This window comes from Barbus barbus, assembly GCF_936440315.1.
Source record: "Barbus barbus genome assembly, chromosome: 38".
Taxonomy (NCBI): domain Eukaryota; kingdom Metazoa; phylum Chordata; class Actinopteri; order Cypriniformes; family Cyprinidae; genus Barbus; species Barbus barbus.
The window spans coordinates 25,682,670-25,926,563 of NC_136716.1; the positions used below are offsets into that span (position 1 = coordinate 25,682,670).

General features: G+C 36.2%; 10 protein-coding genes and 1 long non-coding RNA gene across 14 annotated transcripts; 4 read left to right on the forward strand and 7 right to left on the reverse strand.

The window, feature by feature from the left end:
• Positions 1-1,470: 1,470 nt before the first annotated feature.
• On the forward strand, positions 1,471-104,046 carry LOC306857485 (disintegrin and metalloproteinase domain-containing protein 12-like; the record flags this gene model as incomplete). Its single annotated transcript, XM_079397463.1, has 23 exons — positions 1,471-1,748; positions 26,199-26,302; positions 31,344-31,417; positions 50,531-50,609; positions 59,039-59,115; positions 61,914-62,103; positions 65,385-65,450; positions 66,454-66,525; positions 67,576-67,745; positions 67,993-68,077; positions 71,545-71,693; positions 80,577-80,754; positions 81,539-81,628; positions 83,538-83,733; positions 83,840-83,948; positions 88,701-88,899; positions 90,009-90,086; positions 93,373-93,481; positions 93,567-93,702; positions 95,005-95,149; positions 99,118-99,369; positions 103,003-103,160; positions 103,977-104,046. The coding sequence occupies exons 1-23, from the start codon at positions 1,646-1,648 to the stop codon at positions 104,044-104,046; spliced, it is 2,889 nt and encodes a 962-aa protein (XP_079253589.1). The 5' UTR covers positions 1,471-1,645.
• Positions 104,047-106,927: 2,881 nt separating this feature from the next.
• On the reverse strand, positions 106,928-112,047 carry fank1 (fibronectin type III and ankyrin repeat domains 1). The gene is made up of 11 exons (XM_079398567.1): positions 111,975-112,047; positions 111,614-111,782; positions 111,154-111,278; positions 110,813-110,894; positions 109,993-110,067; positions 109,750-109,815; positions 109,302-109,467; positions 109,081-109,221; positions 108,129-108,206; positions 107,630-107,674; positions 106,928-107,539 (listed from the first exon to the last, which is right to left on the reverse strand). Exons 1-11 carry the CDS (start codon positions 111,985-111,987, stop codon positions 107,510-107,512), a joined length of 990 nt encoding a protein of 329 aa, XP_079254693.1. The 5' UTR covers positions 111,988-112,047; the 3' UTR covers positions 106,928-107,509.
• Positions 112,048-112,707: 660 nt separating this feature from the next.
• Positions 112,708-125,310, forward strand: LOC306857919 (putative pre-mRNA-splicing factor ATP-dependent RNA helicase DHX32). The gene is made up of 11 exons (XM_079398198.1): positions 112,708-113,143; positions 115,352-115,545; positions 116,709-117,081; positions 117,983-118,216; positions 118,318-118,411; positions 118,999-119,148; positions 121,553-121,744; positions 122,250-122,390; positions 122,469-122,659; positions 123,442-123,632; positions 124,985-125,310. Exons 1-11 carry the CDS (start codon positions 112,895-112,897, stop codon positions 125,169-125,171), a joined length of 2,196 nt encoding a protein of 731 aa, XP_079254324.1. The 5' UTR covers positions 112,708-112,894; the 3' UTR covers positions 125,172-125,310.
• LOC306857920 (protein BCCIP homolog) lies at positions 123,998-130,966 on the reverse strand. Its single transcript, XM_079398199.1, has 7 exons — positions 130,659-130,966; positions 130,465-130,539; positions 130,255-130,335; positions 128,439-128,528; positions 128,154-128,341; positions 126,574-126,739; positions 123,998-125,578 (listed from the first exon to the last, which is right to left on the reverse strand). Exons 1-7 carry the CDS (start codon positions 130,788-130,790, stop codon positions 125,408-125,410), a joined length of 903 nt encoding a protein of 300 aa, XP_079254325.1. The 5' UTR covers positions 130,791-130,966; the 3' UTR covers positions 123,998-125,407.
• Positions 130,967-131,295: 329 nt separating this feature from the next.
• On the forward strand, positions 131,296-137,697 carry LOC306858086 (WW domain-binding protein 2-like). Its single transcript, XM_079398481.1, has 8 exons — positions 131,296-131,448; positions 132,913-133,021; positions 133,219-133,354; positions 133,917-134,009; positions 134,099-134,212; positions 134,306-134,425; positions 134,534-134,610; positions 135,880-137,697. The coding sequence occupies exons 1-8, from the start codon at positions 131,390-131,392 to the stop codon at positions 135,925-135,927; spliced, it is 756 nt and encodes a 251-aa protein (XP_079254607.1). The 5' UTR covers positions 131,296-131,389; the 3' UTR covers positions 135,928-137,697.
• LOC306858084 (E3 ubiquitin-protein ligase TRIM65-like) lies at positions 134,947-146,364 on the reverse strand. 3 transcript variants are annotated; one of them, XR_013783193.1, is made up of 9 exons: positions 146,265-146,360; positions 145,273-145,701; positions 144,861-144,956; positions 142,851-143,081; positions 142,335-142,503; positions 141,173-141,262; positions 140,447-141,093; positions 135,905-136,096; positions 134,947-135,819 (listed from the first exon to the last, which is right to left on the reverse strand). XR_013783193.1 is itself a non-coding variant. In XM_079398479.1 (8 exons), the coding sequence occupies exons 2-8, from the start codon at positions 145,687-145,689 to the stop codon at positions 136,082-136,084; spliced, it is 1,461 nt and encodes a 486-aa protein (XP_079254605.1). In that variant the 5' UTR covers positions 145,690-145,701; positions 146,265-146,360; the 3' UTR covers positions 136,034-136,081. The 3 variants fall into 3 exon arrangements, 2 of the variants coding, with proteins under 2 accessions (XP_079254605.1, XP_079254604.1); XM_079398479.1 differs by lacking the exon at positions 134,947-135,819 and having other exon boundaries at positions 136,034-136,096; positions 140,651-141,093; XM_079398478.1 differs by lacking the exons at positions 134,947-135,819; positions 135,905-136,096 and having other exon boundaries at positions 137,648-141,093; positions 146,265-146,364.
• Positions 146,365-146,413: 49 nt separating this feature from the next.
• LOC306857486 (large ribosomal subunit protein mL38-like) lies at positions 146,414-153,010 on the forward strand (the record flags this gene model as incomplete). The annotated part of the gene is made up of 7 exons (XM_079397464.1): positions 146,414-146,487; positions 148,881-148,884; positions 149,077-149,280; positions 149,700-149,743; positions 150,020-150,169; positions 151,285-151,421; positions 152,802-153,010. The coding sequence occupies 7 exons, from the start codon at positions 146,414-146,416 to the stop codon at positions 152,936-152,938; spliced, it is 750 nt and encodes a 249-aa protein (XP_079253590.1). The 3' UTR covers positions 152,939-153,010.
• A 62,584-nt stretch (positions 153,011-215,594) lies between these two features.
• LOC306858170 (uncharacterized protein) lies at positions 215,595-218,339 on the reverse strand. Of its 2 annotated transcripts, none has more exons than XM_079398569.1 (4): positions 218,150-218,339; positions 217,809-217,891; positions 216,483-216,773; positions 215,595-216,117 (listed from the first exon to the last, which is right to left on the reverse strand). In XM_079398569.1, the coding sequence occupies exons 2-4, from the start codon at positions 217,879-217,881 to the stop codon at positions 215,870-215,872; spliced, it is 612 nt and encodes a 203-aa protein (XP_079254695.1). In that variant the 5' UTR covers positions 217,882-217,891; positions 218,150-218,339; the 3' UTR covers positions 215,595-215,869. The 2 variants fall into 2 exon arrangements, with proteins under 2 accessions (XP_079254695.1, XP_079254694.1); XM_079398568.1 differs by having other exon boundaries at positions 217,985-218,191.
• A 1,332-nt stretch (positions 218,340-219,671) lies between these two features.
• Positions 219,672-222,510, reverse strand: LOC306857341. The gene is made up of 4 exons (XR_013783100.1): positions 222,415-222,510; positions 221,894-221,976; positions 221,269-221,562; positions 219,672-220,964 (listed from the first exon to the last, which is right to left on the reverse strand). It is a non-coding gene; the product is annotated as an uncharacterized lncRNA (long non-coding RNA).
• A 7,939-nt stretch (positions 222,511-230,449) lies between these two features.
• Positions 230,450-233,712, reverse strand: LOC306857382 (uncharacterized protein). The gene is made up of 5 exons (XM_079397305.1): positions 233,564-233,712; positions 232,606-232,688; positions 232,088-232,384; positions 231,941-231,991; positions 230,450-231,695 (listed from the first exon to the last, which is right to left on the reverse strand). Exons 2-5 carry the CDS (start codon positions 232,676-232,678, stop codon positions 231,478-231,480), a joined length of 639 nt encoding a protein of 212 aa, XP_079253431.1. The 5' UTR covers positions 232,679-232,688; positions 233,564-233,712; the 3' UTR covers positions 230,450-231,477.
• Positions 233,713-237,657: 3,945 nt separating this feature from the next.
• LOC306857342 (uncharacterized protein) lies at positions 237,658-241,245 on the reverse strand. Its single transcript, XM_079397248.1, has 5 exons — positions 240,835-241,245; positions 239,939-240,019; positions 239,377-239,664; positions 239,239-239,283; positions 237,658-238,707 (listed from the first exon to the last, which is right to left on the reverse strand). The coding sequence occupies exons 2-5, from the start codon at positions 240,009-240,011 to the stop codon at positions 238,529-238,531; spliced, it is 585 nt and encodes a 194-aa protein (XP_079253374.1). The 5' UTR covers positions 240,012-240,019; positions 240,835-241,245; the 3' UTR covers positions 237,658-238,528.
• Between the last annotated feature and the right edge of the window lie 2,649 nt (positions 241,246-243,894).

The following is a 243,894-nucleotide window of genomic DNA, read 5'->3' on the forward strand; positions in this document are numbered from 1 at the left end:
AACAATTCATGAAAATAATCCTGTTGGACAGTGACATACATTAAGTAATATAATTTTTCTGACTTATTCTTTCACTCTGACACTCATTCATGCATAAATACTTAATCAAATCATTCTTTAAAGCCAATCGCTGTCTAAATGGAGGTTCGATGTTAAAGTCTGTTTCTTTTCTCCAGCTACGGGACAGTCTTTGAGATGAAGACGTGTTTCAAATGGATTTCTGCTGTCTCTTGAAGTTGGATCCATTCCTGTCTACTCTTTTGAAATCGGGGCAATGCAAGAACAAAATGATGAAATCACAGTATTTTGCTCTTTCGAAATGAGGTTTCACTCATGTGGCTAAGAACCAAACGCTGTTGATGCTGTTATTGTCCTCCGTTCACTCCTGCTTGTGAAGTCTGAGCTTCCTTTCGTGTTCTTTATTTGTTTCAGCTTTTAAATAATGCACAGGTTCATCATGGATGTGAGGTGATTTCACACCTGCATTATTGCTCTTGTGCTGCAGTAAATCTCAGTGCAGTAGTATTGCACCTGCATGCACTGGACATGAACGACTCAATGCTAACTGTGGTATAAACGGAGTAGGCCATTTGCATTATTGATTTACTTCTTTACCCATATCTTGAGAGGTCACGAGGTCAACCAAAAGACTTAAAACAAGTAACCACAGCTATTGGGGGAGGGGAGTTATATAAATGGACACAAGCTGATTGGTTCATGTTGCATATGCAGCCAATTGCTTTACATTTAAATGGCTGGTTAGCATTCACCTGAGTATTTTGCACGCACTCTCAGAGTTCCTCTGAAACCCTTCACCTTCCCCAGCTCCACCTGTGTAGATCTGCTACAGTTTATTTTATATGCTATTTGTTCAGAAGCAGTATGTCTTAAATACCGACATGAATGTATTGCTGTATGCATTCCAGGAACTTGCTACTGCCAATGCATACAGCGATACATTCCTGTGGGTATTTAAGACATAGGTACTGCTGCTGATCAAATAGCATATAACAAATAACAAATACTGCAATAACCAACAGCAGCAGCAATTCAGCAGCAGCAGTGTATCTATTCCGCCAAGACCAAATGCATCAACATTGTCATATCCATTACTAAAATCTTCTGAGAGTTGTTATGATAGGAAAAAAATATATATATTACTAGGATTACTAATCAAAAATTACGTTTTTATATGTTTACGGTTGGGCATTTACAAAATATCTTCATAGAAGATGGTCTTTACTTAATATCCTGATGATTTTTGGCATAAAAGAAAAATCCATAATTTTGACCTATATATGTATATTTGGCTATTGCTACAAATACGCTGCTTATGTTTTGTAGTCCAGGGTCACATACTATTTGTTAATGAAAGTTGTTGTAAACTGTTACCGCTGTGTCTGGTCTCATCCAAAATCAGAGGCGTCAATACAGCAGCGCGCTCGCGCGCACACAAACACACGCGCTCTTGAGTTCATATGGCTCGTGCGCTCATGGAAAGCTGATGTGTGGCGCGCTCTGAGAGTCTCTCACATTTCAGGAAGTGTCGGAAGTCCTCAGCTGCTGCCCTTCTGTCCTGCTCTATATTATGGTCGCGCAGCCGTGATCCGCGTGGATCGTCGGTGTGGATCTCTGGCGAGGCACCATGTCCACCCGGTACAGCCCGAGGCGTGCGCTCCTGCCCGCGGTCTGCGCGCATGTTGTGTTCGTGCTGACCGTCTGCTGCGCCGGGAGCATGTTTACAGCCGGTAAGAGCAAATTTACTACAACTGCTTTGTGCACTTACAACTTTCACATGACTGTGTGGCTGCGGCTCAAAAACTAGTATGTCAACAGCATTTTGGGGCATCACGGGCGCGCAAAAGTCAAACTGCACAGTTGTTTAGTTAAAACGGGCATTACCTAATATGACCCTTAAATTAGCCTTGAACACAAATCACAAATCTTTTGATTTTGACAGGTCATTTAGATGAAGTAGCTTGCATTTAGGTTACTTGGCATACAAAATTACAGTTTGTGTTTTAGGAACAGTTTGAGTCTCTTATTCTCAGAGCAGCACAACTAATGCATGTCGGACGGTTTGTATGAAGAACATGCTCAGAACAGCTTCTTTGGGAGATGTTTGTGCTTTATTGATAGAGGCATTAACAGAACATCTGTTGATGTGATTTGCTGGTGGTTTTTAGTGTCATAACTTGTGGTTTGTCAATACACTATTTGGTGATGAGATGATCAATGTGATTTGATTATAATGATTTCTTATTTATTTATTTGACCAATGACAATTTGATTGCTTGATTGAGTGACTGATTACTGCAGGAAAATGAAGCTGTTTTGGAAAAATATGATTTGATTGATAAATTGATTTTGAAACCCAAGAAAATTAAGGTTATTTTAGGACCAAGATTTATTTACTTTTATGTACATTTTCCTCCTACATTCTCATTACAATGATGTAATAATAGTATATGCATTTTTTTTTAATTGAAGAGAATGAAAACATTGTGTTACTATTCTATTTTTTTTACTTTTAAGATATTTGTTTTATAAAAATCATTACAGCATACTTTGTGTAATATTATATAAAATTACAGTAATGATTATCTAATGATAATAACCATGAAAATAATGCTTTTAAAAATATGCATTAAAAAATCTCAAAATGCCCAGATGCATTACAGTAATGAGAATTGTTGGGATAAATATGCTTAATTGTTATTAAACATTGATGCCATAATGCAAAATTAATTGTGCAAATATTGTTTTTTCTCAAACTTTGGGGATAAGATATGATCTGGGTTTGTTTTGTGGTATTCATCCATGTAGAGTTTGGGTTGATTAGTCTAAGGAGACTAAACCTGAACAACTGAGGCTTTACCTTTCTTTCTTTCGTTCTCTCTCTCTGAACACATCATCATTGGTGAAGTGCTCTTAATTAACAGAAAATAATCAGTCTGTCTTCGCCTCCTGATGCTAAATGTATTTGTGTGCGAGTGATGATTGTTATTGTGTGCTCTGCCGAGTTAATTGCATGTCGACGATCATTAATAGTTAAAAGCTCATTCATCATGGACCCGGTAAGTGATATGAAATGCGACTCCGTGCGGGTTTGGTGGACGCAGTCACGGTGATTATATGATGTGAGTGCTAATGAAACAAACGCGCTGCATGCAACTGTGGAAGATTTGATAAATGACACAGCATTACAGTGACATGGTGCTTGATCAGCCACAGATACTCTCATTAAATCAGAGCGCTTATACAAAACAGGTGTGCTGGAGGGAGGAGGAGATGTAGAGCTTCATATAACCATCATAGTTTACAGTATAATTTGTTAACACTGGAGAAATATAGCATTACATCACTTGCTCACCAATGGATCCTCTCCAGTGAATGGGTGCCATCAGAATGAGAGTCCAAACAGCTTATTAAGAACATCACAATAATCCACACCACTCCAGTCCTTCAGTTAACCTCTTGTGAAGTGAAAAGCTGTGTGTTTGTAAGATTCGTAACAAATCCATCAGTAAAGTGTTTTAACTTTAAAGGGTTCATCGGATGCAACATTCACTTTTCAAGTTGTTTGAACATAAATGTGTGTTGGAAGTGTGTGTACACACCCATTCTATAATGATAAATATCCACCCAGTGTTTTTTTAAAAATCCCCTTTCTCAAATCAGGCTGTTCTGAGAGCCCTGTCTGAATGACGTAGTTCTGTACAGGCCCGCTCCCATGATAGTTCATTGACAAGTCAGACTTACCTTAGACCCGCCCTGAGTGAACTGAGAGCTGTCCGCCATTGTGTCGACTCCGGTGCAGGGGAAGACAAGATGTCTCAGATTAAGCGATTGAAGTGTTTAGTTGTTGGATGTAATATATAGCAGTCTTCATTTACTCCTGACATCTGAGCCGCTGAAGAGGCAGAGGATCAACGTTACTTTCGCATTGAAGTGAATGTGCCGATCCCGATCTACATAAATGATCTATGTTTGCCCGAATCATTCGTGATCCAGCTTTATCTACAGAAGAAGTGAGTAGAAGGGTTTTTATGAATCTTTGCAAATCGCCTTTCCTAATGATGTGCTAGTTAGCCAGTTTTGCGACTGAAGTTTAGTATGCTCCATAGATATATATACCTAGATGCCTCATTATGGACTGTTTCTATGGGCCATGATACATAAGCCATCCGCCATTTTTGGAACGGTCTGTGAATCTTTGAGTGCATTGACTGTGTGCGTCTACACCAGCAAGTTATATGCTTGTATATCTTTGAATATTCATTGATTATTATGGTGAATGCGAGATGGCGTGACGCGTCAACGTATCTGGAGCGGTCGAATAGGGAATCTACACACATCTATTGTCTGCTCGTCGCTCCACGGATGAGAGGGGAGGAGTCAGCAGAGCTCACTAGGATTTAAAGAAACATGGACTAGAGTCCATGTCCATAATAACACTTCCTCCAATGAAAAAATCACCTTATCTGAATCAGGAGAGAAATATGCACAGATCAAACACCGTTCACAAGCCACAACAGCTCTAAACAAATATGTGGGTGGATTTTTACGCAAGTGGACAACAGGAGATGGACTTTTTCAGGATCGTGGACTCATATTTTAGCAAGAATCGACATCTTAAAGTTTGTAATTCTTAACGATGCATTGTTTATTACACAAACACAGCTTTTCAATTCACAAGATGTTGACTGAAAGACTGGAGTGGTGTGGATTATTAGGACATTTTTATCAGCTTTTTATCAGTTTTATCGGCACCCATTTTCTGCAGAGATGCAAATTGGTGAGCAAGAGATGGAATTCTACATTTCTCCAAATCTGATGAAGAAACCAACTCATCTGCCTTAAGGTGCATAATATTCCTTTAATGATTCTGGTTCCTCAACAGTTATTTTATATTAAACAAAACTATTATTGGTTGCTATTATTGTTTTTACACCAAATTTGATTTTAGTTTGTTTTAAAAGTAAGTTTTTGGTTCTCAAGAACCACTCCAATCGATTTAGATCTATAATTCTTGATCTCCAGAATGATTGTATTTTTGTTTGATTCATTAAACAGAACAGCCTCGTAGTCATTTGTGAGTCATTAAAGGGAGACATAGACAAGGAAGGGCAGAGGAACCCAGTAAGATGAGTCTGGAAAGATGTGAGGTGGAAGTCAAGAGAAAGAACACAGAGGAAGACACGAGGAAGAGAGATGAGCCCGTCACAGTGGGGTGTAAAACCAGAAACCGTTGATGTGACAACAAGGTTACTGAGACACGCGATCAAAGCCATGCCGATCCCCAACATGTGTTAGAGAGAGGATGTCGACTACTGTGAGTGAACACTGTCCCTGAGTCTGCTACAAACGATCCCGCTCCCTCCAGACGCAGCGTGTGGGAAAACCAGAGTTCACTGCCACTTCTGTGAATGTGTTGGCATGTTTGAAGTTAGAGTTCAGCGGAAGATGAAAACTCTCATCATTTGCTCACCCTTGTGTCATTACAAATGTGCCTGGTTTTCTTTCTTCTGTGGAACACAAAAGCAGATGTTCTGCAAAATGTACAGAGTGCTCTTTTTATTTTTTTTATAATGGGTTGTTAAGCTCAGAAATGAGGGATAGAAATATCATAGAAATAGCCCAATATTTTGTGCACTACCTTTTAAAAGTGGGGTATCAGTATGATTGTTTTTAATCAAATGAATACGTTTATTCAGCAAGGATGCATTAAATTGATCAAAAGCAACAGCAAAGACATATTACAATAGATTTCAAATAAATGCTGTTCATCAAAGAATGCTGAAAATCATGGTTTCCACAAACATATTCGACAGCGCAACTGTTTCAACAGTGATCGATAATAATAATAAATGTTTCTTCAGCAACGAATCAGCATATTCAAATGATTTCTGAAGGATCATGTGACACTGAAGACCGGAGTAATGATGCTGAAAATTCAGCTTTGATCACAGAAATAAATTGCATTTTAATATATATTCAAATAGGAAACAGTCATTTTAAGTTGTAAAAATATTTTACATTTTTGGCATTTTTACTTTATTTTTGATCAAATCAATGCAGCCTTGGTGAGCATAACTTTCAAAAACATTGAGCAATCTTTAAATTTCTTAATGAAAATATTCCAAGCACTAAGTCTTTTGAAGTGGAATGATCTAGAAGGAAAAGACCAAAATTTGAGACGTTATTCACTGGCAATCTTTCTTGTAGCTCTGAAACCACATTCTCAATCACAATTTTAAATGTGTCATGTTTTAATTGGTCACATGGCATGTAAAAACCAATAGCGCATGACTTCAAACATCTTGAAATATTGTTGTATAAACTACATCTATAGCCCAATTCGGACGGTAATTGTTTCTCATATGGACGTCTGTAAAAATTAATTTACATATCACCTCAGTGATAAAACTCATGGAGTCGGACGGCGATTTATTCACAGTAGAGGAGCCACTGCCATAATAAAGACCCATTTCTAATGTTTACGTGCTTCTCTTTCTGCTCTCACTCGCTGTGGTGGAGCAGTTATGAAGTATTGTTCTTTTAAATACTTTCCAGCATTTCAGAAATAAATATGTATGCAAATTACACGGAAGTACAACAGTTACCGTACGGTGTTCAAAAAATGTATAAATGCTGAATTTTGAATCGATTTCTTCTCGTAAACTCAGATGTGGATTCGGACGGCAATTAAATTACCACACGACCTTGGTGTTTGTCAAAAAACAGTAGGTAATTTGGCCGGGGATTTTCACGGGGGTGGTGAGAGAAAAACACAGACGTCCTGGATTCGGACGGCAATTAAATCACCAACTACCCCCTGTATATGGTGAAAATCACTTACGTCCCCCTGAGAAACAATTACCGTCTGAATCGGGCTTATGATGCTTTTTTACATACACGGAAGAAAGAAAATACTTTTTTTGCATGAACTGTACCTTTAAGATTTTCAAGCACTCGCTTCCTCTGGAAAAGAAACACAGCAACTCATCTTCCCACAATTCCCCCCTGCTGTGAAACACGCCTCGTCGTTTACAGGAAGTGGTTACCTGGCTGCCATCGTTAAAGGCTAATGAGTGAGTTTATCAGAACAGGTGCCTCCCCGCGGTCTCATGAGGGCCGAATGCATCCGCGCGCCTGTTTTCAGAGTCCAGCATGTGGTCCTGCATAAAGGCCGCTGGAGGCGGAAAATGACTGGAAATCTTTAATGGCATGGTTTTATGAGCAGGCGTCTGCAGAGATTGTTGGGTTTATGGGTACGATCAGTTGTTAAATGCGTGAAGGTCGCAGAGATGGCGTTCAGAAGCATCTGTTATTTTGCATTATTAAAGTTAACAGGAAATCTAAATTGACTCTATTTGCTTCCTTTATGCACATTGTTGTATATGATTCATCAGTGCATATTATTCATCGCAGAGAGCATAGAGGCTAGTGGCTACATATCAGTTATATATCAGTCATATTATGTTTGCCAATTTTCAGTTTGTCTGCATTCACTGATAGTTATGGCCACTTGGGTGATAAATAACTGTTTAGACAATATTTTAACAAACTTTGGTTCCATTCTGATGTGAAACATTCTCTCTTTATGAAATAAATCCCTTATTTCTCATTGAATATCAATTAATTCATCAAAGAATCCTGAAAATCACTGTTTCCACAAACATATGAAGCAGCACAACTGTTTTCAACATTGACAATCAGAAATGCATCTTGAGCAGCAAATCAGCATGATTTCTGAAGGATCATGTGACACTAAAGATAATGATGCTGAAAATTCAGCTTTGCATCACAGGACTAAATTACATTTGAACAAATATTCAAATGGAAAACAGATATTTTACGTTGTAATACAATTTCAGAATATTATTGATTTTATTGTATTTTTCATCAAATGCATGCCTTGGAGAGCATAAGCAACTTTTTCCAACCAAAATATTAAATGGTACATGTCCCATTATGGAGGTAAAATGGGTAAAACTGCTATTTTATGTTGATTTTAAAAGTTTTTTGATGTGTTATAGGTACTTCAGATCTCTAATTATCATCTAGATCTTTAGTTTTTGGGTGAACTGTTCCTTTAAGAGTGTATGGCATGTCAAACCTTTAGAACAGATGTTTTTGTGCATCTAAGCTTAGACTTTACATTCACTTTCCATTCCATCCACTTTCTCGTGCATTGCTTTCTGAATCATTTGATGTAGAGTTTAGCATTCGTTCTGTCCCCTCATGTTCTATTATGAAAGGACAGTTGCAGGCGTACAGTACATTAACGGTCCGAGAGAGCAAGCACTCATCCGCTCTACCAGAAATGGATCATGCAGACCTGGAAACAGCTGAATGGGATTGAGTATCTGCTGGTGAACGCATGACGGCCAGAGAGAGTTTCAGGCGAACCGGCAGCTGTTCATACGCCACTGGTCCGTTGAGAGAGAGAAAGCAAGAGACACCCTGGAAAAAACAGAGCGTTGAGGGCGTGGGGGGTTAATGAAAGAAAAACGGAGAGGAGAAGAGAGAGACCGATTCTGCGCAGTGACAGACAGTTGCACACATGTCGGTTAAACACTGCAGAGACAACTGCACACATGAGAGAGAGAGAGAGCGGTCAAACGTTTAAATCAACTGACCCCATCCAGAACCTTTCACCCTCTCAATATGAAGGGCAGATGAGATTATGTTCTCAATAAAGCTCAACAGCGGCCGCCCACTGCTTCAACAGCCCTGCTTTTCTCATTCATTTTCTCCACAGGGAATTCAAAGACTTAAAGCAAGCCAGCTCTGAGATGGATCACCATATTTCAGCTGCTAAATGAATAAGTGTAAATGCTCATACTTTAATTTGAAATGAAAAGTATTTGGAATTTGAAAAAAATGGGAAACAAGACACAGACAAAATGGGGAAAAAGACCAAGCTGTTTGCATATTGGTGGATTGTACTATTTGCTTTTATACTATTTGTTTTTTATCCAAACTTAATTTTCTTGCACTCAAGGTTTATATTTAATTCATGCCCTGATGGTGACCCTGATTCTTTTGCATCGTTTCTGTCCAACCTTGATCTACCTAGGCTGTCAGATTCAGATTCGCAGTACCTGGCTGAACCGATCACTCTTCAGGAGCTGGACTCAGCAACTCGATCTATGAACAAGGGGAAATCCCCAGGCATAGATGACATTCCAATCGAATTGTATACTACTTTTTGGTTAGATTTAGGCCCCCTTATGTTAGATATGATACATTTTTCAGTTACTCAAGGCTAATTTCACCCATCTATTAATATAGCTGTTATTTCTCTCATGTTAAAAAAACAAAGATCCGACTTCCTGTTCTAGTTACCGGCCACTTTCTTTGATAGGGACTGATGTTAAATTATATGCTAAAGTACTATCTCGTCACCTAGAGAAATTTATGAATAGGCTAGTTCATCATGACCAAACAGGATTCATTAAATCTCGCTCAGCTTCGGATAACTTGCACAGGTTATATCATATTATTAATTCAAAGAATAGTTTGTCCTCTCCTTGCGCAGTATTATCTCTAGATGTGATGAAAGCTTTCGATCAGCTAGAATGGAACTATTTATGGGCGGTTCTACAGCATCTGGGTCTGGGATCGAGTTTCACGGTGGGATGGGTTGGGGTTGGTTTTAAATTTGTACAGCTGATTTTTGTTTTGTACTACTGTTCCACAAAATAAAACTCAATAAACAGTTGTTAACAATAATATTTTCTATATTTGATACAATCACACCGGCGTGATTAGCATCATATCATCAGCTGCTAAATTCTGTCTGGCGCTGAGCCAGATAGACGCGTTTGTACAGCGCTGCATTATAACCAATCACACACGATGCTGTTGAGCTTATGAATGCAACGACCAATGAGGCGTTCAGATGAGTCATCGCTGAAATCCCGGTGTTTTCTTCACTCGCTTGCTGACTGAATACCTTTCTGGCGAATTCTCTTGTCAGAAACAACAAAGTGCAGATGTGTGTATGACTATGTAAGTAAGATATTGATTTCACAGTGTAACAGCTTCAGTGATTTTAATGGGAATTTTTGAGAGTGCTTGAACTCTAGACTGTCAGTGAAAATATTCTTTGATAATGTATGTTCTTTGCTCTCTTTCTGTATAATGAAAGTGTTATAAGTAGCCTAACTTACAATGTTTTTAATATTCAAATTAAATATAAAGTCAGTCATATTAAAAATGTTATGGCATGACACCCATATCTGTTAATAAACACACAAGTTTTATGCATAGTTAGACTACATGTCTCTTAACTATGGATAAATAGCATCATAATCTAGGTGATAATCGAGATATTTCATGATATAGTTCCTGCGTTTGGGAATGTTTTGAATAAAAAGGGGAAAATAAATAAAACATAAGCTATTGTGGCTGCTGTGTGTCATATGACAACTCCCCAACGCAACCCCCCCCCACCTCTCATGCCCCTTCAAAAATAATGAGTGCATGACGCCCCTGTATATAAGTAACTTGAGATTGTGGCTCATAGGATTATAGGACTTAGTTTCTGCTGAGGAATTTGGCATGTTTTTGTAGAAATTAAGATGAAATCACATTGATTTGTAGCTTCTACACAAGCATATCATCAACAAGCAATGATGTCATGGTAGGTTTATACATTACTGATAAAAAAAAAAACACTTTAATTGTGGAGAAAATGGATGAGAATTTGACTTCTTGCTTTTGTTTTTTCTGCCTCTGTCCTAAAAGTCTGTTTGAGCCTCAGTGACGCTTCTGTGGGATCTTTCATGAAATAATTATGCATATTTTTGAACTGGCTCTTGGTTTTAATTATAAATGTTCAAGGTGGTGTGTTTCAAAGAAGCATTATAAATTCACATTTATGAGAAGTAAAAGTCTTTTTTTTTTCACTTGTAAGTGGAGAAATTCACTTGTAAATTCACTTGTAACATGAAATCATAACAGATCTTATTGCATTCTTAATGCATTTTTTTTTATTCCATGAATCATCAAAGCAAATTATTTTAAATATAAAAACAGGGTTTGACCTTTGATTTGATCTCACTAGAATGGAATACACGGTGTCAAATTCGGTTTTACTTTTTTCACTGAAATTTTTCACGAGTCTCTGAACCCTACTTTGAACCCCCTGTTTTACAGCACCATTAACACACCATTAAAAGATTTCCTTAAAGGTGTGAAGACTCTTCAGATCACACTGACCTTTAGTAGCCAAAAAGTGTCCAATTGGCTCCATTATATGCTCCCCAGCGATTTAAACTCAACAACTGTCAGTGGTGAAATAAACATTTAGTTAAACATTTAGCATCTAACTCAGTCAAACTGGATGGAAATAATTGCATTTCATTCCAGATTTTTCTGGTTTGAGTTTCAAGATGTAGCTGTGGTGTCCTTGATGTGGGGAGTGGAGGCCTGTGATGTGATGAATCATGTAGTTTGTGCGTGTTCACCCTATATTCGAGACCCTCTGTGGGATTAAACACCCTCATACGACGTCTGCCGAATTTAGGAGGATTGGTATCATCTGCCACATCACATACCTGAGCTGAGCCTTCGGCCTTCGGCATGGCTCATTTCCCCTGGCTTCCTCGAGCCGTCCGTGAGGATGTGTCTGGAATCACGGATCATTGGGTCCTGTGATGCCGAGGTTTAGGTGGTCTCAGGGGGTCTTCATGCACGAGTGTAGCTTATGGCGTACATAGGTGTGACCGTGGAGCATGTGATCCACCACGGACTGTGAGAGTGAGCTTTATCCAGTGCGTAACCAATCCTTCATGTGTGGCCTTCAACATCTTTAATAGAGCAGTTGCACAGCCGGACAAAGTAATGTACTATAGACCCCCTGAAATCACATTTTCTGGCTTTTATTCCAAGTGTTTTAGGCTAATATGCTAGTGCACTCCTAAAAGCAGCAGATATTCAATGCATGTAAAATCTACAGTCTTTTCAGAGCCTCACGATATTTGGGGGAAAAACATAGCTGTACTTTGGTTTTCTATGATATGAAAAAAATACAGGAATTTTCATAACTTAGATTACTTAAATTTAAAAAGTATTAGTCCCTCTAGAATGATTAGGGTGATTTTGTGAATGTGCATAGAACATAAAAAACCTTTTTTTGTGTGAATCATCCTTTTAGGGCTGAACAATTTGGGACATTTTTTTATTATTAAGTAAAAAGTAAAAAATATGACTAGAAAATATTAACTTTTTTTATTGTGATTTTATTGTTAAATCAAAATGTTAAACTAAATAAGAAATATACTGCTGTAGTATAAAATATAAAAATCAAGTATTTAATAACAATAATTTTATAGCACAACTATAAAATTACAATATGTCTCAATTTCTTATGATTATATAATTATTGTTTGTGAATATATATTTATATATACTTAGCTTGTTTTAAAGGGCATCTCCACTTTCTGGCCAGTAAAATGCCATACTACTATATTTGGAAATAATTACTCATTCTAGAATGATTTTTTAGAATATAATCTGTTTTAAAAAATGAATCTGATATGTACCACCTCAGCCTCCTTTCAAAGGAAACACAGGAACACAAACGGTGATGGCTTTTCTATGGAGTGATGCAAGTAAACATCCCTTGTGAAAAAATGAATAGATTTTTCTCAGTTTTACGATTGAAAAGCAGACAACAGCAACAGCATCAGTGCCTGGCATATGGGTTCTGTATGCATTTTAAAAAAACAAATGGATGGTGCTGATTCTGTAGAGATGATGTCATGATGTGTTTGAGCAGCAGAGCTGACCATGTGACCTGGCCTGGTCTAAAGGTCACGTGAGGTTCTCTGCGTGGTTCTGGCTCCTCTCAATGGGCATATGCTGCTGGATTCGTGTGCCAAGTGCAGGTGGCTCTGGCTCTCACAGATGTCCAGCAAGCCCACCGGACCTCCTGCCAAAACCCCTGATAAATTCTTCTGCATGTAGATAGTCAGCAGTCAATAGATTTCTGAAGGTATTAAGTTTAGTGATCGACCGATATTATGAATTCCCAAGGCCGATATATCGGCTAACATTTTATATTATCTGCATGAGCCAATAAGTGTTTTGTTTGTTTTTTGGCAGAAGCGGGACTTGTATTTTGACAGCACAGAGAACACCAATCTCCATTAACTTACTGTCTCCGTTTAACTAGTAAATAATTAGTCAGGACTGTCAAACAAGTAGAGTAAAAGTTATACAAAAAAAGCATTACAGCATTTGATTCTCTATTGTTACTAAAGGCAAATGCACAATTGACAAATTTCCTTGATCTTTAAACTGTGCTACTCTAAATTCAGTTGGCCACTATGTCATAATCATGTCATAATCACTCTGTGCTGTGTAAAAATTCTTATTTTTTATTTGGTCAAATATGATTCAGATTGCACAAGACTTACCAGTTTGTTTAATTTTTATTCCTTTATTTATTTTAACAATTTCAGTTAATGCCATTTTAGTAAATATTATGTCAAATAAAAATACATTTAATTTGAGCATTTCTTGTACATGTGTTTTTACTTTCTTTAACTAGTGTGATATTATTGGCTTTATATCGGCCATTGGCCAGTCATCTCTAAGATATCATCAAAAAAATCAGTATCAGTCAACCTCTAATGTAGTTCAGTAAGTGTGCTGCTTTCAGATTTTGTGCTTAATTTTCATATTAACATATTAAATTTGCTTGTTAAATATCCTATTTCCCACCATATTTTAGAAATAAATGCTGTTGCATGTTGCCTTTAAAGGCACTGTTGACCTAAAAATGATAATTCTGTCATTATTATATCATTATTTATATGAAAAAGATATTTTATACTCGGAAGTCAATGGCTACCATCAACTGTTTGGTTACCAACATTCTTCAAAATATTTTATTTTGTGTTAAGCCGAAAAAAATAAACTTCCAAGGTTTGGAACCACATGGCAGTGAGTAATGAAGACAGATCATTTTTGGGTGAACTGTCTCTTTAAGTGCCCAGGAAGACCATTTAGGATCTTATTATGGAAACTCTCAGCTGTGCATCCGTCATGGTGACATGGACGCACAGCTGTGAAATTTAAATGGGGCTGCGGAGGCCTACTCTTCCTCTGCCTCTTGTCTGAGCATGTGGCACACATGTGAAACAGCTGGCATATGCTAAAATTACATGCATATGCACTGTATAACATGAATGACTAGTACAAGTCACTCTCTCTCACACACACAAAACAGGTTCTTGATAAGAAATGCTCAGAATCAGCGGGCACAGAGGTCACACTGACTGGCCAGCAGGGGGCGTCTCATTCACTACATCCCACCCTGGGATGTCCTGCTCAAAGCGAATGTGTATGAAGGACATCAGCTCTCTCTGATCTGTTCTGTGCTGTTCTTTCTGATTGACTGGCACTTTGTAATTTGCATGGTGTAGCACTTTTATAGAAGCTCTGAAGAACACGCATGAGTTTTAAAGTTTTGACACGATAAAGGCTTCAGTTGGAACAGAAAAAGTATTTTTTTTCTATCTTGATGCCATATGACACACTTATACTTTATAAAACATCCATATTCTGGTTCTTCAAAGATCTTATAGCTTTTTTTTTTTTTTTTTTGCATTAACAGACGATGCCAGAAGCAAATGCGCTGATCTGAAGAACCTCTAATGTTACATCAAGAGCATTTTAAGATGAGCATGAAACATTTTCAAGCCTTTTTACTTCTGCAATCTGATGCTTTTCTGAGCAAAACAAGATATTCAATAAGAAAAAATAGGACAGAGCTTGATTTGGTTCATCAGGATTGCTGGGACTGTGAAAAGTGGATGTTACGTACTAGAATTGAGCCTTGAGGGAACTTGAAAGTTATGTTGATGAACGATTTTGAAGGCGAACATTTTTCATTTTTAAATGATGTGCACTAGTTGTGAACAATAAGACCAATAGTATATATGTAGCCTTAAAAGTCCTAAAATCCATCTAATTTGGTGTTCCTGGTCAAAAACAACCAACTTTTTAAAAATTGCTTGTAAATATCTCATTATGCTATATTATCATAAGATCTTGGATTCGATCTTTTTGTTTTCTTTCAGTTTGGACAGGTTTCATATTCATTGATCTTAGCTTATGCACCTCAGTTTTTGAGTGAAAAAGGCATTAATTGTGGATAATTTTGGCATTGTTCTCTCTCAAAATGAATTGCATAACACAAGTGAGGCCTACAATCAACTCTTGTGCTTCTGATTCTCTCTCAGTTGAAGTAAGCTGTTGTAAGAGTAACCTGTAAGTGTTTCTGTACAGGACCCTGATGTCACCAGCGGGACCTTTGTGTGTTTGTTTATGCCGTCTTGCTTGCTGAGCTGTTTGAACTGGAGTTTGGCCAAAATAAACACTCCCACCACAATCCCAATGAGGAGTGGAACGTTAAAGAGATAAGAACGATGTTCAGAGATGATGTTTAAAGCTCTGCTGCAAAGTCAGCATCACTCTTACTCTCTCTCATACTGAAGACTGTGGTTTGAAACTCCAGCTCAGTTTCTGAATTTGAAAAGAGCTGGCAAACAGGATGCAGAATTGCATTTTAAAGTAGAAATGCAAGCAAAGCTTATTAAGACAAACGATGAATGATGAACCATTGGCTTCACAAAGCATTTGGCAGTTTGGAGCAAAGTGTAAAAGTTTTCAAGTTTGAGCGTTTCTAAGCCTGATGGATGGATGGAGGTGATGAAGTGATTCATTAGATTGATTCTGTCTGGTTTCTGAAGTCATTTGTTTTTGATTCAGACTATATATGTTTATTTAACCCATCCAAGTGTACACACAGTAGCGAACATACACCCGGAGCAGTGGGCAGCCAATGTTGCGGCGCCCGGGGAATTGGCTCATAATAGATAGACAGACAGATTCAATAATGTATTTGCTTCATGCTATTAAGATTTCAGTAGACATCTGGTACCAGTGTTTATTAATATTTTTGAAATAGTCCTTTAAAGAATCAGTTCATAAGAGTCATTTGTTTTTGAATCAGACTGTGCTGATTGCTCTGTATTTTTTAATTCAGTATAAAGAATCGGCTCATAAGAGTCTTTTGTTGGTGAATCAGACATTGTTGATTGTGCCGTATGGTTTTGTTTCACTGCAAAGAATTGACTCATAGTAGATCGATAGGGAGACATTTGAAATGTCACCTTTGTAAATATTAGTGCTGTCAAACGATCAATCGCTATTAATCACATCCAAGATAAAAAAAAATTGTTTACATAATATATGTGTGTGTGCTGTATATATTTATGTACACATGCATGTATATATTTAAGAAAAATATGTTATGTTTATATATTAAATAGATTTATATATAATATAAACTATATTAATATAAATATATACATGTAAATAATTTCAAAATGTGTGTGTATATATACATTCAAAGTGTTCAAAGGAACACGAGGCTCTTGGGGGTATTTCAGTAAATCCCAGTGTGTTTTCACTGCAGATTTCCCTCCTTTATCCCAACATGATGAGAGCAGCAGCACTGATTACATTCATCTGTATCAGTGGATTATTTCATTATTCAGCATAAACCGGACGTCAGCCTGCACTCACAGACCCGAATTTCCTGTTTTCTCCCGGTAAAGATGAGACGGGCCTGTCACTGGGTATTCCTCATCATCTGTTTCAGTTGATGAACTTGAATTCTGATTAAACTCCTGCTTTTTGCATTTTCCTCAAAACCTGTGTTTTCTTCTGCCGCACATTTGTTTCAATGTAAGTTTGTCGTGTAGCGCTGGGATCTTCATGCTCTCATTGAGCGCGCTCTCCAAAACCACTGGAGGCACAAACTGTGTTTTTCTCTCCTGCATCTTTGTCTTGTTCTCTATCTGGAACTCGGCCCATGTTTTCTTCTGCACAGCGCCTGTTTGAGCTTTCTTCTATTTTTCTCTTTGTTCATGTGGAGAGTCATCTGCGTGTCGCCCGCGGCCGTGTTTTTCATTTTTAATCAAATGCAGTACAGCAGCGGGATGTGAACACGCTGAGTGGCTTTCTCACAGAGAGATGCTGTCACTGAGCTGCAGGTGTTTTCAAAGACAACCATTAGTGCTTACCTGGGTAGTTAGGCTTCATGCTGCAAAATAACTTACTGTAGGAGAGGACAGTGCATTGAGCCTTCCTGGAAAGACCAGCTAAAGCCATCATGTACTGGCTAGTTTGCATTTGTAATATCTTAAATGCTCATTTATGAGTGGGACCGCTTCCAGCTTCGGGCCTGAGACTGAGATATCTCTGCTGGTCAGTGTCAGTTTAGTGCTCACCGCTGGGCCAGTTTATGCATGCTGCTACAGTAACAAGCAAAACACAGCTTCTCAAATTGGTCGATCACTAAGCGTGGACAGTATAATCAAAATGTTTTCACTCGGTATGAGTAATTCTAAGCAACAGTGTATATCATGTATATAGTTATATTTGATGGACGTTTTATGAAAATAATAATTTTGATATCTAAAAAGCCCATACATATTTTTGGATAATTCAGTGAATAAAATGCTTCACAAATGATAAGGACATTTATTTATTTATTTGTTTGTTTTTTGTTTAATATCTCGTTTATATTGTAAAATATTTTATAATATTATATAGCAATCTGATAATGCCATTTTTGGATAATACTGTTTGATTAATAAAACCTCAAATGAAAGGTACGTTATTTGTTTGTTTGGGAATTATTATTTATTTATATTAAAAATTATTTCTATATTAAAAAGCAATGCAGTAATGCCAGGTTTTGAATAATTATTTTAAAATGGATAAAACTTCATGAAAGATACTTCACCTCCATTTGTTTGTTTACTTAAATTATTAAAGAAAAAATTGTATAATATTATATTTTTATAATATTATCTCTTATTTTATTATTATTAATAAGATTATTGTTATTTAAATAACGATAATGTCTGTTTTGTATAATTCTTATAATCGCATACAAAATAAAAGCTTTTGTTTACATTATATATGTATGTGTACTGTGTATATTTATGATGCGGTATATATAAATACACACACACACACACACACACACACACACAGTATATATTTTGAAAATATTTACATGTTTATACATTTATATATTCATATTCTTATATTTGATATTATATATTTAATATATAAACATAACATTTTTCTAAAATGTATACATGCATGTGTTTTTATTTATAAATACATAATAAATATACACGGCACACACATATTATGTAAACAAAAACTTTTATTTTGGATGCGATTAATCGTTTGACAGCACTAGTTTATTTATATAATTATTATAGGAATATTTTTTTCTATTATTATTATTTATGTAATAGTATCTCTCTTATATTCATGTTAAGTATTTTCTCTTCTTTATTTGAAGCATGATGGTCTCAGAATCATTAAAGTCATGCTCTTACAGATGGTTAAGCTGGTCAAGTAAGGTAGTCTGGTTGGTTTAGTTAGGTCAAACTAGCACACTAGCATCCAAATCACAACATATGCCTATTTTTTTCAGCAGGATGCGAGACAAAAGAGACGAATCCATCTACTTTAGTTGAGAGAGAGGCTCAGCTCTGAGTGAAATGAGACTTTTATCAGCGGTGGATGAAAGATTTGGTGCTCCATTTGCAAAGAAAGAAAAAAGCCTGTGAGGAAATGGTTCTTATTGCACAGGCTGTCATATCGAGGGCTTGTGTAAGACAGAAAACAGCCCGCTGGGTGTTCAGGAGGAGTGTAGGGGGCGTTTGCTCGCGCTGTACTGCCGAGGCTTTAGAAGGGGTTTGTGGTTGTTATATTGAAGTGGTTGTGGGCCAAAAATGCATGATTAATTTTTGGAGATGTTTTCCCTCACATCCCCTCAGGTCCAGATGTCAGACAAAGATGCCGCATGTGAACTTTACTTCAGACTCCCACTGGAGATTCGAAGCTGTTTGTTGCATCTTGGCGTCGTGAAGTTCTCAGACCTAGAATTCTCAAAAAACCCCAGATCTGATGGATGCTGACTAATGCAACTAATGCATTCTGGGAAATCTTCTTTAAGATGGTCTTAGCAAGTTTAAACTGGTCTCCTAGCATGGCTAGGCTGGCCTTTAAATGTGTTATGATCAATTTAATCTGTTCTTGCTAAATAAGTATTAATTTCCTAAAAAAAAAAAAAAAAAAAAAAAAAAAAAATATATATATATATATATATATATATATATAATAACCATACAATTACAATTTAAACATTATTTTATAATAAAAGCTTTTTTTAATATAAAACAAATTAAGCTTTATATATTTCCTTTATAACATAAACATTATACCAAAATGTAGCATACAAAATCCAGTATTTTTCATCATAAAAACTGTTTTTTATATATATATATATATATATATATATATATATATATATATATATATATATATATATATATATATGGGCCTAAAACAAACTTTTTGCCACACCTGCCAATGGCCGATGACCTGATAAAATTTACCGTCCATATTTTCTTTTTTTTACCGGCCATGAAACTCTTTTTGCAAAAACAGACAGTTATTACTGCTACAATGACTAAACATATTTACAATGTTTTTAATTATTTTCCTTTACTTACAACAAAAAAAACAACAAACAGATTTATTGATTTATCTTTTTTTGTCCTTTGCATGTTTTCTGCAAACAGAGCAGTCCATCGTGTTACTCCTGTTTTACACAAAATCAGTTTGCAGTGCAAATGTGGTGCGTATTTTTTTCCCGCACCCATGTTAACGGAGTACAGCAGGGCTATTCGATTAGCTTCATTTGAGGGCCGCATTATCGAACAGAAAATTTGAAGGGGGCCAAGGGGGTGTGGCTGTCCGATCTCTTTCTGGGGGAAATTTCTCTCTAATTAATCATGATTAATCGCATATTTATATTGCCCTAATTTCACATTGAACCTCCAAATTAATGTAGAAATAACATATAGTATATTTTAAATACGTTTTTAATGGCATCTTTTTACTATTATTAATGAAGCATTAATGCTCTCTATTAAATGCATTTTCCCTCAATTTGACCTATTAATTATAGCCATTCAACATTACAGTATAATTGAAAGCCATTATTTTTTAACATTTAATAGGCTCTGAAATATTAAGTGATTCATATAAAGTGAAATATAAAGTGATTTAGTTTGTGAATATTCACATAAAGTAAGTTGTATATGCATAAACTATGCAGATTAATCTTTATTCAGCTACAAAAGTTAATCAGGGACCAGAGCAGTCCAGTGATTTCTCTTTTTCTTTTGTTCTTTGATTTACATCAATGACAGACTTCAGCAGGTTTAACTCTAAAATCAGCGCTGTCTCTTTAAAACCTGATGCACATCATGCGGATCTGACACATATCCTATTTTCTCCACAATCTTTATGGTTATTTAAGACTTTATAACTCAGAACAGCTAATCATGATGATTTCGTCTTCGGAAAGAATATTTTATTTGCTTATGTCAGAAACAGCGAATCTCTTTAAAAACTGGCTGTTGTTTTTCACTACATTTACTAGCCCAAATAAAATAAAGACCATAAATATCAATCAAAAACATTTTCAATACACGAATATCAAGGAAAGAGTTTTATTTGACTATTTACAAGGTATCTGCAAAATTCTTAAAAATCTATTTAAGGCAATTTGAAAAATTATTTCTTAGACAGTAAATACGTTAAATGGTATAAGGCCTTAAAGACTCTTCAGTTTAGTTGCATCAAATTTAAGGACCCGTGGGAGCAATGTTCCCTCTAATTTTTTTTCTTGTTGAGCAAAACTTTTCTCTATTGGACGGACATTTCTGGCACCTGAGCAAAAGCATTCTTTGCACCAGACCTGTACAGCATGCACACAAAAGTGTGTAACTTTTAACTTTAATGTGCTATTTATATTTGATTTGACCCTTGATGTCACTAAATGATGTACGTTTTAGGTTTCCTGAAAAAACATTTTTACTGTACAATACACTGCAGTTCAACAGTTTGGATCAATTTCGAAGTTTCTTATGCTCATCAAGGCTGTATCTATTTGATAAAAAATACTGAATATTATTTCACAAAATAATATTGTGAAATATTATTGCAATTTAAAATAAATGTTTTCTATTTTAATATACTTTAAAATGTAATTAATTCCTGTGAAGCAAAGCAGTATTTTCAGAGTCACATGATCCTTTAGAAATCATTCTAATATGCTGATTTTTAATCAATGTTGGAAACAGTTGTACTGCTTTTTTATTTTTTTTATTTTTTTTATACTGTATTTTTTGGGACCTGTGATATTTAAAAAAAAATAACAAGTTAAAAAGAACAGTGTTTAGTCAAAATAGAGATTTTGTTACAGTATAAACTATTCAAAAGTTTGGGGTCAGCAATTTTTTTTCTTTCTTTTTTAAAGATACTTCAAAAAAGTTGAAATAGATAAAATTGATAGTAAAGACTTCTATTGTTAGAAAATATTTCTATTTTGAATAAATGCTGTTCTTTTAAACTTTTGATTAATCAAAGAATCAAAGAAAAAAGTAACAGGTTCCAAAAAAATATGAAGCAGCACAACAGTTTCAACACGGATAATAAATCAGCATATTATTATGATTTCTGAAGGATCATGGGACACTGAAGACTGGAGGAATGATGCTGAAAATACAGCTTTGATCACAGGAATAAATGCTATTTGATAGTATAGGTATTAAAATAGGAAACCAGTATTAGAAATTGCAATAATATTTCACTATATCACTGTTTTTTTCTGTATTTTTTAAATGAATACAGCCTTGATGAGCAAGAGACTCAAAAACAAGGTCAATTATTTATCAGGTTTATAATATAGCCCTAACATAATATATTATCAAAACAAACTATTTAAACTGATAGAATAGAATAGAATAGAATAGAATAGAATACAAACTTAAGCTGAGATCTGTTTGTTAAATATAAAACAAATGTGAACATATGAATTCTTCTATAGCGGTCTAAACATTATTATGAAGTACAGTTTGTACAATACTCTTGTGTGTGTCTGTACATGTTTCAGAGTTTTGTTACCGTTATTTCCAGCACTTAATCAAGCCACTCTTCTTTAATACATGAGGACGTTTTATTACTCTGTCGTGACATCAGCTCTAGAGCGGTTTGCCCGAGCATTGCTATTCTTTCCTTTTACTGCGGCATTCAATCAAATGGCTTCCCAACTCATTTTTGTGTGCGCGAGGCACATTATTTCTTCTGCGCAGCCGCATATAACATTTATAATAAAGTAAATTTATAATAAAAAATATAATATTTATAAATATAATTATAGAAATTATTTATTTTATTTTATGAATAGCTGATCTTCCAGCCTGAAAATGGTTGAAAATCTCTTGAAAACCACCAATATTTCAGCCTGACCAGATTGGAAGACCAGCTTAGACTGTTTTTTTGTTTTCAGCCAAGGTTATGGAGATCAGCATATTATGGTACTACTCAAAGATCGCTTTGAAGTCAGAAGTTTCCTGAGAAATGATGTCAGTTTCAAGTTACTGTGGACTTCAAGAGCATCTATTTAGAGATATTTTACAGTTTTTGATGGTGTTTCCCAGATCGAACCAGAAAACTGTCACTTATTCACACAAACCCAGTGTGTACGTTTACTGCAGCACTTCACATATTGAAAAAATGGATTGATTCAATTTGCATCTGGCAATGACACACAATTTCTAAGCCACTGCTTCAAAATTTTATACCTTTATTATTCAGTCATTTGCTCTCATAAATCCAGTACAAAAGATCAGCCAATGAAGAACAAACACATATAACATCGACGCTCCCAACCGCACACTCGCTTTATTGACTCGACTGCAGATGTATAAATAACAGTGTAATAGCTGAAGTTTCTCGCTCTGCTTTATTGAGAATGTAAATAAGCTCCGGAGCCGTGCTCCCTCACCGCATCTCCTATAACTTTATAATTTACTGACTCACTTTAACAGCTCCACCACACAAGCAGGAGTTTCTGAAATGAACAAATGTCGCTTGTTTTTCTCCAGTTCTCCCTCCGTTTACAAGTGAACACTAAAAGCCCTGCTAGCAATATCGTCTGTTCACCCTCAACTGTCGTTCGTCGAGGCCCACCGAAGTGAAACGGCCTCAAACGTGATGGCGATTCCATGTGTGCGTCGGCCACGCTTGTTAAACGGTGATGTCAGCGCAGACCGGGCCGCTCCGTCACCCAAACTAACCTCAAAACCTCGCTCTGCCGGCATCAGGCCTCTTCAGGAGCCGTTGGTGTTGGATTCAGATCTATCAGGCTCTGGGCTTGATTATTTAGGATCACTTTTACTGCCATGGAAATTATGGCTAATTCTACATCAGCCGTTAGATATACAGCCTAAGCCATGGATTTTGACTTACCGCATGATGTGCATTTCTTTGACTTAAATTCATATGTGAATACAAACGGAAAGTGACTGCCAGGGGAAGTCATGGCCTAATGGTTAGAGAGTCGGACTCGTAATCCAAAGGTTGCGGGTTCGAGTCCCCGGCCGGCAGGGATTGTAGGTGGGGGGAGTGAATGTCCAGCGCTCTCTCCACCCTCAATACCACGACTGAGGTGCCCTTGAGCAAGGCACCGAACCCCCAACTGCTCCCCGGGCGCCGCAGCATAAATGGCTGCCCACTGCTCCGGGTGTGTGTTCACGGTGTGTGTGTGTTCACTGCTGTGTGTGTGCACGTTGGATGGGTTAAATGCAGAGCACGAATTCCGAGTATGGGTCACCATGCTTGGCAGTATGTCACTTCACTTACTCACTCCTAATTGTACATATAGGCTACAAACATACATTTATAGCCTACCTAAACTGTAATTTGTTTAATTTTATAAATTAATAAAAATATGCATTTTTTGTATATATGCATGAATGTTTTTATTTAAATATTAGATATGCATTTAAAAATATCTTGTATTTATAAAGTATTTTTATAAATAATTTAACAAAATAATAATGCAAATGTTATAGAATGTGGTTTTATCTATATGATGGGTAATTTTATTTTATATATATTTTCTTAATTTATTTTATATTTATAAAAATAACCATGAAAATTATGTATATCATAGAAATATTTTTTTATAAGTAATATAAAAAATAATCATGTAAATAATATTGAATAATATCAGATAATATCAAAAATTTTAATTTTTAGTAACTTTTTTGTAATAGTTAAATTTTTTTGTTTTTTTTTATAAAATACAATTATTATTTAATTGAATAAATTCAGGCTTGGTGAGCAGAAGAGACTATCTTTTTTTAATCATTATCAAAAATCTTTCTAAAATTTTAGAGCGAAATTGAAGCAAAATTAGAGCGAAAATGAAGGATGCCAGTCGGCTGTGTTTGTTTGAGTGTTTCAGAGAGTCTGTAAATGTGCTGACCAAGAGATTTCACAATGTTATCTGTCCACAGTCTGTTTCTTTTCACAGTGTGTTCAGTGAGAGGGAAACCCTAGTATCAGACATAAAGCAGACATAAAGTTGAGCTGACTAATCTACAGCCTCAGTCTGAGAGGAAGACCTGTGAAGGGAGACATGAGGACAGAACAGAGGGAGTTTGATGTCTATGAGACGAGACTGTGGGTCAGAGAGGTTAAAAATGTGAAAAGCATCCAAAACCTAGTGAACTACCCACATGAGCATTAAAATCTGCCTTCAGATCTGGCCAATCTGGTGCATATGATTGGTGGTTACCTTTGGAAATAGTTGTCATGTTGGATGTGTGCCTTAAAATGTTTATTTAAAATGCAAATTAACAAAGTTCCTCAGTTGCAATAGTTGATTGCTAGTGTAATCGCTTAATTTCACACTTGCATGCATTATGAACCAAACAGGAAGGCGTGTATGTATTGCAAAGAGGATGTTTCAGTTGTTTATGAAGCTTTAATGAAGATGAATCATGCCAGGCGGTAGCATGGAGATGCGAGTGAACTCTTTTGTTTGGACTAGCGTGGTTTGCTGAACGTTAAGAGAGTTTATATTGTAAACTGCACTCTTAACATCTCGCTGTCACTGCATAATGATGTGTTTTTATGCATGATTAATGAAATGCGCTGCTGGTGTCATTCTTGATAAATGCTTGATGTGTGTGTCTGTGTTGTTTTCATCAGTGAGTTCAGCGAGTGTAAATGTGTTTATATTGATGATGTCTCTGTGGTGAACTGTATTGTCTGGGAGGAAACCATTTGCTTATGCTTGTACAAAAACCCACAGGCTCTGGTCCAAAATACTGTAGTGAACTGCTGTGCTGGCATGGCAAAATAACCATGGCAATTATAAATACATAATAAAATAAATAATAAATAAGTGATTTATTTTGGAAATTATACAATTGTTTTATTTATTTATTTATTTATTTATTTTTTAGCATTTCCAAGGAGCTATTTTTAGTGAAATAAAATGAAAATTAAATCAAATTAAATGTTTTTCTAAATAAGTTATGCATGTATATTTTATTTAATAAGTAAACGTTTTATTTAATTAATATTTTTAATTTCCATTAAAAAAGAAAGAAATTGTAAATATATGCTGAATGAAAAAAAAATTATAGTTCATAATGCAGTTTTGCAGTAACAAAACCTATTAAAAAAGACCTATTGTGTGATGCATTGATGCATTTTCAAGCGAGTGAGAAATATGATGTCAGTTTACATGCAGGTATTTAATTTTGCAATTTTATTTTGATATAACATTTTCAACTATTTTTATTTAAAGTCATCTTGTGGTTTCTCAGAATTTCCCTGAATTTTACATATAATATTACTTCTATAGCATATAGAGACAGATGAGGCCACAGGAACGAGCTTCATTAGGTCATCTAAATCGAATCAGGCCTGAAATAGATGTAGTTTCCAGGGAGATTGTTGTTAGGGCAAACCTGATGTTTGAAAGCATTGATTAGCGATGTTGTGTTCATGGCATCACCGCAGCAGGTTGCAAATGCCAAAGAGATTTATAAATAGCATGGATTGGACAGACTATCTGCGAGTGATTTTAAATAAGTAATGCTCAGCAGAGTTAGTCAGTGATTAGGCGATGTCGTCAGTCAATGAAATGTCTAGACCAAAGTTTGGTGGTTTGCTTTATTGTGGAGATCTCCCATACTTGTTTTCTCTTTTTTCAGCTTCCTATCCGAATCAACACGACACGCTGGAGCGTTATGACGTAATCGAACCACACCTGTTCATTGGAGGACAGCAGAGGCCGGTTAGTCTCATAAAGTCAATGGTAAGCCACTTCTAAATTCAAGTTCCCAGTTTTTTCACTCAGGAACACATTATAGCCATGTACACATTGCAGCTAAATTCGGTTGTCAATTCACCTCTTAGTGCTTAATCCTGTTCTGATCCCACAAAGTTCAGTCATTTAAAACTGCATTCTACGGCCGAATTCACTCCTGAAAAATGCAGGTAGTGACAACCACATTTAGAGAGATTTTATGCAGTGTGTACGTTTGGAACCGAACTGAACAATTTAAACATGTATCAGAGTTGTGTCTTTTCAGTAAGTGATGTGAAAGAAATCACAGGGGTATGTTTTGACTCATTAGTGTTGCCAGATCTTGCCAGGAAAAACAACAACAAAACAAATAAGAACAAGCCATTAATAAACTCAAATCCAAAAGACACATAACAAAATATGGCAACCTGCAAACTTTATTAACCCCTAATATATATGTTTCTTGAGCCGAAACATCAAACCCAAAGACTATAATAAGCCTCGCTTATTAGAAGTGGACATGGCAACTTTTCAAGAGTGCACTCTGCAAAAGGGTTGCCAAATCTGCGTTTTTTACAAGAAATTGTGACCCTGGACCACAAAACCAGTCAGAAGTAGTACGGGTATATTTGTAGCAAAAGCCAACAATACATTGCATGGGTCAAATTTATCGATTTTTCTTTTATGCTGAAAAACATTTGGATATTGACATATCCATAAATTGTATTGCTGAAATGCTTGTATTGAAATATTTTATATTCTACCAATGATAAATCTGCACTAGATGTTCAGTTTCTTGAAGGCGAGCCACTGGTAAGGAACATTCAGCTTTGAGCTGTGTTTATGATCACTACAATATTGTGGTTTTAAGTTTGCATAAAGGTGACTGTAATATGTACTTTAGGTAAGGGAACTGCATATTTTGAGTTTTGATATTTGGGATATGTCATTGGGCTACTTTTGTATGCAGACCTGGCAACCCGTGGCTCTGCGAAGCTGACTTCCAAACAAACAAAACTGTAATTCACTCCCATACAGTTGTCAATCCTGAAACTTTACAGTGTGTACATGGCCTATGAAAGTAAAAGAGTTGCATACGCTATTCCTAGTTGACTTTAAAGTTAAAAGTTAAAAATCACCGATTCTGATTACATGCTGGTTGAACAAGGAGTGAGTTTGAACTGATATGTTTTGGGAAGCGGTGAACAGACCTGCCTGTGAGGGAATATTGTTCCTGGAGGGGATGTGTTGCTTTTGTCCTTAATGAAAAACATTTCTCAACCAATTAATGGAATGAAGACGTGCAGGGCTGTTTTGAAGCCTATTTGTTTAATTTATTTACTCAGAGTCTGTTGTTTTCTTACTGGAGTTTGTAAAAAGGTTTTACAGAGAGATTTTACATGTGTACCGCCGTGAGCAAAAATCTTAAGGAGTAAATCGGACCACCCAGGGATCTGTGTGGAGATTCAGCATTAAAAATGTAGGGGAAAAGGCCATTGAACTAGTGAGAGTTTGTTAAATTGTGGATTGTGACAAGTTTCTGTGAGATGTAGCTTGTCTAAAATGATGCCTGTGAAATATCACTACTTGGAAAATAATATTTGAACCTTTACTTTAACCAAACCTGCATGTTGATAAAATCATGCACATCAGCTTCCAGCTTTTCCTCTGATTCATGATTTTTTTCAGACCATGTTACATTTCAAGTGAGTACAATTCATTTTTTCTTTAAAGGAGTTCGTGACCTATAAATATAAATTATCATTATGTCAGCTATGAATTTATATGTCTGCCTCATACGACTTTATTTCTCTTGTGGAACCCAGAAGTAAAAATCTTTACACATTTTTTTTTCCATAGAACAACAGTCTATAGTGAACACTTCTGTCAAGGTCCAAAAAGGACAAAAACACATCAGAAATGTCACAAATAGCCATCAAAGTATTTTATGTGCTTTAACAGACAGGTTATGTGATTTAACAGCATTTTATTTGTTGCTGTTTTTTTATTTTGTGGACAAAACATTTAATGCAATACAATGACTATTGAGAGATGAACAAAAAACGTCCCTCAAAAGCCTGATCATCATATTTGAGACTCACATTTCAACATGATTTTTCTAAAAAAAAAAAAAAAAAGTCTTCATTGGTCTCAAACTCAATTCCTGGAGGGCCACAGCTCTGCAGAGTTTAGCTCCAACCAGCCCCAAATCACACCTGCTTGGAAGTTTCTAGTGATCCTGAAGACCTTGATTAGCTGGATCAGGTGTTTTTTATTAGGGTTGGAGCTAAACTGTGCAGAGCTCTCCAGGAATTGAGTTTGAGACCAATGAAGTAATGGCATGTAGTAGATTTTGTACAACAGCATTTTAGCAAAGTTTTGATTTTGTTAATTTAGAGGCTGATTTGCGTATCAACTATGAGACATAGGCTTTAGGGTTAAAATTACAAGCAAAAGTATCAGCATAGGGTTTTAAAAACCAACAGGCTGAGTAATGATGACAGAACTGTCATTATTAGGTGAATTATTCCATTTAACTTGGTCATTCCAGTTTGAATAAGTTCTTACTTTACAACCCTTGTAGATTTGCGTTCATTTTATTTATGGTCTTTAGCTTTTAGGACAGTCAAGGGAGGGAGTAACTCTGGGAATATAGTGGGGGAAATGTATTGGCACATAATGCAGTCTGGACTCACATCATCAAAAACCGAGCACATGCTTTACCTGCCATGCCACGGCTCCTTACATGTGTTTTTCAGATCATTGTTGTTCTTTATGACCCAGTTGGCACAGGCATGCTGCCTGACACAATGACATTCTCCTGTAAAGTTTCCTGGAGCAGTGCAAGAACATCACTGAATACTCTCAACACCACACTTCAAGCCCGGGATGAGGCTCCTCAGCTGGAATGCTGTGTTTTGTTTTTGTGGGACAATTATTATTGATACTGACACTTTAAACTTTTGTTTCGGCTCTTTTTGCTCCAGTGCACAAATGGCTGTTTGGGTCCTCCAGGTGGTCTTTGATAAAATTGAGATGGGAGGTAATGTAATTGTTGGAGACCAGTGATTATTCAGCAATGCAAGTCTATCATGTTCCCTTTCAGTAAATATATGAATTAGTGATGGAGACTGACCAAAAAGATTTGGTTTCTCTTTGGACTCTTTCACCAGTAGGGGGCGAATGAATACCTGAACGCCAATGAAAGTCAATGCCAGTCACATTTGAAGACCCTTCACCAAATCCTTTCGTACTTTTTGCTTTGAGGTTTTGCAGTGATTTAACTTTGAAAGGTCTCTGAGGAACCCTAACAGGGGTGTTAAATTTGCTCCATTTGTTTGCTTTACTATGGATTTATGGAGGTCAAAGTTGTTAGTGGCGGTTTTGTAACCAAGTTACATCCACAAGAACGTCAACCCCCAAATATCTTTTCATCAGAGATGTATAAATGCACTCCTACAAACCTACAAACTCTCAACATATCCCATGCAGTTTAGTAGTTTTTCCAACAAATACAGTGTATGCTATATCCATGCATTCAAAGTTGATGTACATTAGAGATTTTACCATTGGAGACCATGCATTTTCCTTTGGCTTTAGTTTAATTGGCTTTTCTTTGTTTTCTATCACTAGGATGAAGGTCAGCCCATATTCTAGGTCAAATTTGTGCTATACACTTAGCAGACTTTCTCTCACGATCCATGTCAATGTATGTGTCACGGTCTTAGCCGTGCATTAGCATGCATATGCAATGACGCATGGTCCTCTTCATGTTAGACAGATGATTCATGTTTATTTCTGCTGTATTTTGTCAACGCCTGGCTGGTTTAAATCCATTTCCCTCAGAGGCTCGGAGTAAATCTGCTGAACTTTCAGACTTCCAGAGCGTGAAGAGAATTAATGTCAGAGAGAATTGAAACATAAAACTAATCCTGACAGCTACAGACTTATGACACAATGGCAGATTCATTTGATCCCATACAAAAGCCCACTCAAAACTGGAAATATGCTTTCTCTCACTGTGTATTGGTCTCAGGACTTGCATTGTCTTTAATGCAGCGGTTAGAACTTCATCTTCCATGAATATAACCGCTAACAGAAGTTAAGCCAACACGAAACGGCTATTGCAACCCGTTTTACTTTCATAATGTGATGCATTCTGAATGAACCACAATATTTAGTGGAAATAAAGATGCATAACCACATTTTATTTTTCAGTCCATTTGGGAATGTGTTTTTGTACTAACCACTATTCATATGGACACACAAATGGTCATTGATTTAATTGTTGACTTGTGTGAATAAACTAGCACTTTATTTAGTTACTCTGTCATGCAACCATAAAATGTAACATTTCATATAACATAACGTTTCAAATGTCAACATGTCTAACCCTAACATAACATTTTAAATTATTGTCAGGAAATCATAATCAAGTAAATGCCATCAGACAGATTGAAGTGTGTTGAGATAAGTTCGACATTATAACATGGTATTTATAGAGCATCCAGAAGTGGAACAGGTGTGTGTAATTATGAATTCAACCAATCAGCTGCCATCTCTTAAAGTGGCAATCAACCAATTATATCCACTAGAGTATATGGGTGGATGCAGATGAAATGCTAATGCAGCAACAGGTGTCTAATATGATGATAATTGTTTCTTATTTTTCATTTTTTTTTTTAATGTTCACAGCTTGCCCATTTATCTTGTTTCTGTATTGGAATGACCCATAAAAAGTATCTTGCTCTGTGCATTTTGGTGCATGATCAATATCTGCTATGATTCTGAACATCTTTACTAGTTTACACAAAATTTTTGGATTTAGATACAGATTTTAAAGTAATTTTAAACCCACTTACTTTATTATTATTATTATTTTAGTTACATTTTTCACCATCCATTAATGTGGAGGAAGTGACTTAAGAAATTGTGACTTTATTATTTTGGATGTTTTGATATATTATACAAATCCAAAACAAGAAAGTCACAATTTTCTGATTTGTCGCTGATTTGTCAGAAAATGCATTTCTTCTTTGTCTGGTTTTAGGGTCATCCTGGATCACTGAAGGTGCTGATTGAAGTGGATGGAGAGCAACTGCTACTTGCTTTGCAGAAAAATGAGTAAGTCCTTCATTAATCTGTCACTTTACCAAATGTGTACCATAGTACAATGATGGTAACTGAAGGTAATACCATGGTACTTTGATATATACTATGGCAGGGGTTTTCAATATTTTAAATGCCACAGACCCCCAAATATGATTATGCTCTTGTGAAGGACCCATCACAAAATTTCCTTTTTTTTTTTTGTATAAATGTGGAAAAAAAAAAAGTATGTATGTATGTATGTATGTATGTATGTATGTATGTATGTATGTATGTATGTATGTATGTATGTATGTATGTATGTATGTATGTATGTATGTATGTATGTATGTATGTATGTATGTATGTATGTATGTATGTATGTATGTATGTATGTATGTATGTATGTATGTATGTATGTATGTATGTATGTATGTATGTAGTACTGTTAGAATTAACTAATGCATTTTAGACATTTATTCATTAAATTTATTTTAACCATTTTTTTTACTGTTTTCTTTTTAATTAGTAGTTATTCATTTTTACAGACGACTTAGCAATCCTGTGCAGATACATGGTCGCTTACAGAATATCATAGTATTTATTTTGTACACATACTTTCTTTCATCATATCTGAATCCATTTATAGATATAAATGCATGACATCTGTGTTGGCTGTTCTTTTTGTATGATAGAAAATGCCCTTCACAATTTTATCAAAGTTTCATCATACAGTTCATATGGGATCACTTTAAAACCCATATGCCATTTTATTTATTTATTTTTAATTACAGTTCTGGCTAACACTAAATTGCAGGTTTATTGTACTTTTTTTGTGGTAGTTTTGGGGTTTTATCAAAGTTTTGACCATTTGACCTAGAACATGCATGAATGTTGCAGTAATATATAAATAAATGTTTGCCATTTAAATATGACATACTATGGGGCCACAGTTTGTTGACACACTTATCTAGTGTATATTCAACAGGCTTGTCAGTTCTTGCATCATTGTGTTGCTCAGAATAAAATCTCGGAGAAGCTTTTAGTTCAGTCCGTATTTTAGTTTGGTGTTTGATTCCTACATAAGGCACTGTAGTATATCTCCGTCTGCCTTGTAAGAATCCATGTATTTTTGCTTTTGAAGGCTGAGCTGATGCTCTAATTCTGTGTTTCAGAAGTGTTAGACCAGTGTGGAGCGGTCAATCAGGTCTGTGTAATGAAGCTCGTGTCAGACGAACCCTTGCCGGCTCTGTTGTTGAATGCAAATGAACATTCGCTTGACCGCTTCATGCCGGAGGCGACAAAACACCACAAGAGTCTAATTTCTGAATCTACCGATTCCCATGCTCTTCATTTGGCGTGCAGTATATCATCCAGAGAGTGAGACGGTGGGTTTGAAGGGTAGGTGAGCGGTAGTGACGTAACTGAGATCTGAGAACTCACCTCTGAATTTATTCAGGCTAACACTGATCTTCATGGTAAGAGTGATTGAAAACCCTTCTCTGGTATAACATGGAGCATGTGTGAATGTGAACCAGAGTGTGAAGAGGAAAACGAAACATTCAGAGACTGCGGCATATTTAAAGTTGCAGTGGGTGAAATTATACGTGTAAGTGACCTTGAAGTTATAGAATTATAGACTAACTAGAAGTTATAAGCTGCATGCACAGTGCTGTTAAATGCGGTCCAGATCTTGTTTTCTTATGAGACAGGACACTAAATTGTGTTTTCAGTTCTGATCTTGGCCACAGTGACTTCAAAGTGTACATTGTGAGTCCAATTTTTAGTCATTTGATGTAATCAGATCTACTTGTTCAGACATTGTATCGATATGTCATGTTAATGATGATTTCATTATTTATTGGATCAGAAATACAAGAAAAAAGAGTAATATTGTGAAATATTATTACAATTTAAAACTGTCACCGTCCCGTATACGGGACACCTAACTTTACTTCAATATATTACCATTAAATCCTAATCTAATCATGACAAACTATATATCATTGGAAAGGTCCAAGACTCCTAAATAGATATTTCACCACTGTTTGTTATAAAAAATTATGCAGGAGCAGTAATAGATTAATTTATGACAAGAGCGCACCTCAAACCATATACACCATAATAGGAGCGCTGACCTTTGACACAAAAATTCTATTCGTTTCCTTTTTTCCTATCACATGTTTTAGTAATCATTATATATAATTTGAAAGCTTAAAATCTCACAATTCATCCTGTGAAAACCGTTTTGAAATCGGATATTGTGTCACCATAGAAATGGTACTTTAAAATCTTTTAGCGGGCCCCTCCCCCTTAGTGGTGACTAAATGTATTACGGTCTTATAGAATCAAAACTTTTTATAATCTTGACAAAATGCATATCATCGGAAAGGTCTGAGTCTCAAGATTCCATATTTGGTGGTTATTTTGTGATCGGAGTAAGAGTGAGAGAGAAATTGATCCATTTGTTACAGAAAAGTGCATAAAAACTTCAATGTGGTTTGAATGGCACCCGGTGGCTGTTTGTGGTATAACGCCTAAACAAAATTGCATAGTAACCTCAATTTTTTTTTTATATCAACTTCAAATTTGGAACACAACATATTTAGTCATGGCTTTAATTTTATGCCAAATTTGGATTAAAATATATTTTGTAAAATATTTATTTTATATAATATAATAATAATAGTATCGTAAATGTTATTTACAGTAAATTTAAACTTTTATAACTTTTTTTTACTTTCGTTTTTTGAAATTATTTCACTTCTGCAATAATCTGCTGATTGTCTTCTTTAAAAGGAAGAATTCAAAAGCATTCATGAATTATTACAATTTAAATACTTTAAATAGTGCACTTTCAAAAAGGGGGGGGGTGACAGTTAAGGGGTTAAAATAACTGTTTTCTATGTGAATATGTAAAATGTCATTTGTTCTTGTGATCAAAGCTGAATTTTCAGCATCATTACTCCAGGCTTCAGTGTCACATGATCCTTCAGAAATCATTCTAATATGCTGATATGCTGCTCAAGAATAATTTTATTATTATTATCAATGTTGAAACAGTTGTGCTGCTTCATATTTTTGTGGAAACCGTGAAATATTTTATTTTTCAGTTTTATTTGATGAATTGAAAGTTCAAAAGAACATTTATTTGAAATAGAAGTATTTTGTAACATAAGTGTCTTTATTAATTTCTTTAAAAACGTTTTGAACAGTATTATATACAAATATGTTTTATAGACAGAAAACCAGTATTGCCATACAGCCTGTTTTCCTCAACTTCAGTTTTATTGTGATTTTGGTTGAGGTTGCAGTGGTCAGACAGTGTTGTGTGGAAATGAAATCCAGCATTTGGTATACTGTATAAGGAAGCGAGTGAGTGAGAGCGATCTCGTGTGAGTCTCCTGCTCCAGTGAAGCTGATGAATTCGAGTCGTTGAATCTGGATGAAGCAAAGCGGAGCAGAAAAAAAAAACATTCGTCAAATGAAATGATCAAAATTGAAAGCTCAGATTTGTTTTTAAAACTCTCTGATTTCAGCACAAGAAGTTCACAACGTTGTGGGAGGTGCTCAGCATGCTGATTTACTGGGTCAAAAGACTTCAGTTCTTTCTAAAGCAGCAATGAAGCACATATGATGTCCGCTGGTTTACGTTTCGTATTTTCCAATAGAATGCTTGATCGCAGTTTAGTCACTGTAAGACTATGTCCGAGACAAAGCAGCAGACTTTAAATGAAATGGGTCATGCATGTTTTCTGTAGGAAACACGAGTACAGCATGAGTCCTGGACTGAGTTAGAAACAGTCTTAATAGAACATGATATTCTAAGGGTCAAGACTCATGCGCATGTTTATTATAGGCGTAGGTCACCAAAAAATCTATATTCTGTTATTTAGTCACCCTCAAGTTGTGTATGAGCTTTGTTCTGCTGAACACAGAAGATATTTTAAAGAGTTGCTGGTAACCACTGACTTCCATAGAAGGGGAAAAAATACTATGGAAGACTATAGCACAACTGTTTGCTTACCAACATTCTTTCATTTAATTTCATAGAATTTTTCCCTATGAAAGTGAATGGCTGCTGCAACTTTGTTTACCAACATTCTTCCATTGACTTCCATAGTATTATTTTTTTTTTTCCTCCTACTATGGAAGTCAATGGCTACCGCAACTGTTTGCTTGCCAACGTTCTTCCACTCACTTCCGTAGTACCCACTATGGAAGTCAATGGCTACGGTATCTGTTTTCTTACCAACATTGTTTCATTGATTTCCATAGTATTTTTCCCCCTTTTTTCCCCGAAGTCAGTTGCTAGCAACTCTTCAAAATATCTTATTTTGTGTTCAACAGAAGAAAGAAACTCATACAGGTTTGGAACAACTCAAAGATGAGTAAATTATAGAATTTTAATTTTTGGTTGAACTATGCCTTTTTAATGGAAGACAGTAATAAGACATTTAAAGCTGAATTAAACTGTCAAAAATCTCTGTACGGGTTCCTCAAACTCCGTTAATCTAGATAAGAACATGAATTGAATTTAATCTTCTTGATTTTATTCAAAGCCCCTAATTAAGTTGTATAAGTAAATTTTCTGTGAATGACCTGGAAATTGACTTAAAATTTGATCTTTTCATCTTCAAAGAACAGAACAAAGTACATTATTCATCTGCCTAGTCAAATACTAAAGTATAATTTTGTGAACAGTGGGGTGGCATCACTCCTGTAGTTTCTGAGATTGTAGGGAGAATTGAATTGTAGGGTGTGTTTATGGTGTTGCACTGACTAGGGCGCATCGGTGCATTCAGTATGTTAGTGTACAGGTTATTTAGTGCCTTATTTTTCTGCATACTCAAGTTGCAATCTTAATTGGACCTGTAATATTTAATTGAAGTGAAAGAAGCATGCGGAAGTGATTTTTGGACTATTCCCATGGTAACGCGAGGGGTGTAAAAGGAGACAACCTCAGTGGAAAGCCTCTCATGAGCGCTGGAGATGTGTTATTATCAAAGACATGACCTTTCCATGTGTCAGACAGCAGAACAAGAGCTCCACAACACCTTCTCACATTATCATGAAGCGATAAACCCGAGCAGATGATGAATACGGACTCCTGCAAAGTGTTTCAGATGGAACACAGTGGCTGATTCAGAGGAACATTAGAAGGGAAGATAAGATTCACTAGATACTTAATCCAAACCACTTCTCAAACTTGTGTGAAAGCTCTGTAAAAATAAAAAAAATGTGTTTACTTAGGCTCTGAGTAAATACTGACTGTTACTTTAATCCACCAATGGCATTTCTATTATAATCTCACAAACGCGTTCTGCTGCACAGACTGAAAGATGCTTATAGCAGCGCATCCACAGAGGCACACAGACTCATCTGGAAAAGAGTTTCAGCATAACTGGAGCTGTAATGTGATGAACAGAGAGGAGAAGAGGCCCTGAGTCGTGTTGACTTGGATCCAAAAAATATCTGTGTCAAATAACATTCAACAGAGAGCGTATAACAAAAGATACCGAGTCAATTTTTAAATTAATGCAATATGAATGTAAGGAGAACTGATTTATTTTGCACTAAATTCAGTTCCGAGTCAACTAAAAAAAGTGTGAATGCGCAGTTTTTGCTCATTGTTTTGATGTTTCGATGGGACTTCAGCCTTGATATTTGAGCAGCAGCTTCATGCAATGCTGAAGGTTGATCATGCCACAATTGAAACGGCAATCTGATTTTCTGACCAAATCATGCACAGATGAAAGCATTAGGCACTCGAAGAATAAGGGTGAGGAATCTCTGAAGAAACGAGCGCAGAGCTGGAAAGACGAGAGCACAATGAGGCTCGAGTCATGAAAGAGAATGAGAGATGAGTGAGAGAGTGTGTTTGTAAGACATCCATACAAAAGACAAGAAAATGATGCTTAAAGAGCGAAGACTGCGACAAAAACACCTCCTGCTTCTCAATCTGCATCTCGAGGGTTTATGTGATGTTTTCTGGGTTTCCCTTCTAATTAATTTGTAATGTCAAGGAGCCGGTTCCCTGCGTTAATGACCGCTGTAAGCCGGCAGATAACTGGAGCTCTTGATAAGGCCGTCTGAAATGCTGTTATGAGTCTCTTTTGTTTTGTCTAAAGTTTTGCTTTTCCAGGCTTATGTGCTCTAATGGACAGCTCGGCAAAGGAGAAGTGCTCACTAACACAGATTTAGACAGATTTGTGAACATTATTTGAGAAATAGGCCATTTGTGTACATAGAAAAAGTCTTAGATCTTTGAGTTCAACTCATGAAAAATGGGGGCAAAAACAGTGTTGCGTTTTATAATTTTGTTCAGTGTATATATTGGAATTATTATATGCAATACTATAATTATTGGAGCAATTATATGCAAAACAATATTATTATTATTATATAAAATGAGTTTTCAATATTGATTTTTTTTTTTTATAGGTGTTTAACCTGTATTACACTGCATTGCATTGTGCAATATTTTATTCTAAGCCTAGACTTGATGTTGTGCGTTATACTTTCATATTTGATTTAAAAGCAACAGCTGTAGTTGTTCAAAACTGGGTTAATTGATGTGGTGTGTGTGTTTTTAGTTGCATTTTCTTCTTTTATTTAGTACTAAATGTGCTGCCAGAATTACAGATGTGCAGAATTGTTCTTTTGATAATAGATTTCATTTTAAAAGCATTAAATTACTTGCACAGAAAAGCATTCAGGCATTACTCATGTCAGCTGGCCGTTATACAGTTTTCATTAACATTTCTCCATATTTTATGTTCTGTACAGTGACTTCATGCTTTTACTGACCAGCTCAAGTTCTTTGTCCTTATAAGGTGGACGTATGAACCAGACAAATCAAAAGATGGATTTTGGGAGTTGAAATGGAGCCATTTGCATTGTTCTGTATATTGAGTCGTCAGTGTACTAGAGAGAAATATTAGCTCTGTTCAAAGCCTGGTGATCTGTTCATGTTTGGTGGGAGTGAGGGGATTCAGAAAAACCAATGGCCATAAATGGCTCTTACCACACATGAAATTGGATTTTGCATTATTTTTAATAAAGTATCTTCATGACTTATGTTGAGCAGTGCTTGATCTTCTACATGACCGAAGTATACTGACGTTCCTCATCTAATGACGAAAAGGGAGTTACAGCAAAAGGCAAGACTTTCAGTGAACAGTGACTTAAATCTCTTCCTCACACTAATTTATCAGGTGTTGTATTAATATCTTTGATATACTTTCATAGGTTTTGTTAATATTTTGAATTAATATAATTGAATTTTTATGTGTGTGTAATGTAATATAATTATGTAATATAATTTCATATAATTATTTATGTATAATTAATATTGTTTGAATGTATAATTATATGATTTAAAATTGAATAATAAAATATAAGAATAGTTTACTAAACAGAAATATTTTTGCATGCTGAGAAATGAACATCCTGCAAAGTTTTAAATCTGAAAGTGCACCGTGTATAAAGTTATTGTCTCTCAAAAGAAAGAGTCGACTCTCGTTTTTAAAACGAATCCCAAGCCGTTTCAAGTTGATGTCAACATGAAACATTAGCATATTGCCCGCCCACTTGTTGGTATTTTCGCGTTGATCTGAATGAAAATGCAAATTAATTCTTTGCCACTAGGTGCCGCTTTTAGAGCAGCAAAAATTGTGGTTTCCCTGGTAACGCTGTACACCAAGCAGCACTCACAAACTCTGCTTTATCAGGCATTACAGGCATGATGAAATTAAAATGAGACCAATCGACCAATCACCGCAGATTAGCGTCATGCAAAGGAGGGGTTTGGAAAAATGAATCGTTGAGTGAATCGTTTGGGAGTCGTTGAGCAAGTAAGGTAAAAATAAATGCATATTATGAAAGTGTTTTTTGACCTTGCATGCATGTCAACCTGTTGTTGGGGACTCCCAACATAAAAATATGAAAATGTAATTACCCATAATAGGGGCACTTTAAATTTTTAGCAAAGACTTGTATGTTTTTAATCTTGTTGTCTAATATACCTGGCATTGTACATAAAGAATATTGTCGGCACTTTGACGAATTGCTTTTGTTTCTCTTTTTAAGTTGCTTTGGCTAAATGTATTTGCTAAATACATGAATATAAATGTCTGCATAAATGTTTCATGTTCCGTCTAGCACAATAAACACATTTTCATATAAATCTGTCTGCTTTCATTTGCTTGTGTCTTTATATGGATTTGTGGAGATGTTTGAGCGTGAGCGTGTGTGTTTTTTTCCTCACTCGCTCGTCTCACATCCTGTCTTCTCTCTGACACGCAGCCTGACCTCAGACAGAGTCTCTTGACCTTTGACCTCGGCGCAGTGCCCCCTCAGCCTGACAGCTTGTGCTGAATAAGCGTTTGAAAGAGACTGTCTGTTTTGGCCGGTCTGGAGGGGTTACAGATTGCGAAAAACACCAAGCAAACAAAACGTCTTGCTTCCGCTCCATTTGACCGGCGTTCACCCCTGAGTCCTAAAGCTCTGCTGAGGAAACCGAACCCGGCTTTAGTGCTTTTCCTTTTGTTCGCTGATTTCAGGGGGTTTGGTTTGAGGCGACGGGTTCTCGAGCAGCGTTTCCTCCACTCGTGCTCTTTAAAGCACAATAAAAGAGGAGCAGGGGCTTGAGGGAGTCTTTCCCTAGCGTTCATGCAGAAAGCAGATGTTGAGTCGTGCGGTGCTGAGCACGAGTCTGGGATTTGGCTTCAGATGGACGGGTGTGAGAGCTCCCTACAGGGACGCCGATGAAAGCTGAACGTACTGACACTCGAGCTGCAGGAAGTGCTGCGTGTGTGTAGCTGGGAAAGACAGCCAAGAGTGTTTGTGAGGAATCTCTGAGACCGGAGGAAGTTAAATAGATCTGAGAACACATGTAGAGCGGGAGAGATGATGCACTGTTGGTATTTAAGGATGTGTGTGTGTATATTTTTAATTGAAGCGCTGAGAGGTATTATTATTAATATTATTATTTTATACAAATAATTATATATTTATTTAGCAATATATAATATTATAATAAAATAATAATTTAATCTTAATAAGATGAATTTAATGTAATTTATTTTGATTAATTAATTTAATTTATTAATTAAGATTAAATAAAGATTAATTATATATACAGTATATTGTATATTAAATATAATAATTTTAATATTGAATTATTTAATTCTAGCTAAATTATAGAAAAAGATATATGCATGCACACGTGTGTGTGTGTGTGTTTATTTTTTTATTTTACAATTATTCAGTTTCTAGTATTGATGTATTTGTATATCATAATGATATATAATACAATAATATAATTATTAGTCATGGCCAAAAATGTCGCCACCCTTGGTAAATATGATCAAAGAAGGCTGTGAAAATTAATCAGAATTGTTAATCCTTTTGATCTTTTATTTTAAAAATTCACAAAAATCTAACCTTTCATTGGGTAATAAGAATTTGAAATGGGGGGAAATATCATTATGAAATAAATGTTTTTCTCAAAAACACATTGGACACAATTATTGGCACCCCTAGAAATTCTTATGAGTAAAATATCTCTGAAGTATATTTCTTTAGCACTTAGGGTGATTATGAACATGAAATTATCCAGCCATGGCTTCCTGTTTCACAGAAATATAAATAAGAGGGAAAACAAAGCCCAAATTCCCTTAATCATCCATAACAATGAGAAAAACCAAAGAATATATTTCTGATGTGCAGGAAAAAGATAATTGAGCTTCACAAATTAGTGAAATGGCTTTAAGAAAAGCGCTAGAGCAGTGAAAATTCCCATTTCCACCATCAGGGCAATAATTAAGAATTTCCAATCAACATAAAATGTAATGAAACTGCCTGGAAGAGGACATGTGTCTATATCGTCCTAATGCACGCTGAGGAGGAGAGTTTGAGTGGCTAAAGACTCTCCAAGGATCACAGCTGGAGAATTGCAGAAAATAGTTGAGTCTCGGGGTCAGAAAACCTTAAAAAAAAAAAAAAAGCACCTACATCACCACGTTGTTCGGGAGGGTTTCAAGAAATTCTCCTAGCTCATCCAAAAACAAACTCCAGCATATTCAGTTATCAGACACAACTGGAACTTCAAATGGGACTGGCTTCTATGGTCAGATAAAACTAAAAAACGAGCTTTTTAGCAGCAAACACTCAAGATTTTTTTATTATCTGTGTTCTGTCCTGTCGCTGTCATTGTCGCACTGTGGAGCTACTGTCACCAAAACAAATTCCTCATATGTGCAAACATACCTGGAAATAAGCTAATTTTGATTCTGATTGTATTATTTATATATATAATAAAACATAATAATTAGATTAATACATGGAAACACTTTTGCATACTGAGAAATGAAGCCCCTTTGGCCCAGGCTATAGAAAATAAATAATAAAAATCAAATCTATGAAATGATTTTGATAAATGAAGAAGCAAAAGGTCACCTGTTTGTTTTATTAATTTATTTAGAAACTTATTTTATGCATGCATTTGCTGCATCAGAAGAATAATGAGGCTGAAGGTTTGAAGTCATTAGTTCCAGTGCAGAGTTTTCATGAATATAGATGCTGTGGTTCATACACGTTTGCATTTGTAGAAAGACTGGTAATTTAGACACAACCACAGACTCCTTGAATGAAAATGAAATGTTTTTTTGTGGTCTAGAGCGAAGGACACGCGAGTGCTTCCGGACACGATGCAAAACACAATTTTTCCAGCCGAAGCGAAGGACTCGTCTAGACAGAGCTCTATAGGGGTTTCCAGGAATCAAGGTTCAGCATGACACACAACCAAATGGACGGCTTATGATTCAGCACATGGAGTAAAACCATTCCAGATTTGACTAACATGCTGAGAGAATGGCAGATCATTTCTGCATCAGCAGAACACAGTGTCATTAAAATAATGTTGTCAAATAAGTACTAATGCATCCAAAAAGTGAATATTCTGCCATCATTTACTCACCCTCATGTCTTTCTTTCTTTACTTCTTTTGTGAAAAATCCATTACATTTTTCTATTTACTAGCCTGTGTCTTTTAGTATAATTGAAGAAGGAAAGTCTGAACGACATGAGAGTGAATAGTTGATGACAGAATCATTGCTTTTTGCAGAATTTTTCTTTCTACCCTGAAAAAAAGAAATTATTTTTTTTCTCAGAAATTGCTAGAAAATTTCACAAATAATTAGAGAATTATCAAGTGTCACATTGAATTAAACATGGCATTTTGATAGAGCAATACATCATCTGTCCATAATATAATATAAAATGAGTTGTATTTTATTTATAGTTTTATCATTATTAGTATTATTATAGTAGTATATAATATTTATTATATTAAAATTATATATTTTTTATTTATTTTGATATATGAATCTGAATGAATTATTTTTTCTACGCTGAAAAAAATGGTTAAAATAATTTTTACTCAGAAATTGCTAGTATATTTTACAGAAGAATCTGCAAATGGCACATTGAATTAAATCAAATTTTTAGCTAGAAAGACTGAAATATTTTCTTGTCAAACTTACTCCAATAATCATTATTTACAACTTCAAAAAAGTAATTTTTACAGTGTATACAGGTGTTATGCTCTGAAACATCTCTGTTCTTAGGTTTCTCATGTTGTTTGGGGGGATTTTCGTTTAATTAGGGATTTATTAGACATCAGATGAGCAGTTGAGACAGAGCTGGTGTGTTTTATATGCTGTTCAAATGAATCAGTAAATAAAGTATTCCCAGATGCTTGTGACTGGCTCACTGAGCAGGATTGTTTTCATATATCATATTCTTACTACTTTTAGCAGATGCGAGGCCGTTTGGGTAGGCCATCCGAATGCTTTGTCAAACAGATGTAATGAACACACCGAGGCCTGAAGGGAGAACAACAGTGGGTCCAAAATACGAGGAGGAGATGAAAGATCTTCCAGGATCTGGTGTGATGGATTGGGACTGAGGTGCATCACAGGGGTTTAGGTCTTGGCTTGACTTTCAGACTAATTCGGGACCTTTGGCTGTGACTTCATAATCTCTCGCACTACCAAAAATGAAAGTTGGACTCATAAGAAAATTTCTGTTTTATGTGATGCTTATTGCGCAAGCGTGAGAGAAGCAAATCCACTGCTGAAGTGTTAGCATCTGTGGGATGCCATCCAGGAGCTGTTGATCAGGCGAATTTAGGCGATACATTTGCATCTGCTTACGAAAAACCTTTGATTTGTTATTTTTGATTATTAACACGTTACTCTGAGATCATTTACCAGAGACATTCGTCATGAATGACACACGCTATCGCAATAACCTCTCGGTTTATATATATTTTTTTTATTAATTTTTTTTCCCTGACTTCTCTAAGAGCGTGTGGCAAAAATGCCGATGCTATCACAGATGAAAAGAACTGTGATTTAAGGAAACGTGCACGCCCAGACTCGTAATGTTTGCGTGTGCGATGACAGATGTGTTAATGCAGCCAGATGTGCCCGAAGATCCCGCACTTCAGAGGAGAGTTTGCATTTTGTATGTTTTTATTGTTGTGGGTTTTGGGTTTCATGAAGAGATGTTTTCATGCTGAAGTTTTTGTTCTGTTTGGCAGTACATCGACTGCAAATGGAGAAATACATCATTAATAAATATTGAAAACACATCATACGCATAAGAACAAAAAACCACAAATGATGTCTTAATTGTTTCTGCTAGACAGCAATGAGATTAAATGGACAACAAATAAAGACCTCTCGGAACGTTCTGGCAAGGTTTCTAAAAGAGCAAATGTTTTTTCAAAGTTATCTGGTCTTTAAAAATGTTTTCAAATGTTAGCACAAAATGTTATTTATACATTGTTTATGGAAGCTTTTTTCAGAATTGTTTTAGTTGGACATTCGTGTAACTATTAAATGTAACTGCTTTTTTTTTTAGAATGTTGAAAGAAAATTCAAAAGTAGCATTCCTATAATGTTTGCAAAATCAATGGAATGTTTCTTTAACGTTACCACGTAAACGGATTTAAAACATTAAAAAAACGTGACATTTAGAAACTGAACATTCAAGAATAACGTTTTCATACCTTACCATATTTTGGTTAGCGGAGTTGCTTCTCAGCTCTGTACTGTTACTGTATATCAATAATTTAGCCGTTTGTGTCTATTTTTGTTTTGCTTAAGTAACTGAAAAAATCTGAGAAAAATTCAAGGAGATAAATCTACTTTATCTGACCCTTTAAATGACTTGTGGGTGTTAAGTCAAATTAAACTACAATAAAAAATGTAATTACGTAAAGCCATTTAATTAGAACATGAGTGCATTTTTAGGTTTTCTGACTATTTTTTTTTTCTACAATGTTGAGACTTTTTTTAAATGAGATCTCTAATTAGTCTTAAACTGGGAAAGCAATGCATTTCCTATGGGTGTATTTCAAGTATGTTATCGAGGATACATTCATAAATCACCGAAATTATTAAATGAATATGAAGAAATTCATTTTAAAATTATGTCTGAAATGCAACCCACAAATTCCCACAACAACAAGACAATATAGAGATAGGAAAATATACAGATTTTTAGAGCTGTAATATTTTCTACCTTGTGCTTGTTTTAATTAAAGCCAGAAAAACCATTGACCAGTTCTTTTACTTCTGGTTGATCAGTTGTTGCTTTGAGTCTTTATTGTCTTTAATTTTTCATTCATTCTCAGAGACCTTTGCTGCTCATTTTCTAGCACTTTCATATAGCAAGAATGTTTTGCTCTTTTGAGTGTTTTGTTGTGACCTTTTGCCCTTGTGTGTTGAAATAACTCATGTGACATCTTGACCCCTGACCTCTTGACTCCCTCAGGTGAGTTTCCTCACTGTTCAGTCACAGCTGAGCAGTTTTCTGGTCCTCGGGTGTTTTCTGTGACCCAGTCTCCCGCGCCTGCCCTTGTTCCAGCTCGTGTTGGAATAGTTCATCCCTGCGATGAGGCAAGCGGCCTTCGTCCGGTCCAAGGGTGTAACGCTCCTCGTTAGTTAAAGCTTAAGAGCTGGCTGCAGTCTCTGTCCTGCCATGGGATGTCATTACATCAGCCTCTGAATATTTCCATGGATTATTGCATTCCTAGTCAACAGTCCTCCCATCACACCAGCTCTATTTGGTTTATTCTTTGGAGTCATTTAGAAATAAGATACTAGGTTCTGATCTTATGCTTGTTATGCTCACCCTGTTGATGACAAAATTAACTTGAACTCTTTCCCCTTAATTAAAAAAAAATAAAAATTGTAAAGTTGCCAGCCACTGCCAGAATTTATAAACATTTCCACTAAGTTTTCATGGCCGAGATTATTTTGTTGTATGAATATACCTGAACATGCAATATCAAAAGAAAGAACAGAGCCTCTTTTTTCTAGCTTTTATTCTAGCGGCATGCATTCTTGTTTTATCAACACTTAAATGTGCGCAAGTTTCATAAAAACCGACGTTTTAAACAAAAAGCTGAGATGGAGTAGATCGCTTCCATCAACACCACCAAAGTTTCCTAGATCAACATTTAATTTGTTAACGTTAGGCAGTTTTGATTTATATGCTGTTTATTGTTTGATGATCGCGTTATTTTACATATGATCTGCTTACTTTCGTGATCGCTTGTCTCTGCTTCTTCTTCACAGTGTTTTGATACAGAGATTCAGTACTCTTTCAGAAGATGTGTAATAGTGTCTCCTACCGTATAACAGTGCAAACACAGAAAGCCAGAAAATGCAAGGAAGTGTTGTTACATATATGAGGGAAATTCAGTCAATGGCGGGGAAAGAGTTAAAATTATTTAAAAAATAACTAAAATGGGTTACATTATCACACTTAAAGGCATAGTTCATCCAAAAATTGAACATCTGTCATCATTTACACAAAGGAACACAGAGGATATTTTGAAGAATGTTGGTAATCGAACAGTTGACGGTAGCCATTGACTTCCATATTTTTTTTTCCATACTTTGGAAGTCAATGGCGACCATCAAGTCTTCAAAATATTTTCTTTTGTGTTCAACAGAAGGTAGACATTGATACAGGTTTGGGACATGAGGAAGGAAATGTTGGCAGAAGTTTACATTTTGGCTGAACTATCCCTTTAAAGCCAAAAGTTTGCTCTGGTTTCCGAACCTTTGACATCAGTTTTATATTTTCTGAATTGTTGTATGTGGTTTTTGACATGTACTGAACCCAGAGCATTCTTTTAAAGCTTTATAAGTTCTTAAAATAGATTTTCTATAATTTAATATAGTTTGGCAATGTAATGTCTGTCGTGTCCAGAGAGAAGAATATTTTACCGTATATAATCGATTTTCCATGAAATTTTTGGGTTTGGTATGAGTGCTGAATTCTCTTTTATGGTCCATTGGCTGATGATTTTCCATTAGTTTCAGAGCAGATGTTTGATACAGGAGGCGAAATGACCTCAGTGGACTTTACACTGTGCAAGTCGAGGTATTTGATTCGCATCACTTTTATATTTGCTGAGGAAAATGTATGTGCTTCTCACCTGAGCAAATGCACCTGCTCACTACTGTTTTGAGTGGTTGCCAGGTCGTTGCTATGTGGTTGCTAAAGTGTTCTGAATAGTTGTAGTGCGTTGCTATGCAGTTGCTATGGTACTCTGAGTGGTTGCCAGGGTGTTGCTTTGTGGTTGCTAAAGTGTTTTGGGTAGTTTTGTTGCTAGGGTGATCTGGGTGTCACCATGCGGTTGCTGAAGTGTTATGAGTAGTTTTGTTGCAGTGGTACTCTGAGTGTTTGCCAGGGTGTTGCTATGTGGTTGCTAAAGTGTTTTGAGTAGTTTTGTTGCTAGGGTGATCTGGGTGTCACTATGCGGTTGCTAAATTGTTTTGAGTAGTTTTGTTGCTAGAGTGATCTGGGTGTTTCTATGCATTTGCTAAAGTGTTCTGAGTAGTTTTGTTGCTAGGGTGATCTGGTTGGTTGCCAGGGTGTTGCTATGCAGTTTCTAAAGCATTCTGAGTAGTTTTGTTGCTATGGTGTACTGAGTGGTTGCCAGGGTGTTGCTATAGTGCTCTGAACAGTTGTGGTGTGTTGCTATGTTACTCTGAGTGGTTGCCAGGGTGTTGCTATGCAGTTTCTAAAGTGTTTTGAGTAGTTTTGTTGCTAGGGTGTTTTGGGTGGTTGCAAGGGTGTTGCTGTAAAGTTGTTTTGATGTTCTGGGTGGATCCCAGGATATTGCTGGCTGGTTGCTGAAGTGTTTTAAACCATTTTAGTGTGTTGCTATGCTGTTGCTAGAGTGTTGTGAGTGGTTGCTAGGCTGTTGTGTGGTTTCTAAAGTGTTCTGAATAGTTGTAGTGCATTGCTATGTAGTTACTAAGGTGTCATGGGTGGTTGCCAGGGTGTTGCTATGCAGTTAAGTCGTTGCAGAGGAGCTTTTACATCATTGCTATGTGGTGTGTTTGCGTTTTTTTATTGGCTCAAGTCAAAAAGTCTTTTGGCTTTAGGATATTCTGATCTCTAGATGTAAATCTGTGGGATTTTTATCATCTCTTTTATCTTTCACCTGGCACAATCGTACCTCTAATTGCTTATTAAAGTAGCAGCACACCTCTACTCAATGAGGTGCATGATTTGAGGTATTATCCATGGAGAATGCTAAACGGAGGTCTTTAATACAGACTCTGCATTACTAATCCATCTTCCAATTATCAGATAAGAGGACAAGCAGATGTGCAGGATGATAAAGAGGAACTAATTTCTGTGTGAGAGGAGATGCTCTGGAACGAGCCGTGACCTGATTTCTCCCAAGGAAGCATGAGAAAACTGCGCTTTGTCCTTGACAAGATGGGCACGAGTTCACTGCAGCTGAATTCACGGTTAGTCAGCCAAGGCCTGGAAAATAATTTGGGCTGTTACTTTGTAGCCCCCCTCATCGTTCGTTCCTCTCTTTTGTCTATATTTCTCTCTCTAGCGAAGGGCTGGACTGCAGTCTGGATGGATCTTACCTCAGCATGTAAATAAAATCAGGCTCATGTGCTCTTCATTTAAAGCTGGCAGAGCTGCAGTGTTAAAGAAATCATTGATTCTGTGATGACTCACCCCCAAGTTGTTCCAAACTGGCATTCATGCTGTTTTCTTTTTGGTGCAGAACATAAAAGGAGTGTATACTTTCTTTAAGCATCTTTACACAGCTCTTTTCTTCCAATGACATCTTTAGTTCAAAAACAAACAAACTAACACCAAAAAGTAGTCCAAGTGACTTATCTGCTATATTGCTAGTCTTCTGAAGTAACTTAGGTGCGTTAGTGACTGATTTATGTTGTTGTTTACTGATAATGAAATAAAATAAAATAAATATAAATTAAATAAAAAAACACGTTTAAATCATTATATATTTGTAATAATTAAAATAAAATATTTTTTGAATTACTCATGAAATTATAAAAAAAAAAAAAAAAAAATATATATATATATATATATATATATATATATATATAAGTTGTTTATTAAACATTAAATAGAATAATATAAAATAATACACATAATGATTGTATTATAATAATCATAATCAAATTGTGTTTTTATTAATTAAATATTTTATAAAATTACCACTTATTATTCAAATAGTATTTAATAATTATTACAATTATTTAATAAATACTGCACAAAAAAATTATGCACTTATTTTTTGAGTTTGGATGGGAATTCAGGCAAAACTTTCCAAGCTTCAAGATAATCAGTGAATGAAGATTTAAATTCCAGTCTGCTCATCAAACAATGTTGTCGTCTGACTTAAGACCGCTTTTGTAATGCTTTCATGGTGGTTTTTTTTTTTTTTTTTTTTGGTCCTCTTTGGAGTTTAACAGATGATTATGAAGTGTTGCTATATGAAAAAGAGAAAAAAATTCAGGTTTAAAATGATTTGAGAGTGAATAAATAATGACAGGGTTTTCATATTATGCTGGACAATTCCTTTAAGTTTTATGGTTGAAAGAGAAACCTGTGCTGTTGTTTTATTCTGTCCACCCCTGCCGTGTCCCTTTCTAGTTTTCTATCTTGCGAGAACACAAAGCATTAAGTGACCAGGGGAAACAACGCCGCCCTGCTGTGTCTTTTCCTCCTAGTGACAGATGATTTGATTAGTTTTTTTTTTTTCTGCTTGTGGTTTTGCTGCAGTCGTCTTTCCACAGCATGAAAGGTAGAATTATTTCTCTTTTTTTCTCCTCCATACAAAGAATCGCTAATCTTTCGCTCTGTTTGGTCTCTGCTCTTGTGAATAATTGAAAAATAAATGAGAAAATGGTCACAGAAACATTGTAACACTGTCAATGAGGAAATATTTATAGTTGTTTGTAATTTTAACCTCTATTTTAGCCAGCTTCTTGACTGAATGTGTGTTGTGTTGGAACAAGATCTTCTCATACTTGGCAGTATGTCACAAAAAAATAATAAAAAATCAATTCATTAACTGTCATTTTGTAGTTCTTTAAAGGTGCGTTACAGATCAGATGGTCTCCATGCACCGCTATGGGCTTTTCTTTAGATCCGAAAAGCTATTTTTAATGAAAGCGTTTGTTCCTAGTTTCTTGGAAACCTTCAGATTCTGTTGTAAATTCACTGCAGGGTTTTCATTGATTTTTCCACACGAAGCCCCACTGTGGGCTCCAGGATCACCTAATTCGATTTAAGAGCGTAGACGAACAGTTGAAAAAGAGTTAAGTTTGTCGAGAAGAGATGGCCAAGTTTCTCCTGGAAGTTGGAAGTATGTAATGTGCAGTATATATGCAGGAGGAAGAATGACTTTCACACTTTCTTCTGCAACATAAATTACATGCAGACCACAAACTGAACAGATTTTTAGCATAATGTCAATGATTTCAGATTGTTGCTAGGGTGCTCTGAGTATTTTTAGAATGATGCTGTCATTGTTGGAGTGCTAAGCAAAAATCTTAAGTGTGATAACTTTTTGTGAAGCAACGCCACATCTTTTCTTTTACAAGGCACATGATTTGATGAATCATTCAGGTTTAGTTACAAGCTAAAACAAAGGGTTAAAGATTTGTTCAAATCACTAACACTTACTAAAATTTTTATTAATGTTGACTGGTAAAATGACTGGAGTAGGAAATTAAAGAAATGAGTGAAAGTAACTCAGTTTTTTGTGTGTTTGTGTTGCAGAGGGCTGTTTGCTAGTCACTACACAGAAACACACTACCTGGAGGATGGAAGTGTTGTCACCACCTCACCGAATGTCACAGTAAGATCACAACCACTGCTTCCATCCAGATTTAACCCTACACCTACAGAACACATGGCAATGTGCACCTCCTGTAACAAACCCCTGCTATTCTGCAGAAAACTAATTGATTCATATTTTCTGAGGACCCGAAACAGGTGGATTTGATACAAAATATAGGATTTGTTACAAAACCTAACAAGCTACCTACGTAGGCAGTGTGTGTGTGTGTGTGTGTGTGTGTATATATATATTAATATATTAGGGATGTGCAACTCATGACTCAGGCCGATATGATACGCATCTCAATGCATATAGCCAACAATACATTAAATATACATATGAAGCAGGTTGCGATGCGATTCACCCCTTTTTACGATGCAGTGCGATCCAATTTTGATTCGATTCAACACAATGCGATTCGATGCAATACGATACAATGGAGAAAATATGATCACTTTTAATGCCTCGAGGCCTGTTTCATAAAACAAGTTAACCAAAATAAGCCAGGCTTATTTCAGTTAGTCTGACTCATTGTCAAATGATTTGGTTCCATAAAGCAAATTTAACATAGGCCTAGATCAAGCTTAGTCACTGTGGCAACTTATGCTGGGAAACTAACCTGGTCTAAAGCAGGTTAACTGTCAGGCTAAGCTGAGCTCCTCTAACACTGACCAATAGGAGCACAATGATATTACCACTGTCTCACATACTATTATTTGACTTTTATTTTTATTTTTTTTACAGTATCTTGCATGCAGCCTTTCTCTCTGGTTTTATGACAGCTGTACCTTTTATAGTTTGCTCTTTAAAGCATTAAAATAACTAAATTAAAAGTTAAAATCACTGAATTAAAAATTTTAATAAATAAAAAAATAACTATTTTAACTGCTATAAGAAACACACATAAACTCATAAGTGGCCTTTTATTGTGGCCAGCCTAAGACACACCTGTGCAATAATCATGCTGTCTAATCAGCATCTTGATATGCCACACCTGTGAGGTGGATGGATTATGTCGGCAAAGGAGAAGTGCTCACTAACACAGATTTAGACAGATTTGTGAACAATATTTGAGAGAAATAGGCCTGTTGTGTACAAGGAAAAAGTCTTAGATCTTTGAGTTCAGCTCATGAAAAATGGGAGCAAAAACAAAAGTGTTGCATTTATAATTTTGTTCAGTGTGTGTGTGTGTGTGTGTGTGTGTATGTGTGTATATATATATATATATATATATATATATATATATATATATATATATATATATAGTGCCTTGCGAAAGTATTCACATCCCTTTTCACGTTTTATGTTGCTGCCTTATGTTAAACTGCTTTAAATTTCTTTTTTCCACATCAATCTACACTATAATGGTAAAGCAAAAAAAAAAAGAAAAGTTTTTTAACATCTTTGCAAATTTATTAAAAATAAAAAACTTAAATTATCCCATTGCATAAGTTCTCATACCCTTATCTGGGACAGTTGGCATTTAGCTCAGGAGCATTCATATTGCTTGTAGGTGTTACTAGACTTTTAGTGAATGTAACCTGTGGCAAATTCAATTGAATGGATATGATTTGGAAAGGCACACACGTCTTAATAAAAGGTCTAACGGCTGATAAGGCATTTCAGAGCAAAAGCCAAGCCCTGGGATCAAAAGAACAGTCTGTAGAGCTCAGAATCAGGTTTGCGTTAAGCCACACATCTGGGGAAGAGTTCAGAAAAAAAAATTCTGCTTCGTTGAAGGGTCACAGAAGCATGTAGTCTGTTTGAAACAAGTTTGAAACAACCAGGATTCTTCTTAGAGCTGGCCTCCTGGGCAAACTGAGCAACTGATGGAGAAGGGCTTTGGTTAGAGTGGTGACGAAGAACCTGATGGTCACTCTAGTTGAGCTCCATGATCGTATATGCAGATACGAGAAATCTACAGAAGGACAAACACCACTGCAACACTCCATCGATCTGGGCTTTATGGCAGTGTGGCAAGACTTAATCCTCTCTTCAGTGCAGACACATGAAAACACACTTAGAATTTGCAAAAAAGCACCTAAAGGACCCTCAGACTGTGAGAAATAATATTATTTGGTCTGATGAACCTCAATTCCAAGCGTCATGTTTGAAGGAAAGCAGGCACTGCTCATCACCTTCAGAGTACCATCCCAGAAGTAAAGTGTGCTGGTAGCAGCCTCGTGCTATGGGGCTATTTTTCAGCGGCAGAGACTGAGGGACTCGTCAGAGTAGAAGAAAAGCTCAATGCACCAAAATATAGAGAGAGCCTTAATGAAAACCCAGTCCAAAGCATTAACCTCAGACTGAGCAGAAAGTTTACTTTCCAACAGGATAATGGACCTAAAGACACAGCAAGAGTGGCTTATAGACAACTCTGGGAATGTCCGTGGCCCAGCCAGAGCCTGAGCTTGAACCCAATCAAATATTTCTGGAGAAACCTGAAAATGTGCATCTGCCCCCATCCAACCTGACAGAGCTTGAGAGGTGAAGAGATGAGGAGAAGAATTGCAGATAATTGCCAAATGCTGATGAGCAAAGCTTGTCGCATCAAACAAAAAAGACTTGAGGCTGTAAAGGTGCTTCAGCTAAATATTTAGTTAAGGGTATGAATACTTATGCAATGAACTTATGTCAGTTTTTATATTTGTAGTTAATTTACAAAGTTGTGACGATTCTGTTTTTGCTTTGTCAATATGGTGTATGGTTTTTTATTCTACTCTGTACAGCACTTTGGTCAACCTTGGTTGTTTTTACATGTGCTTTACAAATAAATATTGTATTGTATGGAGTGTAGATTGATGTCGAAAAAAAATAAATAATTTAAAGCAGTTAACATAAGGCAATAACAACAAAACGTGAAAAAAGTGAAGGGGTGTGAATACTTTCGCAAGGCACTGTATATATATATATATATATATATATATATATATATATATATATATATATATATATATATATATATATATATATATATATATATATATATATATATATATATATATATATATATATAGCGTGTGTGTGTTTGAGACACATCACCTTCAGTGATTTAAAGCATATATTTTAAACTCATGATGGACGCAAAGCCTACATTTCTGTCCTGCATCAGCTCAGTAGAGACCTTCTATTTTACCTAAACCAAACCTGCAGTTACGATCTGGATGACTGCTGTTAAAAGCTTTAGAGAAGAGGTGGTCAAGCGAGGGCCACCAAGAGAGCAAAAAGCCACCCATGGCGCAACTTTTCAAGTTTTAAGTGTTTAGATTGCAGCTCAGATTACTGGTCAGTGTAACAGACACATTGAGGCCTGAAGGCTCTTCTGAGGAGCACCTCTGGTTCACTGACCCCGTCTTCCTCAATCTGCTCTCCAGCAGACCGCCAGTTTCCCTCGCCAAACAATTTGAGTCGAACACTTTATGAAAAGAAAACACATGCTATCAGAAATCCAGCAAAAGAAAATAGGCAAGGCAATTATATCAATAATGTTGCTCAGGGTTAGGGTTCGTAATTTAAACAAACATTGAAACTTTTGCTGGTAACTTTTCCTGAATCATGTGTTTCACATTAGTTATCAAACTTTATCTTTTATTTTTATTTTTTGCTCAGAGCCAGCAACAGCTTAGCAATAGTCTAAAGCCACTCAAAACACTTTAAGAAATGTGGTTTGAAACAAATAAAGAATATTCCCATCATGCTCCAGTAAGGGTCAGATAAGCAATAGATGTTTCACAACACCGGAGGGTGAGATTTCATAAAGCATTGTGACTTTTTCAGCTCATTCAGCAGTTTTTCTCAGCAGTGTGAGGCAATATATCCCTGCTGTGTTTGGATGGGAAACGAGTTCAGGTCATCCAGAAACAGCAGCAGTCCTCGACCTGGATGTCATCAGAGGGAGCAGTGCTGAGTTTGGGCTTCAGAAACTGATTTGGGATATTGGAACAAGACGGATGCTCAGTCAACCTGAGTGCAGACATTTATGTTTCTCACACACAGACAAATTCCATTATTGTGCAGGTTTAAGGAGATTGTTCAGTAGAGTTACATTACTACTTTTGATTATCTGATTTTCATTATTTCAATTATTTTCACATTATTGTCACATTATTGAAGTCACATTATTCTGAGCTGTAATGCAATATTTATTTATTTATTTTCAATTGGCAGATGCTTTTATCCTGACATATATAGCATTGAAGTTTCATGCATGACCTGGGAATCAACCCCATGACCTAGAATAGATCATCATCAACAACTAAACTTCATCTTGTACTTATCAAACTCCTCTTAATAACAATTGCATCCACATTGTGACTGGGATGCATCCAGCTCTGTATTTTTATATTGTTTCGTAATTTTTATATGTAAATAACGTAAAGCAGTCACTAGCATATATCAGCTGTATACTGTGCTTGACTCATTCTTACCATCGTGTGATCTATCATGCACATTCGGCCCTAAAGCAACATTGCACAGCGCTGATCGAATTCTACAGTAATTGATGTATTTGCTGCCTCCAAACATTTGTGCACCAGGCAACAGAACGGCATGTTTAGTGCTGTAAACGGGATGAATTATGCCGATCTGATGAGATCCAGGGCCCAGATGTAGTGTACTCACTCAGTTGTGTTCCAGAAAGTCTTGAGGAGTGTGTCAGTGTGTTTCTGTTCTCCCAGACCTCCTCCGCCTTTGATTAAGTCTGTTTTATGGTTGTGTGTGCGCTGCCGTTATCCTGAAGCAGAACTCCACTGAGGCACTTTTGGACTCGCTCATGGACTCCTGTAGCTCCAGTCGGACGCTGCCCAACAACCGAGAAGGGCTTAAATAGTCGGTATATTATGGCGATTAGAACAGGAGTGCCAAACTCATTTTAGATCGTGAGATGAGTTTTTATTTGTTAAACTTCATGGACTCACTGAAAGTGCATGTGCTCTGCTGGAGTTTGTAAAGTCCAAATTCAGCTTTATTTCGTAAATAGCTCACATTAAGATAGCCTTAATGAAAACCCAGTCCAGAGCATTCAGAATCTCAGACTGGGCAGAAGGTTCTACTTCCAACAGGACAATGACCCTAAGCACACAGCAAGAGTGGCTTATAGACAACTCTGTGAATGTCCGTGGCCCAGCCACAGCCTGGACTTGAATGCAATCAAATATTTCTGGAGAAACCTGAAAATGTGCATCTGCCCCCATCCAACCTGACAGAGCTTGAGATGTGAAGAGATGAGGTGAAGAATTGCAGATAATTGCCAAATTCTGATATGCAAAGCTTGTATCATATCCAAAAAGACTTGAGGCTGTAAAGGTGCTTCAGCTAAGTACTGAGTTAAGGGTATGAAGACTTATGCAATGTACTTATTTCAGTTTTTTTATTTGTAATTAATTTACGAAGTTGTGACAATTCTGTTATGAAGTGTAGATTAATGTGGAATATAGGCTATATATATATATATATATATATATATATATATATATATATATATATATATATATATATATATATAATAAAATGTATTTATTTATTTACTTATTAATTAATTATATTGATTAACATAGGTGGTGGACAAAAAATTATTTTGAAATAATTAAAATAAATTTTAGAAACAGGTGGAGTTGAATGAATATTTGTTTTATTATTATTATTATTAATTTATACTTAATTTATATATCTTAAATTATACTGAATAACATATAGGTGGTGGACAAAAATTAATTAAAAATGGTGTAAATGAACACTTTTAGAAACAGGCGAATGAAGCTTTGATTGTTTGTTTAGAATCATATTCAAAACATTTAGATGATGATAAAAATTTATAAAATAAAATTGGTATGAATGAACACTTTTGGAAACAGGTGAATGAAGCTTTGATTGTTTGTTTTCTGGTTTAAAAACATACAGGCATTGGATGAAAATTTATAAATTAAAAATGGCATAAATTGCACAAACGTGTGGAGTTGAATGGAGGTTTTGTATGATCTCACTCATCACGTCTCCGCTGTGGCCCACAGTATGAAGCGACCAAGTGATTTAACACTGGACCTGAGGCTGACCGCACACCATCTGTTAGCCTTTACATCACTGATAAGCTGCATGTATTCAGAACATGCATTTTATCACATTTCTCCTTAATCATTATTATGAGCAAAATCTTTACAATACCTTTGTTAAAGTTGCTGATTGTTTGAAGTACATCATTGTTGCTCAATGTTTTATTTAATGTTGTGCCATGTAATATCGCATTTCACAGAATTATGCATGTTTTCACCAAATAGCAGTTCAGAGCATACTCAAAGATCTTAATAATAATGCTGCATATTCCCAGTCTGATTGTAGGGTAAGGCATTTGCACTGAGAATAACTATTATTTACATGTATTAATTTATGTACTCATTTGCTGGATGCTTATTTGTTTTGTCTGTTCAAATCCACACGCTGTATACACACTGGTGGGTCTGTGGCTTTGTGTGTTTCATTGTTAATGGAAGTGGAATGTCTTTTTTGTCCGACAGCTGGCAGGACACAATGCTGTGATGGACACCATAGCTCAGGGCACTGTGTGTTATGATGGATATCCTCATGTTCCTTTGACTGAGACTCAGATATATATGGAGGACTGTAGTTTACAGCAGGACATGCTCTTTAAATAACCCCAATGTCACTGGCATGCTGGGATGAATATGACATAAAATGAGCTTTATAAAGCAGACAGTTCTTGCTGTAAAATCTGAGTGGATGAGCCACATTTGAAAGCATGATACAGTGCAGATGCTATATTAAAACCATCAAAACAGCCCACAGCTTTCCTAATGAGCTCTTTATTGGAAATATTAATCAAAACAATATTGACAAGAAACAATGGAAATGTCTTTCTTTCTCTGACTGGACTTGAATTTAATAAGCCTTTCATAAACATTAAGAAAGTAAAAAATTTAGTATGTAAAACGAGTATCGCTTTTTATTTCTCTTCTTTTCTACTACTTGTTTCACTTCTGTTTCAGTTTTTATAATCATTTCTTACTACGTGTAAGTTGTTGTTTTTAGCATTTGTGTTTAGTAGTGTTATATAGGATTACTGATAAACTATACTGTCGGGATTTGTATTATCTATTTTAATTTTAGTTAAATAATGAACCCTTTAATAAACATCCCAACATTTCCGGAATTCGGGTTGTGATTTAAAAAAAAAATGGATAAGTATAAAATGTTTTTTTCTTCTTTTTTTTGCCCAATTTACCATGGTGTAATAGCTGTATCATTGCTTTATTTGTTGTTTGTGTGATATTTTTACACAGTTGTTACAGGATAAAGTCTGAAAACACTCAACAGGAAAAGGCTAAAAATGGAAATGTCTTGAAATAAAGAAAGAAAGAGTAAAATCTCTGGGCCAGCTCTGAAAACAGGACATTATTTCTTTCTGTAATTTGTGTGGACAGAGCGAGTCTTGGACAGGATTGTTGGGAAACTCTAGAGAATCTCTGCCAGTGCCGTTCCAGTCCAAACCAGACAAGTGCTGCTCACTTCCTCAGACAAACTACTCTGTCCTGAAGAGCCTCTCGCTGCATGCAAACACACAGAAAAACTTCAGGAGCGATATTGCATTTACATGATGGAGTGAAACTCTGAAATCATGCACTGTGAGCAGAATACAGAAGCAGATCCGTACAGACAAGAGCTAAATGTCAATAGATTTACCATGCTTTCTGATTTGATTGTCATTCGCAGTGCCTCATTTGATTGCAGTTTATTCCATTATCATAAAAGAATGAAAGTAATCAGACTTTTTTGTCAGATTTTCTACATCTTTTGACTAAAATCAAATCAAGTCTGTAATGTTGTAATTAATTCGTTCACAAATGCTTTTCTTTTGAGAAAATGAGTGAGAAAAGCACCTCCTGAAGCATGGGTCTTTGACCCCTATAGTGGGGTATGTTGTCACAACAGTTATACCTTTAAACCCCATAAAGCCTGCTGTATCATATTTGATACATTTGTAAGGCCTCGAAATGATCAATATGATCTTAAACCTGCTAAACCTGTTGCACACAATCTACTTCATGCCTTCTGTCGTCTGCTTGATCGTTTATAATATTTTTAAAAGTAGAAGATCTTTTAGTGTAATTGTACAAACATCTACCTTCAGCTCGTGGTTAACAACTTAACAAAATCACATTAAACTTAATCATATTATGTAAGGTTTCACAGGTTTAATAGGCTATTTAACGGCAAAATGTGAACAATAAAACCATTCTTAAACAATGTAAATAGAGAAACTGTTTTTTATTTTATTTTATTGTGTTATCCAGTTTTATTCAAGTACATGTAAATCAGCAGAAAATGCAAGTGTTTTTGTGCACATGATAAGTCTATTTGATCATTTACTGACTTTACTTTGAAATACATTATTGTACTGATGTAAACATCTGAACCTCCTGTCTTTTGTGTCCCAGATTCACTGCTACTATCATGGCGAGGTGGAGGGTCACCCGGGGTCAGAGGTCAGCCTCAGCACCTGCACAGGACTCAGGTGAGTTAGCGGTCACACATCTGTACGTTACCCTCACCTCACCACCTTCCTATGATGCACTGAGCTCGGGGTTCGAAGTTACATCAGGAAACGCCTGAGGAAAGGGCATTTTAATTACGGCGTGTGAATTTCGGCATCCTCCAGAGACAAGATATGCTTCATGTTTTAATTATGAAAAAGCACACTCAGGTTTGATTCATTATCCTAGAAGGGACATTCAGATAGCTTCAAAAGTGCGATGTCGCATGAGGATGCTAGTCAAGTCACACTGATTTATGTAGCGCTTTATACAATGCAAATTGCTTCAAAGCAGCTTCACAGTAATAAACAAGAAAAATACAATATTAATGTAGCGATGTTCTTCAATTATTAAACAAATACAGTGTCAGTGGTAAAGCAGCTCTAAAATGTCAATAGTGTCATCATTACAACAAAAAAATATATTTTAAATATATGTTGCAAACTGTGAAGCTCAATGAAATATATTTTTGAAATTGAAAATATATTTGGTTTTAAACTTTCATCTGTAAAAATATATTTCAAAATGTATTCCAGGGTTTCACATGTAGACTATATAAATATTATTAACTCATAAACATTATTAATCCAGTTTTGATTTATTTTGGTGAATTTATTTGTCAATATATTTAGAAATAAAAAAAAATTTACTGTATGGGTCAACTCAGTTGAGTTGATTCAGTGTAGTTCAATAACAGTGTGAAGTGATTGCAAAGCAAGCTCAATTCAGCTATAAAGCAATAGAAGATAATAATGATATAATTCTGTGCAGTTGAATAATGCAGTGCAGTTCAGAGTTGATTGTTTAGTTCAGTAATGGTGCAAAGTTCATCTAATTAAGAAACAAGCTTAATTCAGCTGAAAACCAGCTCGACAGAAAACAATAGTGCTGTTTTTCAGCTCAAGTCAGTTCGCTGTTGATTCAGTTGCATTCAGTTCAATAACAGCGTCGATGTTGCAAAGCTCTTCAATTATGAATCGAATGCGATTCAGCTATAATAGAGGAAAGCAATTGTCCCATAACAGCTTCTGTAAGAGTGTCACCATAATAACTTTATATTAACTGATCATGCGCCACAAGAGATGCATAAAGTTGATTTTCACACCTGGACCTGCGAGAACGAGCGCGTCCTGGACACGCTGGATTTATGACAGCGATAAAGCGTGATATGCGTCTCCGTCCCCAGAGTCACGCCGCTTATTGTTCAGCTCTTTATTTCACCTCGACTCAGTTTTTGTGCCGCAGTAACCTATCTCTCTCCGCCAGGCAGACAGACACGAGCAGATCTCCTCCGACAGAAACGGCCAAAACAAATTGCTGCTGCTTTAGTTTGGCAGCGTCCAGGGTTTCCACGAGGATCTCATGCGGTGGAGAATGTAGTTTTTGAAACTTCTGGAAAAGCCCAAAGCTCTGGCTGTGTCCCAGCTGAGGAGAATGTCGCTTAAATTCAGCGTACGACTCAAAAGTGTGAGAAAGGTTTGTGGACGCCAGCCCAAAAACCACAGAGCGGTAATATTAGAGCTCGAGGGAAGATTTATTTAGCCAAATATCCTACAAAATGGATCGTCTGCTGACCAACAGTGGCTTGGATGTTGAACTAAGCCGCCCAAAACGTCACGCTGTCTTATTTTGTGGGAAAGCGAGAAACCACTTCCTCTCATAGAAGAGTTTCTCTCTCCGTTTTGTGCTAATGTTGTAAAAGCTTCTTCTGTCTCGATCCTATTCTGTGTCTGCAGTTCCCTATCATAAATTATCAGTGCATCTCAGCATTTGAGAGCACATTTTGGGAAAAGTGCTGTTCAAATAAGTGCAAATATTTCACACGGTCTCTAAATTAATATGAGGTCATGAAAACTGCAAGCACAATAATTATAATAGAGTACAGATGCGGTTCCACATGAATGCTACAAATTTAATTCATAGCAGGAGGTATTATTGTTCTGCTTTTTACCGTAAAAGCTTGGAAATATTGTATTTACTTCCTGATTAGCAACATTTCCAAGAGATGCTCATTTAAAAATTAATTGTGTGAGACTTTTTGACCAAATATTTTAGACTGTTTTTTTTATTTTTAGTACAATATGTGCATAGTCCAGACAATAGATCACTGTTCATAAGACAGAATGCAAAAAAAATGTAAAAATATACTGTGTGTATTATTTTTATTGACAATATTTTGAAAATATAAGACAAAACTTTTGAAAAACTGACAGTAAAGTTATGTTATAGTCAAATTTGACTAAAGTAGTTCATAAATGTTACAAATTTAATTAATAAAATATTGTATTTGATTTCTAATAAGCAACTAGAAATAGATTGTGAGACTATAATTTTTTACAAAATATTATAGACTATTTATATTTTTAGTGCAATATGTACATAGTTCAAGAAAATAGAATAAGCAATATATTTGATAAATATTGTTTTTCTCCACATTTCTATATTTCAGTGTTCATGATAGCACAGGACGATTTACACATTTTACTTGAAATTTACTTGGGAACAAAATTGAATATTATTTTGTTTATTGATAAAATTTGTGTTTTTCACTGTCCAGCAAAATTATGAAAACATGAGAGAGAGAAAAAAATGTCAGTAAAGTTACATGTCGAGTGAACGGCTCATATTCCCAGTAAACTAATACATAAATGTTCTGTTTCATTGTTAGTTCTTGTTATGCTTACATGGTGCATGCATAGTTATAATACGAACAGATATTAATTGTAACATGAACATATTCGGATGCTAACTGAATGCTGTTCATTGTTTCGTTCTGCAGGGGACTGATTTCACTTGAACATGAAGTGTATGTACTGGAGCCGATGGAAGACGGAAACACACACCGTCTTTACAGAGGAGAACATCTTAAAGTGACCCAGGGAACCTGCGGACACGGTCACAACATTTCATACCCTACAGAGATGATGAACACTACAGGAGCCGTCTTCAGCTCTCACAGCAGTCAGAGGGTGAGTCCAACAACAACACAAACCTACAAAGATTACAAATTATAATAATAATTGCATATCAAATCAAAACACTTTAATAGCTGCATGTTAATTTACATCACCTTTGGGACAAAGCAAATACTTATTTTCTCAACATTACTGATGTCTTTAAAGTCATGAAATAAACATTAAACAACAGTTAAGGGATTGTAGCAAACTAACATTCAGGATAAAACCAAGTCCTTCATTTCTGCTTATTAAATGTCCTGTTTGACCTTGAAATCCGTCATTACAGATATAAATGTAAAGTTTAATGCACACTTAATACCTTCTTATCTAGCACTGTTTTATTTTATTTTACATGTATTCTTTTATTTAAACATTTTATTTGATTTTATTTGATTTATTTAATATAAAATGTCACAGAAATTAAATGGTTTGCTTTTTAGTTTCTCAAACAGCCGACACAGTAACACGGATTCTGGGTTTGTGGTGGGAACAAACATTTTTATTTTTATATTTTATTTTATTTATAAAACATTTTATTGCATTTTTATTGTTATAAAATGAGTTGACCAATTAAGCCAATATATGGCATTAAAAAAAGCTGAGAATACTTGAAAGACATTCTCTCAGCTTTAGCTCTTTATTATTTTACTGCACATTCAGTGGATTCTGATCTTGCACTATACAATGCATACTTTATTAAATTTTTTAAATATATATATATATTTATTTATTTATTTTTTTACATTTTTATTTATTTAAATTTTTATTTAATTGTATTGTTATATTTGTTGTATATATTTTATTTGAAATACATCACATTACAGAAATAAAAGTTAGAAGTTAACCACCCCAACATAAAAACATTGACGCAGCCAATAGCGTGAGTTTGGGGGCGGGACTATCTGTCTGCCTGACCAATGACAGACAGGTGGGTTATTCAGGAAACCTGTTCTGTTTAAGCTACTGATGCACGAGGCGACAGATCTCTCTTTGTTTGATTATTTTAAGGACACCCGAGGATACGTTCAGTCTCTCGCCGTGCGCACTGAAGTCTTTAATAAGACAGAAATGATCGCTGTGTCTGAATGTTGACACTGAATTCAGCCTCTTTCAGAATCTCAATACAAACTAATTGTTTACACACAAGAAAGTAATTTTTGAGATTCAGAAACCGGTTTTATTCTCACCTGAAAAGCATTTATCCACTATTTGCTACACATACAGCCGTTTCTGGTGTTGTTGCTGACTGAATTAAGCTCCTATGTTTCATCAGTTAAGCAAATATCGGTCTCGCTGTGGAAGTCAAGTGTTTTTTATTCAATTAGACGCTTATCAGCTTCTCTCTTCAAAGTGAAACAGGTGAAACAGTCTGTTAGGCGGTACGACCCTAATTCTACTCAACATGAAGCCTGACACAGATGAGTCTGGCCTTTTATTTCCATTAATGGAAGACCAGTCACTGGAAACAATGAGATCTAGCTTCTATTGAGAGTGAGAGGACTGGTGCTGAATGCTTGAAGACAAGGGTCACCTTCATCAGAGTCTGTCCTGGCTGGACTCGTATTTATACTATCAAACAGCTTTGAGTTTTATTTTCACAGGCGTCTGGCACTAATTGGACACTGTTGCATGTATTTAAACAGCCTGTACACATACGAGATCTGATTTGTCATGTGGTTATATCTGATATTTGCATGACCAATTTGTCTGAACTCATACTAGAGAGCCATTAGAGCAGATGTTAACTTCACAGTTTGAGGATTTACTAGTTTTCATGTATCATAAAGCCCTTCTTTTCACACTCCAGCTGTGAACTGAAAATTAGCGGTTATATCTGAGCTATGAAGACTTTACTAGATGAAAATTGTATAACCACTTCTAAATATGATTTATATGCAAAATTAACGGGGGCTTGTAATACTTCATAAGACTTTATAAAGCGAGCAGTTGTCGCATAAATGTATAATGAGAAAGCCATTGTTGAAAACCAAAGAATGATCAATTAAAGAGTTATATGTAGATAAAAAAGCTGAGAATTACTTGGAAAAAAAATTCCCCTTAGCTGTAGGTCTCAAATATTGTTAAAGTTTACTAGACATTTGACTTATCTTGCACTATCCATATTTTATTTTATTTTGTCATTGTATTTACGAAAAAACAAAACAAATTTTTTTTTTATTATTATTTTTAAACATTTGTTTTATTATTTTTATTTTATTTTTATTGTGTATATATATATATATATATATATATATATATATATATATGTATGTATGTATATATATATATATATATATATATATATATATATGTATGTATATGTGTGTGTGTGTGTGTGTGTATACACAATAAAAATAATAAATTATATGAAAGAATTATCAAAAACATATATATAAATATTTTATTGTTTTTAAATATTTGTTTTATTATTTTCCTTTTATTTATCTTATATATATATATATATATTATTTTTGATAATTTTAATATTGTATTTATAAAAAACATTAATAAATTAAATGCTTACAAACTATTTTGTTTTAGTTTATTCTTCCTGTTTTAGTTTACTTACTATATAGTTTTGTTTGTTTGTTTTGTTTTCTTTATCAATTTTGTCTAGATTTTCTTTAGTTTTTTTTGATGAGTCAGATTGGATCAGAAAATCAGTCCGCAAGTCTCTACATAAAACATTAGCTCAACTAGAAAATACTTTTCTTTTATATAACATTTGTTTTCTAATCCCCATACATCCATGTGTGTCATTTTAGTCATTGATGACTTCAATATTATCCTAAAATGTGGAAAATAGTACAAATTAAGAATAAGTAGGTAGGTGAGAATTACTTGAAAGACTCTGCATTTGAAAAGAGACATTTATAATATCTATAAATTATTTTATCTATAAATCATACATTTATAATATCATTTATAATATCTCATTTATTCAAGTGGGTCTTTCACATGAGTAAATGAGATTGCCAGGCAATCCGAAGGCTGTTAAAGGGAACGGTCTCCTGGAAAGCACATGGCGGTGGATCAGATGTAGTTTGAGGGCATTGCTGAACCCAGTAGAGGATGTTCAATCACACACTGCTCTGTTAATAGAGGGCACATTTGGAAGAGAGCTGAAGACGTCACCTCTGTTCCTTAAAGGCCATATAGACTCATAGCAAACTGTGCCTTGGGAGATTTTATAAAAGCTTCTTGAGTGCAGGCTCTATTAACTGTGTCCTTCAGAAGAAGAGGGTGAAGTTCTCTCTTAATCATGTTCTTTCTGTCATTCTTTCTCCCTGCAGCATAAAAGAGACGCTCAGAGCAGCACCAAGCATGTGGAGTTGATAATCGTCGCAGACAACCGTGAGGTAATGAAGAGACCTTGACCTCACACACATCTCCAACCTTCAGTCATCTAAATCAGCGGCTCTGAACTAGTGGGTCGTGACCCAAAAATGAAACACAGATCTGCTTTACTTCAGTCAAAGACATCAGTGATGCTCAGAGCAAATGATAGCCAACCATATAATGGTGCTTATCCTCAAAAACCAGAACAAAACTACAAAAAGTAAAAGAAAACTAGATCCAGACTATATGAAATATTGATTCACATGCAACAAAAATCAACGTGGTGTTTCAGAAGCTGATTTATTAGCTGCCAAGAGCATGAAACCATCAATACGTCTATATCCATCCATCCATCGGTTTTTTTTTCAATTATTTATTTATTAATTATTTTAATAGTGTTTAAATAACTGTATGGCCCTGGACCAGCTGAGTTTCACCAAATTAAATCATTGTAACTCCATTCATTGGCGTGAGACTTCCATAGCTCTGTCAGTGCATGGTCATGACCTCTTGACCCTGAGTTTAGGAAAGTCAAGAGGTCAAAGCAGATTAGAGGGTCATTGTTTGTTTGGACAGGAAATGAAGACGCCCAGCTGTGATCACTTGACCTATTTACTGACTGTTTGTAATGTGCATTAAGAAACACTTTGTTTACAATATAATTCTTTCTACATTTCAAATATCCTGTCTTGTGGTGTTTTATGGACAAGAACAAAACCTGTTAAAGAAAGAGTTAGAAATAGTGCATTTCTTCTTGTCTTGCAAATCAAGCTTCCATCCCGATTTTTGTCACTCCTGCAATAATCACAGAAATCATGGTTGACACATTTCCAGTCTGTGCTTTTATTTGGTAAAACTGACAGTCTGGACTTCAAACACTGCTGGTTGTGTTTGGCTCAACATCTGTGTGCCGCTGCCCATGGAAAATGAATTACCTCATGTGACATTTACCACAGCCCGCCAATGAATGGCACATTTGGCTGCAGTTTAAAGACTTTTTTTTTGTCCTCCTTTGCATTTCAGTATCAGAAACAGGGGAAAGACGTGGAGAAAGTGAAACAGAGGCTTGCTGAAATAGCAAACTATGTGGACAAGGTAAACTCGGAAAGCATGTCAACATGCTTAATGAATGAATGAATAAACATAAAAAAATGAATGAAAAAACATAATCTGGGAGGAAAATTCTTATGTTAGCTTGAAACGTTCTTATTTAGTCATTCTTATCTGCATTTAGCATTCAAAAAACAAGCAAGAAAATTATACGTAGGTACATATTTGTGCAACAACATTAATGTATGTTTTCAGTCAAAAACTAAATATATGCATATATTTCTATATATGTGTGTTATATGTAATAATTACATAAAATCTGAATATATAAATGAAAATCAGATTACATAGTTGTAAGTCTGAATATACGTATAGATACAAATCTAAATATACAAGTGTAAATTGTGAATCTAAATATGTAGTTGTAAGTCTGAAAATATAGAAGTAAATCAGAATATACAGTTATTCATCTGAATGTATACGTGTAAATTGTATGTAGTTATAATTCTGAATATATAAATGTAAATTGCAATATATAGATACAAGTCTGAATATAAAGATTCAAAATTGAATATATAAATGTAAATCATGAATATATGTATAGAAGTGAGTCTGAATATATAGAAATAAATATGAATATATATATATATATATATATATATATATATATATATATATATATATATGTGTGTGTATGTAAATTGTGAATATATAGTTATAACTCTGACTATATAATTGTAAATCGGAATGTATTTATAACTATTTAGTATATCGAGTTATAATTCTAAAAAATATAAGTGTAAATTTGAATATTATAAATAGAATATTTATAAATCCTGAATATATATATATTGCAAATCTGATTATATATATTATCTTCATCTTAATATAATGTATGTTATTTAGTCAATTTCTATGTTTTTTGATGATTTCTAGCACGTCTTAACTGGATGTGACGCAATAATTTGGCAAAAATAATTACACATACACACATTTGTGCAACTTGAGTATCTAAAGTGAGTTTTTGTCAGGTTTTACCCCTAGAAACATCTGCTTAAAGCTGCTTTGCTGATGGCAAGCGCTGCCGTGTTTCAGTTTTACAGATCGCTGAATATCCGTGTGGCTCTGGTGGGGCTGGAGGTGTGGAGTGACGGAGACAAATGCTCCATCACACAGGATCCGTTCACATCGCTCCACGAGTTCCTGGACTGGAGAAAAGTCAAGCTGCTCCCGCAGAGACCCCACGATAACGCTCAGCTCATCAGGTTTGACTGCTAAACGCGTTTACTGCTCAGGGCCGGCAGGTGGAAAACACAGCGTGCGGTTTACCGCCAGAATCAATGCACTTTCTTCCAGGAAGAATTACTTTACTATTTATTGTTTTGAAATGTTGAAAAACGCATGAGGTTTTATTCACATTTTTATTTAAAACACTTTGTTTCTATTGAACCTTTACACAGCCTGCTGTAGATGAACATGTGTGTCACATGACTTCCTGTTTCCTCTCTTCAGTGGCGTTTACTTCCAGGGCACCACCATCGGCATGGCTCCCATTATGAGCATGTGCACTGCGGAACAGTCAGGGGGCATCGTCATGGTGAGTGACATCTGTCAATCATTCCTGATGACAAGGAAGTATATTGATATTTTAGAGCATTTCAAATTTATATTTATACTCATTTAATTTTTGGTCTTTTTTAACAGTATGTCTGCTGTTATATTTGAACAGAGTTGATTCATTTGAAACCAAATAATCTTTTTTTGTGCAATGATTTGCTTTAAATGTGCATATATATATAATATACATACTATACACATACATTCATTTATATATACTTATATATTTAATATAAATAAATGTTATATAAAAACAAATATATTATTATATATTAGTGCTGTCAAACGATTAATCGCAACCAAAATAAAAATATTTGTTTTCATAATATATTAGTGTGTACTGTGTATATTTATATATAAATACAAACAAATGTATATATTTAAGAAAAATATGTTATGTTTATATATTAAATATATTTATATATATTATAAAATATAATTATATAAATATATATACATGTAAATATTTTCAAAATATATACTGTATGTGTGTGTATTTATGTACACATAATAAATGAACACAATACACATACATATATTATGTAAACAAAAACTTTTATTTTGGATGTGATTAATTGCGATTAACGCGTCTTTTATCTGTGTGTGTGTGTGTTAGTGTCAAACGATTAAAAAAATAACTAATCACATTTTTCTGTAATTAATCACATTTTAAAATAGTATATCTTTTGTCATAATATATTATTTTGTCACATTGAATCTCTAAATTAATATAGAAACAACATAACATAAATTACATTTTCCCCTCAATTTTACACATTTATTAAAGCCATTGAACATTACAGTATAATTTAAAGCCATTATTTTTAACATTTAATAGGCTTTGAAATATATATTGCAAATGTAATATATATGTGTTATGTATTTCACATCGTATCTCTATTATATGTATTTTTTTGTCCCATTGCAAGCATGATTTAGTTCTTGAATCCAGAGGTCACCTGAGGTTGCTGTGGTTTCTAACTTTTAGATGATCATCTCCTTTTTTACTGTCAAATGAGGACAGTAACTCGTCTAGAGACGCTTCCCTTAAATCAACCCAACACACTGATCACACAGCAGCACTCCACGATAACATCCTGCTGAGACACAAAATCAGAGCAGAGCGTCTGTGGTCGAGGGAAAGCGCTGTATGTTCCTGCTCAGCAAATACTTTGAAGTTAGTTAAACTCTTGTCGTATTTATAGCCAGCTACCTGACTAATAACACCGGTTTAATAGCACAGACAAGTTCATCCTGCTTGCATGTGTTTCATGTGTAAAATTGACCATCTCAGTATTTGTGCTTTGATTGAGGGTCCCATTATATGAAGCTTCTCCATTATAGATCATTATGATCATATGCGGTTTTTACCAAAACATTTAGTCTTTGTCAGTCAAAGCAGCAGACACGCATGTTTTCTTCATTGACTCATTCATCGGATGTGTTTTATTTCCTTTAGCCGCATCTTGAATGTCAGACTTTTGTTTTTGCTGTTGTGATTGAGTGGAGTTGCCACCATAAAAGCCACAGTATTTCACCGAATCATGGCAAAATCTCATGACATCTTGTGTTCGGAAGAGGTTTTGTCCTCATTTGACCAGTTCCCACTAAACCAAACTAAAGCTTCCTGAAAATGCAGTGAGATACACAGACATCAGCAGATTATATGATTGTGTTCAGCTCCCCGGACCGTCAGATTTCTTCAATCTCACATCCACTGGAAATAAAACTCACAAAATGACATCAAATTAGTTTGAGATTAAATGGAGCGCAAATGGAGACTATTGCTCAAGTCTCCTGCTTCTCTGATTTTTATGCTCCAAAAAATTGTGTCATTAAAAATTTGTGTCCTCTAGAGTGAGAAAATTGCAACTTTTGCCACATTGCATTCGGACATAAGCATCTTTTAGCTGTTTTCCTGCTTGATTTCAAACTGATCTGGTTCTTTTAACACTCTCTAAATGGACTTTACACACTCCTGTCCGTCAAACGCTCCTCTAGTGTGGAAGCAAATTGCATCATGCATTTTTAAATTGAGTCATTCTTTACCTGACAAACGTGCATCCTTTTTATGCAAATGAGGCTCATTATAGAGTGTGCTGGATTCATAAGCATCAGCATTTTTGCCTGACACAGTTTTAAATGCCTAAAGCTGGCAGGAGAGTTGTGTATAGTTGTATATGTGAGCATGCCAGCAATTATTTTAAAGATTTTTTTGATTAAATGTGTACCTTATAGGCAAAATAATCTACGGTTCAAAAGTTTGAGGTTGGTAAAATGTAAAAATATTTTTTAAAGAAGACACTTTTGCTCCCTGAGGCTGCATTTATTTGATAAAAAAACTGTAAAACCAGTCTTTTTTTTTTACAATTCTGTTTTCTGTTTTAATATATTTTAAAATGCAATTTATTCCTGTGATCAAAGCTGAATTTTCAGCATCATTACTGCAGTTTTCAGTGTCACATGATTTTTCAGATATCACTCTAATATGCTGATTTGCTGCTCAGGAAACATTTATTATTATTGTCAATGTTGAAAACATTTGTGCTGCTTCATACACTGAAAAAACTAATTGTGTAGAAACAATTTTCACTCAGAAATAGCTTGTAAATTTCACCCCCAAAAAATAAAAGAATTTGAAAGTGTAACAAAATGAAATTTTGAAGACTGAAATCTGTTCTATTATACGTTTTTTTTTAAAGAGTATTTTTGTAGAAACCATGATTTTATTGAGGATTTTTGATGAATAGAAAGTTCAAAAGTGTAGCATTTATTTGAAATAGAAGTCTTTTGAAACATTAGGAAAGTCTTTACAGTCACTTTTGATCATTTTAATCCACCCTTGATGAATAAAACATAAATTTTTCAACTGACCTCAAACTTTTTAAATCATTTTGTTCCGGTGTTTGGTTTCTGAGTCTCTTTAGCTCTGAAAGAGCACCTTCTGAGTAATAAAACTTTCCTCTGCACATTCACGCTCAAAATCACTCAGAACTGAACTGGATCTGGCGGCTTTCCCTCCTTTTAATTTGGTTTTCACGTGTTTGGCAGACACGTCCTCACCAAAGCGACTGTAATTGTGTCTGTCCTGCCTCATCAGCACACACCCTTCCTCAAACAAAGCCTGCAGAACGGTCTGCAATTACAGCAGCGGATCTCCAGTTATGCTGCTCTGACAGATTTGTGGAGAAGTAATTATAAAGGCTGTTAGCGTCTGCTCATTACGGATCTCATGTGAAACCGTTTTCTGAGAGAAAAACAAGCGCACAGGAGGAGAGATGTGGGGATAAATGTAATCTGGGGAGGGAAGGTGGAACAGGACGGATAACACCTCTCGGGTCTCTGGGGTCGCGGAGGAAGAAATTGCTCTTGTTTGTTTTAAATTGAAATTGATTGCTTATTTGAATTCACCAAGCATTTATTTTATTGTGTTTCTCGGCCCTCTAGGATCACTCCGATAACCCTCTGGGTGCTGCGGTTACTTTGGCCCATGAGCTCGGACACAACTTCGGCATGAACCACGACACGCCGGAGCGCGGCTGCGGCTGCAGAGCCACCGTGGACCGCGGCGGGTGTATCATGACCCCCTCCACCGGGTGAGAAAACCGCATCGGTTCTGCAAATGGGATATTTAAAGCTGATGTGTGTAATTGGTTTTATGTTCCAATATTCCTTTATCAGTTTAATGTGCTATAATAAGGACATTCGCAATTTCGCACCGAGGCTCTGTGATGAGAGTTAGCCGCAACGTGTCGGGGCACAAATGTGTTGTTTTTCATTTCTAAAGCCATGTGAATAAAGGCTTTTAAATTTTTTCACACTACTCGAGTGCCTTGGATTTATGAGGTTTTTGATGATACGAAATAATCCCGCATCCAAAGAGCACCGATTTATGGACTTTTTACACCCCAGCAGCACTTTTTTGAATATATGTTTGGAAAACATTATTTTTGCGGTGGTGTGGTGATAAAAAAAAGAGATAATTGTCCGCAAATTCATTTTCCAAAACAATTAATCTCTGTATGGTCGCTGGTGTCCCAGTATCATCTGGTGTTCATTAAAAAAATATATATTAATATATTTTAAACATTTAAAAATGTTGGTGTGATATTGGTGTAATATTTAATTATTTTAATTATCTTTATTTTTAAATTAATATTGCTTACAAATATTAATATATTTTAGTGCTATTAATTCTTTACAAATCATTTAAATTTGTAAAAAATATTTAAATATTTAAAAAATATTAATATAGTTTAAAAATGAATACATTTTGGTGTTATATAGTGTTGACAATTGTTTTAGATATTTAAAAAAATTAAAATATTCCATATAACTATGACAAATATTTTTGTATTTTTTAAATATTAATATTTTTATTAAAAAATAATAATATATATTTAAAATGTTATATATTTTAAAGTTTTTTTTAAACAAATCTAAAAGTGTGAAGTTTCATAAGAAGCCAATTATGAAATATATAATTAATATATAATAGTTGTCACGTTACTCAGGAGCACGGAACGAGGAGACGCAGAGATCAGCTTCAAATATAACAGTCTTTAATGACTCAAAAGGCAAGGAGCATATGTAGACACACAAGGATGATATTCAAGTACCGACAAGGAAACATAGGCTGTGTCCAAATTCAGGGTCTGCATCCTCCTTAGGATCCTTCCTACCCGGTTGAAGGAGGAGGGATCCTCCGACGTCCGCAAAACCCGGAAGTCGGTGTTTGTGAATTTGGACAGCCTACCCTTCTTTCAGTTCCCTCCCTTACCCGTTGCTCATATCCTGTCGCCTAGCAACCGTGACAGCGCCAAGCAAGAAGCGGGAAAATGGACAAACAAAGAGTTATTCTCCTCATTTTAATTCTTTTGGAAGAAATAAAGCAATTAAATAAATTAAATACTTTCTTTGCTCGTTGTCGGAGAGTTTTTTATATCAGACTACAAGACAGTCACATCCAGGTAAGCCATTATAGCCTATTTTTATTTGTTTTTAAGTATTCTACTAATTTCTCCTACAAATTCATTGAGCCGAAGCATAAACTTTAGCTTGTTTTGTCAGAGAAACTCCTCTCTCACTCCGCTACCGCTCGCTTCGTCCGCCATTATGCTCTGCCGAAAAGAATTATGGGATAGGTAGGACGGGAAAGGATCCACCACACCCATCCTTCCAATTCGGGGAAAAGGAGGACGTATTTGTGGGCCGCATTTGAAGGATCCTACGAATTTGGACAGCCTTCGTCGCGGCGCTGTGACGTAACATCCTTCAAATGAGTACTCCGAAGGATGCAGACCCTGAATTTGGACACAGCCATAGAAAGGACTATACATTATATACTAATCTAAACGAGGGACAGACAGGTGCGACGAATCAACTAATCAAACTAAACAATGGACAGGAACAAGACCAAATAAGGCAAAACAGGAACTGAAACGTATGACAAAACAGGTCCAATCCTGACAACAGTAAAAAAAAAAAAATTCTTAAAGGAACAGTTTACCTAATTTTATTTCTGTCATTTTCTCACCCTAATTTTGTTCCAAATCTGTATGACTGTTTTTCCTCAGCTCAACTCAAAAATTGTGAAAAAAAATTGTTTTTATTAAAGTAATTGACCATTTTTTTATTCATTTTATTTTTGTGAAAGTCAACAGAGTTTGTTGTTATTTGGATGGTGTTTTTTTGCTTTCAACAGAAGAACAAACGACCCTCAGTAAAAGTTCTGTGTAAATCTTATTCTATTTTACCCAGAATTTCCGGCCTGCTCGGCACATGTCTGTTTGTTAGCGGTTTGCTCTGTTTCTGCCTCATTACTCCATAATGAGCTCCATTTGGTCATCTGCACAACAGCACACTTTAACACCCCACCCAGCGGGACAGCATTAGCCTTTAGCCACACGCTCATTAGCATGCTTCCAAATATTACCTGTCTGCGTCATGCAAACCAGCTGAGAGTCGTTTCATAATCACATCAGAGCGTGCACAACTTGTTGCTTATTTATTCTATCACCTGTTAGACGGGACGACCGGTTTTATGGTCAGATGTTCTGAGAGCTGTGATGAAGAAACACCTCTAAACACATGAATTAAACACATCCATACTAAACATGGGGACAATTTTAGCATACACACTGATTAAATGTGTTAAATAAGGGTTTGATTAAACTCTTTTCATGAATAAACTGTGTCACACTTGTTTAGCAGCACATCAGAAAGTGATTGTGAATTTCTGGGAATGTTATTGTTGCATGTATCAGGGATATTAAAGTTAATTGAAACTAAAACTAAAAACATATGATATAGTGCTGTAACAGACGTGATTTCTCCCAACACCTATTTCAGATAAAGACATCTAAAGTGTGGCGTTCCCAAAAAACAGCTGCTGTTTTGAGTCTGTAATAGTAGTCGTCTTGTGTGATTCCAGGCAAGTAAATCACACATTTGCAGGCCATGTTCGATTTTCTCATGAGACAGATGGTTGCGCACCGACCAACTCAATCCCAGCATCCTCTAGTGTGTATCAGTTCATCCACACCAGTGTTTTAGCTGGACGACACCCATGAAAAACCCGCAACGCGACGCTCCATGATGTGCTCATAAAGAGCTGTCATGAAGGACCGGACGAGAAAAAACAGATCTGATCCAGAGGGACAGAATATGAGAAACATGTTTGTCACATATTTGTACAAATTAGAATCTGGAATCAGACAATTAAGACGGATATTTCTTCCATTACAGCGCATTAGTCTGCATCTCCTCTCAAAGAGCTTTCATAGATCAAAGCGTCAATGAATTTAACATCACAGCAGGTGCTCGTTTATGAGCTTCACATCTATGTAATTGCATTAATTAAGACGTGAGTGGTTAAAATCCCTCTGAGGTTTGAAGCAGCTCCGTCAGTCCTGCAGGTTTGATGAATCTAATCTCAATAGTTGGACTTTATCTGCATACAGCGCATGATCAGCAGCTTATTCTGAACAAGCACCACCCTCCAAGAGAGGAAGAGACCGGTTGATTGACAGCTCAAGCCACCAATATGAAGTTTTTAATGTGATGTTTTGGAGCTGGTAGATCTGAATTGACTCTGTGATTTTGAGTTGAATAGGCCAAGCTGAATTGGAATGACAAGAACAGAAATTTCCTGAATTATACTTTAAAGCCATTTAACTTTAAGGTCATGCATTCTGTGAAGCCTTCTTCCACCCTGGTTCACAAAAGTTTGAATTTATTAAAAGTAATTGTGTTTAGTAAAATATTTAATATACATTTAAATAAATTGACCTTTGTCAATTAAAATAAATAATTACATTTTATCAAAATGTTTATGCAAATACTTTATAATTAGTAGATCACATAGGTCATAAATGCATAAGAAAACTGTAGTTGAGTATTCCAGGGATCAAAATTAAGGGGGCAAAAATACTCATCAGAGCTTCATTTTTTAAATGTATTTAGTTGAATATTTAAATTTAAATTTAAAAATGTAATTTCTTAAAAGACAGTAAAGTACAGATGGTTTTTAAAAAGTATTTTAATAAATATAATTAATTATTTTATAAATAAACTTTTGTGTTTCAGATTGGAAAACAACATTTCCCATGATGCATTAGGTGTTTGTTTTTCTTTTTTTTATTATGAATTCTGATTAATACACGATACACATATATAAACTTATTTATTTAAATTATACTTTCACTCAATTCTGCTTGCGGTTTGCTACCTCAATTCAAATTCATTTAGCATTTTAGAACTGAATTCTAATTTAATTATCTCGTTTCAGTTCCGTTTCAGTTAAATTAATTAATTTGTTCATTTAAAAAAAAAAAAAAAACATTAAATTAATTATTATTAATTTTAAAAAGTGCATTTAAGTTTGTGGTTAGAAACAACAACAACAACAAATAAAATCAGAAGGCCAGGGACCAAAGACAACTATCAAAACTTACAAAATACAATGAAAGTCAATGGGGTCCAATGTTATTTGCACCCAAATGTTCTTGAAAATATCATCTTTAACGTTCATGCATGTTCAGAACAACATGAGGACGAGTAAATTAACAGAACTCAACATTTTTAAATAAACTATCCATTTAAATATTACAGAAATACTGATGAAGTATTACAGCAGGACTCTGTTGGCGACTCTCTCTATTGAGCACACAGCTGCTGCGGATCCTAACGCTGCTATATTTGTTCCTGTGCTTCTATAGAGTGTTTGGAAGCTCCTCATTCCCTCGTAGAGAACAAACCGCACTCACAGCGAGATCTCTGAGCCTGTGGCAGCGTCTCCATTATGTGGGCCTCCTGTTGAGCCCAGTCCAGAGGAGGTGTTTGAGAGCTTAGACACACTCGAGTCGCTGTGGCTTATCGCTAAGCGCTGATCTCTGGGTTGGCATCAGGAGGCAGGAGGAAGCATCTGCTTATCTCTCACCCTCCCGCAGGCTCATGCCACCCTGGCGCTGGCCATCGTGGGTACAATCGGCCCAGCGAGCGTGAGGGCCGACGCGAGCCAGATTTCCGTGCTCACGTTTGCCCCGTGGACTCAGTTCGCTTGCCAGGAATGAAGAGAACATCACAGTATTCGGTGGCTCTGATGCATATTAATGGCCACAGCAAAGCCAGCTGGATTCTGAAGCAAACACTGGTCCACGCTGAAAAGATAAGCTGTAGATCTGAGGATGTAGGAGGTAAACGCTGCCCAGCTCTTTGCTTGATGGTTGGCAGAGTTTAAGTTTCAAAACTGAATTTATTGAACACTCAGTTTAAAGAGAGAGTTCACCCAAAAATGACAGTGCTGCTATTGTTTTGTCATTGCAAACTTTATGAATGCCATACAGGTTGAAGAAGGAAAGAAAGCAGTGAGCTTTACATACTTTTATCTCCAGAAATGAAACAATCTACTGATATTTTGCTGGTTTTACAACCCAGTTTGAATTGCCATGCTGATCTGCACTGGTTTGGCGCTGGTTTTCTGCTGGGGCCTGTACCATGATGGTGGCTAAACAAACTCAGGGTTACAGGATTAGTTTTGAGTTGACAAAACCAAACCAGTCCAATCCGGCTTTGTTGGTACCATAAAGCTGATCATCAACTTTCTGTGTCAACTCAGGCTTGATCCTGACTTAATGGAGCACGTGCACATGAAAGTGTGACATCATTAATGAGCAGCCAATCACATGCCTTGAAACTGTGATTCACTTCTCATGAGAGTGCAGTGCGATTCACTACCAAAGATTAAAAGATTGAACAATATGATGAATTTAAACACATTTACACAGCAAGATGAAACGATCGATCCATGAAAGCATTTTACTATGTAAGTGCAAGTAAAAGTTGTAAAGTTAGTTTATAGAGTTGATAATATGTACAGGTATAAAAACACTTAAAAATCCAAGCTTATAAAGCTATTGATTCTAAAACTTATTTATATTGCATATTATATGTTTATATTAATTTAAAATAAAATCTTAATAATTACAATAAATCTAAGCTGGCTTGTGTAATGGATTAAGGGTATAAAAATTGTATAAATAATATAAAATAATTATAAAACTGCGTGAATTTTCAGGTTATATGTACAGGCGCACACACACATAAGTAATAATTAGCAAAAAAAAAAATATGTCATAAACTTTGAAAAGAAAAATGTTTATGAAGAACTATTTATCTTAAGTTACAAGATTCTTATTAATTTTCTGACATTGTTATTGAATGTAAAACAGAAGTGTAAAAATTAGCATTTTTGGTGTTTTAAATGTTAAAAACTTCATAACATTATTGGTGTATCAGTGATGTTGACCTTCTTAGTAATTGGTACAATAAGTTTAATCATCATTTATAAAATGTAGCTAGTATATGACTGTTACACCTTTTAAGGTTATAAATCAAGGAACCCGTATTGAGTAGCCTGTATCCAAAACATGTTGGAAAATGTACACAGAGGGGATCTATATAATGTTAACATGCACAAACAAACGCAACAACCAAATATGAAGCATTTCATATAGTCATATCCCATCATATGCTCTGTGAGAGATCTTTGATGGCTGATGTTGGAAATCCAGACCAGAACCAGACAACCTGGATTGATTACCGCGGTTCCTATCGTCGCGCGATGTGTTTTACAGCACTGACAGATGCTTCTAACTGCATGAGATCTCACAGCAGAGACACGCCACACAGTTCACAATCACATCAGAGCCAATCAAAGCCGTCTGTGTCAAATCATTTCAATAATTCAAGAGCTATTACCGAATACAAACTCATCGCCATCACACAGGACCCAAGTAATCTTCAACCTCGAGAAGAAAATCAAGCTACAACAGGCATGTTATGAGTTTCAATCTGAAGAACACGCATTAAAGTTTCCAGTCTGTGTTGCATCTTTAGCCAGTTAAGCATGCTGTATGCATTTAAAGAAGTAATATTCAACAGCGGTGCAGTCTGAAGATGAGCTCTGGCTCTGTTTCTGTTCATGCAGAAGCACTCAGGCATGCTGCGACTGCAGTCAATCTTTTTTTATTTAAGGAAGTCTCTTGTGCTCCAAAGGATGCATTTATTTGATCAAAATACAGGAAAAAAGGTAATGTTGCAAGATATTAGTACGATTCAAAATAACTGTCTTCTAGTGTAATATATTTAAAAAAATAATAATTTATTCATGTGATCAAAGCTGAACTTTCACTATCATTACTCCAGTCTTCAGTGTCACATGATCCTTCGGAAATTTAATATGCTGATGTGCTGCTCATCAAGCATTTATTGTTATTATCAAAGTTGTGCTGCTTAATTTTTTTGTGGAAACTGTGACACATTTTCCACAAGTTTTTTGATGAATAAAAAAAACAGCATTTGCTTGAATAATAAACTATGTAAAATACATTTTCTGTGTCCTTTAAACAATTTAATGCACCAAGTATTTTTACAAGTATTACTTTTTGTTAAAAAAAAAGGCCTTATTGGCCCAAAACTTGGCAATAAATAAATGGTATTTATTTGTTTGTTTGTTTGTTTGTATACATATCTAGGGTCTGATTATTTTGCAATAATGCCCATATAGTCTGTGTAAATATATTGTGTATATATACAGTCATTTCTATTAATTTGCATCACTTGCAGTACTTCATTGTAATTTATTTCCATTTTTCATGAGTTTGAACTTTATTTAAATTTAAAAGAAAATTAATCTTTATAGTGATATTTGTCATAGCATGCAGTACAAATAGTTAAATATTCTTAGATTAAGCAATTTTTTTATAGTAAAGGGGCTGTAAGAACTTCTTTGATCATCTGTGTGTTTAAAAAGTAAAAAAAAGTAAAGTTGTGACGTATTGTCAAGTATGGTGACCCATACTCGAAATTGGTGCTCTGCGTTTAACCCATCCAAGTGCACACACACAGCAGTGAGTAGTGAACAAATGCACACACACACACACACACACACACACACACACACACACACACACACACACACACACACGTACATTCACTCCCCCCACCTACAATCCCTGCCGGCTGGGGACTCGAACCCGCAACCTTTCGATTACGAGTCCGACTCTCTAACCATTAGGCCACGACTTCCCCAGTTTAATACTCATCCTCCAGATCTACAGCATGTGTTGTAACTTGTTGTAACCAATCATACTGACTTAATTCATCAGGATGTTTAGTGGCGTTCAGTGTGTTAATGAACCCGTCCGACTGCAATGATTCACACCTGCATCGAGTCCTGCAATCACCATCCCTAAATCCTCCTAAAATCCCTCCCTGATCACAGATGGTCTTCACCATCATGAGCTCATCAGCCAGTCTCATAATATGCACCATATGCTTCTCTCTGGGTGCTCGATCACGTCGCTGTCAGTCACAAACGAGGGCTGTAATTTCTCTGGCTGTTGGGTTGTTTGTAAACTTGGGATTTTGTCATGTAGACGCTGCGGCAAAACATTTTGTTACGCTCCACAGGGGAGCAGCGATATTCAGAGTGGATTTGTGGGCCCCTTTTACTGTGTGTGAGTGAGTGAGTGTGTGTGTGTGTGTGTGTGTGTGTGTGTAATTGCAGTGAAATCATCTCCACCATGCGTGGAAGTGTTTCTGTGTCTTGTGGGAAACAGAATACTAAAGTACTTAAGAGCTAGAGTTTTACAATTTCCGAAGAAAACAAATGTCTGTGCGTTCAGAACTCACCTCCACAATGCTAGGGTGTTGTGGGCCGTTGCCAAGGTCTTGGTTGGTGGTTGCTATGTGATTTTTAGAATGTTTGTGAGTGGGTTCGGGTTGCTATGTTGTGAGTTTTTACTAGTTTTATTTTAAGTGTTTTAGAACGTTTGTCGGATATACCACCTGGCTACTGTTGTAAAATGTTGAGCGATTCAAACTAAAAATAATCAATAAATAGAACAAAATGAAATGTCACTCGCGGAAGCGCAAGTGTCTGAGATCACTGAGGTAATATCTCTGCTTTCTTTCAGGTATCCTTTCCCTACAGTCTTTAGTATGTGCAGTAAGAAGGATCTTGCGGCGAGTTTGGAGAAAGGTGTGGGCATGTGTTTGTTCAACATGCCGGAGGTGAAGGTGCTCTACGGAGGCCAGAAATGTGGAAATGGATACGTCGAGGAGGGAGAGCAGTGCGATTGCGGAGATCTGGAGGTACATCGGAGCTCTTGTATGTTTTGTTTTACATGTTTCCCTTAAGCGCCGCATATGTGCCACAATTTTCACACTCTCCAGTGAGTCACGCATCATTAGCAGTCGCTCCTCCAAATCTGAAATAAACAGAGTGTTTTCTGTGACCACGCTGTGAGAAGAAGCATGAGAATGAGATGCATCTGTCACGCTGGACCAGGAGATTCTGCGAGCGCCGCAGAGAAAAGCTTTTGTTTGTGTCTGAGCACTTCAGGTGTTTCCTGAGGGTTTAAATCTGTTCATTGATGTCTTTGCTGATATGTTGCTGGCAGTGCAGAATGCATAGCAAAAATATACAATGTTTGTGTCTATGCATCCGTCAACAATGCTCATGCTCAATTTATGAATTTCCACAGAGCCAGCAGTCAGAGAAAAACATCTGGGAAATTATTTAGACATGATTCTTACACATATGCAAATGTACTTGAGTCACATCTAAATTAGAAAAAAAAAAATACTTTAGGAAGTCTCTTCTGCTCACCAAGGCTGCATTTATTGGATCAGGAATACAGTAAAAATAGTAAAAATGTGAAATATTATTGCAATTTAAAATGAATGTTTTCCATTTGAATAAATCCTAAAATATCACTTATTTCTGTGATCAAAGCTGAATTTTCAGCATCATTACTCCAGTCTTCAGTGTCACATGATCCTTCAGAAATCGGTCTTATATGCCGATTTGCTGCTCAAGAAACATTTCTGCTGTTATCAATGTTAAAAACAGTTGCATGAATCTGTGTCTCTGTAGGAGTGTCTGAATCCCTGCTGTAATGCCAGTACATGCACACTGAAGGAGGAAGCTGTGTGTGCACATGGACAGTGTTGTGAAGACTGTCAGGTAACTTTCATTTTTCATCATAATTCACTTTGTTGCTGGCTTTTATATCTTGTTAATTTTATGTACTTAAAAGAAAATTGTGCGGCAAAATGTATTTTATACATTTAATTATGCACTTTATTTATGCATTTATTTATCCACTTTATACATGTATTTAGCGTAAAACTGCAGTCTGTGAGTTTTGCCTATGTCGCCATCTCTGTTTGAAACCTGCAATTGCAGTTACTTGCGGAATTATTGTCATTGCGTGGGTTGTTCCAGCATGGATGAATCTAATGTTTTGAGGCTGTCAGTCACCACACCTGTGTGGAGACTGTACTTAGGAATCACAAATTCTCACCTACGTCTTGGAATATATGACCCAAATAAGAATTTTCTCCAGATATTGTCATCTGAATAAGTAAGTAACAAGTCTGCAACGTTTGTTCTGACCAACGGAGGAAAAAAAGCATTACAATAAATTGCGCTACCAATGGTGATTTAAAACTAACGATCAATTAGCTCATATCACATCAAACTGTGCAAATTATTATTTTTGTTATACTTTGTTCTCAAATTGATAATGTTAACAACATCAGCATTGCGTGACTGTGTATGTAGTGTGTATTAACGTGTAGATTTAAATTTCTGTACAGTCTAATCTAATTGTCATGCCATTCAAATTTCATTTTAAGAAATTATTTTGACCCAAAAAGCAAATTATTCTTCCTTCGAACTGGTTGTCTTTTAAAATACAAATCCTGTGTAATCCAGGCTATCTGTAATCAGATGCACATTTAAAACTGGAATATAATTTAATTTCAGTCACATGAGGCCAAGTAAGGTGACTCGGAATTTGTGATCTGCATTTATCCCATCCAAAGTGCACACACACAGCAGTGAACACACACCTGGAGCAGTGGGCAGCCATTTATGCTGCGGCACCCGGGGAACAGTTGGGGATTTGCTGCCTTGCTCAAGGGCACCTCAGTCGAGGTATTGAGGGTGGAGAGAGCGCTGGTTATTCACTACCCCCACCTACAATCCCTGCCAGACCTGAGACTCGAACCCGCAACCTTTGGGTTACGAGGCCGACTCTCTAACCATTAGGCCACGACTTTCATAAACGCATAATCCTTTCTGGTTTACAATCCACCATCAAAATGATACATTTTAATTATTCTAGCTGCTGTGAGAAAAGGCTAAACGATCCACCACCTGCAGCATCCGCACCTGCGATAGCCTACTAGCTGGGACTGAATATTTATGTTTACAGACGTGACATAATGACGCAGTGCCATGCTTGAATTTCCCGCGGAAACCTACCCGTACCACTACCCGTTAGAAAACATTACTATAAGCTTACTGTTGTGAATCGGGGCTAATGCAAGGCGATAGTTTTGAACACTGGCTTGGTTATGTACTTGCTCAAATATTGATTTCGGATAATTTTTAACCAAAAAAAGTTACGGACTGCAGCTTTAAGGATGACATTTATTTCGAAATATTAAATGTTAAATTATTTTACAATAATATGTTACTTAATATAATGTCAAATATTATAAAATATTAAAATATTACCACATTATATTCATATGAAATATTTACTTAAGTTAATATTTTCTTCAATTAAGTCACTGTTTTCATTGTGCTTTATTTGTCAATGCATCTTTTTCACATTTGTATGTTTTTGTTATAATAATAATGTCAACAAAAGTAGCCTATTAAACCACCTAAATAACCAAATAAAATAAGTCAAAGTGCATATTATTCTAATGACAATCAAATTTTGTATTCTTTAGAATAACATGCACTGATGAATCAATTCCAATAAAAGCAGGAACACTAATAAATTAAGATAACAGTAAACTGTTATTTTGTATTGTCTTAAAGGACTTCATGAAGTAATTGTCATGTGTTTGTTGTGTAGTTGAAGCCTGCAGGGACTCTGTGCCGTGAGTCCAGTAACTCCTGTGATCTGCCGGAGTTTTGCACTGGCACCGATCCTCACTGTCCCGCTAATGTCTACCTGCACGACGGACACACCTGTCAGGGTGTGGATGGACACTGTTACAACGGCATCTGCCAGACACACGAGCAGCAGTGCATCACACTGTGGGGACAGGGTGAGTACAGCGCCACCCGCAGGCCTGGAGGAACCGCTACTGCAGCCATCTATACTTCATCTGCGTGTTCAGTATATGTGAAGAACATTCTGTGTGTGCTTAACAGGTGCAAAACCAGCTCCAGGAATCTGTTTCGAAAGAGTCAACTCGGCGGGAGATCCATATGGAAACTGTGGAAAAGATGCAAAGGGATCATTTGCCAAATGTGAAGCACGGTAAGATCATTTTTTGATGCAGCATTGCATCAGTGGCAAACACAATTATGTAGAAATAAATGTTTTTTTGTTGTTTTATAGGCCAGCTTTTCAAATTTGTATTGGGCCAATATAAATTCAAACAATTTATTCACAATAATTATTTTTGTTGGGCAAACCAATGGTTTCATATTTTTGTATGGTACGTTTTATAGTTTTTTTTTATTATTGTTTTATAATTCTTTGAATTAAGCTAAATAGGTAGTTTCCATTGTGACAACTTACCCCACACAAACAAATGATGTGATGATGAAATGTTCTGTAGATTTGTTGAGTCTTTAAGGTGTGTGTAACAACGTAACTTTCAAAAATAAACGGGTTCATTTTTATAAAATAAATTCTCTGAAATATTCACTGGCATGAAAAGTGTGACAACTAGCCCCGGCCTTTCATATAATGGAGTGTGGAGGTGGTATCAGGTGCATAAGGGAGTGTTTTTATATTCCAGCAGATGATTGTTGATTTGCTGCAAAATAAATAGTTCATTATTGATATTTTGAAGAATGTTGCTTTTAGCGAGGGCACTTCAGGACGACAGAAAATCAAAAGTGCCTTCAAAACTTCTGAGGTCTATTTAGGTCTTTGAGTGTTTTTCTTTTAAAATTACATTTTATATTTACATTAAATTTGAAATGAATTTCTCTCAACAGTTTCTTCTCATCCTGTTCTTTATTGACTGACTGTTAGACACACACACACACAGAGAGAGAGAGAGATGAATCCATTGGGAAATCAAACAGGCAGACAAATAACAACACGAGTCTTTAAAAGAAAGAGAACAGAAGCCTATTGAAAATGTCAGAGTAATTTGCATATGCAGGTAACACCTGTCATATATTTAGTTTTAATTGAGCTCAGATTGGCTGCTTTATTAAGTGCTTCACGGATCATATCCTCGATGTAGTAATTACTGAAGTGGACCGACTGAGAGAGAAACGGTTTCGGCCGCTTATGACTCTTTATTTTGGCCAAAGGGACTCGAGCCATGTTCTGTCTCTCTGTCTGTCTCTTTCTTTTTTGGACGCGACTGCGTGAGAAACTGCCCCGTGAATGCAGTAATTGGTCTTTGGAGAGGATGCCTCATTATTTCTCTGTGTTTTGGCTGTATTGGAATCAAAGATGTATGTCCCATTACCACGATCCTCAGCAGAGGAAACACACTTCAGCGCTGTGAAAACACTGTCTGGGAAACTCTCTGATTCATAACATGGGATCTGTTAGCGCCTGGAAACATTGAGCTAAATTTGAGATAAGTTCACAACCCCAAAATAGGTTACAGGTCTGTTTGGACAGCAGGGAAAAAAACAGGCTAAATGTAAAAAATTTTTTATATATATATATATATATATATATATATATATATACAGTCTCTCACAAAAGTGAGTAAACCCCTCACATTTCGGCGACCATTTTAGTATATCTTCTCAAGGGACAATACTATAGAGATGAAACTTATATATTTTAGATTAGTCAATGTACAACTTGTATAGCAGTAAAGATTTACTGTTCTCTGAAAATAACTCAACATACAGCCATTATTGTCAAAAAAGCTGGCAACAAAAGTGAGTACACCCTAAGTGATAACAGCTATACGTCGTTTAACCATGCAAAGCCACATGTCCTATTCATCATGTTCATGGGTTTGTCTGCTTGACCGGACTATATAAAAATTTGTGTATCTTATGTTAGACCAGTTAAAATTTGCTTGGAGTACAATTCTCTCATACTGACCACTAGATGTTCAACATAGCACCTCATGGCACAGAACTCTCTGAGGATTTGAGAATTAGAATTGTTGCTCTCCACAAAGATGTCTGAGGCTATAAGAAGATCAGTAACAACCTGAAACTGAGTTACAGTACAGTGGCCACTGTCCTACAGAGATTTTCAAAAAACAGATGTATGAGTGCTGCCAGCATTGCTTTAGAGGTTACAGAAGTGGTCAGCTTGTCAGTGCTCAGACCATACGCCGCACACTGCAACAGGTCTGTTTGCATGGCCGTCGTCCCAGAAGGAAGCCTCTTCTGAAGCTGGCTTACAAGAAAGCCCGCAAACAGTTAGCTGAAGGCAACCTGTCCAAGAACATGACTTACTGGAACAATGTCCTGTGGTCTGATGAGACTCAGATAAACTTGTTTGGCTCAGATGGTGTCCAGCATGTGTGGCGACACCCTGGTGAGGAGTACCAATTAAACTGTGTCTTGCCTACAGTCAAGCATGGTGGTGGTAGCAACATGGTCTGGGGCTGAATGAGTGCTGCTGGTACTGGCAAGCTGCGGTTCATTGAGGGAAACATGGATTCCAACATGCACTGTGACATTCTGAAGCAGAACATGATGCCCTCCCATCAGAAACTGGGCCGAATGGCAGTTTTCCAACATAATAACGACCCCAAACACTCTGCCTTGCTGATGAAGGTGAAGGTGATGGAGTGGCTAAGTATGTCTCCAGACCTGAACCCTACTGAGCACATGTGGGGCATCCTCAAGCGGAAGGTGGAGAAGCACCATGTGTCTAACATCCAACAGCTCCATGATGTCATTGTGGAGGAGTGGAAGAGGATCCCAACAACAACCTGTGCAGCTCTGGTGAACTCCATGCCCAGGAGGATTAAGGCAGTGCTAGATAACAGTGGTGCCCCTACAAAATCTTCACACTTTGATAAATTATACCATTTTAAGTTGAGTGATATTTGTATCTCCCCTATTGCAATATTACATTTTTTTAAATGTTTTGCGATGAAAACAAATCTGTGGTTCTTTTAAGTGTGTCACACCTTAGGAAATCAAGTCACACTAAAGGACAGAAATGGTAGTTATTAAATTATTTCTATTTAAGTTTGAACATGTCAAAGGAGAAAGGAAGTTTAACTTTGATTAAACTTTTAATCAAACTCAGTTTAACTCAGTATGTTACTGAAACTCTTCTAGCCCCTGCTGTATGTTTTATCTGTGCTGTATGTGCAGCACAGATAAAAATTCTTTTTAAGGCATCATTTTTATTGTATTTACTTTCTGTATTGCTCTCTTAGGATCTCCTCCTTTCTGCGTGGATCCCTGTTAATTTTCTCAATATATTTCTCTGTCCTCTCTCTTCCACTAATTTCTCTCCCTCAATTATTTCTGTTTCAAAAACAAAGTATCACATTTTATACTTATTTTCATGACACTATAACAGTACAAGTTTTCAGTAAAAGCATCAGAAAATAATTTAATGTAATTATTGCATTTAAGAACACTGAAAATGATCAAAAAAGACTAAAAAGCAGTTGAATAAATCTTATTTAAAATGCTTTTTAAAGAGACCTTGTCCTCTGGTGTGACATCTTTATCCTGTGGTGTGATCGTACAGGCGTCACACCGGAGGACATTTTCTGTCACACCAAAGGACGTTTCAGCCTTTTTCTGTCAATTATTGACCTTGCTATTCAAAGCACATGTTGTTCGGGAGGGTTTCAAGAAAAATTCTCCTTCCATCCAAAAATGATCTCCAACATATTCAGTTATCAGACACGACTGGAACTTCAAATGGGACTGGCTTCTATGGTCAAATTAAACTAAATAATGAGCTTTTTAGCAGCAAACACTCAAGATGGGTTTGGTGAACACAAGTACCCCATGTGTACAATGAAATCTACTGCTGTATTTTTGATGTTGTGGGCCTATATTTCTGCTGGAGGTCCTGGACATCTTGTTTAGACACATGGCATCATGGATTCTATCAAATACCAACAGATACAAAATCAACCAGTGACTGACTCTGTTAGAAGTCTTATAATGGGCCATGTTTGGATCTTCCATCTGGACAATAATCCATACACAAACCTCAAAAACAACACAAATGGGTCTCTGGGCACAGAACCAAGCTTCTGCTGGCCATTCCAGTCCTCTGACCTGAACCCTGTAGAAAATGAGTGAGGTGAACTGAAGAGAAGAAGCACCAACATGGAGCTGTGAATCTAAAGGATCTGGAGTGATTCTGGATGAAGGAATGGTCTCTGATCTCTTGTCAGGTGTTCTCTAACCTCATCAGGCATTATAGGAGAACATTTAGAGCTAAACTGGCAAATGGAGGTTTCAAAATGTCTTGAATAAAAGGGTGCCATTAATTGTGGCCAATGTGTATTAGAGAAAAACATTTATTTCATAATGATTTCCCCTCATTTTAAGTTCTTATTATCCAATGAAAGGTTTGATTTTTGTGATTTTATTTATTTATTTTTTAAGTCAAAGATCAAAAGGATTAACAAAGCAGGTTAGATTTCACAGCCTTCTTTGATCATATTTACCAAGGGTGCCGATATTTTTGGCCATGACTGTGTGTGTATATATATATGTGTGTGTGCGTGTGTGTAGTATAAGATACATTTATATTACAAAAAAACAAACAATATACATTTGTTTATCTGTAAAATACATTTATTATTTGTATATTATTATCTCAAATCAATTAAAATAAAAGCAAGGCTAAATATAAAAAATAAATACAATACAATTTAAATACAAAAATGTAAAACACATTAACAAATATATTAGTTTATCTGTAACATATATATTTAAATAATTTTTATTATATAATTATTATTTTGATCTTAAGTTAACCTAAAAATAAAAATATATTTTATAATAAATGCTTATTATCTTTTAATATATTTAATATTTTTTTAATAAATCAAAAATGCCTTTTAAATAGTTTTCTCCTGTTGTTTTCCAGAGATGCTAAATGTGGGAAGATCCAGTGTCAGGGTGGAGCCAATCGGCCGGTGATTGGCACCAATGCCGTCTCCATTGAAACCAACATCCCGCTCCAAGAAGGAGGACGTATCCTCTGTCGCGGGACTCATGTGTACCTGGGAGACGACATGCCGGATCCGGGCCTCGTGCTCACCGGCACCAAGTGTGGAGAAAACATGGTAAAGAGAGTAAATAATCAGAAGATTACCACCACTTATTTAATGAAACTCGCACTTGTTCAGATTACGTTCATGTGGATCCACAACATCAGGGCTGCAGAATGGGTTAAATTGTGTTGCTATGTGGTTTCTAGGGTATTCTGAATGAAACTAAAGCTTATGTGTGGATTATATTTAACTGATGTTTTTTTGTTATCTATATAGTCACTTAAATCTTCCTTTGGGATGTTCTCAAAGGTAAAAATTATTCATAAATCAAGTAAATTATTATTAGTAGTAGTATTATTATTTTAATGGATAGCTTTAGGTTTGTCTGTCTTTTCAAATGATTATTATGAATATTTATTTGAATGTTACATATTTGCTCCCTAGAATTGATTTTTAGTTTTTTCATACATTTTAGATAAATAACATTTACTCTATATATACACTTATAGGCAATTTTTTTTTTTAGCTCAAAGACTGGCATATTATTTACTAACTACATAGTTAAATGTGCTGAAATTGTGCCAAACATCGCATTTCTATGTAAATTAGGCTCATTATAGGTGTACTAAACTCATATTTAAATGTAAATCTCAGCATTATTTTCATGGTATGCCTAGAATAGTGTATTATGAAACGTCAAACGTCACAAATGTCATGGAGTTTACACTGTTGGCATTTTTCCTCAATCCATAGTTTATGTCTGACCCTGATCTGATATCATTATAATTCATTTATATATGAAAATCAATAGAAGTCGTTGGTGCCATGCAAAAGCAAAATGCAATTACTGTACGTTTAGTCAAAATTGAGTCGTGAATGGAGTCAGGCTTGTTAACTAAGGAAAAAATGGCTTCATTGGTCACATCCTGACATAAATGGAAATAACCCTGACATCATGGTATTAATAAAATGAAGTTATAAAGCAATAAATGTGTGTGAAACTGAATTGCGTGAGACACATGCACACACAGTATGAGGCCCTTTTCCACCCTGTTTGGATGGATCATGTCAGTATGTTTGGGTGGAGTTGAGCTGTCAATCATCACTGACTGACAGAACTAAATAAACTCTCTCTGTGTGTGTGTGTGTGTGTGTGTGGGTGTGTGTGTGGGTGTGTGTAGATGTGTATAAACAGACAGTGTCAGAACATCAGTGTGCTCGGGGTTCACGACTGTTCGGCCAAGTGCAGCAGACACGGGGTAAGTATATATCTGACTATCTTTACCCTTTCACTCAAAAATATATCTGAATGGTTGTTGGGCAGGATTTCACATTGGCTTAACAGCCCAGGAATCCATCTGATCATGTAATGCCATCCGTCTGCCAAATGACTAAATGTAAATGTAATGGGACAGTTTCATCTCCATAGACCTACACACAACATCAGTTCCAGAAGCCCATACAGTGTAGAAATGTTCTTGATAAGAGGAATCTGAATCTAATGTGACACTCATGTCAGGATTACCATAATTACACGATGACAGCTCATCTTCATGTCCTCAGTCTCATGAATTATTCATTTATCATTGGCTACACTCATAATGCCAAACTGGGCTTTGTGTAATTTCTTTTAATAATAATTAATTCAAGTCAAATTCTTATGTAGAGCACACATTGTTTTAAAGCAGCTGTACAGAAAATCACGGTTGATTTTACAGTATTGTAACTGCTTCGATATGTTGGATACTGAATAATTTCCTACCTATGTTTCTGTATCATGTTTTCATTTGTAAAATTAAAGTATTTCCATTTAGCAATTAAATTGAGAGTTTACTCTAGAAAACTGTTTAAGAAAACATGCCCAGGTCATAATTTATCCCAAAATATAAAGAACAATTATTTTAATTATAAAAAAAAAAGAAAAATATAAAAAAATTAATTTAATAATTCCCTTCTTTTTTTTTTCTTGAGAGATTGTGGTGAAATATGACCTGTATTTGTTTAGTTTTTTTTTTAATTCGCCTCACTATTAAATCCTCAATTTAATTGCATTTTGGCTCCCAATTCTCATTAACACTAATTAATCATGATTTTAATCAGTGTTTTGTCAAGTAAAGCACATCTAAATATCTTTAAAACAAGATTGATTTAGCAAAACTGCATAAAACGGGACTTGTTTTTAGACGTTCTGATGTTTTGGTTGTTTTCACTTGAATCAAAGTCAGAGCTTTAATGAAAATGTGAGTTTCCAGCTCATAATTATGTTTTTGACTATATGTGAATATGATTAGAAATGCCAAATTATAGTAATTCCTTGTTGTTGTTGTAAATATTGAATGAATGGAAATACTCAAACAGAAAATAGAAAATGTCTTGTTTATTCACAATATGATTTCAAGAAATGTTTTTTGTTGTGCTGAACATAATTACAGTAATTCTGCTTTGACTTGCATGCAACTAAAAGCCACTGAGGACCTTGATTTCAAGTCATTCTCTCTCATATTGTAATGTAAGACTCGCAGATGTATTTAGTGCAAATAACTCAAAATGCAATTCGGGCTGATCTGAAATATACGTTTGATTAATTGATGCCGGCAGGTGTCAAAGTTGATGGGTTGAAAAGCCATCCATGACTGGTTGGAACGCTTCTTTTCCACATGGTCTCTGCTGATAATCGTTTTACATGTTTACACTGTAACAATTCTCGCTTTTTAAAATCTTCATTTAATTAAGCAAAGCATGTATAGATTACAGTAAAAATGAGTCCAGATGAGGTCTGTGTAAATACAGAGGGGTGAAACCTGACAGAGCGAATGTGTTTTAGCTCCAGCATTATGAAGGACATCACAATGAACGCAGTCTTCCTGAAGAACAGGTGGGATTGGTTACGGGTTTGTGCAGATAGTGAGAAACAGATAGTGGAAGTCCATGAATGAGCTCATGAATCTCCAGATTAGATCAAGATGTTCCTCTGAGTCCAACATATGCGGCTCATTAGCGCCAAGAGAGAAGAACCAGAAACAAATGCTGCCAAATGAAGGAAAGCGGAAGTGTTTGAGTGTTTTGGTAGATGTTGAGGAGGTGCATTTACAGCACGCAGGACATGACGACTGCTCAACACACACACACACACACACACACACACACACACACACACAGATCATAAACGCATGATACTGGCAAAGTTGGATACTATATAATTTCCTACTTATATTTTGTGTTTTTTATTTCCATTTATTAAGTATTTTATTTCCATTTAGAAATTAAATTTGGGGTTTACTATAGGGAGGTGATTCACAAGATGATATTTCCGGTTCATATTTCATCCCAAAATCGAAAGAGAAAAAAAAAAAATATATATAAAAAAAAAAAAATATATATATATATATATATATATATATATACATATATATATTTTTTTTTTATTAAAGAAAATTAAACCTATTTTAGGGTCATATAGAAATAACATGAATTTTATGTTTGTTTATATATAATTATTATTCATTTTAATTTATATATTTTATTTAATTATTTATTTGCTCTGGCAAAGATAGTGAAGTAATGCTTGGATATTTGAATCCTACTCTTTCATACAGTTGAAGTCAAAACTTTACATACACCTTTCAGAATCTGCAAAATGTTAATTATTTTACAAAATAAGAGGGATCATACAAAATGCATGTTATTGTTTATTTAGTACTGACCTGAATAAGATATTTCACATAAAAGATGTTTGCATATAGTCCACAGGATAAAATAAGTTGAATTTATAAAAATGACCCCGTTCAAAAGTTTACACACACTTGATTCTTAATACTGTGTTGTTACCTGAACGATCCAGAGCTGTGGTTTTTTTGTTTTTGTTTAGTGATAGTTGTTCATGAGTCCCTTGTTTGTCTTGAACAGTTAAACTGTCTGCTGTTCTTCATAAAAATCCTTCAGGTCCTACAAATTCTTTGGTTTTCCAGCATTTTTGTGCATTTGAACCCTTTCCAACAATGACTATGATTTTGAGATCCATCTCTTTACACTGAGGACAACTGAGGGACTCATATGCAACTATTACAGAAGGTTCAAACACTCACTGATGCACCAGAAAGAAAAACCATACATTAAGAGCCTTTTGAACAGAATGAAGAGGAGTAAATGTTTCTTGTTTTGCCTAAATATCATGTTTTTTTCATTTAGTACTGGCCTTCAGAAGCTTATAAATTCAACTTATTTTCTCTTGTGGACTATATGTAAACATCTTTTATGTGAAATATCTTATACAGGTCAGTACTAAATAAACAATAACATGCATTTTATATGATCCCTCTTATTTTGGTAAAATAATTAACATTTTGCAGATTCTGAAAGGTGTTTGTAAAGTTTTGACTTCAACTGTATATTTACATTGGTATGAGCAGTTATTGCTTTTAAAAGTACATGTATGCTCTTACATTTTTCCGTAATTTAAATAATACAGCAATCATGTGATGGAGGCTGATATCACTGGTGTGTTTGTGTGTGTGTGTGTGTGTGTGTGTGTCGCGTCGCATACAGGTTTGTAATAATAATAAGAACTGTCACTGTGAGTCGCTCTGGGCTCCTCCGTTCTGTGATAAAGCTGGGTTTGGAGGCAGTATGGACAGCGGCCCGATGAGACCAACAGGTATTAAACATGTATCTGTGATTATTATACTGCTTGTCAACAGCATCTACTCAATTCACCAGTGTGTGTGTGTGTGTACATGCAGACAGCAGCAGTGTGACGGTGGGAATCCTGGTGGTATTTCTGTGTCTGCTGTGTGTTGGAATAATCACGTGCATTAAGAGGAAAACGCTGCTCAGTCTGTTCTTCAGCAATAAGAAGAACGCCATTGAAAAACTGAGGTACTAAACCTGCACAGCTGAAACAGACAATCAATTTGAAGGTGCATGAGGCCATGCTGTACAGTATGTACACCATACAATGTCATAATTAGTTTTTTCATGACCGTTTTGCTCCATATCTGACCCTTAGAATTAAAAAGACCGTTTTGCTACAGTATTATTGAGAATTCTATATGTAAATGAGTTGTGTTGTGATTGGCTGTGCTGCCATAGTTCATATTGTTTATCAGGGCGTGGCAAGTTCACAAATTTTGAATATGCGGTGATATGTTGATATGTGGGTTTATTTGCACACTGCGATGCCATGACCGTGAAGTCTGGGAACAGCTTAACTTTAGTAATGTTACATTGGATGTATTTTATTTCCATTTATCAATTAAATTGAGAGCTTGCTAGGGAGGTGAATCTCCAGAGAGCAAGGTATTTTTCATCCCGAATATCTAAAAGAAAAAAAAAATGAAGAAAATTAAACCTATTTTAGGACCATTCATATTTTTGCCATTGTGTCAATGATACACTTGATTATAATTATGCATATTTAACCCCCTAATTCTCATTATGCTGCAAATAAATCTGAAAATAATGTTTTTAATCAGCGTGTTTGTCTTGTTTTCCAGTAAAGAACATCTAAATGTCCTTAAAATTAGATTACTTGACAAGCAAAACTGCATAAAAGAACATTTGTTATCAGAGAATATATCTTATTTTCTTTTTTTAATATATTAATAATAACAATAATATATTTATTATAATATAAATATATATTTATACAAATATATTTTTTTTTATTAAGACTTTAAAGGTTGTGGGGAATGTTTACATAATTATTCTTTCTAAATAAGAATAAATGGTAGTTTCAAAAATGTAATTCTTACTTTATCCAGGCTAACAAAAATATGTTCTAAGAACTTTTTGCTAATATTTCCATTGTTATATAAACATTTCATGTTTTAAAATATTTTTTCTTGGTTATGTGACTGTTAAGGGAACATTCCATTTTATATTTTTGCTACAATTATGGGAATGTTACTTTTGAATATTCTTTGAACATTCTAGAACAAAAAAATGTTAGACGAATGTTCAGCTACAAGGTTTCAGAACTTTATAAAGCATTTTGAAAACATTAAAGACCAGATAAAGTTACTGGGAGATGTTATTGTTAATGTTTTGTTCATAACTTTGAGAGAACCTTGCTAGAATGTGAAGTTCTGAGGAGGTTCCTTTTTAGATGGGATGTTGGTAAAAATGCACATCATTATTGCGATATCCTACATTGTGTTCTGTATTTGTGCTTTGCTGCAGGTCTGTGGGACCCAACAGACTGACCAGTCCAGCGCACACACTCTCATCCGCTCACACACATACTGGGACTCAAACACACTCCACTTACAGAACATCTCCTCAACGTCAGACATCAGCTTTACCACAAAGTGCCAGCATATATAAGGTGTGTGAATCCCTCATTTACATACACACACACATGCATTTAGAGAGACACAAGCATATGCATATTTCATATTTGTGCATAAACCTGCATGCATATGTGTGTCACTTCACTATTTTATTTCTGTTCTAAGTGACAGTTGCTATCCATCTCTCACTCCAGAAGTTTGTTTAATAAAAAGCACAGGAAATACAAAGTGAGCGTTCCGCGTTTGAAACCTGCTCTTTAGCTGTCAGACCACACAAGCTCTCACAACTTGTTGGAGAATCAGTAGAGATGCCTGTCAGCCAGATGGATTGTGGATGCATTTGTGATCTTAGGGCTGTTGTTGAGTAAAGCAGTTCAGATCCGTGATTAGAGGATGTGCAAAGTACCATGACTGACCCCTGTGGTGCACCGGATAGCCTGCGCTGTGAGAGACTGAGAGAGACTGTTCAAAAGTTTTGGAATTTTTTAAAGTCTCTTGTGTTCACCAAGGCTGCATTTATGTGATCAAAAAAACAGGAAAAAATGTGAAATATTATTTCACTTTAAAATAGATGTTTTGTATGTTAAAATGTAATTTATTCCTGTGATACAAAGCTGAATTTTGAGCATCGTTACTCTAATAGTGAATAGTGAAGTGACATTCAGCCAAGTATGGTGACCCATACTCGGAATTCGTGCTCTGCATTTAACCCATCCAACGTGCACACACACACAGCAGTGAACACACACACACACCGTGAACACACACCCGGAGCAGTGGGCAGCCATTTATGCTGCGGCGCCCGGGGAGCAGTTGGGGGTTCGGTGCCTTGCTCAAGGGCACCTCAGTCGTGGTATTGAGGGTGGAGAGAGCGCTGGACATTCACTCCCCCCACCTACAATTCCTGCCGGCCCGAGACTCGAACCCGCAACCTTTGGATTACAAGTCCAACTCTCTAACCATTAGGCCACGACTTCCCTCTAGTCTTCAGTGTCACATGATCATTCAGAAATCATTCTAATATGCTGATTTGCTGCTCAAGAAATAGTTCAATGTTGAAAACAGTTGTGCTGCTTCAGATTTTTATCGAAACCGTGATATATTTTGTTTAAAAAAAAAAAAAAGCATTTATTTGAAATATATAAATCTTTTGTAACCTTATAAATGTCTTTAGTGTCACTTTTGATCAATTTAATGCATCCTTGCTGCATGAAAGTATAATTTAAGTCGTGGCCTAATGGTTAGAGAGTCGGTATTGTAATCCAAAGGTTGCGGGTTCGAGTCTCGGGCCGGCAGGGATTGTAGGTGGGGGGAGTGAATGTCCAGCGCTCTCTCCACCCTCAATACCACGACTGAGGTGCCCTTGAGCAAGGCACCGAACCCCCAACTGCTCCCCGGGCGCCGCAGCATGGCTGCCCACTGCTCCGGGTGTGTGTTCACGGTGTGTGTGTGTTCACTGCTGTGTGTGTGCACGTTGGATGGGTTAAATGCAGAGCACGAATTCCGAGTATGGGTCACCATACTTGGCTGAATGTCTATTCACTTATTCACTTATATATATATATATATATATTACTGACCCCAAAATTTTGAATCATTTTGTATTTATTTTCTCGTCCAAACCTGTATGGCCTTTTTGTTCTGTGGGACACAAAATAAGAAGAAATGTTCACGCTGCTCTTTAGCATATTATGAAAACAGTGACAAAAAACTACAAAAGAAACACCATAAAAATATTATCTTATAGAGTATAGTATAACAAGTGCTATATTCTGAAGCTTTTAGAAAGTGGCTGAAATTTAAGTAGTTTTTCATTGATAATCTTACATGTATTATTCAAATCTTCTTTCTACTTCATTTCATGCTTTTTTTCAAAGAAAAACAGGTTTGAAGCAACTTAAAGGGGTCATATGATGCTTTTTTAAAGATCATTATTTTGTGTATTTGGTGTAACAGAATATGTTGACATGCTTTAATGTTCAAAAAATGCATTATATTTCAAATACTGTACATTATTGTAGTTCCTCTATGCCCCGCCTCTCTCAAACGCTTAATTTTCTACAAAGTCCCTCCATCCGACAAGCGCAGTCTGATCTGATTGGCCAACTGTCACAGTGCATTGTGATTGGCCGAACACAACAAGCAATCCAATTTCCATAATCGCGAGCTTCAGCTTTCAAAATTATAGTAAAGACAGTAAATAATGTCCTTAGTTTTACCATCAGTTCAAGCCCGAGAGGGGAACAGAGTCTCGTGACAGACACAGTGATGAAGCTCGTATGTGTTTGCACACAAGCCACAATTAAGACAGCTGACTCCACTGATCTGACCTCTCTCTCTCTCACACACACACTCAATACGCAAAACTCTGCATTTGAACAGTCAATAGCAAATACGTAAAATAATAACAAAACATACTTACAGTTGCTGATTCAGAAGTGCCAGATAGTCATAGCAAAGTCAGAATTACCTCCTCTCCTAGGTTCACGAAACGGTCGTCCATAAAATGCGTTGCTGTTCTGTTGTAATTAATCTTAATGATTCCTAAATGCATCTACTTTCAGAAGCTCAAATAAAGTGCTTTTGCTTTCGCCTACAAACAGTGTCTTCCTGTCACAGCTGCATCAACACTACTGCAGTTACTGAAACCATGCCTTCTTTCTTTGCGTGAACATTTGGGCAGCATTACGCAATTATTTACACATCGTGACGTAGACATGTGGGGGCGTGTTTGAATGAGGCGTTTTAGGGGGGCGTGTCAGAGTCTTAACTTTGATAAAGAATATCTCTTTGGTTTTGAGACTTTAGTCTTTGCAACTTCAGGGATCTTATCTATGCACAATCAGCTTGTAGCACTCCAAAGAGAAAGGAAAACTTGAAATTGCATCATATGACCCCTTTGAAGGTGAGACAATGTAATTTTTTTTAGTGAACTGTTCCTTTAAGAGTGGCTGCAGTATCTGGTCCTCATAATGTGTGATGGTAACAGGATAGAGGATGTATGTCTGTTTGATGTTAGGCAAGGTGAGGCTATACAGACACACACATGCACGGTTTCTGTCTCTCGTCTCTTTTTATTCTTGTCACATCTGGCTGCGGGTCAAGAGCTTAAAACAGTGTGTGTGTTTGTGCTCATATGAGACTCATTTGTATCATTTAAAAGGATAGCTCAGCCAAAAATGAGTCATCATTTAATCAGTTGCATGTTGATCCACACCTGTATGACTTTCTCTTAAGGAAACGTTATGCAGAATGCTCAAGCTGCTCTTTTTCATACTGAATGATGCTCTCGTGCTCCAAAAATGACATTAAACTCAATAAATACACTATAAAAAATAGACCATATGACTCGTGCACTATATTCCAGATCATCTAAAGCCACTGTAGTATCTCAGTTGTATGAGTGATGTTATTGCTAAATAAATAAAAAAACTATTTAAATTAAAATAAAGCTAATAAAATAAAATACAAATGTTAGATGGAAAAACCTAATCTTAAAATCTAATTAGAAATATTGCCATAGCCAATAAGTGAAATTAAATGAATTGAAGTACTAAAATAACTAAAAATAAAATAAAAATAAATTAAAGCTATATAGAAATACTATAAAACAAACAAAAATAACAAAAGCATATAGCTAAATTACAATTTTTTTCAAAAAAAGAAAAGAAAACTGAAAATATATAAATAAAAGCTAAAACAAAATACTAAAAATGATCCAAATAAGTGTGACTATCTGATGATTTATGTATTTATTTTAAGTTTAACAGCATTGTTCACATTCATTATATGTTAAAGCAGCTTGAGCATTCTGCTTAACATCTCATTTTGTGTTTCACTAAAAGAGAGTCTAACAATTTTTAAGTGACATGAGGGTGAAAAAATTACATGATTTTTTTTGTGTGTGTGAACTCAGCTTTATTGCTTTGTGCGTCCTGCATGTTAAATGTTTATTGAAATATTCATTGTCAGTCAAACATTATCTTTATCTGTGTCTCTGTAGCCCCAGTCTCCTCTCCAGACGGTGGACTCTGTGGTCCCGTCTCATGGTCTCCGCCGGCTGCCCCCGTGCCCTCCGGTCCACCTCTCTTACCCGCTGCCGCTGGCACTCACCCTGCCGCTGATGCCACCACACACACACTCGTCTCCACCCAGAGCCCTTACACCAGCACTCACGCACACACACACATCCTCTCCAGCAGTGGGAACGGCCGGCCGCGGCCTGGCCTGTCAGAACGTCTGCAAGATCGCCATGGTGAGTGGAAATAAAAAAAAAAAAATAGGGTGTTTTTGGTGATTGTTAGGGTGCTAGGTAGTTGCAAGATTGTTATGGGTGGTTCTTGGTGATTGCTAGGTGGTTCTGGCTGGTTGCCATTCGTTGTTAGGGTGTTCCTGGTGGTTGCTAGGTGGATGGCAGGGTGTTCTGGGTGGTTGCTAAGTGAATGGTTGGGCGTTTTGGGTGGTTTCTAGGTGAATGGTTGGTTGTTTTGGGTGGTTTCTTGGTGAATGAATGGGTGTTTTGGGTGTTAGGTAGTTGCAAGTTCGTTATGGGTGGTTCTTGGTGATTTCTAAGTGGTTGTGCATGGTAGCTAGATGTTGCTTGAGTGTTCCTGGTGGTTGCTAGGTGTTGCTAGGGTGTTCTGGCTTTTTACTAGGTGTTGTTAGGGTGTTCCTGGTAGTTGCTTGGTGGATGGTAGGGTATTTTGGATTGTTGTTAGGATGCTAGGGTGTTCTGTGAGGTTGCAAGGGTATTGTAAGTTGGGTTCTAGCATGTTCTAGGTGGTACTGTGTGGTTGCTAGGGTATTGATAGGTGTTCTGGGTGGTTGCTAGGGTGTTCTGTTTGGTTTCTATGGTGTTGTTAGGTGTTGCAAGGGTGTTCTGGGTGGTACTGGGTCATTGGGGTGGTTTTTTCATTGTTAGGTGGTTAATAGGGTGTTGTGGGTGGTTGCTAGGGCATTTGTTAGATGGCTGCTAGTGTGTTCCATATGGTTGTTAGGGTGTTAGATAGTTGCTGGAGTGTTTTGGGTGGTTCTGGGTGATCGCGGGGATGTTCTAGGTGGTTCCTTGTTTGTTGGTATGTGGTTGATAAAGTGTTCTGGGAGGGTAGGGCATTCTTAGGTGTTTGCTAGGGTGTTCTGTATGTTTGTCTCTAGATTTGTCATGGCCCCTCCTTCAGTGTGTGTCTTTGAGATTTTCTGACCTGTTTTATCATTCAGCAGGTGAAAATCAGTCTGATACTGAGAAAATAACAGCACACTGATTTTGATACTTACTATTGGGGGTTTGTTCAAATCAATAACTATAATGAGCAATCATACCACTCATAATAACATTGTGTACACTTCTATACATGTCAGCAGGTACATTGTACTTTACTGATTTAATTTCTTTTTATCGCTCTCTCATTCCCCAGCAGTGTTGCAATGGCGAGATAGGGCTCATTTTTAATGCACACTGTAGTATTTTATAATAGTTTTACAGTTTAATGTTGGCGCTCCAGTGGTGTGAACAGGCCCCTTTCATTAGAGCTCTGTGTTGTAATAAATCTCAAGTGTGTTCAGAGGTTCATGCAATCCAAATAAAATGCAGAGTGAAGCCTCTGGCCAGCCAATAAAAGACTGAGCGAGTTGATCAGAACAGAATGGAAACTCATGGTTTTGACATTGCTTAAAATAGTCTGCCTCAGACAGATTGACAAACTCGATTTCAAAATGCATTGCTGTGTGCTATAGATCATTTATCGGCTTATGTTCAATGAAATATGGAAATAAATAATATTTTGACTTCTAAACCCACTTTTTACTCTTCTGACACAATATCTTGGAATTATGTTCATTTTAGGGGTTTCCTTGTTTATTGATACATGCAATTAATTTGATTAAGAAATTTACAGTCCTAATAGACCAATTTGGGGTAGAAGTCAGAAAAACACTGGTAACAATTGGAGGGAAACGGCTCAAATCTATGAAATAAGATTAAAAAAAATGTATTGTGCCTTTGGATGTCAAAATTAGAATGCAATTCATTTTAATAGAATACTGTCGTCAAAGACGCTATTTGAAGCTAAACGCAGATGTTTAAACAGACAGACTATGGCTGAAAACTGCTATGATTACCTTACTTTAAAAGCATACATTTTATTTAAGCAATAGGTCTACATAATATTCACATGTAGTTCGCAGGGGACCCTACAGTTACAGCATGAAATACTATTTAAGCCTATTACTATTCATATTTTACATAACATTTACTTATTTTATCTCACAATTCTGCCTTTTTTCTTGCAAATGCAAGTTTTATCTTCTAGTTAGGACTTTATAACTTGATTTAACTCAACAATTGCAAGTTTGTCAATTCTGAGCAAAAAAGGCCAGAAGTGTGGGATATAAACTCAGGAAAAAAGTCAGAATTTTGAAATATAACCTCAAAATGATCTTATTTTACTCTTTTATTTCATGGCTTCCCTATACTGCTACTTTAAGACTGTCCTTTTTTGCCGGATAGGCTCTGCCCACAAAAAACCTCATTGATGTTTGCAAACACCGAAATTGGTCTTGCCTGAATAAAAGTAAAATTTGTACAGACCCCAAACTTTTGAACGATAGTGTACCGTTAAACTCAAACATATGAGTTAAGTCGTTTGGTCTGAATTAATCCTTTGAATCAATGGGATGCCAGTGTGATCTCATAAGACACCAGCGGTCAGCAGTAAAATGAGACGATGAACAGAAGACCTGGAGTCTCAGACGTGTCCAGCGTGACCTCAGACTATTTCATTAGCTAGAAGTGTGTGTGTGTGTGTCTGAGATCTGGCAGGTCATTCGTCGCTGATTCAGCTCTTCAAAACTTTCCACTGGGGAAGCGTTAGCGAGGAGACACATGAGAGTCCCTCCATGCAAGCTTTCTCAAGACCTTTTTATCAGCCGCAAAAACAAAGAGCCTCTGTCATCAGCAGTCATGCAACGCTTGAGATATGAGCAGTTCAGAGCAATTCAAATAATATTAAAATGTAAAGGATAGAGGGATGCAAGCTGTGAAATCATGTTTGGATCTCTGTGGAGATGTGAGAGAATGAGGAGCAGATGGAGAGCAGGTAGCAGGTTATCATTACCTCATAGTCAGCATAGATTTGGAACATATGAAGGCGTCACATGACCCCTGGAGAGAGTCGCCATGGCAGCAGTGAAGCCTCATAAAGCACAAAACTCATGCAACAACATTAAATAAGCTTGTACTGCCCTCTGGTGGACAAAAGAAAGGAACTAGTATTCATCAAGTGCTGGTCAGTGACCCAAAAATGAAAGGTCAGTCAGTATTAACCCTTTTTGTAAAAAAAAAAAAAAAAAAAAAAAAAAAAACCCTTTTTGTTGAACCATGCATAATTTTTTATTTCCATGCAGCATAAAATTATTGAAAATTGGCTGTCAAAAGCTCTAAAGTTTTACTATAAAATACACAGAAGAATGTGCTGCTGTTGTAGGTTACTAAAATTCCTTAGGAGAAATAAAAAATAGACAATAGACAAACAGTTGATTACATACAGTAGAGTCTAGAGCTAAAAAACAGTGACTGTGAACAGCAGCTCAGACCATTTGATGAGACTCGTTTAAGTTCAAATTGACTGGATTGCAGTCGTTAGTATCTTAAGAAGTTTGAACAAAAATTTAAACCAATAATGGTACCACAAAGAACCTTTAAGTGAACAATTATTAAAATAACAATTTTTTCTTAGTGCAAAGAACATTTTCAATCATCAACGTTTTTCTACTACAAAGAACCTTTTTTGTAATGGGAAGTTTCCATAGGTTTTAAACGTTCTTAATAAAGGCAATACAAAAACTTTATTTTTGAGTGTGTAATCAGTTCAATTCATCACATTTCTACCAGGCATTCGAGAAGCCCAGTCCACCTCAGAAGCCTCTTCCCGCAGACCCACTGGGTCGAAACGTCCGGGTGATTCGGAACCCTTCGGCCGTGCGACTTCCAGCTCCCATCCCGACCCCAGCCGCCCCACGACCCGCTCCGCCTCACCCACAGCCCTGCAGGTACTAATACACCCAAGGACAACCTGTCCAAAGTGTCAAATCATTTAAAGGAGTAGTTCACCCAAACATTTAAGTTTGCTGAAAATGTAATCACCCTCAAGCCATCTAGGATGTAGATGAGTTTGTATGTGATGTGAGATTTGGAGAAATGTAGCATTGCATCACCTGCTCAGCAATGGATGCTCTGCAGTGAATGGGTGTCGTCAGAATGAGAGTCCAAACAGCTGATTAAAACATCACAAGTAATCCACACCACTCCAGTCCATCAGTTAACATCTTGAGAAGCCAACAGCTGTGTGTTTATAAGAAACACATCCATCAAGATGTTTAAACTTCAAACCAATGTTTCAATTCTTCCTCCAGTGCACAGATCAAGTACAGTTTACAAGTCAAAAGAGTCCAAAACAGATCTAAACAAATATGTGGGTGGATTTTGATATGAGAGACAACAGGAGATGGACTTTTTCACTGGAGGAAGTGTTATTATGGACTCATATTTTGGCCAGAAACTATGGTTTGAAGTTAAATTCTTAATGATGGATTTGTTTTAGCTTTTGTCTTCTCAGGATGTTAAATGATGGACTGGAGTGGTGTGGATTATTGTGATGTTTTTATCAGCTGTTTGGACTCTCATTCTGACGGCACCCATTCACTGCAGAGCATCCACTGCTGAGCAAGTGATGCAATGCTACATTTCTCCAAATCAGTTTCGATAAGGAAACAAACACATTTACATCTTGAATGGCCTGAGGATGACTAAATTTCTGTTTTAAGATAATAGATGCTTTATTGATTAACCTATTACTGGACTTGCAGGCCTCCTCCTAAACAGCCACCCACCCTGCCGAAGCCTCACTTCACAGCCAGAGTGAAGTTCAGCAGCTGAGAGCCGGACAGAAGGGATCTTGTCCCTGGAGACGCTCGCTTTTTGCACTATGAACCTCTGCAGGACACGTGGTGATGCGAGGGGTGACCTTTGACCCCCGTGGTGCTCTCCCTCTAAACGGTGCTATGAGTCCAAGCTCAGGTACATGTCACGCGTTATTTATGTCGGTTACGAGCGTATTTATTTGAGCACAGTGCACTGTGGTTGACACTTTCTCAATCGTAGCAATCGGTGGTTCGCCCACGTTTACCCGATTGTCCTTTTGTTGTTGTTTTTGACATTTTTCGACTGTGTACCAGCAGATAAAGATGAGATGTGTTATCTGTGAACATGAACCACATCATCTGGATGCTAAACTGGATTGTAAACCAGATTTAAATGAAAACGTGAATTGGGAGTTGATGGTTCTGTATCTGTGATGTCATTTGGTATATGAAAAGGGCTTTTAAACAACTTTATATGATTTAATGTCCATTTTTATTATACATTTCAGATATACATGATTAAACCTGAATTACAGTTGCAGTGATACTTAAGGGATGTTGAAGAAACCTATATAAAAATAATCTCACGATAACATGTCCGGGTCATCTCAGATTAAATGGAACAAAATAATAAGTACAATTTTCCATAAAGTAAAATAATAGGTGTTTTTTATTCTTCATTTTTTAAAGGTATTTTGTTTTTAATTCTAAGATAATTAAGCTTATTTCCCCCTAATATTTTAATTATTCAAATATATCTGAATATTTGCTTTTTTTTCTAAATAGTATATATGATAATTCTCATAACTGATATGAAGTAATTTTTAGTAACAAAATTACGTAAAATAAAAAAAGTTATGATAATCATTAATAATTAGGAATTTAAAACAAAATATTCAGGCATGTTACAGTTATTTTTTTTATGTAAAACGCAAAAAAATAAGCAGCAAAGAAAATACTATTGAAAATATTACAATATAAATTATGTAATATTTTTTATTATTATTATTTTACTTTGCATTAATGGGAATTTGAGTGGAAAATGTGCTTAATTTTTGTCTTTAATGTTTAAAATCTTAATGTTCGAACTAAGCTTCAGTTTCTTTTTCAGTCTCTGAATTTATTTTTGCAAACACACAAATTAATTCATTTAAAAATCATCCAGTCAGGATTATTTTCATTAGTGTATTGCAGTAATGAGAAATGAGAAAATGTGCTTAAAATATCACAATGCAAACAGTCTTCAAAACAGGCTTTTTTCTTTTTGATTTTGAGGTGAAATATGACCTGGACATGTATAATACTGTGCAGCTGAATAATGTTCTGAATTCACTCCATTTCACATCTAAACACGTCTCGTATCACTTCTTTTCTTTTTTTTTTGTATGAAAACATTTGCAACAAATTATATGCACCAAGTCCAGCTTTTGTTGATTTCAAAGCTCGTAAGGGCGATGGACAGGCACAGATGTTGTAATGCAGTTGTGTTCCTGTGACCTGTCAGATGTTCAGATAGACAGTTCACTCAGGAGATCCCAGCTTTGAGACGACCTTTACTGACTGGAAAGAGCCAGAAAACCAAACCAGGCCCTGATTGGTCATGCAGCCATATTCTCATAGATGTACTTTGAAATAGTTACTGTGGGGAAATGATTAAACAAATGACATGCATTTTCTTTCTTATCGACCCAAATAATGTTGCCACATGGAGCATTAAAAAGGGATTGTGCTTAATGAAAACAGACACATGAATCCTTCTCTAAATAGTCCCATAATCCCTCTGGTCTCCCTCAAACACGCTGCGGTCAGTGGTTTTGAATCACTGGCAAAGGTTCATGGGCGATTTGTCAGGGTAAATGAACACACTGCACTAAAATAATCGGATGTGCACAAAAACATTAAAAAATATTTTGTGTAGTGATTATGGTCATGGATTACTGTCAACAGGGTCAAAATGAACACAAATTGGGGTAACACTTAAAGCCTTTGTATATAATACATTATAAAATTAGTTTTAATGCATTAACTATGAACCTTATAATGATCTCATGAATAATTGCAACCACAGTTTATAATATTTATACAATTATAATGCTTATCTATTTGTTGTTACACCTTTAGAAATTATGCTTTGAGTAATTAACAAACAACAACAACAAACAAACCTTCAAATATTTGAATGCATTTAGTCTTTGGTTACAGTTTTTATGCATTACAGTGAACTTTCTGAATATTTTTATAATGCATTACACATAAAGGCTTTAAGTGTTACCCAAATTAGCTTTGGTGAGAAAATGGTTTTCTATAACTTGCTACTTTGAGGAACTACATAATATAATAACTACAGAACTTATGGATAAATTGAATTGTCTGATGACCACACAAAAGTTTGAGAGAATTTTTGTGCACCAAGGCTGCATTTATTTGATCAAAAATACAGTAAAAACAGTAATATTCTGAACTATTATTACAATTTAAAATGTGTTTTCTATTTGAATATATTTTAAAACGTAATTCATTTCTGTGATGCAGCGCTGAATTGTCAGCATCATTTCTCCAGTCTTCAGTGTCACATGATCTCCAGAAAACATTTGCTGCTCAAGAAACATTTCTGATTATTATAAATGTTGAAAACCGTTGTGCCACTTCATATTTTTGTGGAAAAACATGATTTTTTATTGATGAATAGAAAGTTCAAATGAACAACAATAATTTGAAACAGAAATCTTTTATAACTTTATAAATGTCTTTACTGTCCCTTTCAATCAATTGAATGCATCCTTGCTGAAAAAAAAGTATTAATTTCTCTCAAAAAAACAAAATCTTTGAAAGTTACCCAAAGTTTTGAATGGTAGTGTATTTTAATAAGAAAATAGAGTTTGCAAATTTGACAGATTGATGTTTGGCACTGAGCCTTGTTTTTATTCAAGACTGAGTCTTCTCACTTTATTATTTGTTGCCACTGAGCCATTTATGATCTCAAACATGGGTCTTTTAGGCCTTTATTCGGACACCTTATGAGTGCCATTATATCTCAGTGTTTACATTGTCAATTCATCTTCATTCACTGTATTAGCAAACATCGCGAGTGTCCCGTTGCCTTTTTACAGTGTTAAACCACACAGTGCATTACAGTACGCACAGAGACTGTTCAGATCTAGACGCTGACTTGATGATACGATGATCACGTGTCTCTAGGTTAACTGCCTTGCTTGTTTTAATCACAGCTATCATTTAATATTATTCACTTTGATTCACGTTGTATCCGCGCTCAGTAAATCTGCTCATGTAACGTTCTTTTCGTATTTTCTTCAGTGTCACGGGTGTACTGCTTTTTTATGATCATTCTTTGATTAATCAAGAAAATGTGAAATAAGATACTGTACATTGATGTCTGCAGCACACAAATAACAGTCGGCATAAAGGGCAGCGCTAGTAAAGTTGTTTATGAAACCGACGTGTGGTTTGTCTCATTTCTCTCACTTATCCACAAACAGACTGATGATATTCTGAAAGAAAAGATGAAGAAATATTATCAAAGAGCTAAATACACATTTTGGGATGATTCATGAGTCGTATCAAGTTGAGAGGCGTTTTACCTTCCTTTCAAATGCGCGCGCCATTTGCACAGCATTAACACCGGCCTAAAACACAGAGAAAAAGTGTGCTTTATGATTAAAGAATAAGCCAAGAGGAACATTTTATTGCTCTTTCATGACTCCGATGTCATATAAGTGTTAACTTTGTCTCATGTTTCACAGAAAATTCATTTGGAAAAATAAAACCAGACACAAATGAAATATAACATAAAGCACAGTGAATGTGTACAGCCAAGCTCACAGAGCAGATCGTTTGGTCTTCGGAAGAATTTGATGAGAAATAGTGGAAATTTCAGACTTAAGGAAAGAAAAAACCCCAAATGAGATCTTTTTCTTGTCAATTTTGTTTTGCCAGACCAAAAAACAAAACGGTAAATAATGAGAAAATGAAGATCTTTTTCAGGAGAAACATGTCGAACTGAAACATCTTAGGTAAAATCTCAGCTTGCTCTCTATTTGATCTCACTGCTATCTGGTGCTGATTATAGGAGGTTCTGACCTGGTTCTGAATGTTTGCATCGGCTCCTCTATCCAGCAGGATTTTAACTAGATGCTCATAATTATTCAGCACAGCCACCTGCAAGATAAACACCTTTACACTCATCACATCCTTCAAACGAACGGCCTTTATCATTATATACACAACACATATGAATATATGACATAACCACTCACAATAAAGCATATAACTTAAAATATAAAATTAACATTTTTATATGCTAAATAAAAAAACATTTGAAAAAATCTTGGGAAAATCTAATTTGGGAGAAACCGGGCCTAGCTGTCACATGGACTGCATTTCTACTTTCTAACTATTATTTTACTGTTACTGTTTTATTATTTGTATAGTATTCCAAATTGTATTATTATTTAGAATGAGCTTTTAGCTTAAATTTGAGTCATTTTGTCCGGTGCCTTTCTGCTTATGTGCCATTTATGTTTAGCTTTAATTAATTCTTAATTCAGTTTTGGTTTTAGTAATTTTAGTAATTCAACTTATTTCAGATATTTGCCAAGGCAACATTTGTAATTTCCTAACTGAAAAATGTAATCTAAAATCTAAAAAGTTTCAATTAAATTTTTTTTATTTTTTAAGTTTTAGTTTTAGTTAACAACACTGCGAACTACAAGTAAAAAAATACAATTATCCAAAAGATGACACTTGTTGTTTGTTTGTTTTTAGATATTATTTTAGATATTTAGATTTATACATTAAGGTTCCCATTGTGACAACATGCCTCGTTGTATGATTAACAAGAGTTCAGTAAGCTGCATCTTTTTTTTTTTTCTGGGCAATAATGGTATTTAATATAAATGTTAAGTGTGTGTGCGTGATATATAGTGACAAAAATATATATAGATTAAAAAGCTTGACAACTAGCCCCGGCCTCCCCCGCTTATTTACTGGTTTATTACATGCTGAAATGTTACAGCACAGTTTGAGTTCTGACCATCAGTGGTGTTTTCCCATCTCTGTCCTGTACATTAACATCAGCACCAGCTGTGATTAACACTGAAGCTACAGCTGTGTCTCCAGTCATAACCGATACGATCATGAGAGGTGTCCAGGAGGTGTCGTCCCGCACATCGACCTGAGACACATGAGAACATTATGAGGTGTAAATCAGGTACAACTGAAATCAAACACTGATGTTCATCATCATCCTCTCACCTCACACCCGTCCAGTATGAGGTACTGCAGGACAGGCAGGTGTCCTCCAGCAGCGGCCCAGTGCAGAGCGCAGCAGCCCGATCCGTCCCGAGAGCTCCAGGATGCCCCGCAGCTGCGCAGGAACTGCACCACATCCAAGTGCCCGTGGAAGCACGCCAGCATCAGGCTGATTCACCACACACACACACAAGACCAACACATTCACACAGTGTTAATGTAGTATCACTGATATACTATATAGTTTTATTAGTCTTTATTTATTACCCTAGTTTTTGTTCTTTTAAAATACTATATAGTTTTATTTTGTTTCAGAATTAGTTATTTTAGTACTTTAAGATAAACTAAAGTTATTACAAGTAACAATTTTTTTATGGTTTTAATATTAGTTGAGGAAAATATCCCTGGATCATACCACAAGAGAGCTGGTAGCACTGGAAGAAAAGCTCACCTGTCTTTGCCACTGTTGTTCTTTTTGGTAACATCTGCGCCATGACGGACCAAAATCTGAACTCCACTAGAACACAAAACACGATTGATTGATTGATTGATTGATAGATAGAAAGATAGATAGATAGATAGATAGATAGATAGATAGATAGATAGATAGATAGATAGATAGATAGATAGATAGATAGATAGATAGATAGATAGATATACAGAAAGATTGATTGATTGATTGATTGATTGTTACCTAGTGAAGCCCTTCATCACCGCCACCATTAAAGGAGTAAAGTCTAGCTTGTCAGGAACATCCACTGTGACTTTTCTAACAGAACACATCAAATAACATTTGAATTTATATTTGGTTAACTTAATGTCGTAAAATAGCTAAAACTGAAACTAAATACATTAATATATATATATATATATTATATATACTGTATATATAGAGAGAGAGAGAGAAAGAGAGAGATTAAAAATACTAATAATAAAAATGACTAATCAAATAATCTAAATTACTAAAACTAAAATGAAAATGAACAATATAAAAAAGAAAGTAGAAAAGTAGTATCTCATTGATATTAAAAGATATAGCACTGGTGTGAACCCAGATGATTTAATTATTTATTCACATTTATTTGTATAATTATTTCATGATATCTTTTCAAAGCAGCCCTGCAGGAGATACATGTTTCTACATTACAGTTAAGAGTAATGTGTCATAAAAGGTGTCGATATGGCAGAAATGTACAGTTATATGACAATACAAAACATGCAGTTTGTATTCAAGCAGAAACGATGAACACGATTAAGGCATGTTGTGATCATATTGATTACAATGTAAGGAAAATGTTTTAAAATATATACATTAATTTAGTAAAAAAAAAAAAACGTTTTGTCACTACAACAAAAGTACCAGAAATATCTTGAAAACCACTTCACTAGAAGTCCTTTGGGATAAAAGTGTCTGCCAAATGCATTAGGCTATGTACAGTAAATGAATGTTTTGCGAATGAAAAAAACACTAACTCATTAACTAAATGGATGTAATGAAGTTGAATGAATCTCACATGGACTGCAGCACTCGACAGAGCTCCAGCTCATCACTCCTGAGGACAGCATTGTGAAGATTCCTCCCGTTCAGAGGCTCCTCTGAGGAAAACACACACCATTGATTTACATTTCATTACTTTTATTTTCCAACTGAGGGAGTCTGCAACTGTCCCTAAAGGAGGCGTATCAGATTTAGTTCCCTTTCAGGACAATTTTGTACCTAAACTATACAAAGAGAGACTGTATGCAGAGCTGTAAACTGCATTACCTTAATATTTACTGTAAATTATGCAGCACAAATAATTTGACTCTCATAAAATCTTAAACTGAGTTTTGTCTGTTTGTGTTGTGTCCTTACTCTCAGTAGAAGCAGAGACTGATGGGTAATAGTGCTGCTGACCAGACGGCCACGTGACCTTCAGTCTGAATGTGTAGGTGGTCTTTGGTTCTAGATTCTCCACCGTGAACCGGGTGTTGTACCCCCTAAACACACCATAAACACCCAGAAAATACAGTCAGAGTTTCACAACTAACCAAGAAATGTGGCATAATCAGCTCAGCTGTTTAACATCTACATGTTATTATTTTAAGACACTTAAAAGTCCTCTATCCATCATTTTTAGCTGTACAAAAATCCTTTATTGTACTGTTTGATATTTCAAACTGTCATGTCATATTATTTTCATTATCATAATCAAAAACACACTGGTTTGTAGCTGTTTTACAGTTTCCGATTAATCGAAAGTGATTCGCAACAAAAGTTGGATATTGTTCACATCTCCTGTTAAATATTGGATATATATAGCTTGATTAATCACTTATGTATCTCTTTATATGAGTGTTTTCTGTCGTTCTTCTGCTCCAGGATGAAGCAGGTCCAGTTTTCCGGTGGGTCGGTCCAGTTTGTGCCGTTTTCTCGAGTCCAGGTGAGCTCAAGGCTGTGATGACTCACCTGTCCCACCGTCAACCCCCCGGACCCCTGCTCACCTGCTGGACAGATCAGACTGCAACACTATACCAGAATAACTAGGACAATGTAGAGTTAGACAGTCAGTCTTTAAAGCTGTTTCTGTTCTGTTTTCTGCAGATTATTCTGTTAGAAACATAGCCTATGTATATTAAACACCTATATATTATTAAACTACTAATGAATAGTAAATAGGGTTAGATTTGTATTACCTGCAGAGTCCATTGGCAATATGAATCCTAAAATCAATAAAGAAATCGATCCAACTGAATTGTAATGTTTTGATTGGATGAATCGATGTTGTTGCTATAGCAACAGCTGCAGGATACATGTGAGGTGTGATGAATGGACCACAAAACCGGTCATATTGAGATTTATACATCATCTGAAAGCTGAATAAATAATCTTTCCATTGATGTATGGTTTGTTAGGATCGGACAATATTCGGATGAGATGCAACTATTTGAAAATCTGGAATCTGAGGGAGCAAAACAATAACAAATATGGAGAAAATCTAAAGAAAATTTAAAGTTGTCCAAATTAAGTTCTTAGCAATGCATATTACTACTCAAAAATTATATTTTGGGTAGGAAATTTACCAAATATCTTCATTGAACACGATCTTCAGCCTAATAAAATAAAATAAAATAAATATTCCCATCCTTATTACCCAGATAAAATAAACAGTTAAAGATATAGACTGTATTTAATTTGCTGGGCATGTTATGACATTAAAAATTTTTACAGAAATAATTTAATTTAAAATATGATGACGTTGGATTTTTAGCTCTGTTTTGTATGGGCCTATCGTGCGCAGCCCGGTGAATTAACTGGATTAACCCATAGACATAATCATAGACATAAGAAAGTATTTATTATGTCTATGGATTAACTGGCACGTCATGCGCCCGCGTTCACGACAGCGCTCCTGTCCCGAGCGCGCACACGAGAGCGCAGTGCCAGAGCAGCTGTTCCCAGTATCGTGGGATTTCCAACACACAGTCACACACACACGTCCAACTTTACGGAGGTTTTAAGGGTGTTTTGGACACATGCACGAGCACAGAGGACTGGAGCGTTTGACAGTGAGTTTGTGAATGTATTAATAATCCCATGCGCGCAGCTGCTCATTATGGCTGCAAACAGCGAGATCTCAGAAGGAGAACTCCAGAGAGAGGAATCTGATGATCTGTTTGAGTTTGGAGATGATCTGGAGCTCAATCAGTTTGATGGACTGCCATACTCCTCCAGATACTACAGACTCCTGCAGAAGAGGAAAACTCTGCCTGTTTGGAAATACAAACATGAATTCATGACTTTGCTGGAAAATAATCAGATTCTTATAGTCTCAGGCACAACAAAGACTGGCAAGAGCACACAGGTGAGTTTTTGAGACGTATACTTGCTTGTTTATTAAGTTTCTACAACTTATTGATGTTGGTAAGATGCCAGACAGATGTCTAAAATGTTTAGTGGGTAATTTGGCAGTTCCTTCTTATCTGGAATATGCCATTGATTTGTCTGGTGTTGAAATGCAACAAGCTGAGACACCTCAGATTTTAGGAGAATCTTAAGAAAGTGTGTAAATATAGCACCAGTTTTAACTGCAGCACTCTAATAATATCGGAGAAGCACTAAAATAGCCTGAGAAACATAAAGCCTCTCTGCCATGAACATGCTTTTGATTGACAAGCACCTCATTACTATGGAAATCAATATGCTATTAAACAAAACTGAGGCCTGTCTAGTTGTATATTCTTGGTAGTTGCTGTATTGTTTTATTATTGTCGCTTTGTGGAAATTAAAGTCTCACTAATAGTGTGTTTATGTCTAATCATTTGAGAAAAAGGCCTGTTTTACATATCATGGAATAGCTAGGCATAATGAACCCAAATTAATGATGTAATAATTATTCATGTCTTGTTGCAAAGCTTACTCAGTTGTGTTTAATTTGTCAGTAAATTCCTCCATTTCAGTCCAGTTCAGCATCTAATTCAATTCAGATTCTAGAAATGTAACATAATAATAGATAAACTATAAACAGTTTTGCCAGTGCTTGAATGATGTGAATTGTAGACCTGCAGTTTTGAAGTCCTGTGGCTTGATCATGAAGTCTAAATCTGTGCAAATATACTTTACTAGTCATTTTAAATGAGGTCATCAGTTATCATGAAAGACTGTTTGCTGTGAGTCAGCTGCAACCATTGTGTTGAATCCTATGAACAAATAGTGCATTCAGCTGATGGTTTGGTCAGTCAAGGCAACCTTTTCATCTGCTTTCGTTTTTATATTATATAGTTTTTAGTTTAGCATTGTAAAAGAAAATGCTTGGAATAATTTAAATGTGGTATTTTTTTTATTTCTTTAAAAGAATCTCTTGTGCTTTGCAATATCAACCAATATTGATTAAACAAATAAGAACCATTAATATTAATTATAGACCAATAACAATTATTATTAGAGACTACCAAATCATCATATTAGAATGATTTCTAAAGAATCATTTGAAGGGTCGTGGAGTTGCATCACAGGAATAAAGGACATTGTAAAACTTCATACAATTGATATTGTATTTTTATCAAATAAATGCAGCCTTGATGAGCATGAGACTACTTTCAAAAACATTAAAAAGTCAAAATAATTGTTCTCAATTTTGACTGGTAGTGTAGGTTAAACCAGTTGGTAAAAAACTGCCAACAGAACAGTTAAAAATATTTTTATTAATATATAAATATCTTAAAATAATGTATTAATACCTTATGCAATTTTGCAATTCAAGAATGTCAGGAGACTAGAATTTTTATTTTATTTTATTCTATTTTTGTATTTCTGATTAATCTGTTTTTAAAATAATGCAAATTTGATTCGACAATTTTTTATGAAATAAAATTAAAATAAGAAATTTAATTTTAAAATAATAGTCTTTTTCTTTATGCTTTTATTACATTAGACATTTGACTAGATATTAATACAGTTAATATTTGATTAGAAACTTTTTTTTTCAATATTTTTAAATTTTTTAAAATGTTTTTAGACATATTTGACTAGACATATTTAATAATGAAATAAGCATTTCTTTATAGCATAAAACTGATTGTCTTGTTGATTATCTAATCAAATATGTCTTATTTTAAAAAACAGATCCACCAAAAAAAAAAAGAAAAATGGAGTAAAATTAGAATAAAAAAGTAATGTAATTTTTTTTCATGTTTTATCAGCTGAAAGGTTAGATCAGTAGAATCTGTGCCAATTTGGCATTAATGCATATTTTGCACATTACGGTTTGTAGTTATGTGCGGATGCGTGTGCATTGTGTGTTAAGTGTAATTAGGAAGCCTTGCATCTGTTCGGTTCACCTGACCTGCCTGTCCAACAGATGCTGTTGAGATTTTCCCAGACTGCTCAGGCTGAAGGTCTAAACCTGCAGCTGTTAAACAATCAAGGACAGGTCTCAATGTGGACCACCAGCAGAGAAAGCCATCCACAGGATACTGAAATTGTCTCATTTGATTATTATTTTTTTCTGAAGGCTACCATAATGTATAATCCAATGCATCCAGGTGCTGATAGTGTGTGTTGATGTCTTCAGATCCCTCAGTGGTGTGCAGAGTTCTGTCTGTCTGCGCAGTACCAGCATGGTGTGGTGGTGTGCAGTCAGATCCAGAGACAGCAGGCTGTCGATTTGGCCCTCCGTGTTGCAGACGAGATGGACGTAAACATCGGCCACGAGATTGGATACAGCATCCCGCTGGAGACGTGCTGCTCCAACGATACTATTCTCAGGTCTGTGTGAAACTCGCATGCATGCAGCCCTCAAAAGTGTGAAAAACTGCACTGAAATGCTCACTATCACCAAATGTTTTCAAGTTGGTGATATTTTAGTATGTATGAGTATGAGAAGAATGTGCTGTCTTCTGAAATGTTTGAAATACTTGAGGCCTTTTTGCTTTATTATAAACGGGTCAGTGGAGGTCAGGGAGGCATTTCTCTGACTCGTGCTTTGGTGTAGATTTGGTTTGGAGGATGGGGCATGTCCAGCAGTGTCAAAGCACTACTGAATGATCTCTGCCAGTATGTGTGTGGTTTTTTTTTTTTTTTTGGATTTTACCAAATAATAGTGTTTTGAATTATATTATATTTTAAAATAAAATATAATATTCATCAACATTCATTGATGCCTTAAATCATATAATTTATTGAGAAGTGTACTATTACTTTTCTAAGTGATTGTACTTGATGATTAACCTGTCAGACAAAAAAAATCATCCTAGAAATGTCTAATCAAATGGGTTATTTTATTTTATTATAGAAATATTTCTAGTCAAATATGTCTAAAACATCTTTAAAAAATAAAAGAAAAAAAAATCCATATTTTATTTTATAAGAAAGTCTAATCAAATGTCTTATTTAATTTAATTTTATTAGAGAAATATGTCTAAAACATATCAATAAGAACATGATAAAAAGAAATAAAGAAATCTTATTTTATAAAGTAATGTCTAATCAAATATGTCTTATTTTATTTTATTACAGAAATATGTCTAATCAAATGGCTAAAACATGCTGATAAAAAAAAAGAAATTATTTCATAAGGAAATGTCTAATCAAATAGATCTTATTTTATAATAGAAATATGTCTAGTCAAATGTCTAAAACGTATCAATAAAAAAAGCATAAGAAAAGGAAAAACATCCATATTTTCTTTTATAAAGAAATGCCTAATTAAATGTTTTATTTTAATATAGAAACATGTCTTGTCAAAACATATTTAAAATGATTTTAAAACAACTTTATTTTATTTTGATGCATCTGTTTTTTCATATGGTTTTGTTGAATAGGTCACCAATAATACATTGTAGAGTTAAAGTGTTTGTATGTATGTGCATCTTTCTACATCTGCATATTTATCTGTAAATGTCAAAAACAAAACGACGTTCTGGTTGCAGGTACTGCACCGATGATGTTCTGCTGCGGGAGATGATGTCAGACCCCATGCTGGAGCATTATGGGGTGGTGGTGATAGACCAGGCCCACGAGAGGACCGTGAGCACAGACGTTCTGCTGGGTCTGCTGAGAGAGGTGCTTCTCCAGCGGCCCGAGCTCAGGGTGGTGGTGCTGTCCTCCCCGCCCGCTTCAGACACGCTCCTCACGCACTACGGGAACGTCCCACACCTGCTCCTGGATGCCCCGTGCGCCGGTGAAGTGATCCACAGCAACAGCAGCAGTGCTGAAAGCTTCTATTCGGCTCTGAGACTCGCTCTGGAGGTCCACCGGTCCAGAGAGCCAGGAGATGTAGCTGTGTTTCTAGCTTCAGAGCAGGTGAGATGAAGTGTGTTAGTGGATTAGAACAGCTCGCATTACAATTTATTGTAGCAATAATGCAAGCATAAATTACCTGGACAATTAACCAGAGTTAACCTGGAATGATCCAAGAGCTGGAGAGTTGAGTATTAACACTAAAATGAATGAATGAATGTGTGAGTGAATGAAGTTAGCATCATTACTCCAGTCTTCAGTGCCACATGTTCAAAGGAACAGCATTTATTTGAAATGGCAGTCTTTTGTACATTATAAATGTCTTTACTGTCACTACTGTTCACATAGTTATTCTGTCTGTTAATATGAGTCCCATCTTCAAGTAACTTTTCGAATAGCACACCAACAAGAGAACTAGTTGCATACAGAAAAACAGGTTCTAGTTTGTGTAAATAATCGTAACTTTTAGCAATAGTGATGCTTGCTGTAGTGAACAGCACTAATGCATTGACAATGTTGTGTTCAGCAAGGTCAGCAGCATCTGAATGAATATGTCCAGTCAGCTCTTCCACTCTTACTGACACTCTGCCCTGTAAAATCATATTAATGCCAAATACTTATATTAAACGTGTTACTTTAATCAATCACAATATTACAGACTGTTACCAATCACTTTTTTCAACATCAACAAAATGTGGAACAGAAGCTGCATCTGACATGGCCTGGTTTATTTACACAGACTGTTTGATGCTGCTCATGTACATGTATTTGCACAAGAATTGCATAATGTAAATAGTCTATAAATAAAAAAACAGCAAAATGAATCTCTTGTGTCTTTTCTGCACTTTGTTGTTTATAATGATGAGCGAATTCACAAATGCAACATCAAAAGTCAGCAAGAAGTGCACTTAACAACTTTGTTCTCTGTGGTGATGAGCCAAAAGCCTGTATGTGTGTCTTTCAGGAGGTGCTCAATGCCTGTAATATTCTCACTAAAGAAGCGTCCAGGATGAGTGCATCTCTGGGGGAGCTGATAGCAGTTCCCCTGTGTCCTGGGTACTCCGGAATGTGTCCACCAATCACAGAAAGCCCACAGACGAGTAGGCGGGTCTTCGTTTCCTGCAGCCAATCAGAGGATCTGTTCTGGCCGGTGGACACTATTACTTTTGTCATCGATACTGGAGTAGAGAAGAGATTAGTGAGTGTGCGGAAAACCTGCTTTTATTTACTGCATTGTTGGTTTTGCATAATTATTTGGAAGTCTTGTGAAATTCATATTTTCTGTGGTATTGTGTGTAGGTGTATAACCCACGAGTGAGAGCCAGTTCAGAGGTCATCCGACCCATCAGTAAATGTCAAGCAGAAATCCGTAAACGACTGACTGGATCAACAGGTGTGTACAGTTTTGGCATTTATTTTAACACATATATTAACACTATGAACACCCAGTTTATTAGTGTATTTACAGTATAAAGACCGCTATATATGTGTGATTATTAAATAGAAATCACAGTTTAGTATGCAAATAAATGTGAAAAATTGCAGTTATGTAAATATTGTGATGATGTCATCACTGTTGGTTGCATTTTAAATGTGGATATACAAAATGAATTAATAAATTAAGTAATAAAATCAGTGTTTATCTTGTATGTCTTTATTCCTTCATTAATTTAATGTCCTCCTGTATATTTATTTATTATTATTTAAATATGTATGTATATTTTAAGTATTTTTAAATTAAGTATTATTATTATTATTATACATAATATTATTTTCTGATTATAATCAGATTCTAAGAAAATGAGTTTAAAAAAACCTAAGAATTGATTAAAATTAGACCTCCGCTAAGTGTTGAAAATTTTGAAGAGGAATAAAAAGCACTGCAGTGAAGCACTTGAGCTGTAAATCAGTTGCATGTCATTTCACAGAGTAGAGAGTCATTGTCAGCAGTGAATCAGTGTTGAATGTGTTTGTTTGAAGGGAAGTGCTTCTGTTTGTATCCTGAGGACGTTCAGCTGCCCGCTGAGATCCCTCCTCGCATTCTGGAGTCCAACATCACGTCCACGGCGCTCTATCTGAAGAGGATGGAGGCGGCCGGGATCAGACACTGTGACTTCATCAGCAGACCTGGTGGGTCAGATTTCATTCATGAGCATTTCACATATGAGAGCTTTAATAATAATAATTTTATTTGATATAGCGCCTTTCTCCAAACTCAAGAGAGGCTTGTCTACTTTCAGCTTTATCAATGAGTAGAATGTCAGTAAACTATGGAAGCCCAAAATTTCAAACGGAATTGTGACTCTTTATTTCACATTTCTCACTCTTTTCTCACAATTCTGAGAAAAAGTTTTCTTGCAATTCAAACACTGCTTAGAATTGCAAGAAAATGTCTGAATTCTGCGTTTATTAGACTTTTTTGTGCGTACAATAAAAGTAAAGAGATTAATTTATCATACAGATTATAAGAGGAGTTATGAGTGCTTAAACACTAACTAGACTGACTGTGTTCTTTCACTGCATTATTCAGTCTAATAAAATAAAGTAAAGAGTGTAAAGACCATCGACTCTACCGTGCGACTGCACCGGGCAGGGACACCGGCAAGGGATAGTAGTATCGCTTTTTATTTAATTTTTTCATTTATATGTTATTGAAATGTTGTTATATGCATGTGTCAATTTTATTTAATTTCTTTATTTTCTTAAATATGTTGGTATATAGTATTTATAGAGTTGTAACTTTTTAGTTTTAGTTACTTTTTCTTATTTGTAAGTCGCTTTGGACAAAAGCGTCTGCTAAATGACAAAAGTAAGTAAGTAAAGTAAAATGCATTCAGAATGCTGCCAAAATTCAAGATACGGGGGCAGAAAATGGTTATATTTATATCATTTCATATAGTTAATCAATGTGACATTTTTTCGCAAAAATCACAAATGTGATATTGATTTTAGCCAATAAAACAGTTCAATAAACAAGAAATTCATATTAATAGACTTGCATTTTAGACACCATATTGCCTATTTTTGTTTTATTTCGGCAACAAAAATGGATCCAAACACAGCCACAACACTGTTTTGCGTCTCTGAGCAGCACGATGGTGTTTTGTTCCTGAATGAATCAACCGTTTATATGATTCGGTTCAATCGGCAATGACTCACTAACAGTGACTTGCTGCCACCTACTGGCAGTTGAAGTACCTTTTCATTTTTTTAAATAATTTCAAATATCAGTATTCAATGTTTTAGGATTAAAATATCAAAACATTATTTATGCATTTGTAACTGCTAGTTAAATGCATTCATGTCCTGCATTAAACAGTGTGAAAATAAATACATTTAAATCCCTCTTCAGATGCAGCTTCTGTGTTTCCTCTGCATTGCAAAGATTAATTTTGTTGATAATGATTTTATTTGTTTGGTAACAGCCCCAAATGTCTTATTATTCTAATTGACTTTGATTAAATATAAGAATTTGACTGACCACAGAATATGAAGAATAGGCTATCAAAAGCTTTAGGAGTCAGTTGTCCACGGCAGTCCTGCAGCGCGACACAACTCAGGAAAAGATTGTCTGATTATTGTTATCGATCAAATCCAAGGAAATATCGAGATATCAAGAGGGGAAGGGGGTGTCTGGTTAGGGGGACCCCCCAAGAGCTTTGACACAATTCGAACACTGATTCTAAGTTTATATCTTGCAATTCTGTTTGTTTAATTTTCGCTACAGAATAAAAATAAAAACGTAATTGTGAATAAAAACTAAAATATTTTTTCTCTCACAATTATGCCTTTTTCTTGTAATTGTGAGTTCATCCTGAGTTTATAAACTTGGAAATCTGAATTTATATCTCGCTATTCGTTTTATAAGATTTTGTTTTTGTAAGATATAAGTTTATATCTTACAAAATCTCGCAATTTTGAGTTTGCATCTTGCAGTTCTAGTTTATATCTCACAATTATGAGCTTATATCACAGTTCTGAGTTTATATCTTCCAGTTCTGAATTGCAAAGGGACAAAGTCAGAATTATCTTTTTCAATATTTTATTCCGTTTGATTTTTTTTTATGCAAACTTCCATAATAAACACCATTGATAATCACCTAAAAGTTATAATTCTTCATGAACGTGGCAGGTTTAGTCTGTAAAGTCTCACTGTAGTCTATAATTGTTGATATTTTGAAGGTGTGTGGATGGGTTTCTGGTTTCTGACTGGCGTTCGGTCATGTGTGCGTTTGCTGAACTGACAGCTCTGCTGTCTGCTGGGTTTACACTCTTTGTTTGTGGTCACTGTTTGGACGGTGGGAAGCTCAGAGGAGAAAGACAGAAATTCATTAGTGACCAAGCAGACACAATACACAGGAAGAGAAGAGCTCAGTCAGTGTGGAAACACTACAACTGCTCTGTCTAAATCAAGTGATTTATTTTCAGAAATACCAGAGACAACTGCCCACACTTGTTTCATTAGTTAACACTTTTAATAAGTCGCAGGAGGACACATTTGCATGATGTTTTTTGCTTTGATTTCCTCTTCCAGATCCCGAGGGCCTCATGCAGGCGTTGGAGGAGCTCGATTATCTCGCTGCTTTGGACAACGATGGAAACCTGTCTGAGATGGGCATCATCATGTCAGAGCTTCCTCTGGATCCGCAGATGGCGAAGGCTCTGTTAGCGTCCTGTGAGTTTGACTGTGCTAGCGAGATGCTAACCATCGCTGCAATGCTAACAGGTAATGCTTGAACACAGATTGTAAAATGTGGCCGACTGATTTTCAATGACTAATGTGTTATATGTATTTATTATTAATTAAAGACAATAAAAAAAACTAACATTTAATTAATTTCTAATGTAATGTATGGGCTATATACAGGTACATCTAAAAAAATTTGAATATCATTAATTGGAAATTAATAAACTGAATAAAATTTTATATATATATATATATATATATATATATATATATTACATTATATAAATGTATTGTTCAGAATAAATAAATATTTCAAGTTAAAATCATTATGCTTTGTGGCATCATTTCTATGTTCTATGAGGACTCTTGATAGTAAAGTATGTAATTAATGCACAAGCGGTGGTGTACTTAAAGTTGAAAGTATTTTATCTTAAAAAAAAAAATCAGCTCTAACTATACTAGATATGGATATGTTTTAAAAACACACTCTAACTCTACTATATATTTTGAGCTCCATTTGTCTTCATGTATCTGTCTCCATCAGCACCAAGCTGCTTCATGGAGCCTCCCGTCGGCATGGTAACAGAAGTCATGCGCTGTCATATGAAGTTCCAGCATCCCGAGGGCGACCACTTCACCCTCATCAACATCTACAACACCTTCAAACGCAGCCAGAAGGAACCATGTGAGTGCCGCTCTTCCTCTCATGAATGGTCAGGTGAAGAGCGAGAGCGTGTTAAACATCTGTGTGTGTGTGTGTCAGATTTCAGTCAGGAGCAGTGGTGTGAGGAGTACTTCCTGTGCTGCGCCGCTCTGCAGACGGCAGACGCCATCAGAGCTCAACTCACAGACATCCTCAAACGCATCGAGCTTCCCATTTCAGAAGAAGCCTTCGGCACCAAAACCAACGCACTCAACATCAAGAGAGCGCTGCTCGCGGGCTACTTCATGCAGGTCTGAAAACATGTTTTTATGAACATATACATAGTTTTTTGTTTAATGTCTCTGTGTAATATATATGTATTTTAATGTATTTTTTAATTTAATGTTTTATTTACTCATTTCAATTTTTTTATATTTATTTTTTATTTGTTTTATTTAAAAATATATATATTTTATTTTATGTTTTGAGCTATATTTGTTTTATATATATATATATATATATATATATATATATAATTTTTATTTTATTTTTTTTTTCATTTTATTCACTCATTTCATTTTTTGTTTATTTCCCTGAAGTCCACTTATAATGTTTGTATAAGTTTCATAACCTTCAGAAAGTTTTTAGCTGTATTTATATTTATATATTTATTTAAGAGAGTATTTGGTCATTAATTTACTCTTTTATTGATTCATTTTTATATATTCATTCATTCATTGTCCACTGTCAGTGTCCATTTATGTTAGTAAAGTTTCATTTATTTCTATTTCTATTACTTAAAAAATATATTTTTAATTATTGTTAATGTAATTTTCATAATGTTATTTTTTTTATTTAGATTTATTTTATTAACTTTTTTTTTTAAACAATTTATTTTCTTAAAAACAAAAACAAAACAAAAAACCTTAGATGCTGTTGGTACAGTTAGTACAAAAACTTAGTGCAAACAGCTTTTTAATAAAAAAAAAAAATCTTTCCTCAGGACTCAGTTTAATCTCATTTGAATAGGTTTTGGGCTTGAATTTGAAGTGTCAGTCATGAATGTGTTTTCTGAAGCTCTCATGTGTCTCAGATCGCCAGAGATGTAGACGGTTCGGGGAATTACTTCATGCTGCTGAACAAACACGTGACTCAGGTTCACCGTCTGTCGGGTTACGGAGCAAAAGCTCATAAACTGGGTCTGCCGGAGTGGGTTCTGTTCCACGAGTACAACCTCTCCGACAACAACTGCATCCGCACCGTCACACAGATCTCACCGCAGGCGTAAGTGTGTGCTCCTGCTCCTGCTGTAGCTCTGACTATAAACATGACCATGCCACGTCATCCTGAGTTATCATGTTTTCTGATGTGTCATCAGTAGTCTGGTCTCACAATAGAGAGATTTTCAGATCCACATGAGGATTAAAGCAGATCAGCTGCTGTTCACCTTTGCTATTCTTACATTCATTTAGCAGATATTAACACCACCGTTATGAACATTATTAGAAATGTTACAATTCGGGTGTCCAGAATGGAATATGTTAGATTTTGCTGTATTTGGCTGAGGAGTAGTTTGGGTGGCTCGCCAATGTACTAGATTTCTCTAATAAGTCAAATAAATATGCTTGACCAAAGTTCTTGTGGGGAGAAGAATTTATTGAAGGTAGCAGTTCTTCAGCAGTGATGTTAGCACGTCATCCTTCAAACAATCTTACCCCAAGGTAATATCTGTGAGACCAGACCTTTATATCTGGTAACAAACGTGCTACAAACAATACAATAACACCTCATGGAGAGCCAATGATAGTGTAACCTCATGATGACCTGATAGGACCTCTCCCATGGAGAGCCCAAGATGCATTGACCTAATGCTGACCTAATTATTATGGGCCATTGGGTCACACTTTTGTAAACCGTTTCAGTTGATTGCATCTGAGGCACAGTCACAATGTAAATGCATCTGAATTGATACACATCATCTTTCAAATACAAGCTCCACAATCAGCATTGACAAATAAAACGGATATATGTGTGTGTATTTTAATCCTTTTTTTTTTATTTACTAATTTCTTTGAGGTCTTTTACGAACATTTTTCATTGTATTTTTTTTTTTCCAAAATAACTAAATTTATCTTCATTATTTTAAATTAATTTTATTAAAATTTGCTTGGTCTTGAAAACATTTATTGAAAATTTAAAAATTGCAGTAATATGCTTCCATTCAGAAGTTTTTATTTTGTAAGAATAAGTCTCTTATGCTTGTAAAGGCTGCATTTATTTGATTAAAAATAAAATGAAAACAGTAAAACTGGAATATTATTACAATATAAGTTTTCTGTCTGAATATAATGTAAAATTGCATTTATTCATGTGACGAAAAGCTGTATTTTCAACCTCGCTACGCTGGTCTTCAGTCTCACATGATCCGTCAGAATTGCCAATTTGCTCAAGAATCATTAATGCTGAAAACCATTGTGCAGCTTCATGTTTTTGTGGACAGTCGTGTTTTATTTTTCACAATGACTAGAAAGTTCAGAAGAACAACATTTATTTGAAATGGAAATGTCTTTACTGCCACTTTTGATCAATTTATTGCATCATTGCAAAATACAAGGATTTGTTTATTTCTGTTCCAGGTTTCTTCAAATGGCACCGCAGTATTTTTTCTGTAATCTGCCACCTAGTGAAAGTAAAGAGATCCTGCAGCACATTCTGGACAGCGACAGGACGGGGAACTCAAGAACAAAACCACTACCGGCCGCACCAGAAACAAAGACAGAGACGGCAGAAGCCGAATCATATGACCGATGTGTCATACAGTGACCTCATGAAGTCACGCTTGTGTAACTAGTGTTCAAATATTTTGTATTGTTACTCTTCAAAAGACACTCGTGGGTTGTTTATTTTGTGGGTAATTTCAACAGATTATGTACAGAAATAAATGATTTCACTGGTTTGGGGTGATTTGGTGTCAAACTGTTTTATGGCTGGTTTATACATTATGCCTGGGACAATAAACATCTCTTTTCTAGAACAAGAACAGTTCAGCGCTGGACGGTTCAGACGGTCAGATATTCAGTCATTTTATCTATGATGGTTCCCATCTTGTCCATCGGGATCACCATCACCGTGCGGAACGGTTTCATCGGTACGTCGTCGTAAGACCACTTTCCCGTCGCGCAGGAATCAGCCTCATCCTGAACGCAGTAGCTGAACTTCAGCGTGGCTTGCTGTCAAACAAGAAAATGGGTTTAAGGTCAAGCCAAAAAAAGTCTTTCTGCAGATTCACAGGGCTGTTATATTCAGGTTTCGTATGGTCAAAATGACAATTAATAAAATCGTGGATTTCTCTAGTTAGTAAGTATTTTTCTAGATCTGTTTAGCTCTGAAACATACATAGAAACGTTCTGATTGCAATCTCTATAAATTATCTTAAAAAAGTGAACAACTGGAAAAGTAATTGAAATTCATTAGTCAAAGCAGGGTTATTATAGTTAATTTTATAAGTTTAGTATAAATTTTATAGTTAATTATAGTGCCCCTATTATGGGTTCTGAAAGGTTCATATTTTGGTTTTGGGAGTCCCGAACAACAGGTTAACATGCATGCAAGGTAAAAAAAAAAAAAAGTTAGTTTTCTAATATGCATTTCTTTTTACCTTATTTGCTCAACGGCTCCCAAACGATTCGTTTAACCATTAATTTTTACAAACCCCTCCTTTGCGTGATGCTAATCTGCGGTGATTGGTCGATTTCATTTAAAGCAGTGTTTGTGAGCTTTTAACGCTCAAAGCGGCACCTAGTGGCAAAGAATGAATTTGCATTTTCATTCAGACCAACGAAAATGAAAATCAAGTTCTCCCAGGTCTGGCACCATTAAGTGGGCGGCCAATATGCTATTATTTCATGTTGACATCAACATGAAGCGGCTTGTGATTCGTTTTAAAAATGACTCGTTTCAATGACTCCGAGTCGACTCTTTCTTTTGAGAGATAATAACGATACGTTGCAGGATGTTTTCATTCACTTAGAGCTGTGTTACACTGCATGAAAGATCATTTTCAAAAATCCATAATAGTTGCACTTTATTTTATAGAAGAAATAAAATGCAGAATATATTTTTCTTTGGAAAAAAAAACAATTAAACTTTGCTAATCAGTAAAGTCAATTTTGAGGACATTGACTTCAGTGTAAGTCAGGATATGAGGACTGAAAGTTCAACTGACCTCATAGAAGAACTCCTCCTCGTCGTTCACAAACCGCAGCTCTTGTTTGGGTTGAGCTGGACCAGATATGCTCTTCTTGGCTGGTTTGCAGGTTTTACTGATCATCAGGTAGAACTGGCATTTACCGCTGGGTTTATTGGTCCTTTGTGCTTCGGCCATTTCCTTCCTGTGAAACCAGACAGCATGGATACCCTCAATACCAGCACTAAAGACCTGTGTTTCTCAAACTAGCTCTCTAAGTGTTTTAGAAACATGAGAAATGTTTTATTTTATTTTTTTATGGTGCAATACTTTACTCAGTGTATACAGGGATTGTGGGATGTAAAGTGGCTCGTCTACATGTTGTCTTGTGCACTGACCCACATTAGAGACACGGTTACATAAGATCCTTATAAATCCAGGTGATGGAATTAGCGCTGGTCGTCAGTAACACTATGACAGCTTCAGCCTGACACAACACGATTATCACGAGACGCTGACACTCTCCTGCATCTTCCAGCAGGAGGACAGTAATTCTCTTCAATCAGTCTCAGTGAAAAAACTGGCTGACGGTCATTTTAAGAAAGTGATACTATGTTTAATATAATTTCTTCACCTGATCATGCACACTTTATAATTTTTTTAAAACATTTATTTTTCTTTTCAATGACCCTTTTTGAAGGCAAGACACTCCAGGTGGATAGAGTAAAACAAATAACCAATATATCACCATACTTTTCCATTAGTTTGATAATCAGACTGAATAAGTTTTTTTTTTATGTTATATTTAAATTTTTTCATCAAAGATTGATGGACTAATACACACACATTTCCAGAATTAAAAAGATAATTTTGGATAAAACCAGGTTTAATTTCTGTTTATATTTTGTTGACATATTAGACAAAGTTTTTTACTTTTGGGTTTTTAGATTTTTATTTTTTTATCTCTCTCCACAAAATATCGACAGAGGATACAAACAGCAAATAAATAAACTCACCATGCTTTTAGTATTATTGAGATTTTTTAATATTAATATTTTTTTTTTTATTAATTTTTAGATTTTCTCTTTTAACTTTCAAGCTTTAATACAAATTTCTTGTTTATTTTTTAGTATTTTTTTGTTTATATACTCTTATTTCTATTTAAGTTTTAGTTGATTAGTACAAAGTAAACTAAATGAAAATGATCAATATTTCCTAGGCAACTAGCTGAAATAAAATACGTTTTTGAAATATTTGTATAAAAAAATTTTTTTTTATCTTTTATTTTATTTTTTAGTTCAACTTTAAGTAACAAATAGTTATTTTAGTTAACTGTATTCACTTATTTATACATTATGTATTTAATTATTTATATATTTAAATGATTTAATTTCGAGTAATTTGGCCCTCCATTCTGAACAACACATTATGAGAAGCCAAATAACTCAAAATCTCAAAACTGAACAGTGCACAAAAAAAAACCACAATGTTTTTGCATGTAGTGTCTTGTTTTAGGAAATTCAAACCCTATTTTGTACCATATTTGTACATGCCTACTATTATCCATCTATTATCTTCAGAAGCACACACTCTGCTGGTCAGAGCCACTGAACACTTACTGAAGTTGTTTGTGCATGGGGAGGGCGATCTGTGGCGGGACGTTGACGAATCTCTCGCTCAGCAGCAGCCCAATAGAGTGTCCGTTACCCAGCAGCAGCTTCTCGAACCGCTCCTGAACATCCAGGGAGCTGCTTTTGGCACACTGCTCTAGAAGCATGTCCTTCAGCTTCTCCAGACACTCCACACCCTGATCAACACACACGAGACAATCAGACGGGACAGAGCCGCAAACAAATGATTCGTCAGATATTCATGTTATGATTCAGAAATCTGAGTATCATCACCTGTCTCTCGGTGAGGTTCACCATGCTGATGACTCCAAACACCTCATCCGGGTCATCCTCGTCATCACTGTCCTCCGGTACCTCCGCTTGCTGGAGTAAAACACATTTAAAACATTAATTGCAATGATAATATAATAATTAAGGACATATACACTGTTCATCATATATTATTATATTATAAACATGGCGATTATCAGTATATTTTAGGGCAGGGGTTTTCTTTTCTTTTTTTAATACCATGAAACCCAATTAACTTTATGTGACAAATCCTCATGCTAAAATTTTGAAATGTATTTGTCTATTTTCATGTACAAAAAAAAACATGTTTGTACTTAATGCATATTATAAAGGTGAGAATATAGTTAGAATATTACATTTATTTTTCTTAACCATTGCTGCAATGTACTGTTTGATGTATATTTTGTTTGTTTACATTTTTTTTATTACTTCTATTAATTATATTTTATTCATTCGTTTATTTATATCTTAATTTTGTCATTTAAATATTTTTTGTTAATTTTAATCTTTCTTTTATTTTTGTCTTTACAATTCTCTTTAGCGCTTTCTTGTGACACCTGGTTTAAAAAAAATAAACTTGTTTTAAGGTTTAATTACATCTAATAATATACTGAAATAGTTAAAAAATGAAAAAATTAAGGAACAAAATTATGTAAATAAATTACACTATTTAAAGCTGCAGTCCGTAAGTTTTGGCTCTTTGTCGCCATCTCTGTTTGAAAACGTGGAATTGCAGCTGGGTACAGAATATTCTTCCTTGTGTGGGACTTCGTAATCACAGATTCTAGCCTACGTCTTGGAGGATATGACCCAAATCTGAATTTTCATCGTATAATGTCATCTGAACAAGTAACAAGTCTGCTTCATTTGTTCTGACCAACTGTTGAAAGAAGCTTAAATCACGCTACCAATAGTGATTTAATCTAAAGATCAGTTAGCTCATATCACATCAAACCGTGCAAATTATTATACTTTTTTCTCAAATTATTAATGTTAACAACATCAGCATTGCATGACTATGAGTATAGTGTGTATTAGCATGTAGATTTCAATTTATGTACAGTCTAATCTCTAATTGTCATACCATTCGGATTTAATATAAAACAATTATTTTAAACCCAACAAGCAAATTATGCTCCCTTCGAATTGGTTTTCTTTAAAATACAAATCTTGAGTAATAAGGCTATCTGTAATCAGAAGCACATTTAAAACTGGAATATAATTTAATTTCATTCACACATTTCATAAACACATAATCCTTTCTGGATTACAATCCACCATGAAAAATATAAATGTAATTATTCCAGCTGCTGTGAGAAAAGGCTAAATCGGGCTAAAGTAAGGTGATAGTTTCGAACACTGGCTGGTTATGTACTCGCTCAAATATTGATTTCGGACAATTTTTATCCAAAAAAAAAAAAAAGTTACGGACTGCAGCTTTAAACAAGTCTCTAAAAGTTTAGTGTTGATCTGCTTATAATTCACAGCATTTCTTTATTTGGTTGTGTTGTGAGCATTTGCATCACACCAAATGCATGTTGTCAAATTGACAAAGTTGTTTTCTTAATTTGCAGATAATAAGCTCTCTCAGCCACCGTATTGAAGTGTTTTTGCAACCAGGATCTGATTTTTGACCATTAGCTTAAGTATATTTCATAAAAAATAGAATCTAGCCACTGTTCATCCTTATGCCCATTCCTATTTTTATGGTGGTTATCAGTATATGTTAATGCACAAACGCAGATGAACATTAAAACAATAATTTTTGAAAGTATACTATGATCCAAATGAGTCTGACCCTGATGACGCTGCCAATGTGATTCTGCTGGATGATGACGTCAGTCAGATCAGATGTGTTCACCTGAGACTTCAGGAACAGCTTGAACAACAAACACATAGATATATGAGTGAGAATATAATGTATACATATTCTTTGCGCTTTTCAGTCTCTGTTGAAGTGCAAACTGAGCAGTGTAAGTTATATCTGTGTGTTCAGTGCAATGCAAACCTGCTGCAGAAGGGTTTTAATGCCATGAAAGTCGTTGTCAGAAATCGTGTGTGCTTCAAAGTCCACGATAACCTCCTAAACACACATCAAAACACATATACATGATAACAAAACGACGTATTTCAACACAGAGCCAGTCTGGCCTGCACATCACGACATTATTGGCTGCAATAACAGTTAAAATCGTAACTTGCCTCGTTTATTTCTTCTTCTGAATCTTCATTGTCCTCGTCGCCAGAGTCTTCCAGACCCTCGTCCGGGCTTTCATCGCTGACTTGAGGGTTTTGTCCCGTTTCAATAGCTCGTCTCTTCGCAGATGAAGCCATGCTGCTCCACTACAGCACGCAGGAAACAGACACGAGTTCACGCAGAGCGACGTTTTGTGTTATCCACATGGTAAGAAACTGAGGAGTCTTATCGGCCATGTTGGCTCACAATAGACGTAAGGTATGTACGCACAATACCTCCCGGTGCAAGATCCAAAATGGCGTCTGTTTCAGATGACGATCTTTGGGAAGCTACAGATTTCTACACAAAATAGAAATTGTTCAGAAAAAAACAAAACAGAAAAATGGCATATAAAATAGCGGTTGCAACATCAAAATTCAATGTTAAAATATTTGTTTTTAATGTAACCTTCTCCCTTTATTTGTTTATTTATTACTTTTTGGCCATTTCAAGAATTATTTATACAATTTCACATTATTTTTTAAAGACACTATCTATCTTAGAAAAATAAAATATTATGAGATTAAGATAATTCTCCTTTAATTAGATAAATATTTATTTGTTATTTGAGAAGGTTCGGGAAATATCGCAAGCCCGCTCGTTGACGTCACCGGGGGGCGTGGCCTATGGCGGAAGTGCAGGTGGCTCTGTAAAATGTCGAGCGTCAATTTAACACAATAACAGACAGAAATCAACCATGGCCCTCAACAACAATCATTCTGAATGTGGAGGTGTTATCATCAACAACAGCGAAAGGTAATGTCGCGGAATCAGACTCTTTGATTAATATCGGCGTTATTGTGTTTTATTATTATATAAAGCTGGTATACCGTCTTCACGGATTTGTCCAAAACGTCCATATTGAGTTAATTATTGTGTGTTATGTGTTTTTCTGTTCACATAATAAGAATAGTACAGTTTACAGTGTCATCGCGCGACCCGTTAGGTTAGATCACACCCATATTATTCAGACTGTCTGCCGTGTATGTGTTTATATTAAGCAGCATTATGTTTACACACACTATAAATGCAGCCCATGTTCAGTCACATAAGTTGTTATCTTATAAAAACATGGATCTTGCGCAGCTTTCAGAATGCTACTATGGCGAAGTGTGCTTTATGAATATTAATTTAGTCAAGTTGCTTGGAAACCTTCCTTGCAGCGTTCAGTCACGTGGCCTTATTAATATTCCTGACCGACGAAGCTCCAAGTTGTCTTTCAGCCAATCAGCTGGACGCATGCCACGTTGCGTCATTAATATTAATGAGCTCAGCCCTCGCCGTAGTAGGATGCTGTGAATGGCTGTAGGTCAGCAGCAATAATATTCTTGCGCTTCTGCTAAAAGAAATGACATGCTCTTAAGAAGAAGGCCCTTAAAGTTTCACAATAGCTGCAAAGACTGATGACTCCAGCAATGACATCATATCAACAAACCAAACAATCATCAATAATAAGCATATGAGTACACAAATAGATTTGATACCATCTGATACTATCTTTTTATGTAAGTTTTTTATTTACTTAACTTTTTTGCATCTATTCTACATTACATTATCTTCATTAACACTAAAATAAATCGTGTGGTACATTTACTAGGCTATATTATTCACAACAACAATACACTATATATATATATATATATATATATATATATATTAGTATTTCATATATTTTTATGCATTTTATTACTACTATTATTATTTATAGTGAATTATTACAACATTATAGACAAATGTTCTTAGTACTACATCTTATAATTACAGTTATAATTATTATTTATAGATTTTTTAATATAATATTTTTGCTTATTATTATCATTATTATGTTTAGTTTTTTAAATTCTTACATTTTTATGTTATTTATATATAATTAATTATTGTAACATTATAGACAAATAGAACTACAACGTTTAATTATAATAATAATAAATTACAGATAAATAAAAAAATATTATTTGATTTCTTACAATTTTATATTATTATAAATAATCATTAATAGTTTAATAATTAAAATATTATTAATATTTTGTTTTTGTTAGGGACAGGGTTATAATATTATATTATAATAGAAAATGCTCTGAGCACTACAGCTTTCTTTGATACTGGTATTCTTTAAAAATATAAACAAAAGTCTTGGTTCCTTATCAGGTATGGCACAGCTAGTGTTGTTCATTATGTGTTGGCACAGAACTGTAATAAAGCAAATCTGTTTTCCTACAGTCTCTTGATGTCATATGAGAATGTGGAGCTGGTGTTCAGTGACACAGAACGATTGCCAGAAGCCTTCAGAAAAAGCAAGAAGGGAAGCATCTACCTGACACCTTACAGGGTACGTAATACAAGAGAAGGAGTTAGATAATCATCTTATTTTTTAATGATGATAAGGACAGAGCAAGGAAACAGTTACATAATAAATGTAGTGCTTGATCTTTAAACACATTTTTATTACAGTCTTGGCCTTGTCTGTCTCCTGATTGGTCTTGTTCAGTGTTTTGTATATATGTTCATATGTGGTTTAATCTTTAGGTGATCTTCTTGACTAAAGGGAAGGACCCTCTGCAGTCTTTCATGATGCCGTTTTATCTTATGAAGGGCTGTGAGGTCAAACAGCCAGTACTTGGTGCCAACTACATCAAGGGCACGATCAGCGCCGAGCCTGGAGGTAAAACACCGAACCTAAATTTAACACTGCAGCTGCGAGGAGAGAGAGCAATGAGGGAATAAACCAAATCACAGGCCAAAACCACTGCCGTTGAAATCGTTATTGTGAATTAAAATATTAGAAAAAATAGATATGATTAGATATTTTTCTAAATATATTAATTAGTAGGGTATAAATAATGCTAAAATAACACTGGCCCTGAACCACATGAAACAGTCAAAATATTTAAAATTATTATTCTGTCTGCTCACTAATTCTTTAATAGATAAAAAAAAATGTATATTGAAGTATAAAGACACTTTGTAATTTCTATTATTCAATTAATTAATATAATAATACATACTATATAATAATATGCATTCATATTAAAAAAAACAATATTAATGGTGTTCGATTTTGTATTACATGCTAACATGTTAGACTTTAAATAAAAGTACTCAGATCTGAATCAGGATGTTCATTTGAATGATCTGGTCCTTGGAAGTAAGTATAGGAAAAGTCCACCTCTGTGCAATGTGAGCATAAAAGCATATACTAAAGCATGTTTCCATCACTGCTCCAGGTGGCTGGGAAGGTTCTGCAACCTTCAAGTTGATTTTTGCTGCCGGAGGAGCGATTGAGTTTGGACAGTGCATGCTACAGGTGGCGGCACAGGGTACGTTTGTGCTCAATCAGTTTTAAAAGCAATATTATTTGTTTTAAAAAGAAATGTTTTAGCATCAGATTTGATGTGGATTATTTCAGCATCCAGAGGGCAACCGGTGACTGTAAATTACGGCTGTCCTTACATGGCAAACGGTGCATTCGCTTACCCTCCTCCTCCGCCTGAATACGCCTACCCTGGACCTCCTCCTCCAGGTCAGGTTCACTGCTAAACAGTGCTGAGCAAACTAAGTACTGACACTTCAACTTGTATTCAGACACTGAACTGCTGTTAATTGTGTCCTCTAGGTGGAATTTACCCCAACCCTCCTGGCTTTGATGGACCAGCAGCCTACATGCCTCCTCCACCGTATACAGCTCCGATGAACCACGCTGCTCCGGACCCAGACCTGCCCAGAACCCCTGCAGGTATGAGAGACAACTGGACTCCTTTGAGTTTATACTTCAAGTCACGGTTTTACTGGTTAACTCTGACAGACTACTTTTTATATAAACTGACTGTATTTGTTGTCCTAGCCGAAGCAAAAGCAGCTGAAGCTGCAGCCAGTTCAAGTGCATCTACTTTTGCTCCGACACGGGTCTACCTGCCCGAGGTGAGTTAACCAACCTGATAACCACGTTCTACTTTTTAATAAAGTCCATACATAACCAGGTCCAACCTGTTAACCAAATAAATGTAGAGTCTATATATAACCACCAGGTCAAACTTGTTAACCTAGTATATCCTGCTAACAATGTCCATGTGTAACCAAGTTAAACTCCAAACTCCATATACAACAGAGGTCCAACATGTTAACCAAGTTAATTTATAACAAAGTTCTTGTGTAAGCAAGTTAAATGTTAAAGTCTATGCATAACCAGGTTCAACCTCTTTACCAAGTCAATCCCATTAACAAAATCCATATATAACCAGTTCCAACCTGTTAACAAAGTTCATATAAAACAAAGTTTATATGTAACCAAGATAAACTTGTTAAAGTCCATTATATAACAATATCCAAACTTTTAAACAAGTATATTTCTGTTTACAAAATCAATATACTGTATAACCAGGTCAACCTATTAACTAAGTTCATATATAATAAAGTTGATATGTTACCAAGTTAAACATGTTAAAGTGCATATATAACCAATATCTAACCTATTATCCCGTTAACAAAGTCTATATATAACCAGATCCGACCTTTTAACCAAGTCTTTCCTGTCCAAAGTCCATATACAACCAAGTTCAACTTGTTAACCACATCTATCCTGTTAGCCAAGTCCATATATAACAAGTTTCAACCTGTTAACCAAGTTAATAGTTCGTATGTAGTCAAATTAAATGTGTAAAAGTCCATATATTACCAGGTCTAACCTATTAAAGTATATCTTGTTAAAGTCCATATACAGTCAGGTCCAAGCTGTTTATATATAACTAAGTTCATATATAACCCAGGTAAACATGTTAAAAGTTCATATATTTCCAGGTCTAACTTGTTAACCACATTGTTTTATGTTAACAAAGTCTATATAAAACCAGGTGAAACCTGTACACAAGTTAATTTATAACAATGTAACCAGGTTAAATGTGTTAAAGTCCATATATATAACCAGGCCCACACTTTTAACCAAGTATATCCTGTTAACAACATCCATTTACAACCAAGTTCAACCTGTCAACCATGTCTATTCTGTGAACTAAATCCATATTTAACTAGGTCCAGCCTGTTAACCAAATTCATACGTAGCATAAGTTAATCATGTTAAAGTCCATATGACCTGTCCAGCCTCTTAGTCAAGTCCAGAGTCTTGAGCTGCATCTAAAACAAATAACAGTTTGGGTAATAATTTGAGAAAATTGTTTTGTTTTTATTCTGAAGGACAAGCCTCCACCCTACTCCCCACCTGAAGACAAGAAGAACCAGTAGACGTGTCTGCAGCGAGCGCACATCCTCTCCCTCCATTCCCTTCATCTCATCCTCTCTTCCCCTCACCATCTCCAGTTAAACGCCCCGCTGCACAGACTCCCGTGAGGCTGCACGCAGTGACCGGGGGCTCCACCAGGGGGCTCCGTGCTCTGCATTAACATGACCTGGCCTATATAGAGGGACAAGAGAGAGAGAGACTTTAATCACAGCTGGTCAATGAGACTGTTAGCTTTCTATCCGACAGTAAATGACTGAGCTTTTCTAAATTTGAAAATTAGCATATTTAGGAGACTTTGTATAGATCGATTGAACAAGGTTTGAAGTATTTTGCTAGTTGGACAAAAGTTAAGGCCCAAAAACACTGGGGCGTTCACATTAACAGCACTTCCGGTCATTGTTCACTCTCGACTGCTGCATCCAGCGTTATTAGATGGAAGATCGTTGGTTGTTGCCACTCGCCTGTTACTCAACACTCAAGCAGCCGCTTAAATCTGTCTTTGAAAAGAAAAGACTTCTGGATGCTTAGATGCTGCAAATCAAATGGGAACGCCCTTTACTGCACATTCCGTCAAATACACCACTTAAATAGCGGAAAATGAAAAATTGCTGAAAATGTACTAAACCTCAGGCCATCAAAGATGTAGATGAGTTTGTTTCTTCATCAGATTTGGAGAAATGTAGCATTGCCTGCTCACCAGTGGATCCTCTGCAGTGAATGGGTGCCGTCAGATTGAGAGTCCAAACAGCTGATAACAACATCTCAATAATCTACAAGTAATCCACACCACTCCAGTCCATCAGTTAACATCTTGTGAAGTGAAAAGCTGCGTGTTTGTAAGAAACAAATCTATCTGTTGCTTCTGGCCAAAAAATTATGCTTCAAATCCATAATCTATAATTAACACTTCCTCCAGTGAAAAAGTCCTTTCCCTGTTACCCCTCACATCAAAATCCATAAACATAGCTGTTTTGGCTTGTAAATGGTGCTTGATCAGTACATATTTCTCTCCTGATTCAGACTAGATGACTTTTTCACTCTAGAAAGCAATATTTTGAATAGATTTAAGGGTGAAGCAACGTTTTGAAGTTAAAAACGTCTTTAAGATGTATTTATTAAGGCGTTAACTGATGGACTGGAGTGCTGTGGATTATTGTGATGTTTTTATCAGCTGTTTGGACTCTCATTCTGACGGCACCCATTGCTGAGCAAGAGAAGTAACGCTACATTTCTCCAAATCTGTTCTGACGAAGAAACGAACACATCTACATCTTTGATGGAGTACATTTTCAGCATTTTTTCATTTCTTGGTGAACTATTCCTCTAACTAAAACCTTTACATGCTTCAAGTCTATTTTATACAACAGTTCTGATTCTGATTGGACGGGCTGTTAGTTTGCTGTTGCTCTGCAACATGTAGTGGTTGATTCCACTTTGGCTTCTTTTGCAATCATTTTCATTGCCGGAGCAAAAACCAAGTAACTGAGCATTGTCTAAAATCACCTTCACAAACACTACATGATGTTTATCTGATGAAGCTCGTTTCAGATGTGTTCTGCAGCAGTGTGTACTAGTCTTGGCATCTCTGTAGCATGCAGCAGTTAGACTAAAGATGCACTTTAACCCTACATGCACCTTCAGTCTCCTGGACAGAGTTTGTTGATTCTTTTTTCCCCTCATTTATTTAATTATACATTTAATCAGTTACGCATGGTCTTGACTGTATTGTGTTATTTAAAGTGTATTTTATTAAAGTAAACCTGTACAAGTGGAATGATGCATTTCATTTATGGACGTCTTGTGTTCATTATTCACGTACATGATGGGGTTTCAAAAAGCAGACAAATATCAAGAATTCACATTCATCGGAAAAAGTCTCTCAGGAGATTCAAAATAATGTTAATATTCCCAAAGGATGTGCTTTTCCAGGTTCCACTTTAGTCTTCCAGCCCTGATGGCTTGTGCAAATTAAATTGTTTTTCTAATGTATTCAAACAATCTCCCAATATTAAGGACAATTCTACCTTTTACTAGTTAGTGCATAAAGTCAGCTCTAATAAGCTCAGACCTCAAGTACGCTATAAAAGGAAGGATTTCATTAAATTATGATTCCATATTCAGACATAACGTACACAGTGTTCAAACTTTGAATGGCTCTTTATAGAAAGGCTATGTTCAGAATAGCATACTAATAATATATCTGCAGTATGCATCACTTATACTGTGCACAGTGTGCAAAAAAGTGCTATGAAAGCCCGTACCATGGAATAAAAAATAAAAAGGTAATTACGACTTTTTAGCTCACAATTCTGACTGTTTACTTCATTTCATACTGTTTCTCGCAATTCTGAAAAAAAATCAAGGAATAAAAAAGGTTATTGTTGCAATTTTATCTCACAATCCAGACTTTATTTAATGCAGTTGTGAGTTTTTATCTCACAATTCTGACTTTTCTTCTGAATTATGAGAAATAAACAGATTGTGAGTAAAAAAGTAAACATTCACAACTACCTTTTTTTTTTTATTATTCTGTGATGGAAACGGCTGCCATAAAGTGCACTATGCAATAGAGCACACTGAGAAGAAGAAAAAAAAACACTACATCCCACAATGCAACATGCTCAACATTACACTTAAAAAAAATGATAAATGAACTGGGAGCAATATAAGCTTTGATTGTTTTTAATATCTCCTTTTTGACTAGTCTGATTGGATTTGCAAATTTGCAGGCCTATGGTACATAACATGAAGTATGCTATTCTGAACAAAGCCAATGCCTAGATTAGAGTATTACAGTATGAAATGTAATCTCATATTCACAGATATCAATTTCTGAAGTGTTAAAAGATCAATTTGATGAACATATCGTCCGTGATTTCTGTAAAAATAATCAAAATACTACTAAAACTGATACAGTAGAAATACGTACAAATACAATTCACTGTTACGATAGTCCTACAGCACAAAAAAACAGAAGACGGAAATGAACACAAAATACATGTTTGTTCTTCGAAACCACAGGAACTGATTCTGAATATTTAAAAACTACAAATGGGAATCATATACTAGGAGTGGATACAGCAAAAATAACTTTGAACTCTCGAACACAACAAAAAAACTAAGTGCACAACTGGCCCTAGATGCAAACTCTTCAAAACATCATAAACGTTCATGTAACCTGCCATAATTTGGCCACAAGTAAGAATGGCAAAGATTTAGGGCAGAAACACACTTTAAGAAGTACACAAACACAGATGTTCTATATGTGTGTGTTTTGGAATAATTATTATTGAAGAAGTCTCTTATGCTGACCAAGGCTGCTTTTATTTGACCAAAAATGCAATAAAAACTGTAATAATATTACAATTTGAAATAACAGTTTTCTATAGGACTGTATTCAAATGTAATTTATTTCTGTGATAAAAGCTGAATTTTAAGCATCATTACTCAGAGCAGTCTTCAGTGTTACATGATCCTTGAGAAATCATTCTAATATGCAGATTTATATGAATATATTAGGGTTGGGGGTTGTCGGGTTTGAGGGGGGTTAAAGTAACCCCCAAAGTTGCGCAATGACCATATCTCAAATATCAAAACTCAAAAGTCCTTCATAAAACTTAACATCTACAGTTTTATCAAAGGTAGAATGCAAAATATTTCAATGCAAGCATTTCAGTCAAATGTAATTTATGCAATATTTCAAACCTTTAACCCACGGGAGAAAATCTATCTGCCGCAACAGTTTAAAATCAGCCCAATTCTGTGCAAAAATGTGGATTTGGCAAACCTGCATCCAACACAAGCTGTATCCAGCGTGATTTAATACTCCGCATATTGATAGCGGCTCCCTGCTGCACAAAAATTATATTCAATATTAGAATGTTTGCAGGAGGTCACCCTAGAATATATGAAATACATTTACAAATAATTTAGTTTAAATTGTCACAATATTTCATATTTTTGATCATAAGAGACTTCTTTAAAAACACTATATATATATGACCCTGAAGCACAAAATCAGTCATAAGTAGCACAGGTATATTTATAACAATAGCCAACAATACATTGTATGGGTCAAAATTATCCATTTTCATTTTATGCCAAAAATCATTAGGATATTAAGTAAAGATCATGTTCCATGAAGATATTTTGTAAAGATATTACCGTAAATATCAAAACGTTATTAATTTGATTGGTAATACGCATTGCTAAGAACTTAATTTGAACAACTTTAAAGGAGATTTTCTCAATATTTTGATTTTTTTGCACCCTCAGATTCCAGATTTTCAAATAGTTGCATCTCAGCCAAATATTGTCCGATCCTAACAAACCATACATCAATGGAAAGCTTATTTATTCAGCTTTTCAAATTGACCCTTATGACTGGTTTTGTGGTCCAGGGTCACATATATGAGCATCTGCATTCATGTACTTGCATGAAGTATATTTTGGCCCATACGCAATTCTCCACAGATCAACCCGAACCATCCCAGACTGAATTCTGAGCTCGTTGAATCTCACCATCACTCAGAAACACCAGGAGTAAATGATGGCGAAGGAAGGCCATGCATCTCAGGTTCAGCTACGGTAGGGATGCATCTATTTCCACAGGATCAAATATGCTCATGCTCGCGGTTCACAGAGAGTAATGGTGACGCCCTCCCCAATCCAGCAGGCCGGGAGCAGCGCTTGTGTAAAGGCGCAGTGGAAGGCGTGCAGCCGCACCTGTCCCTCGCCGTAGTACGTCAGTGTCCCGGCCTCGTAGTCCAGCAGCATCCCGATGCGCAGCGGCTGCGCATTCATCTGCAGCTGACCGGCGACGGACTCCTTGCAGCCGGCGTGCCATGCGCTCAGCTGCCGCTCGTCCAGCTGCAGGCTCCACGAAAGCTCGTTCATCCCCACCATGCAGCGCTTGCCCTTCTCCTTGCGCGGGATGTTTGGGTACGTCACACCCACGTAGGCCCACGGTTTGGACACCTCCAGCTCCCAGTAGTGCTGGCCGTGAGTGAAGCTCTGGAAACACAACACCTGCCAGGTGTGGTCGAAGCGGGACTCGTCGACTGGGACAGGGCAGGGCCCGGAGATCAGATGCTCCGCCCTCCTGTAGCTCTGGGAGAGCCGTAAGTGAGCGTTGGCGGTGCGAGGGTCGAAGGTCAGGTTGCAGCGGTCTGGATAAAGAGAATATTTACATGAGACTGAGAATAATAACGAACTGTGCTATCATGTGATGATATGATACGAGCGTACATGCGTTCAGTCCCTCCCTCTCGGCTGGATATGATGGTGTTGCAGGACTAGGAACAACAGCCAGAATTGGCCTCTTATCTTGAGGAGAGTCTACAAGAAAGACAGAAAAAAACAATCCTGAACAGACATAGATAAAACAGTATTTAACAAAAAAAATAAGAAATAATTATTTATTTATAAAACGGTTTCAGTGCAATGATTATGACTGGTTATTTAAAATATAAATACATTTAATACATTACATTTTAATTTATATTTAAATAAATGAAGTAAATATTGGTAAATAAATAATCTTTTATATATAAACACATCTATTAAAATTTACTTTGGAAATTGTCACAAGGACCATTATTTTTTCAGTGTTTTTCATCATAGCTTTTTCAATATATGCATATATATGCTGATATTGTTATTGACCAAAAGAAAAAAACCTGATATAATTTTTTTTTGCTTATGTCAGAAATTTCCTGAACAGATTATTTTTAGACAAAAATATATAAAATCATAAAATCTTTGTTAAAATCTTAAAACTTTGTTTTAAACTTAATAATTAAACTATTATTTATAGTTTTATTGCAACATTAATGACATAAATAAATAAATACATCTAAGTTCATCAAATCTGTGATAGGTCTACCATACTATTACTTTTGAAAATTGTCATAAGGACCACAATTTTTCATTAAACAGTGGATTTATTGTGATATATATTGTTGTCGACCAAAAGCTTATATTTTTGGCTGACATTGCCCCATCCTAGATTGGTATGGTTTTTATTATGATTTTTACAATTACAAAAATTTATAAACTGCTGTGGAATAATATTGAAATAATAGTTGTACAGAAAACAAAACAAAAAGTGTCAAATGTTAAAAAATAAGCACTCATTATCTCACCGAAAAGATTTTATACTACACATCTGACTAAATTTGGCAAAATCTAGTAATTGCTTTTACCTAAAACACTCATTTTATATCAACTCAGCACCTTGCAAACACATGATCTTTGTTTACTTGCTGAGTGATAAGATAAATGCCTGTGCCCTGACTCATGGGAATTACAAAGTAGCAGCTAATCAGACTGAAACTGGTGGTTTCAGAAAGCCATATTTGTGTGCATTTAGCATCAGACAGTCAGTGAACAGACTGTAAATGTTCCTCACCCTCTTTATCCTGTCCTGCAGACACATGTACGGCTTTCTCCAGATCCTCACACACCAGCTTAGATACACGGGACAGGACGTCTGTGATGGGCGTAAGCTTTTCCTGTACGCTCACATGCACATCCACAGGAACGTCACTGAATTGTGGGACCTCTATGAACCTGGAGTCCTGCATCAGCACACAAAGACAGACATTAGACAAACATTACACCTATTCACATCTGTGACAACATTAACAATCATATCAAAATTATTAATAAATATGTTTATTATTAATATAATTGTAACAAATATTGACAATAAATAATATTTTCCCCAACAAAACAACCTTAGTATCATCAAAAGAAAAGTTAAAAACAAGCATTTTTTTCAACATAACTTGAATTCATATTAAAATAATTTATTTTAAAAGAAAATGGGGCCATTTTTTACTTGTATTTCTTATTTTTTTAGTTTGTGATGCACAAATTAAATACAAAATAAAACAATAGCATTATAAATAAAATAAAATGAGACCTTGATGAGCTGGCAGGAAGGGAGGGCACACAGGCTGCTGATCTCCTCCTGAAGGGCTGTGAGCTGCGCTGCTCTCTCCTCCAGAACAGCCAGCCTCTCCTGAGCCTGCAACAGTGTCACTTCCTCCTGCTGCTCCAGAAAAAGCTCCGTCACTTCCTGTTTCTCTGTCAGCACCTTTATCAGCTGTGAGAACTTGGTGTTTACCCACTGAGATGTCTGCTGTAGTGATACCTGATAGAGCAGAGGGAGAACAACGCACATGCCATGAGCAGTGATACTTTTAATATGCATCCTTCAAGACCATTCCCTAATATACACTGCATGGCCAAAAACAAGTCATCATCTGGATTAAATAAGCAAATACCAGGCGGTGTATTAATGTATGATTCAGTTTGTGTAGATTGTGTAGAAAGCGGCAATACATATTGTATTATATTATACATATAATATAATATGGGGAAAAAAATATTTGATCCTCTGCTGATTTTGTATGTTTGCCCACTAACAAAGAAATAACCAGTGTATAATTTTAATGGTAGGTTTATTTGAACTGTGAGAGACAGAATAACAACAAGAAAAATCCAGAAAAACGCATTTAAAAAAAAGTTTTAATGAGTGAAATAAGTATTTGACCCCTTCTCAAAACATGACTTAGTACGTTGTGGCAAAACCCTTGTTGGCAATCACAGAGGTCAGCCGTTTCTTGTAGTTGGCCACCAGGTTTGCACACATCTCAGGAGGGATTTTGTCCCACTCCTCTTTGCAGATCCTCTCCAAGTCATTAAAGGAACAGTCCACTTTTTTGGAAATAGGGTCATTTTACAACTCCCCTAGAGTTAAACAGCTGAGTTTTACCGTTTTTGAATCCATTCAGCCGATCTCCAGGTCTGGCGGTAACACTTTTAGCTTAGCATAGATCATTGAATCGGATTAGACCATTAGCTATATCATAACTAGTTACCTAGCTGGGGACTACTTTCACTTTGTGGGCAAACGTACTGCACCCATGGTACGGCAGCAAAGATCCTTGATTATTACGCCGGAATGAGAGTCATATCGCCTAGAAAATCGCAACTTTTCATTTTCCGGCAGTCTTAGTACACGATGTAACTACAGAAGAGTCAAGCTTTAAATAGGAAAAATATCAAAACTCTTTGGTCATTTTTGATGACCAAATGCTAATGGTCTAATCCATTAATAATAACTGGAGATTGACAGTTATTTTGTGTTTCTTCCATTTGAGAATAATCGCACCAACTGTTGTCACCTTCTCACCAGCTGCTTGGCGATGGTCTTGTAGCCCATTCCAGCCTTGTGTAGGTCTACAATCTTGTCCCTGACATCCTTGGACAGCTCTTTGGTCTTGGCCATGGTGGAGAGTTTGGAATCTGATTGATTGATTGCTTCTGTGGACAGGTTGTCTTTTCTACAGGTAACAAGCTGAGACTCCCTTTAAGAGAGTGCTCCTAATCTCAGCTCCTTACCTGTATAAAACACACCTGGGAGCCAGAAATCTGCTGATTGACAGGGGATCAAATACTTATTTCAATCATTAAAATGCAAATCAATTTATAACTTTTTTGAAATGCTGATTTTTTTGTTGTTATTCTGTCTCTCACTGTTCAAATAAACCTACCATTAAAATCATAGACTGATCATTTCTTTGCGAGTGGGCAAACGTACAAAATTATTTTTTTCCCCACTGTACGTATTATTATTTTTAGTGTCATGTGTATTATATATTGTTCATGTTAGGTCCACTAAATATTATTAACAGATACAACATTTAATTTTAATAATGTATTAGCAAAAGTTAAAATGAACATCCACATTTAAATTTAATCCATCCACATTAAATTTAAATCTTAAAAAGTTTTTTTTTTTTGTTCAGTTCACATTTACTAATGTATTTTACTTATTGTAACAAATGAAACGTTATCGTAAAGAGTCACTATATTCATGTTTTGATAAAGTCCCTAATGAATAGGGTAATGATGGCAGATATCTTGCCTTTGCTTTCTCCATGTTCTCCATGAGCTCCAGGCGGTTTCTCTCTGTGGTTTCCTGGTGTTTTTTGAATTTTGCACTCTTTTTCTTCAATTCTGCCTGCACAGAAAAAATGTATAAGAAAAAAAAGAAAGAAATTCCTACAAATTCTTTAAAAAGTCAGCTAAGACATATACAGGTCTCACAAAATATCTTAATATATTTCACTCTAAAATTTAAGACAGAAAAAATAACTATAATATTTTGCATTGTGAAAATATAGCATTGTGACATTATTGCCATTACTGGAAATTACTAGTAAAAATTGAGCATTATTTTCACCTCAAATTCTCATTACTGTAATGCAAAAATGTATGATATTAATAATGATATACTATTTAAACTATACAGTATTTGTATGTCAATACGATATTACCTCTCTATTCTTCCGTTCTTCTACCACCAAAATTTTATCATGGCCCTTGCACTCGTTGACAGAGCACTCATAGCAAACACACATGCTGTCGTTCCTGCAGTAGATGACCAGAGGCTTCTGGTGCCGCTCACAGATCTGCTCTGGCTCCGGATCCGTGTGGACGGAGGCTCCTGCGCTCATATCTGTCTTAACTGGACTGTGTGTGCTGATCTCCGTTATCATCGACAGAGACACGTTGCGATTCAGCTCAGGCCTTGTGTCAAAGGCTTTATTACAAATAGGACAGTAGAAGTCGTTGTCTTTGCCATCCCAGAATTTGGAGATGCAGACCTTGCAGAAGGTGTGACCGCATGGGATTGTCACAGGCACCTGAAATAGATCCAAGCAGATCATGCACTGCACATGATCATCCATCATCAATCTGGAAACCTGAAAGTACAAAATAAATGAAGCAACAGCGTTAATGTCATTGTCAATGACAGCAGAAACCCTCTATTGGGGCATGTTGTCACGACAGACAGACAGATAGATGGACAGACACATAAACAAACAAAACAAACAAACAGACAGACAGACAGATAGATGTATAAACAGACAGACAGACGAATAGATGTATAAACAGACAGACAGACAGACAGAGAGAGATAGATAGATAGATAGATAGATAGATAGATAGATAGATAGATAGATAGATAGATAGATAGATAGATAGATAGATAGATAGATAGATAGACGTGTATCCAGATATATAGATAGACAGATAGATTTCAGCATTAAATAAGTGTTTATGTTGAAGTATAATGATATATAATCTATAAACCGAACTAAATCATTTGTCTGATGAATTATAGTAATTAGCAATTCTTCGCTGAATTCATCGAGACATAAATAAACAAACTCCACCTGACCTTACATCACCACTAAACAGCATCTAGTTTTAAAATTAAAGCAGAACATTACTAATCGACTAACTCCGTTTTTGTGAAACTCACAGTAATATTTACTCATCAGATGTGTAGAAATAATCCCGAATCCTGCGCGCTCTGAACAGGCGAATCTCGTCGCCTTCCATACGTAAGAACGCACAGACGTGATGACGTGCACGCACGTTACGTCACGCGTCTGTTCATCCGGGTTCATCATGGCGCTGCGCTGCGCGGCGTGTGTTCTGCTGCGGGCGGCGGTGGACGCGGGGCTGGGGTCTTCGGGTCACCGGTGAGCGGTGCTGGACGATATTTGAGTCAATCTGCGGATAATAAGTAGAGCCGCTGCTGTGAATGACCTTTATATATGTACTCATTTAATGCATTTATCGCTCTGCTTATTCTAGTTATTATGATCAATAAATAGATTATTAGTCTGCATTTTCATTCTGGCTTTCATCTGTTTTTCGTGTCTTTCTGAAGCACTTTTAGTAACTGCTTGTTTTAGACGTGCTTTAAACAAATTATCATTATCATTGTTTATTATTAATATTACATTTATATTAAAGCATTGCAATATTTATATTTATTATGGTACAGCATTATAAATATTTATTGTTTTATTATTATATTAACATTAAAACAATATTTATTATTATTTTTGTTTTTATTATTACATTTATTACAACAGCATACATATTACAACAGTATAATTATGTTTGTTAATTGTTATTATTTATATTAAAGCAATTATTATTATTATTGCTACATTTATACTACTACATACTTATATTGCCTTGTATTATATAGCTGTGTGAAAAATGACTACATTTTTTATTATTAAGCATCTAGTGTAATCTTGAGATAAAATCAACAACTGTTTATAATTGATGTTGAATGTCTAATAATGCAGCAAATCCAGTGACTCAAAGTTGCAGGTTTTATTGAATTAAATGAAAAATCATAAGGTTTTGCATTGTTGATATTTTAAGCACATTTTCCGACCAAATTCTCTTTGCTTTTTAAGTTAAAATCAGCGTAAATAAATAAATACTATCCTGGTGTATATTTAAATAGTACATTACCAATCAGGGCTCTACAGTGCGACCGTTTCAAAACTACTGCGTGCGACTATGAAAAAATATTTAGGATAATCAGCATATTTGTGTTTGTGCTGAAGGAGCTAATGTACTTGCGTGTTTTTGCAGCGTTGAGTAATGTATCACAGACATATTCTCTCATTATAACAAATAAGTAAATAAGAGATTCATTGAGCAGTGTGGAGCTTTGTGAGATCGCGACGAGCTAAGATGAGTGACAGCTTTTAATTTGCAAATGTGATATTGATTTAATACAACAGTTCAATAAACAAGAAGTTAATATTAAGTGACTTATATTGTCTGACTACAACACTATTGCCTTATTTTGCGAAAATAGTTTAAAAGAGTCCCAGCCAAGCCGCTGCGCATCTCCTTTCAAACACAGCGGTGTTTCGTTTATGAATGAACTGCGTTTTTAAACGAATCTAGTGAGTCAATGATTCAATTACCCATTCTTAGGCCGTTTCTCAAACGGCTTTCCTGTCGCTCTAATAGTAGAGAATGGCGCTAGCAGCGCCAAGGTCATGGGTTCGATTCCCAGGGAAAGCAAGAGCTGATAAAATGTAAAAACTGTAACTTGAATTCAATGTAAGTTGCTTTGGATAAAAGCGTCTGCTAAATGCATAAATGTAAATGTGGAAGGCTGCATCCTTCGGAGGTCGCATTTGTAGGCTGCATACGTCATAAAGAAGCTCTTATTTTAGAATATTAAAAGTTATGAATTTGACCAGTATTTTTAGTTAAGCGTAAATTGTTGTAATATGCTTATGACTCGCAAATATAATGCTCAGTTAACTGAAATAAACCAGGATTGATGATGTATGCAGCCTGCAGATGTGACCTCCGGAGGATACAGCCTTCCGTTTGAGAAACGGCCATAAAGACGTGAATGAATCAGCCGTTCGAACAAATCAATTAAATGAATGAGTCAGTGATAAAATCAGTGACTTGTCGCCACCTACTGGCAGTTTTAGTTGAATTTTTAAAGTATCTTTTCTATTATTTAAATCATTTAATATTTCTACATTCAAAATTGTATATTTAAAACATTAACCTCAACATGAATTTATGAGTTTAATTGCACTTATGCCACCTCTGAGCCTCATTAAACATCTGAAATACACCTACAATCCACTTGTATGTTCTTCTGTGCCACCCCTGTAGTACAAATGTATTTATTAAATACTGGTTTCATTTGATTGGTATCTTATTCTACTTGTTTTTATTCTGTTGCTTTAATTAGAAATGATAAAAAGCTTATAAATACAGTGGGGAAAACTGCTGATTTTTCAAGTTTTCCCACTTACAAAGAATGAAAACAAATGAAAATGACAGATCTCTCCATTCTTTGTAAGTGGAAAAACTGGAAAAATCAGCAGTGTATCAAATACTTATTTGCCCCACTGTATATTTTTTTGACATAAAAGATGACATACTTTTAATAAACTTAGAGAAATGCCAGTGCAAAGGTAAAAACTAAATTCCCTGTAAATCACTGAGTCAAATATCACCTCGTCATGGGAAGGCAAATTTTTAATTAATGATTTGAAGGTGCTCCTAAATTTTTGACTGTGCTCCTAAAAAGAAAAGTAAGCGTGGAGCCCTGATTACAAATTTAATTTTTTGCATTAATGAAAAAATGTCACAATGCAAACTGTCACTTCATGCAAAGTGTGAAATATATAAACTTGTAGGTTTAGTGGTACAGAAACATCATACTATCAATCATCAGGCATCGATAGGTAATTTAATTTAAAGTTTTTTTATTTTCTGGCTTTCAGTCGGCCATCCCCTTTGACAGAGTAAAGACACAGTGGGAGCAGACAAACGGACCGTACCACATCAAGAGGCTCGCCGAACACTACGGGATCTACAAGGACCTCTTTCCCATGGCCTATTTTGTGCCGCGGGTCATGCTGCGTGTGGCATACGGAGAGGACAGCAGCGCAGCAGTGCATTATGGGAATCACTTAACACCGAGTCAGGTGAGAACTCAAAACATGTAACGACTGTTTCTGTTAAAATCAAGAAAACAGACTTTGATTCGTGCTGTTTGTGTGAAATCCTCAGGCGGCAGAAGCACCTCAAGGGGGATGAAATGTTTTTTTTTTTTTTTAAATGGATCAAATAACTATGATCTTCATTTGGATCTTCTATTATTCAATGACTTTTCCTGTTTATGTCTATGTTTTTGTTGTAGTATCGGTTCAGTAGTAGTGTCCTGATATTTTAGTCCTGTATCGTATCGAAGTCGGTATTTTGGTATTGTGACAACACGCTTCAAATGAGAAATGCTTTTTGGTCATTTGCCTTCAGAATTGTCAAGTTAGCATCTGGTAAACTGCTGTTTGAAGTTCCTCCATGAGATGGTGATACAGTGACGTAAACGGTGTCTGTTTTACAGATGAACATCTGCTGGATGCTGAACAGGAGTATCTTCACTGGCTAGTGTGAGTCATTGTTTTTCAGCAAAGCTCACATTCCAACAAGAACAAAATCCATGAATTTGATTTAAAGGAGGAACATCTGGAGATCATAATGTCATAGAGACTCTTTTGACTTGAGGTTAGTAAACAACCACTTACAACAAAAACATGCTAAAAACCTTCACCTTAACCTCATGCACTGTCTGACCTCAACTTTGGAAAAGCCTGGCATGAAAAAAAAAGAATTGTTTGACAAAGTACATGATGATATCAGTTTCTATTCACTAATTTATTACAGTGGAAATATCCCAGGAAATTCTGGGGAGGAGCTCTGCCCTTACATCAGTCCATTTCCAGCCAGAGGAACAGGCTGTCACAGATACAGCTACATCTTGTTTATACAGGAACATCCGGTTGATTTCAGCGCAGACCTCAGTTCCTCCTCATGGTTAGTATTTTCAGCCACATCCTCGACAGTAATAGTAAGGTCATGATAATTGTAGGTGATGATGTACATCCAGCCAGTTGTTATCGCAGAATAAAGCCCGACCGACAGCCTTACACTCTTAAAAATAAAGGTGCTTCAAAAGGTTCTTCACAGTGATGTCATAGAAGAACCATTTTTGGTTCCATTCAGTCAAAGGTTCTTTAAAGAACCATCTCTTTCTTACCTTTTTATAATCTTACATTAAACTATTCTGGGTCATTTCTCACCCTATTATTATTTAAAAAATAAAAGTTATAAAGTACTTGTCAAAAGTTTGAAAAAAAAAACAAGTTTTCAGAATTATTTGAGCAGAAAGTTTAAAAGAACAGCATTCATTTCAAATAGAATCTTTTGTAACATAATAAATTATTTAACTGTCTCTTTTATCAATTTAATTAATATTTGCTGAATAAAAGCATTAATTTTCTATGAAACATACCCCCCCCCAAAAAAATTTAATGGTAGTATATTACGGTTTTTGCATGAATATTAATGTTTACAACATTGATAATCAGAAATGTTTCTTAAGCAGTAAATCAGCATATAAGACTGATTTCTGAAGGATCATGTGACACTGAAGACTGGAGTAATGATGCTGGAAATACAGCTTTGATCACAGAAATAAATTACATGTTACAATATATTCAGATGGGAAACAAGTTATTTTAATTTGCAATAAAAATTTACAATACGTATATATAACTGTTTTTACTGTTTGTTTTTGATCACAAATGCAGTCTTGATGAGTATAAGAGACTTAGTAAATGGGACTAACTGTCATTAAGATAATTTTACAATTAGATAAAGTCTAAAAATAGGCTGAATCTTTAAGTAAAAACAAATTATTTCTTGCAATTTTGGGTTGTGAAATTTGACCTGGACATGTCAAATGCAGCATAGCTTTCGAAATGACAGCTTTTCTTTGTATTTTGTGTACTACTCAGAAAACCTCACAGAAAGACCCTTCAGCTTGCATAGTACTAAAAAAATCTGTGTAAAGCAAAGCAATTGGTAAAATTCTGATGTCTCATTTTGAGCATTTGCAGAAACAAGTATTCTTTCTGTCATATTTACAGCTACTGTCTGAAGCAACGGACTTTCCGAACATTAGACTTCTACAGGAAGCACCAGGATATAATTACTCCAGCCGGTCTTGCATTTTTCCAATGCCAGTGGGATCAGTCTGTCTCTCACACCTTTCACACACTATTAGGTGAGTAACATGGTCTAAACACGCAAGAACAACTTTCCTTCTTGTAGGATGAACGAGATTTTCTCATAGATCTAGTTACTACAGTTCTATAGCCAGGTTCCGCTTCTTAAAATAGCGTTTATCACTTATGGTTTGTGACACAGTTATATAAACATCAGGTCATAAGAACTGGCTTAACAGTCAAACGCTCTGGAAAAATGCCTATGGTTGTTCACCGCTTCCTCCTTTGAGACAATCGGACCATAATCTTGTTTATATTAGATGTATTTATGTTCTGCTGTGAGGAAGCAGCCGCCAACTACTAGAACAGTGAAAGTATGGTCTGATTCGGTAGTGTATTAGAGAGTATATAAACCTTTGTGTTGATAACACAGTACCCACCAAAAAGATTAAATGTTACTCAAATAATAAGCCATGGGTTACCCCTGAGTTAAAGGCGTTACTAAAAGAAAAAACCTTCTTAGTGGGTGATGGAGAAGGAGCTGAAGCGGGTACAGAAATTATTAAAAGTTCAAATTAAGGAGGGGAAGGAGTGTTATAAATTAAAAATGGAACAAAAGTTACAAAAGAAGAATGTGAGGGAGGTATGGAGTGATTTAAACAGGATGTCTGGAGTTCAGGGATATACTGCCTTTGGTGGATGAAATTAATATATTTTTTAATAGATTTGATGGAGGATCTAGTGATTTACAATTGTCCTTTATAGATGGTATATGGCAGAGTTCCTATTTAGATCCTCCTTCAGTTTTAAAATCACCTTATTTTTCCACTTGTGAGTCTGTTCCTAAGTCTGCTGTATCAAGTAAGAAGTGGATTAAGGAGAATTAAAAAGAAGAAATCTGCAGGCCCTGACGGTATTAGTGCTGGAGTTCTTAAAGCCTGTGCTGATCAAATATGCTGGTTAATTCACTATATTTTTAATTTGAGTTTGCGCTTAGAAAGGGTACCTGTTTTATGGAAGACATCATGTGTAGCACCAGTCCCTAAGAAAACTAATCCTACCGAGTTCTCACAGTATAGACCAATAGCTTTAACGGCTCAGTTGATGAAGGTTTTTGAGAGGTTGGTTTTAAATTATATTAAGCAGTTATTGTGTGCTGCTGAGGATAAACTGCAGTTCGCTTACAAAACTGGTATTGGGGTTGATGATGCAATTATCTATCTTTTTTATAAATCTCTAAGTCATTTAGAGACTCCAGGTAACACCTGAATCACAATTTTTGACCCTTCTAGTGCATTCAACACTATCCAGCCTGCATTACTCAAAAATAAATTAGTAAATGCTGGATTACACCAGAGTATGGTCAGTTGGTTAATGGACTACCTCTCAAATAGAAACAAGGGGGGCTCATTTCTCATGTCTTTATATGTATTCCACAGATATGAGAGAGCCGGTGTTTGAGTACGACAGACCTCCAGTCTATCACCCACCGCAGAAGAAATACCCTCACGGACAGCCTCTCAGATACCTGGACCGCTACAGAGACGGAGCCAATAAAACCTATGGCATTTATTAAACATATGCGTGTATTATGTTCATTGTACAACTGAAACAGCAGGGCTTTTGTTTGTAATAAACTGATACTATCAGCTGTGTTGTGATCTGTCTTTAAAGGTGTGTTAGCAAAAATTTGAGGGCCAAAAAAAGGTCTGTTGTCAATAGTGAAGCACAATTCACAAATAAGTTAGTTAAAAAAAAAAAAAAAAGAGTAGCTTTCTGTTGGTCAACTTGGTGAATTTGAATAACTTGAACCTGTTGCAAAATCTGTGTAAGGAAATATTTCACTTTTATAAGGAAGCTTGTTTCCACCATGGGATTAAAATAATAATAATAATTCAAAGGTAATTGTGACTTATTGCAGAATTCAGACTTTTGACTCAAAACTTTTTTTTCTTGCAATTTAAAGTTCATACATGCCCGTTTCTGCCACTGAATAAAAAATAAAAAGGTTATTTCTCACAATTCTGACTTTTTTTCACAGAATTGTCAGATATAAACTCGCAGTTGCGAGTTATAAAGTCAGAATTACAAGATATAAACTCATTATACTCATTGCAAGATATAAAAATTGAGATGCTGCAAAGAAGAGAAACTAACCACATCTTATATGGGCTGGATTAACCTCATTCGGACTTTAAAAAAAGAGAGAGAGTGCAAAATATTTGTTCTACGTGTACAGGATGACTTCCAGCCATCGCACACGCATCTGGGTTCAATTCTGGCGGGCTTTAATGCCAGTATTTCCAGTTAGTGCTGAGGCATAAAAATCTGGTACAAAGGTTTCTTTCATACGTTTTCTGTACAGGACAATATTCCACCAGCAGAACACGGCTGGGATCCATCCTGGGCATTTTAAATTTAAACTCTGGGCATGTTAAGTTTGAGTTCTGCTCGTGCTCAAAGCATTAATGTTTTCAGTTCACGGAAAAATGCTTCTTGCATGTGCAAAACCTGTATATTGACCAATCAGAAGCCATGAGCCTAAAGTCCTGTTTACACAAGGATGAGTTATATAACTATAAAGCTCCAGCATGGGGCAGACGATGTAATTGCAACCTATAGTGCGTTGGTTTGGACGGGCCTTAATGCTTTTTGATAGTTTTAATAGAGAAGTCCACACCGTAACTACAGTATAAGGATAACAACACAGCTGCTGCTTTAAATGCTCCAGCTCTTAGTCAGGTGGATTCTGATTGGTTGTCAATGTTTAATTGTTCTTCAAAAAAGCATTCTAAACGTAATTCCAAAGATATATAGTGCCCGCCAAAAGTATTGGAACAGTAAAGACATTTTCACTCTCTGACAGCATTTCCAACTGGGCCATACACTTGGGCATTTCTCTGGTTGCTTTGACAGCACTATTGTGCATACATCGCATTTGCCATCCTGATCTTCCAAAGGATACTAGAACCCTAGGACTAAGACAAATTATTCTATTCTAGAAGGGGCTGGGGGACAGTACCACTGTTTTGGTATTCTGTTATCAATTGGGAATATGCTGCCTAAATACGTACACACATCTTCAGTTTGAAGCTGCAAATAAACATTGATGGACTTCCTTTGTTCAAGAGCTCTAGTCTGCAACTGTGGCCCATCCTTGGTCTGCTACTGAGTGTTCCTGTGAAATAACCAGTAGTGATGGGTTTGTTCTGTGGACCAAAGAAACTAAGCTCAGCAAAAGAGTTTCTTGGAGATTTTGTTACTGAGTTACAACAGCTTGAAAAAGGTATTGATATAGAGGGAAAGTCACTGAAGCTCCAGCTGGACACAAAGAACCACAATGGCTCCCATGGTTGTGACAAGTGTAGTCAGCCTGGAAAATACATTAACAGACGCATGACATACCCATATACAGACTATGCTCTAAGGACAGATGATTCATTTGAAAACCTGGTTGATGAGAGTCGTCATCATCATGACGGACCACATCCATTTCATGGCAGCAGTGTTGGCATGGTTTCACAATTCCCTCTAGATGATATGTATTTGGTATGTTTAGGTGTGGTTAGGCGCTTGTTGATCATTTGGCTCAGGGGTCCTCTGAATTTCAGAGTGCCTGCAAACAGAGCGGAAAGAATGTCTGCTAAACTGGTAGAAATGTGTTTCTATATTCCTGTAAAGTTTGCCTGAAAGCCCAGATTACTGAGGGAATTAGATCGCTGGAAGGCCACTGAATTGAGGCAATTTCTGCTGTACACAGGACCTGCTGGACCGAAATATGTACAGCAATGTCATGCTACTCTTCTCTGGTATTACAATTTAGTAAGTCCTAGACTATCCTGCCACACACAGTATGCTCAAACTTTGCTTAGGTTTCTCAGTTTGTTGAAATATATGGCAAACATCAACTTGTTTATAATGTACATGCTTTGGTCCATCTGGCAGATGAAGTACAACGACATGGTTGTCGTGATGCATTATTAGTTACCTTCAGAAGCTAAAAAGGCTTGACAGAAAACCAGACTTTCCCCTTGCCCAAATTATTCACCGACTGCCAGAGGTGAGAATTACTGACACTCCTTTAAATGGTGCCTCTTTTAAAAAACAGCACTTTGTTGGAACTTGGACCACTTGTAGATGGACTGTCAGTGAAAGCAGTGTATGGTGAGATGGCCTGTGATAAGTGGACTGTTAAAGTTTCAACCAGGGATAATGTGTTTGTCATTGAAAACAAGATTTGCATTATACATAACACTGTGGAATGCAGTGATGGAGTGTGTGTAGTGTACAAAGAATTTTCAGAGAAGTCTTACCCATTCAATTCTGACTATCTGAATATCCATACTATTTCACAAACATCAGATATACTCAAGTGTGTTAAAGGGGTCATATGACGCTTTATCATTATTTGGTGTAACAGAATATGTTGACATGCTTTAATGTTCAAAAACATTATTTATAATGTATAACAAACACATTATTTTTCAAATACTGTACATTATTGTAGGTCCTCTATGCCCCGTCTCTTTCAAAGTCCCTCCTTCCGACAAGCGCAGTCTGCTCTGATTGGCCAGCTGACAGAGTGCATTGTGATTGGTCGAACACCGCAAGCCATGTCGGAAATGTAACGCCCCTTTCCATAATCGCGAGCTTCAGCTTTCAAAATTACAGTAAAGACAGTAAATAATGTCCTTAGTTTTACCATCAGTTCAAGCCCGAGAGGGAACAGAGTCACGTGACAGACACAGTGATGAAGCTGGTATGTGTTTGCACACAAGCTGCAATTAAGACAGCTGACTCCACTGATATGACCTCTCTCTCTCTCACACACACACACACACACATGACGCGCAAAATCCACATTTAAATAGTCAATAGCAAATAATTAAACTGATAACAAAACATACAGTCCCTGATTCAGATTGTCATAGCAAAGTCAGAATTACCTCCTCTCCTAGGTTCACGAAACGGTCGTCCATAAAATGCGGTGCTGTTCTGTTGTAAGTAATCTTAATGATTCCTAAATGCATCTACTTTCAGAAGCTCAAATAAAGTGCTTTTGCTTTTGCCTACAAACAGTGTCTCCCTGTCACGGCTGCATCAATACTGCAGTTACTGAAACCATGCCTTCTTTCTTTTCGTGAACATTTAAGCAGCATTATGGTGACCCATACTCTGCATTTAACCCATCTAACGTGCACACACACAGCAGTGAACACACACACACCGTGAACACACACCCGGAGCAGTGGGCAGCCATTTATGCTGCGGCGCCCGGGGAGCAGTTGGGGGTTCGGTGCCTTGCTCAAGGGCACCTCAGTCGTGGTATTGAGGGTGGAGAGAGCGCTGGACATTCACTCCCCCCACCTACAATCCCTGCCGGCCCGAGACTCGAACCCGCAACCTTTGGATTACAAGTCCAACTCTCTAACCATTAGGCCACGACTAACCTAGTAATTATTTACACATCGTGACGTAGACATGTGGGGGCATGTTTGAATGAGTTGATTAAGGGGGTCGTGGCAGAGTCTTAACTTTGATAAAGAATATCTCTTTGGTTTTGAGACTTTAGTCTTTGCTACTTCAGGGATCTTTTCTATGCACAATCAGCTTGTAACACTCCAAAGAGAAAGGAAAACTTGAAATCGTATCATATGACCCCTTTGAAGTTCCTCCATGAGATGGTGATACAGTAACAAACTGTCTGTTTTACAGATGAACATCTGCTGGATGGTGAGCAGGAGTATCTTCACTGGCTAGTGTGAGTATGTTTATCCTATATCACACATAAATATTTTTTCAGCAAAGCTCACATTCCAACAAGAACAAACTCTATAAATGTGACTTAAAGGAGGAACATCTGTCATAGAAATGTCATAGAGACTCTTTTGACTTGAGGCCAGTAAACAACAGCCACTTACAGTAAAAACATGCTCCGAACCACCAAGCTCACTTTAACCTCATGCACTGTCTGACCTCAGTCTCAACTTTGGAAAAGCCTGGCCTGAAAGAAAGAATTGTTTGACAAAGTGCATGATGATATCAGTCCCTTAAAATTCTGTGTGGTCAGGGGAGGAGCTCTGCCCTTACATCAGTCCATTTCCAGCCAGAGGAACAGGCTTTCACAGATACAGCTACATCTTGTTTAAACAGGAAAGTCTGGGATACTCAAATCTGGCTCGCGAGACCCCTGCAGAGTTTAGCTCTAACCCTCATCAAACACACCTGAGCATGCTAATCAATGTCTTCAAAATCACTAGAAAATCACAGGTAGGTGAGTTTGATCAGGGTTGGAGCTAAACTCTGCAGAAAAGTGGATCTCGCAAGCCAGATTTGAGTATCACTGGTCTAGACAATAACCATTAAGGTCACGATAAATATATCTAGCCAGTTGTTACCGCAGAATAAAGCCTGACTTTTGCGATGTCCTGCTAATAATATGGCTGCTTGCCACAAAAGTAAATAATCAGACACAAAACACTGATCAGCGACAGCAGAGTGATACATTAAGCATATAATTACTAACGGTCAAGATGACTCGTAGTACCTGCATGAGCTTGTGTTATTAGTTTTATCGGGAAATAACACACCTAGGAATATTGTGATTGACCAATCAGAATCAAGTATTCCAGACAGCCGTGTAATAAATTACATTAAACTACTCTGGGTCATTTCTCACCCTATTACTAAAAAAGGTTATATACAGTACTTGTAAAAGAAAATGCTACTATTATGTGATCAAAAATACAGAAAAATCCGTAATATTGTGAAATATTATTGTAATGTAAAATAACTGGTTATGTGAATATGTTAAAATGTAAAAAAAAACAAAAAACAAAAACAAAATGTAATTGATTGCTGTGATCAAAGCTGATTTTTCTGCATCATTACTCCAGTCTTCAGTGTCACGTTATATATCTATTTTTTCTTTCATTTTCTAAAAATTCTTTGAACAAAAAGTTATTTCAAACAGAATCTTTTGTAACATTATAAATGTTCTTACTGTCACTTTTGTCCAATTTGCATATTTGCTGAATAAAAGCATCAATTTCTATGAAACGCGCACACACCCCAAACATTTGAATTTTAGCATATTACGGTTTCTGCATAAATATTAAACAGCTTAACTGTTTTCAACAGCAAATCAGTATATTAGAATGATTTCTGAAGGATCATGTGGCACTGAAGACTGGAGTAATGATGCTGGAAATACAGAATTTCATTACAGAAATAAATTACATTTTAATGCAGCTTTGATGAGCATAAGATACTTTGTTAAAAACATTTAAAATCATAGATAATTAAAACTGGAATATTTTATTAGCATTGAGAAAATGAGTAACTTTTTTATATATATATAGTAATGAGAATTGGGGGGTAAATTGTCATGAAAATATCACAATTAAATAAAAAGACTAAAAACAGGCTTTTTCTTGAAGTACAATGTCGTGTACTACTTGTGATGTTGGGGGTAGAAATTTGACCTGGACTTGTTACTGAGAGATTTTGTGAGATGATCCACCAAATACTTGGTGAATTACCTTCAGCAAGTAGTATTTACATTTGCAATCTATTCATTTGCAGCGTCTCATTTCAAAATTACTGCATTTCGGTTGCATTTGTCAGATGCAAACGTCAATGAGAACGTGTCCTTTCAGAAAATAACTATTACATTAGACATACATAATTACAGTAAGTTATGCCTCATAAAGGATAGCTTTTCAATAGAAGCTTTTCTCAGAAATGAGACATTGTGTGTGGTCGGGTGTGCAGCATAGCTTTCAAAATGAGACACAGCTTTTCTTTGTATTTTGTGTACTACTCAGAAGCCCCACAGAAAGACCCTCAGCTTGCAAAAAAAAAAAAAAGTCAGTATAAAGCAAAGCCATTGGTAAAATGCTGATGTCTCATTTTGAACATTTGCAGAAATATGTATTCTTTCTCTCATATTTACAGCTACTGTCTGAAGCAACGGACTTTCCTAACATTAGACTTCTACAGGAAGCACCAGAATATTATTATTCCAGCCGGTCTTGCATTTTTCCAATGCCAGTGGGATCAGTCTGTCTCTGGTGAAAAACATGTAGACACGCAAGAACAACTTCCCTTTTTTGGAAGATCTAGTTACTACAGTTCTAACCAGTTTCCGCTTCTTTAAATAGCATTTATCACTTGTGGTTTGTGACCCAGTTACTAGTGATGAGTGATGAGTTTTCAGTCATGAAAACTGGCTTAACACTCAAACGCTCTGGATAAAAACGATTGCACATGTGTTTATTTACATTCCACAGATATGAGAGAGCCGGTGGCATTTATTAAACGTATGTGTGTATTATGTTCACTGTACAACTGAAACAGCAGGGCTTTTGTTTGTAATAAACTGATGCTATCAGCTGTGTTGTGATCTGTCTTTAAAGGTGCGCAAGCAAAATTTTGGGGGCAAAAAATGTGTTTATAGTGAAACACAGTTCATACACATACAGTATGTCAATAATAAAAAGCAGTTTTTTATCACAATTCTGAGAAAAAAAAAATGTGTTAATTGTAAGATATAAACTCAAAGTTCTTTTTTTGTCTTGCAATGCAGATTTTTTTTTTTTCCTTGGAATTCTGACTGTTTGTTGTTGTTGTTGTTTTAATAATTGTATAATTTTCTCACAATTAGATTTTTTTTTCTTGCAATTCTGCAGAAAAACGTTGAATTTTGAGACTTTTCTCACAGTTAATATTTTGCAATTTTAGATTTTATTTTTCTTCTCAACACAGATTTTTTCAAATAAATTTGACTGTAAACTCAGACTTTTGACTTGTTTCTTGCTATTCTAAGTTGTATATCTCAGAATTCTGACTTTTCTCCTCAGAATTGCAAGAAGAAAAAAGAATTGTGAGATTGAAAAGTCTTGAAAAAGTCAATTCTGGGGGGCGGGGGAGGGAAGTGAAATGCTGCAAACAAGAGAAACTAACCACATCCCATACAGGGCTGGATTCACGAAGAGATAGAGATCAGGTGAAAATATTTGTTTTACATGACTGGTACAGGATGCCTTCCAACAACAGCACACACACAAGCTCAATTCTGGTGGTTTTAAATGCCATATAAGCAGTGGTGTAGTGGAGGGTATACGCAGGTATAAGTAACTAATCCAGTCGCATGTGAGTAAAAGCAAATATTCCCTAAAAACATCCAGTGAAGACAGCGATGCGGTCAGGAACGAGACGTAAACATGCAGTGTTTACGTCTGCAGTGTGTGTTTCATTTATATCTCATGCAGTGTGTGTTTCATTTATAGTCTACTCGAAGCCGGATGGGGCTCTCACGCAGAAGTCCAAAACAGCCTCATAGAAGTACTAACTTACTCAGGATGTGCACGAATCCAGCTATCCCTGTAGCCAAAGCTATCTCTACTGTAGCAAAGCTGAATAAAAAGGTAATAAAAAAAGCATCTGATTCTGAATAATGCAGTTCTAATTGATAGCATTTAGGCTATTACACTTGGCAATAGATACTAGGCTATAAAATATATTAGGAAAATATATATATCATTAGGAAAATACAGGAAAATGTCACGAGTCCGGGTCCTGCACTTCTCCCTGGCGCCACAGGAGGCCGCCATCTCCCGTTCTCCCGGACTCCTCTCCCATATAACACACACCTGCCGCATCATCACACTCAGTACACCCACGGCTGTTCCCCATTAGCCACTGACTATTTAGTCTCCCCTCTCCCACCACTCTGGTGTGGGTTCATTACTTGTCTTGCCATTTTGTGATCTGTCGTGCTTAAGTGTTTGTTGTGCCGTGTTGGCCTTTGTTTGTTTATATTATTAAAAGCCTTACCTGCATTTGGACCCTGACCTCGTCTTTCCACGCCATTCCTGGGGGCGTACCGTGACAGAATGAACCCACCACACATGGGTCCAGCAGGGAGGCTCCTCAACATTCGCCAGGGAGTCCGGAGCACGGAGGAGTACGCCAGGGAGTTTTTCGATTTGGCTCGGCGATCGGAGAGGGAGAAGACCTGTCTTATGGTCTTTTTCAGGGGTGGCCTAGCCGAGCCCTTCAAGTCCCTGACGCCATTCTGGGACCCTGAGGAGTCGCTGGAGGAGTACATCAACCTGGTTCTATGGATGAGCGGCTCAACCTTCAGGGTGGAGTTAGCGGCGGTGCCCGCTCACAAGGCTTCCGAGACAGCTGTGATCACTCACGTTCCTCCCGAGACAGCTGTGCTCACTCACGTTCCTCCCGAGACAGCTGTGATCACTTACGTTCCTCCTGAGAGCGCGGCGTTCGCTCACGAAGCTCCCGAGACAGCTGTGCTCACTCACGAAGCTCCCGAGACAGCTGTGATCACTCACGTTCCTCCCGAGACAGCTGTGCTCACTCACGTTCCTCCCGAGACAGCTGTGATCACTTACGTTCCTCCTGAGAGCGCGGCGTTCGCTCACGAAGCTCCCGAGACAGCTGTGCTCACTCACGAAGCTCCCGAGACAGCTGTGCTCACTCACGTTCCTCCTGAGAGCGCGGCGTTCGCTCACGAAGCTCCCGAGACAGCTGTGGTCACTCACGAAGCTCCCGAGACAGCTGTGGTCACTCACGAAGCTCCCGAGACCGCTGTGGTCACTCACGAAGCTCCCGAGACAGCTGTGATCACTCACGTTCCTCCTGAGAGCGCGGCGTTCGCTCACGAAGCTCCCGAGACAGCTGTGGTCACTCACGTTCCTCCTGAGAGCGCGGCGTTCGCTCACGAAGCTCCCGAGACAGCTGTGCTCACTCACGAAGCTCCCGAGACAGCTGTGCTCACTCACGTTCCTCCTGAGAGCGCGGCGTTCGCTCACGAAGCTCCCGAGACAGCTGTGGTCACTCACGAAGCTCCCGAGACAGCTGTGGTCACTCACAAAGCTCCCGAGACAGCTGTGGTCACTCACGAAGCTCCCGAGACAGCTGTGATCACTCACGTTCCTCCTGAGAGCGCGGCGTTCGCTCACGACGCTCCCGAGACAGCTGTGGTCACTCACGTTCCTCCTGAGAGCGCGGCGTTCGCTCACGAAGCTCCCGAGACAGCTGTGATCACTCACGTTCCTCCTGAGAGCGCGGCGTTCGCTCACGAAGCTCCCGAGGTGGCAATGCCCGCTCTCAAGGCTTCCGAAGCGGCGGTACCCGCTCACAGCACTCCCGAGGCGGCGGTGCCCGCCTGGTTTGTCCCTCCGGTCCCACCCTGGCCGTTCGCTGGGGTTCCTGTTCGGCTGGAGTCTCCCTGGTCCAACCCTCCGAATCCGCCCCGGTCTCTTGCTTGGTCTCTGTCTCCAGGCCCTCTGCCTTCACATGGACCTGGCCCGCCATCCCTCCCCCTGTTTCACCATCCCCTGGTTCCACCTCCCTCCAGACTTTTGCGCTTGGTGGAACGTCTGGAAGCCGTTCCTTTAGGGAGGGGTAGTGTCACGAGTCCGGGTCCTGCACTTCTCCCTGGCGCCACAGGAGGCCGCCATCTCCCGTTCTCCCGGACTCCTCTCCCATATAACACACACCTGCCGCATCATCACACTCAGTACACCCACGGCTGTTCCCCATTAGCCACTGACTATTTAGTCTCCCCTCTCCCACCACTCTGGTGTGGGTTCATTACTTGTCTTGCCATTTTGTGATCTGTCGTGCTTAAGTGTTTGTTGTGCCGTGTTGGCCTTTGTTTGTTTATATTATTAAAAGCCTTACCTGCATTTGGACCCTGACCTCGTCTTTCCACGCCATTCCTGGGGGCGTACCGTGACAGAAAAATACTATAAATTATTTGTTATTGTCCAGCAGTGTAGCCTATTTGAATTCTCAGCCAATTAAAAGCAAGAGGTAATAATGAATAAATAATAATAATCGTAATAAAACCTGTCAATTAGACAAAAACGTTATTATATTTGACACTTATGTCCCCCTCACTTCTGAAATGATTGAGAATCACTAATGTTTTTGTTTGTTTCAAATAGAGATCACAATTCTGAACAGACACCTAAACAAAATAGCATGTAATTTACTAGAGGTTCTGACAAAATGTCAGTTGCTGCAGTCTATATATTTATTTTAATTATTTATTGCAAAATCTGTATCTCTTCTGTGGATAATATTATTTTCATAATGATCCTTACTCAAGTAGCAGAAGTTAAGTGACAGTGTGCAAATATTATTGGCCCATTTTGGAGTGAACTAAATATGCAAGACTAGTTTTATGTCACTATTTATGACAGGTCGTTTCCACCCTCATGTCTTTCTCCCATCACTATGTGACGTAGTCTGTTGAATTTTTATTCATTGAAGGGATAGCACTATACAGTTTGCCTATAACCCCTTTAATATTTTCACTCTAATATGCCTCTATAAATGTCTGGGATCAGTTTAGAAAAATTACCCTCACTGGAGCTTCTGATCTATGTCCAGAAAAAGTGCTGCACTTGTAGGTACCGATAAAAATCCTGTCTATTGAGGTCTGTCAAGTTCGTGGTTACCATATTTGACGAAGGGTCTCTGATATATTGGCCTTTCTGCCTTCTGCCTACGTAGCCTCCAGGCCATCAATGCAGTCGCTTTTGGACCTGCTTCATAGAACCGTTGCTTCATAATCTTATTTTCTTTTCAACATACTCACTGTGTATTTGACCAATTTCCTGTTTTAGAACGCGCTGCAGTCATCAAAATAAAGAACTCTGCTGAAGATACCCATGTTACGAGACGTGCCTCCAGGAAGGCAGAACAAACACATGGGTAGACAGGAGTATCCAAAAATAGAGAGGTTTTAATGACGAGAACTTTAAACATGTAACATCAAACAATAACGGACATAGGAACCAGGGAGAACTCAGGCTTATAAAGGCAGGTCATCATTAAGGGAGAACAGAAACAGGTGAGGAGCTAATTAACTAATCGGGGAAACTGGGTCAATGGAAAACATGACAAAAACAGAACAGACTCGTGACAGTTCGCCCCCTCCCGGAACGGTGCGTCCTCGCACCGAAAAATGCAGACCAACAGAGGAGGGAGGGTGGGGGTTCAGGAGGCGGGCAAGGAGTAGGAGGGATCCGGGCAATAGGGAGCAGGAAAAAACAAAAACAGTTCAAAAAATGAGTCCAAGGGGGAGTGGAGGGTGGGAGGAGCCAAGGAGGAGCCCGGAGCAGGGGAAGCCAGATGGCAGTCCAGAGGCCAGCCAGGATGGCGGCCCACGGCGGAGTCGATGGCGGGAGGAGCCATGGTGGGGATGGGACCACCGACACCATGGGGCCGACTGCCGGAGATGACGCCGGTGGAGAAGGAGCCCAGGATGGAGCAGAGCAGCCGCAGAGCCAGGGTGACACGGATGGGCCGGAGGGCCACGGCGGAGCCGGCGGCTCAGGCGAGAGAGGCGGAGGCGGGGATCCCGAGTGACGCGGTGGAGCCAGAGTGACAGAGGACAACGGTAGAGCCGGAGGGAGGGAGGAACCCGACGGAGCCAGAGGAGTGGAGGGACGAAGCGGAACTGGAGGAGTGGAATTCCGTGGAGTAGGCAGGGGGACGACTGACCAAGGCGGAGCCGGAGGGACGAGGGAGCCCGGCGGAGCTGGTCGAGTGAGGGGCCACGGTGGAGATGAGGGAGCCACGAGCCAAGGTGGAGCCGATGGATCGGAGGGCCGAGGTGGAGTCCGGGTCTCGCAGGCTGGAGGCGAAGACTGGGGATCCTCCAACCCCGAGGTGGCAGATTGCAGGGAGACCCGAAGCTCAACCGATCCACCGGGCATGGCGTGCTGAGGGTGAGCTGAGGGGTCTTCCTGATGTGGCTGAGGAGGGACTGATGGGCTGGCTGACTGGTATCGAGGAGGCGGGAGAGGGAGGCTGGGAGGGAACACGGGAGGATTCGAGCTGGACGAAACCAGCGGAGACACAGGAGATTCCAGGCTGGACGGAACCAGCGGAGGCACAGGAGATTCAGGGCTGGACGGAACCAGCGGAGACACATGAGATACAGGGCTGGGTAATGCCTCCCCAAACCAGTCAATCAGATCTTCTTCGAATAGGCCCAACAGTTCCTCAAAATAGCTTCCAGAAGCCAACGGTTGCTCACCCTCAGTGGTGGATGTGTGGGCTGGGGATTTATCCATTCCCTCGATCTCCACTAAGACTCCCACGACGCACGATGTTGCCGGCTCACACACCTGGTCAGTCGCGTCGAGTTCGGTTTCCGGGGCGATGAGTGGCTCTGTCACTCTCCGTGGTGACGGCTCTATCCACGCGACCGGCTCAGGCTCTGCGACTGCGGTGGGCTCTGGCGAACTCTCCGTGCAGCGAGAAGGTGAGGGCTGGCTGGGCTCTGGATCGGGAGTGGGGCTGGAGCTGTCCTCAGCAGGGTCACCGAAGATAAACAGATTATTATTTTCCAGCACCCACTCCACGCAAGAGGCAAAATTCTCCTTGGGACCGTTCGCTGGCAGGCGTGCCTTACACTGCTCGCTCAGGTTGGCGATGTAGAAAACACAGAGCGAGCGGTCTTCGAAGTGTGTAAGGCACGCCAGGTTGATGAAGTCCTTGGTGTGTTCCACCAGCGAACGGTCCTTCTGCTCCAGGCACAGGAGTAGCATGGCAGGATCCATGTCAGGAGAAGGGGAAAACCAAAAAATAAACAAAAGAAAAAACGCCGCTAACTAAACTGTTGTGGTCCGTTATTCTGTTACGAGACGTGCCTCCAGGAAGGCAGAACAAACACATGGGTAGACAGGAGTATCCAAAAATAGAGAGGTTTTAATGACGAGAACTTTAAACATGTAACATCAAACAATAACGGACATAGGAACCAGGGAGAACTCAGGCTTATAAAGGCAGGTCATCATTAAGGGAGAACAGAAACAGGTGAGGAGCTAATTAACTAATCGGGGAAACTGGGTCAATGGAAAACATGACAAAAACAGAACAGACTCGTGACAACCCAAGAGTCTCCTGGTATTTGCTTCTGAGTTTCCAACACTTGTCTTAGGACAACTTTGATTACCTTTTTTGATCCACTTCAAATGTTGCCATCTACTATAGATGGCAGTCAAAACAGGAAAGGGAAAAAAAGCACTTTTCTGAATCATTACGTAAACTTAACTGATGTTATCAGCTCATGTGAAAAAGTAGTTCTCCCAATAGCGAAAACTTGCAGGAAATTGTGCTGACCCTCAGGCCATCCAAGATGTAGATGAGTTTGTTTCTTCAAGGGCACAAATTTAGAGAAATGTAGCATTCCATCAGTGCCTCACCGATGGATCCTTCCTCTGCAGTGAATGGGTGCCGTCAGAATGAGAGTCCAAACAGCTGATAAAAACATCACAATAATCCACACCACTCCAGTCCATCAATTAAAATCTTGTGAAGTGAAAAGCTGCAAATTTATCAATAAGATGTGTTGAAATTCAAACAATCGCTTCCGGCCAAAATATGACTCCTCTATCCATAATATTGCTTCCTCCAGAGTCCTCTGGATTGAATCAGGAGAGAAATCTGCACAGATCAACACCGTTTACAAGCTAAAACAGTCCAATAATATAGGAAGCATTATGGACTTATGTATTTTGGCCAGAAGCGAAGGTTTGAAGTTAAACACATCTTGGTAGATGTACATCTTTGTTTCTTACAAACATGCAGCAGAGGGTCCAATGGCAAGTGATGCAATCTGGAAAAGAAACAAATGCATCTTACATCCATCACATTTGATTCAGACTACAAACGTTTCCTTTTGCTATATAGATTCACTAGCAATGCAGAGTGTTTTAGCTAAGTGATCCATCCACATCCACTTAAGAAGAAGATATTCACGTTTCATCAATACAAGTGAAGCAAGAACTTGTGATTCACTAAGTCAATGTATTTGACTGATTCAAACCATTAACACATTGGGTTTGAGATTGATTTATTAGTGAAATCATTCCCTAAACTTCAAACCGATTACCATCCGGTACCTTTGCATATATTGTATAGTGGGCTCAGACTTCCAGCATTTCTACAGGTGCCAGAAGTATTCGGGCAACATCCAGGGCCACATTCCCTGTCCTAGAATCACAGCCGTCTCACAGCTGAGATCTGGATGCAGCTGCAGATCAAAGGAGATAAAGGGGTTTAGGGGTTATTAAACACCAAAACATCTGGTGGGATTTAAAAGAAATGGCACCTCCTTATTACTGGGCAGTCCGTTGTACCATCCGACAAAGTCTTTAGCTGAAAAAACGCCAGGTAAGTCTTCACCTGGAATTCCCATTGAGCGATTTCCTTCGGCTGCGTAACTCTGGAAACACAGATGGTGCAGAGAAAGATGATTACAGGTACAGTCATGGTCCAAGATTATATAAATATGGCATGCAATGATTTAGAGAAGACACCCACTAAAATATGGTTCAGTGTAATAATTGTTCTTATACCAAAAACTCTTGTCAGGCATGTAAAGAACCAGACTCGTTAAAAGATTTTATTGAAGGATCACAGTGCAGCCCCTAAAAAACTAATTCATTGTCATTTTAAATCCTTCAAATAACTAGGTTTTACTCATTGTTAGAAAGACATTTTAAACATTTAAAATAATAAAAATGTAGTATAATCTCTTGCTCTTTTGTATATTTTAATAAGTACAGATCAGAATAAGTATGTTGATTATTTTTTATGCTGAATGGTGACGGAACATTATTTCACCAATATTTTGACTATTTTATTTTCACAAAAGTTATTTGAAACATTAACGTACACACTTTACCTACATTTAACATGATTTCTTGCTTTCTATTTGTATAAAATAAAACATTTTGTGCAAAAGACTTCAAAGAAATAATGTAAAATACACTTTCACATCAGTTAACGTATGTCCATGGTCAGTAAACTGTAGCAACAAGATGTGCATCAAACCATGTGGTCATCATGTGAGCATCACTATCAGATCATGTTTACGTTGGGTGCATAAACTGATCAGATATAAACCTTGAATGCAACCTCAACTTTGGTTAAAGCAACTGCTATGTAGATAAAATTAAGTATTAGTATAAATGCTCTGGCTAGTATAAACACCACTGACAAAAAAACTAAAACAAAACACATATAGCCTACTCGACATTATCTTCGTCGCATTTTTATTCAGAAATATTATAAGAGTAAAAGAAATGCTTTCACTGAAGATACAAGAGATTTACGATACACTTATCTTGCTTTTAGAAGATTGTTATCTTCTGGGATTTAAAAAAATATATATTTTACTGACGTCATGCAAAAAACAACAATCAAAGCCTTACACTGAAAAAAAAGACTGACGTAAAAAAAGGAGAGTACAAAGAAGTTTTTATGTCTGTTTATATGTTTTTATTTTCACAAATGCACAAAGTTGGATATACACTACTGTTTAAAAGTTTAGGGTCTGTCTTTTATGCTCATCAAGGCTCCATTTATTACTGTAAAAACAGTAATATTAAATATTATTGCAATTTAAAATAATTGTTTTCTATTTTATTTCATTTTAAAATGACATTTATTCTTGTGATGCAAAGCTAAATTTACCTCACACGAGGCAAATTCGATTGTGGAATCAAAACAGGAAAGGCTTGCAGTATTATACCAAGTATATACCAAGCCTGCATTTATTTGATCCAAAGTACAGCAAAAACTGTACAATTTTGAAATATTTATACTATTTAAAATAACTGTCATCTATTTGAATATATTGTAAAATGTAATTTATTTCTGTGATCAAAGCTGTATTTCCAGCATCATTACTCCAGGCTTCAGTGTCACATGATCTTCAGAAATCATACTAATATGCTGATTTACTCAAGAAACATTTTTATTATGATGATACTGAAAATAGCTGAGCAATTGTTTTTCAGGTTTCTTTGATGAATTGAAAGTTCAGAAGAACAGCATTTATCTGAAATAAAAATATTTTCTAACATTATATACAGTATGTCCTTATCACTTTTTTATCATCACATATTCAAAGCATCCTTGCTAAATAAAAATATTAATTTCTATTAATCAAAGAATCCTGAAAAATGTATGCAACTATTTTAAATAATTAATAATAATAATAATGTTTGATGAACAGCAAATCAGCATCCAAAACATTTCCAAACATTCGTTTTGCCATTAATTCTAATAATCCAGTGAGATTTGACACAGAGATCTGATCTGATCACCATGACATGAAGAAACAGAACAAACTGAGACAGACTAAATCCAGAAGAACTGTGCCAACGTCTCCAAGATGCTTCAAGAGACCTACCTGCAAAGCTACAGTACTGTTAAAAGTTTAGGCACTTGTGTAAAAATTCTGTAATGTGAGGATGCTGTCAAAAATTATGTAATAAATAGATTTTCTTTATCAATTAACTTCTATTAACTAAATTAAATCAGCATTTGGTGTGACCATCATTTGTGTTTAAAGCAGTTTTGCCCTCGGAGCACTTGCGCATAGTTTCTCAGGAAGCTTTGCAGGTAGGTCTCTTGAAGCGTCTTGGAGACGTTGGCACAGTTCTTCTGGATTGAGTCTGTCTCAGTTTGTTCTGTTTCTTCATGTCATTCCAGACAGACTGGATGATGAGATCAGATCTCTGTGTAGAGCACTGGCTGTTGCACTCCCTGTGCAAACAAAATCTCACTGGATTATTACAATTAATGGCAAAATACTATAGTGTTTTATACATAATATATATATATATAAATTTTTGCCACTGTCAATTTTTACTATGCAAAACTAGCACTAGGTGAGTGATTAATCTGGATTTTGTACTGTTGTGTAGTGGTTTGTATCCTCACCAGCACTACAGCGTAGTAAGCTTGTCGTAACTCGTTAATCGTCACATCTTTACCCACATTCACATTACCATGGAAGCTGCATCGTTCATGCTGGGCCGTCTGAGTGAAAGTGTTAATGACATTCTGGAAAATTCAAATAAGGAATAAATTATTATTATTTTTATAGTATTATTTTACTAGCACATATTTACAACAGTGATTCATTTATAGGAAAAAATAAAGCTAATACAAAAACATGCTTACCTTTAAGGAAATCAAACAGTGGAATGGCTTGTTTGTTATCAAGACTGGTGTCTGTGATTTATCGTGTTCATCGCATGCATGCAGGAACATCTGAAGGATCTGTACTGATAAAGTCACAACATATTGTAAATCTGACACGAACAAACATTCATGTTGTCCTGGCAGTAATCAAGCGCTGTACATCATCCACTTCTAAGTCTCATTTTTACAGACCTTTGTTTTTCCCTGTTTCCTAAAGGAGGTGATCACTGATGAAATCACTCAAGTGCTGTTGTACTACAATTCACGAGTTCACACCTACATATATTTAGCACGAGTAACGTAAAGCGTATTTGGCGAGTATGGTAATGCGTAGTTGGCGTGCTGTCCTGGGGAAGGGCTCCGAGCTCGGGATTGGCCCGAACCCAGAGTACCCCCCATAGTGTGGTGAGAACTGATATTGGTGGAGAAGGGGTGGTGCAGGGATGCTGATTGACCGTCAAATGAGTAAAGGTATGTCAGCTGTATTTATATCCGTGTATCTGACGTGCTCCTCCCGAACTTTGTTAATAAAACATCATATAGAGGAAATGAGTGCATGCTATCATCTCCGCTAATTATATTTTTATTTTTTCAAGGCGAGGGTAAAAAAATGTAAAAATAATTAGCTGATTGATTACACTGATAATTGCAAAAAAAAATTGTATTACAAGTTTTCTAAAATGTTAGGTTTAGATATGCAAATGAGTCATTATTTAATCAAATATGCGCTAATTTGCATAAATGTCTAGAACAAAAATCTAACCACTGGATAATGTCAGTTTCAAAATTCTTGTTTAATTTTTTTGACATATTAGACTCAAAAGTTCTTACAGAGGGAATTTTGGGTATCTCATTTTTGTCACTCCATAATTCACAAAATGCTTAGAATGGACAGAAAACACTGTATTTTCACAATTTTGGGGGATTATAATGTTGTATATAATCAAGCAAATTATATATGAACCAATCCCTCTGTAAAAACATTCATGATAAAGACAGGAATAAAAAAAATGTAATGTTTGTGGCTTTATGGCTCAGTGTAGGAGAAAAAAAAAATCATTTTGAGAAAAAAGCCTTTAAAAATGTGTATTGTCATTGAAATATTTTGACACATAGATAAAGTGCTATAAAAGAAACACTTAACAGTGTCTTTTGGATGTTTTCTTTCCACTAGTCTGAAAAGACACTCAAACTTGACAGGAGCATGAAAAAACAGTGTCTCGCCTTAATGAGTGAATATACTGTATACACATGTAAGGGTGAAAAGAAGGTATTATAACATCAAATTAGCTCGAGTTATCATGAAACAGTGTTTGTAAATTACATGCAGCAAGTAACAATGTATAGTAATAAATGCAACATATTAAACCATGTGCATTTTTAGTAAAACACTATATTATAATATAAATTTAAAAACTAAAATTTCCGTTACTTATTTCCGTTCAAAAAGTGGAAATAATTCAATTTAGCAGTTCAGTTTTGGCTTTTGAAGTTTAAATCTCTCACAACCGCATAATCCCATAACGTTCTTATAAGCACAAATCACAAGAAGGATCATGAAAGAATCCACAGTCTTCGGGAAATTCAATAACCAAATAGGAAGTGCAATAAAATAACCACAATATTAGCCTACAGTTTTTGTTCCCAAATGTCCTAAAATGCATACATATTTTCCTGTAAACTGAACTTTAACTAGCTCAGTTTGGTTCATTTTTATTTATAGTTATTTTATTTATAACATAGTAACTAAATGAAGGCCTGACCTTGACCTTGACCTCAGGATGGTCAGGCGTGACCATCCAAACAGTCCAAATGGCACCAGCAGTCACTTCTAAATGTCTACGGCTGCATCCTGCCGAGCCTGAAAGTGATACATTGAAATGATTCATCTAAAACAAACAATGGGTGATTTGTGTAAAATGCTACAAAACACCAAAACACTGAAAATGATGAGTTTGTCTGTATCCCACAGACACGGGACTAAAGATCAGCATTCAAACCCTCAGACGGCCTGCTATTTCTGCAAAGCACTTGTGATTCAACCCGTTCTTCAAGTGCCAGAACATTGTGTCTATGTCAAAACCAGCAGCATTGTTAAAGACTGTACTGTGGGAATTATAGTGAATCTGTAGATGTGGGGTAAAAGGACCTCTGCCAATGATACACACTCTTGGACCGTATGAGGAGGACAACCCACGCACACCTGACAACATGATAGAAACACAACATGTTTTTATGATATGACATTATACAACAGAGACTGATTGAGCACACACAGATTTATCTATCTATTCTGACTTTTTCTCAAAATTGCAAATTTTTATCTCACAATTCTGACCTTTTCTCACAATTTGGACTTGTTTATATGTCTTGATTCTGACTTTTTTTCTAGGAATTCAGTTTTTTTTTTCTTAGAATTAAAAGAATTGTTGGTGAACTTCTTCACCTCCATGATCGAGTCCATACTCACCTCCTCCATCACCATCTGTTATGCTGCTGCCACTGTCAAGGACAAAGGCAGACTGCAACGTGCCATCTGCTCTGCTGAGAAGGTCAACCTGAGAGCTGTTTCTCTCGCCTTGGCTCTTGTTTCTGCTCATAAGCATGTTTAAGTTCTTTTCTGACCATGTAGAGCTGATCGTTGGTATCGTCTAGTTGTTGGGTCAGATTGTCTATTTCAGAACTGTACCTTTCAAGGTGGTCTTTCAAGGCACTGATTTCAGCATTCTTCTCGCTGATGTCATTCTTGGCTTTCTCTAGGAGCTGTTCAGCATACCGGAGTCTGTTTACCAGGTCTTTCTGGGCAGCCTTTGCATGTTGTTGGTCGAGCTGAGCTGCTGTCGGGGCTGCTTGGAGCTCCTTAACTTGTTCCGTTGTTTCCTGCTCCCTCTCGTTGGGTGCTTTGAGTTGATCTTGAACTTTCACTTCCAGCTTGTCTATGCGGCGTTGAACACATGTCAGCTCCTCTTGAAGGTAGATGACGTGCTTGTCGCTCAGTTTCAGCTGGGTTGTGAAGGCATAGCTTAGAGAGCTGGTGATTTTGACTAGCTCCATGTGGTTGTCGTTCTGGCTTGAATCTTGTGCCAGGAATCTTCTCAGGATTAGGATTATTATTAAAAATAATAACAGTTCAAGGTTCTTGGGGCTGAGACTGTCTGTCGTGCCTCTCACCCAAGTGTTCCCATCTTCCCCTTGTGCAAAGGGGTTTGCAGTCTGCGGCATGTTGGCACGCTAGGGAGAAGAGAGACTGACAGATCTGTGTGGAGTAAAAGCCTATGTGTGGTGAGGCCACTAAGTGTTGTGTCAGTGATTTTGAACCACTAGTGTAGTGTGGTGATGACTGTGTTGGTCTCAGGGTGTCTAGGTGGTAGACTAAAGATGTGAAGACTTGGTCACTCTAATGAGGAAGAGGGAAAAGAGAGACACAGGTGAAAAACAAATTCAATTAAAATAAACAATTCCTTTTTTTTTCAAATGAAGAAAATTATTTATTAGTTGTTGTTTTTTTCTTTTAATTAACTGTTATCAAGGAGGCAAACAATATTATTACATTTCTGTTTTAGACAAATGAATATAATAATAATTCTGAAATCTCTTTTTTAGTCTGACAGGATTGACACCGTACACCTTACAGTTGGACCGCTCACCAGGGAGGCTGCGAAGGCAACGGTTGCTCAAAACGTCTCTATTAAAATTGATCTCAGCGTTGCATGAGATATTAAAATTTTGATTGCGTTTTTAATGTAGGGAGGTTAGGAAGAACGATTACAATCAAATTTGTAAAGATGATTAGTCTTTCTTGACAAGATTGTGTATGACATTCACTTAGAATTGATTGATGGTCCTTACAGGTCCCCACAAATGTGAAAAGTGAAGAGGAAAGAAAGCAGGAGAGAACAGGAGAGAAGAGGAAAAGACAGTAAATTGAGTGGATCGGGTCCACTAACAAGCAGTTATGCCGACTACGAGTAGAGCGTTGTTTTCAGTTGCTACACAACTTAACAAAAATAAATTTTTGGTGAAAGAGATTTGTCTCTTAAATTTATTTGAACTCGTAGTGAGGGATAACACTGTCTCATATTAAGGCTCAGGTGAGACAAAATTAAAAGTAATAAAATAAGCAAAAACATGAAATTAAATAAAAGGAGGAAATCAGTAAATAAAAGTGGCTAAGTGTATAACCAGAACAGGAAGAATGAGGGAATAAAACGCAATAATGTAATGAGTGAGTATAAGTCTGAATAGAATCTATTAATATGGGTAATACATCAATTAGATAGAATAAGTTTACTTAAACTTTCAAAGTTCAAGACTTATTTGTATCTAAAATGATTAGGCCCAGAAGAGAATACTAGAAGTATTGATCATGAAATGATCGGAGGGAAATTTGAATGATTCCAAATAAATGTAATGTTTTAATTAAATTTTGAATTTGGCACAATTAATAATTGTGAACTAGTATTTCCCTTTCTAGTAAAATGCAAATAAGTGGTAAGACGTGAGAAATTAGAGAAATAAGAAAGAGAAAGACCAACAAGTCTATTAGTTGAGAGGTGTTTAAAGGGTTAAACCACTTTAGCTTTTCAAACACACACTGTATTAAACCACTGGATGTTAATGCTAACTGCTAACCTTTGAGGCTAATGGCTTTAGCGTAGACTTGTACCAGGTAAACAACCGTTTCGTTAGCTTAGCAACAGCAGCATAAGTTTGTTTACATTAGCATCGATGTGCTGCGCGTGCGCAGTTCAAAGTTGCTCCGGAAGTAGGTTAAGACTTCCGTGTCACGATCGTAACTGTGGAAACCAAAACAAACTCTAGTGGACTAGCACATGAATTGTTGCACGCCAGTACAGTTAAGCATGTTACATGAAATGTCGGCGCATTTCAACACTGTACAAATAAACAACACCGCTTTTAGTTGTTCTGCGATGTGGCGCTTAAACTCTCAGTTCGTTCAGAGTTAAACTTTATTTAATAACCGCTTGGTGCTGCAGGGAAACAGTGATGGTGTATCAGAAGCCCGTGCCAGTTTCTCTGGACACATAAACACAACAGGTTTTCTTCGCTGTTGGTTCAAAGTTAAACTTTACTTGATAAAGCTTTTAAAACTCCCATTAAAATTTCCCGGACACACGCAGTGTTGAGCGAGATTAACTTCACTCAGTGAACAGTTACACAAACAGACAAGCATTATTCTCTAATGTTTAACTGAGGGAGTCATAGAAGATTTAACAATGGAACACGCACTGCTAATCAAACTATGAATAATAATGGCTCTGATAAATAGGATTGAGGAACACGCTCAAAACTATTCTTTATCCACTGATTTATTTCCCATTTAATCACTGCAGTTTAGCTTCGTTCTGCTACAGACTGAGATTCAGGAGTATAGCTACTGACTGACCTGGAACCCGCAGGACATCACTTCAGCTATAAAACCAGGCATTACAGAAAGAGAGGAACATGCTCAATTTCGACCTTATTGTACGATCTCAGATGTTAACTTTAAGTTCACTTACTGCAGTTTGAGAAGCTCTTTTGCTCTTTTTCTCTCGTCACTCACACGCAAGCGCACACACACACTAGTCTCGTCTCTCATCCACGGCAATAGAAAAAGATTAAATAACTTGGTTTATGCTCACAATTTAGATTAATCTGCCCGCATTCTCCACCAATATATAATGTAATACCAGTAATATTAATATGTAATTTAAAGCAATAGTTTAATTTAGCTCAAAGGGAATCATTTATGATTTTATAGGGATTTGAACAGAATCAGTGTTACGGCGATTCACTGAACGAACCGTATAACAAACTATGCACTGGATATTAAAATCCAAAATATATTGAAAACACTATTAAATAGCACAGTAACTAGATCGGCAGATTAAGACATTAACTTGTGAGCAGAAAACACAAGATACTTCTCTTTTCAATATAAATAAGATTATATTTATATAAATCTAAGACATAAACTAATCTAACACATGAACACAAGCATTCACACATTCACACGTTGCAGAAAGAGAGAAAGTGAGGAAAGGATGAGTTTAAGAGAATGGAAATGTGAAATCCCAGCAGCAATATGTTCAATTGCATAGACCTGAACAACCATCAATCACTTATTTAACCCTCGTTTTGAGTTTCTCAATGAGGCTAAAATTTATATTAACTGCACCTGATTCAGTTAGAATCTGGAGGTACTTGCTTGCTTTGCCTGTGTTAAGAGGTTTCCTTTGTGTCTCGTTGCAGACAGGGGGTTCACCGAAGTGTCTGATTGGCTGGAAGTTCAATAGTCTTTGAAGTGAGGTCTTGGGCGTTGGCTGAGGATGTGGAGTTGGTCTGGTCGAAGTTTGAAGCGAGTGCAGTGGGAGCTGAACTTTGTAGCAAACTTACATTAGAACACGAAACTCCACGGAAAGAAAAGAAACTAAAGTAAAAGAATAAAAATAAAAGGATGTAATGAGACTAGGTTGGTTTTCTTTCTATCGCGGTATCAGCTGGCATGTGGGCCAGAGCACTAACTACGAGAGCATTTTTACGAAGAAGAAAGAGTGACAAGAGAGAGAGCCAAGAGAAAAAAAAATGGTGTCCTAAGCTTTTAAACTCGGCTTTCAGACCATCCCATCTGGACGTCTTGACCAATTAGATACTGTCCTTGCTTGGGGTGTTGCTCTGTACCTCCACCAGGTCAATAAATCAACGTTATCTGTTCAGTCAGAGGTCCGAACTTTACAGGCTCTTGCAAAGTATGCATTTTGAACATGATTTCTATAACAAGACTATGATACTTTCACAAAGAATTGATTGGAATAAACATTTAAAGCATGAATTTTCAAACTCATACATACTAAACATTAATATTAATCCTTCAGCTATTCAATAATGCTTAAAAAGACATACATATTATTTGATTAAAACATGATATGTGGGTTACAAACATAATATGGGGTTCTGCATAAAAATGTCCTTTTAGGTTGATTTTATGGGCATATGAAAAAGAAAGTCTTTGTGTAGTTCTAAGGAGAACGAAGACATATTCTTTAGACAAAGCAATTTTGGTTTGGTCTGTCTTCTGTGTGTGGAGACCTGCCCAAGAGAGTCTGTAGCTCGTTATTTTCTATCACAGGTTTACATGTGACCATCAGTCTTGATTACTTGCAACAAATTTGACAGTCTCCTTCCTGAATTGGAATTATTAATAAGTGTTCTTTTGTCTCAATGTTGCAAGCAATTCTGTGAAAGAGGCTTGTTGGTTATTTTGCTTCAGACTAGCTGGTGCTCGGATCTGGACAGATTTATTACATCCTGTTTCTTGGAGCCTCTCTGAATTCTAGCTCCTCAGGTTTCAATGTTCTGATCGCCTCTTCGCTTTGTCTGATTCAGTCTCTGATATCTTACAAGAGCGATAACAACAAATTTAACACACCTGGTCCCCATTCACACCTGAGACCTTGTAACACTAACGAGTCACATGACACCGGGGAGAGAAAATGGTTAATTGGGCCCAATTTGGGCATTTTCACTAAGGGGTGTACTCACTTTTGTGGCCAGCGGTTTAGACATTAATGGCTGTGTGTTGAGTTATTTTGAGGGGACAGCAAATTTACACTGTTATACAAGCTGTACACTCACTACTTTACATTATAGCAAAGTGCCATTTCTTCAGTGTTGTCACATGAAAAGATATAATAAAATAATTACAAAAATGTGAGGGGTGTACTCACTTCTGTGAGATACTGTATATATACTTATTTTATTTGAGGATATTTATATAAATATACAGAAATATTTATCTAAATTAAATAGAAATTTATTTACATGATATAATTTTTTTCCCCCTTCAAATGTTAAATGCTTTTTGGTCATTTGGCCTTCAGAATTGTCAAGTTAGCGTTTAGTAAACTGCTGCTTGAAGTTCCTCCACAAGATGGTGATACAATGGTGATATCTTCACTTGCTAGTGTGAGTATATGTTTGTTATCCTGTATCAATTACATGAATATGCATAGTATATGAATATATTTTTCCACAAAGCTCACATTCCAACAAGAACAAAATCCATAAATTTGATTTTAAAAAGTAACATCTGGAGATCATAATGTCATAGAGACTCTGAGGCCAGTAAACAACCACATACAGTAAAAACATGCTAAAAACCACCATGTTCACCTTAACCTCATGCACTGTCTGACCTCAGTCTCAATTTTGGAAAAGCCTGGCATGAAAAAAAAAAATAGCTTGACAAAATACATGATGATAAACGTTTATAATGTCTAATTCATTACAGTGGGAAAATCCCAGGAAATTCTGTGTCGTCAGGGGAAGAGCTCTGCCTTTACATCAGTCCATTTCCAGCCAGAGGAACAGGCTTTCACAGATACATCTTGTTTAAACAGGAACATCCGGTTGATTTAAAGAGAAAGGGAAGTGGTGTGTGGCCAAGTATGGTGACCCATACTCTGAATTTGTGCTCTGCATTTAACCCATCCAAGTGTACACACAGTAGTGAACACACACCCGGAGCAGTGAGCAGCCAATGCTGCAGCACCCGGGGAGCAGTTGGGGGTTCGGTGCCTTGCTCAAGGGTCTCACCTCAGTCATGTATTGAGGGTGTTGGTTATTCACTCCCCCCACCTACAATCCCTACCAGACCCGAGACTCGAACCCATGACCTTCGGGTTACAAGTCCAACTCTCTATCCATTAGGCCACGACTATCCATTTCAGCGCAGACCTCAGGTCCTCCCCATGGTGGTTCGACACTAAAAATTAAGTCATGATAATATGTAAGGAATAATGTACATCAAGCCGGTTGTTAACGCACAATCAAGCCTGACAGGCTTATCAGCAGCATGATGTGACGAGGGGGTCTGTTGTATAAGACTGAAGGCTTTATTTTTTGTGATAACAACTGCCTGGATCATGTACTTTATCCTGCTGATTACATGGCTGCTTGCCACAAAAGTGAATAATCAGACACTAACCACTGATAAGGGACAGCAGAGTGATAGATTAAGCATATAATTTCTAACCTCAAGATGATTTGCAGTAGGCTACCCGCATGAGACTGCGCTTGTCGGAAGGAGGGACTTTGAGAGAGGCAGGGCATAGAGCACCTACAATAATGTACAGTATTTGAAAAAGGACTTTTTTGAACAATAAAACGTCAACATTCTGTTACACCAAATACACAATATAATGATCTTTAAAAAAGCATCATATGACCCCTTTAAGTCTCTTTTGTTCAACAATGCTGCTATTATTTGAATAAAAAATACAGAAAAATCTGTAAAATTGTGAAATATTACAATTTAAAATAGCTGTTTTCTATGCGAATGTGTTAAAATGTATTTCATTGCTGTGATCAAAGCTGATTTTTCAACATCATTACTACAGTCTTCAGTGTCACATGATATCTCTCTCTCTCTATATATATATAGAAGATATATATACAGTAAAAAAAAAAAAAAATTCGGTAGTGTATTAGAGACTATATAAACTTTTGTGTTGATAACACAGTACCCACCAAAAAGGTTAAATGTCACTCAAATAATAAGCTTTCTGCAGCTTTCTGTTGGTCAACTTGGGGAACTGGGGCAACTGTGAGAACAACTTGACCTCATCTCAGAATTCAGACTTTTTTACTCACAGTATACAAAATTCTGTTAATTGTAAGATATAAACTCAAAAATCTTTTTTTTTCTTGCAATCAGTGGTTCAACCATAATTTTACGGGGTTTTTTTACATTTAATTTTTCTTTTGCGCACAAAAAGTATTCTCGTAGCTCCGTAAAATTACAGTTGAACCCTTGATGTCACATGGATTATTTTACTGATCTCCTTGCTACTTTCTGAGCCTTGATCATGTTAGGATAAATAATCTACTGACTATAGTTATCTTCATAATTATTCATTCTTGTTTTTGTCTGGTCTGAACTACTTGTGTTATAATCTATATAATAAAACAACATAAATTACATCCGGAGCGCAAAGATAATTCTTGTGTATTATTTATTATGTAAAAATATTTTCAGTGTGTATTCAAGCTATTTCACAAAGACAAGTGTATTCTGGCAAGAACAACAGAAAATAAAAATACGTCAACAGGTTTGGACGGAAACTATTTGGATAAGGACTGGTCCAACTTCATTTTTTCACATTACATCAGTAGCACTTAGGAGAAATGCTAGTAATTATTGAAAGTCCATGTCCTGACATAAAAGATAAACAATTCATTAACAAGATTCTTTACTGATACAATCTGTACTTGGTAAACAAATGCACAAAGCATAAAATTCAGCACAGCTTTCTTTTAAAAGAACAGTTCTCAAATGACATGAAACGTGCCTCATCCCCGTCAAATCATTCCACTTGATTTATTCTCTGGAAATGAAAAGATGATGTTTAGAAGAATCACCCAGTTGCTTTTATTATACAATGAAACCGAAGACCTACAACAATGCACAAGAAAACATCATAAATCTTATCCATATCATTTGTGCATTATTTCCAGATGTCATATGATAGTTCTGTGTGAATAACACATCCAAATTAGCAATCATTATTTGTAGTTTTTCATTGTATTAAGAAGAGCAGCAAGAACATTTTTGCCAAACGTTATCTTATGTTCCACAGAGGGGGAAAAAAAGGTGGGCGAGATCATTTTTGGTTGTTTTAAATGACAGATTTCCTGTTGTGACCGCACAAAGTTAATTTAGAAACGCTCTTGGCAACGCTTCTCAGGACCAGGCGATTTTCAGCATCTCATCCAAATCCAGAAGTTTTTCCCCTGGGTTTTCCCAGGGATTTGCCTCTTTTCTCCTCCTCTGCATTAATTTTCTCCCACTGTTTAAAAAGCCCTGTTCTCACACATGACCCAATGATAAACTTTTGTTTTCACTTCAAAAACTGATGTATTTATTTATTTTTCTTTTTAAAAATCAGCTTAGAATCTTGGAACAAAAAAACATTTTAATGACAAAACCTGGCTTTTATTAATCAGTCATCATAAATTTTATTCCAAACTTCCCCTGACTGTAGTTCAAACCCAGTAACGCAATAATCCCCCGTTTAGCCATAACAATGATGCAACAGCAGAGAAACATGCATGAATTAGCAGAATGAATGCTTTTGGCCAAACATAGTGAACATTCATCGAAGGCAGCATTATAATGAACCACAGATGCATGTCTCAACCTGAAAGTTATTCCAAGGTAGAGTAGCTAGTATAACAATGCTTCTTACTAAGAACTTCTTTGGATCAAAATACACGTATCCTTCACATAAAATACAATCCCAGAATGCATTGCAGTGAGCTCAGAGAAAAAGATGCATACAAACTGGAGGATGAGAGAAATATCAATAAATATCTGTGGGATTTCGCCTGGAGAGGAGCTTTGGTGTGTAATTATAATTTGTATAATTAAAATCTACAGCTGAATAACAGCCTTGTTAATTTTATTATAAGTTAATGTAAAAATGCCTTTATAGAGTACATTATATGCCATTCTAAAATAATAAAAACATTACGAATAAATAATGTGAAAAAAAATTACAATTTGTATTTAATTTTTATGAATTAATTTTAGTGCCATATTAAATAATATAAAAAATCTACAATTTGTGTTAATGCAATAATGTATTCAATTAATTATTATTAATAAAAAATATTCATTTATTTATTAATGTAAACATTGGCCATTTTACTGCCATGTTAAAATAATAAAAACATTAACATTTAAATATGAACTATCTACAATATGTATTAATGCATAAATGCATTCACTGTATTAATAAATACTGTATTAATCACTGTATTAATAAATATATTGCTGATATGCTCACTGGATACAAACCGAACAGACCACTCAGATCATTAGGATCGAGTCAGTTAGAAATACCAAGGGTTCACACAAAACAAGGGGAGTCTGCTTTTAGCTATTATGCGGCCCACAGTTGGAACCAGCTTCCAGAAGAGATCAGATGTGCTAAAACATTAGCCACATTTAAATCAAGACTCAAAACTCATCTGTTTAACTGTGCATTTGTTGAATGAGCACTGTGCTATATGTCCCAACTGACTGCAATGAATTTTATGTATAATCATTTTCTTAAAATTTATTTTAAATCAATCTCTATATCATTTTAAAATTCCTTGTTTTTATTATTTTTATTTCCATGTTTTTACTGATTTTTAATGTCTATTTCACTTTCTTTTATGTAAAGCACTTTGAATTACCACTGTGTATGAAATGTGCTATATAAATAAACTTGCCTTGCCTTGCCTTGCCTTGCCACTGTTTTTCGTTCAGTGCATAAATGTCTTTGCTCAGCATTTCAATGTCATGTTAAAAATAAAAATCTTGAAATTAAAATAAAAAACCTATGATATACACTCACCGGCCACTTTATTAGGTACACCGGTTCAATTGCATTTAGGCATCTAGACGTGGTGAAGACGACTTGCTGAAGTTCAAACCGAGCATCAGAATGGGGAAGAAAGGGGATTTAAGTGACTTTGAACGTGGGATGGTTGTTGGTGCCAGACGGGCTGGTCTGAGTATTTCAATAACTGCTGATCTACTGGGATTTTCACACACAACCATCTCTAGGGTTTACAGAGAATGGTCTGAAAAAGAAAAAATATCCAGTGAGCGGCAGTTGTGAGGACGAAAATACATTGTTGATGTCAGCGGTCAGAAGAGAATGGGCAGACTGGTTAGAGATGATAGAAAGGCAACAGTAACTCAAATAACCACTCGTTACAACCAAGATATGCAGAATACCATCTCTGACCACACAAAACATTGAACCCTGAAGCAGATGGGCTACAGCAGCAGAAGACCACACCGGGTGCCGCTCCTGTCAGCTAAAAACAGGAAACAGAGGCTACAATTCGCACAGGCTCACCAAAATTGGACAATAGAAGATTGGAAAAACATTGCCTGGTCTGATGTGTCTTGATTTCTGCTGCGACATTCAGATAGTAGAGTCAGAATTTGGTGTAAAGAACATGAAAGCATGGATCCATCCTGCCTTGTCTCAACGGTTCAGGCTGGTGGTGGTGGTGTAATGGTGTGGGGGATATTTTCTTGGCACACTTTGGGCCCCTTAGTACCAATTGAGCATCGTTTAAACGCCACAGCCTACCTGAGTATTGTTGGTGACCATGTCCATCCCTTTATGACTACAGTGTACACATCTTCTGATAGCTACTTCCAGCAGGATAATGCATCATGTCACAAAGCTCAAATCATCTCAGACTGGTTTCTTGAACATGACAATGAGTTCACTTTACTCAAATGGCCTCCACAGTCACCAGATCTCAATCCAATAGAGCACCTTTGGGATGTGGTAGAACGGGAGATTCTCATCATGGATGTGCAGCCGACAAATCTGCAGCAACTGCGTGATGCTATCATGTCAATATGGACCAAAATCTCTGAGGAATGTTTCCAACACCTTGTTGAATCTATGCCACGAAGAGTTAAGGCAGTTCTGAAGGCAAAAGGGGGTCCAACCCGGTACTAGCAAGGTGTACCTAATAAAGTGGCCAGTGAGTGTATATTAATGCCTTGTGATATTTTTCTTGCAATATTTCTCAGGCCTTCACACATCATAATGTCTTTAATCTCCAATGTCAAAATTTCAGACCATGTCAGAGCATTTTCCTCACAAAACATTATGCTTTTTTCTTACAATGTTAACAAACCTTCCTCAAAATCTTGTATTTTTTGGTAATTGATTATTGTAATGTGGCACTACAATGCCATCATATATATCTGATACTGATACTATTTTTTGATACCTGATACTTAGGAACTTAATCCAATTAAAATTGACTATTGTACCCTATAGACAGATAGAAAGCATTAAACATGCTTAATGCACACTCCATCAGCAGCGATGAGTCCTGTTATAAGCCTCATTTGTATGCTGACGTTGCTTTAAATCAGTCATATATTAGGTTGACTTTAGTTAGGATACTCTGGGTTTTGGTATCTAGTTTGTCTGACCTTGTGTTTGCAGAAGGGCAGTGATTGCTTGTGCGCCTGGTTTGTTGACTGCCAGATCCAGCTTTCCCACCTCCATATCCTGAATCAAAACACGTGCTTTATCGAAACTGTTGTTCATGGTGGTTGCAAATATAGGTGGGGGAGTGAATGAACGTTTTTGAAATGTAAACTCTCTCATCTTCAGTAAACAGAAAGCTATGAACACCCAATTGCTCCCCAGGCGCCGCAGCAAAATGACTCCGGCTGCTCCGGCTGTGTGTTCATGATGTGTGTGTGTGTTTGTTCACTTCAAAATGCAGAGTAAATCTCTTCAAACACACAAACACCTGATATTCATGTAAAATCATTCAAATCATTCTATTTTAAATGTAACGGGAAAAAAAAGGGCTAAATATCAGTTAGAACTAAAAGCCTCCTGTCCTTGTAAGGCAGTTAAATGAAACTCATCCATAAACATTCTTGTTTTCTTCTCCTCTGGTTTCTGGCTTTGAGCCCCGCCGGTGGATGAAAACACATTTTTCACCCCTCTGACCTGCTGTGTCCTGCACTCTTCCCATCTCATTGGGCACGATGGCTCTTTGGGGGTAAAAGGGCACAGCGGGGTCGATGGGAATGCTTTTATAGCCAATACTGCTGATGACCAGGCCACAGTCCATATCCTCCAGCTGGCCTCTGCACGTGCGCTCTCGCCTGAACCCTGATACACAACACAGAGACCACACAGACTTCACACCCGGCCCAAAACACCCTCACAAATACATCACATTACATACAGACACGACAGAGAGAGGAAATATTGCTTGATTTATAAATATCAGAGGATGAGCAAAGCAATATTACTGTGGATTGGACAATGTATTGATTATTTATAATATTTACACAAGGATACTGATGGTAATATAAAATTTAAAAACACTGTTAATATCAAAATATGATTTAAATTTATAAGTTTCTAAAGCCCATTTCAGCTTGTTTGTTCTGCTTTCGCTTCTTGGTTTGTTATGCTTAAATGATGTAAGATAACACAAATCATTGTTTTGAGTTGGTTCATGTCAAAGAATCGGTTGAACCAGTTTGCAAAATGCTCTGAAGTTGGAAAAATAAAAAAATCCTGAAAACAACTTCCATCGAGCTCTCCATTTGAATTGATTCAAAACACAGAGTATACAGTATATGGATTTAAAAAAAGATTCACAAGCTTTGTTGTAACCTCATGCTGTGCAAATTTCTTATGTTAAATAATAAAGAATAAATAAAATAATAAAAGTGTTTGTGTGTAATAAACTCTTTGTTGAATAAAATAAAATAATTCTTATTAAAGATACTTTTTGGAATGTCTATTTATATATATGTATTTATATATAGATAGATAGATAGAGAGAGAGAGAGAGAGAGAGAGAGAGGATCTGATTTGATATACCTGTATATATATATATATATACATGATCTGAAACTATGGTGCCAATGATTTCATTTATCTGGAATATTTGTATTGTGATTGATGAAAGTGAATAATGACTACAAACTTAGTTGAAATCAGGAATAAATAAAAATTGAGATTTATACATCATCTGAAAGCTGAATAAATAAGCTTTCAATGGATGTATGGTTTGTTAGGACAACTAGGACAATATTTTAAAATCTGGAATCTGAGGGTGCAAAAACAAAAATCACAATACTAAATATTCAGAAAATCACATTTAAAGTTGTCCAAATTAAGTTCTTAGCAATGCATATTTTAATAAAAAAATAAAGTTTTGATATATTTACAGTAGGAAATTTACTAAATATCTTCATGGACCATGATCTTTACTTAATGTCCTAATGATTTTTGGCATAACATAATTGTATTATTGTTACAAATATGCCCCAGCGACTTAAGACTGGTTTTGTGGGTCACAGATGAATCCAACTAACTCTGTAGTAATCATTTCCGTACAATTATCAAAACCACAAACTTTCACACAAAAGAGAAAGCTGGTTTGTTATCTTGCAAGCGTGATCATGGTTCTGGCAGACTAAACATTGATAACATCAGCATGCTTCTCTTTCAGGACTTTCCAGATTTTAAATGGAGCCAAAAATGCAGTCTTGTTGTGCAATGATCTCTCAAAACAAAGAAGTCCAAAAACATTAGGGCTCAGATTACTAAAACAACTGTGTGCGTGGCAGAGCCAGTCCTGCTGGTTCAACTCATTGTTTAATTCACATTCATTATGATCACATTTAATAATGTGTTTCAGAAATATATACATCCAAACAGACAGGGAAACAAGGTTTATTGGTTAGAGATTTTATCAGGATCTGAAAATGAACAGGTCAAATCTGTTTGGAGTAAGAGACCCAATTTGTTCCAAGTCCAAACCAGAGCATCTTGTTTACATAAAACACTTTTCACAATCCATTTATGCAAATCAGAAGCAACATATGAAACCAATGATTTTGTCCATTTGGAATATTTCTTTTGATCTCTGAATTGAAAATAAATAATGTGGACAAATTGCTCGCATTTAGCCGACAAACTTTCACGACCCTTGATCTCTTAAGGCATAATCTTAACAAACATTGACAGAGCTCCCTTATTCGTGGTCCTAATTCTGTCTTGCATGTTTACCTCTCTCTCTTACAGTAATATTATGAAATATTTCATATGTAATATAATGTTTAAGGTAACTGTTTTCAATGTGAATATATTGTAAAATGTAATTTATTCCTGTGATCAAAGCTGAATTTTTAACATCATTACTTCAGTCTTCACTATCATATGAGCCAGTGCATTTTGTAATGCATTTTTGCTGGATAAGATTAACAATTTACTGACCCCAAACTTTTGAATGGTAGTGTATACTGTGAAAATGTTAAGATATACACTCACCTAAAGGATTATTATTTTTATATTTAATGTGGTGTCATGATTTGATAAAAATAAAGGTTTATTATTGTATGTTCTTTTGGCATTTCGTACTGTATACCTTTTATATTTGCTTATTGAAAGATCAACAGCAGTATGGTGTAGCATTTATTTGAGACATGTATTTGGTACTTGCTACCTTATGTCTTTACTCTTTCGTTTCATTCTTTTCATGGCTTTGGAAAACTTACATGATGTTTCTCTACGTCGCTTTATGCATAAGGTCGTCAACACCAAGCTTCGTTGCAATTTCTTTCTAGGAATTAAATGCTTTCTCTGAATCTTTAAAGTCTCCCCATGAGTGACTGTACCTTAAGAGATCAAGGGTCATGAAAGTTTGTCGGCTTAATGCCTTTCTATCATCTCTAACCAGTCTGCCCATTCTCCTCTGACCTCTGACATCAACAAGGTATTTTCGTCCTCACAACTGCCGCTCACTGGATACTTTCTCTTTTTCGGACCATTCTCTGTTGTGTGGGAAAATCCCAGTAGATCAGCAGTTTTTGAAATACTCAGACCAGCCCGTCTGGCACCAACAACCATTCCACGTTCAAAGTCACTTAAATCCCCTTTCTTCCCCATTCTGATGCTCGGATTGAACTTCAGCAAGTCGTCTTCACCACGTCTAGATGCCTAAATGCAATTGAACAGGTGTACCTAATAAAGTGGCCGGTGAGTGTATATCATAGGTTTTTTTGTTTTAATTTCAAGATTTGTATTTTTAACATGACATTGAAATGCTGAGCAAAGACATTTATGCACTGAACGAAAAACTGTGAATGCGTTTATGCATTAATACAAATTGTAGATAGTTCATATTTAAATATGAATGTTTTTATTATTTTAACATGGCAGTAAAATGGCCAATGTTTACATTAATAAATAAATGAATATTTTTTATTAATAATAATTAATTGAATACATTATTGCATTAACACAAATTGTAGATTTTTTATATTATTTAATATGGCACTAAAATTAATTAATATAAGTTTAATTAAAATAAAATAATACATTGTGTTAATACAAATTGTAGTTTTTTTTCACATTATTTATTCGTAATGTTTTTATTATTTTAGGGATTATTGCGTTACTGGGTTTGAACCACAGTCAGAGGAAGTTTGGACTAAAATTTATGATGACTGATTAATAAAAGCCAGGTTTTGTCATTTCTTCCAAGATTCTAAGCTGATTTTTGAAAAGAAAAAGAAAAAGAAATAAATACATACGTTTTTGAAGTGAAAATAAAAGTTTATGATTGGGTCATGTGTGAGAACAGGGCTTTTTTCACAGAGGGAGAAAATTAATGCAGAGGAGGAGAAAAGAGGCAAATCCCTGGGAAAACCCAGGGAAAAACTTCTGGATTTGGATGAGATGCTGAAAACCGCCTGGTCCTGAGAAGCGTTGCCAAGAGCGTTTCTAAATTAACTTTGTGCGGTCACAACAGGAAATCTGTCATTTAAAACAACCAAAAATGATCTCGCCCACCTTTTTTCCCCCTCTGTGGAACATAAGATAACGTTTGGCAAAAATGTTCTTGCTGCTCTTCTTAATACAATGAAAAACTACAAATAATGATTGCTAATTTGGATGTGTTATTCACACAGAACTATCATATGACATCTGGAAATAATGCACAAATGATATGGATAAGATTTATGATGTTTTCTTGTGCATTGTTGTAGTTCTTCGGTTTCATTGTATAATAAAAGCAACTGGGTGATTCTTCTAAACATCATCTTTTCATTTCCAGAGAATAAATCGAGTGGAATGATTTGACGGGGATGAGGCACGTTTCATGTCATTTGAGAACTGTTCTTTTAAAAGAAAGCTGTGCTGAATTTTATGGTTTGTGCATTTGTTTACCAAGTACAGATTGTATCAGTAAAGAATCTTGTTAATGAATTGTTTATCTTTTATGTCAGGACATGGACTTTCAATAATTACTAGCATTTCTCCTAAGTGCTACTGATGTAATGTGAAACAATGAAGCTGGACCAGTCCTTATCCAAATAGTTTCCGTCCAAACCTGTTGACGTATTTTTATTTTCTGTTGTTCTTGCCAGAATACACTTGTCTTTGTGAAATAGCTTGAATTGAAGTCTCCGCACGAGCGATTGTATGCGGATATATTTGTGTAGGTTAGCTATTCGACACAGTGTAGGCTAGTTAGGTTGCTAGTGACCTCCGTTGAATGAGAAACGAACCGGGGAAAAAAATTGCCTGTCAAAGAAGGTGGAGTTCCCGAACCAGCGTAATCGCCACGGATCAATATAGCTCAAAGGTGTTTTGAAGCCAAAACAAACTCCCCAGAAAGTTTGCTTTGGTGGGCTGTATCGAACTGCCAAAACGAACTTCATTTCGGCCTGATTTTCCTCGATTTTCCATATCAGTTCGTTCTTCGATTTCGTTTGAAGTACATCGAGGCCTTAAGGGTCATTATTTTAACCCTAACCCTTTTTTTTCAGATTTAGACGTTATATGAAAGCTGAATAAATAAGCTTTCCACTGATGTTATCATGTTTGTTAGGATCGGACAATATTTGTCTGAGATACAGCTATGAAAATCTGGAATCTGAGGGTGCAACAAAATCTAAATATTGAGAAAATCACCTTTAAAGTTGTTCAAATGAAGCTCTTATGCATATTACTAATCAAAACAGTTGTTATATATTTACAGTAGGAAATTTACAAAATATCTTCATGGAGCATGATCTTTACTTAATATCCTAATGATTTTTGGCATAAAAGAAAATCGATAATTTTGACCCATACAATGTACTGTTGACTATTGCTACAAATATACCCGTGCGACTTATAACTGTTTTTGTGGTTCAGGGTCACATATAATTTTTTTATCTTTAATAAAAAGATCAATCATTTTCAATTTCAGTTTACTTTTATGAATAAATAAACTTCACATTTAAATCCAATTAACCATGTAATAATTTCCATACAGTTAACCTAGCAAACCAACAGGAAATCATGGGCTGCGTCCAAATCACATGGTCTCTTGAGTAGGTACTTTTTTAAATAAGCAATCACTTCGCGACTGCAAAAAGAGTAGATTCTATATAGTATGAATGTAATTTGGATGTACTACATTCCCTATGTTGTCATTTTCACATGAACAACCAGCATCAGTTGCATCACATCATTGGCATCCATAAATCATCTACCGTGGCCTCATGGGACAGTAAAGTGTTCATCGCATGCACACTTCAGAAACACTCCCCGAAGTATTATGTCATCCAGGTACTTTTTTCCCTACACTTTTATGAGTACTGTGAATTTTGACACACTTCTTTTGTCGCATGCTATTTTTATGCCTATAAATTAGGGAAGTATTCGATTTCAGATGTAGCCATAGTTCTTATTCTGTTTACCTCAAGCTTATTAAGAGCCAATCGGATTCCAGTTGCTCTTTTCCCATCAGCCCCGTGAGAACCTCCACAGGACTGCGAAAGAAGCGAAAGCCCCAGCATTTCTCAGCTTTATCATCTCTGCTGTCCTTTACAGCTTTAATCATTAACTCTGTCAGTCTTTTTCTTGGCCGGGGAAGGTCTAATGAAAACACACACACACACACACACACACACACACACACACACACACGTTGGTTTTTGTGGTTTATGGGGACTCTCCATAGGCGTAATGGTTTTTATACTGAACAAACTGTGTGTGCTATTGCCCTACACCAACCCTACACCTAAACTTAGCCCTCACAAGAGGCTTTGTGCATTTTTAGATTTTCAAAAAAACACCATTTAGTATGTTTATAAAGCCTTTTGAATTACGGGGACATAGGCAGTGTCCTCATAAACCACCTTCATATTGTAATACCTCTGTCATACCCATGTCATTATACAAATTTGTGTCCTCATAAACCACATAAACACACACACACACACACACATATTTTAATGCTCTGCAATTTGGAAACTTACAGAGGAATGCAATGGGAAAATGAAGTTACTCTATATACCAGAAGGAATGTTAAGACTTATTCAAAGACTTAGACTGTGAATTTACCCAGAAAATCAGGTTCATAAATACAGAAATGCCTATATAATAGTAACTCATTGTATGGAGAAAGTTGTTACAGCTGGCTGCTGTTTATTGACAATGATTTGAAAAGGAATATGTTGAAGTCAAAAGGAAGATTTATACTTTCACAAATGCACAAAGTTGGATAAAAATGTGTAAAAGTTTGTAGGATCAGTCTCTTTTGCTCACCAAGGCTGGATGTATTTGATAAAACAGTAATATTGTGAAATAATGCAATTAATTATCTATTTCAATATTTTTAAAATGTAATTTATTCCTGTGACGCAAAAACATGCTGCCAACTCTCACACCACAAGTTCATTTTCTCACGCAGAAGATAACATACAGTGAGGCATTCAGAACAATTGGGGAGAAATAAACAACTCGTAACTTATTCCCTCACAATTCAGGAGGGCAAGCGAGCTATGGTTAGGGGCACTCTGGTGGTTTGATGATGAAATCAGTGTACAAACATCTGGACGTGCTCAGTGGTTAATGTCAGTAATTGTTTTCTGAAGAAACAGACCAGAAATACTTCTTCAGAAATAGCTCAGCTAAAAAGACCTCATTTATATTAACTCTGGACATTATTTGTGAGAAAATATTTAGAATGTTTAGAATCATAAATCAGACTTTTGAGTACTGCACAGTTCCAGATCAAACAATCTAGCGAGATACAATACCATTTAAAAGTTTTACATTGATTTTTAAATGTTTTTGAAAGAAATCTGTTTTGCAGACCAAGGCTGCATTTATTTGATCATTAATACAGTAAAAACAGTAATATTCTGAAATATTATTAAAATTTAAAATATTTTCTATGTGAATATATTTTAAAATGTAATTTATTCCTGTGATCAAAGCTGAATTTTCAGCATCATTTCTCCAGTCTCCAGTGTCACATGATCCTTCAGAAAGCATTCTAATATACTGATTTCGTGGCCTAAGCGTTAGAGAGTCGGACTTGTAATCCGAAGGTTGCGGGTTCGAGTCTCGGGCCGGCAGGGATTGTAGGTGGGGGGAGTGAATGTCCAGCGCTCTCTCCACCCTCAATACCACGACTGAGGTGCCCTTGAGCAAGCCACCAAACCCCCAACTGCTCCCCGGGCGCCGCAGCATAAATGGCTGCCCACTGCTCCGGGTGTGTGTTCACGGTGTGTGTTCACTGCTGTGTGTGTGCACGTTGGATGGGTTAAATGCAGAGCACGAATTCCGAGTATGGGTCACCATACTTGGCTGAATGTCACTTCACTTCACTTTATTTCACTTTATTTGCTGCTCAGGAAACATTTAGCAATGTTGAAAACAGTAGTGTGCCATTTTTATAGGATTATTTGACAGAAAGTTCAAAAGAACAGCATTTATCTTTTGTAATGATACTGAAAATTGCCAAGACCAACACAGGAATAAACTGCATTTTAAAATATATTCAAACGGAAAACAGTTAAAGCAAAATTATTTCACAATATTTCTGCTTTTTGCTGTATTTTATAGGTTGTTTTCTAAAGTATGAGGGACAGAAAAGAAAAGGACACTTATCTCAAAACTTTCCATCTAGTAAACTTATGAAATTATGTACAGCTCCGAAATGCATGCAGTATTTTTTTTTTCTTTCAGTTTTGTATTTCTAATTAGGAACTGATCACGTGTCTCAGATTGACCATCTCTCTAATTTCCAGAAGAGATCAGCAAAACAGACCTATTCCCTGTGGCCTTAGACACTCATTTTGAAACCTTTCACTTGCAATTAAGCAATATAATTATACATCATATTTTATGAGTGTTTTCCATTATTCAACCAACAGGTTCTTTCACTTTATTTTCCAAATTCAAAGCTGTCACTCAAATGGTTTTCATTCACTTTGAGGGAGTGAAGCGAGAGAGTCATATCTTGATGGTACACGTGATTTGAAGAGGCCCTGAGTTTTTCATTGAGGTTTAGGATTTCTTAATATTCAGGAGGTGCATCAACTCAGATTAATAAGGCCTATGATCAATTAGTTACACAATCTGTACCAACTGAAACAAAACTTGGTGAAAAGACTCAATCCCATATTTGTTAACAATATTGCATAACGAGAAATTTATAAGCATTTTTTTGCAGCCGGTCATTTTTACACTTCAGGTGTAACGAGGTGGAATAGGAATCGCAAAAAAGCACAAAAAATATACAATTATTTGTGAAGTGAGCAATGACAGTAAGTTTTAGTCCAACACGATAACATTAACTAGCATTTTTAGGGAGAAAACAACAATATTTTTATGGAAACCATGATACACTGTTTGATCAGTAAAAAGTTCAAAAGATTGGCATTTATTTGCAATACAAATCTTTTGTAACACTGTCGCTTTTGATCAATTTAATGCATCCTTGTTGCATAAAAATATACATTTCTTAAAAAAACAAAAATCCAACCTTCATTATAAACTAATTTATAGTAACCATTAGAAAAAACAGCAACATCATTTCTAAATCTAGTGTAAAGGATTTGCAGGAAGTATTTTGAATTATGTTTGAAACTAACAGGAAAAACAAAACTGTTGTATAACTCTTTGAAGTTTTGAGTAATAGAGCCCAAACAGTTTTCTTTGAAATGTCACACATTCCTCTAGTCTGGATTCAGCTGATGAGCAACAGACCTACATGAGTTCTTATATAGTTTCTGAAAGGACAGAGGCCTTGAGTTGGTTTGAGTAAAGATGAAAAGAGTAGTAGAGAAGGTGAACAAACATCAGCTCAAATGAAGCACCTTTAGTTTTAAGATGTAGCATCATTCCCTATATGCATTAACTTCTTAATTTCCTCTTAGGTTTAACTGATGAAAGTCAGGGGTTTGGATTGACATGAGGGTTATTTTTATGTAAATAAACCCTTTGATTTTAATGTATTTACCTTTCAAAGCTTCTGCGATGCCCTCAAAGTCAGCGGGCAGCATGTCAGCCCTGGTGTTTGGCAGATTGACCATCTCTCTGAGTTCCTGAAGAGATAAAGAAAAATAAACACTCCTATTCCCTCACACATTCATTTCGAAACCTTTCACTTGCAAAGTAAATAAATTCCATAATTATATGTTAGCGAATGAGGGTTTTTCCATTATGCAATACACTGTTTTTTCCCATGCATTCAACCAACAGGTTCGTTCGCTTTATTTTCCAAATTCAAAGCTGTCACTCAAATGGTTTTCATTCACTTTGAGGGAGTGAAGCAAGAGAGTCATACCTTGATGGTACATGTGATTTGAAGAGGACCTCGTCGGCCTACGATCAAAACCCTTCGCACTTTACTGCCTGCCAATGATTCTAGTGCATTGTGGGTAATATAAGTTTCCTGTAAGTATGCAGTAGAGGGGGTAGTAAACTAAAATGATCAAAATCAAGACAGGAAAGGGAAGTTTTCCGAGGAAAAAGCACTTTCCTCAGAAAACTGCCCAAAACTGTGTGTTTGTAAACAAATCTATGAAGACGTTTTTAACTTCAAACGGTTGATTCTGGCCAAAATCCAAGTTCATAATAACGCTTCATATATTATCGGACTGGATGATCTGTGCAGATTTCTCTCCTGATTCAAACAAGATGACCTATTCTCTGGAGGAAGCAACATTATGGATATAAGACTCATATTATAGCCTGAAGCGATGGTTTGAAGTTCAAAACATCTCATTGTTAGATTTTCAGCTTTTCAATTCACAAGATGTTAACTGATGGACTGGAGTGGTGTGGATTATTTGTTTTTAACAGCTGTTTGGACTCTCATTCTGACGGCACCCATTCACTGCAGAGCATCCATTGGTGAGCAAGTGACGTAATGCTATATTTCTCTAAATCTGATGAAGAAACAAACTAGATGGATTCATACTTCTGGGATTTTTTTACTGACATCATGCAAAAAACAACAAAGTCTTACACTGAAAAAAAAAGCCAGACGTAAAAAAGACATAAAAAAGAGTGCATGAAGTTTTTGTCTGTTTATGTGTTTTTATTTTCACAAGGTCCATCTCTTATGCTCATCAAGGCTCTATTTATTACTGGAAAAACAGCAATATTATGGAATATTATTACAATTTAAAATAATTGTTTTCTATTTTATTTAATTTTAAAATGACATTTATTCCTGTGATGCAAAGCTAAATTTATTACACATTCATAGTTTTAGTTTACGGTCCTTTTTTGCAACGAGCAAATTTTCCGGAATTTTATTTATTGTGTGAAATAATTCTAAGAAGTAATGTAATATATGCTTTCAGAGCAGGTAACATTTAATCATGGTCAGTATAAACTTTCGATTCGCTGTTACTTTCCATTCATTCAACTATGGCTGAAACGGTTCCTCGAGTAACCCGAGTAATGTCTGTAGTATTGTTCCTGCTCGCAGTAGCACTACAGTGTTGTGGCGTGCTGTAATGTTACTGGGCAACTCTGGTTAAATCTCCTTCACTGATCTGCTTCTTCTGCTCACATGCGCTGATAATAATAGCTTTGCCAAGGTTTTTATATTTTTATACATGTTTTCTTGATATTTCTTTACACAGAATCATCATTTCTATTCATTCCCCACTGATTTACGTGATCTGATGAGCATTAACTCATATTACGTGATAATATTTCTGTATGAATGAATGGCAGAGACGCGTTTTTCCTTTACCACACACACACACACACACACATACACTGAAGTCCGGATTAATTTGAAGACATTGTAGGAGAAATATATTTGCGTTAGCTTCCTGTCTACTAATCTTTGCCTCTTACAAAAGCCACAAAGCCTTCTAAGAATACAGTAAAAGCTTATGTCGTGCCTGAGCTGTAGTTAGGCTGAGACTTGAAAATTAAGTTGCACATTGTTTAGGTTTTATTATTATTTTTTTATTACTATTATTTTGATTTATGTCGAGTTTTAGGTTGTACTATGTTTACCTTTTTTAAAGTAATTTGAAATATATTTTTATACATTTGTTTTAGCATTTTGAATGTAATATGACAATTAAATGCACTAAATGGGTTTAGTTTTCACAGTTATTAATATATTCAATTTCAGCAATAAAAATCTTAATTTAAAATTTAAAATTTAAACAGTTTTATATGTCAATTTACAACCCAAAAATTTCTCCCCAGAATGAAATGGTCTGTTATTGGCTTATTTGTAAGGGTCATGAATAATAATGTTGAGCTCTGCTCTGATTGGCTGTTTAACAGTGCTAGCTCACACAGAAGGAAGGAAACACAGAGAAAATATATATTTTAATACTTTCTCTCACAGTTATAGCGTTGGGTAATTATACTGTAAATAAAATGCGGGCATCAGGGAGCCGCTATTAATATGCTGGGCATTGAAACTGCTTTGGAACGCACAATCGCTTTTTACTTTTCATTTGCACGATCGCATGAACTCTGTTTATACTATGGAGCAGCAGTACTTACCACACATTTTACAAGATTAGATGCTTGTCAGTGGTGCTCAGGATCTGTAAATCATTCGCCATCATCCTCATCTCTACTTACTCTGTTTATGTGGTAAGTGAAATCTTATGTACTGTAATGTAACAGGCTACAGCTAGCAATGAGCTAACCATGTCCATTTAGTGGCTTGTGTTATTTTATTAGAACGCGTTATTTGCTCTCCGTGTCTTTCTGAATACAGACACCAACCCATCCCTGCACTTCACATCCCTGCACAGCCTGGAACATAACATTTATTTCCATGCTCTGCCATTTTCACTGTTGTCCTCGCTTGTATTTCTTCACAATACCTGCAGAACATCTGATGGTTTGGCTGGCAGCTGACCTATAACATGGGCGGGTATAGGCAAATGTTGGGGGTGTAACTTGTAGTGATCCCGACTGTTACGTAACAGCCGGTGTTATGTTCTGATTCACCTATTTTTCAGTGGTCTTTTTTATTCTCGAGGTTTACATAAGGAGGAGGAAACAATGGTATTTGAGGCTCACTGTATGTCAATTCCATGTACAGAACTCTTATTATTCAACTATGCCAAAGTAAAGACAGTTTTCCATTCTATGGCACCTTTAAGGAAATCAAGACCCCCCCTCCCCCCCTGTCATATTTTGCATGGCTCCCATCATCATTTACAGCATAGCATGCGAGGTAGTTAAAGTGACCACAGAAGAGACTAATGGAGCGTCTGCAGACGGAGCAACTTTCGGCTCTCTGACCACATACGACTTAGGCATGTTCACATGGCAAACTCTAGGTCTGCGTCGTCGATCAGGGGTTTTAATAACGTAATCAGTCTCACTGAGCTTTTGCTCGATGACATATGGCCCTGAAAACTTCGCTACCTCATACGCTTTATGAAGTCTCTCTCTGAAAGAACTCACATAATCCAACAGAGACACAGAGGATGGATTTTTCGTCAACAAATGTTCATACAGCAGTTTTAATGGACCCCTTACGGTGTGCCCGAATACCAATTCCGCAGGACTGAACCCCAAGGACTCCTGAAGTGCTTCTCTGGCCACAGACAATAATAAAGGCAGCCCCTCCACCCAGTCATTTCCTGTCTGTAAGCAATATGCGCAAATCATAGTTTTAAGTGTTTGATGTGATCTTTCCAAGGCTCCTTGTGATTCAGGATGATAAGGACTAGAAACTCGATGCTCAATTCCTAATTCCTTCAGAACTTGTAAAAATGTGGAGCCTTGATAGCTCCACATTACACGCGGTAGAAAAAACTTAACCAAGTCTCTCACCACCGTCTGTGCTTTCAGTGAACACAAGGGAATGTTTCTGGGAAGCTTGTGGCTTGTGGCTGCATACATAATTGTTAACCAGTACTGGTGCCCCGATTTAGACGCTCCAATAGTCTCTTCTGTGGTCACTTTAACTACCTCGCATGCTGTAAATGATGATGGCGATGTTCAAACTTCTACCCCTCATCAGAGCAATTCTAGCATTTTGAGTGATTTACGCAGTTATCTTGTGCATCTATCTGAAAAACAGTATGGGGATGTGTGTAATTTCATCCAGTCTTTTCCTTCCGTTTTTTTCTGACATGCCAAGCAGAACGTCTGTATTGTGTAATGTTGTGTAATGATGTTGAGGTGGGAAGTGCACTCTCTGTGAGACAGCATCCTTAGGATGAATCCGAAAAAGCGTGCGATTATGAAGGCTGAGGCAGAATATCTATTAAAACATGGATTAGCTGTATCAAGTCAGAGTCCATGGAGCACTCCATGTTTTCTAGTCCCCAAATCAGACTCCACATATTGTTTCTGTACGGACTATCGGAAAGTTAATGGTCTTTCCAAACCTGATTCGTTCCCTCTGCCTCGTATCGAGGACTGTATTGATCGGGTGGGTGTCTTTAACTTTGTTCAGTATACTGTACTTGCGTTCGGAATGCGAAATGCACCCGCGGTGTTTCAAAGACTTATCCAGAAGGTTTTATCTGATGTATATATATAGATGATGTGGTACTGTATTCGGTTAGTTGGACATTAGCATTTAACCAATCTTGTGTTATTGTTTACCCGATTGTCAGACGCTTCTCTCACAGCAAATCTCACAAAGTGTGAATTTGAAAAAGCAGAGGTGACATATGGGGAATATAGGAAACATTTATTGGTGGGGGGTGTTACATCTAAAGACATATTAACTTTTGTTTTTATTTTTTGTACAAGGAGTGTTATTGGCCTATGTATTGTTGCTCTCTTTCTCTTTCACTCTCTTCTAGTGTGTTTGTGCCTAATAGGTTAATGGTGATCATCTGCGCTCATCCACCTGTGTGCGCCGTCCATGCCCTGATTGGTGCGTGATCGCTGGCTTCTAGAACAAAAATGAGAGAGAGAGCGAGGAGAAGGGGAGAGACGTCGCGGCATTTGAGGTTGTTCTGCTCTCCAAGCCCATGAGCGCTTATCGCGCTTGTTGCACACTTTGTTGAGTTACCACAATGTCTCCTGAATTGATGATTTCTTTAATTATTAGTTATTTTTGGGTAATGTAGGGTGGAGGATACCCATTCGTTTTCTCCTGTTTAATGGTTAATGGGACTGAGGGAAGTTATATGCTGTTTTGTTTTTTCTTGTCTTTTCTTTTAAGTATAGGTAAGTTAATATTTATTTACCTTTTAGGTAGAGGTATTTTTGGGTTTTCTTTTGGTTCATGCCCTCCTACTGAGGTAATATTTTATTTTTTCATATTATTTATATTATTCCCTTGTGAACTCTTGATTGAGGTAAAATAAAAGTTACTTCGGCCATTTAAAAATGAAACCTGTGGTTGATTGTGATTTTCTGGGCCCGGGGAGCTGGAGATCCTCAAAGTCTCTCCACTGTTTATTGCTCGTCGTTCCCGAAAGGGGAGGACGTGACCCTAGCAAAGTCATAACAGATAATTTGTGAATAATCAATATACTGATCAGCAGTATTCTCAAATCCATTTTACATCCATAATCTGATATGTTGTTTAGTAAAACAGGATTTTCGTTTAGAAAAAATATCAGACCATGACTTGATTTATGGGGATTTGATTAATAAAATGGTCTCCGCATGACAGACATGAAATATAAGAGAGACTTGTACTGATGTAAAACTAAACAGGGTTCATTTTTAGTTCATAGTAACTAAACGAAGGCCTGGCCTTGACCTCATGATGATCAGGTGCGACTCCAAACCGCACCGGTCCAAACCGCACCGGCAGTCGCTCGTAAATGTCTACGGCTGCATCCTGCCGAGCCTGAAAGTGATACATTGAAATGATTCATCTAAAACAAACAATGGGGGATTTGTGTAAAAATGAAACAAACACTGAAACACTGAAAATGATGAGTTTGTCTGTATCCCACAGACACGCGACTAAAGATCAGCATTCAAACCCTCAGACGGCCTGCTATTTCTGCAAAGCACTTGTGATTCAACCCGTTGTTCCTCTTTCATACTTCAGTGGTTTGATTGAAAATCTTCAAGTGCCAGAACATTGTGTCTATGTCAAAACCAGCAGCATTGTTAAAGACTGTACTGTGGGAATTATAGTGAATCTGTAGATGTGGGGTAAAAGTAAACCTCAAGGACAGCTGCTGTAATTTACCTGGACGGCTTTCAAAGAAAATAACTTTCATGCTCACTGTCACGCAAAGCTAATAGGTTCATATACAATCAGCAAAGTTTGTCAACCTAAAAGAACCAAATCAGTTAAAGCTTAATTCTTTCCTGAGAATGTGTTTATGAGGACTAGCGCGCATACCTTCAGGAGCTGATGTGCTGTGTAAAAACCCGCAGGACCTCTGCCTACGATACACACTCTTGGACCGGATGAGGAGGACAACCCACGCATAAAACAACTTAAAAATAAATAAATAAAAAGTTATTTTACCACGTGCAGAAGGGGGGGGGGGGCTTTGGGGGTTCGAGCCCCTACCCTTTTTCAAAATTATTCAAAAGTACCTCTCTCAGACAAATAGCAATGATATTGTGGTCAATAAAACAAAATGCATTTGAATTCTAATTAACATGACAATTTGTACAAAACAGGAACTACTCGCTCAAAAGTCAGAAAAGTCCTGTTTATTTTTACATATCTGTCAATCTGAGGCGTTGCAATGGGTTGTGTGCGTTTTCGGAAACCATAGGCTCTCGAGCCATATCTGGTTCTTTCAGTGAGTGCATATGGGTATGGGAAGGAAAAAATAAGCCAAACAATATTTTAAACATTTTTCATCAACAATCAAAGCTAGTGTGTGGATTTAATTAAAAATCCATATTACATATTTTAGAATATTACATAATTCACCAATGTCCATTAGTCATGTAGCTACACCAACCAATCTTGATCTGGCACAAGAAGTTCAAATTTCATTGGACAATATGTGAAGTGGAGCGATTATTTTCCATTCTTATTCATAAATCGGTTGAAAATGACGAGCTTATTTGTGGAGTGATCTGGATCTGGTGGGTGATCGGGCTTTTTCTGTAGCTGGGCCCAGACTCTGGAATAAGCTTGCCCCCGATTTGCGCACCATTACTGACCTGGGTCTTTTTAAAGCTAAGCTTAAGACTCATTTATTTAGACTGGCTTTTAATATCTAGCAATGTTGTGACATTTTTGTGTATTTTTGTTGCTGGTTTTATATTTTTGTTTTATTACTCTCTTTTCATTCAGTGTTGATTGATTGATTGATTGATTGATTGATTGATCTGCGATTTGTCTAATTTTAATCAATCAAATTACATCGCTGGGAAAATGTATGCTAAAGGACTACAGAAGCACTGCACAAAACCGTGCAGCGCCAAAAGTTGCAATAATGGTAATCAGTAGGCTATTCAGTTCACTTATATGTATGTATGATATACTCTGTTTAATATTTGATGAAACTATCTTAGTTAATGAAGCCCAACAGGCCTGTTATGTGAAGTGTAGGCTGGCGAAATGGTCACGTGAAAGGACTTTATTATATTACCATTTTTGATAATTTTGCACCATTATGAAAGTGTCTTATGCTCATCTGCATTTATTTGATCAAAAATACAGAAAAAAACTGTAGCCTAATATTGTGAAATATTATTACAATTTAAAATAATGTTTTTCTATTTTAATATACATTTATATTATTTTAATCAAATATAATTTATTTCTGTAATTCAAAGCTGAATTTTCAGCATCATCACTCCATTCTTCAATGCATGGTCCTTCAGAAATCATTCTAATATACTGATTTATTATCAATGTTGGAAACAGTTGTGCTGCTTATTTTTTTTATTATTATTTATTTATTGGAACCTGTGATACACTCAGCATTTATTCAAAGTAGAGATGTTTTCTAACAATATCAATCTTTACTATCACTGTTTCGATCAATTTAACATATCCTTGCTGAATAAAAACTAATGTCTTTAAAAAAAAATTATAATAATAATGACCTTAAGCTTTTAAAGGGTAGTGTATATATACAAAAGTTATATTTTAAATAAATGCTGTTCTTATTTAACTTTATTCATCGAAGAATCCTGAAAAAAGTATCACAGGTTTTCAACATTGTTAATAATTCAACACTGCATACAATGCAAAGTAAATAAAGTAAATTAATAAAGTATATTAAAATTAGATTTGCAAAAATATAAAATAGTAATGTATCCAATCTTTTTTCCCCCCTCATCATTTTTTCCATTTGAGCCCCTGCCCCTGAGGAACTCTCTGCACGGCCCTGTTACCAAAGAGGGCTGTGTTACAGAATAATGTTATTTCATTTTAATTTATTTAGTTAATGTGAATTCATTTAGTAATTTCTTTATTCACACTTTTTCAAGCCTAAAAGCTAAAAACTTTGAAATGAGCATAAATGAAAGCACACATACACACACTCACACTCATGCAGTTATTTTATGGCTGTGCTAGACAGAGACACGATGTGAAAATCATCTTTTAAGGACTCTTGACTGTTTTACCAATGATGTAGGCAAGGTGTCTGGAGAAAACTGTGGCGCAGCATTAGACAAAGCTCACCCCAGATGAAGATATTGCAGGGCGTTTTGCAATGTAGGTCTGGCGAGAGTAAGCGGGAAATTCTGTGAACTCTCCCACAGTATCAGACGAAGTTCAGCAGATGGAAAAAAGTATGTGAAACTCATGTAGTTTTCAAACAAGCCTGAAGGACTGGATTAGTTGGATCAGGAGTGTTTAATTGGGCTGTCGCCCTCCAGTTTGACACCCCTGCTTTAGGATATTCCAGAGTCTTTTGCAATGTGTTCCAACATAGTATTTGCTGTCAACTTTATACCAATGTTCAGGACGAGAATAAAGTAAATTGTTGTCTCCCCACATAGGTTTATACTAGTGCTGTCAAACGATTAATCGCATCAAAAATAAAAGTCCTTGTTTAAATAGTGTGTATGTATTGTGTATATTTATTATGTATATATAAATACACACACATGCATGTATCCATTTATGAAAAATATGTTATGTTTATATATTAAATATATTTATATATTATAATATACATTTAATAAATATAAATACATGTAAATATTTTCAAAATATATGCTGTATGTGTGTGTATTTATATATACACAGTACATACACATATTATGTACACAAAAACTCTTATTTTGGAGTTATATATATATATATATATAGCTATATTTGGTGCATATATAGCTATATATATAGCTATATATATATAGCTATATATGCAAATATGCATCCCAAAATATGACTTTGTCAGTTGTGCATGACGCTGAGATTTTTTGGTCTCCGAGTTAGTTTTTATAAAAATGCACTTCACAAGAGCAACAGGAAGTGGTCACCAACCGGAAGGGGCGGTCCTCGGACGGAACGGCGCAAACAGACACCCAGCAACGCCATAACGCTTTTACACGCTCAGGGAGCATATCATTGGTTAACCCATACAAGTGGTGTGGTGACTAATAAATGAAATCATATCTGCTATTTGAGCCACTACACATAGAGAGTTAAAATCTACGCTACAGCCACGGACTTCATCACTTTTGTTGTACACAAGAGCAGTTTAGTCAGAACAACACGGAGCATTCCCAGACTCTTTTGTTATCATCCCTGGGGATCCCTCGAGCTTCACTGGGTCACTCGGACCATTTGATCCCTGCATGCAGCATCCTCTCCAAGGCCTATTAGGAGAACATCAAAGCAGTGGACTATCCATTCTTCAGCTGCCCTCATCAACAATTCCAGTGACCCATCACGGTTTCTCATCTACATTAATTCAACCTGTGAGCATTTGCACTGGCACGTTTTGCACATCTTGCACCGATGTACACTAATGTACAGTTAAAAGTCTTCAACGGTGAACATCTACACTGCCCCACATTTACACATCCAGCACTAATGCGCAGCTAATATATTTATTATATTTCTGCTTCTTTTATAATAATAATAATAATAATTGTATTCTTGTATTCTTATTGTCTTTGTTAGCACCAATACATCAAGACATTTCTCATATGTACACCCACACAGTACGTGCAACAAAAGATGATTTTGATTCTGCATAATAGGAGAGCCTGGTACATTTCCTGTTTTGGATTACTGTCTGGTTTATATGGAAATTGTGATCTCATTTTTTACAAAGCAGTTGTAGAACCATGTTTAAAGTCGGTTTGTATTGCAGCTTAGCGTTCAACCAGTAGAAGTCGTATTCAGGGAGCTGTGTGTGCGTCACATGCACAGAACACTATAGTAACCACATTCATGAACTGCTGCCACGTCTCAAGAACTGCATCACTGCTGAGAAAAAAAGAAGAAGAAAAAAACCACAGGAAAAAGCCAGCTGCTTTGGCCAAATCAGCCCCCAAACCAGTCACAGCCGGAGAGACTGCATTCCCTTCACTTAGAGATGTGCTAAGCAACATCCACATTCACTATATTCATGGCCTCTTGTGCCATATGGACACTTTTACCCTTGAAAAAAGACACTTAACCCTGAACCATTCAGTGAGTCACCTTGAATATGTCCACAAGTGTCCTTGTAGAGACACGTTTGATAAGAAAACAAGATTATAACAGATAGCAGCCCTGCACAGGAGGCTTTTTTATGGTTCAGCAACAAGATTTAGCAGGTAGAGTTATACAGAGTTAAATGCCACCTACCAGCCAATCAGAAATTAGGATGTTGTTGTTTCTGTTTAAATTATCGGAGTGTATATTTACACTAAGTTAGAGGGCTGCATTGGGTTTGGGCTCCCGCGGGACCCGACGCAAATCTCGCTGGAGCGGGCGGTTTGACCTTTGCTGCGGGCGGCAGTGGGCGGTCAGAACATTTTGCGGGAGACCCGCGGGAATCCGTGGGATTTGGCGTGCAATAAAAATGGAATCAACACATGAAGTTGAGAAGAAAATTAAAGTGGCTGTTTACATGACAAAAGCAAAGCAAGGCAGGGCAGACATTTGGAAACAATTTTCAATTGTCACGGAAAAAAAATGGGAAAGAATTAAACTTCGTTAGTCGCATTCAGTGTTTGTGGGCGGATCTTGGAAGAAAGACTCACAAGTCTGAGACCACAGTCAGTCAGCAATATACTTTTCCTTCACAGTAATATGGAGTGCTAAGCAATGTAAGGCCCAGTGATCACATTTGTTTAAGTAGGCTACTTTATTTTTTAAATATTTTTTTTTAGTAGGCCTATTTATTTAGGCTATTTCCTTTTTGCAATAGCCTGTTAAGCAAGCTATTTTGAATATTAATTATTTTTAAATAATAATTTTATTTATTTCGTTTTGTATTTAATTTAAATTATATCTAGCCTATTTTCTAAGTTCTGTGTGTTTATTTATTTAATAAGTTAAAGTTATTTCATATTTGGCTTATTTAGCCTACTTAACTGCCTGTTAGGAGTTAAATTGTTTGTTAATCCTTTAATTAATCGTTTGTTGCATGTGTGTATCATGCAGTAGCCTCTACGTTTTAAAACGGAGGTGACCATATTTTTGTTTTAACGGTTAATATTTTATAACGGTCATAAAAAAATACTCAATGTTTTTTGTCACGTGTGGTGCTTTGGTTTAGCATTACTTCGTCTTATTTAAACGCAATCATGTTTAAAGCCTGTTATTCTGGATGTTAACTTATTTAGTTTGAGTATTTCTGAACATTTTTCACAAGCTCTGAAAGAAAGTCCGCGGGAGCGGGCGGGAGTGGACACAAACATTGCGGGCGCGGGCGGGAGTGGAACTCGCAGGTTGCGGGAGCGGGCGGTCCTGGTCAGAAATTCAGCGGGAGCGGGCGGGTGCGGGTTTAAGAAAACAGGCCCGTGCAGGGCTCTACACTAAGTGGCTATTTACACAGTAATTTCACCCAATTTCATGATTAAGTTAGTCAACAATGAAAAAGGACACCCGCTCAACATCAGTTTCAGTGGTGTAGATGGTAAGGCAAGGCGCGTGCTTTTTGAAGCGATCGACCCGAGTTCGAGCCCGCGTTTTTGCCGAACTTTTTGCACTTAGTGCAAATAGCAGCTGCCTTAAATTACGCGATTCTGCCGCACGCGCGTTCATTATTAAGCTATGGATGAGCGCCCACATGGAGTGCGAGTTGGAAGAGAAATATCCGATGAATGCTGTAGGACAGGTAACCCTAAAACTAAATTTGTTTCGATTTTAAGATTCCTGGACGAAATCACTTGCCTGTGAAAAGATAGTGAAATAATTCCTCTTGATCCCAGGTTGTGTATATTACATATTTGTCCTCTGAACTTTAAAATGACCAAACATGAAAGATCGTTGTTAATTCTCTGTTTGCTGGAAGCTAAATGTGTTGTTGCATGTTCTTGGGGAAAAAGAAGAAAGTCCTGGCATGTCTCAATGGATAAAGGGGATGACCTCATGCCTTGCCTTAAGATGTTCTATGACTTTTTGGAGCGTCTAGATGGTGACTCTTTTGTGGAATTGATGGACATTGAAAGTATATAGGCAAGTATGTTATTGCTGGATTTTCTTTTCTTTTTTATTTATTTTATTATTATTGTTTTTTTTTTCCTTTAAGGATATTGAGTTATTGTTGAGTTCATTTATGTACTATTATTATTCATTTTTACTCAGTTATAATGACAAATTTAACTGTCTTAACCTGTATGACAGTCTTTGAAAATATAAATTGTTGTTCAAAAAAGAAAAGAAAAAGGAATTAACAGGATTTAGGATATAGCTAACATGATTTAACATGTTTTTAACGTGTTTAGAATGATTAGCATGATCAGCGTATGAACCTCAACAATGGTGACAGTCAACAAAATATTCAGATCAACTCTGACCATCTCAAAACAAGCTTTTCGTTGATTGTCACCATTGTTGAGGTTCATACGCTGAATCCTGATATCTGTGTGAGTCTACGTGATCTCGTCCAAGTAATTTCTGCATAATGACTTAAAAACATTCAAAATATTAAAACAGGACAAAACTTCATGCAGTGGTAATTTAGGGCTACTATAACATGAAATTATTAAACCTAATGTTCCTCTGGATGAGATCAGTGAATCAGGACACTACATGATCACTGAACCATTAATAAGTAACCATCGCCATCTGATCAGTTTGTCTTCTCACAAATTTTGCTATAACAAATGAGCTTCAGACACACACAGTTATACCAGCCAGAGAAACATTAAAGTTAAGAAGTCAAGAGCCCAACTAAAGCAAGCACTTACCTCCACACCGGTGACTTCAAACTTGATTATTTTAAATAAACCAGCGCTTAGGCTTCCTGGAGGCTAAGTGAGGGCTGCCCGTGCAGGGCTAAGGGGCCAACGTTTTGCTAATGAGCAAATTCTCAGGGGCCTAGCGCTGGCAGCCCTGCAGGCTTGTTTCCAGGGATGTTGCTAGCATGATTAACATGTTGCTAGCATGTTCTAGCATGATTGGCATGCTAGTGTCATGTTTCTAGCATGATTTAACACAGTTAACATGTTTTAACATGTTGCTAACATGTTTTTAGGATGATAAGCAGATTAGCATGTTGCTAGCATGCTGCTAAAGTGTTTATAGCATGATAACCATGTTTATAACATGAATCATATTTTGTTAGCATGTTTATTGCATGATTAGCATGTTGGTGACATATTGACCATAATCACCATTTTCACCATCACCACTTTATTTTTTGTTAAATGAATGATTTTCCATTCGCTGGTTATAATTTTGGGGTTTCAGAAACAAATAAAGCATCCAAACAGCTGAAAATCTGAACTAGAAATGAACTAAACATCATTATTCTTTGACTTCTGCTGGAGAGTGACACAAATTCCTGCATAATTGTTGGTTCATCTTTAAGTAGTGTATCAATTAAACAAAAGCAATTTAAACAATGCGACAGGCTGGAGTCTGTCTAATGATTTCCCACAGTTTTACAGCACAATTAACTTGTTTTATTCAAAAACTGAGACACTAAATGCCACTGTGTTTTTATGATATTTAAAAGCTATCAAATATGCTTCAGTAAACACTGACTAGTGAACTTACATAAACAGAGCAGCTCTGTGCATTATCAACGGGTTTATCTGCATCGTTTGTCTTAATTTTGTGCACTGCAAACATGCATATGCGATGTGAGAATGTGATATTTTTTTAGTTTGTACAACAGAGAAGTTGCACTAATATTTACAAATGCTTTACTTCATGAAATACTTGCAGTTTCCAAATGAGGGCATTTTCCACCCTGAACATGATTGCACCTGTTCAGATAACAGCCTGCTGCACCTTTAACCTGATCCTGGTATTTGTTCACCATTGTTATTAATCTTTTGAAGTGGACTTAACTGCTCAATTCCAGATTTTATTTTTAAACGGACAATAAATGTTTTATTTAGGGTGTCTCATTCAAATAAACCCACTCACGTGGCAGAGAAACAAAGCAGACTCATGTTGACATGGATAACGTGTCCTCAAAAGACATGAGGTTAGATATGCAAATTACCCGATTCATTCTAGGTCATGTTTTTATTTTTCTATAACGTTGAACCTATGCAGTTCGTTGTTATTTTAATGCACAGGTTGGCACTTCATTTCACTTCAATGTGAAAACTAGGTTCAGAAGCAAGATCTGCTTATATCAATACTTCAGCAAATCTTTAAGTGTTTGCATAGTCTTGTTGATATAAGTTGATGATTTACAGGCCATGAAACATGTCTACATAAAAACCGAGCATCTTTCTTGTTTATGTATATGTTGAGAAAATATTCGCACAATCATTTAATAGATATTAAATGATAGATATCTCAATATGACTCCTTTGGGGCTCTTTACATTAAAACACAGTAACAATAATTTTATTTTGAAATATGACAAAAAGGCACTATAAACTGAATTACAGTCTTTTGAAGTTTTTTTTTAAATATGATAGATTATAAAGTATATTATATTTTAAAATTAGGCTATGTTTTAAATATATTAGGCCTATATTATGCTTTGAAATGGGCGTTCGGTGTCGGAATGTCGGTTTTTGTTTCGGTCTGTGTGCCGCCACCCACTGCCAGTTTACCCAACAGTATTTCTATTTCGATACCCCAGGTTGCCAGTTGGCAGAAAACACTGCGTATTTCAGTTATGGAATACAATAAAACGAACTGGGTCAGAGATCGCAGATTCTACCCAACCTAAAAAAACCTCGGCCTCCAAAAAAAAAAAAAAATCATTATGACCAGAGGAATATTAAAACGCGATTAAATCAACTCATCAACTTAAAAGTGCAAGGCTAGTCGCGTGTCCTCAATCTGGCAACCCTGCGTGCAGCGCTGAGTTTAAGAAGGAGCTCTGTCCAGTATTTTGTATTTGGACGGCAGTAGACTAGTTCAACTGCTAGCTGTCGATATTACATAACTGCACCTTTAAATGAACTATGCTAGCATCTCACTTTAATTCAGTGTGATAATCTGGTATACAAAACAATCAAGCCAGATGATAAAAAGTTGTCAAACATTCATCTTTACAGAGTATCAAAGTCTTTCATAATTTGTATAATTTTTTTTTTTTTAACTCAGAGAAAGAGTAACATCATGTATACAAAAACAGTTTTTCTTTCACACAACAAGTCAAGAAAATTCCTGAGGTCTGTCAATATGGGAGCTTGATTATACACTCAGAAAAACGGTACAAAAGCTGTCACTGGTGCAGTACCCTTTCAAAAGGTACTAATATGTACACTTTAGGTATAAATTTGTAACTTTAAGGTACTAATATGCACCGTTTAGGGGTAAATAAGGTACAAAGGTGTACCTTTTGAAAAGTTACCGCACAGTGTTTGGGAGTAACTAGTTACATGTAACAAAATTACATTTTAATACAAAATGTACATCTCTTTACACATTATCAGCTTCATAGTGGATTCAAAAAGTCTAATTCTGGCATCAAAACCTCAAGTTGCTATGAGAGCAACAGCGGAAGCCACCACATTACTTATGAAGATGTTAACAATTACAAACGGGGTTACATCTGAATATTTTCACACACATATAGATTTGATTGATTTCTTTCCCAAGTTGCATTGACTGCTCTAAAATCTGAGACACCAATGTTTCAGGAATTTAGGACACTTGATTATTCGATAACTGTTTTATTTCCTATATTTGGGTTTATGTATATGCTTTATATTTTAAGATTAACAGATTTTTTCCAATGCATTGTTAGATGCAAGTGTTTTCCATCATAGCTATGCAAAGATTTGATTTAAAAAACAGTATCATTAAACTACATCTTGTTATGATTTTAAACCTGTATTTAACCTCAGAATGATCTCAAAGTAAAAAGCAGAGCTAAAGTCTTATTTTGTGTTGGCTGTGCTTTAATATTAAATTATTATAATCTCAATTCAAGTGATGAGGGATTTAGAAAGTCTGACAGTAATCAGTGTTGAGTACTACTGTATGGTTAACCCAGCCTACTTTACATGTTTGAAAATGATTACCGGTTGAGAAATTCATAAGAAATTTTGAAAGTTATAGCATTCTGTTGTTTCACAGAAATCAATATAAAACAGAACATACAGCTTAGGATAAGAGTACACTCAGTCGGCCCAATAGCATACCTATGATTCGTCAGTTCACTATAAACACGTTTAAAGGCTCATGACCTGCACTGAATGTGAAACACAACAGCTACACATTCCTGCTGTGTTGTTGAGATGTTCTTTCTGACTATTTACTGTTGTCATCATCTTTTGTGGCAGAATTAGCTGTTTTATAGTCTTTCTGGAGTTGACGTGGGATTGTACTTGCTTTAAATGATTAACATTATGACGATGAAGCTGATTATGGCACCAACAGTGACAGTGACCTCAGATGTAGTCAGCTTTGCTTCACCTTTGATGAGAAAATACATAAAAATGAATCTGTAATATCTATAAGTGAATTCAGACTCTGACATGGTCAAATCTATAAAAACAACATCAGACTCATATATTCATTTTATTCTGTATATCTCTGCTAGAGATTAGATAGAATATGTCTATTGATTTCATATCTATGCACTTTGACTCCTGAAATCACCATGATTCATGATGTGGTGTAACAAATGTGCTGATAAGAGGTTGAAGAGCAACTTGCATCTGTCAAATGACTAAATGTAAACTCCTTATGTTCCTATAAGTAATCTGGACAAATAAACAATAGTAAAATGATAGAATATGAATATGATAAGCAATACCTTTCTTAACAGTGTTTGGAGTGATGGATTTATCTCCAGACTCTGTAGACAGATTTTTAAAGATCATAAGGTCAACAAAACAAAACAACTTGATGCGTAATAAATCCCAGCACCACATAGCCTACCTGTTACGTTAACAATGAATTATGTTGCCTTTGTTCCACAACTTGTTTGGAAAAATAATATAAATTTTGCAGTCATATTTGCACTTGGTTTGTAATCACATGTGACGAATGTCTCTTGTTCACAGGTCTGGTTAAGAACATTTTTGTAGATTACTGTGCCATTTTCTCTGCCATCCTTAAACATGTACTCTTTAATGCAGCAATTGATTGGTTTCTTCAGTGCAGTTCAAAGAAATGTAGCAAGTGAGAGTTAATTGCTCATGCACAGTTCCAGTCACATCAGCACAGCTTGAACTAAAGGTACATGAATCTGAAAAGTAACAGTTTATCTATTTACCAGATGAGCTACAGAGCAAGTTTACTGCATCAGTACATGGTAAACGTACTTTATAAAAAAATGGACTATGGTAAATGTGTAGCATAGCATAACAACATTTTTATAATAGCTGAAAGAGATTACAGCGCATTCTCTTTTTGGATTTTTCATGTCTCAGTTGTGGGAATTTTAAGAGAAACGTATGAGACGCTGTTGATACTAAAATTTGAGATTTGTGAGAATCACTAAGTCTCCTCCTCTTAGAAGAAAAAAAACACATTTTTCCTCTGGGCACTGGGAATGTGGTCCTGCCAAAAACTACTAGCCTTGGCACCACTGTGGTCCTGCCAAAATATTTGTTCAACATGTGTGCCAGCTCTATCTGGGTGACTTTGAGAAAGTGCTGCTAATCTAAATCTTTCCGAAAACCTTTTCTTACCATCTCTGGCCTCACAGACAGATGTGAAAGTCCAAGCCAGTACGATCATTTTCACAGCATTTACAACGTCCATGGTTTTGGTTCTGCATTAAAAGAATGACATTAAATCTTAAACATCTTAATTTCATTTGAAAATGAACAGCAAGAACAGCACTGACCATGAGAACAGCACTGAACAGAACTGAACTTGTCCATTCGAATGGATAAAAAAGCATAATGAAACCTGAAAAATGGGCAAACCTGCATTAAAATAGAATTAAATATTAATTACCGAATAAAGAGATTCAAAGAGATTCAAACACCAACTAGGCCTACCATTGAATACTATATTTATTTATTTTTTAATTACTGAAAGTATATTTATGTGCTTGCTTGCTAAAATCAAATGATACGTGAAGTTTCTGCCTGTGCACAGCTTTCTAAATCAGTCACTTTCCTTTTTGGAAGCTGCTAACTGCTTTGATTTTCATTCACAGCCGACAGGAACTGATGACAAGCATGATCATAGAGGTGACCCAAAGTACTTATGCAAACAGAAAATGCAAACATTAAGTGTTTTTTTTTTTTTTTTAAGATAATAGTCATGTATTTAACTGAGCTGTCAGTGATATGCCACAAAACTCTCAAGGTTCCTGTCATATTCAGTGGTTAATGTTTAATATAAGAGTTCATGTGCACTTACAGTCTGTTTGACTTCACCTTAAGCATGTTTCACTCCACACTGATTTATTTATGCGTGACACAATGAATGACACAAGCAGGTTCTGCAGTTTGGAGCAATTATCTCTGTCATCCACCACGACAGGATTTACTGTATATAAGTTATAAACACCAAGCAGATGTGCCAGAACCAAAGTGCAAAAGTTGCACACTCTGTAACATCAAAACATATTACTCAGAAGTTAAAGTTCTGCTATTCCTTTTGTTTGAAATTAAAAAAAATCTACATGCAACAGTTGCTTAAAGAAAAATTAAATGGCATTAAATCTGTATTTCATTTAATGTCAGCTAGCACTTAAATACTGTATATTCATAAACATGATTCATTTCAGTCACATATATGATTATGGCTTCTCCAACCTACGTGCCGGCACGCACCTATCTGTCACCAGTTTTATTGTTGCTGCATGAATGGTTGATGATGAAATCACGAAACATTCCTGGAAAGAGGAAACAGAAGCTCTGTGCTTCAGAGAAATTAAAGAACTGAAGCTAGATCTGAAATGAAGCTCATTGCACAGTTACTAAATCATTAATGAACTGATTTTAACTGAATAATGACTGTTTACTGTTGTCCTCTTAGAGCTGCTTTACATCAGTTTGCATCACTGATTCATCATTTTCCTGTTGATCAAAGCTGCTTTGAAACAAATAATGTTTTATTAACAAGGTTCAGGAGGAGCATGATGAGATAATCAATCAGTCTGTCCCAGGTGGAGCTAATCACCTTTACAAGCACAATACATATATATATACATACAGTGGGTACGGAAAGTATTCAGACCCCTTTCAATTTTTCACTCTTTGTTATATTGCAGCCATTTGCTAAAATCATTTAAGTTCATTTTTTTCCTCATTGATGTACACACAGCACCCCATATTGACAGAAAAACACAGAATTGTTGACATTTTTGCAAATTTATTAAAAAAAGAAAAACTGAAATATCACATGGTCCTAAGTATTCAGACCCTTTGCTCAGTATTTAGTAGAAGCACCCTTTTGATCTAATACAGTCTTTTTGGGAAAGATGCAACAAGTTTTTTACACCTGGATTTGGGGATCCTCTGCCATTCCTCCTTGCAGATCCTCTCCAGTTCTGTCAGGTTGGATGGTAAACGTTGGTGGACAGCCATTTTTAGGTCTCTCCAGAGATGCTCAATTGGGTTTAAGTCAGGGCTCTGGCTGGGCCATTCAAGAACAGTCACGGAGTTGTTGTGAAGCCACTCCTTCGTTATTTTAGCTGTGTGCTTAGGGTCATTGTCTTGTTGGAAGGTAAACCTTCGGCCCAGTCTGAGGTCCTGAGCACTTTGGAGAAGGTTTTCGTCCAGGATATCCCTGTACTTGGCCGCATTCATCTTTCCCTCGATTGCAACCAGTCGTCCTGTCCCTGCAGCTGAAAAACACCCCCACAGCATGATGCTGCCACCACCGTGCTTCACTGTTGGGACTGTATTGGACAGGTGATGAGCAGTGCCTCGTTTTCTCCACACATACCGCTTAGAATTAAGGCCGAAAAGTTCTATCTTGGTCTCATCAGACCAGAGAATCTTTTTTCTCACCATCTTAGAGTCCTTGGTCTTGGTCTCCCCACTCTTAATCTACATTTCCTCCCATTCTTGGGATGGGGGGAGTTCTCTGGGTTCAGGCTCTATCCTGAGCTCGGAGCCCTCCCTCTGGACAGCACGCCAAATATGCTTACTAATTGCTCAATCATATTATATGTTAGTGCGAACTCATGAATCTGTAATATAGAGCGTTATAGAAATAAAAGACTTGACTTGATTCAAACAAACGTCTGACCATCATCACTTTGGCTCAAATGGCACAGCAGTGATCATATGGTGCCATGATGGCATGGCAAAACTGTGTTTATTTATTTGTTAATTTATTTATATAATTTATTTATTTGTGTTCAGTATTTTCTTTTCTTTTTTTTTTGCATGTAATATTTATGTATTGTTTTTTTGTTTGTTTTTTTCTGTATTTATATCCTATTTGTCATCATAATTTTATTATTTGCAAAATGTCAGCCACCAGCCACACTCAGGCAGTATTATTCAGCAGGTGCTACAAAACTCATATTGAAATTGAGTAAATGCACAATAAACATTTGCAATAAAGTTCAGTATGTGGTTCTTCTGCCATGTTTACACCTGTTGTCATACTGAATGCTCTTCACGTGAAAGCAGTTGCTTAGATAGGATCATGTTGTTCTCTTTCCCGGAACAGTTAGAGTTTTTCAGACAGTTACTCCTGTGTCTCAAACTCAAACAGTAGACAATGGCGTTAGCAACAGGTTATGGGTTTGATTCCCATGGAGAGCATGAACTGATCAAATATAAATCTTAAATAGATTCCCTTCAGAATAAAATTATGAAACTTGTCTTACACAAATATATAATGCATACAAGATCAGCTCTTTGTACTCTTCAACCCCTTTACTAGTTTAACTAGTATAACTTACCCATAAACAGAGGATGCAGGTATTCATCTTTAGAGAGTATCACAAGTCTTTATTCATTTCAATGTTCTTTAAAAAATAAAAAATAAGATACTGTGCAAAACCATACCATTCACATTATTATAAAAATGCATGTGCAAAATATTAAGAAATATTTTATTATATTAACATTTACAGTACCAAAAATGAGTTTTAAACCAACAACCATTATATATTCAGTAGTCTGAGATAACAGATAGTAGAGTATGTAGTTTAGTGGAGTTAAAGCTTGTGTGTTTCGTGAGAACTCGTACTGCTGAGTCAATGCTGTTATATCACATCTTCTCGATGATCACTGTTGTCCTCATCATTTTTGATGCACAGAAACATCCTCTTCTGGAATCCACATGATCTGTTCAAGTTTGGTTTCTTGTTGAGAATGACTGTCATTGTGATGATGATGATGATGATGAGGATGAAACAGCCCACAACTGCAGCGATGGCAGAAACCTTATATCCAAGACCCGCTTCTGTGTCCGGTGCAGATAATTCTGATAGGTTCTTGTTTATACCTTCATCTGTAAAAGTACATTTAAAATGTTTTATAACATTGCTTAAATCATGAACACAAATGAAGCCTCTCAGACCGCAGACAGTCAGATTCTCCACACAGACCTCACTATGTGATTTTGTTACTGAGAATCTGATTAAACTGATTTCCTGAACACAGTCCACAGACATGCTGACAAGAGACTAAGGAGAGGTTTTATGAACTCTTGCAGTCTAACTAACTTGAAACAGTAATTGACAGTTATAATAAAACTTTCTTATCAGGAGTTTTACTGCCATTTTTAAGCCCTGATAACAGATTTTAAACCACTGTAAGTAGATTATAAATGTGCACGTGCAAATACTTGCTGCACTATAAACAACAGTATGGTACCTTGTATGTTCACAGTGAATTCTGTTGTTTTCGCATCACATGTTGGTTGCAAGAAGAATTGGAATTTAGCTGTCATTGCTGTAGTTGGAGTGTAACGGCATGTGAGGCTGCTCCTCTTTTCACAGGAGCCCTCAGGAACCACTTGTTTACAAATGTTGAAGTTATTACTGATTTCAGTGTATTTAAACATTTTAATGCAGCATTCAGTGCACTGCTGAGAGACGCTGCAGGTGAGATTCACGTCTTCCCCCACAGATCCAGTCACATCATCACAGGTTACACTGCAGGTACCTAAAAAAATTACAATTTAAATCATGCAATTCAGCTATGGAAGAATACTACTAAGAAAAACAACTCTATAAAAACGTTATATTTTTGCAGCTCATAATTCTTATTCATATATATATATATACACACACACACACACACACACACATACATATATAACTGCCTTTATTAGGATCACACAGTATGTAGACAGGAAGGAGAGAGGGACAGAGAGGTCAGCGAGCCAGCGAGCAACAGCACTATATATTGGCACACTTTTGATGCCCAATGCATCGTGTCTTTTATAGATTAGATTTTCAATAGATTTAATTTCTATGGGTGAGCCACATACTTACAGTCATCATTTATTATGAATTGTAGCTTCAATATATACACTATTCATTTACTAAAAGTGGAATAATACAGCAGTCTGTGCATGCAGCCTCATCCTGACTCTTTTTTTATATCAGATATAGTAGGTGGAGAAAACACAAGATGACTGAAAATGTGATATTGTAGTCAAGTCACTATTATTTGTATAGAGCTGTTAACAATGCAAATTATGTCAAAGCAGCTTTACATCAGCTTGAAATAGAGCTGGGTGGCTTTACATCAGCTTTACAGTATTGTATATATTGTACTTAGCTGTTAGGTAAAAGAGCTTGGGTGCAGAAACATAAATTGGCAGCACAAAAACCATATAGTTTACTGACCTTAATGGATTTCCCTTCCCTCTGTGTAAACTGTTTAAACAGTAAATCTGTGTTTTGAATCAGACTAAGAGCCATTTATACTGGGGGTTTTTTAAGAGCCACATATTTTGTGTATCTATGATTTGAAACTGCTTAGACTAATCATAAAAAGTTAGCCATCTAATATGCTTTCTTCAAGACTGATCATAGCTGTTAAAACAAAAAGTCACAAGTCTGAATCAGAAAAGTAAGCTGATTATATCTTGGTTAACTGCTAGTTGGTCTGACTAGTTCTTATGTTGCTATGTTTATGCAACTGGCATTTTTATTATCTTAGATTTAGTTTCTCTTCTAAATTCTCACACACCATCATCAGCTTGACAGACAGCAGTAAAAGTCCAAACCAGAATGAACAGCTGCACAGCATTTACAGTATCCATGGCTGTGATTCTGCAATAGACAAAAATAACAGAAATGTTGCATCAGAAATAAAACTTAGGACTAATAAGGAAGTAGATAGAGACTTTAAAGAGGATGACTTACTGAAAGTGCAGCAGAAATGTCAGCATTTAAAAGCAAAGGTTTACCTCGATTAAGTCAGTTCTGAATGTCTTAAAAAAACTGCATGCATGTATTCATTGACTTTCCAGTAGCTGGTTATTGATTAGTAAAAATAATGGTAATTATTTCATGTTCAGAGAGTCTCACCTGCAGTCTGTGTGTCTTCACAGCATGAGTCCTTTCCATTCTGACTTTGCTGCTCACACGCATATAAATACTTTACTACTATAATCTTTCACTTTCAGCTATAGAGGGTACTCTACCTGGTAATTTTCCCTTCCATAACAATGCTCACAGCTATCAAACCAGCTCTGTCTACATTCTCATTTTTCCCAGGAGTCCCCTGTCTTTCCCACCCATCTCCTGCCCCCTCCCAATTTGTTATTTCTCCCAGAAAACTCCCATAATTTGTATGGTCCAAACCTCATGATATGACTAATCACATCATTATATTATTCCAAGGTTGTCCAGGCAGCATTCCAAGGTAGGAAGACATCAAGGCACGTCCGAATCCAAAGTTAGCTTCACTTCCTGTCTCATGAGATACCTTCATCTGATCGATTTTTGAAGGCAGCATAGATGTATCCTTCGCTGCCTTTGATATCCCACAATCCTCTGCGTTCCATTCCATGACGGTTGAGCTCAAAAATAAAGATGACATCTGAAAGTTGCATTTTGGTGGTTATTTTGTGTGTAAACGTATATCTCTGATTATCTTTTTTGCACTTTTGATGTTATTTCTAGCGAGAAATTAGTATTATAGTAATTAAATGTTCGTTCAGCTATCACCAAAACTCGTTCTAGTTTGTTGTAGATCATTAAACAGTTACGCTGCCTCAGAAATCAGTTTTATGAGGTGCCTTCGTGCAAAAACGCTGCCTACAAAGTCATTGCCTCATAAGGCAGTGAGGCGGCAAGTCAGCAGCCTAAGTTATCTGCGATATCTGTGCAGGTAGTAGACGCCGGAAGTTGAATCAAGCATCACTTGCAGAATTGGGAGAAGAAGCTAGCACTTTAAAACTGTGTAAATATGATTTATTTCATTCACATATATGATGGTTTCTCCAGCCCATGCACCGCACCTCTCTGTCACTAGTCTGTCATTATTGTTGTTTCATGAATGGTTGATGATGAAATTAAAAAACATACCTAGAAAGTGAAAAGAAAAGCTCTGCGGCAGTTCAGAGAAAGGAAAGAAAAGAAGTGAGATCTGAGAAATGAAGCTCGTTACAAAGTTACTGAATTAAACTGAAACGATGATCTGATTTTAACTGAATAATGACTGCTTACTGTCTTTTTAGAGCTGCTTTACAGCAGAATTGATTGATCTCTGTTTGCATAACTGAATGATTATTTTCCTGTTTATCACTAAAGCTGCTTTGAAACAATCTGCATTGTATGAAGCACTATATAAATAAAGATGACTTGACCTGATTCAAACAAACGTCTGACCATCATCACTTTGAAATGGCACAGCAGTGATGTGAATAATAATGACTTTACTGCATGGCAAGTTTATTAGTACAATTATTCAAATTTATTATCTTAGTTATTATTCATTTAAATATACTTTGTGTTCAGTGTTTTCATTTTAATATCTAATATTAATATGTATTTATATGGTAGGCCTATATTTTCAGTAAATATAGATTTTGTTTTTTTTTATTTTCATGATGAAATGTTTATTGATATTTGCATTACATCACGTGTCAGTCACCTTGCAGTACAAATATTAATCAGCATATGCTGAAAAACTGATATCAGTGAATGCATACTCGTTTAAATGATATGAAATTAAGCTGTCATTATTTCTGTTTTGAAATCAGGCAGTGGTTCATCTGCCATGTTGCCATACAACACACTCTATGGTGCTTTTTGTGATCTCAACTGACTGCTATTGACAGAATAAGTGATATTCATGTCTCTGAATGCTCATCACATGACAACCGTTTGCTTTCATCAGCTGCAGGATCATTTTGTTCCCAGAACAGTTATTATTTCTCAGTTAGTTATTCTATATCTTAAACAGTAGACAATGGCGTTAGAAACGGGTTATGCGTTTAATTCTCATGGAGTGTGTGAACTGATCAAATATAAACCTTGAATGCAAACGTAAAAACCTCAAAAACATGAAGTATCTAAAGATTTCCTTTATAATGATGCATACATGCAGATCAGCTCTTTGTACTCCTTACCCACTTAACTAGTTTAACAAGGATAATTTACCCATAAACAGAGAATCGAGATATTCATCTTTAGAGAGTATCACAAGTCTTTATTCATTTCAGTGTTCTTTAAAAATGAAAATAAAAATAAAATAAGACACTGTATTTCACACTATTAGAAAATTATTTGTGCAAAATATTAAGAAATAATTTCCAAACTTGATCTATATAAACTGACATTTATAATCTGACATTAATTCATATAAACATTCCTTGAAAGTCTGAAAAAGAGCAAAACCAAACAGTCTCACTGTGTTTCCTCTTCAACTTCACAGTCACATGTACAAATATATGCACTGATCAACCAGATCAATAATCTACTGTTATTTCATAGAAATCAATATAAAACAGAAACAGAGTTTTAAACCAACAGCCAGCGTTCTAAATTCAGTAGTTTGAGATATAAGATATGAATATATAGTTTTAGATAGTAGAGTATGTAGTTTAGTGGAGTTCAAATAAAACATGAGAACTCGTACTGCTGAGTCAATGCTGTTATATCACATCTTCTGGAGGAGTGCTGTTGTCTTCTTCATGTTTGATGCACAGAAACATCCTCTTCTGGAATCCACAAGGTCTGGTGAAGTTTGCTTTGGTTTTGCAAATGATTGTCATGATGATGATGATGAAAAGGATGCTGAAAAAGCCCACAGCTGCAGCGATCGTATCCTTGGATACAGTATCCTTGGATACAGTATCCTTGGATACAGGATTATCTGCTTTATTTAACCCTGAACCTAGAAAAAAGGACATTTACTCTGTTTTAATTATTGTTTGAATCATACATTAATTCAGCACATAAGACTGCAGGCAGTCAGATTCTTCACACAGATTTTCACAAAACACCTCTGCTGCTGAGAATCTGATCAAACTGACACACGCAGGCAAATATATACACATTTCTAAAAATCACTCTGATTGTAATATCTTGAGAGATATGGTACTTTTTGGAAACCATAATCATGCACCAGTTAGCCCTTAAACATGCCAATAAATTTCAAACATTTACTGAATTATAAAGAACAGTATTATAAACGGTACCTGTTATGTCCACAGTGAAATTAGTTTTATTCACTCCACAATTTGTTTGTATATAGAATCTGAATTGTTCTGTGATTGCTGTAGTTGGAGTGAAGCGGCATGTGAAGCTGTTTCTCTGTTCAGAGGAGTTCATAGGAAACTCTCGAGGACAGACTTCTGAGTCATTAAATCTCTCAGGGTATTGAAACTTATACATTATAATGCAGCATTCAGTGTTCTTCAGTGAGACGCTGCAGGTGAGATTTACTTCTTTCCGCACAAAACCAGTCACATTCTCACAGCTTACACTGACATCTGAAAAATAACAATGTATATCATAATACAGCAACTGAACAATAAAAAACACAACTCATGAAACTCTTGAACTTATGTGTGTAACATATTGTTTTATGTAAAAGAGCACATTAATGGGTATTAAATAATGTACTGCTCCCTGAACATAATGGATTTCCCTTCATATTGTGTAAACCGCTCAAACAGTAAATCTGTATTTTGAATCAGACTAAGAGCCCATTTTTTATGTTTTGTACATCTATGAAACAGATTTGACCATGTTTTCCCCATTATCTTAGATCTTTAGTTTCTCTTCTAAATTCTCACACAAAGTTGAAGTTTATTCTCTCACCTTTATCATCTTGACAGACAGCAGAAAAGGTCCAAACCAGAACGAGCAGTAGCACATCATTTACAGTATTCATGGTAGTGATGCTGCAAAACGGAATAAAACATTTTTGCATCAAAAATTAAACTTAACAAGAGATCAGGAAGATTTACTACAATATGTATTTATACAATGTATGCCACTTAAATATTTTGCAGTTGCATGGTTTCACACGAAAAAAAATCATACTTTAATAAGAGTAAAATACATGCAAAACCACAAGATTTATTTAGAGCACACAATAAAACACATCCGTTCATGTATCCGCGACAGCAACGGAATATCATGAAATAAAAATCTTTCTGTTCATTATGTTCACTGGATGAACGAAGGAAACACCGCAACAATGTTCAGACAAAGACATTTTAAAAAAAGTTTTCTAGTCGGCATTTTGAAAGATCTGCTAAATGTGTAATAAATGTATTTTAATATTTTCCAGTAGGTTTGGTTATGAATTAGTGAATGTTAAGGCAGTTATTGCTCACCTGGGGTCTGTATGTCCTCACGGTCTGAGTTCGTTTCACTCTGACTCTACAACTTTCAATTTGACTCACATTTATTTATGTTGTTGTAACATGTCTGACCAGTAGCTGGTGCTGTCACTAACCTGCAAATTTCCCCTGCATGCCATAATGATGATGCCGGCTGTCATCATAGGCTATATAAGGGCTGGGCATCTTCGGTCCTGGAGGACCACTGTCCTGTAGAGTTTAACTCAAAGCAAGGGTGTAGTTTTGGTTTCACATGGGAACTTGATGCACTGAGAAGAGATCCAGGCTGACAAAGTCTTTCCGTAAAAGTGTAGCTTATTAAAAATCAATTATCAAAAATATAACTGATATTGATTACAGATGATTGTGTTATGTGAAAATATGAAAATGAAAAGAAAAGATAAAAAAATGGATACAATATCCAAGCTGAACATATTCTGCTAAAACTAAGATAAAAGTCTAACAGAGTAATCTGATCGGAGTATAGTAATATTCAAGAGCCGCGAGACGAAGCTCTTCAGAGCATGCAAAGAGAAAGAAAGATTAAAGATGCCAATTGAAGGGGCATTATATAAGCTGGAGACGTACATCTCATAGGTCATGGAACATTCTCATCTGATCATCAAAATATTAAAAATATTTACCTATTATTGTCCTTCCCCTCCCCTTTATTTAGATCATGTCAGAGCAAGGTCAACTTCACTTGTCGGAGGAGGTTGTTGTGGTTTTTACACCCTTTGAGCAGAAACAGCAAGCGCTGCAAATCTTCAAATATCACTAGGCTAAATATTATATCCACTTAGAAGGGAGTGCTTCATACCAAGAAAATTAAAGACAAACCGAGCAACATCTGTGCAAAAACATCATGCATAAAGAATGAGTTTCCAACATCCTGTCCAACATGAATGGAAAATAACAGGGTTTACCTTTATATGTCAAATGATGGAAATATACTACATCAGTGGAATATGAGTATAACTGGAATTATGAATATATATGCATAATACTTGAGTAACTGAGTATGAATAACACATTAATATGAATGTAATGTAATAAAACCATAAAAGAATATGTTATAATGAATATACTGTATGAATGAATATGAAAAATAAGAAAGCATAACCACATTGTAAATGGGCCTACACCAGTTATGCTCCCTCATAAACTTTATTTATTTGCTTGGTTATATGTTTATTTTTGTAAAATGGTATTTTGTGCTATCATCCACACATGCAAAGATGGTTGATAACATAACTGCAAAAAAAGTAATAGGCTATTTATCAATAACTTGTTTACATGGGATATACAATGTATTTTATATTATTTAGGCTTGTAGGTTATAGTTTGACAGAATGCTCTAATGCAACACGTCAAGCCAATCTAACTTAACATTTTCTTATATTAATATTGTTTATTTCTTACTCCTTAACAGTTAGGCTGTTAATGATTTAATCTGTGCCATCTCTTGGAATATGTGAAGGCCAGATTTTTCCATCACTCACCATGAGAACCCATTTTACTTAGCATATGTTATAATAAGGCTAGTCTATTAATAATTACCAGGCCAATATTGACTTTTATCTTTATAGCATTTGTTATTAAAAAAAAAAAAACATCAGCCTGCACATTTGGAAACAGTAACATGCCACAGTATATAAATCTATAGGGAAAAATCTATTCCCCTAACAGATCACCTATCATAAATTTACCAAAATAAATAAATATGATAAATTCTAGTAAAGGTGGTCATGATTAGTTTCAAAAAGATTTGAATATACGTTAGAGCTGGTGCAAGATTGTTTTTTCTCCTCGTATCATCAGTCTTTTTAGTTTGTGCCTTTTTTAGATATGTTCGAATTTCTCCATTGCATTTTAAACTGGCAATTTGTCATCATTGTACAGTCAGCATACATGTCGTACCCACGTTTATTAGATCCACGTCTAATAATGATCTTATAGGATTGCTGAAACCTCCACAGACATTGAGATGGACATATTTGATATTCTTGATGCTGCTCTGTTGTTATGAACACAAAAGGTATTAAAATGGTCTAACAGTGCTCTTAAAAGCACTCGAACGACCAATCGGATCAAAGAAGACAGGGCTGTACTGTTCACAGACACCGAACATGAATTTAATTGAGTTTCAGCAGTAAAGAAGTGCGATTTTGTTGTGCAATACTTCAGCTTAATGCTTGTCACTAAAGTTAATCACATGCTCGTGTTTTTAACTCTCGCCAGTTCAAGCATTCAGGCAGAAGAAGATGACTATGGAGCACAAAACCATCCATAAGTAGCACAGGTATATTTGTAGCAATAACCAACAATACGTTTTATGGGTCAAAGTTATCGATTTTTCCTTTATGACAAAAATCATCAGGATATTAAATAACGATCATGTTCCATGGAGATATTTTGTAAATTTCTTACCATAAATGTATCAAAACTTAATTTTTGATTAGTAAAATGCATTGCTAAGAACTTTAAAGGAGATTTTCGGAATATTTTGATCCCTCAGATTCCAGATTTTCAAATAGTTGTATTTCAGCCAAATATTGTCCGATCCTAACAAACCATACGTCAATGGAACGCTTTGATGATGAAGCTTTCAGATGATGTATAATCTCAATTTTTTTTTTTAATTGCCCTTATGACTGGTTTTGTGGTCCAGGGTCACATATTTGCATAATATCAGCTATCAGCCACCTTGCACTAGGTCTATACATATTAATCAGCAGACACTGAAAAACTGATATCAGTAAATGCACAATAAATGTTTACAATACAGTGACATTAAGTTGTCATTATTTCTGTTGTGAAATCAATCAGTGGTTCATTTGCCATCTTTACACCTGTTGCCATACAACACACTCTGTGGTGCTCTTCTGTGGTCTCAACTGACTGCTATTGATGGAATGAGGGATTCTCACATGAGAGCTGTTAGCTTAGATAAGATCATTTTGTTCTCTTTCTCGGAAGGGTTATTACTTATCGGACAGTTCTGTATCTCAAACAGCAGACAATGGCGTTAGCAACAGGTTATGGGTTTGATTCCCATGGAGTGCTAGAACTGATTAAATATAAGCCTTAATGCAATGTAAGCTGCTTTGAATCAAAGCATCTGCCAAATGCATAAATAGAATTCATTCCTCAGATTTCAGAAAACTAATCTCAAAGTTGATTTGCTACCTGCAATGTCCACAGAAAATTCCGGATAGTATCTTCCACACCGTGTTTGCACAAATTATTAGATTTTTTCTTTAATTTCTGTAGTTGGAGTGAAGCGGCATGTGAAGCTGTTAGGAAGCTCTTGATTACAGGTTATTGAGTCTTTATAGCTCTCAGGATTTTGAAACTGATAGATTTTAATGGAGCATTCAGCACAATGCTGAGGGACACTGCAGGTGAAAGTTATTTATTTTGCTACAGTTCCAGTCACATCATCACAGCTGACACTGCAGCCATCTGAAGATATAATAGAATAATGCAACTGAACGATAATAAAGATCTATTTTGACATATCATGAAACTCTTCAGACTTGTTGTGTCTGTGCCCATATTGTACTAAATCTACACTGCATTATGTGTTTTGTACATTAGATTATCAGTAGGATTTGATCTCTAGCCACGAGCCACACATTGTATTACCGATTATGAATTGTCACTGTATATATACACAACATATTTTCTCAAAGCAGAATAATACAGCAGTCTCTGCATACAATCACGTCCCGACTGTTTCTTTTAATCACATTTACATTCAGTCAGATAGTCAGAGGAGAAAACACAAGATCCTGTAGGCATGATTGAAAATGTGATTTTATTCTTATCTGTATAAAAACATTGCTTTAGAATAGAGAGTGTATAAACATGACAATTAGCAGGAAAAATGTTTATTGTTCCCTGACCTTAATGGATTTCCCTTTCTATTGTGTAAACTGATCAAAGTGTACACAAAACGCTGGCCAAATCACAGAGATGCCGATTCGCGCGGGACTAATATTATCAAAGCACCTCGGTGTTGTCACGGTGCACACACGAGGGAGGAACCAGGAACACGCAGACGAGGATATAACTTCAAATAATAATCTTTACTTATAACATCAAGGCAGGGCAAGACAAGACAAGACAAGACAAGGCAGGGCAAGACACAGACAAGACAAGACAAGGCAGGGCAAGACACAGACATCCAACACCGGGGATAATGAGTAGACCAAACGAAGTTTAACTGAACAGACAGGACTAATATACACAGGTAAATCATAGATAATGAGACGAACATGGCTGGACAAGAATTAACTAATGATTACATCAGACAAGGACAGGAAACAAACCAAATATGGAAACATGAGGCGGGAACACATGACAGACACGACAGTTCCCTGACAGGTGTTCGGCGAAATATGGTAGATCATTTGTGGGGGAATTTGCAGAATCAAAGTTTCAGTTTTTGATTAAATATTACGACGGCAGACTATTTTTTTCCCGGTGTATTGACTTGCACGGTTTAATTATTCAACACAAGACTAGCCATGTGCACTAAAAAAGTAAGTAGGGTCATTTTTGATTTCATGACAACTTCATTGAATCATTTTCAATACCATTGGCAAAACTACTACAGACTGTATACTGCCATATAGATATTTTAATATTTCAAATTGTCTTGTCCATCCATTTTTTCAAGGCAAACATTATTTCAAGCTTTGAGTGGTTTAATCCAAGTCTTCTAAAAAAGACACGTTCACTTTATGATGAACAGATTTTAATATAGGCTTTTATTTACATGTAAACAGGCCTACGTATAAACATTGATTAATTACCATTACAAAAATCTCAATCTTAAACATTTGCTCATTCTGTGTATTTGTGTCTATAGGGTAACTTTGTTGCTATAGCTTACAGCAAAGAAGCTTGATTTCAAACTGAACTGAATTTACAAAAAAACTAGTACAGTCAGTAATACAATTCTAAAACAAATGACCTCAATTTAGTTGAGGTATTCGAAATATGACACTGAATTTTTATAAGCAGTGATTTAAGAGCCATATATATTATTAATTTAGATAAATGGAACATCAGATGGATTTGAGTAGTAGTGATGCAGTTAGACAGAGTAGGATATTTATATGTAGCTACAAATATAAATGTAACATTCCAAAACATTCAAACTTACATTTTAAAGAATTTAAAGTTCCATCTTTCATAATGAAAGACTTCCTGGTGCAATTTCCAGTATGATCTTCATCGGTCAGGCGTGGATCTATTCTGAATGATAACTTTTGACAAAAGATGAATAATTTCTACTATAAAAGCACGGAGAGATCGCGATTGCACACAGTCTGAGTGCGCACAAGCAATATCGGAGAGAAAGGACAGGCAGGCAGTTCATTTGTATAAAAGTTAGGCCTATTTGAGAGTGCGCTTCCAGTTTTCTGCTGATTACATGACTGTGTTCTCATGTTACAATAAAGCGCTCGCCACATTTGAGCGGGAATGATTAAAATAATGCAGAATACCTGCAATCCCGCGCAGATATTCAGACTCTGTAACTGACAGGAGGCGGACTCGTGTCAAACTCACTGTCGGAGGAGAGAGACGCAGCATGTTTCGGTGTAGGGCAGGCTATAAACGGTATATACTGCGGAAAATTAGTAATAGAACCGTGTCAGCTTTTTCAGTATCGGTATCAAAATATAGATATTTATGATAACACTACCAGTTTGTTTCTCCAAACTTGGACTCCAGTTAAGGATCAGCTCTTCAAAAGCTGCTAGCCCCTCACTGCAGAGCAAAGATCCAGGGGGCAGGGTTGGATCCACATCGGTTCAGATATCAGGGCTTTTATTGGTCCGTTTACGATCGGATATCTTTATTGGCTACTGAAATGCCGTCAAAGGTTTGAATATCAATTCAGTAGCCAATAAAGATATCCGATCGTAAACGGACCAATAAAAGCCCTGATATCTGAACCGATGTGGATTACTCCGTAACAAACTATGATTTGAATGTAATGAAGTAGATTATTTTGCTTAATTTGTACTTAAGTACAAGTAAAAGTACAGCTTTAAAAATATACTCAAAAAAAGTACCCAAAGAAGCTACTTAATTACAGTAACGTGAGTAGCTGTAATTCGTTATCTCCACCACTGCACACAACCCTCAAGGTGTTTTTGTATCTTTCGTTTACCTGAACACATTTTCTTTTTTGTATGCCACATTTTTTTAGTACAGCTGCTTTTGAACAACATGCATTGTTAAAAGTTGTATAGAAAACTGAACCATGAGACAACCTGTCATTGAAAAATCTCTCCCTCATTAAAGGTAAACAGGTTTTTAATGGATTTCATCACCTCTAAATGTAGTCGTTAATGAGTCGTTAAACCACGTGAATGCAAAATTTTCCATCATATACAAGTCTCCACCGTTGAGCCTCGAGCGAGGTGTTTCCATGTTGCTTCAGGGTGACTTTCGCTGTAACAGACATGCATTTTTAAAATAGTTTTGGAATCATTGATTTGTAATGCAGTAGCAGAAGTACCACTGTGTCTTGCCAACATGTTTGCATTCCTTCACCCCGCTGGCCTTCTACTCTCTGCGTCATGTTTCAGGGAACTAGTCCAAGTATAAAAGCTTGATTGAGCATAAAACAACCCATGTCACTGTGACTTGTTCTAGTCTTTGACTTGCTTAAACTCCCCAAAAGATCTAATCTAACAGTAGAATCAAAGTCCCAGAAATGTGTAGAAAAATCATGACCTGATCTACAGAAAGTAATACATATATTAACATTGTAGTGATTGTTCATCAGTGACCCAAGAGAACCTGCTTATCAAAGGGAAACAAGTTTTTAATGTATTGCATCACCTCTACAGGCACATGAGCCGTTAAACCATGTGTCAAAACATGAATGCAGTTTTTATAAAATTGTACGTCATGGCAAAATTACAAACAATACAAGCCTTTGACAAACCTTTGAGCCTCAAGCTGGTGTTTCCCATGTTTCCCAGAGTGCTCTCTCTGTAACAATCATGCATTTAAAATGATTTGAACTCATTGTTTTGTTATTCAGTAAACACATTAATTAACATGTCTGTCTCTTGCCCAGATTTTTCCATTTGTTTATCTCCACTGGTCTCAAACTCTCTGTGTCACGTGGCAGGGAATCCATCCAAGTAAGTCCTCGGTTGGTTGATAAATCCTAATATGAGTTTGAAGGATCATTAAATGCAAACTGCGTGTTGCTTCAAGAGAGCAACCATACATCTGTGTTCTGTTTTATTTACTTTCTTTTATATTAATTTATTCTTCATTCAGTTATTATGTTTTATTTTTCCATTTAATCATTTAATAATACACAATTTCTATACTTATTTCACTGATTTATTCTTTGACTGGTCATTTATTATTCGTTTTATATATTTTTTATTGTTGTTAAATCTTATGATTGTGTGTTTCGAGGACTGTTCATCTTCATGAATAAGAGATATGAGGGAATGTTTATGGAAATTCAAGGTTTATGGGATGTTGTTGTGAAGCAGTTTGGTATAACACTATTTGATGGATTTGTGCTGGTCAGACAAAGCACTGAAACATATGCAATTAGGATTATTCAGTAAAATCTTCTCCTTTTTATAAACACTTCATCTCCTGCTACTGCTCTTCACGGCTTTAAACATTGAGCAAAATATGGACAGCAATTGGGATGTTTTGACCCAGCGGTTTGATTACCGCCCAGAAGGTTGGGTTAAACATTTACTCAACGCTGGATTGTACATAAACCAGCGTTTCTTAGAGTGTAGACTTGAGTTTTGGATATTTTGGGTAGAGACAAGACTTGCTGTTAACAGGTTTTAGGTATTAGACAATTTTGCTGACTAGCTGTTCAGTTACCAGACCAAACAGATCTGGTGTCTGCTGGATCTTAATTATTTGGTATGGAGGCATGATCTAACAAGTATGATAATCATAGTCAGTTTGAGCTAAATCTGTGGCGCCAGTGCATTGCATGAAATAAACTGATCTACAAAAGCTGACTGTTTTAAAAAAGTGGTTTAATAGGCTAATACATAAAATGTGGAAACATGGGAAGCATAGTTGTCCAATATTAGACTAAATCTTTCTTCTTCCATATTTAAACTTCATATGAAGTGAATTTCACTACTGTTTTATCTCCTACTAAAACACCATCAATAACTTCACATGGGAAGTTTGGTGTGTTTCACTATAGAAGAAAAAGAGGCTATACAAACACGGTCTGTACAGATCTTCATACAACTGAACCATATACAAAAGACCAAGAATAAACAAAGAGGGAACAAAACAATGTATTGTTTCCTTCACTATAAGTTTATAACAATATCGGTTTTATCTTCATTTAGAATAATAAAGCAGCAATGGATGATATATATATACACCTTAGAACAAGATGCAAATGAGAAGTTTATGTACATTAAAAATGAGGTTTCATATAATCTATATATGATAATGATCCATCTTGTTTGTTGTGAACTCAAATGCTACACTGGATTTTAATACAAAGTACGTGAGCTGTGGGGTCATTTTACTTTATTTTTCTCTGTTTCTCAGAACAGTAATTCAGAAAACACATCTCACGATCTAGAAGTCTTCTTGACCAAAATAAGGCACAGCTACTTTTCACCCAGATTCCTGGTCTGCCCTCCTCATCATGTGATGATAAAAAACACATGTGCCAGATATTAATCTTTAAAGAGTAGCCTATCAGAAGTCTTTGAGTTGCTAACTTGTTAAACCAATTAAACACGCTCTACAAAGCATTGCTGTTCACACTATTAGAAAACTACATGTGCAGAATATTAACAATAAACAGCTACAATGATCAAACAGATCTACCATTATTTCACAGAAATCAATATAAAACAGAAACTGTGTTTTGAAATCTGCAAGCAGAGTTATATAGTTCAGCAGTGAAGTCTAACAGACAGAGTCGTTTACTGGAGTTCAAATAAAGCGGGTGTCTTTCATGAGCACCATGTGAAAATTAACAAAAAAATCATTTGGTATGCTGAGTCAGTGCTATCATGTCACATTTTCTGAATGATTGCTGTTGTCTTCATCATGTCTGTAAACCAGAAATGTCCTTTTCTGTTTGGGGTGTTTTTGTGTTATTCTGTAAATGATTGGCATTATGATGATGATGAGACAGCTTATAACAGCAGCGATGACGGCGATCTTAAATCCACGACCTTCTGCTTTCTTCTGTTCAGATGTTTCTGATACGTCCCAGGCAGGTTCTTCTGGAAAGATGAGTTTTAAATGTTTTATGACAGTGTTTAAATAATAAACTCAACTTCAGCCAATCAGAGAATCTGTTAATGATTTCTTGAAACAATTTAGAAACCATAATCAAACATCAACTTCTTTTTTAAGACCTTGAACACTAAAATCACGTGATTTAAAATTATACATGTGCTGACAAGAGTTTAAAAGCTGTTTTCTGTGTTCTGGAGCTCAGTAATCAATAACTATAATAGAATAATACCTATCTTTCCAGGAGTGATAACTTCAGCGAGGATTTCAGGTTTGAGGGTCTCTGTTAAACGATTTTAAACCACTGTTAGTAGACAGAAAATAAATGTATATCTACAAACATTTATCAAATTATAAATAACAGTATTATATACTGTACCTGTTATGTTTACAGTGAATTCTGTTTTTTTCATTCCACACGTTGTTTGCAGAAAGAATATGATTTGTTCTGTGATTGCTGTAGTTGGAGTGTAGCGCCATGTGAAGCTGATCCTCTGTTCACAGGAGTTCACAGGAAACTTTTCTTTATGGATTGTTGAGTCTTTATAGCTCTCAGGGTATTGAAACTTATACATTGCAATGCAACATTTAAGACACTGCTTAGAGATGTTGCAGGTGAAAGTTGCTTCTTCCCCCACAGATCCAGTCACATTTTGACAAGTTACACTGCAGAAATCTGAAAAATAACAGTAGAGTTTAAGAATAATACAAATTTCTGTATTTTTTAAACAAGAAATAATTCAGATTCACTTCCAAACAATACTGTTTTTTGTTTTTTCATTTAGGCCTATTTATTTATTATATATCTAATCAAATTTGACCAAATTTTTTTCTCATTATCTTAGAGTCCCTCGCCATTCTCACACACACTCTCTATGAGAAAGTTTATTCTCTTACCATCACCAGCTCGACAGACAACGGTGAAGACCCAAACCACAATGAACAACTGCACAGCACTTATGGCATTCATTGTTTTGATTCTGCAACAGGAAGAATTACAGATACCTCAGCATGATTAATAAGGAAGTAGCCTACTATGGATTACAGTGCAGATACAGATACATTTAAGAGGATGAAGTAGCTTTCAGAAAGCTTTCAGTGTTTTACTTGGATTGAATCCAAAAACAAAAATTATATCATAATTTTAACAAAGGCTAAGGTACAAGCCATATGGAGTAATATACAGTAATGGTCTACTTTGAAATGATGAGGGTGATTAAGCAATGATTTTTTTAAAAATAAACTATTAGCCTACTTTATGCTTCAAGAAACACCAACATCTTCAAATGCATCTTTAGATTAGTTATATAATATTTGATTTAATAGGCTACAGAATTTTTGCTAAATCATACGTCTTTTACGAATGACCTACACCTAACCCCGGCCCTAAACCTACCCGTCCCTGGGGTTTAGCCACCTCGTAAAATACGGACGAGATAGCGCTGTCAAGCCTGAGAATATACGTCAATATGTGCCTCAGAATTGCGCAAGGCTTCACACACTCATGTTTTAATTTGGATGTTTTGAAGGCTGCAAAAGTATAGCCACAAAACCACAAAAATTCTTACAGTAAATCACTGGTGGCCCACAATGTTTATCCGCTGAATACAAAGCGCTGGACACAAATCAAACACCACGAAGCACAATCTTTACTGACTGAACACAAAAACTAGTCATTCTATAGGAAACACTGCAACATTTATTAGTCAAAATGAACACAAACACGTTTTCTATAGCCTACTCTGCCCAATGCGTAAACACCATGCACGTATTGATGGTTTCCCAGCAGCGCGTTATGAATTAGTGAAAAATATAAAAAGGAATTATTTCGTGTTCAGAGAGAGTTATTGCTCACCTGGGGTCTGTGTGTCTTCACCGTCTGAGTTCATTCCTCTGCGACTCTCTGTTGCGCACAGGAAACTTTCCGTTCGTGTTCTTGTAACTTTCTGGCCAGCAGTTGGTGCTGTTACTAAGCTGAAATGTTTCCCTTTAAAGATGATGACTGCTACCTAATGCTATTTCAACGTCAAATATACAGCCGTGATCAGAATTACTGGCACCCTTGGTAAATAAGACCAAAGAAGGCTGTGAAAATAAATCTGCATTGTTTATCGTTTTGATCTATTTATTTTTTTAAATCACCAAAATCAAACCTTTAACAAGTAATGAGGGGGAGGGGGATTTATTATGAGCAAAATATCTCTTAAGTATATTCCCATTGATATTTACTTTTTGTATGCACACCAGGGTAACTAACTCCCGTTTCCACCATCAAACAGCACCTACATCACCACATGTTGCTTGGGAGGGTTTCAAGGAAATTCCCTGCTCTGATCCAAAAACTAACTCCAGCATGTTCAGCTTCCAGAGAATTCCTGACAAGAAAGGGCTCTTTGGTCAGTTTAAACTATAAAATGAACTTTTGGCAGCAAACAATCAAGAAGATTTTGATGCAGACAAGGATACAAATGTGTCCCATGTGTACAATGAAATATACTGCTGTATGTTATGTTGTTGGCCTATTTTTTTCTGCCAGAGATCCTGGACATCTTGTTCTGATAGATGGCATCATGGATTCAACAGCAACAGATACATTTTTTTAATGGATTGCATCACCTCTGAATGCACAATGAGATGTTAAACAGTGTGCATGTGTATTAATTAATAAACAGAGGATTCAGATATTCATCTTTAAAGAGTGGCACAAGTCTTTATTTCAATGTTCCTTTAAAAATAAAAAATAAGACACTATACAAATCGTAATTATTCTAAATATTTGACACCCAGTGTATATCTTGGGTATTTACAATTTTCTGAATTTTAAATGTTGAATGTTTCGCTTTTTTTGCTTACACCAAAATAGTAATATGTTAGTCTTATGATAAAACAGAAAATAAGTGTTGAATAAAGATGGTTAAGTTGTTTGTAAATATAAGCTTGTAAATATATTTCATTGCCAATTTAAAATCTGTCTTTCAGATGAGACGTTAAACCGAGGTCCTGACTCTCTGTGGACATTAAAAATCCCATGGCACTTCTCGTAAAGAGTAGGGGTGTAACCCCGGTGTCCTGGATAAATTCCCTCCACTGGCCCTTGTCTATCATGGCCTCCTATTAATCCCCATCCACTTGATTGGCTCAATGACTCTCTCTCCTCTCCACCTGTAGCTGGTGTGTGGTGAGCGCACTGGCGCCGTTGTGCTGTGGCTGCCGTCGCATCATCCAAGTGGATGCTGCACACTGGTGGTGGTTGAGGAGAGACCCCCCTCATGATTGTAAAGCGCTTTGGGTGTACAGCAATACACAATAAAGCGCTATATAAATGCATCATTCATTCATGCATTCATTAAAAGGAAAATTCCTATAAAATAATAAATAATAAAATTCACCCCTGCAATTACTTTTTTTTTTTTCCAAGACATTTCACAGTAAATGTGGATCTTTCAAATGAATTTGAGGAGTGCTGGTCGGTCTTGGTCTCGACTCGGTCTCGTCCTGCCTTGGTCTTGGTCTTGGTCTTGGTCTCAAACCCTTAAAGTCTTGGTCTTGTCTTGGTCTCAACGCACTCTGGTCTCGGTCTCGGTTTAGGTGGTCTTGACTACTACACTAATTTTTACAGACTCTTCTTAAAGTGTAGCATATTAACTAACTTCTAATAATACAGTGCTTAAAGGTATAATTGTTCAGAATGTACAATTTTACTAGTTTATTAGCTAATAAAGAACCTTAAACTGTTAAAAAAATGTGCTCAATAATTCAGTGCTGTAGGCTATTTAAAAATAGTTATTTAGATTTTAATATTATCTTATGCATTTGTATTATTTTATAAACAAATCTAAATTAACATATTATATATATATATAAAACCAAACAAACAAAACGTCACTATTTTGCCACTTATTGTCTCTTAATGCCTCTAAATGTTCAGCCATATACTGATTAAACATACAGCATTATTTCACAGAAATCAATATAAAACAGGAAACAATTTTTAAAGACATACAGCCAGAGTTATATATTCACGTTGAGATATAATTAAAGCTTGTGTCTTTCATGAGCACCACAGGGAAAATCAAGCAAAACTCATTAGTTGCGTGCTGCTGAGTCAGTGCTATTATATCACATCTTCTGGATGATCGCTGTTGTCCTCATGTCTGAGGCCCAGAAACATCTTGTTCTAGGATCCAGAAACTTTAGTGGAGTTTAGTTTTGTTTTGTAAATGATTGTCATTATGAAGATGATGAGGAGGATGAGGATGATGGTGAAACCGCTCACAAACATAGCAGTATCCTTGGATCCAAGACCCGCTGCTGTCTCTGGTGGAGATATTCTTGATGGGTTTTCTGGCTTCATATGTCTTAAGTAACCTGAAGAAATAATCAATAGTTATATGAAATATATAATAACTTTCAGGAGTTTTATCATTTTCAATCTTAATGGCCTCTGATAATAGTTTTTAAACCACTATTAGTAGATTGAACATAAATGCACATTTGCGAAGATTTACTTCACTATGAACAAGAATATTAAAGTATATTCAGCACCTGTTGTGTCCACAGTGAACTGGGTTTTACTCCATCCACAGGTCGCCTGCACAAAGAAACTGAATTGTTCTGTCACAGCTGTAGGTAGCTGCATGTGAAGGTTTTCCTCCATTTACAGGGGTTTTTAGGAAGCTCTTGTGCACAGATTGTCAAATCATTATATTTAAATTTATTATTTCTGATGCAGCAATCATTTCTCTGCAGCGATATTCTACAATAGAAAAAAAATGACAGACTTTTGATTCAGAAAAGAAACTTAACTTAGGATTAATAAGGAAGTGCTAGAGATCAGAGAGTAGATAGAGATAGAGGAATATTTTACTGAAAGCTCAGAAGAAATGTCAGCATACCAGCAAAAAATTTGATTGGATTAAATCAGTCCCATAAGGAATATATATATATATATAAATAAATTCAAAGCCATATGTATATGTAACTTTTATGGCTTTTAAAATAGTTTAAAATGACCCAAGGGTGATTAAATAATGAATTTTAGTTTGTTTTTTTTGGTTTTCTATTCGTAAATGTATTTTTTTTATGCTTTAAGAAACACCAACATCTAATGCAGCTTTAGATGACTTACATTTAATCTAAAACAGGATAATTACACAGTACCTACAGTATACTTCAAGTCTAAGAATATACGATTTCTCTAGTCTTAGGCATTTTGAAATATCTGCAAAATGTGTAAATCACATAAAACACCATGCATGTGTTGATGGTTAGTTGCACATTATGGATGAGTAAATATGAAGGGAATTACTTTGTGTTCAGAGACAGTTATTGCTCACCTGGAGAATCTGTCATTGCAAAATCTCTCCCTCTACTCATCAAGGTTTCTAATGGATTGCGTCACTGAGTCGTTGAACCACATGTCAATATATGAATGCAGCTTGTCAAAAATTTTCCATCATCTCGAACACAAGCCTCCACCGTTGAGTCTCGAGCAAGGTGTTTCCATGTTGATTTAAGGGGAATGTCACTGTAATAAACATGCATTTAAAATTCCTTGAAATCATTATTTTGTCATAGAGTAGAATTGTTCATTAATCCGTGTCTTGCCCATCTTTTTCCATTTGTTTAGCTCCACTGGGCTGAAAATCTTGGCGTCATGTGACAGGGAATCAGTCCAAAAGCCATCATTGTATAGTATACATCATATGTGTAGGTATGATAATGATAATCACAGTCAGTTGTGTCAGTGTATACTCTAAACATCCAGAAAATTACCTTGAAACTCCTTTACAAAAGCTGACCCCTCAAAAAATATTTTAATAATTCACACAATGTGGAAATCAAGTAGAGCATCACTAATTGTCAAATGAAGAATTTTGTAATATTAGGCTAAATCTTCTTCCAAAATTAGTGCTGTTTTAAAACACAATCAATAACTTCACGTGAGTAATATGTTGGTGTTTCATTATAGAAGAAAAAGAGAGGCTGCACAAACACGGTCCTTACAGAACTATACAAGTTAACCGTCAAACACCAGGACAAGAAAGATTACAGAAACATAATTTTATCAGTTTATAACAATGTCAGTTTTGTTCTCATTTAGAATAATAAACAAGTAACAATCCTCCAACAAGAGTCATCAAACGACACTTGATCAACAAAATGATGCATATATTCATCTCAGAACAAATACAAGATGTGTTTATGTACATACAGGTGCTGCTTATAAGAGTTTCATGTTGGTCGAAGACAGTTGATTTTATCTTAGCAGGACACGCTCTCTGCTGTCTGAAGAATGCATTGCATTATAATCATCTGACAGCAGAAAAGACTTCATTTACCACAAATTAACTTTGCACCATTTTCATTGGCATAACTTACTCCTCGCTGATGACGAAGTTTATTAAAAACAATAAAAAGATATTTCAGGCAATCTTTAGAGTATAATGACACTTTAATAATTTAATGGCTGTTTAGTAAATAAATACAATTATAATGTGAGCTTAAAAACAACAGGTCAATGCAATATGATGCTCAAAATTGCTAAAAAAAAAAAAAAAAAAAACTGTTTACAAAATATTTACTTAAAACACACTCAAGTCTTTGAAAACACAAGGGCAGAATTATTATCTGATGCAGATCATCTCAGCATAGCCAACAACTGGCTGATTCATTGGACTGAACAATATTTTGATCCATCGTTGTTGTGGACACAATGCGCAAGTTTTACAGTTCATCATTTTTAATCTAGACTTTATCACGTAATATGATGTTTACATGAAAAATGAAACAAACTTCACTGTTTTCATAGTGTTTCGTTCTAAATATTTGTTGACATCACCGTTTGTTCTTCAGAAACACTTCTTTCATATTTCTTTTGTAATCCAGAACGGTTGGTGCTTTTGAACCTCCTCACACAAATGTTTGCCGTAACGATGATGATGATGATGATGACGAAACAGCTCACCCCAGTGATGACGAAGGCCTCAGTTGTAATACCTGATTGATAAATTTTATAGTAAAATTAAGAAAAGTCTATAATCTCTTTTGGTGAATTCACTTGCTGTTACAATGTTGTAATAATCATAAACCAACATAAGAATATTTTATCCTATTGGACTTCTCACACAGACTTCACAATATACTTCTGTGCTTAGAATTTTTAGAATCCATTCATATAAAATTTAAACATATTAGGACACGTCACTATTTGGAAGCTCACCCACAATCAATAACACTTTCTTGGACATTAAGCATCCTTAAATATTCATTGCAGTCATTTATTTCTGGAGCTTGATATTAAAGATATTTCTGACAAGTAGCGGAAGAGCAGTTTCTATTTTTGTAGTAATTTGTAACAGTCAACAATTATCAACAATTATACTTAAACATGGTAAAAATACCAACATTAACATTATATAACAATAGCAAGTAGTTGTACTGCTATATAACAACAATATAGCATCTGTGTCTTTAACTGAGTACCTAAATTTGCACTCAGTAATCAATAACTATAATAAAATATATTACCTTTCTTGCCAGGAGCTTCAGTATCAGTTCCATGTTGCAGCAGCTCTGTTAACAGATTTTAAACTGCTGTTAGTAGATTGAAAATAAATAAGTAGCAAACATTTACTGAATTATAAAGAACAGTATTATAAACGGTACCCGTTATGTCCACAGTGAATTCTGCTCTTTTCCTTCCACACTTTGTTTGCATAAAGAATCTGAATTGTTCTGTGATTGCTGTAGTTGGAGTGAAGCGGCATGTGAAGCTGTTTCTCTGTTCACAGGGGTTCTTAGGAAACTCTCGAGGACAGATTTCATTAAATCTCTCAGGGTATTGAAACTTATACATTATAATGCAGCATTCAGCTTTCTTCAGTGAGACGCTGCAGGTGAGATTTACTTCTTTCCCCACAAAACCAGTCACATTCTGACAGCTCACACTAATATCTGAAAAATAACAATGTATTTATCAGTTTAATACATTAAAAAAAATTAATTTCTGTCATTTTACACATCAAGAAATTCAATCATTTTAAAGTTTAAGTGTCGCAAGTTCTGCAACATTATCATTAAACAAAACTGCAAAAATAATGACTGCTTCCAAACACTCCCTAATCCACAACTCTTCATCAACCACATGACCCTGGGTCACATAATCAATAATACAGCAGTCTGAATTATCTTTAGAGAAAGTGAATTTGAGAAGATTATATTCTCTTACCATTTAATGCTTGACAGACAGCCATGGAAGTCCAAACCAGTATAAACAGCAGCACAACATTATCAGCACTCATGACCGTTTCTGCAAAAAATAAAAGGCAGATATTTAGACCTAAAGTGAAACTTAACCAACATGACTAGAGACATTATCATAGAAAACTGAAAATTCAGCCATCATTTACTTCATGTCAAACCTGTATGACTTACTTTACTCTGTGGAACATAAGAGAGGATATTATGAAAACCACCTCAGTTATTTTGTCCATACAGTGAAAGTGAAATCAGATGGATATCGTTGGCTGTTAAATCATGCTTGTTGTTATTTTAATGCCTCACATATTCTTCATTACAGTCCCTCTTAAAAAATAAAAAGGTGATCTCAAGTGTTTTGTCTTTAAGTGAAAACTCACTGACCCTGTTCAGTTCAGAACAGCATACTGCTCTTATTATTAATGCCATCTTTATTGTTATCTTCTAGTTTTGGAAAGTCTACCCCACAGCACCCATCCTGTCCCGACACAGCCGGGGTTAAAGATAATAATAAAGATGTAAAAATACAGTAAACAGCTATAACTGCATCACTATACTGAAAGTGACAGTCAAACCTTTTCATTAAAAAGGCAAAACATTGGGCAAAAATATTCTAAAACAGCACATAGCCTACACAACAAATACAGCTGCACTTTCACTTTCGAAATCACTCATATTCAGTGCGGTTTACTTTTCTTATTTGCTGTTTAAATAACAGAAACAGATCAAGATTGTAATTGAAGTAAAGTAATTAATGTTTTCTCGCTTGTATTGTTGTTTTCATAGTTTTGGACACATGCCAACGACAACTGAGCTAAAGTTACACAGAAAACATCGCTTCTAATGTAATACATCAGCTGAACTGACCTGAATGTCATTATATGTCCACCGACTCAACTTCTTAAATTCATCATTTCCATTAGCAGAGGTTCCTGCTCGTTTCTTCTTCTTCTTCTTTTAGGATTTAATGGCGGTTGGCAAACCTTCCTGATCTTCCTGAAGTCCTGAGAAAAAGAAAGCTAAGCTACTTGCTCCTAGTGGATACTCCCTTCCAGGGTTGCCAGGTCGAACCAAATTAGCCCAAAGAGCAAAATAGACCAAACAAAGGTAGCCCAGTGGCCACATCCCAAATATAAAAACTCAAAAATATACATATTTTAAATATCCTAATATACACATTTCACAGTCACTGTCATGCAAACTGATAACCACTAACGTTATATCGCATCATAGACACAACTCAAAGACTCCATCAAAAAAAGCGAACCTGGCAACCCTGCTGATTCAATAAAAGTGACGCAAACACGTGACCAATCATTTGTCAACATCCAGGTTACGTCACGCACGGAGGCGGAGACAAAAAGACCCAAGTAGTATAATAAATGTCCAAAACTTGTTCTTTCTGTTTAGAAAACAATGAAACATATTTACATTTATTCTGGAATTGCTCTTACACAACATCATTTTGGTGTGACATTCTTGACTTTATCAAGCGTTATGTGAATCCTAATTTTGAGTTTATTTATCAATGTCATTTTTGGCTTTCATGAATGTGAAAAACAGTGATGCTTATTTTATAAACCTTATTTTCCTTTTAGCTAAATATATTCATAAATGTAAATTGGTTAAATTTAAAACTTTTTTTACGATTCAAACTTGAAATGAAAATGTATTTTGATTCTGTTGAGTTCTCTACGAACGGTTGTTGCGTTTTGACGATGACAATTGTTATTGTTTTTTTTTTCTTTGTTGTTGTTTTTCTTCAAGCATTCAATAAAAAATAAAAAAAAGGGCAAAAAGTGATGCAATGTCCGATTCATTTCCGCGAACCGGTTCTTTTCGGACAGATCGGCTCATTGAATCGGTTCAAAAAGTCGATTCATTGGTTCCTGACGTCATCAAGCAATTATATGTCTAAATTTCTTTCTTTTTTTATTAATTAATATTTTGCAAATAACATTTGAAATGTGAAAACATACTGTTAAAGTGCAGTGCTAATTGGATTTTAACAGTGAGTAAGAACAAGAAACCTGTTGCAAGGGATTGAGAGTAAGACACAAGTTAAACATAAGATAAATAAATCAACAAGATAATTACAATTATATAAAAACTAAATAATGAAGTACATAGATAATAAAAGAAAAAAAAAAAAAATTAGATTACTTTCCGTTCTGACTCAAGTAGGGGGTAGGAAACCTCATTTAAACATTGTATCTCTGTTCAGATGAATCTTATCTAAAATCTGGTAAGATGTGTTTTAACTGCTTTTTTGTTTCTTGTTAATTCGCACAGGGCTACATGTCTTTTCTAACAACTCAGTGCCATGTTGTGTCAATGGAAAATTCAAATAAGTCATTTGTCAACACACATTGAAACATAAAAAAATTTATTTATGTGAAATAATTTGTGTTATTTGTCCTTTAAGTCAGATACGACTGACTGACCAATATTGACAGCCTAAAACTTGGATAAGATTCCTAAAAGTTTCCTACAGCAGCACACATTACAGACAATGATGCACAAACGCAGATGTGTTTTATCTTGTGATCCTGCAAGTATGGCAGATAAACAAAGCATGACGTCTCATTCTTTATATCGGGGCCTTTAGACATCCCTTAAAAGTCAGACCTCCTTCTGCAGTCTCTTGTTGAGATGTTCTTGATATTGAGACCTCATCTGTAAAAGTGCATTAAACTTCATCCATTTACACCTTAACCCTCTGGGCCCTGAGGGTGTTTTGGGGACCTGGAGAACTTTCGACATGCCCTGACATTTGTGCTTTTTTCAGTTGCTTATAAAAATATAAATGGCTAAAGTCTAATAACACTGTAAACAGCACAAACTGGGCTACAATGTTATGTTAGCAGCATTTATGTACATGATTGTGTTTTTGAGAAAACAACGTTTATGCGTGGTTAGTGAAAAACTAAGATTTTGAAGTCACTCAAATAAGACCATAAAACACATACAGAACAATTGTTTACAAGACTTTTGAGAACCAGATCTTGTAGGCTAGAATATTTACTTCACAATTATGTGAAAATCATCTTGTTTATTTGCTCACAGAAAACAATACATTGATTTAAATTTTTAAAGACATGTTTTGTGTTCGAAATCCAATATGCGAGGGAGTGGTAATGGGCTTGAATATTAAGTGGTTCTCACCTGAGAGACAAAGGGCCCTCCCCTAAAGCTGCTAATGGCCCATCAGTGTGACTGTGACTGAGGCAGGTAAGAGAGTGTGAGGAGACTGAAAAAATGGGTTTTTAAAATGATTTGTATTTTATTTACAACACAGTATAATCAAAACATACATAATGAAGGTCAAAGACACATTATTGTGCACTGATCTAACCACAGAGATGTGAACAGACTTTGACTCGTTCCTGCAACAGATTCTGTTCAACAAGTGAAGCAAATAAATCATACCTGATATTTATGTGTTATTTAAGTGTTTCTGCTACTTTCCATGGATTTCTTCTGATGTTAGTGCAGCGCTCTCAGAGGAAAACAGTTGGAAGAGACTGAAAGTCAGCAGGATTCATCATCTGTGGTGCAGGTGTCTGATTCAATAAAATACAAACAACCAAAAAAAGAGAAAAAACATTTGTGAGCATGTTTATATCAGGAGCATCTATATATATATATATGTATATATATAGATATATATGTGTGTTTTGTAGTCATAGACTCATTCATGCTTTGTATTATCGTAAAAAAAAACATTTTATATCTGAGAAACTAATTATTATTGTTTAGCACGTTATTATACTCTATTTTTGAACAGAGTAGGCTATTAATCATAAACACGTTCTAAACATACTTAGACTCGTAGCATTCATCATGTTACAATGTACTCTCATATTACTTTTATTGTTTTATATTCGCGCCGTAAGAAATTTAAATACAATGAATTGCCCATCATAA

What these genes read in the sequence shown, in the direction of transcription:
- LOC306858084 (XM_079398478.1), bottom strand. Translation starts at nt 145,689, where the DNA reads ATGATGGATGATCATGTGCAGTGCATGATCTGCTTGGATCTATTTCAG. An exon ending in AAGAACGGAAGAATAGAGAG is followed by an intron (nt 144,957 to 145,272) that starts GTAATATCGTAT and finishes TTTTCTGTGCAG; the next exon opens with GCAGAATTGAAGAAAAAGAG. An exon ending in CTTCCTGCCAGCTCATCAAG is followed by an intron (nt 142,504 to 142,850) that starts GTCTCATTTTAT and finishes GTGCTGATGCAG; the next exon opens with GACTCCAGGTTCATAGAGGT.
- LOC306857919 (XM_079398198.1), top strand. Translation starts at nt 112,895, where the DNA reads ATGGCTGCAAACAGCGAGATCTCAGAAGGAGAACTCCAGAGAGAGGAA. An exon ending in TCCAACGATACTATTCTCAG is followed by an intron (nt 115,546 to 116,708) that starts GTCTGTGTGAAA and finishes TTCTGGTTGCAG; the next exon opens with GTACTGCACCGATGATGTTC. An exon ending in TGTTTCTAGCTTCAGAGCAG is followed by an intron (nt 117,082 to 117,982) that starts GTGAGATGAAGT and finishes TGTGTCTTTCAG; the next exon opens with GAGGTGCTCAATGCCTGTAA.
- LOC306857920 (XM_079398199.1), bottom strand. Translation starts at nt 130,790, where the DNA reads ATGGCTTCATCTGCGAAGAGACGAGCTATTGAAACGGGACAAAACCCT. An exon ending in TGAACCTCACCGAGAGACAG is followed by an intron (nt 128,342 to 128,438) that starts GTGATGATACTC and finishes TGTGTTGATCAG; the next exon opens with GGTGTGGAGTGTCTGGAGAA. An exon ending in AGGAGGAGTTCTTCTATGAG is followed by an intron (nt 125,579 to 126,573) that starts GTCAGTTGAACT and finishes CTTGTTTGACAG; the next exon opens with CAAGCCACGCTGAAGTTCAG.
- fank1 (XM_079398567.1), bottom strand. An exon ending in AGTCTCTGCTTCTACTGAGA is followed by an intron (nt 110,895 to 111,153) that starts GTAAGGACACAA and finishes TGTTTTCCTCAG; the next exon opens with AGGAGCCTCTGAACGGGAGG. An exon ending in ATGGGAAAACACCACTGATG is followed by an intron (nt 108,207 to 109,080) that starts GTCAGAACTCAA and finishes TTTATCTTGCAG; the next exon opens with GTGGCTGTGCTGAATAATTA.
- LOC306857342 (XM_079397248.1), bottom strand. Translation starts at nt 240,011, where the DNA reads ATGAGTGCTGATAATGTTGTGCTGCTGTTTATACTGGTTTGGACTTCC. An exon ending in ATTCACTGTGGACATAACGG is followed by an intron (nt 239,284 to 239,376) that starts GTACCGTTTATA and finishes ATCTGTTAACAG; the next exon opens with AGCTGCTGCAACATGGAACT. An exon ending in TGAAGCTCCTGGCAAGAAAG is followed by an intron (nt 238,708 to 239,238) that starts GTAATATATTTT and finishes TTTATCAATCAG; the next exon opens with GTATTACAACTGAGGCCTTC.
- LOC306857382 (XM_079397305.1), bottom strand. Translation starts at nt 232,678, where the DNA reads ATGAATGCCATAAGTGCTGTGCAGTTGTTCATTGTGGTTTGGGTCTTC. An exon ending in TGTCTGTCGAGCTGGTGATG is followed by an intron (nt 232,385 to 232,605) that starts GTAAGAGAATAA and finishes GTTATTTTTCAG; the next exon opens with ATTTCTGCAGTGTAACTTGT. An exon ending in TATCACTCCTGGAAAGATAG is followed by an intron (nt 231,696 to 231,940) that starts GTATTATTCTAT and finishes TCATCTTTCCAG; the next exon opens with AAGAACCTGCCTGGGACGTA.
- LOC306858086 (XM_079398481.1), top strand. Translation starts at nt 131,390, where the DNA reads ATGGCCCTCAACAACAATCATTCTGAATGTGGAGGTGTTATCATCAAC. An exon ending in ATCATCAACAACAGCGAAAG is followed by an intron (nt 131,449 to 132,912) that starts GTAATGTCGCGG and finishes GTTTTCCTACAG; the next exon opens with TCTCTTGATGTCATATGAGA. An exon ending in CCCTGGACCTCCTCCTCCAG is followed by an intron (nt 134,213 to 134,305) that starts GTCAGGTTCACT and finishes TGTGTCCTCTAG; the next exon opens with GTGGAATTTACCCCAACCCT.
- LOC306858170 (XM_079398568.1), bottom strand. Translation starts at nt 218,010, where the DNA reads ATGCTGACATTTCTGCTGCACTTTCA. An exon ending in ACATTTCTGCTGCACTTTCA is followed by an intron (nt 217,892 to 217,984) that starts GTAAGTCATCCT and finishes TGTCTATTGCAG; the next exon opens with AATCACAGCCATGGATACTG. An exon ending in TGTCTGTCAAGCTGATGATG is followed by an intron (nt 216,774 to 217,808) that starts GTGTGTGAGAAT and finishes TAATTTTTTTAG; the next exon opens with GTACCTGCAGTGTAACCTGT.